The sequence below is a fragment of the Emydura macquarii genome, unplaced genomic scaffold, assembly GCF_026122565.2.
Source record: "Emydura macquarii macquarii isolate MOO-44397 ecotype Brisbane River unplaced genomic scaffold, CSIRO-AGI_Emac_v2 contig_3517, whole genome shotgun sequence".
Lineage (NCBI taxonomy): Eukaryota > Metazoa > Chordata > Testudines > Chelidae > Emydura > Emydura macquarii.
The window spans coordinates 4,306,184-4,594,541 of record NW_027133654.1 but is presented as its reverse complement, the minus strand read 5'-3'; the positions used below and the strand labels follow the sequence as shown (position 1 = coordinate 4,594,541).

General features: G+C 41.1%; 4 protein-coding genes, 1 long non-coding RNA gene and 1 other non-coding gene across 10 annotated transcripts; 2 read left to right on the top strand and 4 right to left on the bottom strand.

The window, feature by feature from the left end:
* Nucleotides 1-55,213: 55,213 nt before the first annotated feature.
* TOMM20 (translocase of outer mitochondrial membrane 20) lies at nucleotides 55,214-67,714 on the bottom strand. The gene is made up of 5 exons (XM_067535864.1): nucleotides 67,448-67,714; nucleotides 58,993-59,039; nucleotides 58,156-58,237; nucleotides 56,970-57,112; nucleotides 55,214-55,639 (listed from the first exon to the last, which is right to left on the bottom strand). Exons 1-5 carry the CDS (start codon nucleotides 67,569-67,571, stop codon nucleotides 55,595-55,597), a joined length of 441 nt encoding a protein of 146 aa, XP_067391965.1. The 5' UTR covers nucleotides 67,572-67,714; the 3' UTR covers nucleotides 55,214-55,594.
* LOC137145270 (small nucleolar RNA SNORA14) lies at nucleotides 66,240-66,377 on the bottom strand. Its single transcript, XR_010917624.1, has one exon. It is a non-coding gene; the product is annotated as a small nucleolar RNA SNORA14 (small nucleolar RNA).
* Nucleotides 67,715-74,438: 6,724 nt separating the features above from the next.
* Nucleotides 74,439-100,066, bottom strand: RBM34 (RNA binding motif protein 34). The gene is made up of 11 exons (XM_067535902.1): nucleotides 99,798-100,066; nucleotides 95,517-95,688; nucleotides 93,040-93,179; nucleotides 91,135-91,366; nucleotides 88,165-88,224; nucleotides 87,527-87,570; nucleotides 86,236-86,319; nucleotides 85,921-85,984; nucleotides 85,792-85,834; nucleotides 75,689-75,807; nucleotides 74,439-74,782 (listed from the first exon to the last, which is right to left on the bottom strand). Exons 1-11 carry the CDS (start codon nucleotides 99,968-99,970, stop codon nucleotides 74,507-74,509), a joined length of 1,407 nt encoding a protein of 468 aa, XP_067392003.1. The 5' UTR covers nucleotides 99,971-100,066; the 3' UTR covers nucleotides 74,439-74,506.
* A 6,285-nt stretch (nucleotides 100,067-106,351) lies between these two features.
* On the bottom strand, nucleotides 106,352-233,260 carry ARID4B (AT-rich interaction domain 4B). Of its 4 annotated transcripts, none has more exons than XM_067535979.1 (24): nucleotides 233,026-233,260; nucleotides 232,027-232,090; nucleotides 200,268-200,378; nucleotides 192,769-192,834; nucleotides 190,264-190,354; nucleotides 185,908-185,987; nucleotides 182,420-182,511; nucleotides 177,708-177,846; nucleotides 173,709-173,788; nucleotides 169,815-169,888; nucleotides 168,832-168,981; nucleotides 162,425-162,493; nucleotides 161,418-161,512; nucleotides 160,216-160,313; nucleotides 157,515-157,782; nucleotides 155,340-155,512; nucleotides 129,934-130,209; nucleotides 121,478-121,562; nucleotides 120,504-120,696; nucleotides 117,902-119,113; nucleotides 114,984-115,097; nucleotides 112,856-113,071; nucleotides 111,207-111,353; nucleotides 106,352-108,108 (listed from the first exon to the last, which is right to left on the bottom strand). In XM_067535979.1, the coding sequence occupies exons 2-24, from the start codon at nucleotides 232,030-232,032 to the stop codon at nucleotides 107,978-107,980; spliced, it is 3,966 nt and encodes a 1,321-aa protein (XP_067392080.1). In that variant the 5' UTR covers nucleotides 232,033-232,090; nucleotides 233,026-233,260; the 3' UTR covers nucleotides 106,352-107,977. The 4 variants fall into 4 exon arrangements, with proteins under 4 accessions (XP_067392080.1, XP_067392081.1, XP_067392082.1 ...); XM_067535980.1 differs by having other exon boundaries at nucleotides 114,984-115,088; XM_067535981.1 differs by lacking the exon at nucleotides 114,984-115,097.
* On the top strand, nucleotides 208,254-219,653 carry LOC137145256 (uncharacterized). Its single transcript, XR_010917620.1, has 3 exons — nucleotides 208,254-208,373; nucleotides 214,258-214,452; nucleotides 219,210-219,653. It is a non-coding gene; the product is annotated as an uncharacterized lncRNA (long non-coding RNA).
* Nucleotides 233,261-233,626: 366 nt separating the features above from the next.
* Nucleotides 233,627-284,255, top strand: GGPS1 (geranylgeranyl diphosphate synthase 1). Of its 2 annotated transcripts, none has more exons than XM_067535811.1 (4): nucleotides 233,627-233,854; nucleotides 242,075-242,165; nucleotides 267,026-267,096; nucleotides 283,048-284,255. In XM_067535811.1, the coding sequence occupies exons 2-4, from the start codon at nucleotides 242,096-242,098 to the stop codon at nucleotides 283,804-283,806; spliced, it is 900 nt and encodes a 299-aa protein (XP_067391912.1). In that variant the 5' UTR covers nucleotides 233,627-233,854; nucleotides 242,075-242,095; the 3' UTR covers nucleotides 283,807-284,255. The 2 variants fall into 2 exon arrangements, with proteins under 2 accessions (XP_067391912.1, XP_067391913.1); XM_067535812.1 differs by lacking the exon at nucleotides 233,627-233,854 and adding an exon at nucleotides 234,477-234,563.
* The last annotated feature ends 4,103 nt before the right edge of the window (nucleotides 284,256-288,358 follow it).

Genomic DNA, 288,358 nt, shown 5'->3' with positions numbered 1-288,358 from the left:
AAAGCATCAGTGTAGACACCACGCTTGGTTATGACATGGTAAATGGTCTCCAGGGAGTGTCCCACAATGACCATCCTGACCACTCTGGCCATCAGTTTGAACTCTGCTGCCCTGCAGCCATCTGCCTCTCCCTCTTTAAAGTCCCAGGAATTTTTGAAATTCCACTTCCTGCTTGGTCGGTGTGGAGAGGTCACATCGCATCTTCCCAGCTGACCATGGTGGCTCCACACACGAAACGTTCTCCCAGTTGAAGCATCCCAGAGAGCTTCTGGATCTGATCAGCATTTGGGGAGAGGAGGCTGTGCAGTCCCAGCTCCACTCCAGACAAAAGAACTATGATATCTATGGTCAGTTTTCTTGTTTAATAGCAGAAAAGGGCTATGAACTGGACATGTTGCAGTGCCATGCAAAAATCAAGGAGCTGCAGCAGGACTACCAAAAGGATAGGGAGTCAAACCATCACTCTGGTACAGAGCCAAAGACCAGCTGCTTCTATAAGGAGCTGTAAGCCATCCGCAGTGGCAAACCCACAGCCACCCCCAAGAGACCCGTGGATACCTCCATGGGCGCGGAGGCAGCGGACACCAGAGGCAACCCCAGTGAAGAAGTCGTGGACGAGGAGGTCAAGTTGGAGGACGATGCAGAGCAGGGGACTGGGCCGTTTGCTGACATGGGAAGTCAGGACCTCTTCTCGACCCAGGAGGGTTCAAGCCAATCCCAGCCCTACAGCTCTGCAGATTGCAGGAGAGGGGAGCTCTGGTAAGTGATTTTTTGAGCTGATGCTGCTTGGTTACATGAGGTACAGCCGTCTTTTGCTTTCTTGCATTATACAGGTGGTTGAAGGGAAAGAAATGTACAAGAGTAGCTGTGTTTGCATGGGCTCCCCATTCTCTTGTGCAGCTAAGCAGTGCAGTGGAAAAGTTTGTTAATGCACACTGAGATTTCACAGGCATTCTCCAGAGAGATCTCTCAGAAACTTTTCTGGAGGTACTCTCCAATCCTCTGCCAGAGATTCCTCAGCAGAGCTGTGTTGTTTCTTCCCCCATTCTAGGAAACTTTCCCATGCCAATCAGCAATCACTTGTGCAGCACACAGGCGAGCAGCATAGGGACCCAGTTTGAAGCTGCTCACATGGAGGAGATGCACCCTAAAGTCCCTGCTTATTCTCAGGAGTGAGATATCTGTGGCCCCTGCTTGTGGAAAATGGTGACACAATTTGAAATTTTGTCCCTATCTACCTGCATCAATACCCTAAAACACCACCCAGAACATTTTCCCCAGCTTGAGTGCCCCCTCTGTCCAGGCACAACTCACCATGCCCTGGTTGATCGTCAAGCTGTGCACTTGCATGGGGACAGTGAGAAAGATATATTTTACAGTAATGCATCAATGCTGTTATTGTACTCACAATCATATTTCTGTTCATTGTTTATTGTGCTTCTGCAGATGTGCCCTTGAAGGGAAACCCCTCCACACCTGTTGAGCACTTGCAGCTGATATGAAAATGACGACGGAGAAGCAAAGAGATGTTCCAAGAATTCCTCCGGTCCTCAGGTAGAAAAAAAAGAAAAAAGAGGATGGAGACACACAGTGTCCAAAAATCAGAAAATTAATAGGCAGGAGAGGAGAGAAAACTAGGAGCGAGTGATAGCAGGTCACAAGCACATGATAAAAGTAATGGAGGAGCAAACAGAGCTGCTAAAGTCACTCATAATGCTGCAGACTGAATTCATGTGTGCTCATGCCTCCTTTTCAGCCCATACAGAACTGCTTTCCATGCCCTCCCCAAACTCCACCCACACAGTCCTACCAAACACCCAGCCCATCTCAGTACCCAATTCACTCCAGCACTTCAGACAACTTCCAGAACAATAGCCCTGACATCTGGTTGTTCATGTTCAGCCAAGGCGATCCATCTCTGCACTCCACCCAGGGGGAAACTTTTCACCCTTAGCTTCACAAATATTATGGAGCACACCATAGGTGACTATACCCACGGGAATATTTTCCTCATTTAGGCCTAACCTGCCATAAAGGCATCGCCAGCGAGCTTTTAAGCTGCCAAATGCACATTCAACCTTCATTCGATACCTGATCAGCCTGTTATTGAAGTGTTCCTTGCTGCTATCCAGGTTGCCCATATAAGGCTTCATAAGCCATAGCAGTAAGAGGTAGGCTGGCTCTCCCAAAATCACTATGGGCATTTCAGCATCCCCCATTGGAATCATTTGGTCTAGAAAGAAAGTCCCTGCTTGCAGCTTTCTGTACAAGCCAGTGTTCCTGAAGTCATGCACCTTCCCTGACCAACCCACGTTGATGTCAGTGAAATGCCCATGGTGATCCACAAGCATCTGAAGTACCATAGAGAAGTACCCCTTTCTATTGATGTACTCCATTGCAAGATTATCTGGGGCTAAAACTGGGATATGCATGCCATCTATCGCCCTGCCACAGTTAGGGAATTCCATCACTGAGAAGCCATCCCCTATTTCACACACATTTCCAAGACTCACAGTCCTTCATACCAGAATGCAATTAATGGCCCTACACACTTGCGATAACACAGCTCCAATGGCAGACTTCCTGACTCCAACTGATTAGCGACTGACCAGTAGCAGTCTGGAGTTGCCAGTTTTCACTGGACAATTGCCACGCACTTCTCCACTGAGAAGGCAGCTCTTATTCTGGTGTCCTTGTGCCACAGGGCAGGGGCAAGCTCCACACAGAGCTTCATAAAGGTGGCTTTGTGCATTTGAAAGATTTGCAGCCACTGCTTATCATCCCAGCCCTGCATTATGATGCAATCTCATTACTCGGTGCTTGTTTCACACGCCCAAAAGCGGCAGTGCACCATGTGCAGATGCTCCATGAATGCAAACAGTAATCCAATGTTGTTTGTTTGCATGGCACACAGCAGATCAGGCACTTCGGATTCTAGTTCTGACTGGGAGCTCATGATATGCTGCACGACCAGCTGTGATGTGTTCAAAACACTGACAACAACAATGGAGAGCAGTGCAGGATCCATCCTTTCAGATAGAGATGGCAGGCACTCAGGAAACTGAGGTAATTGAGAAATGCCACGAAACGCAGTTGGGAACCCATGGAATGATGGGACAGAAATCACTGCATCATGGGATGTTGAGCCTGCTATATGATATACTGTGATCCTCTCCGCCTTCCCACAACTCCCAGCGGCCCAAGGTGGCAAGTTGCACAGTGGGATAACAGTCCACAGTGCACTGCTCTCACTGTCGATGCTAGATGCACTTTGGTGACAGGCACAAGCATTGTAATTACAGTGCTTTTTGATCATCGCTGTAACTTGCATTGACAACACTTTGTAGTGCAGACAAGGCCTAAGAAAGGAAAGAATTTTCCATGCCATGAATCACCGTAGTCTGAGAGAGGAAAAAAACCCTGCAAACCCAGTTAAAAAGGAAAGGGATTTAAAATGAAGACTATCCAGAAATTGAGGGCTAGCATCTAGGTGGAATGCTGCCGATGGAACACTGGGTCCACTCTAGGACAGAGGGCATGCTGAAAAACTAAGTAAAGGCAATAGGTAACTTGTTTTAGAGAAGGTAATGTAGCTAACAAAAGGGTAAAGCCTGAGGATGCATCTACATCAGTGGTCCCCACACTGTGGAGTTAACCCCAATAGGGGACTGTAGAGGAACGTTCAGGGGGGAACAGACCAGCTCCCATAGAGAGTGGGGAGGGAGTGCCACCCTGCCCCCTCTGCACCCAGCTCCCAGCCGTGGCCCCACTCCCGGTCCTGCCCCAGCCCCAGCTCCAGCTTCAGGGGGAGGGAGCGGGGGCGGGCGGGGGGGAGCACATGGACCAAAGAAGTTTGGGGACCACTGATCTATACGTTTCTTTGCTGGGTGACTAGGAGGCATTTTCTTCTCATTATTTCATCTTTGAACCTATGATATTTTTATTAAACTTTTGGTTTATCTTTGCCAAAGTGAACAGATAACTGGAGGCAGGTTTCATGCCTTCAGGGATGATGAACCAGAGGGGAAAGTCCAAGTGTCTGGTAGTTGAGCACTTTGAGGAGACTCAATACTGAAAGAGATTGTTGGGTGTCGCCCTGCAAGGAATCCCAGGTGAGACCTTTATGTTTGCAGGCTTCCTACTGGTGTCAGAGTTTTGAGCTGTAGCAACACACCATGAAAGCCCACAAGTTATAGGGTAGGTAGTGACAGAACCCTGGAACATCATGTGTATAAGACTTTGTATATGCAGGTAGCCCGGTCTTAAAGTCATCAGAAGTCCATAGCTAAATAACCCACTCTTATTTTAAGTGTCTTCTCAGGTGATTATTTTTATTCTTCAGAACTTTTCTCCATTCCTCTCCAGAAAAGCGTAAATCAGTCTAGCAAGAAAACCACTAAGGAACTCCCTCATCTCCAGGGTCATGCCATTCGAAAAGGAGAGATACCATAGTCCATCACTGCAAATGGTTAGCAAACCAAAATCAGTGTTCCCTTCTTGCGGCTTACAGCACCCCTGTACAAGTGAACCAGTGACAACCACCCAGTCTGTGCCCTGCAACAGCTTCCAGAAAAACCCTTTCCTCTCCACTCCAGCAATCCCTCTTGACTGGAGGCTCAGACCCCAAGAGCACCCTAGTAGAAACTGCTGGGCGAAGGAGGAGGTTCATAAGGACATTGCTTCTCAGAATGGCCTGTCTGCATACTTCTATGGCTCCCATCACCACAGTGCCTGCAAGAATCTCAAATGTTTAAAGATGTATCCTACTACCCCCCTCTATTACCATCCCCATTTTACAGCAGGGAACTGAGGCAGACACACACAAGTCTGTAGCATAGCCAAGGGATTGGAGTTTGTCCCCAAATTCCAGCCTTACCCACCAGATCATCCTTCTTCCCCAGTTCCTCAGCAAGGGCAGGGCCCATAGCCCTATTACAGACAGAGCTTGCTTGCTGGTCCGCCTTCACAGCAGATCTCCAGCCCGGTTGGGTAGAGGCTCCTTGATACAGGAAGTACCAGGTACAAAATATATATGGGACACGGTCACATACGGTACAGACTATGTGGGGCAGAGAGATGGACATGGACCACATTTCCTTCCCCTCTCCCTCAGTAGCCACTTGTAGAAAAAGTCTTGGGAGATGCCAAGAAACAGCTGCTCTAAGCAGCATGTTCTCCTCTGCAAACCACATGACTTGCAGAAAGAGGGACAGCACTAATGGTGCTTGAAGCAATGCTAGCCATCACCCCTTCCAACCCAAGGGGATGCAGAGCAGCCATGGACAGGGCAGCATGCTTGGAAGGCAAGCTTGTTGCTATGGTTGGAGTGGAGGCTAGAGACAAGTGCAAAGAGGCAGTCCCTAAATGCTGCTGGCTGGGGATGAGAGGGATGGGGCAGGTTTCCCACAGATCTCCGGCCTCTGCAGGTTTTCCTGTCCCCACCCCTGCCTATCCTGCATTCCTGCCAGCCTTCTGGACTGAGGAAGGAGGTGTGCCTAAACCATAGCTCTTACCACATAGTCCTATGACTAATCCGTTCCCTGCCATTGATTTATACACAAGAGGAGAACAGAGAGCACATAGTGTCCATCAGGATAACTTCACCTGCCAAGGAAACACAGCCACATGTGGGATGAGACTGTAACAGGGCACCCAGAAACAGAGGTGTGACTCCAGCTCGGCTTCCCCACCCTCTGCACAGGAGAAGAAGTAAGGCATGGCTAGAGTGCAGGCCAATCAGATTCACAGAGTAAAACAGAAAACGCTAGATGAGTGGCTGCTTGGGTGACTGACGAATAAGTGGCTTTAGTGTAAGAAGGATCCCAGACCCAGTCACCATAGGGCTGAGATGATGGCCTGCCCATGGGAGAGAGGGGTTCTGGTTTGATCTCTGGCAGTGTAAAACAGGTATGTTTTATTTGTCATAAAGGGCATGCTCCGAGCCCCTTGGGGAACAAACAGCTTAAGGAGGAGCACAAAGGCATCCACAAAGGCTTGTTTCTGTTCTATTGGGTGAATCACTCTTGCCTATTGCTATATGTCAGCCATTTAACAGCACACAGCAGAGCTACGATAGCAAGAGCAGGAAAGAACCTTACTGGATTGAAACAGCAAGGGAAGTGTTGGTCAGCCAGCCTGTAGTTGCTTAATAAAATAGATCTATATTTAATATAAACAAAGAAATGTAGCCAGCGCACCAGTGCTAGCAGCACCACTGCTCTATCTAAAAGATCCAGGGAATCTCAGAAGACCTCAAGTGGTCAGGCCTTTGATTTTAAATAAACCCAGTTTAAAGACAAAAACAAAAGCAACCATTTGTCAAGAAAATTTAGTTTAAATGTAGAAAAATCTCAAGTCACTCAGGGGTTCTACATCTTGCAGGTAAAGGCAGCACCGCCTGCAACAGCACAGTCCACCCAACATGTTCTTCTGGGACAAAGCTTCAGTACTGACTCAGAGGGAATTGTGACAGTCACTGAGTCACCAACACCACTTCCTGCAACACCTAGGGTTTTTCTTGCAGGTCTCCCATCCAGATACCAAGAACCTGATTACTACTCAGGCTGAAAAATAACATGGCTTACTTTCATTTTGTTCTCAGCAGCCCTGCTGTTCCTGTTGAAAGCATGATTAGTGATGCAACAGCCGCCGCCGGGGCAGAGAGTCTCAATGTGCAATGCAAAAGCAATTTAAAAGCAATCAGTCATCTGTTACTTTTCCGAGGCGGTAACCAGCAGCATGTAACTGATTACTCTTTGGACTCAGTAATTTGTGATAAGACTATTGCTTTTTCAAAGCAACTTGAACCATCGTGTATCCTGAACTCTGATCAAGCACTTCACTGTTTCCTTCAGCAGCATGATAACGTGGGCTCACCCTCCTCTCTCTGAAACACACCCGGCAGTGGCTGCATCAATACCTTACCTCATACTCAGTGGGCGAAGGAAAGTTATTAGATTTTGTCAGTGTGGACAATCTAGTGGTAGCACTTATGGCATTAAGGACTGTTTCCCTACCTTTCCCTGGTAGGGCAACTCAGAAAGACATCATGCACAGTTCAAAAAAGCAGACCATTTAAATGAAAGATGAATAGGGGAAAACAAGAAGAAAGAAATGAGCGCTCCTTTCTATTTGATTTCTTTATTTTTAAATTTTATGTATTTTTGCACATTATGCACTCTTAAGCCTTGTCTCAGTTGGGAGAGAAAAGCTCAGATGAATTCCCATTACATGAAACTATTTAGGCTGTAAACTCCTTTCTGATATTTGGTCTATTAATAAGTGAAGGGCAAATTTTTCCATTTTATATCACAGCAATTTCATAATGTTCCATAGCCAATCCAAAAACATTTGAAGTCTTTACAAAAAAAAAAAAAATTAAAGACAATTCAGCCAAATAAAGATGTGGTCTTTATTAAAAATAGCAATGACAGAAAAGTCATTTAAACCATCCTACATTTTAGAAATACATTTCTTCATAAGTGGGGATTTTATTAAAACAAGTACTTGGACAGGGTGTGATGCTGCAGTTTTAGTTGCTTAAAAACAAAAAAACCAAACCAAAAAACAAATACAATAAGAATCAAGTCCTGATTGTTGGCTATTGTGCAAGGACCTCAGGTAGATCCTCCTCACCAATTAAAGTAAGCCCCAAAACACTGTTGAAGGTGGGAGGGGGGCAAAGGAACAGGTTTATTCCTGCTGGAAAACCGACTCCCTATGATTCAGTGTACTCTTTGAAAAAGTATGTGGGGAAGGAATCTGAACAGAGGAGCTGGTCACACTCTCTTTTGTATAACCAATAATCCACAGATCATATGTGCCCAAGACACATAATTAGGCTAGTTCAAGTGTGGTGCATGGCAACCAGTTAGTTACACTGTGCAGTGGTATAGCTTGCAAGCCTCTCTCTCTCACACACTCAGACTTCTCCTGCCACACAGCTCCATCCAGTTCATTCTAATCCAGCTCAGAACGGGAGAGCCCACAACGAAGCAGCAGCAGAGGAACAGTGTTCTGTTGAATGAGGGGACAGGATGGCCACTTGCACCTCTCCTTTCCTGGACGAAAGGGCCCCATGGACCTATTTGACAATGTCCCTGAAGACTAAAAATGTGAGGAATGGGCCAGCTGACTATTCTCAATTACAAGAGCCAAAGGGGGAGATCTGAGCGACTGAGACATCCTCCCGCTCCACACAGGACCACTTAAGTGAAAGGAGGTTGTGAGGCCTTGAGCAAATTTCATCTTTTTTCTCTCTCTCATCTGAAGCACAGGATTTTCTCAAGGGTTTAGCTTTAGGATTGTGTGGAATTAAAAATGCAAGGGGAGTTGAAGGGCTGCAAGCCCAGGTTAATCAAACCCATCCATTTTGGTTTGCAAAACTCACATGAATTGGAAATGAAGAAGCTTTCAGAGCACCAGTGTGATAAAAGAGGGCACACACTGAATTTTCACACAACTGTGATAAGGGAAGAGCAATGTTTATTGAGCAACAACAGAACCTACTGGTGCAAAAGATTAACAAACACTTCAGTTGCTCTGGCATTCTGAGTACATTCTATATTTAAAGAGACAGCAAGTTAGCTTTAATCCTTTTCTTGGTTATATTACTCAGGAATATTGAAAGAGGGGCACAGAAGAACATAACAGCGAAGTGGGCAATGATTTGCATCGCCCATTAAAAAAAAGCAGTGAGTAAATCTCAGAAGGTTTAGCAGTTGCACTGAGTTAAACACCCAGCCATTCAGCTTCACATCTAATGCTTACCTTAAACTCTTGGGCCTGCAAAATTGGGTTGGAAATAAAAAACAGGCTTCGCTGGATCGTGTGCGTGTGTGGATTGTGTGTGTGTGTTTATTTACAAGCTATGAATTTGATAGGCTAGACAGGAAGAAGGTCAATCATGCCATGGATCCAAGATGAAGTTTTGGGCTTTAATCCTTTTGTAAGAAATTGGAAATATTGTTAGCAGCACAGGTTAAATAACATTTGAAAACCTAGTGGAGGAAGGATCTTGTTATGGCACAGGGTAAAGAACCCCTGGCTGGTTAAGGGGGGGTGGGGTATGATACTCCGGGGAGAGCCTATTTTCTGTCCTGTCAGCCCAAGGAGGCCATGATACTGAGGGGCTTGTCAGAAAGAAAAAGACTAGAATGCTCTTTCTGGGAGATGGCAGTACATGTAAGAGAAAACTGTTAGGCTCATCATGAAGCCTTAAGCTAAATCTTTCCTCCATTTCTGATGCTTAATTTCTTTTACCAGGCCTGGATTGTGTCTGCTCAAGATTGTAAAACCCACACGGATCCAAAATGTGTGCATTGTGGCATAGGTCTAAGTGGAGGTGAATACCCTTCATTCAGGTTAGATGTCAGGGTCCTGTCTTCTTCCCCATTGTTCTTCATAAAATTACACAAAACATCATCTTACAGTAAATCCTTCCTGATTAAAGAACCTAAAACGTTGTAGTTCGTCAAGCTGATTAAATGAATCAAACTTGTTAGGAACAGTTTTATCAAAACATTTACGTTTCTGCTGAACAGAGATTCATGTGACTTTGAATTGCAAAGTAAACAAGTTTTCATGAGAAGACTAAAAAGAGGATTCTGAACATTAATCACGCAAAAAATTAACCAGCATGCCATGCACTTTATTTAAGCAAAGGAACTCACAAGTCTGTTAATTTGAAGTCACATCCCTGGCAGATCTCTTACACTTTCTAGAAATAAAGAAATCTTTTATCCAGAAGCAGCAAGGTTTCGTGACATACAGTTATAAAGGAGTATATTGTATCATCTTGCGTTAGAAAAAGATCCCTGAGCAAAGAGCAACAAGAGGTCATGGAATGCAGTAACAGACCTTCATAACTTCTTGCCTAATATATGGTGTTTCATGAAAGAATATAATCAGGTAAAACTAACTGACTGACCCTTTAGATCTAAATGTGGGTATAGAAGAAACATTTCACACAAACCACAAAATGTGAAACTTTCCATAGCTGTCCAACCGGACTACAGTAAATCAGAATGATTAAAAAAGAATAATTCCTCATATAAAACCACTCAATTTTAGTCTCTCAGATCCTTTTGTATGGTGGTATCGCAATCACTGTGCGAAAGATCTGCTTATATGTACTAGAAGTTTCACTTATTGACAGCAATGATAGCATGCTCATATTTAATTTTTTTTTTTTGACTGATGCTTTAGAGTTTTCAGCAAAAGTCTTTATTCAGATTAAGAAACTCACCAACCTGACATCAGGGCTGGACTGAGAATTGGGTGTAGTGCTCCTGCTCAAGGGTATTGCATTTAATTTGTAGTCTATATATACTTGTTCTGAATATTGCTACGGATGGAATCAGTCAGCCATCAGAGATTTTAGCTAGTAAAATGGGGGTTGCTATAACTCAATAAGTCTTCCTGTAGCCTAAAGAGATATCTCCTAGGAGATCTCAGATCATTCTGATTTAGAGAGAGAATTCAAAATAAAACCATGCAATGAGAATGGAATAATCCAAAACCCCAACTGTACTTTTTGAAGTTATGATGCTGAAAAGTGAACAAAACATTCCCTATTACACTGAATATTACACTATTACATTCCTTATTCCAAATGAATATAACCCATTGTGAGGAATAGAGCTTTGAAGTACACACAGAGAGATTATTTGAAACACTGTGAATGTGCAAGCAAAATTAAAATATAATAGAAATATGCATTTCCTTTTTTATCTGAAAACATGACACACACAATAAAGGATTCAAAATTAACATGTTTATAATAAGTTCTGCTAACAAAGTTACAAGTGAAGTTCACCCTCCCACCACATCCTCCATGGCATATGTTTCACTCTGCTAAGAATTGTTCTTTACTTTATGAGTGGTGGAGTGCAGAGTATGAGAAGAAATTAGTTAAAATGATTTCTAGCTGTTCTTTTTGCTGGCCAGCTGCCTCATTTTGTTTTCTAGAATAATCCTGAAAGACACAAGTCTCACTTTGGAGCACAGAATACATTGGTAAAAGGGGACTGTTGAAAGACTCCATATTTTTGATGGGTCTACTGATGTTACAAGTAGTGAATGTTGTGTTTCTTGTGGTTGTGGGGGAGTAGTTAAGAAACCAATTATAAAACTAACATGCATTATGAAAACCAGTGTCTTGGGGTGCAATGCAATGATTTAGTTATTGTTAATGGTACCTTATCATCTTGTCTGCAGACCGGGCCCTTGCGTTTGTAACAACATGATGGATGAGAGCTGCTACTTTCCACAGAAGCCTTCCTTGAAGCCTGAAAGTTTTAAAATGAAGGCAGAGACCTCAGCTGGGTCCTCTTATATTTAATAGAATGGTGTGAACGTTGAACTTAGAGCTCTGGCCTTTTGGGAAATGTAGTTTAGTAACTGGGTAGCAACTTTATTGTGGTTCTGCCATTGGTTAAATAATGTGATTTGAGTACAGGTATTTTTGTGTCAAACAGTGGGGAGGAGTTATCTGTTTTGTGGCATTTTTTAGGTAACTGGGTTATTTTTGAATGAAAAGACATGTCAATTATTTTGGGTCAAGAGATTCTGGCCAATCTCTTCCCAAAAGAGAAGTGGGTTGAACAGCCAAGTGCTATTTCTTTCAGTTGAGCTTAAGTACTGTTAGACGTAACATGGAAGCAGATAGAAGCCTGAAGCTAGCAACAGGCTCTAAGGCAGGAGTTTCACGCATTTGTGCAGCAAATAATTCCTTATGGTGGCAGGCAGTAGCTTATTTGTATGTATTACACTTTTTCAAAAGTAATGTATTTTAAAAAAGGTCTTTATTTATATTGAAAGGGGGTGGAGGTGAGGAGATTTAACTCTAAACCCCACAATCGTTCTGCTGGCAAAAGCCTCTGAAAGAACATACTGGGACAGCACACTCTTTGGTCACGCCCAGCCTTATTAAGTGAAGCTCTGTGCCACTGCAGCTTGTTTCCCTGGTATACCTTTGGGCGCTAAAAACACTCCACAGCTGTTTAAATCTGGAGTAATCTGTCAGTGAATTTGCTCCAATGTCCTGCGGGCAGATCAACCAGAAAGAAAGAGAGAGAGAGAGATCCTTTTCCGAAACCCTGGGGCCCATCAGAGGAAAGGAATCATTCCCAACTTTTCTTTTAAGACCGCAACAGCATCTAAAGTGGCTCTCAGGACTTTCAAAAGAGATTAGTGATTTTGGGTGCTTTCATTTTTGAGTGTTCAACCTGAAACACCTTACAGGGGCCTGGTTTTCAGTAAGTGCTGAGCGCACACCCTCTGACAAGCCATTCCCTTTTAGGTGTCTCCAGTATGATATCCAAAAATGGAGGCACCCAAAAATCTCTGGTCATCTTGAAAAGCTTGGCTGTAGTGATGAGGACTCATTGGCACGAACTCAGGGGAAAGATGAACTGAATCAGTGTTTCCAACTCTCATGATTTTGTTACAAGTCTCATAATTGTTGTTTTCCTTAAAGCCCCCGTTCCTGGAGTCAAATGGATTTGTGATGATTTCAGCCTTCATTCTTAAAGGATAAGTAAGTTTCTAGCCCTTGTGGCTGTGGAGAAAGCTTCAAAATGTGATCCCAGGGCACCCTAAAGGCTCAAAAAGCAGAAGACAAATAAAAAGAACACCCCAAATCTATATTTTTTATGTAATCTCATGATTTTAAAGCCAATCGCATGATTTTGGTGACCCTGACTCATTGGGTTTTTAACATTTGGGGTTGGCAATACTGCCCTCATTCTGCTGCTGATGCTCATTCATTCCTGCCGCAGCTCGCCTCTCTCCTCCCATTGCCACACTGCACTTTGATCCATGAAGCACCCCTTTCATGGGGGTGAGGAGCCAGTTGCCTTGACCTCACAGTCCCTGCTGCTCACCTGGCCACACCATGTTTTAGTGGCTCTTCCCTAGAGATGAAATGTATCTGGGTGGAGAGTGAAGAAACCTCCCCATACAGTTAACCCTACTCAATAGCATCCATATCCTGGCCACCAGCACCCAACTGCAGCTATCCCCAACCCAAGCACCCAGCTATCCCCACAACCACCCAGCATACCAATAGCCTCAAGCCAACACCTCCATCCAGCATAACCCAGACCCAACATCCCCCCAAACTAGTCATAGTTGGGTGCCATGATCCCCCCAAAATTGTGGGATGGGACGACAAAGGATTGGGGTCATGCCAAAAAACCATAGGTGAGTGGGGGCCCTTGGTAGAGAAAGTCTGAGAACCCCAGTTTAGAACACGGAAGAATGAAAGCAAATATATTCGGTAAGAAACAATCTGGTACAATAAGTAAAGCTGAAAAAGACCTGGTGTAGAGGTGACAAGGGACACCAAATTAGATAGGAGTTTATAATGTGATGTAGCAGTAAGAAAGTACCAGTCTGATTTTGACCTGCAGACAGAGATGAGGCATCATGTCCCAGAAAGAAGGTGGCCCCTCTCTTCACCACACTGCTGAGACAACACCCCTGGAATACTGCATGCAGTTATAGGCATCCCACTGTCAGAAAAATGTTGGAAAGAATTCAGCAAAGAGCAACAATTAAATATCTAAAGGAAAGATTAAATCACTAAATACTACAGTTTGGCTAACTAATCACTAAGAGGAAGATGATAATCCTCCAGTATTTGAAGGGCGTAAGCACCAACGAGAGAAAAGAATTGTTTACCATGATCTAAGGAAGAATATAACCAAGGCATTATAACTGGATGAAACTGAGCAAAGGAAAATGCAGGCTTGCAAAGAGCTCTATTAGTCTGTGGACAAGTATCCCAAAGAATATGTTAAAATTTGGGTAATTTAAAACTAAAAGCACTTGTAAATATACTTTCATGAATGATGCTGACGAAGCATTACAGAAGTGGCAAAGAGGGGGGAAAAGGCCAAAGCATCTTCTGAACAGCAAACATCTGGATGTCAAAGTGACTGGAAATGAATTATAGTTGTGAGAATGGGTTTGCTGAAGGGACAAGACATCAGCGGGTGGGCGTTCTTCCTTTGATATCAGCCACTTCCATAGAGGCCAGTTGTCTCAAAGAGGCTGCCAGTGGGATAGCAGATGCTCCATAGCACATCACAGTAGAATGGAATTGTTGTTATCATCATAATCATTTTAAACTATATTGTATATTATGTACCTATAGTTCCAGCTCGGCTCAGGCTCTGGTGATGCTGTCTTTCCTCTTGAGGTTTCTAACATCAACATAGAGGTTTTTAAGCTGAGGCTTGACAAAGCCCTGGCTGGGATGATGTAGCTGAGGTTAGTCCTGCTTTGAGCAGGGGGTTGGACTAGATGACCTCCTGAGGTCCCTTCCAACTCTAATATTCTATGATTCTATGATTCTATAATTGTCAATGGAATTCTATAGAACTGGATAATTCACAGCTGTGTTGCCTATTATTTATTCTACAAATTTTAATATTTATAAAGATATAAATACAATATATCACACGTATATTGTCAACACACACACACAAACACACTAGCATAAATTCATATAATTAGTTTACTATTAATCGCTACATTTTATCTGTTTTAAGACATATGCAAACAAAACAAATATTTTCCTTCATATTGTATCATTTATCATTTTCTCACAGTCATTTTGCCTCAGTGGTGAATTTATTTTAACACCAGACCATTAGAGACAGGACCCAGGTTTCAAAGAAAACAGGTGTGTCCACAAAATAGGGATTCTGCCCATGGTGCCTGCAAACATCCATATGTACATCTGCAAGGGGATACTTGCTTGCACACGTTAACTAACTATATGCACACATATCTTTTTGGCAGTATCCATTGTCATTTTGTCCTTGATGTGTTTATTATATGCTGTGCTGGTAGCATTGCTTATAGTTAACACTTCCCATTATAAGACTCTGTTTTCAGCTGCTTGGCACTTTGCCAAACTTTAACTGCTTGGAATGACATATTCCATGTTGGGTATCCATGCAGGCTGAATTTTTTGGTAAGTTTCAACTAACACAGTTCAACCATTTCTAAGAACAAGAGTAGAGGAAAATGAGTTGTTTTACTTTTGCCATGTTAAAAAAATCATACAGCTATTTCACTGAGAAACTCTAGCACTTCCATGCATTGGAGTAGGGTCTTGAACCTTTTGCCATGAAAATCTGACCAATTTTGGCCAGGTTATAAGCCTCCGGAAAGCATAGTTCACAGATGGTCAGCAGAGGCTTGTTAGAGTTGCCAGCTAAATTCTCTGGCGATTCTGCCTGTACTGGTCATGCTCTAGCCTAAGGATGAAGGTGCTGAGCAAGACTTTCCCTTGGAGTTGCACATGAATCTAAAGCAGGCAAACTGTCTCTCCTGCGCTCTCTATGCTCTACACATCTGCCAACTTCAGCAACAAATGAGGCAGGGGGTCAAATAGACAACAGTCTCCTTTGCTACATAATTGATTCATCCCCAGAGCACACTCCATCCTGTGCACTAAATGAGGGGCAGGGTACTATGGGGGTGGGGGCAGGGTTGTGCATAATGTCCAAGTTTTTTTAAAAAAAAAGCAAAATGAAAAATCAGAAATTCCATTATCTGGCATCACAAGGGTCATCAGCAGAGTTGGCACCTTGAGATTCACAGTACAGACGTCTGTCACTTGAGAAACTGCTAGCAATAGTGGGGTGTCATCTTCTATATGAGGGATAAGATCTACACACACTTTTGCGAGTGGATTTCAGAGCTATTTGCTGACAACAGAGGAACTGTGAGACTCAGAAATCTTGGGTTCTATTCCAGGTTCTGGAGGGAAATGTACTCTAGTAGACACTGATCTTTCTGTCCATGTCCCTAGCCCAAAGCCTGACTCCTTCTGCTCCTACTCTCCCCACCTCTGGCTCCTCAGCCAATCTCAGTCTCCCTCCCCACCCCATTGGCTCTCAGTCCCCCCACCCTTGTTTCCCCCTCCAGCTTCCTGTCTCAGCCACCTCTTCTTCCCCCTAGCTCCAGTCCCTAGTCCAGTGGTTCTCAACCTATTTCCCATTGTGGACTGCATCCAATGCTCCCTGGATGGCCCTGAGGATGTCACATAGGCTGCAGCTGTGTGCTGATTGGGCCATAGGTTGAGAAACACTGCGTCTAGTCCCTCCTTCCCCCTGCCTCAGGTCAGACTTTTATCCACTTAGTATTCCAGTCAGGCAAAGTCCTCCTTCACGCTGCCTGAGTGACAGCAAGGGGAGCACTGAGAGCACAGGAGAGACAGTCTCTGGGTGCTCAGCTCTGGTGTCTGGTGCCACATAATCCCTGGTAGCATGAAGCAGCAATTTCAGTAAAAGTCCTGTTCAGCACCTGAAGGCCTGCATGCCCAGTGCATGTGAAATCTTCAGAGAATTTAGCTGCTAAATTCCAAGAAGTCTCCACTGAGCACATGCAAACTGAGATTTTTTTCAAAGGTTTATACCTTGGCTAAGTTAGGATGTTTTTTCATGGGGCACAGCAAAAGGCTCTTCGCTGACACAAAGGTCCCCCCCTGCCAAATTTCAAGCCTCTGCACCAAAGCATGGGGTGGGAGGGAGCTAGAGCTTCTCAGCCAAACCCCTTAAGAATTTTTTTAACGTATTTTTCTCTCATCTCATTCATGCAAACATCATTTTTGCTGAAACTTTCCCAAAACTTTCAGCCTGTGGGAGACACTCGGCATGGAAAATATCAGCCTGAATGGGAATGGTTAAAGTTTTGCAGACTTATAAGCAGCCAAAAGTTTCATAATGGGAAATGTTGGGGCAACCTTAAAAATAGGTGGTGCAACCAATAATATTGAATTCAAGTAGAGCACCCTCTAATCAAGGAAGGGAGAAGAATGGAAGATTTATATGTTGGCTTGTAGGTTCTCTGGCACCTTTTTATTTTATGTGTGTACGGTACCAAACACAGTGGCGCTCTGGCCACCATTTGAGGTCTGTAGGCTCTACCATAAACTCTTTAGGGCAAGGATCATCTTTTTAGTCTGTGTTTGTACAGCACCTAACACAATGGGGTCCTGGTCCGTGACTGGGGCTCCACATTAATAACAATACAGACAAAGATTCCTTGAGGTGAGCTAGGAACTTTTCTACATAGATCTAATTTATCTAGGAAAAGCTTAGCCTTAGATACTACAGTAATGGGAGCCTGAGAAAACTTTAAGATAGACCCAATAATTGTGTTACTAAACAGCGAGACTATTTTTTTCAATAGGCCAGGATGCTTTTTAACGATACTACAGCATGACTAATAATGACACACAACACTCCTTTAACCTGTCTGCCACTCTCTGCTGAACATTTACTCCTCCCACCAGTTCTCCCTCTGTTACACAATCACCATAAAAATAGATCCTCCCCACAAACCACCCACTCCAGTCCTCCTGTGTCACCCCCACACACTCTCCTTCTCAGCTACTCATTTGCACCCTCATCTGTGCACTTGCTGTGAGGAACTAACCCTCCCACCCAAATGCACTTGTCGCATGCAATCGCAGGCTATAAGGGCCTCACAGGAAAACCTGACTTCAGTGTCTGACATACGTCAGGTCGCGTTTCTGTCAGGAAATGAAGTGCCTTTAACCATATGCAAAGCACATGTGATCCTCTGCCACTTCATTTTCAAAGCAGGGGCTGAGCAACTATTTGTTAGACATGAGTAAGAGTAATGTGGCAATCCTGTGGGTTGACAGCTTGGGCCACTTCTTCCTAGCGCCTTTTTCAAAGAAGCCTCTCTAACACTGTGGTAATCAGCCCCGCAGACCTGGGAGCGCCCCTGCATTATCAAACAGAGTTGCAGAGAGTCACACAATAACTGCCAAGCCGTGCCTCATCATTGCACAGTGGCATTGGCAGCTTGTGCACCGACGCTAGCTTTCCCTGAAACTAATCAGTTCATGCTCACATCTTACCATTTTGTAAGTCAAAAACCTGCCCATATAACAATGCAATGCCTGATCCATGCAGAAGGGGGATTTTTACATTTATTTTTACTGACTACTGCTAGCGGTCAGAAGGAACTGAAAGGCGGGAAAAGGGGGTCCTTTCATTTTTATTTGCTTGCTTTTCATTTTGCCAAGGAAATCCAGAAGGCTGAACCTATCCACAGAAAACTATACAATTCAGGCCAACGAGGTGGTAAGCAACATGACTTTTATGAGCCTGACTGGTGCAGCACAAGATGAGGTGGCAGATGAGCTGGGCAAAAACCATGCAGGGAACTCGATGTGTAGACTTTCAGATAAATAATTAAAAGGTGAGTCATCTCTCTGTTATCTCCCCACCCTCCAACCCCTCACCATCTTTCTCCTTTATCTCCTGTTTTAAATTCCTTCTTACCTCTCACTCCGTACATGTTTTTATTCTTTTGGTGGAAGGGAGGCTGAGCAGTGCTTTGTTATTGTATAGATAACAAGGTTATAAAATATAAAACTGCAGGAAAATGCCTTAGCCAGCAAATCTTCCCCCCCCCCTCCCCCCACTCCTTCGAAGTTCACACGGTTTGGTATGTGAGCTTCCTGCCGCTTGCCCAGTTGGCTTGCTATTCATAGGCAAACTGCACTCCTCCATTTGCTCCCAAAGAAGAATAAGTATAAAAAACATTGAAAGTCTTGCTGCTGAGCCAGCAGGAAATTCAAACTGCTCTGAGCATGGGAACCAAGAGAGTCATTGCTGCTAGCACAAGAGGTATTGTTCTGAAGGAAATCACTGCAGCAGACATGAGCGCCTACGCAACTTTTTGGGGGTGGAGGGAGGGTGCATATGGAGAAATATAAGAAAGTGCAAGACTAGATTAGTGGATGTATGTAAGAAAGAATGAGAGAGCTGTTAATCCAAGTTAAACCGCTGCCTCACTGGGTGATCGTGGCCTCTTTGTGCCTTTGTCAAAACAGATGGAAAACTGGGGTAAAAAGCAAGATCTCTGTGCTGCGATGTTTCTAGCTACAAGTTAAACTGGTAATTTATCTGAGCTGAATTGACTTGGACAGTTAATATTAAAATTTGGACAAAAAAGGAAAGGCGCAGCAAAAAGCTTGCATTGACCAAGCAGCTTTATTTCTTTTGTCTGGAAGAGAAGAGTGCTGTAAAGCGGCTCAGAAACCCCCCAGTCACAAAGAATGATAATTTTAGAGTTTTATGAGGCTCCAAAAAAAAAAACAACAACAACAAAAAACGGTGATCTGGGAGCCTTCAGGGGAAGTCTGTCTTCTGAGTTGTCTGAGCAGAGATGCTGCAAAGAAATTAATCTGGGGGAGCAGGTCAGGCCACCTCCTTCTAGCATCCTTTCCAGTCAATTGATGACAACGCAGCCTCAGCAAAGACTACATACAATCCCAAACTTCTTGGCCATCAGGAGGAGAAAGCTAGGGGAGCAAGATAGGGGCAGGGGGATGCACAGAGACACAGGATTGAGCATGAGTAAAAGGCAACCACAAAATGAAAGACATTGAGCCCAAATGTGGTGGGTTTCTAAACACAGGAACACACTATTTTGAGCTATGTTTTAAATAGTGATGGGCCCAACACACAAAGTTCAGACCCAGATCCAATTCTGAACTTCCTCAACGTTCAAGGGTGGGTTTAGACCCTGGGTTTTGGTTTTACTCACTGTACAGATAGGTGCCACTTTGAGATTCATATCTGGATCCAGAGACAAACTTCCTCAAATGCTAGGGTGCGTATGTTGGCATCTGCGGTTTTGAGACTCATTCCATTGGGGAAAATGAGTAAACTAAAGCCCACAGTTCTCCTTTGGCTAGCCAGTGAGGATTTGAAGAAATAGCGCTGGTGATAGGTAAACTCTAAAAGTTCATGGCAACGGTCACTAAACGGTCATAAATACCCTAAAAATGGGATCCTGAGCCAAACTAGCTGAACATCCAGAGTCTGCAGAATTAGATGGAAATTTTGGGTAAATTAATGACCCCTACTATCACTAGCATCCACCTCTCAGCTGGTTGACCCTATGCTGCACGGACAGAGTGAGGTGGTTAGGTGCTTCTGCAGTGCTTCTGCCCTAGATCCCATAGAAAGTCCACTAGAAGGGACAGAAGAGGGAGGTCAGAGGTAGGAAGATATGAAATGTCCAAAGACACTGGACACTGACAGAAAATTAATGCAACCTAAGGCTGTACTAACTGCTGTAGGTCCCCTGAGTGCTGGGAAAATCCCTTTATGATGGGCATAAATGGCTAAGAAAGCCCTGGCAAATTGTCAGGGACCCATAGGGGAGAGGATAGTGGACCTGTGCACAGATAACACAGGGTCATCAGGCTAGCTACAGGGATTTGGGTGTAGAAGGAGGCAATGATTTGAGGAAGACTCTATGAGAGGAACTTTGCAGTTTTCCTCCCCATACAGAGCTTCTCTCTGCAGGTATTTCATGAGAAAAGGGAGGATTGAACCTGGGACCTCCCGAGAAAAACGCTTGCTTTGATACAGCTTGAGCAAAAGCGCTCTAGCTGGTATTGTCATAGACTTGCATCCCCTGTAGATCAGACACAGAGGGGGACAGGTAATACCCCCACCAATGAATTTCATGAGCGTCCTTCCCCACACTGCTGTGCCACTGTGCCTCAACGCTGACCAGGTTAATCCCCTAGGTGTGAGAGAGTGATTAATTCTCCATGGCCCATTCGCTTATATCCCTGTGCTGAAAGTGCTAGCTGGGTTGATAGGTTCCATGATGTGAACAGCGAGACTACCAACCAGACAATAACTTTCCTTAATTAGCCACATTAGCTGGATTTCAACCACTGTCTTCAACGCAAAAGGCTCTATGACCCGTTACTGATCCCTGGAGCTATCCACTGCACCCATTTGGTGATTTGACTCTCAGCACATTGCACCATGTCCATTAGTTGTTACCACAAGATCCCAAATAAAAAAGCAGACCTGGTACAAACTGATGCCTTGTATTAAAAGAGGGACATTTCTCCCTCCATTTATTATTTCACATACTATTCCAGAAGTGACCATCATTGGGAAAGAAAAAATACAAGATTTTTTTTCATATCTTGTATCCAACTTCCTATACTAAAGTCTCTGGCTAGAATGAGTCATGATTATATCAGCTGTCAGGACATCATATTATGCTGCATCAGTGCTAGTACCTGTCTCTTTGCCACCATTAGGCCTGCTAATATTAAAAGACAACGAAACAAAAAAAACTCTATGCAGTTTTATTTAAAGATTAAATACATCATGACCGTGTCTGTAATCCACAGTAATCCCACTGGTTTTATTTTTAGAAGCAATATCAAAGGATTGTAACCAGACTAATCGAAATCTGCTTGAAATTTAAGGGCAATTATCCTGGTTCCTTGCAGAAAAATGTTTGCCAGTTCCTGATCATGTTTCTCATCTCAAACTGTTTGCTTGTAAAATCCCTCATGTATGTGCCGGTCTGGTGTGCAACCCTTCCCCCTCCCCCATTGAGAGATTTGTAGCTTTGCTCCTTTTCGGTTGTGATGGTTCCTAAAGCCCTCATCTTTCTCTGAGCAGCAAAACTACTTTCTGGCCTCTAGAAGATGGAAAATGATATCGCTTGATTTGGGGATCAAACTTCCTGCTTCTTCTTCAGCAGTAGGGTGATCAGACATCCTGATGTTAGGGCTTTGTCTTATATAGGCAGCTAAACCTGCCCTTCACCCCCCTGAAAAAAAAAAGTGTCCCGATTTTTCACACTTGCTATCTGGTCACCCTATTCAGCAGTCAACCCCATTCTCTGCCTCCCCCTGATTAGAAGGATCTGGAGATAAAAAAAAAAATCCACAAGGGAAACCACACAGAGTTTCCCTACCCATAAGGTACGGCCCCCTCCCAGAGAGTTTCTCACAGGAAGCAGCGAGCTAGTCCTTGATCTCGCTTTTTATTTCATTCTGACTGTCTCATTTCTCCTTGCTGCTGCCGTGTGAATGACGATGCTCCCAAGCCATAATCCTTTCTACTACAGGGGTTCTGTCAAGGAGTTAGGGCCCAAACCTGAGGTTTAATTTAAAAAGTATTATTTGTTCTTCGGTAGTGGCCAAAGGTCCCTGTCAAGATTGAGGCCACATTGTGTTAGGTACTGTGTAAATACACCAGGAAGACACCGTTCTTGCCCTAAACCTCTTACAACCTACAAGTGCCTCATACGAAGAGCTATGTTATTTTTGCAAAGTTGCAGTGTAAAATATAATAAAGTATCGGAAGAACAGTTTGGACATCATCACCCTATGGACTGCCCAAAGGGCCCATCTGTTCAAAGACGAGGCATCCACAACAGCAAATACTTTGGTTGCAGCAAGTTTTTCCTCTCTCCAATGAACACAATTTATGTTTGCTAAAAAGCTTTTCAGAGATCATATACACTTACCAAGGCACCTTGGTTAACACAAGACGCAACCAACTGTGACAAACAACAAGAGAACAGGGAAGCTTCCAGGCACTCTGCAAAGCGCAGAGATTGCCCTTAGATTCTGGTGTCTGGGAAGGAGGCAGTGTTTTCACTGGTAATTGTTTGCTGGGTTATTTTTGTAGCATGATGAGGGTCAGTTGACAAATTCACTGTGTTGTATGGTTTCTGATTTAAAAATAATTCAGCCCAGGAGAGGCACTCTTTTTATTTCTCTGGAAAACCAAAATAAATAAAACAATAAAAATATATTAAACATGAACAAGATTTTTAAATTTTTGACTCTTTAAATCATCAATGATGCTATCAGTAAGACAGGTATGGATTTTTTTAATGAATTATTTTTGTCTTGACAGTATCTCTTTAAAGCAAGTTACCCTCATATATGATTTTGCAACTTACATTCATAAATATCTATGAATGTAAATTGCAAAATTATTTCCTGACATTTGTAGTCTTTGTTGATGGAGGAAAGAGAGGGACACAGAGTAAGAGAGACCTTATCAAGTTTTTATTCACAGGTACAAACCTTTAATCAATAACAAATTAAACCTTTAAAAATGCTAATGTTGGCACTTATACACAGAGACCAATGGAAACACTAAGTGCTGATTCATAATCAGCCTTGTATCTGTTGCCAGTTTACATAACTTCAGTAATGGGAGCATTTTATTTGAAAGGGATGTTAGTGCATTTATGCAAACAAACCTAAACCAAAATGCTATTGACAGAATGGCAGAAGAGGTACTGGTCCAGGAAAGGATGTCTTTTTGAACATGACTAGTGTGGGGGAGGAGGAAGGTGTATAAACAGGTTGGGTATTTTAGGACCTAGTTAATTTCTGAACTTGGTGGCAGTGCTTTATTGTTTTCTAGCATTCTCCCAGGAAGGTTAGAGCTATTCTTGAAAGAGGAAGCTCCAGGAACATCACTTTGAACTGGCATAGTGATGTTTATCTGAGGCTACCTAAGTGCTGCACTGATGAATGATGTTCTTGTGGTTAAGGCACTGAACTGGGATGCAGGAGATATGGCCTCCATTCCTGACTCTGACGTGCTGTATGTCTTTGGGCAAGTCACTTAATCGCTCTGTGCATTAGTTCCCCATCTGTAAATTGGGGATGATAATATTTCACTACATCACATGGGTGTTATGAAGATACATTTAGTAATGTGTAGAACACACTCACATATTACAGTAATGAGTGCCATTGAAAAGTCTATGAATAAATAGTAACATTAATTAGATATTAGAAATATCTATGATGAATATTCCATTTGGATTCTTATACTGTGCGCATTACCATGCTATCTCAATGGTCAGATTAATTAATAGTAACATTAAATAGTTACAATCATTGACCTCCAAACACCCTGTGAGGGTTATGTAAGTAAACTGTCCGTTCTGCAGATGGGTGAACTGAAGGACAGAAAAGTTAAGGTCCCATGACCTCACAATCTGTCCTAAAAATTCTCTAAGACACTAGTTCTCATAGAAGGGAAAACGAATCAAACAATGTGCAATTGCCAGACCAAGCTGTTTTAGAGAGCCATAGCATTCCAGAAAAGCTGGATTTTCTAAGAGCAGAGAAGGGAGAATTTAAAAAAAAAACCAAAATGTTCCCTTTTCAAGCTCTTGTATCCCCATGAAGAGTTGTTGGATTAAACCTGGGCAGTCTCCTCTGGTGAGGGAACATGCACAATACATTGCAGCTGTAAAGAAGCTCTTTTTAATTGAGAATATTCTAGTTTTGGTTTCCCCCCCAAATCAGACTTTAATGGGAAGCAAGTTACAACCTTGCTGGAGGAGTCACTAATGTTGTTACTACTATACAATAGTTGAGTAAGCTTGGAAAGTGCTTTGGGATCTGCCGGGATGAAAGGCGCTCTGTAAATGAAACCTGGTATTTATGATTATTGCTCAAAAGGAACAGAGAAACACTTGTGTGAAATATGAATGACCGTGGCTGCCAAGAAATGCATCATGATGTTGGCTCCAAGAGATAGTCCCAGTTCTCAGACATGAATGGCAACAATTTAAGAGGTGCAAAAAGTGAAAAGGATTGCTGCAAAACTAAAGCAGCCACCAACCAGGTTTGCACAGCAACAGACTCCTTATGTCACCTTTTTCTTCTAGGAGGTTAATTTTCAGGCCACGTGGTTCTTCTCACAATCTCCCTGGCTGACTGAAACAGACCCGTCATCAGCCAGAGTCCAGCAACTCTGGACGCTATGGTCCCTTTAAAGGAAAAACCTGCCACCTCATTGGGACAGCTGCGCGGGGGGGGAGAGGAGGGGAGTGGCTTGAGTGGAATCCTGGTATCCATTTCTGATCTCATTTACTCCAGTGAGAATCAGAAGCAACCCTTCACTAAAGTCAATAAAGTCACAGTAAGGTAGAAGCAATGTGAGAAGAAACTGACTCATAGACTCTGCTCCTGCTCAATGCCTCAGAGCAAATACTCAGCTAGTGTAAACCAGCATTGCCTCACTGAAGTCTTTGGAGCGCTGCTAATTTACCCTGCCCCTCAAAGTGGCTTTCCAAGGTTTCAAGTGAGAGTGTCAGGGTCGAGAGGGTACAGGAGTGGTAATGAGAACACCTGGATTGTAGTCTCAGCTCTGGCACTGATGAGGGCTGGAGAATATGCCTTAGTGATTTAAATTAGCTCAGTCTGTTTGGTTTATCAAAATGAAGGTTATGGTGTATAAGTGCCTTCCCAGAGGTCAAATACCAGGTACTAAAGGTCTCTTAATATAGCAGAGGAAGGCATTACAAGAACCAATAGCTGGAAGCAGAAACCAGACAAATTCAAATTATGTACACATTTTTAACAGTGAAGGTGATTAACCATTGGAACAAACTACCAAGGGAAGTGGTGGATTCTCCATCTCCTGATGTCTTCACCTTTCTTGAATTTATGCTTTAGCCAAACATAAGTTACTGGACTCAGTACAGAGCTACATGGGTGAAATTCTACAGCCTGTGATAAAGAGGTCAGATGATGCAATGGTCCCGTCTGGCCTTGAAATCTATGAATCTATGACTCACTGACACTTTGGGTAAGTGACTCAATTTCTCTGTTACTCTGTTTACCCACCAATGATACTTACCCGCTAGCATAGAGTGCTTTGAGATCTGGGAATGAAAACTACTTTATTAGATCAAAGGTAATTTAAAAATTTCAAATAAGTGCTATGTACATTATATTTTACCTCAGAAGAAGTGTGATCTAGAAGAATAGGACCAGCACTGGAGACAGGAACTCATGACTTCTAATCCCAGATCTGACACTGACTCACTATGTGGTCTTGGGCAAGCCATTTAACCACTCTGTGACTCAGTCTCCCCATCTGTAATATGGGTATCATACTTAACTATCCCCTGAGAGTATTATGAGAGTTAGTTAAGATTTCCTACAGTACTATGAAACATGTAAAAATGCTAAGTAATATTTTCATTTCACCTTCTGAATCCAGCAGTTTCATGGAGTTTCATTGAATCAACAGCCATGGGACTACTGGATTCAGAGAGGATATGTGTTGATAAATAGCCATGTAACATGCACAGCCAGCCATGCTAAGACTTATAGTCATCATACGAGAGCAAAAGAAGGAATCCTCTGGTCCTGTTTGAAACCTGCACTGCAAAAATTAGAGAGCCAAACCCTGCCCACAGGCTGGTTTGCAGCAGCATACTTCTATGGGCTTTTTTGTCTTAGTGCCTTTGCGCCCCTCTGGTACATATACTGAAGGTGGTATATAAAAAATGATAACAGGGAGACCTTGGCCTTTTTTTCCAAAGCTATTTAGGCCAACTCTGGCTAAGCATGCTTTCTAACTCACACTCAGCCCACTGCCATGGCAACCACTTCAACACGTAGTCCATAGACTACTTCTGAAGCGTACTGCTCTTTGAGAAACACACACACCAATGTGTCATGAGAGGTGTTATAAGGGGAGAACTATCATCCATTCAGCTGGCACATTTTTAAGACTGGTGGTATAAATTATTTCTTTGAACTTTGACACTTGACTTCCACTTTTCTTAGAAAATTAACAAAGATTCATAACAAAGAAAAATAAGAGAAGGAAGGGGGAGAGGGAACCCACATCTCTAAAGTCTCCCCTGTGGCCTAATTTCACAATGGTAGGAACATAGCAAAGGTTGCCTTGCTATTGCCTGGTAAGAAACCCCCAGGAAATTCAAAGGTGGAGTATCTGACTAGTGTTTTGCCTGAGGAAATGTGAAAAATTTCCTCTGATGGATTTGATTTCTGTTTCACCCAATCCCAGTGAAAGAAAGGCAACAGCCAGTGAGTGCATGGTGAGTGTTGCACTCCTATCACAATATGGCTCATGTCTAGAAATGGGTCCACACTGCAAAGTGCAGATCCACATCCAAATTTCCCAAAGTTCAGGGATGTTTGGATCCAGGGATTTGGATCAGGCCTTTACAGAAAGAGGGGTACAGCTGTGACATTGGGATCCATTTTCCCAAAAATCATGAGTGTTTGATCTGAGGTCCTAGTTCAGGACCCACCTCTTCTTGATATGCTTTGACTAGCATTGCTGTTTGTTAGATCTTCAGTGTCACCCAGTGTAGGGTGAAGCTACCATAAAATGTTGCTCAAATGACGTCAAGCATTTATTTTATGACTTTGCTCAGTTATCTATTCCCCTTCTCCAGTATGGAGCTGGAAGGGATCTGACAGCTCACGTGATATAATATATTTTATTTACTAATGAAAACAGCTTAAAGACAACTGCTTTAGGCAAGATCCTCATGTGAAATTAGGATGCTCTGTGGAGAAGTTTCATTTTATGTCTAGGTTATTCTCTAGAAAGGGGTATGTATACAAATACACACACACACACACGTATTGTGCCATAATGATCCTTAACTGGGTGTACTTATGCTATTTTAAAAATATCAACAACCAGTGCTAACTGGCCAATGGCCACAGACAAGGCCAGCCCCGGCACTACAATCTGTTCACCACTAACAGTAAACACCCTCCCTACTACTGACCAAGCAAACAAAGAAAGCTAGATACACCAAAAAACAAATGCATCAAATCCAAAATAACATCTAACTCAGTTTAAATATGTGATTCCGTTCTGAAGCTATAACTCAGTCCCAGTGCTCCTAGCTATGGGGGAGAATGCCCCAAACAACACCCTCAACAGTGATTTTTTTCCCATGGGTGATATTACAAAGATAAGAGTCAGCTTCTGTCAAGGGACACAGGCAACAGTAGCTAAAAACAAGTGGTAGATAAATGAACAGCTACCTTACTGCCTGGTTTCCTGTATTTTTTATGCACACATGCAATATTCTATAAACTCTGTCCAAAAGCCTCCCAAAATATAAAATACTATAGCTGGTTTTTAGTTCACATTTTACTGAGAACCATTTTGCAACTATATAATACACACATACAAAAGTATTGCAGATACATAGTACATATAATACCATACTTATGCAGTGTAAGGGGTGTATGCAATGGGCCAAATTCTGCACTGTCATTTCAGTGTAAATCAGTGAAGTTGCTCTGGATTTACATCAGTGCAACATCAGAATTTACTCCAGTGTATCTGTTCAGCCCCATCACTACAGCCTTCAACACCAGTGGGAGGCAGAGAAGTATTTCAGAGATGGGGAACTCAGGCATAGCGACACTAAGACAGGCCCTCAGTAACTTGCCCAAGGTCATACAGTGAGTCTGTGGCACAGCCAGGAACAGAACCTAGTTCTCCCAAGTTGCAGTCCAGAGTCTTAGCCACCACACCCTCTTTTACTAGCATAAACTAAATCTTTAGAAGCTGGGATAGCCGTGTCATTCAGTTGTTTGATTTAAGTGAAAAGTACAAGAGAAAATACATTTTTCCTCTATTTTATTTTCTGTATTCTCTTCTCTGAAAAACAGATCTGACCAATACTGTTCTAACACCTAAATAATACTGCATCCTTTGGAACAGCTGCAGACTTTTCATATTGGAGAGTCTTTGAAAGTTACATAGACGCACAGTGACTGTATTGCAATACGATCACCTCTCAAAGGAATACACGCCATCTTCCCTAATCATAGTCTAGACAATACAGATTTTTTTCCTCTCAGGAAAGGCTCTGGAAAATCATTGGTTTACACACCCTGTAGGAACTACCATACTGCATCATACCATTCTCTCTCATCTTGTATCCAGTGCTGGGGTGTGTTCTGCCTCCCACAGGGATAGATTAAGCGTTAGGAAGAAAATTCCCCTGTGGACACCTATGGGATTTCTTACACCTACCTCTGAAGCAACTGGCTCTGGTCTCTGTCAAAGACAGGACACTGGATTAGACGAACTTCAGGTGTGATCCAGCATGGTAAATGTTCCTGTGATTAGAGTAGGAGAGCTAACAGAGCTGGATGAATACTGCAGAAGAGTATTTATGAGCATTTTTAAAAACAAACTGGAAAACTTAATTCAATGGGATTTGAGCCTCTTCTCTTTTCCATGAATATTTGTACGAGTGATTTTTTTAATTTGCTATGGTCACTCCTGGAAAGGGAATTCTCATGGATAGATGTGCTGATGTGTTCACCCTTGGAGTGTTCATATGGCCTTTTCAGATCTCCCTCCTCCTATTCCTAAAAGTTTTAGTCATCCACTTAGGAAGCAGAAATAATACTACAGTGTTAGTTAAATAACCAAATGTGCACTGTGAATAACTCAAGACACAGTAAAAAGGAACGAGTTCCTGGAGAATCCAGAGGCTAACATTGATTCACATAAAATACTCATCAAACAATCATGAATAAGAAACACGTGTGAAAATCAGTGACTGCTTGGAAATGTCACTAATAGAAATTAAGGTCCAAATTCATTGGATAGATTATCCTCTACAGATCACTTACCAAGCTATTCTAGTCAGATGGATTAGGTTAGATACCACCACCACTGCACAACAGTTTAGGACAGTGGTTTTCAATCTGTGTGGTCTGCAGACCCCTGGGGGTCCACAGACTATGTCTAAGATTTCCAAAGGAGTCCACACCTCCATTTGAAATTTTTTAGGGGTCTGCAAATGAAAAAAGGTTGAAAACCACTGCTTTAGGACATGATTTGGAGAAGAATCCAGCTAGAACTGCATGGGGGAAATGTTGATAGACGGAATGCAATTATTCCTACTTGGAATCTGGCCATTACCCCATATACAAAATGTATGGTGCATTGTAGTACAAGTTTGTAACTTCATCACAGGCAAAACAAGAGGCTTAGGAGCTACAGGCAATGACTAACTTGTTAACTAACGTGTTGCACAAGTCAGCTTCAGGGGGAAATGCAGTACAAATAACGTTCATGATTAGCCCCAACATGTAAGCGAGTCTTTGCCAACAACAGTAAGCTTCCCATGTTCCAAATCCTGCCAGAGCCTCCAGCCAATCGCTGCCAACACTATCAGTTCCTGGATCAGGAGGAGGGGTATTTCCCTGATGTTTAGGACTTTCCTCCTTTCTCTGCACAGCTAGATCAGCACTTTGTAAACCCCTTGCCATTAAGAGGCAGGAATACTGCACGTGCTCAGATCATTTTGACTAAGCTGGTGGTTTGCATCTGGCAGAAGAAAAACCCGGAGGGGAGGGAAAGATTCAGGAAAACAAGGAGAGGAGATTGCAGAGAAAAGGAGCACGGAAAGCAATGAGGGAGTTCAAGAGAAGAGAGGGACACAGACAGGAGATAAAGATAGACACAATGTCAGAGACGGTTACCAAGAAGGTTCTAAAAAGTGTGGCAGCTGGAGGCACAGATTTCATCTCTTTATTGTAATCAGTTTGTAAACGGTCCCAAGCTGCTCACTAAAGATGGTTTTAATGGTAGGACCCTGGCTGCAAACTATCTGATCACCACTCCCTTTGGTAGCCTGGGTTTATTGCCCAGGCTCTTCTTTAGGTTAAACAACCCTTTGACTATGGAACATCACTGCACAGGTTTCTTTTAGCCTGGGATAATGTGGTACAGTAAGCAGAGTTGCTTGTGCTCTCTGTTGTGATCAGTTTAATTTAATGTATCCCTATTGTTTTATTTATGCTCCAGGAGGGTCCATAAAGATAAAAAACTTGCAGCTCTGCCTTTAGCAAAGCAAGCAGGCACAGGCCTCGGTAGCACCTGTGTTTGGTTGTGCAGGGTTTAAAGGTCAAGACGGGACTCAGGTGAGATGAAGGGTGGTGGGTGAACTAGTAATGAAGGAGTAAGAAGAGAAAGGGGCCTATTTGTAGACCGGGAAGTGGGCAGGCTTGCTAAAGACCCTCCCCCAGGCTAAGGGGAGGAGTCACTGGACCCGGGACACAACTGATTTCGTGGGACAACTAATGAAAAAAACAAGAACGAGCATGGGGGTCACAGGATCAAATGAAGGGAACCAGAAGGGCACAGTGAGCAGAGAACCCCAGACAGCACCCACTGCTCCCGGAGAGAAAGGGGAAGCGGGAGGGAGAGTAGCATGAATGGCAGTAAGAAAGGAGCTAACAGCAGAGCATCCATGAGCAGGGTTTAGGGGAAGACAGTTCCCCTTCCTATATTAAAAAGAGAGGGAGAGCTCCACCACCCTCCCTGGCTTGGTGAGCAGTGCTCCCCCTTCTCCTTGTGTAGAGCAGGGACTGCTCCTCTCCTGCTTCAGGGAGGGAGAAGGTACAGATCATGATAATAAGCTTTGCTCTGAATGAGCTAGTGGGGAATCCCTTGATTTAAGGAGGTAGTGAGACAGCCCTCTTGTTGTTTGCTGTATCTGAATAACCATAACAAACCCCACGGGACCGAGAGTTCCCAAACCAGACACAGCTGTAGAAGTGTAATCTCCAATTTGCCAGGGCAGAGCAAATTTTACCAGGCATCAGAATGCTAAAGCAGCTCAGTCAGGTTATAACTAGCTCCACCCGGGATTCCCTCAAGCTGCAATATTCTTCCCAGTCAGAGTGGCACTCTGTGAAATTGAGAAATTATCTCCTACCTTTGGAAGGAATTTCTCAGATGCTTCCAATCTGATCTTTAAAACCAAATATCTCAGTGGTCAGTATAAGCAAAGGGGAAACCCATCCACACTAACAGGAAAGAGTTTTTGGAAGGTAATTTTTTATCATTACCATTTTTTGAGATTTGCAAGTGATGTTCTGCCACTCGAAAAGATTGACTCCTTGCTCTGCATGGGATGAATATGCTCCTGAAATCAGGCCTTTCTTTGCACAGAAGTCCACTTAATCTAATAATGCTTTGTTAAAATAATCCCTCAGCATAAAGCTACAATGAAGTTGTAGAGTCAAATACCAGAAAGGACTGGGTAGCCCTTAGAATGGGCTGAGTCCCTTCCCTGCAATCTCAACTCAGCACACCCAGACTGGATTAATGTCCAAAATGTATCCCCTTCCTGGGATTTGCTTTAATTGTTAACTTCAATAACAAAATATAAACCTCAGCCAACATTTTCCTGATCTTATTTTGTTCCTAGACACCTTCTTTACAAGATAGCTCTGTCTTTAATTCCCTCTTCTCAGCAGAACAGGACCCGCACTTTTATATCCAGCATTGGAGCTAATGGGCCCCACCTAATCTGGTTTACAGCATGAGCCAGTGAACTATTTCTGCATCTTTCTGCAGGATTCTAAACTCTGACATCCTGTGACATGCTTCCTGAGAGGAAGATACTGTGGTGGTTACTGTGCTGGATTGGGACTCAGGAGACCTGGGGTCAATTTCCATATCTGCCACAGACTTCCTGTGTGACCATGGGCAAATCACTTAACCTAGTTCCCCATTTGTCTGTTTAGATTGTGCACTCTTTGGGGAAGGAACTGTTTAGACAGTGCATGCTTCAATGGGGCCTTAACTCATTGGGAGCCTCTGGATGTTACTATGATATAAACAACAACATGCCCATTTTTTTGTACATCAATTCAAAGGAAATGTGAGGCAAATTAAAACAGGAAAGTAAAACCCAAGTTTAAAAAGTACCCCCACCACCAAAAAAAAAAGAAAAAAAAAAACGGAAAAAAAAACTGTGATACAGGAAAGAAGAAATATGTCGCTTTGACCAACAATGAAGTTAAAATCCCTGTGACTGGAAGAATTCAATGTAGTTATCAGCATTTCAGGAATCCCAAAATGGGGCCATAAAAAAAGCAGAATGTGTAATATCCAAAACCCTGCCTGAATGTGAACGGAGGTACTAGTTTGACAAGTCGCCAGCCTCGCTAGAGCTGAAACCATCCTAGCCAAAATGCTGATCCCAGACAATTGGTTTTAGAAGAAGCCTCGGGATTGTCAATACTCCAAATAAATGTGATCAAGTAAGAGGACCTAGGTCCAACACTGTTGTCCCCCAACATAGAAGAAGACTGCATAGCATTTTAACTAACAGTGGGACCTAACAGGGTTCTATCCACCTGCCTGAGCCATGCTAAAACCCTAGACATGAATGAGACCTGAATAGCTTCAGTACACTGTCAAGATATAGGTAAGGTAATTCTCAGCTATGCTACGAGGCCAAATAGTAGTTTCACAACAGTGTTCTATAACTTAGTTTTCTGAGCCAGGGTTCTATTTGTAGTGTAGATGACCCCCTCGTGTCATTTCTCTACCCAACGCAAACAGGGCACCTCCTTGAAAACGATGTCAAAACCATGGTATAGATTACCTAAGGGTCTAGCTACACATCCAAATCCACCATGCTGAGATACCATAACGCAATAGCTCCCCATCTGCATTAGAACATGGTTTTGTCATGCCTGTGTGACCAGAACCAAATCATATTATAACCATATTACATTCCTCAGGCTAGATTCTAATCTCATTTATTCCAGAGTAAATTCAGAGTAACTCCGTTCACATCAAGGATCTCTCTTTGGTTTTACCCTGAAGCAACTGAGATCAGAATGTAGTCTGTATGTGGTTAGAACAGAGAATAGTCCGGTTCACACAGGTCAGACAAGTTATAGTGCGGTCAGCTGGCAGTCATGTTAAAAGAAAACCTAATGTTCCAGTGCAGTAAATATTTGTACATGAGCTCTAATACAGCAACCTCATCACAGAGAGTGCTTAAATGTGTGTGTGAACTTAAGCTCTGTCAATGTGACCATTTTTAACCCAGTTTGTAATGCAACAGGCAGGGAGGGCTGGATACGTGACTGAGGTCTGCACTGCACATGGCTAAAGCTATGTTGGCAGCTGTGACAGCTAAGAATGTTTTGCCCCTGCCAGAGGCTTTGTTATCTTCTTACAGCTGGTTCAGTACACTAGTGTTTTGCTGTGTGGAGAGGACACTCTAACTGTGCAAGTGTGACTGGTTGGGCCTGTTCTCCTTCCTCCCAGCTCTGTCTGTGTGGTAGATCATCCCAGAGTGCATTGCCCCACAGACTGCTGCTCTGTGTACATGTCCTCTAGGTGCTGTACCCACTGCTAATGCTCCATGAGTGAGCTGCCTAGATTTTCCCAGCATTAACTGACACAAACATGGCTAGGCAGCATGGCAGGAGTGGCAGTGCCAACACAGTCGTGATGGCAGAAAAACTGTTGAGTGGACACCAACTGAGCCATCTTCCTGGAACCCATCCACCCTTCCTCTAACTGGGTAGTTGATTACAGCTGTGACTGCAACATGGCTGGGCTGTTAATGACATTTGCACCTATTACCCATGATTCCATACCAGAAACAGTGTGCTTGAAAGTGGTGCCTATAGAAACAACCAATCCGATTCCATTTCATCCCCCTTGCCCTCTTAGAAAAAGGTTGTGAGTGTAATCCAGTTCTGAGCCTGCAATCTCCACACCACGCTGAAGTGAAGAGAAGTGGGTCTGCAGCCAGATGTGTACCCAGATTCCTATGTGCTGCCTTCTTTTATCTCATGCATTCATTCGTTTTAATCAGCCCCCTTCAGCACTGCAGATCATCTTAAAAAAACAGTCAGAAGATACCTGGTTTGTGGGGTGGGCCAGGAGAGTCTGTCCACACAAACGGGAAGGAAGCATGCGGGGCAAAGAGAATAAAACAAGCTCAAGGCTCAGTCCTGTGAGGTGCTGAGTATTCATAACTGCCAATGAATTCAGTGGGTATTGGAGGCACTTGGAACCTTGCAGGGCACTCCAGGCACTTCAGAATACTGGGCCCCTAAGTAACCGAAAGTGCTAATTTGGGCAGAGGAGCTTGCTGCATTTGGATCCTGTGTTTGTGGCTGACAAGAGTGGAATGGTTAAAGACCCTATCCTCAGGTAAGACTGGGTTCTACCACTCAAATCATTTTGCTATTAAATTGCCCTGTACTCATAGCATGATATCTGGGAGAATGGGAGGAGGAGCAGAGTGAAAGTGACTCTGACCTTCCTGGAAGAGTGAAGTTATTGATGCCACACTGGGCTGAAAACTGAAAGCTGTGATGCACTGTAGGCCTGCAGAGAGCAAATTACAGAACCCAGCCAAGCACGATTCTGTAACACAAGTTGTCTAAATGAAGCACAGTTTCCTCTTATCAATCCCATTTTTTCTGTCTGAAAGATACTTTGTACGTTTTAATATCATGGAAGCTGAGAGTTGGACACTAAAAACGTTTGCTGCAATGGCATCTTGGATACACATCGGCACAGGCAGTTTGCCAGAGTAACTGCTGGGGTGAGGGAAACAGAATTAGTAGCAGATACTCAAGGCACACAGGAAGATTTCCTCAATGTTTCTAACCATGCTAGAGCATCAGCAAAACCCATCCCCAACGTCCTGATGGCACAAAGGATAATCTGCTTCCTGCAGAGCCCTGATGGAAAACAAAGTTGTTTATATTTCCAGAACAGACCTGGCCTGATTCTAATCTCTCTGACACCAGTTTTACACAGGCTTCATTGACTTCTGTGAGTCACTCCATATTTACACTGGTGTCAATGAAATCAGAGTCTGGCCTAGATGGTGCCTGAAGGTGAAAGGGAAGGTCAGCTTCCATGCTTATCTCATCCTTGGCCTCTTTGCTAAGGCTATCAGATAGAGACAGAGAGTTCCATCCCCACTGGGAATTAGACAGCTCATCAACTCATTTCACACAGGCCATCACCAACATAGGCTGGGTTCAACTGGTGTCAGAGGCAAAATGTTCCACAGTACTGCCTGTACTAAGGTCACACCCTGCATTAGGCAAACTTCTGTGCTGAGTTAACATTTTAAAGTCTGTCCAAGGTTTCTGGGACAATTTTATTTTATTTTTAAAGACCAACCTCTGTTGGGCTATTGATTTATCATAGACTCATAGAAGACTAGGGTTGGAAGGGACCTCAGGAGGTCATCTAGTGAGTCGAACCCCCTGCTCAAAACAGGACCAACCCCAACTAAATAATCCCAGCCAGGGTTTTGTCAAACCGGGCCTTAAAAATCTCTAAGGATGGAGATTCCACCACCTTCCTAGGTAACCCATTCCAGTGCTTCACCACCCTCCTAGTGAAAAAGCTTTTCCTAATATCCAACCTAGACCTCCCCCACTGCAACTTGACAACATTGCTCCTAGTTCTGTCATATGCCACCACTGAGAACAGCCTAGCTCCGTCTTCCCTGGAACCCCCCTTCAGGTAGTTGAAGGCCACTATCAAATCCCTGCTCACTCTTCTCTTCTGAAGCCTAAACAAGCCTAGTTCCCTCAGCCTCGCCTCATAAATCATGTGCTCCAGCCCCCTAATTATTTTCATTGCTAGCTGATGAACTTTCTCCAATTTGTCCACATCATTCCTGTAGTGGGGTGGGCCCAAAACTGGACACAGTACTCCAGATATGGCCTCACCCGTGCTGAATAGAGGAAAATAATCACTTCCCTCGATCTACGAGCAATGCTCCTACTAATGCAAGTCTCTATGGTGACAAGTTAGAACAGGTTTCAGCATAGATCCCCTGATTATTAATCCCCTGAACCACCCAGCCACAGCCCAGAAACACAGGTAAGCTTTAGAAAGTTTACATGAGGGCAAAGGTCAGAAACTTCATACCCTTCATACCTTATTGTCAGCTGGCCAATCCATTGATCAAAGAATCAGAAAATGCACTAGATGTCCTCATGTAGAGTAAGGACGAGAGTGGGGTTCCCTCACCTCCTAAAAAAACGTATGTGCTTCCTAGTATGACCATTGACACAAGTGAACATTATTACACCTTGATACCCTTTGTAAATTTTCTTAGCCTCCAGCCACATTACAACATAGCCAGGTGGAATAAATGTGGACACAGCAATTGGTGGAGAAATCTCTGGATAACTCTGAAAGGGGGGTTATCTGTCAACCCACCACATAATTCAGACTAAATAGTGCTATTCAACCTGCCCAGGAGAAAGACAGGAAAGCTTTTTAACTTTTCAGAGAACTTCCTCTGCCAACAGCAGCACTTCCCAAATTTTTGGAAGCAGAGCTGCAGGAAAATCAAACCAATTGTCCCCTGCTCCCCACAACCTAGCTAAGGGTAGTTAAAGGCCTACATGTCCTTATACAGCGCCAGTAACCTTTCCTTGCTAGTCCTTCTGGTGCCACTTCGATTTACAGTGTGTGCATTAGAGGTGGCCTGATCTGGATTTGAACTTTCCCAAAGATCAGGGATGTTCAGATCCAGGGACTAGAGATACAGGGTTTTAGCCCCGAGGTTGCGGGTACATTATAAATACCATAGGTGAGAACTGATAAAGGTCAGACACAAAATCAAATCCAGTTCCAAACTTTGCCAATTTCTGGGGCTGTTTGGACCCAACATCTTGGATCTGGCCCATCTCTCCTACACAGCCCTCCGTGTTTACCACTGACCTGTGGCTAGTTCAGCTTACACACCTTTTCATGCCACCTATCCAGCTTCTAAAAACTTCTCTTCTTTTTAGGGTGTCTTGGGAATTGCTATTCACTTGCTAATGGTGTTATTAATGAGCTCTGCACTACATAACAGCTGTACGAGCGCACTCAGAGATACTCATATTACGGCTATTGAGCCATCACCATACCCACTGCATCACATTTTCTTTTGTGTAACACCTGGTAGAGCCCTGTGGCTTGTTGGCAGTGTCTTAATACTTTCAGAGGAAAGCTCTCCCTCCCCCTCCCACCTAACTGCCGTTCAAGGAGATGGGATGTTTGGGGGTACAGAAGACTCAGCCCTTTGCCCTGCAGTAAGGATGCCAGGTTACCTGGGGCTATTCTAGCACAGCCCATGCAGTGGTGTGGCGGATCGAGTCTTTCAGAGCCAACTGCCTACTAAAGGCGGCTGATACAAAAAGCAACAGCACTTTTGTTCCTTGGCTGAGAGGAACAGATTACTTGCAAAAATACAAATACACCGCTCCTAGTCACAGGTTAAAATTCAATCAGTCAGCCAAGAGAGAGAGATGCAGCAGCTCTGCTTGTAGAGCTGCGACGGGCTTCCATTTCCTCCCCTGAAGAAAAAACATAGACCCAAAGGGCCAGGGCCCATGTAACAGTCCCGTTGCATTGCTGCATCAAACAGCCTAACAAGAGAGCTGAGGACCACAATAGAAGAGGTGGGGGGGGCCAAGAGTCTCCAAGTTGGCAAAGAACATAGTCATTTCTACACCCCCTCCTCCCAGGGGCCATACTTCAGAACCTACTTCATTTTAGAAATCCCCAGCTGGTGTGCTAATCCCTAGGGGCTGTTATAAACTAGAGTAAGGTAGAGCAGCCCTGAGGCCCAGGACCAAACCAGCAGCCTTGGAGCTTGGACAAGCACAATAATAGCATACGGCTGGACCAGAGGATAGCAGGTGCAACCTTAGGCTGCCGAAGAGGGGGGGTCAGAGCTGTGAGTCCCTCCTCATCCATTCTATTGCCGGTGGGGAAGACTGGGCTGGTTTGCGAGTGGTGAGTCTGCCCAGGGCTCCACTGCTTGTCCTGAAGGCAATCCCACTCCTTAACCCATTCCTGATCTCGAGTCCAAATCAAAATGGCTCCTCTGATACCAATATCAACCTCACGCAGGGAACTGTGTTAAAAGATCTCTGCCAACTCCAGGAATGTAGCATGAGGGCAACTTTAACACATTAAGCACAGCCTGAGCAACACCCAGCATGTATCTGAATGAGAACTACCCTGACAGGCTGTGAGGCCTACTTACAGTATGTCTGCCTGTTACTAATTATATTTACTGGGGGGTGGGGGAGAGGTAGACTTAAGACGAGTCAAAAAAAGAAAAAAAAAAGTCCTTTTATTGTTGTGGAAGCAGAAGGCTGTCTCCTGAGGGTGTATGTAATACACTACTGTCACGGCATGACAATGGAAAAACTGACTGCTGAGCCAACCAAACCCCATAAATACCTAATGATATCTCTTCTGGCCCAGATTTTCTACAAGTCAGTGCCTGTGCTGCATACAAAACAGCAATCAATATGAAAGAATCTCTCTCCTCAACAAATCCAGAGTTTAAGAGTCCAACTGTGCATAATATTCCAGCTCATACAAAGAGTTCCTTTTGAAAGTCTGTCACATTAACTTAAAGGCGACAATCCGGCAGAAATGCTATGAGATCTACCCTCCAGTCCCCCTCCATTAATATGAAGAACAGATGGCTTAAATGAACAGACATCATTATTAATTACAATATTGTTACACAAACAAAGCACGCCTAGAGATGTGTCAGATCCGCATTCATGTGGGACGAGAACAAAGTCTTTTACTTTGCCAGGTAATTCTGCCACCTCATTTCATCGGATCGGAATGTATGGGTGCCAAACTGACCTATATATATATTGACACAGGGATAGTGAACTTACTGTGAGAAAACCTTGTCTTAGCAAATTTCCCTGGCCACCTGCCAGCCTCTACATGTTGGGCAAGTGACCCTACCCAGTCCATGTTGCATCAGTCACCCCCGCTCCCAGGATGTCAGGGCTCAGGAACTGGCAGTCAGGCAAGAGGCAGTAAACTGGTTTTTGAAGCTGACATTCCAAAGAACATTACAACACCCCAGCTGATTTTCATTGGGTTTGTTTATTTCCGTTCTCATCCAGGAAGACCACACAGAGTTTGAAAAGACTTTTCGTTCTGACAGAACAAAAGGGCCCTTCTGTGGGCCCTGATTCTCCTCTCACACCAGTTTCATGCTGGAGTAACTCCAGACATCCATGGGGTTACTCCTGATTTGCACCAGGGTAAGTGGTAGCGGCATCAAGTCCGCAGCTGCCAATATTTAGGAAAAATATTTCTAGGGGCAATTCTCCAAATAAGCTTCCTCCAGTGCAGCAGGATTGGGGGGAGGTTGCGTGTGGGCGGGAGGGGGACAGCAAAGGAAGACGTTCAGCTACTGTGCTAGGCAGGAGGCAGCTGGTAACTCATTGCTCTCTCTGTCTCGGTTCTGCACCCAGCAGAGGGATCAGCTGAAGCAGAGAGAATGAGGAGCCAGCCAGTTGCCAGCCTTCTGCTCACTCAGCACAGTGGCCCCCTAGTGCTGCTACAGTTCCGGAAGGCTGGCTGGGGCTGTCAGCACCAGGGATGTGTATGTTAAACCCAGACAGTATTGGCTAGAAAAGGACTGTTGGCAGCTATGACAGACAGGGAGCCAAATTCTGCTTTACTACTCCGGTATAACTTTAGAGTAACTCCACCATCTTCAACTGCTACTCAGGACTCACTCTAGGATTACAGAGCTGAATCTGGACAAGGAGGTGGTGCCTCAAGATAAACCCATTCGGGGGCTGGGATAGGCGGAATCGGCCTATAACAGGTAGGGAAACTGACAAAAATATTGCTTCTGGCATTCAGCCGCTTCCACACTGAGTCAATGTTTAAAATGTGCTGAAGGGAGGATGCCCATTACTCAAACCCTCCAGCAAATTCACTTCCCCTCTTGGCAACTCATCTTCCTCTCACTCCTCCACTAGTTCACGTGCATCACAACAGTGCCTAATTACAGCTGCTTCTCTAAGCTCTGCTGCTGGGCCTCTCTGGGCTCTGAGCAGCTGTCACTCACTCTCTCTCCAGCTCCACCTCTTCATTAAACTATTTCAAGAGGGGAGGCTAGAACTCCTGCACTTCTAAAATCACTGCACTGCTGACCTACTGCTTGCAGCTCGGCACATCAAGGCCCCGTTTATGCCTGCAGCAGGGGAGGACTGGCCACCAAAGTCAATGGGAGCTGTTCATCTGCAAGAGCTGCATAACCGGCCCCCATGTTGCTAATCATAGCACCCTCCGCTCTATCTGTCCTAGGATGAGCACACCCAGGTTTGCAAGCTGGCCAAACCCGTGTAGTTTTCGCAGGTCAGAGGAGGATTATTTGGCTGCAACATATCATATGACTTTGTTCTTAGAGTTACATTTTAACTGAGAACATTTAACAAGTATGACTTATGGGCTTCTAAAATTGGCAGCAGAAAAATGAGCTGAGGAAGTCATGGAAAAAAACCGCAAGCGAGGCCATTCCATGTTATGCACAATTTCTGGGCTCTTTTTCCAATCTTCTGTTTTTTCAGATTGTGGAAAATATTTTCCAGATACACAGGCCTGGCCTCACTGAGTACATATTTATGCCAAGTTTATAAAAAGCAGCTGCAGACAGGGTTGAATGAAAGGATTACATTGCTGTCTGTCTTCCAGAAGGTGCTTCAGTTCACACCCTGTCCCAGAGAGCAAGGCTGATTTCTTAAACCTCTGCGAATTTATGTCTCACACACACAACAAAATGTGTGAAAACAAATATTGTTTTTTGTGTGTGTACGTGGCAGCGGTGCCCAGCCACTGCTTATTCTGGCTTTGATCACAGGTAGCTTTACCTCCCCACTGCACCCACCTCTCCCCACCTAACGGCCCAGTCCACTTTAAGCCAATACACTGGGAGCTCTTCATGTGGAGCAGGCTTGCAGGATCAGGCCCTTATATTGAACTTGGGCAAGGGCAGTGGGCCTCAGGACTGAGATTAAGCCCCATCTCCCATTTAGTTGTTCACGCTCTGTCTTCAGTGGAGTTCAGGCTGCACCAAACTGCAGTCTCACGCTCTGGGAGTGCTAGATTTTTAACACCAGAGGGGACCATTATGATCATCTAGTCTGACTTCCTGCATAATGCAGACCATCCAATTTCAGCCAGGGATCTGGAGAGTGGAGGCATAACCTTCAATTTAAGCACTGGCTTGCCACCACAATTTCCCCCAAGGGCAGATTGGCATAGGCCTTAGGGGGTTTTCGCCTTCCTCTGCAGCATGGGGCATGGGTCACTTGCTGGTGGATTCTCTGTACCTTGAAGTTTTTAAATCATTATTTGAGGACTTCAATAACTCAGTCTTAGGTTAGGGATCTATTGCAGGAGTGGGTGGGTGAAATTCTGTGGCCTGCGTTGTGCAGGAGGTCAGACTAGATGATCATAATGGTCCCTTCTGACCTCATAATCTATGAGTCTATGAGCTGCTTTGAAAAAAACAAAAGGTAAATGGAGATAAAAGGGTAAGGGAGGTGGTGAACTGCAGATTGCACATTAGATTTCTGTACCCTGCTGCTTTTTGCAGCCAAATGTCTTAGAATAACAGAGCTGAGAATGACAGTGTTACATCAGGAATATCGGTCAAGACAATATTTCCTGGCAATTGTTTGAGAAAAGCTTTTCTCACAGCTAATTGCTCCCAGGAGGCTGCATTTTCTCTGTTTTTAGAAGGAGAGTGATTAAGAAAGAAGGTTTTTAAACCTCTGCACCCTGCCGTGGGACAAAGAAGTGAAAAAAAAAAAAAAAAAAACGCAAAGCACAACAGCTGTAATGTTCTATGAAATGATTTTGTTCTGTTCTCTTGATGGCCTGGTGGGTGGAATCATCAGTTTGGCTGAGATAAATACAGAAAAAGCAAGAATTTTACAGGAAAAAGAGACTCCCAACTATCAGAGTGTCATATTGCCACCTAGTGGCACTGGCTTCAAGAGAGCTGCCAAAACCTGCCACTGCAAGCACATGGTCGCCTCTGGGAATGAGGGTGGCTGGGCCAACTCTGAGTAGTATTGCAACCCTGTGTGCCAGGTCACAACGCCCAGAGTTGAGAGCCAGGCCAAGCCCTGGCTGACAGGAGCCGCTGTTGCAGGGTGGGCCTGCTCTTCAACAACCCCTCCATGCTAAGGCCTCCCCAAGTGTATGATTGAGTAGGGCCCTGCAACCCATCTAGACTCTTCCCCAGATCTACCGTTTGGGAAACACTGCTTTAATCCATGCCCCTCTGGCACATGGGCCTTACTGCAACCTTCTTCCAAGAGCACAGAGCCCTGACTTGACAGGGCCTGTGTGTGCAGATTACCTGGCTGCCAAAATATCCACAAATAAAGTGCCTGTTGTCAGCCTGGCCACGTTCCAGGTCAGCAGAAGAGTGGGAGGCCAGCAGGGAGAATTTGTAAACAAAGGTGAGAAAATGGGGGTAAAATCAGAGGCCTAAAAGCCCAACACTTTTTAATAAAGGTTTACTTGGAAACCCAAAAGGCACCGTCAGCTATTAGAGACCCAGGGACATAAACACAGAAAGATTAATAAGGTTTAAGCGGGAGTTGCTGTCACCAATTTTATTGAAAATCTGCTGCCCAGGGTGGTAATATTGACCTGCAAAAGGATTCTCACTATAAAGTGTAATGAAAGATGTTATCAGTCCTCCTGAAAAATTCTGGGGGCAATGCAGCAGAGGGAACACTTTTGCAGAGACTCATAACAAATAAGATCTTGGATGCAACCAAAAAGGAGAGAGAAATTAACTATACAGAAGCCAACTGTTTTCCCTGCACACCATTTTATGACACAGAGCAAGGGGAAGGAACTAACAGGATAACAATAAATTCCACTTACATAGCACCTTGCATCCAAGGGTCTTAATGCATTTTAGCCTTTGTGGTAAATGATTACACATTTATAGATGGCGAAACTGAGCCACACAGTGAGTAAATTCACAGAGTTTAAGGCTAGAAGAGACCATTAGATCATTCTAGTCTGACTTCCTACATATCACTGACAATTAAGTTTTAATCATTACCCCTGTACTGTCTAAACGCAAAAGCTTGTCTTTGACTATCTTCTTTCCATCTTAATTCAAAGGCAGAAAGAGAAAGAGAAGCCACCACTTCCACTGGTAGTTTGTTCCAGTAGTTAATCACCTTGACTGTTAAAACTATGTCTAATTTCTAATTGGAATTTGTCTGGCTTCAGCTTCCAGCCACTGGTTCCTGTTAGGCCTTTCTCTGCTAGATTAAAGAGCCCTTTACTACCTGCTATTTTCTCCCTGTGAAGGTATTTGTACACTGTAATCACGTCACCTCTTGAGCTTTTTTTTTTTTTTTGATAAACTAAACAGACTGAGCTCATTAAGTGTTTCACTCTGAGGCATTTTCAGCCTTCGAATCATTTTTGTGGCTTTTCTCTGCATCCTCTCCAATTTCAAGAGCCTTTTAAAAAAGTAGACAGAAGAACTGTACTCAGTATTCTAGCATTAGTCTCACTAATGTATACTGTATATAAAGGTAAAATCACCTCACTCCTCCTCACAAAGTCCCTGTTTATACAGCCAAGGATTTTTTTTGGCACAGAGGCACAGTGGGAGCTCATGCTGAGTTGCTTGTCCCTTATGACCCCTAACTCCCTTTCAGAGTCACTTCTTTCCAGGAAACAGTCCCCCATTCTGTAGCCCTGGCCTGCATTCTTTGTTCCTAGATACATAACTTTGCATTTGGCTGTATTAAAGTGTATTTTGTTTGAATGGGCCCAGCTTACCAAGTGATCCAGATCACGCTATATGACTGCCCTGTCCTCACCATTATATACCATTTGGCCAATGTTTGTGCCATCCACAGATTTTATCAGCAGTGATTTTATATTTATTTCCAGATCACTGATGAACATGTTGAATAGTGTCAGACCTAGCACCAATCCCCATGGAACCCAATGAGACACACCCCCATTTGATGTTGATTCTCCATTGACAACTACTTTTTGAGATCTGTCAGGGAGCCTGTTCTGAATCCATTTAACATGTGCTCAATTTATATTGTATAGTGCTAATTTTGTAATGGGAATGGCAGAGCTAGGACTAGAATCCAAGACTCAGAATCCCCTGCTCTAGCCACTAACCCCTCTGGGATCAAAAATAAGCTTTGGAAGGTTGTATTATTTTTAAGGAGGAAGTGCTGTGTGTAGGTAAATGGCTGTAAGGATTTCTGCAATCCAGTGCCAGGCTCTGCCACTGACTTACTGGGTTGCTTGGGGCGTTGAGTGCCTCACTCCTATTTGTGCCTTTGAAAATCTGCCCCTAAACTCTCTGTGCCCACCTGACCTGTCTGTGTAATGAGTACCTCACCTTACAGTTGTAAAGCCTAATAAATAAATCTTTATAGACTCATTGGCATGCTTGTGGGCCAAAAGGTACTATCAAGCTGCAAAATATTGTTAGACGTTTTTGAAAGCACACTTATAAACATTATTTACACAGTGTTGCAATTATAAGGTTGTTAATAAACTAGTCTCCACTGTATTACTGAAGTTTTATGCCAGAGTAATTGTGTTTTATTGCATCTCATAGTGTTTGATATTTAACAGAAAGTCTCAGCTCCAGCGGACAAGCAATTCAGAGAGAATCTCAACTTCTAATTTTTGTTTTTTGTTTTTTTTTGTTTAACGCAAGATTCTGGCCCTCATGATTGTGGAGAAAACCTTGGAAATGTGATTTGCCTTCACCCTACACACTCAGAAACCAGATAAAAGGAATCCAACATTTATTATTTTTAAAAGTCTCATGATTTTTAAGCCAAACTCATGATTCGTTGGGCCTGATAATTTTTGAACATTTGAAGTTGGCAACACTAGACACTGAGCTCTTTCCCCACCGAAATCAATAGGTTTCATCAGTATAAAACAGGAGCAACAGAGAAGAAGCAATCGTTAGAGGGTTAATACCCAACTGATAGAAATGGTAATCAAACACTGCCCCCCCATTCATTGTATAATCACATTGTCTTCACCCTTATCTTCACCCTTCCTGTGTTACTGTCCCTTCCTCCAGTTCCTGAAGCCAACAGAACATTGCATGGGTGCAGCCATGCAGAAAAAGTTACAGGCTTAGGGCTTGTGACTGTAAGCTCCTGGGGGCAGGGAGTTTATGTCAATCATCTGCTCTTTAGAGTGCCATGCACAGCTATGGTGGGACAGGTTTAAAAAACAAAAAAATCTGCCAGGGCAGAAGGCTGGTAGCTCATATACCTGGCAAACAAATAAAAGCTGGTGATTGGTTCTGGCAACTGAATTTGCTGGGGTAAGCTGATAACCCTGCCAAAAAGGTACAAGCAAATAAAATGTGAATCAGCTGCTGACCCCTACTGGTTATGTAAATTGAATACATCGCTTGTCTCCACCTCAGATCTAGACACACGACAGTGGCCTTTGTATTGCATAACGGATACCCAAACCGATGACGATCAGCAAACAGCAACAGAAATGGGGGGGGGGGGGAATAGGGGGATAGGGAGTGCTGCTTTAATTTATTACATACAAAGATTTCTATCACCACCTCCGTTTCAGGAGTTCAGAATGCTGATGGCAATAATTTACAAAAACAAACAACAAGGTAACACCAGATCTGTGTGTGGGGAAAGTAAATTTGAGTCTCAAATGAGTGGTGTACCTACCAACGATGCGATACTGCCATGAGTTGAGTAGACATGTACCATCAATTAGACATGTTAGCAGAGAGTGAAATAGTTTGCAGCTTTCATAGAGAACAAGGTTGCTCGTGAATCCCTTTCCTCCACTTCTCTATTTAAACTGGCCATTGCCCTATAGTTAGTGAATCTGTACAATAATTCTGTAGATTTAGTCATCACAGGTGAAAAGCACAGTCCTCCCAACGGAACAATATAAAATACAGCAAAAGCTGTAAACCACAGAGTGCTGGAGCTCCAACAAACAACTTGACTTTCACACAAGCAAATGTCACTTTTAAAATGGATTCTTTCTTCCCTCTTTTATTTAATGAGTTTAGTGCTTGTGTTTAATGCCCAGGAAAAAGTGCCTCAGGACTTGTGCAGAGAAACCATCTTCAGACCTGAGAGGGTAGTTAAGTTTCCTTCACCTTTCAGTCCTTCCCACTCTGCCAGGACTGAGTGCCATCACAGTGGATGTTTTTTGATGTGCATAGCTAGCCACTAAAAATTAGACCACTCAATGCCATCAACTCATTTCACACTGGCCCCTGATCAGGAATCAATGGCTAAGACCTTGCTGCCACTATCATTTTAGCGTGGATTTAAACCAGCAACTGTATCCCATTACCAATCCCCAACACCATCCCTCACCTTCATTTTTCACTACTTTTGGTGAGGCACTGGAGTGTGTGTGTGCAATTTCATACACACACACATGGGGAAAGAAAGGAGTCATGTTCAAAATGCATCTGATGTAAGCAAGATTTTTGTTTTATTTTGGCAGAAAAGCGGATTTTTGGGGTCAGGAAAATGTAGATGAACCCAATACACAGGGGCTGAACAGCCAAAACTACATACCATCAGAATTAAACTCTACACTGACTCCAATAAGTGGGGGTCCACTGTAGTGCCATCACCTTTGCAACTCCATCCTATGGGACACATGCAGCACTGACAAATTCATGTTAGGATGTAATATTGTGGTTTAGCGTAAGCACAACACAAGAGGATTTTAAATGTAGGATTTTGCAATATAAGTCACTCCATTACACACATGCATGTACACAAGTGCCCTCTGCTGCTTAGACTCAGACCTACTCAAGCATGTGTGTGTTAGTTAGCTGGAGGCTGACAGAGCGGGGAAGGCAGTGGGAAATATGTACTTTGCTTCTTAAGCACACAGGATAAATCTTCAACAGTGTCTAAGTGACTTAGGAGCCTAAGTCCCATTGAAAGTCAATGGGACCAAGGTGCTTTTGAAAATTTTACTTACCGGTTATCTAGCTCCTGTGAGATGGAGGAGGGCAGCACTTCCTTGTAGATTGGGTATTTCTGGAATTGCATGTAGTTGAGATGACTGAAAAACGCCAACTCTTCTCTGGGTCTCACCTCACCCCTCCATTCTGCCATGGCAAATTCTGCCCCCTACAAGAAGAGTTATAACTGCTGTTCTGGCAGCATCTGTTCCTTCTCTCTTTGGAAGGCTAGGCTGACTTGGTGCAACTGCTAGAAACTTTAGAAAAAAGTGATAAGTCCAGGTTCTGATCTAAGTAACTATGGGGCATGTAAAGAAAGCTAGACCAGTCCCTGTGAAAAACAAGGTTACTTACCAGTAACTGATGTTCTTCAAGATGTGTTGCTCATGTCCATTCCCTTATAGGTGTGTGCATGCCTCTGGGCACGGCTACTGGAACTTTTTTCCCCTTAGCAGTTCCCGTAGGGCCGGCTCTGGTGCCCCCTGGAGTCTCGCGCACATGCCGCGGTATATGAGGCGCTGCCAGCCCTATGCCCCCTCAGTCCCTTCTTTCTGCCAACTCTGGCAGTGGGGATAGGGGGTGGGCTGTGGAATGGACATGAGCAACACATCTCGAAGAACATCAGTTACTGGTAAGTAACCTTGTTTTCTTCTTCGAGTGCTTGCTCATGTCTATTCCACTATAGGTGACTAACAAGCATTACCTTGGAGGTGGGGAGGAGTTAGCGGTGAGCAGAGGCATGGTGGGACGTGAAGGTATGTACCGCCAGCCTGGCAGCTGTTTTGCAAATGCCCTGCCCTGGCACTTCCGCTAGGAAAGCTGTGGATGGAGCTTAAACTCTGGGTGAGCTGTGGCGTCTGGAAGTGGCACCTTCACCTGCTTGTGGCCGAACGCGATGCAGGAAATTATACACAAGGAATTTGCGGCAGCTGGAAACCGGTGAAGCTTTCATCCGGTCAGAAGCTGTGAGGAAGAGCTGCGTCGCTCTCCTGAACGGCCTCGTACATGTGATGTAGAAGCCAGGGCTCCACTCGCGTTTTAGGGAGTACTGCCTTCTCCTCTCCTCCGAACTGTGTGGTTCGGGGAAACCTGGGGAGAATATATGATTGGTCAAATGAGACCAGGCAACAACCTTGGGCCAGGGGGCCCAGTGCAGTCTCACTGAACCTTATCTTATAGATTACTGTCTGAGGGAGGAGCTCCTGGAGACCTTTCTTGCCGAGGTAAATACCCCCAGGGAGGCCACCTTCCCGGAAGGCTGGCATAGAGGTCCTGACGCCCTGGGTTCTGGGGGACAGGGGGTGTGGGCCAGGAAGGACTAGGTCAAGATCCCAGGGAAGCACTGGGTTGTGAGCCTACGAATAGAGCCTCCCATTCCCTTCAGGGAGTGAACCGCCATCTGACTGGAGGACCGCGATCCCCCTTCCAGCGGCTGATGGACAGCTGATATGGCTGCTAGGTGGGGCTCCAGGGAGGCCAAAGTCAGTCCCTGGAGTTTTAGCTGCAGCAAGTATTTCCCGGATCGCCTCCCTTGGTGAAAGGCTGGGCAGAGTATCTTGGGACTGCTCCCAGCAGGCAACAGCCACTTCCACTTAACCCAGTACATGGCCTGCATGGAGGGTTTCCTGCTACCCATCGGTACACACTGGGCCTGTTCTGAGCGGTCGCTCATCGCCTCTTGGCCACCGATCTATCACTTCCCAAGGTGTCAGGGATCCAGGTGTGGGCACCACAGGTGACCGTGATCCTGGTAGCTGGAGTCGCACTGGCTTGGAGGCTCCCGAGGCGGGCAATCAAGAAATCACGCAGCATGCTGAATACGTGCTGGCGTGGCCAGCTGGAACAATGAGGATGGCATCTGATTAGCCCCTCCTAGTTGAGCAGGACTGTATGCAGGAAGGGAGGGCAGGAGAAAGAATATAAAGGTCTCTGATCACTACGGATGAATGGTGTTGGCGAGCGCCCTTGCTCATGGAGGAAGCAGCACCATGGACACCTCGTGCTGCAGACCTATAGACCGATTCCCTTTGGGGAAACCCCCCTCCAGACGGTCATAGACGCCCTTAGTAGGCGCTGCGACCCCTCGTGGTGAGGAAGAGCAACCCCTTGATGCAGTCCGCCTCGCCGTTCCTCACCCCTGGGAGGTGATCACCGCCAGGTCCCACGGACCAATAGATTCCCTTCATAAGGCTGATGAACGGGGTCCCACCACCTGTCGGTGTAGTACATGGTCACTATGCTGACTGACAGTACCTGCATCTCCCTGCTTTCGAGAAGCGGAGGGGACCTTCCACAATCCCTGCGAGCGTTTCGCATGTCTTCTCCTCGGTGTGCCGACGCCTGTCCGTCCTTGGCAGATGCCTTGTAAGCCGAGGTGAGGGCTGATACAGCACTGTACCCTTTACTTGCGGTGGCCGCTATCAGGGTAAGCGAAGGAGCCTGTTCCTTGAACGGAATGCCCCTTCACCTAGCCCGAGGTGTTCACCAGACTCGGGAGGCTAGGACTTGCTGCTGTTGGGTTATATTTTGGGGGGGGAGGGGAGGAGATGAGGGGGAAGAGAAGAGAGGGGAACGTAGCCCCTCGGTGTATGAGCTGCCTGCTCGGACTGTATCCCGAGGCCGTGACTGAAGCGGCCGAAGCATCAGGCTAGCTATCCTCACCCCATAGGTGCAGGCCACTCTGTGCCCTGTCTGCTGTTGGCAACCTTTGGCTGTTGTCATAGAGCGTTTGTGTATGTGGCCCATCCTGAGGAAGCCTGTCCCACAGCAGGGCTGGGGCAAGAAGGTCTGGTTCGGGAAGCAACCGGTCACACCGATGCATTCCGTAGGCTGCACCTGAGTTAACGTGAGCTTTGTGCGTTTACCAGCAGGACTCCGCCAGTCGCAAGAGAGGCCTGACCAGCTCACCCTGCTCCAGGCTTGGGACTTGGGCCCATCTGGGCAGACCGAGCACCATCAAGCACGCAGCTACCCCTGCCAGGCCTTCAGTAAACACCGTCGGCCAAGTAACAGACCGCAGGGTAAGCCGAAAAGCATTATGGGGAATCAACACCTACGAAGTGAAGGAACCTTGAGGATGTGCATCCCTGACATCCAAGGCTACACACAGCCTCTTACTGTGTGGTACGGTCGCTCCAGCGGACAACGCTCCCTGCACTCTGCATGCGTCTCGGTGCTGAGTCAAGCTCCAGTGACCAGCTCTGCCCAGCCTCGGTCCAGGGTGAACTCCTCGGTGCCAAGTTCGTCTCTGGCAACTGAGTTGGCGCAGCCTTGGTACGGGGGGCGAGATCTTAGTGCTGAGGCTGTCTCCGGCATCTGGGGTTCCTCATGCCTCGGCATGGAGGGGGGCGAACTCCTCAGTGTCAAGCCTGTCTTTGGCTACTGGGTTCTGTACCGCCCAGCAAACACCTCAGTGCCGAGTCCGTCTCCGGCATCCGGGTTCTGCACCAGCCGGCTCCTCGGTACCGAGACTGTCTCCAGTGACCGGGATCAGCACCTCTTGCTTGCTGGCAAACTCTTTAGGGGGTCGAGACCGGTGTCCGACGGGTGACTTCGCTCTCCGCCTCGATGCAGGTCGGTCTGGCAACCGTGTCTTGGGATGACTTCTAGGGGAGCGTTCCTGCTCTACCTAGGAAACCAGTCTGGAGATCTTCCTCTCCATACCAGGGATCTCCTGAGCCATTCAGGGGATCCCAACACAGGCTTCCCTTTAACGCCAGTCCCTTCTCTCTTGTAGAGGTATGGGCAGCGACGGCATTTGCAAGGCCAACAAGGCTTTTGCCGCCCTTTGGCCACCGAAGCTGGTAGGTACCGAAGGGCTCCCCCACTCCTCGAGTCAGGGGAGGCTCCCTGGCTGGAGATGCTGGCTCCGGCAGCATGTCTCTGTGATCCGACTTCGGTGCGGATGAGTGCTCCATCCCGCCTGTTCCGATGGTGCGGGGGAGTCCGAGTGGGTCCGTCTCTACGGTGCCGCGTCAGGTCGGTGCTGATGGTGCTCTCTGCACTGGCAGCGCACTGGATACCGCAGCGAAGCAGTTGGCTTGGAGCCGGCTCGGGGCTCCGTGAGCCAGGCTTTCAGGCGGATTTTCCAGAGGTCTGAAAGCCTTACGATCCGTTCTCTCACTTATGAAGAGCTGTTAATTCCTATTATACTGGTCATTTTAAGGCCACTGTACTAAGGTCCTTCTGACATTAATCATCACAACAGAGCCCCAACAGTGTGCAAATCAGGCCTCTCAAAAGGATTCTTCCAGGTGCGCAAGCAGTTTATGCATTACTTTAGGGGAATGCTGGCCTGTTATACAGATGGGCCCAGGACTCTTAGTTTCCCCAAATTATTAGGAGTAGGGAAAGAATTTTCTTCCCTCCCTCACACTGGAATATTAGTGTCAGAATATTGAGGGAGTCTGATCAGTTAGTCCTGGATTTGCCACTGCTCCCACCCTTACTTAGATATTGATGAGAAGCTGGGAGCATTTGATTCTTCATCCCCAGAGAAGAGACCACCCTTTTCCTTGCAGTCATAATGCTGTTTGGGAAGCTTGATATTGGAGATGACAAAGGCCTACATAGGAATACAACTTGTGCTTTCCTTCATGGGAGCTGGAGGCACTACTCTTACATATATGCTGTTATGTGATCACCAAACAGAAAATGGAGGGAGGGCTCCTTGCCTTGTAAGATCAAGCCTCCATCTGCACTAACAAACTGCATAAGTGTAATGGACCAGACACTGCACTATTGGTTAACAAACTACCTTAAACCCTTGTGTTGTTAGGTAGGCATTAACTTGATTAGGCAGCGGATATTCTAGGAAAAACAAGCCCTTTTTAAAGTGTCATCATCTCCACCCTTTCAATGACAGCATGAGAGCTCACGAGACATCTCTGTGGAACTCGTTGCCAGATGTTGTGAAGGCCAAAACTATAAACAGGGTTCAAAAAAGAATTAGATAAATTCATGGAGGATAGGTCCATCTATGGCTATTAGCCTAAATGTTCAGAAGTGCAACCCCAAGCTCCAGGTGTCCCTAGCCTGACTGCCAGAAGCTGAGAGCGGACAACAGGGAATGGATCATTTGATAATTGCCCTGTTCTGTTCATTTTCTCTGAAGCACTTGGCATTGGCCACTGTCAGAAGACAGGATGCTGGGCTAGATGGACCATTGGTCTGACCCAGTATGGCCATTCTTATGTTCTCAAGTCTTGGTCTACACACATGGTTGGCAGTGGTTTAACAAAAGGTATGATTTTAAATCAATTTTCTTTAAATCAGTGCAACTTTGTATGACACCCTTTAAATACATTTAAACCTGGCTAACATCAATTTCATTCACCCTGTAAGTTTACGGAAGCGCATACAACATAAGCAGACTTAAACTGATAAAAATGTCTACACAGGTTTGCTCCAGTTTAACTGCAAGCATGTGTGGACAAGTCCTGAGGCCACCACCAAGTCCTCTAACAAAACCAGGGAAGGATAGAATGGACATTTAAGATTTTAAAAGCCAGGTCTACCCAGGAAAGTTTTTTTCAAAAGTAACCTAAAGTGTGAATTTAAGTTGATAATTATAACCAGTCAACTTACATGGACACTTATTTGAAATTCATGTTTCAAGAGGTGAAGTAAATACTATGCAAAGAAAATTAACCTGAATCCAAGGCAAATGAAAAGAAAGCACAGACCAACTGGCTTTTACCAATTGGCATTTGCAATATGGATACTGAACTTTCCCAAATAAAATATTTTTACACTACAACTGGGCAAGTCAAAAGTGAGGATAAATGGAGAACAAGCTACAGCAACCTTCCTATTCAAGAGGTTTTGCCCCGTATTTTCCATAGAAGGAATTAAATGCTGTATTTACCGATTGAGCTATAACAAAAGATTTGAGAACTTTACTGGGGAAAAGGGTAGCTGTGAATTTAAGGGGAAAACTACTGCAGGGTTGCAGTGTAGTGGTTAAAGCAAATGACAGATGTCAGACCAATTGCTATTTCCAGCTCTGGTAACTAGCTTACTGAGTAATCTTGGGCAAGTCACTTAACCTGTCAATGCTTCAGTTTACCCACTTTTGTTAAGTCCTTGAGATCTCTGGCTGAAACACCATGTAAGTGCAAAGTATTATATGTATTACATTTTGCACAATTCACAAATGGATTGATTACTCAAAGCAACTAGCACTGCCATGCCATTAGATCACTCCTACAATCGTATCTCCAAAATGTACTTGCTTCTTTATAAAAGGCTATTTCTTGCTGAAATGAGTCATCTCCATCTAAGATATTATTGAAATACCTTACACCCATGCTTAGGATAGCAGGATACCCAATGTCCCACAAATCAAACATAGCAGTTTTCAGACCAGCTGGTAGTTTGGACTGTAGAGAAATGCAGCCGGAAGTGTTCTCTCCTAAGTGTTTGCTAAAATTAAACACCAGTCACCATGCTAAATACCCAAGCTTCCCTCTTCAATAACTTCTTCTCATACCTTGTAGGGTCACAGCAGCACAAAAGAAAAAAACAGCCTGTTTTAGCAGTCTGATTTGTATAGAGAAGTCTGGTACCATTTATGTGTGGAAAAATCATCAGCCTGGCAAAGGACAGCTATGCTATGTTTGTGTATGTATGATATATATGTTCCTGTCAACAAGGCTAAGTGGCCACTCTTTGGCAAGGTAGGTGGCAGGGACAAAATTCCACATCTTAGCAAAGAAACAGAATGGTTTCTTTCTTTCTAGGCTACCTGTCACCTTGCTCCCAGCTGGAAATGCTTCTCAAAAGGGGGACAGGACTATACAAAGAAGGGGCAAACACCCCTCCCGTCTTCTCCTATCTGTCTCTGGTATGGTACCTAAAACGTTTATAAAAAAAAACAAAAACAAAAAAAAACCAGCCACTGGACTGTGTGGGGATCCTGACCTGAAAGCTTGGTCAGTAATCTGCTGGAACATGTGGTGAGAAAGTTTGCTTTGTAATTAAGATAGTTTCTGAAATAGATACCAGTAAACATTGTATATTTATTTTTCCACACACTCAGGGTGTGGCTTGTTGGAAGGCTGTTTGTGAATGGCCCAGCTGGGAGCTATGACAGCAAGGCACTGTAAAACAGCAAATTTGCAGGGTACGGGTGACACAGCCCCCTCACTGATCTGGATTGTGCTCTGGCATGTCACAGTTCCCTTTTCACAATCAACAAAAGAAAAGCAAAATAATCTGTTTACACCCTATTGCTTGATCTCTTTCCCTGCACTGAATGTCATTCAAACGCTTTATAGATGTTTTGATCTTTAACTAATTGAGCCTATGGACATCATTTTACCTATTCATTTTCTTTGTTACTTGCACCAACAACAAATTTAAAGTCTGGTTTCCAAGAATTATTAATGACTATTCTAGTCTTCAAAACCATAACAAGTGTGACTAAATTGTTCTTCTCCTTCCCAGCACAATGGGTTCCAACTTCTAAAAATTCTTATGTTCTTACAGCCTGTTCATGACTCCACTTCAAACTGTGTCATTCCAGCAACACCTGTAGTTAACTAGATTTTCAAATGTGACAACTATGGATTTTATTTGCAATGATGCAGATATTGCTTCTTGGCAGTCAGGGGAATTCTTCACTTCATTTATCCAGCCCCCTACTTTCTATTTCTGTTATCACCCCTCTTTGGAATCTTGTTTTTATATTTTATTGCTGTAACATGACTGGCTATTGTTTTGTTGACTACATTTCTATCAATAAGACACCCAGATTTTACATCTGATTATTAAAAGTATGGTTGCCTTTTTGAAGACCAGCCAGAACACCCAAAACAAGTTCACGCCTTGGCCATTTTTAAGGTTAAAAGTTAAAAGCAATTTTTAGATGACTTACTCTGAAACCCCAATAGACTGTTTCAAAATCTAAAGTAGTATCACATGGACACACAAGCACAGATAAATCTTTATTGCCTTAACTTTGTTTTTCGAAAATGAGCACTGGGTATTTAATATGTAGTAGCTTTATGTCTTTATATGTACAACATTACAACTGCATATTAGTATTAAATGAAGATAGTGATACTTTGATAACTCAGTGTATTTATAAAATGATTTCTTTTCTTTTCTTTTTTTTTTTTTATCAAAATACACTTTTCACTAGGATAATAAATAAAATCCAGCCAAACCCACCTACACAAAGTTAATTTTAACTCTGGTAGATTTCAGTGTGATACATAGTCCTTTAACTACCTTGTTTGCCCCTTTTATACCCCCACTGATGCTCATCTTCTGAGCTAAGAAAAAACTTTTTTCCCCTATTGTGGTGTGATTCTCATTCCACATCGTCTTCAGTCAAGCACTGTGCATTTACAATTCTCTGTAAAAGAGGAGGGGAAAAAACATTCGTAATTACAAAACTGTCACTAGGAAATGGAATATTGAATATACATAAACACTGATAAAAAGGTTAACTTTAAAAAGTTGGCAAACATTTGACAGGGATTTGTAGAGATTATAACAGGAAAATCAAAGTACTGTGCAATATCTGACAAAGTCAATGTCATATAAATAGCATTTCTTATTAGTGATGCAGCAAGCAATTACTTGTGTGTATTGTCATTGTTCTCTAATGAAACAGTGACTTTTGCTCCAGTGCTGTTCTTGCTCATAGAGACAGTTTATATTTCTTATTTTTATGCCGCCTTTCATCCCAAACTGCTTTAGGAACTACAAACATACAGCACTGAAATGCAGTCATGCATGGGCTAGAGAGTGGCAACTAACTAGCACACACAACACTGCACAACAGTGGGAGAAAGTGTCATCAAGGATACTGGGCCCATTGCTTATTCTTCCAAGGAGCGCCAGGTGACTTTTAGTGTCCATGTATAGCAGACAGGACCTCGGTCCTTAACATATAATCCAAAAGAACCTGCATGCTTCTCAGTTCAAGAAAGATATTTTGAAACTAGAGCTACAAGGAGGTTTAGCTACTTAACCATCCAAGACACAAGAAGTTCAGTTCATATACCAACTGTCTTCTAAGTTTCAGAGGGGACGGTTTTATTTGTTTTCAGTTAGATAAATTGAAAAATGAAAGTGTTCAAATTCTTAGTCATGACGCCTCCTTTTACGTTAAGACTGAAGCTTGACGATTAAATGTTCATGTTGTAGGTCATCTCATACAGACTGTATATTATAGCAACATGCACAGAGTTAAATTTCTGAAATTTCCATTATTAACCTGTATTTTTCAGGGGCTTAAACAAGGAAAAACAAAATTCCCTTCAGGATGAAACTTGAAGTGCCGGGTTCCATACTTGTAGGGAGTTTGAGCAGATCTGATGGTGACTAGGAATGGTTAAGATGGTAATTAAGATTTATTCTTCTTTTAGGTGTTGGGAGTAGGTACATTTAACACCACTACTCAAAGTGCAATGTTTTAAAATTTATACAGAACTTACCTACTCCCAAAAGTAGCACTCCATTTCAATTTTGCAGTTATTTTTAATCTATGAATACAGTACTTTTATTATTCTCATTTTGAAAGCTTCAGTGGAAAGTCACATGTATTTCATCTAAATGTTCAATTTTTGCCTTCCCAGTGGAACCAATAAAATATCCACCCTCTGTAAAGATCAGCTTCTAAATAATCTTGGTGGAGAGTAGTTCTAATCCCAAAAATGGGGTGGAAAAGCTTTACATACCTGGCTAATTGTTGGGAGCTTAGTCAGAAGCATCTGGAACACTGGTGGTGGAAGAGTCTGCTGTAGGACTTGTAATAATTGCTGTGGCTGTCCACACACAGCAATGGCATTTGTTAAGTGGTCAACGCCCTTTTCATAGTCACCTATGAGACACAAGGTTTCACTTCAAATTTTGCCTTTGGCACATTATGTTGCATTATTCAACTTTAAATAAGATATTTCATTTAATCTACAAAGTAGACTGCAAACATTACCCCCTCACACTAGACTGAATCTTTTCAACTCAAAATTGTGTTTTTTCCAGTCAGATAAAGCAATCTTAAATTTTCATTTCTGATAGCTAATTTCTTTAGAAGTTTAATCCTACTAATTTCTGCTAACCTAAAATATTATCCAACTGTCATTCGTAAATCTAACTACATGTATATAAATACAGAACAAAATTTTTCAAGAATTTTCAACAGTTTTTAGACATACCTATCCATATTTCATTGCATCCATTAAGTGAATGGGGATTGTCTCAGAGGGGGTTGACATCCTAATGATACTATCCCAGAGGAAGCTCCATTTATTGATGCAAAGAGGAACTGAATTGCTACATTTCCCACCAAGGAAGCACTGAAAATCAATTTAAGGATTAGCATACTTTATTGTAATATTTAGTATAATATAAATTAAAAATCATGTAACTTTTAAAAAGTAACAATTTGGAAACTGGTTTCTAGGAATAAAGCAGATTTTTCCATTCTTATTATGCATCAAAATGGTAGCCTCTTATGTGATAATTATTTGTTTTATATGAGGTGAGAAGTTTAATGACTTACTGTTTATTTGAAATATTCTATATTGTGTGAAAGTGTTTATTCCTCTTTTTTTTTCCTCCCCATCAAAGAAAAGACTGCAAGTCTAGTTTAAATTGTACATAGCTGCAGTATAGATGGGAGAAGTGGCAAGAGAACTCCTTAAGAAAATTTACAAAAGGTGACAACAGAAGAGAATATTAAAATGACACTCTGACCTGCATCTGTTAAAGCAATCTTTGCACACTATAAAAATATGGCATATTAAAACTCTCCAAAACATTTTGTTAATGCTTCTATGTCAGGCCATAACACTCGTCTCCCTGCCAGAGTGGAGAGGAATTCCTTTTATAGCTTCCCATCTTAGAGATTTTTGCAACAACCACCTTGCGCTAGTAATTCTTCACCAAGCTGTATCTCTTCAAGGAAGAACTTTTGTACAGCTTCAGCATCTTTTAGATCAGGTAACTGTAATACAAAAAAATAAAATTGGCAAGCCGGGTCTCAAAAAGCTTCAGTTAATATATAACACACAAAAGAGCCTCAACTTAAAGCAAAAATAAATAGCTACACGGTTGTAGAGAAAAACTGCAAAAAGGAGTTTTAAAAGCAATATCTTATAATAACCTGCTAAATTAAAGATTTACATGAATGTTGCTAAAGATTAGGTATGAGCCACTTCAGTACATCATTGCATTTATCACTTTTTGGGATGGAGTTCTTTAAACTTTTATATACAAGTCAATTTGACTATGAAAGATTAATAATGTTTCTCATTTTGGGCAAGACAAACTATTTTCCACATTGCTCATTAGGAGACTCACTAACCGTAAGTAAAGATGTTATCCAATCCAAAACTTCAGATAGCGACTTAATTCAAAAGTCAATTTACAGGATGCATGTGACTAATCTGGTAACCTCTAAACCCTAAAAATTCTTAAAGATATAGTCTTTGAGAAGCTGAGCACCCTCAGTTCACACTGAGTGCAGAGAGCTGGAAGAGCACTATACCACCCAGCATTTGCTCCTCATCTGTTATGCAAAACAGAACACAACACCCACACAGGGTTATTTATGGAAACCAAAAACCATGCATACTGCAAGAGGGTTGTTAACACTGAAGCAAGAACACAGGACCCTTTGAACAGATCCAGCTCAGAATTAATCTTGATATAAATGGGCCTTTTTTCAAAATAGGACTACATAAATGAATACAGCATTACCTTGGAAAGCCCTGCTCTCTCTTTGGCAAGCTTCTGTTTCTTCCTTCCTACAGATAAAAACATCATATTTTTAATTTATAATTATAGAATTCAGTTTTTATTTTAAAACAGTGAATGGGCCAAAGTTATTTTCAAATTAAGGAACTGATAATTACATGTACTAAGCACTGAAAAATGAAGGCTGAAGGATGCAACCCAGGCCCACAGCAGAATATCAATGAACCTACTACACAGGTGGCAACTGAAAAACCCTTTAGCAAAGGAAGTTGCTACATTCTTAGGATAAATTGTATTCTGTGCAGTTTTCTCCTTGAAGACAACCATGTTATATTTTAACAGCCATCCATGCCCTACCCCAATCAGAGGCATTGAGGAAAGCACTCAGTCTCATGAAGGACGGGTTCTTCTCCCACTGACTATACTACATATGACAGAAACTGGTACTGGTACTTTGTAATGGTAACTCCTGCTCCATGCATTGCCTGGGCAAAGAAGAGAGAAGGGAGCCAAGAATGAATAGCACAGGATTATTTCATTAGGGGTTCCAGATTCCTTTTGTCCTCATGAGTTTGGTCTGCAAATCAAGCCAACCTAGTCTTGAGCCAGGTTAGCTCAGTGAACAGCCATTTAAATATCCTTTTGGGCATTCTGAACCCTAGGTAGTTTATGGGCTGAAGAGACCCACAGGAGAAACATCACTAGCAATAAGAGTGCTCCAACAGATAAAAGTTAAGGATTGGCAGCTGGGAAAATAGGCTTGAGTGAACAAAAGACAGCAAAAATCCAAAATAAGTATTAAAGCAGAGTCGTGAAACATATCTGAGCAACTCAAAACAGTTGAGAAAGAACTGACATTAACAGGATCATAAATTAGCATAGGAATACAGACAGGGTTTGTCTACAGCAGGAAGTTGTACCACTATCTCACTATAGCATTGATAGTTAAAAACAACACAACTCCTAGTGTCAATGCAGTTGTGAGTATAAATGTGCTTTATACCAGTATAGCTATTCCTGCAATGGAAGAGGAATAACTATAATTGTGTTCTCACCCTTAACCAAAAATAGCTATGCTGAAAAAAGTTTTACAAGTGTACACCAGGCCTTCATAAGTGTACTAGATCACTGGACAGTGAACAACTGGGGGTTGACAAAGAAATGGCGGTTCACATGGCACATTAGAATACATGTAAGTAATTGCTCTAATGGCCACAAGGATGTTTGGAATGGTAGATAGTCCACATTATCAAAACATTTGCGAACCCCTGTACTCACTGACAGTCTAATGTATGAAAAACTGGAGATGTACAATCAACATTGTCTATGGAAGACATTTGTAAATTTCAAATTCTATCAAAATGACACCTGCATTACTATTCTGATCCCTACATTTCCATAACACATTTTAGGCTACTATGCAATACTGTAGATGGAGAAATACAAGTAAAAAAGATAGCTGCAATATTGAACTGCAGTTTATTATAAACATTTTGTCTCTAAATCTACCATTCAAAACAACTTATGCTTGAGAAATTAGTGTTCTCTCAATTAACACCCAGTTTTTCCCTTGATTTGCATATGAGAATTTAAGTTTTGTTAGACTGAGACTCTTGATTTACAAGGAAAGCAATTTTAAAAGGCAAATTAAAATGGATCAAGAATAACGTTTCACTTCTCTATACCCTCAAAGAGAACATTTGCAACAGTTGAAGTGCATGTGCACACACACTAAGTACAAAGGGCAATACAGTTAACACTTGCACCTCACCCTTAAAGAGCTGCTGTACTCCTTTTTCAGCACCAACACAGCAGCTCCTACAAAATAATTATTTCCAGGGCTAATCACGTTGTAAGCTCAGCATTCATAGATCTGCTCTTAAGGAAAAAAGCTTCGGTTTTAGAGTCTCTTGTATGAACAGGAACATACACTTGAAAATGGAGATGTTTCACAATCAACCATAAGTGGGAAGATGCATTTTAGTCTAAGCCCAGAGAAGAATAGTCTTCAAAACAGGAGCATGGAGAAGATGCAAAAGGTAACTCTAGGTTGTTAAAACTGAAAATTTGTCTGAACTATTATGCAATTAAAAAGAAGATTAAATTTTTAGACTATTCTTGGGATGCAGATATATTTTCCAGTACTTACTGCTCTAAATTATATTGCAGAGGCACTTTGAGGCATCTGACAGTTTCAGAGCCACAACCTAGAATGCCTACAGATCCACAGCAACAATTCACTGGTTATAACAATTATAGAGACCCCTAACAAATGATTCTAAAAGAATATTTGTGAAAACCTTCCACACCTGTTTGCAGCAGCAAGCTTAAAACATTCTTGGAGCATCAGACAGGAACATGGCTTCAGATGTGATAGCAAGGAGCATGGTAATTAGAAAATTAGACAATTAGGCCTGAGGAAAAAACTAAACTCTCCAATGGAAATGGAAATGAAAGTTTTCATCCATTCTAAAAACAATATTTTTTACTATATGAAGTTAGGATTTCTAGGAGGGCTTTTGGTTAATATAGACACCCAAATGCTCATCTTGACCATCTACTTTCGTACAGATAGACAAGGTAAATAAGGTAATATATTTTACTGGACCAACCTGTGTTAGTAAAAAAGTCTTACTTCATTAATTGAAACAGAGAATAGAAATGACACTCCAGCTTCCAATAGAAACTAATGTAAGCAAGGTCAAGAGACTATCACTTTCAAACACGGCACAAGAGTTCAGTATGTCAGTCAGTTTCAGGATCCACGGTGCATTTTTGAATGCATGGAACATGAATCTGGCCTATTTATTTTTGCTGGGGCCTTTGATTCCCAGATAGTTTCCTTAATACATGCCAGAAAAGAGGATAAGACATAACAGTATAACTGGGTTGGCCAATGAAGTCTTGGTATCCTGTCCCCTTTCACCACCCAGTATTGGATTATTCATTGCCATGTATCTCCCTACAATAATACAATCCACTCATGTGTAGTGCTTCGAAACAGATACATTTAATCTATGTCTAGTATCATGGGAACTAAAAAGTTATATTTGTTATCTTTGGATTGTATTAATTGTTAATATCTAACACTTAACTGTCTTCTGTCTACAATAAATAGTCAAGAAATTCTCCTGATGTTTCTCTACAACCAGTGCAGCTCCACATGGTGGGAGCACCAATGCAGATCAGCTACTGCACTTTGACTACTGTTTTGTCTGACTCGTCTCAGAGCAGGCTTAGTCAATAGTGGCAAAGACACCACTGGCCTCTGTACACCAGCACTCCCTCTGTTGCTAGCACCTGTGAAGCTGCTAGAGAAACAGTGGAAGCCACAATGGAGAATTTCAGAAAAACATCAGTATCAGTAAGGCCTTCCAGTCAAGAGCCACAATCACACCAACATATGCAAAGAACCAGAACAGGTTCTGCATACTGATGCACTTCACATGACATTGAAATTGAAGATGTAAATGCATCAGATGCAATAGAATATATCAGTCTTTTATATAGGATTAATAATTTACACTTATGTAGACAAGTTTCATTAGAGTATCTCAAGGAACTTTAAGGCAGCTGATCTAATAAAACTAAATCTCTAGTAGGAGTTTAAATTTGTCTTGAAAGCTCCATTAGAGACACCCTTTAAGCCAATATCAGCTTCATTACTCAAGTATCCAGCTGGCATTTTTAGTAGTCAATATTTCTGCAAGAACACTTTGAAAAATCCAACCTCATTTCTGCCAACTATTTTTTTAAAATTAGCTGACAAGGTCATGATTAGTACAGAACTGGTTTTATTCCAAAGTCAACTTTTCCCATAGAAATAAAAAAACTGGGGGTTTTTTAATCAAAATCCAACAAAGAATTATTTATATGACAGGTTTTAAAAACTTTGAAGATATGCAAACAGTATTTCTATGGTCTTACAAATAAGACTGGAGGATGCAGCAACAGTACAGCAGAAAAATAACTCCTGAGAGAATCCTGTGCCACTGCACACATGCAGAATTCATGTCCCTCACAGAAAATACATTCTGCTGGAGAGATGCTACAATTACATCTTTCGCCCACCAGGGACTGCTATTGTGCCAGAACAGAGGGCAACCAGCTCAGACAGCCACATACAGGGAGGGCAAGAGGCTGCGCTCCCCACAGTGCCCTGCCATGGGGCCAGATAAGGAGGCCCAGGATATTGGGGGCGAGGGACACAGACAGAGTGGGGACACAGGGCTGCTGACAGGTCACAGAGACTGGGGTTCAGAAGGACTAGTGGGAGTGGGGGAGACAGACTCAGGCAGGGGCTGAATGGGAGTGGGGGTGCAGGGACACATGGGGACAGGAAGAGATGTGCCTGACTGAATGGGAGGCTGGGGTCAGCTGGGGTCTGCATGGGGAAGGCTCCCCACAATTCTCCCCTCTCCCCCAATAAAATTGTTCCACATTTCTCCCGCCTACACCCAACAACCCTCCAGGTTCACTCCCAGGCTCCTTCCCAGCAATTACTTCCCTCAGCTCCTCCATTATCCCTGACTCCCCCAAGTCTTTGCACTGCTTCTGAGGGGTGCAGGAAATATGTTTATGTATTGTAGTTTAAATTAATTATTACTCAAAGTTCCATATTAATATGCCTAGTAAGGAATCTCTTTGTCCAAACACATTTCCTGAATCTTTTTTGTTACAGACTTTCTTGCTGACACATATTTTGAAATAAGTTACCAAAATAATCAAAACTGCCATAATTATATTGTGTTAATTTGACAAGAAAAATATGCAGAATTATAAAATGTGTGCAGAATTTTTAATTTTTTGACGCAGAATTCCCCCAGGAGTAATAAATGGATGTACAACTGTGTAGCAGAAGAGCATAAACCAAAGAGAAGAAATATTCCTATTAGACTTAGAAAGCTCATTCAACACAGAAAGTTAAGATAAAAAAGGACTGCTAGGCTGCAGCATAAAGCTCTACATTTTTAATAATCAGATAAATATCCAGTTTTCAAGACTTCTGGCTGCTGACTTTTCAGTCAACAGTAGTTTGGAACTAAGGCCAGATGTACATTATAAACTTATCAGTATAACTATGTCACTAGGGGCTTGAAAAATTCACATCAACCTAAACCACTGGTGTAGACAGCGCTATGTCGACAGGAGAGCTTCTTCTGTCAGCATAGTAGCATCTTCACTGAAGCGATGCAGTGTTTTAAGTGTAGAACTGCCCTTAATACAGGGATTCTCGTAACAAATTTTTGGTGGCCTCAGAGTGCTGCCATCAACTTCTGCTGGTTGTCGCTCTGACAATTTTTTGTAAAATGCTTAATTAGGAAAAATAAGCATGTGCATATACATGTCCAAATCATTGTAATTTATGTAGAGATTTTTTGCAGACTGAATAATAAAAATAAAATACAGTTGTCTCTATTCTTTACTGGACCTAAACAGAAAACAAACAAAAATAGGGTGCTTTGCATGTTCTTGTCTTTTGTTGCCTTTGCTTCTTTGGTTGCTTTTTTTTTTTTTTTTTTTTAAGACTTGTTAGCTAGTAAGTCTGTTGCTGTGAAAATTGTTATTTGCAAGTTTGTTAATATCACTTTTCACAGCCTCCCAGCTACCAAGTCTGCTGTGAAAAGTGATATTAACAAACATACAAATATCAATTTTAACAGCATACTTACCTAGCCCTGGCAAGCCGGGGGGACAAATTAAGCCCTAGATGGGGAGGTGGGTAATACGGCAGTAGGGGTCAGGGGTGAAGGCAGGGATGAGCCCTGGACTCAGTGAGGAGCTCAGTACTGGCACGGCCAGAGCACGAAGCCCCATGACCAGAACCTGCTGCTCACTACCCCAGGACTGAAGTCCAAGCCCCACCATCCCTGGAAAGGTGGGGAACTCACACTTGCTGCCTGCTCCTCTGGCATTTGTGGGTCCAGAGGGGAGCAGGCCCAGGGGCGGAGCTGTTGCTTTCCCCATCCCCCCCAATCTTTGCCCAGGAGGCTGTGACCGCAAGAAAAGCCCCCGGTGGCTGCATTTGAGAAACACTGCCTTAGTAATACTGAAACAATGGCAGATAGAATAATCAGGTCCACACTCTCTCATCAATTATATTGTAGTACCTATCTGGCATTCACCACAATGAACAAATTTATATAAGATCTCAGAACATCAAAAAGATGACAATACCATAGTACAAGTTATTTTAGAAGTAAACATTAAATAAACACTCAGAAAGATTTCTTTAAGTTATTCAATTGAGCATAAGCTATTTCTTTTATTCCCAATTTTCAAAGCTGGATGTGGAGAAGTGTACTGTTGCAGCAATATTACAGGTTCTTCTCGCACAGAGAAACCAAGTTGCTTGGCCATATATTGCATAGGTACAGCTTAATACATGCTGCTTATCTGGCCTGTTGTCTGTGAAAGCTTGCCTGTAAAATCAAGGAAAGCATACAAAACACTAATTTACAGGCAAGGGTAAGTTACACATGACAGTCAAGGAAGGGCTACGTATTGATTATTACAGTTCATATATAAGAGAGTGTAGATTTTAAAATACTCTTAAAGATTTAGTTTATTGAATACTCATAACTACCTTGACAGAAGAATGCAAGTTATACCTATTTTTAGCATAGCAAGATACCTATTTACTCATAAACTCATAGACTCTAAGGTCAGAAAGGACCAATATGATCATCTAGTCTGACTCCTGCACAATGCAAGCCACAGAACCTCAGCCATCCACTCCTGTAACAAACCTCTAACCTATGACTGAGTTATTAAAGTCCTCAAATCATGGTCTAAAGACTTTAAGGTATAAAGAATCCACCAGCAAGTGAGCCGTGCCCTATGCTACAGAGGAAGGTGAAAACCCACCAAAGCCTTTGCCAATCTGCCCTTGGGGAAAATTCCTTCCCGGCCCCAAATATGGCGATCGGTTAAACCCTGAGCATGGGGGCAAGACTCACCAGCCAGACACCCAAGAAAGAATTCTCTATAATAACTCAGAATCCTCCCCATCAAATGTCCCATCACAGAACATTGGCATATCCATTACTCCCATCTGGCAAAAAAAAATTCTCTTCAATGTGGGAATTCTACAAATTCAAGATTCTGTGTAGTGATTCCTTGCCTCCTGACAGGCACAGAAAGGTATCAGTTCTGAGGACTGTTTTGTAGGTAACTTCCAGAACTCTAATTTACAGAAAACTACAATCTTTCCTTTAAAAACATAACTAGCTGCATGAGAACATTTGTACTACTGTTGAAGATGTGAAATAATGAAGAGCCACAGGAAATTAGCTCCACATTTTGGATAGATCTTCAGTTTTTTCTTGCATTCATTCTTATCCTGGAAGCTATGACAGGAAAGCTACCAGAGGGGTTTGAGAATGCAATAGGTAAATAGCAAAGTGAGCAGCAGACTTAGAGCCCCTGGGTGTTGCTACTTTCCTCACTCAACTCCTAGCAATTTCTCAAATCAATTTGTATGGTTTTATCCCTTTGCCTCCCAAAAGCATTGACACTGCAACCATAGATAAATAATGCAAAATGAAATATTACAGATGCCCCCTCATCTCAGCCAAATTAGAAGAAAAGGCGGTGCTATGTCAAAGGCAAAGTTCCCATTCAAGAACTTATGCAAACCACAGAAATATAGTCAGATAAAAATGGATTCTCTAGTGCTAAGGGGAAAAAAATTCAGAGCCAGCAAAACTTGAGAAAAGGATAAGGAAACTCTGCACCTCTTTCACACAAATGACCATGCACCTCAGGCAAACACAAGAGTGACCATGAGCAAAAGCAACTGCCTCAAACCTAGTCTTTTTGGTCCTCTCCCATCAGGGTACACTCTTGAGAGTCTCAAGGGTGTATGTACCCTGATGGGAGAGTACCTACACCCTTGCACCTGCCGACTTTCCCACCCCTTACATTTTACGCGTTGCTGTGTCTACCTTGCCGTGCACATCTAGTAACCAAGGAAACCGGGTCCCACGCAGGGAGCGCTCAAAGAAAGTGGGATCGATGGAGGAAAGCCAAACAATGTGGGACTAGACGCCGCTCGTCCTCCTCACCCGCCCCAGCAAATCACAGCACGCAGGACCTTAGAAAGCCTAGAGCGAGTGCTGCTGGACGGATCGATCAGCTGTAGCAGCTCGCACGTGCTGGGAGGGCAGCCTCGGAGGCGGGCGCGAGCAGGCCGCGAGGCAGGCCCAGTGCGATGCATCAGAGCCCAGCAAGGGCGGGGGTTAGGAGACAGAGCGAAGGGGAGCCCCACAGGGCGGGCGGGGTGCGGAGGAACAGCAGAAAGCGCGCGCACGTGTGTGTGCGTCCCCCTCCGCGGGGAAGCACTGCAGGCGCGTGGGGCAGAACGATCTTGCCAGCGCGAGGCGCCGGCGGTTGGGAGGGCGTGCGCGCGCGCGGCCTCGCGGTGGCGATGGGGGAGGGGGAGGTCCAGGGCACTCACGCTCCCGCAGCCGGTTCTTGAAATTGGGGTCGCTCCGTCTCTTGCGGTCGAAGTAGATGCAGTAGCCGATGAAGAGGGCCCCGCACAGGCCCGCGGCGATGGCGCTGGTTTTACCCACCATCATCCTGGCTGGCACCGAGGGAAGAGCCCCGCTGCGCCAAGCCCCGAAGCCGGGCTCTCGTCTGCCTTTCGCGGCACGGCCCGGGCAGCACCACCACCTTGGACTGCGGCGGCGGGCGAAGAGAGAAAAGGCCCCCTCGCTTCCGCGTGTACGTCATCGATCCGCGCCAGGCATAGCGGAGCTGTCTGTCTCGTGCCTGAAGCAAAACTCCCCCTGACTGCGCATGTGTGGGTCGGTGACGCTCACTCCAGTTCACCAGCCGGCGTGATGTTGCTCTGTGAGTGACGCCACGCTACCCCCCTTTCCTTCTCACTGCGCATGTCCGAACGATAGCGTCCGTCCTTGTCCGGGCGACGGTGGGGCGCGTGCCATACAGCCTGCGCTCGGGGGGAGCTGTTCCAGCTGCAGAGAGTAAAGGGGGGACGTCACGGCACGTGGCTCGGCGTTTCCCGCGCGCGGCTGCGCCCCGCATGTCCCTCTACCAGGTGGCAGCTCCAAGCCACGAGCGCGGCCCGGCTGGTGCTGACCCCCCGAGCGGGACGGGTGCAGCCCTGCGCTCCACCTTCCCCCCGGCTGGGGGGGTGCAGCCGAGCAGGGCGGTTTGGGAGCCCGACCTCCCTGGGCACTGCGCTAAGAAGTGTAGGGAGCCAGGGGATTAGACTCTGCGCTGCCAGGTATCTGCAAACCTGCCTCGCCCCGGCAGGGCTGGGCAGCCATCCTGTGCCTGGGCCACCTCCAGCTGGTGATAGCTGCATACCTGGGAGACCCAGGAGCCCGGTGCGCCAGGTGCTGCACATACCCAGAGCAGAGGCAGCCCTACCCCAGGGAGTCAGGATCCCACTGCGAGCCAGGAGACAGCCAGTGGATACTGACAAGACGGGAGTGCAAGAACCCTGAGTCAATGGTAGCGTGCTGGGCTGGGGTCTTAGTGCACTACTGGCTTGGCTGGTAGGTTTTTTGTCAGCATCCCAGCATAGGAGAGGCAGAGGTCTAAGACTGGATTGGAAGAAGGCTAATGTGGTTATTTTGCAGCTGTTTACCTGTACTCCCTTGTTTGGAAATTTACCAAGTGGGCATTGGAGGCTGACACCAGGAGCCGTTACCCCTTGGAGCATGTAGTTACAGCACATACAACAGCCACGTACAGTTTAAATAGAAAGCAAAAATGAAAGCCCCTCACTAATTGTCTCCTGAGGAGCCCAAAATGTTTGATAGGGTAATGGAGTTACTTTTTGACACATCATATTCCCAGGATAGAACTGCAATGTAAGCTTTTTCCACAAGACATTATTAATCATATTTATTACTGTAGTACATTGGGCACAACCAACAAGGAAGCCCCATAAGTCAGTCCCTGCCTGAGTTTACAATCGGTCTCAAACTAGCTATTGTTGAAGACTAACCCCTGATCCCCTTCCCTGCCCCAAACTACTAGACGTGTCATCTGATTAATTTTTTAAAAATAGCACTTTTGGCAAATGCTATTTGAATCAGATACTTGCACCTTTAGTAGAAGCAGGGTCACTCACTTCATAGCTCATGGAGCCTGAGTTTATTGTACCTTCCATTCTGCCATCACTGCTATTCTCCTGCTATTTTAGGGACTCCCTGAAATTCGCCCAGTCTTCCTACAGGATTTTGTGTGTCCCCAATGCCCGTCTCCCATACAATGCCCCCCTTTTCTCACCATGGCAGCAGCTGTGTGTGCACGCCCATGCTCTCTACTCCCCCTGCTGTGGTGACAAACGAGCTGTGTGACCCACCTCCCTCCATAACAGGGTCCTCTGTTTTTCACCATGGCAGAGGCCATATGCATAGCCATCCCAGGGTCACCCTATTCTCTGCCAAGGGCTGTGTACACACCCCCATTTCATGTTACATCCCATATTATTTTGTCTGGGAGACAGATCACATAGGGTGTCAATATGAATGTCGAGTCTATTTGGAGGATAGGTAGAGAGATGAGAGGGGAGTATTATGCTGAAAGGTGTTAATATGTGCCATCAACCAGTTGTTTGATCTATAGACAATTGGAGAGGTAAAGCTTGAAGCAGTGGCTGCTAAAGAACAGAGAGCATGTCTCCCTAGTATTTATCTTTTGATTTTCCTTAAAATTAATAAGAGTTCTTGCTATTGATAATTAGAACATTCCCTGAAGTTTTGGAATGGATCGGATGCAGTGTTCAGCAGACAGAGAAACAAACACAGATATGCCATAGATATGCCTTGAGGCTTTCCCAAGCTCAGTCAAAACTCAAGGCAATTTTTGCAGTCTTGCATCCAGCATTACACTTTAGTGCTAAAATCAGAAGGGAGGCCTTATCATTTAGAAGCCAATCTTGCAAAGTGATGAGCACCCTCAACTCACACTAAAGGCATTGGGGATTAAGTGCTCTCAGCATCTCACATGATTTTTCCATGATAGGAGATCTCTGGGCTCAGTCTTGACAGGCATATCTATAACAAAGAGAACACCTAGACTGATGTAGAGACAAGACTAAAATGATATACTTTCCATAAGCAAAATATGACTCAACTGGTGGTATACTGAGGTATATAGATCCCATGGATGTGTTTTGTCCAACACCCCTCTTTAGTCTGACATATCACTACAGAACACACACTTGCTGCAGGTTAAAGGAGTATCATCAACTTGAAATATAGTCTCTCACACATAAGTTAAAAAGTAGTTTCAGATACTATGGTTGGGATTTTTAAAAGTGCTGAATTGGCAAAAATTGCTGCCATTGAAGTCAATAGACATTTTACCATGAGGAGTGGGCCAATACTAAACCCTCATGCCCATTTTCCGTGATTTTAAAGTATCACTTTCCAAGTTTTTCTAAATGTCTCCTCTCCCCATTTAGAAAGACTCCACAAAATAAAATAAACTGATTTTACAGAGGGAAACAGTGAAACTTTTTATACGAAGGATTATACTAAGTTCTGCAAAATGCACAATCTAAACTGAAAAAAATTCTGATTTCTCTCCATTATTATTCATTTCTGATAAAGCACTTCCACTATTACAGATGCTGTTATAAAAAAAGATTACTGTGACAATCGGGGGTCCATACAGGAGAACAGAAGTTTTAAACCCTAAAAATAAATAAACAGGTTCCATACTATGTCATTGCACTATAAAAATACATTGAGTAAGGTCTGTTATGAAAGTTTATAATGTTCTGAACTTGATAGTTACTATGAGCTATGTATACAGACTTTGGTTATGAACTGGCGTTTGTGTATATTGAAAATTGTGCTCAATAAACTTCAGCTCTACCTAACAGCAGGCCAGTGAGAGGCAAGTGGTGGCAGGGGGGAGGCACCTCCCCAAACAGTTGTTTACCCAAAAATATCTTCAAGTAATTCCATTGTCCAGCCAGGAGAGGACAATGATGTATGATTAAAGTTAATGGAAAGACACTGAAAATTCATAATTGAAAAGAACATCCTGTCTGGTAGTTCAGAATCAGGGAGATGTATTTGGGGAGACTTGGAACTGGAAGGACTGTTGGTGTCACCCTGTAAAGAGTAATTAGGCTGGTGAGAGCCAAGGTGAGGTCTTATGCTCATGGGTTGGCTATTAAACCATAGCTGCACTGCACAAACCCCACAAGGTTACAGGGCCGGTGTTGACAGAATCTCTTACTGGGTTGGGTGGTTCCCAAATCATCAGTTACAGAAAAATTTTGTTTACAGAAATGAACTCCACTATTGTTTCAAACTGTCAGCTTCATCATTTTTTTTTTTTTTGGGTGTGTCTCATTTTGGCTTGTTGGTTATGTAGCCCACAGCTGATGAGTCCAGTCTATGATCATTCTCAACTGTGCATTACTGTTTATAGTATGATAGCACAATGGCATGCTGAAGTGGTAGATACCATACAATAAAAGTAAGGTCTTGTCTACCTGGGAAAGTTTTATCATTTTTAACTGATATAGTTATACTGGCATATGCCCAACTGTAGACACACCTGTAGGAATGGTGTCCTTTTCAGTTTAGCTTAACTGTCAAATGACACTTGCTAAACTTAAGAAATCTACTTATACCAGAATAAGAGTGCCTACACAGGGTTGGGGTGTGTATATACTACTTAAAATTCACACCTTCAAATATAAAAATAACTTTCCCATGTAGATAAGGTCTGAGACAGTCCCTGTCCTGAAGGGTTTACAATCTAAATAGGCAAGACACACTAAATTTAGGCCCAGCAGCGAGATACATTGGATGTATCAAAAAAAATGTGGAGCAAGGGTGGATGTAGTTTCCCAATTCAGTGTGTGCACTGTCCTCTCCCACTCAAAGTCTGTGGGTTTGGAAAGGGGCACCATTTCAGATTAAGTTGGGGTCCAGGGGGGCTGCTTAAGCTCCTGGAAGGTCTTGGATTTTTTGAACTGGTAGACCATTATTATGCCAGAAATAACTTGGACAATCTTCTCCTCCAATTCAATACTTGGATAGCTTAGAGTTAAGGTACACTGGGAAAGGAGAAGTAGTTATCTGAAAGATCCTAAAGTAGGTGGCAGTTGCCTCTGGCCCCAATACACAGGGATCTGAGGGCTCTCTCTTGCACTAAGGGATTTAACACTTCTCCCTCTCCCCAATAGCTGCCTTCCCTGCAGAGCCCCATATACCAGGTTGGAAGGAAGAAGGCTAAACCCTATCCCCAGGCCTGGGATCCCCTAGCTCAATGGTTCTCAACCAGGAGTACGCGTACTCCTGAGGGTATGCAGAGGTCTTCCAGAAGGTACATCAACTCATCTAGATGTTTGCCTTGTTTTACAACAGGCTATATAAAACGTACTACTAAAGTCAGTACAAACTAAAATTTCATACAATGACTTGTTTATACTGTTCTATATGCTATACCCTGAAATGTAAATACAATATTTATATTCTAATTGATGTATTTTATAATTACATGGTAAAAATGAGAAAATAAGCAATTTTTTCAGTAACAGTGCGCTAGGACACTTGTATTTTTATGTCTGGTTTTGTAAGCAAGTAGTTTTTAAGTTAGGTGAAACTTGGGATGTGTGAGACAAATCAGACTCGTGAAAGAGTTACAGTAGTCTGGAAAAGGTTGAGAGCCACTGGCCTAGCTCATTCACTGCAGCTGTGTAGGTCTGTCTCTGATGATTGATCCAAGAGTCAGGGAAAAGGCATCAGACCAGCAGCAGTACTGGCCCCTGTTCCAGAGTTAATGTTGGTCTGTCACTTACCTTAATGCCCTTCCTGGTTGGTTAAATCTGTGCTAATTTTACTTGATACTTTTCCATAATCTTAGCTCAACTGCGTTGTACCTCCAACTTCAATACAAATGCTATGTCTACACTACAGTGACCACATTAGCATAGCTATGCAAAAATAACCCTGTAGCATACACCCAGCCTACACTCGTGGAAGAGGTTTTTCTGGCAGTATAGGAACACCACAGCCCCAAACAAAGCTAGCTATGTTGACAGAAACATTCTTCCATTGCCATAGCTGCATCTACACTGGCGGTTAAATCAGCATAAGTAGATGAGTAAGGTGTGCGTGTTTTTCACACCCATGATGGAAGTAGGTATGTTGACCTCATTTTAAGCCTATTTCCCCCCTCCATGGCATTTACACTCTTAGAACAGTCCTACACATACTTCTCCCCCCCCTTAGTTATGACTTAGTTCATCTATACCTCTCAATTTTTCTAATCTTTCCCTACAACTAAATCTTTCCCTACAACTAAATTTCCCTCTGATATGTGACCAAGCAGCCCATTAGGTGGTCATTTTCTGCATTACTTCTGTGACAGAGGGTTTTGGGGTTGTTAGTGTATATTTCATATTAGATCAGAGACAAGGTGGGGACCAACTTCTGTTGGTGAAAGAGGCAAGCTTCCAAGCTACACAGGGCTCTTCTTCTCATCTTCAGATCCCTGTGTAGCACTAAAAATTTCTCTTTCACCAACAGAAGTTGGTTCAATAAAAGATATTACCTCACTTACGTCTCTTTAATATCCTGGACCAACATGGCTACAACACTGCAAATAGAAGATGAGTCAGAATTTATCTCACTGTAGTGAAAGTAATAAAGGAAACTTCCTGTTCAGCGAAAGTGGAGACTGGGTTTATGCAGCAGGAGAAACAATCCCTGAGCTAGGTCATCAATATCCATCTTTCAAATGATTAATCATCATTAAAGGGACTGTGTAGATCCATGACCCATCTGTCAGAGAATAGAGGAGTCCTGAAAACCTCTTATGCCTATAGATAACGAGAGTGGTTTGAAAGGTTGTGGTGGTGAGCCTGGATTGAGAGTTGATGTGCTAGTTGAGCAACAGAGATACTTCTCTCTGGCTGGAAAAGGGTTTGACGAAATGTCAGAACACTGCTTTTTAGACATATAAGTGCTCTCTCTTTATCCCACCTGCAACTAAGTGAAAGACTTAGTTTACAAGAAGTATAATCTGGAATATAAACAAAAACTTTCCCCCATTTATAACAAATCTTGTTTGTATTAAGATAACTGTTGTATGAGTAATTTCATACAAACATCTCCAAGGAAAAAGAACCTCCCCCATTTATAACAAATCTTGTTTGTATTAAGATAACTGTTGTATGAGTAATTTCATACAAACATCTCCAAGGAAAAAGAACCTCTATAATGGAAAGGTGCCGAAGAGTAAAATGTGTCTGTAACCTACATGACACCCCTGACACTTTGAGTCAAGGGATAGGCACAGCTGTCCTTCCAGTGAGTTATATTGCCATGAGGCTGCTTGCAGGTGAAAAACAGGGAAAAGCCATGCAAAAAAAAAAAAAGGAGACGATGAGTTGGCACCACTCTTGGTCACAATTTTATATGTAAGGAACAGTTCTGTCAGACCACCTTTCCACTGAAGTTTATTAAAAACAAACATTTTTACAAATTCAAAAATTAGCAATGTGGCAAGACTATTGGTGTTTTCCAGCTTTGGTTCTAGTCACACTTTTTGGTGTCTTTGTTTTCTTTTTCAATGGGGTTGCTTTTTCACCAGCAAATGAATTGTTGGTATATCTTTTTGTATTTTTTACTGAAGTACGAAATCTGTGCTTTGGACCAAGAGAATCCTTTATGTTGTCGGAACTTTTCTTTTGTTTTTCCTTCTCAACGCAGCGTTTCACTCTCAGTTTTCTTCCCTTCAGTTCAGAGTTGTTTAGTTGCAAAGCGAGATGTACAGCATCTGTATTCTATGAAACCAAATACATTAATTTTGAAGAACAATTGGACAGACACTACCTATAAAACCAAAAATCTTTTGTATATATTCTGCCTATGCAAAATTGTAAAACAGATCAGTCTGGAAGGAACTGCTGTATATATTGAATATAGCATATGTATTGTGTTCAGGAACATGAGCAGACCTATGTGCAATACATAGTAACTCTCTGACAACTATTAGCCCTGAAAGCCTGATTCAGCAAAATATACAGACTTATACTCCATGGCCTATATGCCATTAGTTTTAAACAGAACTTTCCACTGAAACCAACAGAGTTCCACTTAAAATTCTGATTATTTTGGCCCCATGAAAGGCATGATGGTGCAAGGCATCCAATGGCCCAATCCTGAAATGAAACAGATAAATTTTCTTTACACAGTTCACAGGATCAGGCCTTACGCAGGTTTCTACAGCTTGGTGTCAGCTTATTTGTAAGGAAGTCTCCTCTATGATTTAATGAAGCAGATTCCATAGGCAGAGGAAAAGGTAACACTATATTTCTTATATCTATATCTGTATCAAAGTTAAATATTTAATAGTGTTTTCTTCCAGGAAAGGGGGCTGGGTGGAAGGACCATTTCCTTTGGTAACTGTAAATGGAAAAGACTTCCTCTTTTCCACCTTCAAATGGCTCCTTAAAACTCACTTTTCACTTCAGCAGTCCACAACTCCTCTTGTGCATATCGCTTAACCGTTTGTGTTATATCTGCTTAATTTACACTAAATGGCTCAGTGCAGTGACATGTCTTCCTACCTGTATAGTACAATGTACACTACCATGTATTTGACTTGTACACAGTAATAAAAGATTCAGGCAGATCTTCATTTAGTATTTGGAGAATTCCTGGTTTCCCAGAATATTATCTTTCCATACCTCAAACAGAACATAGCCAAACCCTTTGCCAATGCCTGTGTTTTTGTCTCTCACAATTCGCACTGCTACCACATTTCCACATTCAGAAAAGTGTTCTCGCACAATATCATCTTCAATTTCTGCAAGAAGAAGCAGTCACTGTGGGGTTATGTCAATGAAATAGACACCACTTTAAAACTATAGTACAATTTTTGGTATAGTTTTAAATTCATATACCCATACATATGTATTTTTAGACACCTTAGGTGTGAAAACAAATTTGATCTGACAAGAAATTATCTACACATTTACAACACAGAATACCTAAACTAGGACATTTACTTTGAAAAGTGCAGATTAAGCTTTGAGAAACAATAAAACATCTGTCATGCTGGCTCGATCATGGGGGCCCTTGAGGTGTATTCAGGAGCTCTGATTACTCCCTTCTACACCAGTTTTGCGTTGGGGGTGTCACGCTGGTTAGATTGAGGGGGGGAGCATTTATTCTATTGTGTGACGTCAATGTGTCAAAATCATAATAATCTATGTGGGATATGCCATGTCAGGTACTGTTAGGAAGGCTATGATGTGCTAAGTAAGATGATGATGTTTATGTTCATGTGTTATATGTTAGATGAAAGTTATGGATATGGTTGATATATCTGTATTTCAAATTGTGCTGGCTGGGTAACGCCCCAGACAGGATGGCCGCAGAACAATAGCCTGCTTAATGGCCCATTAAGACATTCCCAGGTGCAAGGGGCCCAGGGGAAGAAGCCGGTATCACCTAATGAGTCACCAGGATTTGCCCATGTGACCCTAGACTCCATTTTGATTCCTGTAAAACTCCACAAACAGCATGGCCAGGGCCAGAAGGTATATAAGGCGGTGGCCTGGGAAACCATTTTGTCTTTTGTTCCTGTTCAGCTACAGACCCATACCTGCCTCTGGATCAATTCACTTGCAACTGAACCGAAGGACTAAGACCCATCCAGATACTGGATGTATGCCAAAGGAACTGTACAAGCCTGCAACTCCACAATTCTTCTAGAAACCTGATGTATATGGCCTTTTTAATCATTTGTATGTATCTGATTACTCTAATCCTTTAACACTTCTCTGATGGTTTGTTTATTTCTTTTATAATAAACCTTTAGTTTTAGTTACTAAAGGATTGGCTGGCAACATGGTATTTTGGGTAAGATCCAAACTTATATTGATCTGGTACTGTGGCTGACACTGAGGTCAGATGGAACCTTTTTAATAAACAGCATAAACAACTGGTTTCTTTACTGGATCTAGTGGCTGATTGGGAGCCGGAAACTGGAATGCAGTGAAGGGGGCTGTGTGTATTAGTGTACTGGCTTCTTGACAACCAATTTGGGGGAATCAGAAGCACAGTTTGTGGCTGGCTGGGAAGTCTGGCTTCAATGCCACCCACAAGTGCTGGGAGAATCTGCTCCCTTTTTACAGCCTGCCCTGACCTTGGCATTCTCAGGTGGCTGCCCTAGGCACAGACGGGTCACAACATCAATAAGCAGAAACAAAGGCTACATTAAGATGTAAATTGTTTGAAAAACGTAAATCTGTGGTTTGAATGGAGCTAAAATTGGTATTTTTTAAAACCTGAAACAGCTACTTCACAGTTTAACTCCTACTTGTGCCTAAATGATAATCAGTTTAAATAATAGGCCTGATGTGATACTTTTTGCAAGCAAAATATACTTGACTGAAATGGGAATGAGGAGAATGGATCCTACACACACAGTTTTACTGATGTAACAATGCCAGTACTGGTATAATGATGCCAGCTAGGTGTGTGATTTTTGAATTGATATAATAAATTATACAATCACTAGTGTGGATGCAATTATATTGGTATTATTGTTCTTATACTGGTATAGGTTATTCCTATTCCTGTAGGGGAATAAGCTATATTTCTCTAAGCCTCTTTATATTGGTATAACTGCAGCCACACTAGTGGGAACTTTATTGCTGTAACGATACACTTAAGGGATACAAAATTAGTGTGTGTGTAAACAAGGTTTCAAGCCCAATGTCAGTATACTCTGGAAATAGTTGAACTGCTTCTTCTGCAGAAGCAGATGAAACAAAATATTTTTGTAAGTTCTATTAAACTTTAAAAACAGTTACCAGAACATAATTTTTGCATTCTATATTTTAAGACAGATCAAGTTTTAGATCTAAGTAACTTCATTGTATTTCTCTCTCAAAAAAAAAATTCACTCAACAACCAGAAATGAAAATGATGATGTTTTAGCAGCACTAAAGGAGAGGTTACTTACTATTTACAGTAACTGGAGTTCAAGATATCTTCCCAGTGGATGCTCAACTTCAGGTGCACTATTTCGTCTGAACATGTGCCTTAGCCATCCTTGTGCCCTATACTGAGGGTATGTAGAGCTGCAACGGACAAACCACCCTCGGTTCCTTCTCAACTGCAAAGTCCCACAGACGTGAGACTCCAAAGCAGAGCAGAAAGTGGGCAGATAGTGGAACACCCATAAGGATAAACATCTCAAAGAATTCCACTTACTGTGCAAGGTAAATAACTTCATCGAATAATGATCATATGAGTGCTACACATCAGCTAACTCCCAAGCAGTACTCCTTAGACAAAATGGGTGCTTTGAAGTAGGATCTAAAATGTATTGGAGGTTGGCAGTCCCAAATACAGCATCTACCTGGGATGCATGCATTAGAACATAGTGCTTTGAGAATGTATGGATGGAGGCCCATATGCCAGCTTTGAATATTTCTGCAATAGGAATGTTCTTTAGTACGGCAAAAGACTGATCTGGTGGAATGGACTGCAACTCTAGGAAGGCACAGGATGTCAGCAGCTTCATGACAGAAGAGAAACCTACCAGAAACCCATATGGAAAATCTCTGGGTGGACACAGTTGTTCCTTTAACTCTGTATGCAACAAAAATAATCAAGGAGAGGTCTAAAAGGGTCTAGTCCTCTTCAAATAGACTACTAATGCCCAAAATGTAAAGGATGGTGTCCTCCCTAGACCAATGAAGTTGTGTGTGAAAAAACTGGCAGATGAACAGCCTGATATGAAAATCGGAGGTGATCTTACATAAGAATCGGGGGGAGGGGGGAGAAAGGATGTGATTGGAGGGATACCTTGCCTTTAAAGAAAACTTGGAGGGAGGGGGGGTGTCAGCCTTCAAAACCCCCTAAAACTCGCCATCTCTCCAAGCAGAGGTGATAGCCACCAAGAAAGCCATCTTCATGGCTAGATGTAGGAGTGAACATGCGGCCAAAGATTCAAAAGGAGTTTTCATCAGAGAAATAAAGACTAAGTTCAAATCACAGGCGGGGGTGGCTTCACTGATGTGTGGAAACAGTTTAGATAACCCTTTGATAGTCCTAGAAGTTGCAGGATGAGCAAAGACTGAAGCCCTCTCCACTGGAGAATAGAATGCCATAATATCCAGTAGATGAACTTAACGGAACTCAGAGAAAGGCCTGCATTCTTCAAATCAAAAAGGTACTCTAGGATCACCAAGAGGGGAGAGTTGGGAGGACACAGGTGTAACATCTCTTCCATTTCTGTAGATAAGTTTTTCTAATTGATTCTTTCCTACTATTCCATAGAACCTCTTGAACCTCTGTGGAACACAAGAGTTCTGTGCCCATTTGCCAAGCAGGTAGCAAGCCTTGAATCACGGAGTGTTCAAGTTGGGGTGAAGAATGTTTCCTGAGTCTTGAATAAAAAGGTTGGGCATTAATGGAAGATTGATAGCAGGCTGAGAGGAGAGGTGAATGAGGTATGGTAACCATACCTATGTCCTGTCAAGTCAGTGCAATTAAGATGATCTTGGCTTTGTCCTGCTTGATTTTGTTTAAAACTCTGAAGATAAGAGATGTCAAAAAATAGGCATACAATAGGTTCTTTGACCAGGACCTGCAAAGGCATGTCCCAAGGAATGGTGACCTAGACCTCCTCTTGAGCAAAACTTTGCACATTTCATGTTGGTGGTGGTGGTGGCAAAAAGATCTATTTCTGAGAAATCCCACGTGAGAAATATCTGTTAGAGTACAGAGTTATTGAGTTCTCACTTGTGATCCTGAGAGTAGTGCCTGCTGAGACCTGCTACAGTGTTTTGGAGGCCAAGTAGGTAAACTGCTTAAGAATGCGGTGGGCTATACACCAATTCAATAACTATAGTTTCTGCAGAAAAGGGAAGGGGATCTCGCTTGCCTCTGACAATTTATGTAGTATGTACTAGCCCTGTTGTCTGTCATTATTAGTACAGATTGTCCTTTGATCATAGGAAGAAAGTGCTGGCAGGCAAACCGGGCAGCCCTGAGCTCCAGAAAGTTGATGTGGAGAGAAGATTCCTGGGCAGTCTCCTTACCCTGAATAGTATGCTACTGAAGATAAGCCCTGAATAATAGGCTCCTGGAGATAAGCCCTAGAAGGCATGCACCCAAAACTATGATGATGATGGGGTGCAGATGGTTGAAGGGGACCCGTCACTTGGAGACTTCACCTGGATTCTTCCACCAGTTGAGAGAGACTAGCATGCGGTGAGGAACTTGTTCAAACTGTGTCTGTTGGGATTATAAACCATCCTGAGCCAGACCTTGAAGCAGTGCAGATGTAACTGGGCATATAATGGGACAAAAGGTGCACACTGCCATGTGACTGATAAGCTGCAGACAATACGTGGCAGTTACCTGAGGGCTCACTTGGACTTGCATAATCAAATTTGTCACACTAAGAAATCTGTCCTTCGGTAGGCAAGTTCTGCACATTGAAGCATGAACTCTTCACTAAACAGATAAGCCTTCTTGGTATTGAGCTAAAGTTCTAGCATGCCAAACAGAGTTGTAGCTTTCTTGACAGAAGCTTGGACTTGGGTATAAGAGCCAATCACCACCATAACCTTTGTAAACACCCTGGGGATAGTAGAAAACCCACAAGGGAGCACTTAATATTGAATGTCTTGACCAACAACAAACCACAGAAAGCTCTTGTGAGAAGGATGGATCATGATAGGAAAATACACATCTTGTAGGTCGAGGGCTACAAACCAGTCCCCTGATTCTAGAGTCGGGATAATAGCTGCAAATCTCACCATCCTGAATTTCTGTATCTGGAGGAAGGCAATTAGCATCCTAAAATCCAGATTGATCTCCATTTGCCCTTCTTTTTAGGAAGCAGTAAATAGTTAGAATAAAACCCTTTCCCACTGTGTTGGATGGGAACTGAGTTTCCCATGTGGAGAAGGGATAGAACCTCTTGGCTCAGCAGAGGTTCATGAGACGGGTCCTTGAAAAGGGGGCGGAATGGGGCGAGGGTAGGGACTGGAAATGGAACAGCCCAACATTATAATCCCCAGAACCCATCTATTAGGAGTAATCTGCATCCAAAGGGTGTGGAAATGTGAGTGAGGAACTCAAATATGGGAGGATGTAGGCAGGATGATGCAGGTACGGAAAGTGCGAATATGTGACCCTTATAGCACCCCAATGCCAGAAGGCAAGAGGCTCCCTCGTATCTAGCAGTGAGTCTCAGCTGACCTGACCAGCTTAGCATACTCCAACTCACTCTTGTCATAATCTGTATATCTAAGGTGTTATGAAAGATATTGTATGCAAACTGATAACATTCTGGTAATTAATATTATTGCATGATGTATGTATGGGTGATATATGAAAAATTATAAGTATGTGCTGGAAACATGTTCTTAAATGCCCTATACAAAGGAATGTTGTAGAATAAATATAAACTCAGAGAATTAAAATTAGTTTAAATGTGGTTAAAGATACATGTGTTGTAAAGAAAGGGCCTAAATAGCAAGTCAAAGAAAGGTCTTGAAGTAATGAGTTATAAGGCCAGAAGGAATGAAGTAGGGAAGATGTCTGGTTCAAACAACAAAATAAAATAAAGTTTCTAAAAAAAAGGCCTCTGCAGATGGTTTAAATATCAGTCAGTCACCTGAACGGTCTCAAATTGGTTTTTAGCTGACGTCAGGAATTGGCAATGACGTCACTTGTTTGTTAAAAGGGTATAAAAAGTAAACTCTTAAAGGATTCATTATTAATACCTGCCTGACCAAGTTGGAACCGACCAATATAAGCCCAAGCACCCTAAGTGTAGTGGATGTAGTAAATTGCTTACTATTTAGGCTTTTTAGGTATGTTTGGAGCAATACTATGAATACCACTCAGTCTTTGGATTTAATAAAGGAATTTATGGTTAAACTAGTGTTGTGGTAATACCCTGAATATGTCCCCCCAATGTAAATTAAGCAAAGAGAAACAACAGACGTGCATTTACATAAAAGGTAAACAAAACCATCAAATTAGCAAGTGGGGGAGTAATCACTTAAATATCAGGATGGAGGTAGGACACTGCAAAAACTAATCTGGCGTCAGCTCTGTGATGGACACAACAAGCTGAGCCCTCAAGAGGACTTCCTGATTTTGAAAACAAAGAAATGTTGAGGATACTGTAAGCAGAGTTAGAAAGCCTGTCTTCCTTCACTTGAAGAGACAAAGTAACCAAGCGCTTTGAGCTTTGTGTTGGATCCTGGCTAAGAAATGGCTAGGCACACTGGAAGAACAATGGCTGTAAGAAAATTATTTGAACAAAAGGCTCTAGTTTGTTAAGTTAGGTTTTAGTCTTAGAAGCGTATTTTTACTTTTGCTGTTTATAAACCATTTCTATCTCAATTCCTTCTATTTGGCATCACTGAAATATCTGTTTTTTGTTAATAAACAGAATCTTGTTTTATTACACAGCCATTTCAGTGCAGTGTTTCAAACAGCAGAGTAAAATATTCAGCCAAACGGGCTAATGCTGTGTACTGTCTCTTTAAAGGAAAAACGAACTTTTATCTTTATGAGTGCCTCAGTGAGAGGGGCTGAGCACTGCAGAGGAGACAATTTTGGGTAGACTCAATACTGGAGAGGTTATTGGTGTCACCCTGCAAGAAGTGACAAATCATAAAAAGGTTTAGAAAACCTGACCTATGAGAAAAGGGTAAAAAACTGGTCATATTTAGCCTCGCAAAAAAAGAAGACCGAGGGAAAACCTGATAATAGTCTTCTAATATGTTATAAAGAGGACGGTGATCAATTGTTCTCCATGTTCACTGAAGGCAGGACAAGAAGTAATGGGCTTAATTTGCAGAAGGAGATTTAGGTTAGATATTAGGAAAAGCTTTCTAATTATAAGGGTTTTTAAGCTCTGGAATAGTGTTCCAGGGGAGGTTGTGGAGTCCCCATCATTGGAAGCTTTAAAAAAAAAAAAAAATTGGACAAATATTTGTCAGGGATGGTCTAGATTTACTTGGTTCTGCCACAGTGCAGAGGACTGGACTTGATGATTTCTCAAGATCCCTTCCTGCCCTACATTTCTACGGGTATGTCTATACTGACGGCAGCAAAGCTACTCTGTGTAGCTTGTGTAACTCCTGTCGACTGCCGCCGAATCGCCAGGTAAGTGTAGACTAAGCCTGTGATTCCATGAGTAACCAGGCTGCTGGTGTCAGGGATCTGAGCCAAAGCTTCATAGCACAGAAGCACCTCGGGTTATAGGGCAGGAAGTGACAACTTTTTTCTGCTCTGGGTGAATCCCCAAAGCATCACAGAATGTTCATGACCCCCAACCAACATACTGAAATGAATGCTTGGCTGATGAGCATAGTTGAGTTGTCACAGTTGGAGTAATCAAAGGTGTTCTTTTCAGCAGCCCAGGTTTCTTTTTAGGAGATTCTGATGATCTTTGGTAGGTGGAAAATTGAGACAGGCGAGATTGTTGAGCCATCTGTGATCTATTAAATCTCTTGATTGCCTGTGACTAGATCCTAAATGAATAGAGGGTCACCCTTGAATCTTTGAGCATTTAAGGACTCATCTGCTGACTCACTAAACAACTTGAGCCCATCAAAAGGAAGGTCTTTGAACATGTTTTGAACGTCTTTGGAGATTCCTGAGGACTGCAACTATCAGGCTCAGAACATGACAACAGTTGTGGAGATGGATTGAGCTGCTGTTTCAGCAGCTACACTGAGGGAAGTTTGCAGTTGTTCTCATGGGGAGCTGGCTTTCCACAACGATGGCCTGGAACTCTTTGCGTCTGCTCATTATAAAATAATTAAACTTGCTATACTTGTCATGGTTACATTTAGCAAGCAGAGCCTGGCACTCAGCAATTCTGAATTGCAGGGCAGCAGATGAGCAGCTCTTGCAACTGAAGAGGTCCAAGTGCTTTGGGTCTTTATCATGCAGGGTGGGTTTAGAATGATGTGGTGTTCATTCACCGCTTCCATGACTAATGCATGAGAGGATGGATGAACAATAACTTAGAGCCCCCAGTGGGAAAGTAGTACATTTTATTTGACCTCAACAGTCAGAGGTGCAGAAGCTGGAGTTTGAAAATTATCTTGAAATGCTTCATTTATGGGCAAAGCTACTTAATTGGAAGACTGTGTATAAAGAATGTCCGAAAGTCTATGCTGGGTCTGTCTCTTAGACTTCTTCCAAGAAGATTTGAAGAATGTCAGTGATCTCCATCAGATCTTGAAACTGCTTGAAATCATCTACATGTGACCAGTGGGAGAGGGGGGCATAATGCTTCATCTGGAAAGGATGAAGAAATATTTGTATGAGGGATACCTCATCGGCTCTTTTTTCTTGCTTTTCAAACAACTCCTCCTGTGGTGGGAATTGATGAGAGGGGATGGAGGGGAAAGAAGAGTGCTCTTTCTGATGCTCAATTCTAGAGCTAGATACCCTGGAGAAACGTCAAAGGTAGGTTACCCAACAATCTCCATATTGCTGTTAGGGATATTGCTGATCATACCAAGGAGGATGTATGTTTGAAGTGTCCTTGAAGAGTCAGGCCTGAATTCATCATTGAAGAAACCTCAGATAGAAATTTGAGTCTGAAGAACTGTCATCTCCACAGTCCAAAGGAGGAGATAATGGTGGAGTAATAGGTTGCCTGTTTGTTCCCATGGGCACTGGGAAACCAGTTAGTACCGATAAGTGATGTGGTGCCGGTGATAAATTAGATGGGTACTGCGAGTGTCTTCCTGCACTCAACAATGGAGACTCAGATTCATTGGAGACTAATAGATCTCTGGAGAATCTGAATTCCTGCAGTACCAGGCAGATCTGTGCAGAAACTTGATGAGTCTCAGAAGTGGAAACCTGCACTACTAGGGGTGGTGCAGAATGTGCTGGTACCAGCTGATTGATGATCTGGGTACTGTAAGCAGCAATAAGTAAGTGAAGATCGCAGTCAGTACCTTCTTCCTTGGTGCAGAGTCTCTAGAGACCCTAGCACCTGGATCATGCTTAGATAGTACCAAGGTATGCTTCAGTACCCCTGCGGTTTAGCTGTACTCAAGGGTTTAGATGTAGAGGGCCCTGGGTACCAAGGCTACTTGAAGCAGGGCATGAGGTCTCTAGTACAGCAAGTCTCATAGGGCCAATCTTCTTTCTCAGGAGATTTAGAGTGCCTCTTGGCAGATGACTTGGCACTATCACCTGCAGATCTCTGTTGTGAAGATTCCATGCCCCATGGAAAAAGGGAAAGGAGAGTTCCCCAGGAAAGAGAGGGCAGGGGAAGAAACTAAAAGCATCTTGGCCCATCCTTCCCCCCCAACCCCCAAATAAAAACACCAAACACTTAGGTGGTTAAGAAGGAACTGAGAGTGGTTTGTCCATCGCAACCCTATATACCCTCAATACAGAGCATGAGGATAGGTAGGGTGTATGTGTGGACCAGATGGGCATGGCTACCAAAAATCCCTGATCAAAGGCACAAAGGGTGCATGTGCACCTGAAGTGGAACACTGACAGGGACATTATTCAGAAAAGATGAGAAAACAATATATTTACATAGTTTGCCAGAAATGTATAACCACTGATAATTTTGTCATTTCACGGTTAAAATTTAGAATATGTTATCTAATTTTGAAGTGTTTTAATATTTAAGTATCTATACACATTACCCTAACTCTTAACAGGTGGAGTAGTATTACTATCAAGATAAGCTTCAATTATTTTACATTTACTGAGGAAATAAAATTATAAAATATTGACTGAATGTGAACATCCATTTTAAACTTACCGTATGAGAGATTTCCCACGAATATAGACCTCTTATTATCATGCTAAACAAGAAGAAAAAAAGAACAATAAGATACTAGGTTATAGGCAAATACCAAAAAGTTCTTCTGAAATCATGTATATTACTTACAGAAGTGGCTTTTGAAGCAATGTCAACTCGGATGTGAAATCCACTGGCAATTTGTGTTCCATTTCTATTGTAACACAAGAGAAAAAAGAAAGTTATTAGAAGGCAAACAGAATTGGCCGATGCGTGACTAAAATGTTTGGTTTACAACCTATCACTGATTTCTAACAGGCTTCTTACAAATGCAGTTTTAAAAAAAGTGATTTTATTTTGAGTCAAACACAACAAACTAGACAGTTCATACTTGTAATCTGACATCCTATTAATCCAGTCTCTCAAAATATAATGCCATTAATGAGGAACAAAAATGGAACATACCTCTGAAGAGCTTTAGTGGCAGCACCTTCTTCCTTAAAAACCACATAAGCATTAATATATTTCATATTAGGATGTACCTTATGCCTGAAGAGAAAGACAGAAAGTTTATCTTAATTAAGCAATCCTCATGCAGAGGCGTTCACAAGGAGGGGCAAGCAGGGGCACAGCCCCCTCCCCCCAATAATTGTCAGGGGCACAGAACTCCTCCAGCCCCCAGGGCAGGGAGAGCGATCTCCTGCAGAGGCTGGGTTAGGAAGAATGATTTCCTGCTCAGAGTGTGGGAAAGGAGGGAAGTACGCCGGAACAGGTGGAGGAGGAAAGAGTGAGCTCTGATGGTGGGGAGTAAAGCTAGCTTCTGCCAGGACGGAAGAGCAAGCTTCTTGGGAGGGGAGAAGAGTGAGCTCTGGCAGGGGGTGGAGGAGAACATGCCTCTCCAAAAGGGATCAAATTTAAATTTCTGTGCATGCCCCTGTTCTCATGAGATTTTTTTCCACGCACCCACACCATGGTGCTGTGCACATATCATGCAAGCCTTGACGTAATTTAGGGTAACAATTTCAGTTCTCTCAAATATAAAATTAGCCTGGGGATTGTGCCCCCAAAACAGCATGATCTACCACAGAAGCCAAAGGACCTTTACCCCCTCTTTAACAGTCATCTTTCAGAGCTAGGTTCTGCAGCTTACTGGGTATCCTCAAACCCGAATGAAATCACCAGGAGTTGAGGATTCTTAGTACCTCACAGGATCTAGTCTTTAGTAAAGAGAAAAACTTGTGTAGTGGTGGCAAGTGGTTTCCTACACCTATCATGAAAATCATAGAATGTCTATTTTAAACTGAGTTTACAGCTTATTAGAACAATCTATAACCCAATAACCCCCTCCTATTTGTCCTATGACTGCAAAGGCGTTAAGAGGTCACTATATCTTGAATGGTCCTTTACAATATGTGCTAACTACTTATACTAAACAATCTGTTCCACCATGCATTTTGCTGTGACATTGGGATTTTCTTTCTTAAGAGCTCTGTGCGGCTTGAAAGCTTGTCTCTCTCACCAACAGAAGAAGTTGTTTCAATAAAAGATACTACATCACCCGCCTTTTCTCTATTTTATATGAGCACAGAGTTGATTATAATTTTTTTAAAAAGATAAAAATAAAAGATAGGAAGGAAACAATCATGACTGTGTGTGTGTGAGAGAGAGAGGGAGCGAGCATGTGAGAAACATCAATGAAGCTACAAAAAATGGTTTTCCCGTTAGTAAAAATCTGAAACTCCCCAGGAGAACCTACTTTATGGCTGCTAGCTTTCTGGATAAAGTATCCTCTGCTGGAACCTTCAAGATAAAACAAGCATTAGCTGAAAAGCCTTACTGAGCTTATCAATCTATTTCAAATATTTGGGCTCGAAAACTACATAGGAAGAAGTTCAACAGGTATTTCCACCCAAAGTAATACAGTCACTCTACTAGGCAAAATTATTCAAAGAGCAATTAGGGGAAATTCTAAGGAAGACCTTAAAAGTATAAAGAATGAAATTCAGTTGGTTTAGTTCGTTACTTGCCTGTTTTTTAATGTATACACCACATTGATTTACAATGAAATTGTTCTCTCTGTAATATGTCCTCTAAATCCCTGTGTTATGGTACTTCAGTCAAAGACTATCTTTAGCAAAACAAGCAACAACTTCTGAGGCATTTTTCTTTCAAAGAGAATGTGGCTATGATAAATTCAAGTGTTGTGGTAAGAACAATGTGTGTTGACAGCAAGATATACCATGGAAGCCAGGCACTGCTCTCAAAAGGCTTAATTTAAGTTTTCTAAGGCAAGACATATGGCTAGTGAACTAATAAAGATATATGATTTATAAATGCTCTCCTTTAAGATAACACAATTGCTTGTATCAGATAACATGAGTGGAAAGAACATACCAAAGAACGGAATCGAATTGATTCTATCTGTCCATATTCTTTAAAAAACGACTTCAGCATCTAAACAGAAGTTACATGTATTTTCAGTCCATTTTTTCAACCAGTAACATGAATTATATTACTGAATAAGAAAGCATTTTTATTTCACTTAAAAAAGAAGAGAGGAATTACATTGTCCTTTTCAACCGTATCATTTCTATGAATTACTATTGCAGTAAGATAAGGAAGAAAGTCAAAATAGCTGGTAGAGCTTTTGCTCTGCTAATAGCAAGAACAATACTGAATGCAAAAACTGAACTCAGTACTCTGGCTTTTTAAATACAAGGCACATCTATAATATTGTAAGATTATGATCCTTATTTATTTTCTGTAACCAGCAAAATTACTCATTGGGTTCCAAATTCTCTGCTGACTCCAGCTGATGAAAGCGAAAGAAGCTGATCTCAGATTTAGCTTCTCCTTCCCACCCGTCCACCCCACCCCTCAAGCCCCTAATGCATTTATTTGAAATTTGCACATTTCATATTGTAAAACAGTAATTTCTAGATTCAAATGCAAAAAAACATATATAACAGAACAACCTATTTAATTCTAGTTTCTCCTATTTCTCTGATACATGTTTTGCTTCTTATTTACCAATAGCAATTTAAAATTCACTGTTACTTCCAATATAGTGTAAGACTGTACATTTAGGAAAAAGCTAGACAACTGCTGAGTAAACAATATAATTACAGAAAAATGCAGATATTCTTTCAAGCCTTTTCAGTAAGCGAAGTATCTATGGTCCAGAAAATGACCATTTGGTTCATTGAGGGGCACTTGTACAATCATGGCTAAGACCAAATTAAAATCTAACTGGTAGATGTAATTTTTAATATATTCACTTGTTTTTGGAATTGGCTTAGACTTTATTTGATAGATTGAATATATGAAGAGAAGTTTAAATTTTCCATCTTGAAAATTTCCATTTTCAATCTATAATTATTTTGGGACTATTTCCTAATTAGATTTGAACAATGAAGGATCAAACTGTACCCTTAAATAAAGGCACATCAATCACAAAGTCTTCAAAGGGTGATAACCATTCCAAGTCCCGATTCAGACCTAGTTTGATTGTGTCAAGTTTTCTCTTTGAAGTCTGTTTTTGAAGTTTTTTTGAGAGAATAGCAACTTTCAGGTCAGAGACAGAATGTCCTGGGAGACTGAAGTGTTCTCCAACTGGTTTATGAATGTTATTTTTTATGTCTGATTTGTGTCCATTTATCCTTTTGCATAGTGACAGTCCAGTTTGGCCAATGTACATGGCAGAGGGGCATTGCTGGCACATGATGGCATATATTACATTAGTAGATGTGCAGGTGAATGAGCCCCTTATGGTATGAGTGATGTGTTTAGGACCAGTGATGCTGTCACTAGAGTCAATGTGTGGGCAAAGCTGGCAACGGGGTTCGTTGCAGGGATAGGTTCCTGGATTGGCCTTCTTGTAGGGTGTATGGTTGCTGGTGAGTATTTGCTTCAGGTTGGGTGGTTGTCTGTAAGCAAGGATAGGTCTGCCTCCCACAGCCCGAGCGAGAGACGGATCATCTGCTAGGATAGTTTGTAGATCTTTAATGATGTGTTGGAGAGATTTTAACTGGAGACTGTAGGTGACGGCCAGTGGTGTTCTGTTTTCTTTATTGGGTCTGTCCAGTAGTAGGTGACTTCTGCGTACCCGTCTGGCTCTGTCAATTTGTTTCTTCACCTCTCCAGGTAGGTATTGTAGTTTTAAGAATGTTTCATAGAGATCCTGTAAGTGTTTGTGTCTGTTTGAGGGATCGGAGCAAATCCGGTTGTATCTTAAGGCTTGGCTGTAGACAATGGATCATGTAATGTGGCCAGTGTGGAAGCTGGAGGCAAGAAGATATGTATTGCGGTCAGTTGGTTTTCAGTATAGAGTGGTATTAATGTGACCATCCTTTATTTGTATTGTAGTGTCCAGGAAGTGGATTTCTTGTGTGGACTGGTCCAGGCTGAGGTTGATAGTGGGGTGGAAATTATTGAAATCCCAGTGGAATTCCTTGAGGGACTCTTTCCCGTGGGTCCAGATGATGAAAATGTCATCAATGTAGCGTAGATAAAGGAGAGGTGCTTGGGGATGAGTTTTGAGGAAGCGTTGTTCTAGGTCAGCCATAAAAATGTTGGCATACTGTGGGGCCATGCGGGTGCCCATAGCTGTGCCACTGACTTAGAGGTATAAATTGGCTCCAAATCTGAAGTAGTTGTGGGTCAGGACAAAGTCACAAAGTTCAGCTGCCAGGTGTGAACACTTCAATCTCCCAGGACATTCTGTCTCGGACCTGAAAGTTGCTATTCTCTCACAAAAAAAACTTCAAAAACAGACTTCAAAGAGAAACTGCTGAGCTTAAAATCATCTGCAAACTTGACACAATCAAACTGGGTCTGAATTGGGACTTGGAATGGTTATCACCCATTCTCACCTCCTATTCAATGGTTGTAATTAGGCCTCAAGTACCCTGCCTTCATCTACCTCCCCATTGTTGTCACTTCCCTTGGATATGTATATGTTGCCTCCTGGATGATTTCTATTACTTGCATCTGAGGAAGTGGGGTGGAGCCCATGAAAGTTTATGCCTGCTGAAATTAAATTTGTTTGTTAGTCTTTAAAGTGCTACAGAACTCTCGTTTTTACTGATTTTAATGTTTTCTTATAAAACTGTAGAAGGTCTTTCTGCTCATCAACATATATAAAAGTTATTTCAGCAAAGGAGAAATTCATTAACTATAGAGGGAAGCAGGGTAATTATATACAGAGAGCTGTCAAATGCACAAGATACATGAAGATATTTTCTCTCTACATCTTTCAGTCATAAATGTTAGTTTTCAGACAACTGTCCTTTTCAAGTTGAGAGTGTACCTTTAAACAAAGACCTACTATGACTCCATTTAGCCCACAGAAAACTAGTCACTCACCTGTACAGTACAGCTGATGGGTAAATTCCCAACAAACACTGTTCTTTGATTCTTTAGCATCTCCGCAGCTTTGTCAATTTGACTTTTCCTCTTACACTGTTTTACACCATTTTCATTAGCTGAACTAGCAAGGCATTTGGTGACAGCTTGAGAAGTTCTGTTTTTTAGCTTTTGTTTGACCTTGATCTTTTTTTCCTCCTCTTCTTCATCTGCCTGTTCCAATGCACACTCTCTATGGCACAAGTGAAAAACACAACTGGTTGATTGTTATGAAAAGCTTTGCTTTTCTCAGTCACAAAAGGAAAGTTCTTCATTGTAATTGTTTTTAAATTGCATTTATAAATGAAATTGTACAGGTGCAACAAGACAAAACTTCCATTTTTAATGGAAGGATAGAAATGCATTACACACTAATCATTTTCTGTGTTATGGTCAGGTTTTTTTGGTTATTTACCAGTCTGTTTACTGGTCATTATTGCTATTTAATAGGTGTAACTGAGTAGATAGCAAAATAAATCAATTTGATACAGAATAAAATTTTAAAAGAAATTGAATGCTTTTTCCTAAATTAAGACTAAGAGTTATTTTTCTAATGTTCAAGGCTCACACAACATACAATCCCTTGAGGAAGTTCTCTATAGACATGCTGCTAGATCTCAGTCTATCCAAGACGCATGCCAAAAAGACTATGAACAATAACTGACATCTACTCAGTTTTAAAAGCAGCCTTTCAAATGTTATGGATTATGTGAGCAGAAACAGCAAATGTAAGATTGCAGATTTAGTTAAATGTAATTAAATTTGCAGATTTAATTAGTTAAAGATGCAACAGATATGTCAGAGAACATACATGGTGGTAACCTTATTTCCAAATGCTAGAACTGAGCAAATTTCATTGTCAACAAGCTAATACAAGGAATAACTTTTTCCATCACTGAATGTTAGTACCTAGCTTCCATATAAATTTCTAAGGCAATAAATAATATAACAGAGGGTTGCTCTGACAGACAGCAAGCCTGCCTCTCGGGTATGGAATTGCTAAAAGATGAGCAGGCTGTTCAAGACTTCCTTCTATCAGCACACCTCCTCTCTAGGATTAGGCTTCTTTCTTGTATGAAGTAGATTGTAACCTTAGAAACACACCTCTTGCAAGTCCAATGGTTCCCAGCCTGTGGTCCAGGGCCAAAAGTAGCCCACAGGGGCTTTCAAAGTGGCCTGCGGCTCCCCTCCCACTGGCTGAAGAAGGGAGTCACTGCCTAAGAACCCAGGTGGAGCGTGTTTCTGTGGAACTAAAAGACCAGTGCAGGCTCCTTCCTGCAGTCAAGGGATTGGGAGCTCAGCACTTCTCTCTCCCTGGCCATAGCAGGGAGCATGGCAAAGCACTCCGCCTAGGTTCAGAGGCACTGGGGTCCCTGCTGGAGCCAGAGGGAGGGGAGCACTGATCTCTCATCCCCATGGCTACAGAAGAGAGCCACTGCCTAGGGAACCTGGTGGAGCGCATGGGGCTATAGGACACATGCGGTTTCTCTGCTGAAGCCAAGGGGATGGGAGGAGGGGCTGCCTCCTCACTCAACTCCTTCCGCCTGGCTGCAGTGAGGGGGGCAAGCACTGGTGGCCCTTCAGGGTTGTAAAAATGTTATCTGTGGTCCTCAAGACAAAAAGGTTGGGAACCACTGCCTTAGTCCATCCTCTTAAGTACAGGACTAATTTTCCAGACAGTCTGTGCCCTTCACTCCCAAAAGGTGAGGGATTTTACTCCCTTTTGGGACAATCTGTATGAAATTACCCATAGTCTCCTTAAAGAACAAATAAGCATTTTATTCTCTGACTTAACTGCAACAGTGAGATTTTGACCTATCTAGGTGAGGCTGGGTTTTGCATCTTATTTAAAAACTGTTTACTTACCTGTTTGCCAACCTTTTCTCTGCTATAGAAAGTTCCTTCTTTTTGGCTTTCTTCAGTTTTATAGGAGGTTCTTGTTTAGTAGATGAGCTCTGATCTTCTGTTGCCCTTTCCACGTCTGTATGCTTTCGTTTCTTATTCTCCTTAAAAAAAAAATCATACGGTCTAGAGAAAGTTTTTCTTTAATATATAACCTCTATTACAAAACAGAAAATCTATTACATAATAACTGCCTCATTTTATATGATGCACTGAAAAGCCATTCCAATGTTTTCTACCACGTGATCATAAAAAAGAAATAATACATTTTCAACATTAACAGAATATTTGATATGACATCTAAGGACATTCAACAATGAAATACTTAAGTGCACAGCAGAATCTTTTATTTTAATTTTTATTAACTGAGGTTTTGGAGGACACCCAAAACATTGATGCAATCAAGGGTTCTTAAATTTAAATAAAAATGGCAGCAGTCTTGCAGCACAGAGATGAATGTAGAGCAAGAATATCTTTTAGAGTACAAATGTTTTTTAGTACAAGAAACCTTTTTTTACCAGCAAGAAAAAGGTGAAGAACAAAATAGTCAATCAAGATAAAATTTAAGTCAACTTTTAAAAGTTTTCATGAACTTCTGGTAGATTATTTCTAAGCTGGCCATTTCAGGTGGCAGAGAAGTAGATAGTTATACTGTTCTGACAAACACTCGGGATGAGGTGTGACAGTGATCTCTCAAGGTCCCACATTCCAGACCACTGGAGACAGTGATTTCATGAAGGGACCAAGCTCAGTTGATCAGAACAAGATGTGACCCATACTTTTCTTGGGGCCAAATCTTTCCCTGATTTACATACTGTAAAGTATAAATCAGGGCAAATTCATGGATAAAAGACCCCTGTGACACTATCTCATGCTCCTTGGAGACAAGAGAAGAAAAGTGCTGCGTTGGCCCCACTCTGTCACAAAACAGCTTAAACAGTTCTGATGAAGATGATGTAAGTATTTTAAAAAGGCAAGTCTGCAATGAAACAACAATCATTAATGTGTTACATGACACTTATGGCTTATTGTAAAGCTGCTGTTTACTAAAATGTCTTTTAATGTTAACTGACTTCCCTCAATTTGCATCTGACCATAAACAAAAATAATACTGGCAAACATGGAAGAATGTCAATATGCAGTGCATCTGCATATTATTCCCAGAGCAATTGTTTTAAAGAAAAAAAAAGAAATAAAGACATTACTCCCATCTTAACATAAAGCAAAGTCATTAAACTGTCATCGCTCAGTCTCTGCAATACATGCATGAGCAGACAAAAGTAAAACTGGCTACACTTGTACAGCTCGTCATGCTGATAAAGAATTGTTGTTTCTGTGACAATTGAATCTATATGAAGTAATAGTGCCAATATTACTGCAAAGGTTAGATTATACATTAGCTTACAATTGGATTAGAGAACCCATATAGTTAGTAAATTAATTCATCTCGGCTTTGGGGTGAAGTCACTGGAAGAAACACACATAGCCATTGTAATTTCTTGCACTATATATGTAAGCAGGACTCTACCTCCAATTCACTAAATGCTGCCAACTACTTTAATTTATTATGTTAAAGTTTCTTAGAAACTTGACAAAAAAGTTTTTCCTGTCAATTTGCCAGCTCCCACTTACAGTACTGTTTTTAAAATAAATTATGACATTTAAACATGACTTTGTATTTATTGCACAACCACCACTTTCAAATTTAACTGAAACAGAAGATATGTATCAAATGCTAAATTAAAAAAGGATCTGATAACAGGCAAAACTGATCATTACTTTTTTCATTCCATTTTCTTCTTTTTGTGGAAGTAAAATAAAATTTGATCTTCTGTACAAGTTCTATAACAGCTTGTAAATCACTGAGTAAATGCTACGATACCACAACTGTCGTGTGTCATCTCCCCTGCCAAACATACTAACATTCGGGACAATGAAATGAGGAAATATGATGGCATGCAGAATAACCACAACTGATATATAGAGACTATGGTCATGACACACAGTAAAGCCAAGGGCAATTGCCAGTAATGAACTGATAAAGGACCTATAAGGAGTGCTTATTCGCTATTATATCTATATTTTTAAAGTATTTTTTCCCTCTGCCTCTCCATCCCATTTATGTGTATTTTGTTTGTTTTTATTTTGGGACTCAAGACGAATAGTTGTCTTGCTTCCCTCATGGGAACAGAATATTTATAGGGAAAGCTGAAAACTAGGGAAAATTAGTTTTCTGATATATGGCTTTTATTTATATTCACAGTCCTCATCAGATGAAGAGCACTAGTCAGTCACTTGAAGATTGGGAGTCAGATTCCAGTGTTCCAAAAGGTTTCAATGGAATCTGCCTGGCCTAAAGGAAAAACCAAAACCATTTATTGTGAGAAGGGCCATTCATTTAACATTAAAGTAACAATATGTATATAAAAACAGTTACTTACTCTTGGTACAGCAACAAACACTGGCTGTCTTTCTGACTCACAAGAATTAAAAAGATGTGCCAGGGGGTGTGTTCTGCATGTGGTGGACTTATTTTGCAACAAACTGTTGACCACTTGCCCAATGACATAGTCTTCAGAGGATGCACCTGCTTCATTTTGCTCACATTCCTTGCTATTAAAAAAGGAGAGAAAATTGTTCATCTGATGTCATTCAATACTGCTAATGGTCTCAGTGTCGCCAATACTAGTCTAACTTTAGGTTTTAGGAGTTGCAACAGATTTAGAGAACTCCAGTATTTTTAATAAAATAAATCCCTTGCACACTTTGAATTCTAACCAGTTCCTAAAACAATACAGATAAAGACAAAATGTTTCAAAATGTTGCATGAGGAAATAACCAGCATAGCCAATAACTTCAACTTGAGTCATGTGGCTAAAACACTTTCCAACTATTCAAAAGCTTTAAGGGAAACTATTTTGTAAATTAAAGTATCAGTCATCTCAAACACACTGTACCTGGTGCTAAAAGCTGCAAAAATGTACAAAAAAAAAAACCTTAGTGCTGAATTTCTTAAATCAAATAATCCTAAGGATGGGGGAATTAATTCAAAAGAAAAATTAAGAGCTAAGCAACGGTATCTTAAATGAAATTATGACAGGGAGAAGAGTGGGCATAACTATCCATAAATATGTGGATGCAGCAATAATACAGGAATTGTAAGCAGCAACAATACTTTTCTATAAAACTTTTCAGCTAAAAGATATGTGATCTGCAAATAATATCAGAAGCAGGAAGCCTGCCAAACAGTCAGAGCGGCCACTGGACGATAAAGGCACTACAGGAGCACTCAACAATGACAAGGCCATTGTGGAGAAGCTAAATGAACTGTTTGCATTGGTCTTCCCTGTAGAGCAGTGGTTCTCAATTTCCTTCCACCCACAGAACCCTTGCGCGCCCATGCCATGCCCTCGGAACCCTTGCCCACACATGACAGACCGTCCACCAAAAAGACAAGGAAATCTTCCTCTGTTCGGCGGCGCGCGAGCAGCTGTTCGGCAGTGCGGTACCTCTTCTTCGTGGAACCTTTCCGCTCAGCCCACGGAACCCTAGGGTTCCGCGGAACACCATTTGAGAATCACTGCTGTAGAGGATTTGAGGGAGTTTCCCATTCAAAAGCCATTCTTTTTAGGCAACAAATCTGAGGAACTGTCCCTGATAGAGCTGTCAGTAGAGGAGGTTTTGAAACAAATTAATAAATTATTCAGTAATAAGTCACCAGGACCAGGCAGCATTCACCCAAGAATTCAGAAGAAACTCAAATATAAAATTGCAGAACTAACAACTGCGGTATGCTACCTATAGCTTAAATCAGCCTCTGTAACAGATGACGGGAGGATAGCTAATGTAACACCAATTTTTAAAAAAGCCTCCAGAGATGATCCTGGCAATTACAGGCCAGTAAGCCAAACTTCAGTACCAGGCAAATTAGTTGAAACTACAGTAAAGAACAGAATTATCACATAAACAGATAAACACAATATGTTGGGAAAGAGGCAACATGGCTTTTGTAAAGGGAAATCATGCCTCATCAATCTATTAGAATTCTTTGAAGGAGTCAAACAAACGTGGACAAGGGTGATTCAGTGGATATATTGTACTTAGACTTTCAGAAAGCTTTGACAAGAGCCCTCATGAAAGGTTCTTAAACAAAGTAAGCAGCCATGGAAAAAGAAAAAAGTCCTCTCACAGATCAGTAACTGGTTTAAAAGATAGGAAACAAAGGCCAGGAATAAGTGGTCAGTTTTCACAGTGAAGAGAGGTAATTAGTGATATCCCCACAACCTGTGCTGATTCAACACACTCATAAATAATCTGGAAAAAAGTGGTAAAACAGTGAGGTGGCAAAGTTTTCAGTCAATACAAAATGACTCAAAATAATCGAGTCCAAAGCTGACTGCGAAGAGATACAAAGGGATTTCACTAAACTGGGTGACTGGGCAACAAAATAGCAGATGAAATTCAATGTTGATAAATGCAAAGTAACGCTCACTGGAAAACATAATCCCAACTATACATACAAAATGATGGGGTCTAAATTAGCTATTATCACTCAAGAAAGAGATCCTGGGGTCATTGTGGACAGTTCTCTGAAAACATCTGCTCAATGTGCCCCAGTAGCCAAAAAAGCTAACAGAACATTAGGAACCATTAGAAAAGGATAGATAATACAACAGAAAATATCATGCCACCATATAAATCAATGGTACACCCACATCTTGAATACTGTTTGCCGTTCTGATCACTCCATCTCAAAATAGGTAACAGAACGGGAAAAAGTATAGAAAAGGGCAACAAAAGCGATTAGGGTATGGAACAACTTCCCTATGAGGAGAAATTAAAAAGACTGGGACTGTTTAGCTTAAAAATGAGACGTCTAAGAGGGGATGATAAACATCTATAAAATCATTAATAGTGTACAGAAAGCAAATTGGGAAGTGTTATTTACCCCTTCACATAATACAAGAACCAGAGGTCATCTAATGAAAACAACAGGCAGCAGATTTAAAACAAATATAAGGAAGCACTTTTTCCACACAATGCACAGTCAATTTGTGGAACTCATTGCCAGGGGATGTTCTGAAGGCCAAAAGTATAACTGTGTTCAAAAAAGAATTAGATAAATCCATGGCAGATAAGTCCATCAATGGCTATTAGCCAAGATGGTCAGGGATGCAACCCCATGCTCTGGATGTCCCTAAAGCTCTGACTGCCAGAAGCTCAAACTGGACAACAGAAAATGGATCACCCAGTAATTGCCTTGTTCTAGTCACTTCCTTTGAGGCATCTGATGCTGGCCATCGTTGGAAGCTCGGATACCGGGCTAAATGGACAATTGGTTTGACCCAATATGGCCATTCTAATTTTATGTTCTTATGGGTATAGTTACAAATGTCCACTAAGGTGTCAGACACAAGGTGGGTAAGGTTTTTGTTCTGTTGGTGAAAGAGACAAGCCTTCAAGCACCACAGAGTTCTTCTACTTCACCCACCTTGTCTCTCTCGTATCCTGGGACTTGCATAGCTATTACAACACTGCAAATAATAAAGGAGTTGATCCACATTAGAGTTTATTCCATAGCACAGAGCTGCTTAACTCCAGTGGATTTAGTTCCTTGATGATTGCCCATGACTTTGGAAAACCTCTGGTACCACAGAGCTGCAGTAGAGGTTGGTAACCAAACTCCTCTTGGCCTCTCTAGCACAGGAGACATATCCAGTGCATCCCTGGTGGCAAGAATGTCTCCTATGCAACTGGCACAAGAGACAGCATCCTGAGATCTGTTCTAACTTGCACCAAGGGTGTGAAACAAGACTGATACCTGGATGGCCCCCCAATCAGGGGGAATGTAAAAGCACCTTAAAAGTCAACTTTGCATCCCTGTAGCTTATGCAGGCTATACTGAATAATCTTCCAAGGCCAATCTTTTCTTTGTGCTTGCTATCTATACTACATATAGGCAGCTGATAGATTTTGTATATATCTTCAGGAGACTGACAAAGTCATAATATAGTTAGCCTTAGCAGAACTTGATTTTTCTTATATATAATTTGACATGTTTATTTTTAGCTATATTTTCCATTAACATTTCCCTTGTGCAAAACTGTGGTGGGGCTTGGGGACTTATCGAGTGACAGCCCCCTACACAACGGAGCCGGCATGAAAGGGAGACCAGGCCCCAGGCCCCTCTCCGTACTCTTGACATAGTAAGGACCTGCACATCATGAGGAGCTGTTACAAGCGGCCGGAGGAGTCTAAGCCTCCCCAAACCTCGGCCGACGAGGCTCTGCCCTCACTCTGCCGCTTCCTGCCCCCTTTCTGTCTCCTCGCCCCACAGAAGCAAGTGGAGGGCCGGGGGGAGGAGGCTGAGCGGGTCGGGCAGACCCAGCGGGAGAAGAGGGCCCGAGAGAGGCTGGCCGGGGGTAGGAGGCAGAGCCCCCAGCGTCTGAGCAGCGCGCGGGCCTTGCCTTCCTCCTCCGCAGGGCTGTGAGCGAGGGGCGGCCCCCCCCTTCCCCCGTTACCGGGCAGGCGCCTCCACCCGACACCCGCAGGCTGGGCAGGGCCCGGGGTCCCAGGGCTCCCCGCGGCCAGCACCGGCCTTCCCAGCGCTCTGCTCACAGGCCGCGTTGTCTCGAGCCCCACCGCTCTGGAGCGCGCGCGAAGGGGGGCGGCTGGGATTTGGAGGGGCCGGGGGGGGAGGGGCAGGCGCGCGCGCCTCTCACCCGGCTTCCCGCGGCACTGCTCTGGGGGCGTTCGCTGCTTTAGACGTTTTCATTGGGGGAGGGGCAACTTCGGCCCGGCCTCGCTCCGCTGCGGGAAGCGCCGCGACACACACAGACAGGGCGAGAGCAACGAAGGCCAGCGCGTGCTGCTGCCGCCGCTTCCTGCTTCGCATCAACAACGTCACGTCACGTCACGTCATTTCCGACGTACGCAAACAGCTAGCTTAGCAACAGCAGCTCCACTGGAGCGCTTGCCGCCAGCCTCCAGTAGCGCGAGAGAAACGCTCCCCCCACCCAGGGAAAGCGAGGCTATTATGGGCGTGGCCGATCACGTGCCTCCCTGGCCCCGCCCCCGGGGGGGGCCGGCCGGGTGTTACGTAGGTCTCAGTCTCCCTCCCAGCTGGAGCAGCGCGGTCTCGGCGGGAGGGAGGGGGGACCCTCCCCAGGATTCCTCCGCTCGCTGCTGGCGCCTGGCGGCCTGCTCTGCCCACCTGGCTCCGTGCTGCGGTGCGGTGCTGGCGCTGCCTGCAGGGCCAGGTTCACCCCTTACGTGCCCCTAGGCACAGCCTGCCCCGCCTGACCTTCCTGTTTTCCACTGTCTGGGCTGGGGCAACTGGCTCAGCCAGCTCCAGGCAGGGGGGGGATAGACTCACCCCTGGGTGCCTCCTGCTTCCCTCCTGCCTGGCCCGGGTACAGGGGGTGGGGCCAGAGTTGGTCACTGGTGTAGGGCCTGAAAATTGGCTGGGACCCCTGAGCACGGGCCCCTTTTGCCCCTGTGGTGATCTGCCACTGTTTAGGCACGTGCCTAGTGTGTCTAATTGGAAATCTGGCCCTGGCTGCATGTCTGTCCCCTGGTGCTGCTGGGCTCTGCCAGCGGCCCCCTCACTGTGGGGTGTGGAGACCCCTCTGCCAGGAGGGTGCCTAGCAGTGCCAGTGCATGGGGCTCTCACCCACCTCCCCCCCCAATGGGGAGCGCTGTGCATCCAAGGACTGTCCTGACTCCACTAGTCTGTGCGGGGAAGCTGCTTCTGCCAGAGCAGGGTCTCTGCCTCATCCCTCAGGGGCTGTTCTCTTTAGTGGAGATTCACGGCAGGAAGACCCACCTCAGGCTGTTCTGGCTGACGCAGTACCCAGCCTGTCCAGCACCGAGCACTGCAGCAGTGGCTGAGACTGCGCTGGGCATGCATGGATCTGTCTGCTAGAGCAGCCTGTGGGAGAGCCCGGCCCATCTTATGCCACCTCCTGAGATGGCCCAGCAGAGGAAGGCACACAATGCAGCGGAGAATTCTCCCTGTCCTAAGGGATGAAACCAACACCAGGCATGGCCATAGCAGCAGGGGGTGGGGGTGGGAGGGATTTCCTTTCACTGTTTAGTGGCTGTGTTTTATTTGGTTCTCCATTGGTTTGTTAAAAATTTCTGCCCACTTTGACATGCGTAGGAGCTGTGTGGCTCTGGTAAAAGCCCCTTTAACACAAGGCAGCATGCGCTACTGAGCAATCTGGGGTTGGCCAGGAGGCTGAGGGCCTGATTCACTGTCTTTGCCACCCTGGACAAAGCTATTCCACTCATTCAGGCGCTTCTCTCAGCCTGTCAGCTACTCTAGAACTGGAGTCTGGGTAAAGAAGGATGATCCTGCATTTGTGTGTGGAACAAAACTCTCAAATACACACTAGACATGGAAAATAAGAGTACTGTAATGAGACGTCCTTCGAGAATGAACTGTAAAAAGAAACATTGCAACCTGTCACTAACATCTGTCTTCAGACACAGAGGACCAGTCCCATTCTCAGTCATGTTTTGATTGGTGTGAGTTATGTTAATTTCTGATCATTTTATTTGAAAATTCATTTGTTTGGCACTTGAGAAAAATATTCCTGGAAATTCAAACAGTATTCACATTATTACAAATAGCCTAAGGTGTTAAAACATTTTTATTAAATCATTGGCACCCAATGAATGAAGGAACGTTAGATATGGTTCCCATTTCGAGATGATGGCAACCTGCTTTCTCTTAATAGGGCTCTTCATTACAAGATGATCAGATATACAGTAAGTACAAGTCCTCTTCTCTCAGTCTGCCTGTACACATTTGCTTTATATCAGATCCCTCACCATAACACAAAAACTCACCTCCTAGAAATGAACAGAGGGGGCACAGTAGTCAGTTACATACAAACTTCATTTCCTTTGCACAAATACATTACATTTTCTGTACTTGCTATGTACACTAGATTTAGATTTGGATATATATACGAAAAAAGATTAGATTTTTATTGGTAAATGTCAGTTTTGCCATAAACACAAGCCAATGATAGGTGTATCAATAATTGAAATGTACATCTAGGCAAAGAAAGAAAATGCTCCTTGAGAATTCATTCTGAGTTTGATTTAAGGATATTATTTTGTATATTTTGACCTAATGACAAATTGTGTTTTAAGCTATAAAGCTTTAACTTGTTGAATCTCAACATCTGTCATTAGATAATTGTCCGTCCCCCCCATAATTTTGCACGACATTTTAAATTGAGAATCTAAAAAAATGCTTAAAAATAAAGATGTCAAAATTATTTAAAAAAAACAATTCAGCCAAGCCTAACTATAGTAAAGGAATTTGAATCATCTAAAAATATACAAAATATAAGCAAGTGTCACCTGCATATATAGTATAGATAGCAAGCACATAGAAAAGATGGGCCTTGGAAGATTATACAGTATAGCTGGTGTGAGCTACAGGCATGCAGAGTTGACTCTAAGGTGACATTCCCCTGATTGTGGGGTTATCCAGGTGTTAGTCTTGTTCCACACCCTTGCTGCAAGTTAGAACAAATCTTAGGATGCGGTCTCTTGTGCTAGTTGCCAATGGAACATTCCTGCCCTAGCCCTGCCCTCTGTGCTAGAGAAGCGAAGATGAGGTTGATTAGGAGCCTCTACTGCAGCTCTATGGCAGCCAAGGTTTTCCATAGGCCAGGGCTATCATCAAGGGACTAAATCCACTGTATTTAGGCAGCTCTGTTGTGGGAACCAGTTGAAAAGTATTGCAGTTCAGGAAAAAAAATTGCTTCTCAGCCTACAATTAAAAGTTTAGTAATTTTGGGTGCTCAACCTGGCACACCTTAAAGGAGGTAGATTTTCAGAGAGTGGGTGTTCAGAAGTTTCCAAAAATCAAGCTCCTTCAAGGTGTCAAACGGGGCACCCAGAACCTGAAGCAATATAACGAGAGTCCTGTAGTACCTTAAAGACTTAACACATTTCTCTGCAGGCATAAGCTTTCATGGGCTGCAACCCACTTAGTCAGATGCATGAAAGCTTATGCCTGCAGAAATTTGTTAGTCTTTAAGGTGCTACAGGACTCATGTTGTTTTTGCTGTATACAGACTAACACGGCTACCTCTCTGAACCAAAATATTTACTCATTTTTAAAAATCATGGCCCTAGTTCTTCATAGGAACATTAAGATGCCTAACTATGTCATTGGTGTTTGCTAATATAGTAGTAATATCATTTTGAATAAACAGTTCTTATTATATTACATTGTATCATATTACAGGGGAAGAAGAAATCTTTCTTTTCAAGGAGATATTGAGATCTAGAACTGTAGGAAACTCAGAAAAGAAGTTTGTTACACCAGAATTTTGGGGGATTATGCTACAGAATGTTTTCCTTTGTATATGAAAAAGGATTGAGCTGCACTGTCATATTTTCTCAGATCCATGAACTGCTGGGTTATCTTAGGGTATGTCTACACGGACGGCGGCCAAGTCGCCACTGTCAGATCGATCTTTCTGGATCGATTGAGCGGTCAGGGTAGACCCGCTCAATTGATGAGGAAGCCGATGTAGTAAAACCACCTCCTCAAACGGCGCAGTGCAGTGAAGACACCGCGCAGAACGGAAGTACAGCAGTTGATGGGAGTTACACAAACTACTCTGCGCAGCTTGCGTAACTCCTGTTGACTGCCGCTGAATCTCCAGGTAAGTGTAGACCAGGGCTTAGGCTCAAGGATTCACTTTTTAGAATGAGATTTTGTAGGTCAAAACCAAAATTCAAGAATAACTCCATGATCAAAATGAATAGAAAATTCTGCTCTCTACTTCTGGAGTCTCCAAATACGGGGCTGAACTTGCCTTCCTACAGCATCTGTATTCTCATGGAAGTTTCTCAACCAAATTAATTTATGACAAATAGTTGTGTAAATGACAAGGCCATGAATTGGCTAGAAAATAAAACATTTTTGTTTCACTGGCAATTCCCCAATGAATAAAGAAGTTTGGTCAACCCAAATTTATTTTTGATTTGCCAAAAATTTAAAACAGTTGAAAAAATGTATTGGGTTGGACAGAATGTTTAATTCAATATAAACAAAACATTTCATTTTGATTTTGGGCACTATTTAACAAAGGCAAAGGAAATTTGGAAATGACAGGGTTTAGGCACAAATCTCAAAGCCAAGGAGGAATCTCTCCTGTTGAAGCTGTTCCACTTGTTTAATAATTATACATTAACTCGGCCAGAGTGAGAGATTGACAATATAGCCTAGTGGTTAGAGCACTCACGTGGGCAGGGAACAACTGGGTTCCAGTCCCTGCTCCAGAATGGGGATTAAAATCTGGGTCTCCCACATCGCAGGTGAGTACCCTAATCACTGAGCTATTCGTAGAAGGCAGGGGCACCTCCTCCTCCTGGGTTTTGTGACTCGCACTTTTAAGTCTCTCTTGGGAGTCTAGCCCCCAAAAATAAAAAAAAATTCTTTACAAAAAAAAAAAAAAAAGTCAAAATGGTTCATATTTCAATTCAATGGTTCATTTTGACAATTCCAATATTTTTTCTGACAGTTTGCCAAATTCTACACAAATTTACAAAATGATTTGTCAATCCAAATCTGCATTTTTTGACAAAAAAAAGTTTCAGTTGAAAAACCGTGCCCAGCTCGAATCTTAACCTAAGTAGAAGTCTACACCAAATTGGTAACTCTGTATCCACATTTTTGTTTTGGAATCACAAATGTGAAAAGGATAGGGACACTACTCTCAGTTCCATCTCGCAGTCATGGGCAGTAGGAAGGAACTGTAGATCAGCTGGCCCATTCCTCCCTTTATGCCATTTGCTGGGTGGAAGGGGGTGGGAAGGGTGCAAGGGCACTCAGGGCACAGCCGCAGCCCAACAGAAACTGCACGTCAAAAGATTCGGATCTCTAGCAGTTGGGAATGTATATGGACAAGCAGCTGAAGAAGAATCTTTATTACTTGTGATATGAGGGAAGGAAAAAGCTCAAATGACTCCAAGAATCTAGGAAGTTCAAATCAAAGGCGTGACAGGTAAACACTTTTTTCTTGGAATCAGTGAGATACAGAGAGAGCTGCAGAGTACCGTTTATAATCACTTTTCAGAATCGAACTTTACTCTAACACCTCTAGAGCAATTTATAATACTGAAATTATTCATTAACTCACATGGGAATAAATACAGTAAAGAAAGGGATAACATCTGCATTAGAAGGCATGGCTGCCTGCAATACTATTCTACTGTTAATGACAGTATCATTCACCCTTAATGAAAAGTGGGTGATTTCTAGCTCCCCTCTCCACTTTCAAGAAGCAAACAATTCTTATAGTTAGAAAGCTTCCATAAACTAAAATCAGATTTCTGGGGGGAGATTCTGGGTTAGGAAGGGAGATAACGAGGAGGCAATTAGACAAAAGATACAGGATGGATAGACTCCTGTCCTGTTTACTGAGACAGACTACTACTAAAGCCAGTAAGAGTTTTATTGGAATAAGAGCTATTTGGTCAAAAAGCAGATTCAGAAGCATACTCCAGTGACTGAACTTTGCCCTCTGTTCCACAGGAGCAATTCCCAATTAAACCAATGAAAGTTACATCTGTTGAGGGGAAAACGCTTAGGCACATGGCTTAACTTTACTACTATGACTAGTCAGTTAAGTCATTTAAATCTATGGGATTTCTCATGGTCCTAAAGTTAAGCATTTGCCTATGTGTTTGGAGGATCAGGGCCTAAGATAGCAGAATGCTATTAATTACAATAGTCAAGTCTTGCTAAATTGCACATTAATTACTTGTTATCTATTAGTTTGAACATGCAATAGCATTTCAATCAGATGAGTGAAGTCTGTATGCATAGGGCCAAATTTAGACCAGGTATAAGCAGGAACATTTCCAGTTATTTCACTGGAGTTTTGCTTTCACCTCATCTGAACTTGGCCAACAGATATTAGAGGTCAACAAATACTTTAAGCATCTTTTCTTTCACATTTTCAAACTAACTGAATTAAAGTGGATCAAATTCTGTCTTTAATTATACTCATGTAACCTCATTTATGTCAATGTACAAAATTTCATCCACAGCATAACTGTGTAGAGGATGAATTTAGCCAAATTGAGAGGAGAATTTGGCCCAGTATATTTTTCTCAAAATTATTCCTTATATATTTATTTCTTGGAACACAACCAATACAATTAGCGTAACTGATTCTACAGTCTGGTGTCATTTAAATGAACACATTAAAATTACTTAATTAAACTGTTAGAAACAAAATCAGGTATTCACAAACTATGGCATTTTATTTCAGAGGCCTTTGCTTACATTTGTACAATATATTACATAATTGTCCATTGTCTGCAGAACCTAATATATATTTTATAGCTTTTTTCTATTAGCTTTTCCTTCAATGTTTGTCAACACATTTTTACAGTCCTGTACAAATCTGAATACTTTGAAACCATTTTCAATAAAATCAGTTACTGTAAGCACACACTACGAAGACTGAAAACGCTTTTCTTAGAAAAGTTGAATGTAAAGGATTCTGACACTCTAGCATCTACAAACAAAACCTTTTGAAATTACATGTTGTATTGCCAAAAAACAAAGAAAAACATGCCAGCCCCCTTTTTCCCCAGCCAAAAGAAGTACACAGAACTACAATTAAAACAGTAAAACAATCTGTACAATAAAGTACTGTGTATTAACAGTGCCAGGTATTAAATAGCTTGAATGAACACTTCCGCAATATACAAATGTCTTACAAAGATGTATAATTAACAGGAGAGAGCTTGGGATTCATACAACATAAAATCAATACTTGTGAAAACAGTTTTGAGTTGGTTTTGGATTTTGTACAAGGCATTTAAAAAAAAAAAGTCTAACACTCAGCTAGCTATTTATATTAAAAACAACTATCCTTTTGTGGCAGTGTTCATATCAGGAACCACAAACTATATTAACACAGCTTTTTCCTTCTTGAAGTCCTCTCAGTTGCAGCTCATAATAAAATAAGCATTACAAATGAAATATTTGTTGCCTTAAGGGAAAAGAAACATTTACAAGAAAACACAAAAATATAAGTGTTATAATCCATTATGAATAAATATACACTTTAAACTGGCTAAATACAATCTTTATACATTGTTTAAGATTTAATACAGTTTGCTAGCCATTTTCTTCCTTTTGCAATAATGTATTTTATCAAAATTAAAAAAAATACTGATTCATAGAAAAATGGCAAAGTACAGTAGTTCCATTCCAATTAATGGGTTATTAAAATCCATAGTAACCTATTTAGCCTAATTCAAACCTGTAAACATTAGTCAGTCTTTTTAAAAGAGAATCCTCATATTTGGTTATCAGGACTGATGTCAAACATCCTATTAACTGCAGGTTTTGAATTTAATACATGTGCTTGACTTATACAATTAAAGCCACTATGAGTTGACTTAGAAGTTAAAAAACAATTTGCTTGTACAAATGAAAATAGGTTCAATATTTGTCATAAATAAATGGAAAAATATCAAATGTTCCAGCTTTAACAAAATACCAGGGAATACATGTACAGTAAGCCGTAACACATTAATTAGGCCCACTCAACAACTGTATGCTTACTGTACTGTCTCTACAGGCAGTGAACAGCCTCTCCATTTGCCACAGTGGAAGGCCTTCGAGTCACTAGACATACAATTCCCAGACAAGTTGGAAACAATTATTGCTTGAGGAAAAGCAGTTTGTTGTACTTTTTCTTCATAAAAGTGCACTTAAGTGCAAGTTAGCTTGTCAAGAAACAGTTTTTAAATACAAAATAGTGCTTGTCTGAATTTTGTGCCACCGTGCAGTATAAAAAAGTGGCCTTCAGTAGCCATTAAGTGCAAAGTGCTTTGGCAAGTCCTGCTGTCACCTGCACTCAACTGACATCCCATTTTGTGATGAACTTGACATAGATGGTTCTGCTAAAGTTAACATAACTGCAGCTGTAATGGAACTGGAGGAAGGTGACGAAGAAGAAGATGATGTAATAGCAGCACCTATAACAAAGAAAGACAAAAAGGTTTAAATAAATGTACTATAAAGTAAAAAAAGAAAAACAAACTTTGCATGTACATTAGCACTTTTCACCCAACAACCTCAAAGTAGACCCTAAACATTAAAGGGACACCATCAACTTAAAATCTAGCTGGTTAAAATAATAAAAATAATTAAAAGCAGTTTCACCTGCTCCCAAGTGCCCCTGCCAATTTTTATGATTTTAATCATCATGTTATAACAAGAGGAATGCAGATAAGAAGCTAATTTTATTTCCTGGCTCCTGTCACATGCCATTAGTGGGCGGTTAACAAAACCGGTCACACAGGAAGGATCAGTATCCACGGACGCCAACAATTACTACACACTAATTTTTTATTAATGATTAATTATTTACAATTTCTTGTTGCTGTGTGAAAGACCAAGACAAACAAGGAAACTGACTGTATGGTCCATTATACTATATTACTATAAATTTTTATTACTATAAGATGGGTACACAACTGTTTGAAAATCCCAACTAGTTATCAACGATTCACTGTCACACTGAGCGTACACATCTAGTGGAGTCCCACTGGGGTCTCTCCTGGGCTTGGTACTGTTCAATATTTTCATTAATGACTTGGAGAATGTGCTTATAAAATTTGCGGATGACACCAAGGTGGGAGGTGTTACAAACACTTTGGAGGACAGAATTAGAATTCAAAATGACCTTGATAAATTGGAAACTTGGTTTGAAATCCACAAGATGAAATTCAGTAATGACAAATGCAAAGTACTGCCCTTAGGAAGGAAAAATCAAATGCACAACTACAAAATGGGGAATAACTGGCTAGATAGTAGAATGGCTGAAAATGATTTGGGAGCTATAGTGGATCACAATTTGAACATGAGCCAACAACATGATGAAGTTGTGAAAAATGTTAATGTTCTGGGAGTGTATTAAGAGAAAAGTCATGTGTAAGACAAAGGAGATAGCTGTCCCACTCTACTTGGCACTGGAAAGGCCTCAGCTGGAGTAGTGTCCAGTTTTGGGTGCCACAGTTTAAGAAAGATGTGGACAAACAGGAGAGAGGGAAGCAACAAAAATGATAAAATGTTTAGAAAAGCTGAGCTGTCAGGAGAGGTTAAAAAACTGGGGTGTGTAATCTTGAAAAAATAAGACTTGAGGAGAGACCTGATAACAGTCTTCAAACATGTTAAGGGTTGTACCAAGAGGAGTGTAATCAATTTTTCTCCTTGTCCACTGAAGGTAGAACAAGAAATAATCTGCAGCAATGGACATTTAGGTTAGATATTAGGAAAAACTTTCTTAACTATAAGGATAGTTAAACTCTGGATTAGGTTACCAAGGGAGGTTATGAAATCCCCATCATTGGAGATTTTAAAAAATACATCAATCAAACGTCTGTCAGACATGGTCTAGGTAAATTTAGTCATGTTTCTCAACAACTGTCCATTGACTGGCACTGGTCCCTGAGATCTCCCTGACACAGTATAGAAAGTTGGTCCCTGGTATCAAAAAGGTTGAGAAACATTGGACTAGATAACCTCTCGGTGTTTCTTCCAGCCTTACATTTCTATGATTTCACTGTTTCCCCCTATAGTCATGGTGCTGTCAAATATACAAAGTGAATAAATGAAAAATAGAGAAAAATACTATTTCTCTCCAATATCTTTCAGCAGTAATAATAGATATTATTTAGAACAATAGTAGGTGTAACATTTTCAGAGAGAAGTGTGATTTAAAATGGTGTCCTTTAAAAGTAATTCATGAAGTAATGCCTCTGTGGCTAAAGAAGAGCTAATATTTTGTAATTTATTAGGGAAACCGGTTAGATATAAAAGCAATTTTATAGTAAATTATAATACTTATAAAGAAAATCAAGCTAGTAATACTGGATCTTGAATACATTATAGAAAATTAGTTTTATAATTCTTTTAAAAAAATGTAGATCCTCTTACACAATAAAATAGAATACATCCCTCAAAAATGTTCTTTTCATTTGCAGTGTTGTTGACTAAAAGTGTTGGATATCCGAACTGTACTCTTGTGGGATCATTTTTATTTGAATTTGTGAAGAATTTCTAGAGATATATAAACACTTTGCTGACTACTTTACAAATACCATTAATGTGAATGCCAGCCCAGGGCACTGCATGAATTTGCCATTTTTCTCAGAGGGCTGCACTGAAATCACTAAAAACAGTGTCAAGTGGCACTGTCAGGTAGTTTAAGTGCAAACGTTTAGGCTTTGTATTTTAAATGATTATACAAACCTAACATTAATAAAATGTTTTCATGAATTTCAGTGAAAACCACTTTGCACTTAAATGTTACCTACAGTTTTTATAATACAAACACAGCAATCCTGTGTTAGTAGATGAAATAGAAACCGATGAACCTTATTACGTTTTCATCATTAGAACAAAGTGCAAAACAGTAAAAAAATCAGTATAAATGGTGAAAAGTACATTAGATGATTTAAACTGAAATTAAAATAACCAAAAACTAATTGGTCATTGCTAACAAAAAACCCATTCCAATAATGCACATAAGCAGGTGTTTAACTTTAAACATGTGAGTAGTCTCATTGATGTCAATGTGACTACTTATGTGGCTAAATTTAAGCACTTGTCTAAGTGCTTTGTTGGAGTCAGGCCAAAGATGGAAGTTTGTCTTTCAAAATGTATATGATTTTTTAACCTGACAGTATTCTTTAAAAAAAAAAAAAAAAAAAAAAGGCTGTATTAGTAGTGAAACAAAGAACTCATGTACTGGATTACAATATCAGGGTTTCTATTGTTGGCATCTACTAAAATGACAAATGTATTTATGTGGTATGTTGGGAAAACCAATTCTTCATGAAGATTTACCTAACTACTCCAATTTAGTTAGCAATGTAAATGTTACACACGTTACAAAGATCAACCCCAAAAAACCCAACCTTTTGGACTTTTAATTTAACTTGTTGGAAATTAACAGGTACATGCATTAGAAGTTTTTTGGCAGAGATCCAAGGGCCAAATTCCTCAGCTACAATGGGTAACCCCACTGCATGGCTATAACAGAGGACAGAATTTAGCCTCAAGTACTTACTTTCCCGTTCCTTTTTCTTCAAGCGCTTTCTTCTTCGGTCAATGGAAGCTACCTCAGATTTTAAGGACAGGTAGTGTTTCCTGATTTCTTGCAGTTTTTCTTGTAGGATTGTTATGCGCTCTGCACTTGTCAGATTTTCCAGGTCAGCTGTGAGTTAACCAACACCTTAGTTAATTATTAATATAAAACTCCTGAAGTTTCCATAAAACATTCTAGTTGTAAATTCTTGGGAGATGTTCAGCTCCAACAGGGATAAGTATTGGAAAAATATCAAGACAAGAGGACAAAGCAGCTAAAACCCACAGCAACTGCAGTTGCCATCTATCACCAAAGTAAAGTGGATTAGTAAGGCCAGATATTTTATTGGACCAACCTCTGTGGGTGAAAGGGAGAAGCTCTCGAGCTACATAAAGCTCTTCTTCAGTTCTGAGTAACTTGAAAGCTTGTCCCACCAAGAAGAGGAAAGTCCTGGCAGCCACTTTGGGGTGGTCAGGAAAACAGTGCCTTCCTATAAAGTTGAAGGCACAAAGCCTGAGAAACCTGAATTGGGAGCTGAGTTAAAGGCTTCTGATTTCCCAATTCTATTTCTTAGGCACATAAGGGAGGGGGAGGATTGGCAGAAGAGTCAGAAGGGAACGAGTACAATTTTAAGCTGCCCTCTTCTCTTATCCCCCTTAAGCCCAGCTATGCTTTCAGCAGTAGCTTGTAGCCCAACAGCCACTTCTAGATCTCACTTTACAAAAAAAAAACCCCAACAAAATCCTCAATGAGAAGTCTATAAGTTTTACAATAGGAACAGAGCGGAAAGTAGCTGTTGGACCACAAACTACTGCTGAAAGGACAGCTGGACTCATGGGGGCAGGATGAGGGAGAAATAAGTATGTTTGTTACATTGAAGAGGTGTTGAAACTTTTCCCCTAGTATTTTCTGTTGCCCTCCTTTTTTCCCCAGTGGAAGGATAATGTTACATTAACTGCCCTCTTCCCAAATTGTTTTCTAAAAAAGGATTATTTAAAAAAAAAAAAAAAGTTAAAGTGAAGATGTTCTCTAATAGCAATAAAGCACTGCAGGTCTGCATTAATCAGCTACTGATGCATTTTACAGGTTGATGAAAGCACATTGCATCCAACTTCGTGCCTCACAACAAACCTAAGTTATTCAAGAAAAGTTGACTAATACACACAATGGAGAAATTTATTGCTATAACAGGATATAAATCTGTTCTGGCTCCAGTTTAGCTAGAGCAAAATGGAATGCAAAGAAATTTGACTAACTACCAAATCTGGGAAACTTCTGAGTGACCAGCAAAGGGGAGAAGAAAAAAAAAAAGGTACATAAGTCAACTTTAACATGAGAATCATGAAATTCACACCAGTATGGACAGACTGCAAAAAAGTCTAAGAATGATTGTAAACCTTGAGTAAAAAATTAAGTGGTGTATTATAAAGAAGTGCATAGAGGGCGGGTTTTCTGCATTTTGACCACAGTAAGTTTCACCCAAAGAGAATTAAAACTTTATTTTAGAGAAAGTTAAGTAAATTCAGTAATGATAGAACTGAAAGTAATTCTGAAAGAAAATACTTTTGTATTTTATTTACTATTTCTTGCTACAGGAACAAACTAGATCTAGTTTTAAAAAAGGTACTTACACATTTGAAAACTCCATTTATAAACTTTAGGCAAACGATTATTCTGTTCCTTGAGATCAGATTCCTTCTCTCCATTTTTCCCACATTTTCCAGGAGATTGTGTTCTTGCAGGTGATTTGGTATGATGAGGCTTCATTCCAGTGGAAACTGATTTTGCTGGTTGAGACTTGGTCATACTTTCACCAGCAGAAAGTTCTTCACTATCACTGCTGTTTGCTGAAGATACACAAAATAGGTTTATTTTATTAATCAAACCAGTAACTCCTCAAGTGCTGGTTCCAAATATCAGAAAAGGGGTTACCTCTTTTTCAATATGAAGGGTAAAATGCATCCCCGGTGAAGACAGCCATCTTTTTGCATCACTCAACCCAATGGTAGGTCAAAGGGAGAGTGGTCACAGAAAGTGGTCTCTGTTCTCCCTTCACACCATGGAAGAGAAACCCTGCACTGGTCCCACATAGGCTAATGTGCAAAAGGAGTGACACGAGGGTAAAGCCACAGAATCTTCTACTGTCAGTGGTACTGACATCTAGCATTGGAGGTACAGAGTGGGCAAAAGGATCTGAATTGCAACTCCATGTGTAGCCTATAGATATGGTGCTTGATTGTGTTTATATAAACATACTGAATTGTACATAGGCCCAAAAATCTATTACTTAAAAATAGGTTCAACAATAGTCAAGTGAGGACTTGTAAAATATGAGAAAAGTGAACTGAGACAATTTAGAGGCAAGTTGAAGATAAGTTAGGGCACAACCCCAGGTCGTATTGTTACATTAGATACAATGTTAATGTTCTGGAAAATGCTACCTATATTAATAGTTATTGGTACTATGCAGATGTTAATTAAGATGGAACTTCATGTTAAACAGCTGATAAAATAGAAAATATTTCATTATGGTAAAAAAAGTGAATTTAATGTTAATTAAGGGATGTTGTCATAATTGATTATAAAAAGGACAGAATACTAATTTTAGATTAGGTGCACCCATCCACCATCAAGGTACCGTTTGAGAAAGGATTATGTCCATTCTTGTCATTTAATCTTCAAATGTAAGTATAAATGCAGTATGGGTTATATTGTAATGCCTGTTTGCTTAACTATTTTATATTAAATACGTTTTTAATTTTATCACTTATTGTGTCATTCACAGTTCTCCACAAAATTAAATTATCTGTAACCACCTTGCAGGCCTGAACCTTAAAGAATTCAGTTTGGCTTTGTTATATTTAAATTACTACGGGGGAATATATAAATCTAAGGTTACACATGAGCTGCCCTGAAGGTAGATAGGTGGGTGGGTAGGTAGAGGGGATGTGTGTGAAAAAATAAAAGTAAAACTTCTGCTGCTGAAAGTCCTGCACAAAATCTGACTACCTGCGCCTTGTGCAGAGAAGAGTGTATTTCACCTCCAGAATTGTTTAGGAAACGTCACATACTAAATACTTCAGAATATATTCAGTAAAGATGTAGCCTCCATTAGAGGATAATGCAGAGCAACTATCTAGTTTCATAATGCAGGCAGGAAAATGATCTATAAATTAATTAATAATATCTACTTATGAGGACACCCTGATGTTACCTCTTCATTTTTTATTTGGTTTACTTTAAAAGTCAGATGTACTTGTGAAGAGTTCCAATATGCAGCCAATAGTTCAGGTTGATGAATGCACGTGCTGTGTAATTACACTGGTGGTACTGTGCAAATAATAATAATAATAATACCACCTTGAAATTGTATGAAAACTAGCCTGGCATAATAAGAGTTCCTATCCCCCTCCTTAAAATGCATGTATTTCCACACCCCAAAATATTTCCTTTCCTTCCCTCTCTGACAGAAACGGGCCCTGTAAACTGCCACATGCTTACAAGTCCCACTGAATTCAATGGGAGTGAAAGGCGTTGAGCACCTTATAGGATCAGTCCCAGAAATAGTATAGAGCAAGATATTTTAAATACTCTTGCACTCAGGTAAAACAGCATCATCATTTTTACATTTATTCTGAATTCCCTACTTAGCACATTTTTCTAATATGTTATCTTTATATAAAGATTTCCTTCAATTCTCATTCAAATACAATATGTTCTAAGTCTACGTTTCATTTTGCACCAAGTTGCTATACTTACTAGTTTTGCTCTTCTTTTTGTTGGTCACCACTGATGTTTTGTGGCTTCTTTTCTGCTTTTTTGAGGAACCGCCTCCTCCCTGAGCATCTTTAAGTCTTTTTTGACCTGTACAGACTCCAATTTTAACAAATCATTAAATACTTGTTGAAAACACTATAACAACTATGTATTTTAGGTGTTAAGACATCTCTACCTATATTAAAGCCTCAGATGGATCCTCTGAAACTTAAGTTTACAGACAATCATGTGACTTTTCTTCTCAACTGCTATTAGCAGGATTTAATTTTCTACCTGTATACACCAGTAACTGTTACTGGGAGTGGGTGGGAAGCAGACAAAGTTTGCTAGTAAAAGAGATAATGTGTTAAATGTTTGCAAGTAACTAGTAGGTCATATGATGCAATAGTATTTTCTCTGACACATATGGATATTTTGGTGTTTAAGTACTGCAAATTAAAATGTATTTGTTCAGGTGGCAAATTTATCAAGATTCATTAGAAGTGAAAGACTCAGAAAAGAACTTCACTTCTCTATCATAATAATACAGATGTTAAAAGGCCTTTAGCAGTCTTGCAAACTGTGGAAACCAACAGTACCAACAATGTTATCAGACAGTGTGTTCATAGAACATGTAAGGCACCATTCAACAGCATCAGGGTTTTTTTTTTTGTTTTTGTTTTTTAAAAGATGAGATGGGATAAGTATCAACTGTAATTTAGGAATCCCTCTAGCTGGTGGATCAGAAGCATCCAGCAATACCACAATAAAGTAAGATCCCACCATCCTGTGAATAAAGTCCATTACAATATGTCAACCATATACTTACTCTTTTATAGTAAAAAAAAAAAAAAAAAAAAAAAAACTTAGAAAAACTCTTCATCAGTGTAATTAGACATGGACAGCATGTTATAGCTCAATTTCTGGGGGAAAAAATAAATCCACAATGCATTAAACCTATTTGAATGTTTTTCTGTGCAACCGAAAGTGTTTTGAAGTCTAGCAGGCAATTCTGAAGTACCAACAGACTTCCATTTTGCCTTTTCCCCACTTCTGTGCTTCACAGAGTTAAAAAATGAAAGGACTATAGGTATTTATGGCCATAGGGAATAAAACCTGAAGAGGAAGGGGAAACTGAAATATATTCTAAGACATCTGGTTTAAAAAAATAAATCAAGAGGGAGCTGTACAGGACTCTGAAACTGCCTGATTTACACATAACATGGGCTCCTGTAGCAAAACCATTTAAAAATTAAGAAACTTCATGCTCAATCCTGTTTTTAAACATGGGCACCTTGCATTTTACAAATAGGGATGCACAACCACAAAAATCAGAGAAATGTTTAGAATAGAACATATAAAAAAGTGTTAATGCGTGACTAATATTACGAAACAAAACAGAACTTGAAAGGGAAAAAAGTCATCCTTGATTTCACACACTACTGATTTTCTTATGCATAATACCTGGAAGCTGAACAGTAAGCTTTCAATCTACCCATAATTAAGTGAGAGAGGGTTACTTTATCACAGACTCCAAAAATCAATTTCTTTCTCTGTTTTAAAAAAATACCCTAATTATTCTTTTGGAAGAAGCATAACAAGAGCAGAACTAAAGAAGATACAGTGCTCTGAGAGCAGTGGATTGAGAAAACCTTCAGTTAAGCATTTTGCTGCCAAAAGTGGTTGCAAACTGCTTGGATGAAGAAATAATTAAATTGCAATTTCAGGATCCTGTTCATACCTCTATAATTGTTTTCTTTAGCTTACTAATTTTTAGGCATATTGTGGTTACTGTGCTTATATATGGGAGAAAATATGGCACACAAACTGTTAAGTTACATATTTTACAGAAGGTAAAACAAAACTTCTGCATGTGTGTCTGTAAAAACAAATGTGTTCCATTTAGTCCATGTATCAAAAAGCAGTCATTTAAACTAAAAAATGACTGGACTAACCTATAGCTAATGGACTTCACAAAATAGCATTAGGACACAATGTTGCAAATATTTACACATGCACACAAGTGCTTGCAGGATGAGCCTTTTCTTTCCCCTCCTCCACTGTTGGAGTCCTAGTGGGGAGAGGGGGAGGGAAGCAAAGCCAACACTGTATTTCCATAGCAGAGACCTTGTATGATAAGTTTAAGCCTACAGGAAATGCCTTCAGCTGATCTGTCAATATTTGAAAATGTCAGTCTATCATGGAAAAGCTAACAAATACCTACAGGATCACAAATACTAATCTAATTCTTCAGGGAGTATTAATAATAAGTGTGAATTCTGACAGATGCTCCTTGAAAATGTATTCTATTAATAAAATTGTGGTCAAGATGGATTGTTTTAAGTTATAAATATGAATGATTCTTCAGTTTGTGGCCTAAGAGAGCAGCAAATTCCTTTACAAAACTCACAAAAGTTAGTCAGACCTTAAAAATCAGTTTGAGATGGTTGCCTATGGAACAATGCCTGGACAGCTGGTTGTTCCAAACCAGGAACTCACAGGAAATAAAAATGTTAATGAGAAACTGTACATTGCATAAGCAAACACAGTATAATAAAAGGTATCCAGACAATTTATGACACACAGACAATCAAGTGTACAATGCTTTACAATTTGGTCTGGGCTTCTGATGCAATCCCCAGGACACACCTTATGTTGCATTTGTGATTTTTAAAATATTCAATTGCTGACTAAAAGGACAAGAAACACTTTCTGAAAGAGTGTCAAATATTTACTTATTGATTACAGGCCTATCTACTGGACTATTTCCAGAGTTTTTAAAAGGTACAGCAGGCTACTGCTTCCTCTAAGAGTATCAAACCAATCTCTAAGTAATGTAGCAACAGTTAAACCCAAATACATTAGCAGTATAAGAAATGAGAGGATGAACATATGTTTGACAGTTCAGGTTCTCTCTTTACCTTTTTCAGTATGCTCTGGTTCTGGTTGATTACTACTGCTAGAGCTGATGCTGGCATCAAAGCCTGTTGGAGAAATATTCCCTTCAGACTGAAGGTCCTGCAGCTCCCCCACAACACTATCCACTTCAATTGTGCTATCCGTTTCACTTTTGATGCTTCGTATCTCTTCTTGATTTGGTGCCAATGTCTCTGAGACTGTTACACTGGATTGATGTCTATTAGATTCTGTTACAGTGACAGATGAAGGCGATTCAGGTGTTGTAGGAGGAGTATTTAGCACTGAATTACTCCCACTGCTTGGAAATTCAACTTTCTTCTCACTCATTTCAGTTGGTTTCTCCTCAACAGGTTTAACATCTATGCTGGCTAGTAAAGGTTTTTCAAGTTCAGAGCTGGGCAAAGAAACCTCTTCTGCGAGAGTCTGCAGTTGCTCCTCTACTGCAGCATCCTCAGGAGAAGCGTGTGGGGGTGAGGCTGCAGCTTCTGTGTCAGAGTCTGAAAAAAGTTCTTTCAATGTTTTCTTGGGCCACTGTCCCTGAATACTGGACCATACATCCTTTCTATCCTTAGCTCTGGTATTCTGAGGTTTTTCATCTGAATTATTTAGAAGCTTTATTCTTTTTTCTGCCACTTCAGAAAACCCTGAGTAGAAACTACTTGTCCTTAAAGACTTCCTTTTCTCTTCTAACCCATTGTATTTTTTAGTTGGAGTTATTTTTATTTTAGATTTGTCCTCCTCATCTTCATCTGAGGAGCTGTTACTACTATGTTCTAAGCTATGCGAGTCTTTGCTCTTGGACTTTTCATCCTTTCTATTAGGTGACCCAGTCTTTACACATTCCTCTGTGATGCAATACCTTCGCTTACCACGTTTTACCTGTGGCTTTGTTGTTTTATCTATTACCTCCTTTTTTATTTCCTTTCTCTTCTTTGTAGTTTCCTCCTCTCCTTCATAGTCAGTATCATCAGATACTTCTTCCAGCTCTTTCCGCAATCTTTCTGGTGATTTGGATACTGATTTAGGTAGTGCTACCTCTGCAAGGCCTTTACCCTCTTCTGGAGGAGATGAACTGCTTTGCTCTTCTTTTGGACAGAGTTCATTTTTGTCCTGGCTCACAGTCTCATCTTGAGATTCCTCCTTGCCATCATGATGTACATTCTGGGCACTTTGGTCATCTTCCTGCTCGCTATCATCATCAGAACTTTCTGAAGCTATTAAAAAAAATCTGTTAAAACAACAACTAATATACAAACAAACATAAACAAACAGATACTAACACACACTAAAGCAAGTTCTATTAAAATCCTTTGTTTTCATATGTCCAGTAGAGAAAAAACAGATTATTTTTGAAAACTTCATTTTATATGAGGAAGTGTAATAGCTAGATAAGCAGCAATACTTGTCAGTTTGCAAATCCCATGTAATAAAGCATCTCCAAGGAATTCCTCTAAAGGATTTCCATACTTTTTTGAAGAACCAGAGAAAGCATGAAGTGACACATTCAAGTCTAAATAAAACTCTGTTTTATTAAACCACACATATATGAATCTTCTGTACAAATAGAAACGGCAGCCCAAAATAATGTTTAGTATTAGACTTTAGATGCACTACACTCTTAATGTTATTTAAAAATTACAATTTACAAATGCTATTTGCCCTACTCCCAAAGCTGAAAATATAGATGGAAATACAAAAGGAAAGATTAGGACATTTTTCTAATTGCATAGGACACGTAAATTCTAGCTAGGTTTATCATCTCTGAATGTTAATGATTTCTTTTTATTATTACTTGGGGATCATACTATCTGAAGCACACTTCTAAAAACCTTAACATGCCTGAAATCTGGGTTTGCAGTCTCATGCATTCTATATCCACACCTCACAAAATAAAGCTCACTTTTTACTAAAATTATTGACCTGTAGCTAGCATCACCCAAATTAAAATGAAGCTATTCAGATTTATAGCCAGGTCAAGATCTGACACATTATTTTTAAAGGTTTTCAAAAAAGTTAGAGACTTCAGATGGAAAGCATTTTGAGAAAGTACTTATGTGCATATGTTAAATTGGCTTTTGTGATTAAAAGCCAATCATAACTAACTGAGGAGTCACTAATGATGTCACTATCATGGGTTCCTAAATATTTTTTATATTGGTAGAATTAGTGACTTGTATAATTTGATAATTTTCTTTTTGTTATTTCTAAAAAGAGCAGCCAAAAATGCTTTGTCAAACACACACACAAAAGGGAAAAAATAGCAGCAAACCTTTTAAAATTATTATTTTATAGGTGAACTGATTTTTTTTATGATTACAAAAATAATCTGAATCCAGAATAACTATTCAGCAAGTTTGTGTATGTTATTAGCACTTTAGATAAAAAGGTGCTAGTTATGTACAAAATAAATATAAAACAATTTATAAATAAAAAGACATGTACAGAGAGAGATTCTGCAGTTATAATAATAATTTCCTAACGCTCTGAAAGAAGTTTCTTCTTCCACAAGTTTCAATTAATAATTCACTTCAATTGCTCTGTATGGATACTTATTAATACTGGTAAAATGATTACATATTGAATTAGAAAATCCATGTACAATACCTTGTAACCCATTAAGGATAGAAGTAATTTCTATGGATTTAACTGGAGCTTGTTCAGAGTTTTTGGCTTCAGGGCTGTCAAGTTTGGACCCAGTCTCCGGTGATGTGCTGGTGTGAAAGGGTGGTTTTGACAAGCGTCGCAATTTACAGTTTTTAGGAGAATACTTCTCATCTTTCTCTTTGTCAGTTTTATTCTAGGTTAAGCAAAAAAATCCATTTAAAAAAACTCTTCTAATGCTAACATATAATTTAAGATGAATTACAATTAGCAATGCAGACAGTCATTTTGAACACAAAACCTAAGAATAAAAGTTTTTTCTATGTTCTTACCAGGATATGCAAGTACTGTATTTTGTCATATGCACAAGTATTAACAACAAAAACGTGAATCACCTTAACATTTATAATCTGATGAGGAATATTCTTATTATTTAAGGGCTAAACTATTCCCCTATGCTATACCCTGCAGAAAGGGATATTGCAGAGACTATTGTGACAGCCTGGATTGAACGGCACATTCCTGGTGCTGTGCTAATGAGAGAAGGAGGAGAGGCTATAGGCAAGTCTGCCTCTCTCTACCAGAGACACTGGATTCTAGTAGTCCTCATTTCAGAGGAGTGCAGGAATGGCCATGGAGCGTGTCGGTGGGGGGGAAGGTTCACACTCTCCTGTCCTGCACAAGGAATTGATCAGGATCTGGCCCAAAACGTCTATTTTTAAAAAAAATCTACCACAGTTGGCAAGAAGTTAAATGTAAGATACAAGCCACATTTATGCAGGTTTGACATAGGTTTATTATTCAAAGCCAGCAGAGGGAGCTAACAAATATTATCTCCCAGTGTATACTTCTAAGAGGCTAACAGAAACTAATTTTATCATGCATATCAAGTTTATTTAGAGCCTATAATTATAAAATCAGTCTGCATAAATGTAAATTAAGCAGCAAAATGATCTAACAGAAAAAAGAAACTCTACCTTTATTTTTTTCCGATGCTTTATTTTTGGCACATTTTTATCAGCTGGTCTCACTATCTTGTCTGCTTTTATCCATTCATCATACCTAAATGTGAAAACAAGTATTTAAATATATATATATATATATATATATATATATATATATATAAAAACACAGAATTTAAGCAAACATTCAAAATGTCATGAGACACATTCTACAGGGGAAAGAAAAAGTAGAAATACATGTAATGGAAACCATACGTAGACTGACTCTGTACTTAAGAGTGAAAAGTAATGAATTAGGATTGCCAAGAGTCCCTTATTATAAGGGATGTCCCTTATTTTTTCATCTCTGTACAACAAGATTGGGAGTTGCTGTGTGATGCAAAAAGCAGCAAGAATGTGAATGTAGGCGAGTACTACTTTATTATTATTATTATTAATAATATTGGGAGGTGGGTTGGAGGTGCTAAGTAAACAGTCCCTTCTTTTTGAAATACAATGTTGGCAACCCTATAATGAATATACTTCTACTGTATAATATTGCAAAATCTCACATCTTCACTTTCTTAGCATAAAGGGTAAAATTCTCCTGACATGCTGGGATGGTTAATATTCTGCTCTCCTTTTGTGCATAGAATTTGTATAAAACAATAATGGGAAATCCATACCCACAGGGAAAGCAGAATATTTGAGCCATATACTGCTGTACAGATATGTAAGGTAAATTTTGCCAATATAGTATACAGTCTTACTAATTAAAAACAAATTGTTACAATAATATAAAACCTGATTGCTTGGTAAAGAAAAACTAAAATTCCTCATAGCTGATTTTGTAGAGAGACCATTATCTCTACAAAGCTCCCCTTGAGATTTAGAAGAATTTTTGCATTTGGAACATTTTATCTGAGATAAGAAGGTTCTGGCAGTTAGATTGTCTATAAATAGTAGCAATATATGTGCATCAACTGCCTCATCTATCCCACCTCCTGAATCTGTACATGTGAAGTACAAAATCCAAGACTGCTGAACATATATAATATTCTCATTAAGAATATTCACAATAGAAATGTGCTCAGTCTAGAAAACTAACAGCAATTTAAAAAAACACTAAGTAAACTTTATAATAAAAAAATTAGTTTATTAACACAATACCCTTGGCCTGCTTACATGGTGTCCGGATAAGAAATTTGTTAATTAAAAACAAGTAAGAAAAGTGTGTCTATATGGGTGTCTGTATAAACGGAGTTCATCTGGTACTCATGAAAATATGCATGCTAATACCATGAAAATATAGCATGCAGTGCTAGCACAAAAGTGTAGAGCTAGATCTCATGCTAGGCTTTTTCACAGAGATCTGACATTACACCTCTATTTTGACCTGTAGTGGTGCCTCTGCTATTACACTCGTAGGCCAACTTTTTAGCAACCACTGACAAAACCATTGCCAAACTGGTAGTTTTGTGATGACGCCCAACGTAGGGATTGAAGAGACCATCAAATTCATTTTCATTTATGACCTAAATCAAGATCTGAACAGAGGATTCCAGAAGCTAAATCTAGTGCTTTATCCATTCACATTTCCTATACTCATAAAACAAAGAATGACATCCAGAAACAATGATATGAGAGGAGAGAGGTGAGATGTGCTTTCAGACTGGAACACAAAGATGTTCAATATTATTTTTATCTAGTGTAACATATGGACCTTTCTGTTTGTTAAATGCACACACATCTTCTTCCCTAGAAAACCTTAATGTACTGAGAGCGGCCACACTATCAGGGACATGGTTTTGATTAAATGAATTTTAGTGACGGGGTTAGATATAGGTAAACAGGTCTAAATTTCTTTCCCAAGTAATGCTAGACCATTAGCAAATTCATTACTGCTGTAGTTTAAAGTAAGGTTTCTTTAGATCAATGCATGTTAACATGATGGAACCAAATTACACAGAATTCTGAATGGACCTTGCACTCCAAAACTAAGGGATTTTTAGATCTAAATTTATGAAGGTAATCAGCACTAGGATTGAACATGTTCACAGAAGAAAATTGAGTACTCTGAAAATTTCCTTTCAATTTTGATTATATCACTATACCACTTGCAGCCTTATTCACTGATTCTACATGCTGCCACCAACAAAAATAACCATCCACATAAAGAAACTAACTTTAAACACTGCATGTGTCTCCAACAACTTGAAACACGCCATGTCTGGTTAGACTTTGAATATCAATCTAAAGTCAGTATGTCAACACGGGCAGATGAATGACAATGGAATGCTGCCATTATCAGCTTGTGTCATTTAAATTCAATATTCCAGGCAGGAAATACAGTTACATTTCGACTGAGATGTTCAAAGTCTCCTAGAGGATTTGGACACCTATTTCTAAATTTTAAATGGAAACTGGGTGTCCAAATCCCCAAAGTGGCTTTTCAATGGAAAATGCTACTGTGTGCATTACCTACAGCAACAAATAAATTTCAGAATAACCGTAAACCTTTGAAGGACTGAGAAGATATGCTCCTTAGGGACAAGTACAAAAGGACATTCAGGAGTTTGCAGATTCTGCAGGGTCTTCTATTTTGTCCTATAGAGTTGCAACATTTTAAAAGTCACACAACTGAACCATCCCCATTTTATAAATGGGGCTTCAAATGATTTGCTCACCTAAGAAAAGCGGAACAAGAGTTGAGAATGTGAAAAGAAGTTGTTCTGTTCTAGGTTAAAAGAAACATGCATTTTTAATAAAAGAAAAGCCTGGGTTATTATGCCGTGAGTGGAATTCTCAAAGTGGACCATCATCTTCGGTGTTCCACTGTCTTTAGATTATGTGTGCAGCACATAATTCCCCACAGACACTGGCATTAGGAAATATTCAAGTCATTAACATGAATGGTCATCTATTGACCTCATTTGTTCACATGTCTGTATAATATAGCCACCCCTCCCCTCTCTTGAATTGTGATCAGAAAGTAGTTGGCATTTGAAAATAGATAGATGCATCCAACAAGAGAATAACAGTTATTGGTAAATAACCCTATTTATTCCAGTTTGGGATTCGGGCCACAAAGTTTCACCCTTTGGAGAACTGTGAAATAATGACTTCTCTGGGATGGACAGAAATGTTGAGGACTGGAGAAAGTCTTGCAATCTAACACTGACCTAACAACTTACTTACAGGGAAGTTAGAGAAAACATACCTCAGAAGCCACTGTGTCTCTGATGGAATGAATGCATACTAAATACCTACCAGAATGGGCAACTGAAAGCGTATGCTACAAGTATTTATTTGTCAGAGTACAAAAAATAGCAGAAGCATGCAGGAACAAAATCAGAAAGGCTAATGCACAAGATGAGTTACACCTAGCAAGCGACGTAAGAGGCAGTAAGAAGAATAAATACATTAGGAGCAAGAGAAAGACATGGGGGGAAGGAGAGCTATTTACGGATGACAAAGAGGGCTGAGGTGTTTAATTCCTATTTTGCTTCAATCTTCACTAAAAAGGTAAACTGTGACCAGATAACAGAATAACAGAATATTAACAACAAGGGGGAAGGAACATGATCCAAAATAGGAAAAGAACAGGTTAAAGAATATGTAGATAAGTTAGATGTTTTCAAGGTGGCAGGGCCTGGTGAAATTCACCCTAGATACTTATAACTAGCTGAAGCAACCTCAGAACTATTAGTGATTATCTTTGAGAAGTCATGAAGGATAGGGAAGGTCACAGAGGACTGGAGAAGGGTAAACATAGTAACCTATCTTTAAAAGCGGAACGAAAAGAACTTGAGGAATTACAGACCAGTCAGCCTAACTTTGATTCCTGGAAAGATACTGGAACAAATTAATAAACAATCAATTTGTAATCAGCTAAAGGATAAGAAGGTGGTAAGTATAGCCAACATGGATTTGTCAAGAACAAATCATGCCAAACCAAACTAATTTCCATCTTTGACAGGGTGACTGGCCTCGTGGACATGATCTATTTTTTAGTAAGGCACCTGACACGACACAAAACATGACATTCTCATAAGTGAACTAGGGAAATATGATCTAGTCAATTAAGTCAGCAACGGTGATTCTGAGGCTAGGTACTGCAAGGAAGGGGGGTAGGAAGGAACCTAGGGGAACCAGACTATTGTTCGGTTGTGTTGTTGCATGCAGCCAGGTCAGTGAATTTTGGCTGGAGCCCCGCTGACCCAGTGGCAGAGTGCTGTGCCACTTTAGGGCCCTGGGCTAGGACGTGGTGGAGTCGAGAGGGCCCACATCCCTCTCCCCCCTTGCAACTCCGACCCTGGGGTGACAGCCTCACTCTGGCCTGTGAAGCCTCAGTGGGCCACAACTTGTTGTCTGGCCAAGCCCTACCTGAGGGCCAGGGCTATCAACTGTTTGTTTGCCCCGTTCTGCCCGAGGACTCAGGCAATAGACTGCTGGCTCACTCAGCCCTGCCCGAGGGCTTGGGGCTTTAGGCTGCTGGCTTGCCCCACCCTGCCTGAGGACCAGGGGGCAATAGACTGCTCGCACGTCCTGGCCTGCCTGAAGGCTTGGGGCAATTGACTGCTTGCACACCCTGCCCTGCCTGAGGGCCGGGGCAATAGACTGCTACTTGGCTGATTGGCTAATTCCCCTTGCCAATAGACAGTGAGTGAGTGAGGCGGAGGGGGAGGAACAACCAGCACCCCTCTACAGAAAGACTTGCATTGCAAGTTCCAAGGAAGTCTTAGATCCATAGAAATTGTGCAAATTGTCAGCAAGTGACCCTTCAAACCACAAAGGGGATCCCAAACACTTCAACACATCTGGCACTATAATTAATTTATAAAACTATATATTCGCAATTCCAGAAAGCAAACATCTCATGAGAAATGTCTTTTCCAACTGAGAATTTTTCACTTTTCATCAGACCAACATCGTAGCAGGTTTGCAATTTTATGATTGAGAACATCTCATTCTCATTGATTCCACTAGGTTAGTTCTATCTCCCCTTTCAACCTTCAAACTGAATATAGAGTAAACTTCTTCCCTAGGACTGTTGCTTCCAAAAAGATACATCCCCTCAGGTTTTTATGGCTTTGATACATGAATTTAGGAGAATGATTAAATATATTGGCCTTTGCCCCAAACATAGATGTTATCAAAATCTAAAGTTCCAAGCACTGAAATCTCACAAGACTTTAAGTCTGCTTGGATTAGCTTTAGCTATCCAGTCTAAAGTCTAATGTAAAGTAAACCTAAGTTTCCCAAGTTACCCAGGGGCAAAAAGAATATTAGGATTGTTCTCTCTCCTCAGCTTTCTAGTTAATATTAGAAAATATGGAGTAAAACAATCTTCTTTCTAACAAGAGAGAACATGCATCTAGTACTAGTATCATTACCGCTTTCTTCCAATAAAGACAGTTAGCTTCCTGTTCTGAGACCCAACTCAGATTCCCTGATATACAGTAGCATTGCTTTTATCCATACAGGTAATAATGGTGATCTCTTCCTCCACAAGATAAAGTACAGCTAAAAAATGTTGAATATTACTCAGTTTCAAGGCTTTCCTAATTGTTAACTTTCTTATATTAATGTTTTACTATGTTTAGTATCACTAAATGGTTCTGCAAAAAAGTGTAATGAAAAATAAATATTCTGAATATCTGAACAGCGAATATTACTCTTATTTCCAATACACTGATATATAGCATGGACTGAAGGAAGGATAATATCCTCTTGGAATGAGAACTTCTAAGTAAACACCATCAGTTTTGAAGAATTCTTGATTAGACTGATTTTGGTTTGAGGAATAGGTAGTACATGGTATAGTGATTAGAATAGAGGAAAAAGACTCAAACTTACTACATGGGCTAAGTTTTTTAAATTACTTGTTCTACCTAAAAATTGAGTAAAAACCAAGACTTAACTGAAAATGAAAATACGTACACACACACACAGACAGAGAGAGAGAGAGACAAAGCTAAGATGAACTTTCCTGGAGAAATAGAATACCAAGGAACGCCAAAGAAAACAACTATTTTTCAAGTCTGGAATTTACTCTAAGCCAGTTGTCTAGTTGAATATGTGGTAGACTGCATGTCTTGACAACACAAATTCCAAGATGCTGCCTTAAGTGGAGGCATGTCACAGTCGTGACAAATGCTGTCTGTAGACATGGAGTGCATTAGACTCACCTGTCCTGATAGCCATTGACTGTCTAATCCAACATTTCCCACTATCTCATTTGAATTAAACTAACTAGCCTGTGCGATAGAGTCCTTATAAATTCCAGTAGCTAAATAGCAATTGTAAGGGGTTAGAAAACATTTCTGAATGCCTAAAATGATTAAACACTTTTTGGTGAAGTATATAATCTCTCAACCCTTCCAAAAACGACTGTCTTTGATTAGCCAGCATTCCAGGAAGGAGCACATATGCAGTCCTGATGGCAGAAAAGACCAAAGAGTAGCAAATGAAGACTTCAAAGCACTGAAATAACCATTGACCCCCCCACCTCCACCAAGGCACAACAGTTAACAGAAAGTGTCCTCATTATTTAATATATCCTAGTGATTTGAAGAATCCCTTTGACATCAATCTATGCATTTGCTTAAAATTCATTCATAGCGCACAAATGCACAATCTTGACTTCTCCTTTAACAATGAAGCTGTTGAGGTCTGCAAGAGGAAGGCTGGATTTAAACTTCCGACTTTTTTTCCAGATTTAAGAAGTAGTGCAGCTTGAGTAAACCCCTCCGACTCTTTCACCTGGTAGCATGTTTGATAACATTTACTTTGAAGAGGCAGAGAATTTATTCATAAAGCTCCTCCTAAGATTTTCCTTTGAATTCAAAAACAATGAAGACACCTCAAAAGGACTTTTAAAATGCAACCCGCTTTTGAAGTATATGCAGTAACTGTCAAAGGCCAGGGGTGCAAATTTCACCAGTCTGGTTTCCTAAGGCAAGTCCTCCATGGCAATAATTGAAATACTAGTAGTGCTCCAAATCCTATCTAAACCTCAAACTGGGCTGTGTTTCCCCCCAAGTATACTTACATTTAAGGAATGGCTCCTATAGCCTTGTTTCTCTGACATGCCTACTTGATATTTCCTGAAGACTTTTTTTTATGTAAAAAATAACTAGGCCATTCCAGTACACCATATGTGCTAAAAATACTGCAAAAAACAAACAAACAAACAAAAAAACCAACCCTGAAATCAGAAGCTCAATAATGACCAGTAATTCCCAAGGTCAGCAGTGGCTTGGATGATGCATTCAGTGAAATCAGATGCAAACTGGTAGAATCAAGAGAGGGAGAAAAGTGGCCTGTTTTATAATTGTGACTTTTGCCAGCTGATCCGGCCAGCACTGTATACGGTCCAAAGAAATCTCTGTTCTGTCCTCTTGGCCAGAGGTGCTAAAGTAATGCAAGTCCAGATGATAGGTGAAGGTGATAAGAGATTCATAAGAGTTTCCATGAAGAAAGTTAGATTTGCCTCAAATACCTTGCTTCTAAGGCCCTGCTAATTGCATACTGAGCAAAACAAAGTTTAAAAAGATGGCAGCCTGAGAAAAGTAAGCAGAAAATGATATGCTGAAATGGCATAAAAGCAGAAGACTTGATAATTGGCTTAAAAGACTTCAAGAAGCTTTAGGATTTTTTACCTTTTCAAAGTATCTTGTATCTTACTCCTACTAAAGTTTCTACTACAGGATTTACTCCAAAAATGTGTTATGCCTCAACAGTTTTTCAATAATACTGTATTAAGAACAAACTAAAGGTATGGTTCCAAAAAACTAAGAATGGCATAGTAAGCCACCAGGCTAAGAAGAGTCCTGTTGTTCAGAAGCCTGGGGCAAACAGCAAAAACAGGTTTGAACAAGTGAAGTGCAATTATTCACTGCCAACTGATGTGCAATTAAGAATCCTGGGTGCACAGTGATTGATATGTCTAACCTGCAGCTGAAAGTGAAATATCATTTCTCAAGTATGGATGTCCAGCAAAAAATACATCTTTTTCCAAATGAAAATTGGCCTCCTATCTCTTTTTGCCATCAATGCCACCAAACTGCTTTTGCACTCTGTGCTGCACATTGAGGAGTGCATATACACATTTAGCCAAGTGTATGATTACTCAAATATGGTATCCAGTAAAAATGACGGAACAGGGGCAGAGAAGAAATTTATCAAAGAACTGGGCTAACTGCCATTTCCTTTGTTGTTTGGTGGTGTTTAAAAAGAAAACTGAGGCAGGAGTGAGGTTTTCCTTGGACAAGTCACCTTAAGAAGATTTTTCCTAGGCTGTAAGTCACTAAGTACTGCATTTATATATATTAAAATTATAAATAATTTCATACAGTACAATGACCTTCACAGAATACCAGTACTGAAAGTTAAGAGTACGGAATTCAATATGCAGTTAGTTTTTAAAATACACAAGTGTATTTTAGAAGTATTTTAAGGAAGTAATCACTAGCTAAAACTTAAGTTACCTCACATTCCATCCACAGTAGTGCACCAAGTAAAGGACTTCTCCACCTTCGACATCAGAATCTTTAATACTAGCTTCATACATTTTTTGATTTTTCCCTCGTCCATACCGCACTTGGACTTTCATGCCTGGTGGATAGCATTCAAACTCTTCTTCCTCATTGTTGTCATTGTTGTCTTCTTCCTCCTCCTCCTCCTCCTCCTCCTCCTCTTCCTCCTCCTCCTCCTCCTCCTCTGCTTCTTCTTCATCTTCATCTTCCTCCTTATTCGTGTCATCTCTTGAAAGGTTTAAAAAATTGTAGAGTTAATAAAAGATACTTCATAAGCTTTTCAGTTCCAAACCACATATACTGATAATATTGTGGATGCATTAGAGGCTGGAAACAGCAGGCTCCGTTTATGTGAAATTGCCTCAGTGTTATATTAGTATTATCAGTTAAAGAAGAATAGAGCAAAGCACATATAGAATATAATGACACTAAGATGCTTTTTCAGCAATGGAAGATTAAAAAATGACTTGGTTTAGAAAAAAAAATTCCATCAACATCTGTGAGAATTGAAGTTGTACTGTATTCTACAGAAATTGTTTAATGTTTTAAGCTTTAATTATTCAAATTTCAAATCCTTCATGTAGTCCCCTAGCTAAAATACCTATGCTTCCACCTCAAACCCATTCTTCTCAATATAGAGAAAACTTTCCTAAATTTCATTTTTCAAGATATAAGTTTTACAAGTGGCTAGCTTTCTAAGTCTGGCTACCATATAAAGATCTGTACTCTGTTACATCTGATTGCCTCACAACAGCGATGTAAATGGATCAATTCTATTTTGAAAGGATTGCCATTAAAGCAGATTTTGTGCAACAGATCTTAAATGAGGGTTTAAAAAATATCCAATTTATGACCTTGTTATTCCTAGCTAAAGATCTTCAAAAATAAAATAGCTAAGCATATTTTATATGCACCCCCCACACCAAATTTCACATGAAGTCTCTATAATTTCAGGTGTGACTTTAGAAACATAGGGCCAGATTTTCCAGAGGTACTGAGCACACAATTCCTGTTCTTTTCAATCAGTGACAACTATGGGGTGTTTAGCACCTCTGAAAATCTGGTGCTCAGTATCTAGAGATGGGGGTCAAAATTATAGAGGCTATTTTTGAAATATTGGGTTTTAACCTCTAAACATTTTCTAAGGCATGTTCTTATGGATTTTGGGACTGTCCCAATTCCTCCATATACAACCTATAATAGATCCATGCTATCCATGGAGTTCTTAAAAATCATAGGTTGTATGATCTGTCTGTCTAATCAGTTAAAACTTGAAAACAAGAACAAATATTTTTGGATATTTTAAAAACTGCATATGAAGAGATACAGCTATCAGCCTTCGATTCAACTTCTGTTTTTAATATATAGTACAAATAAGAAAGTCTATATTAACATCTATATTAGTCTATTTTTTAATATAATTGCACAGGAAAAAATATTCATTTAACACAGCCACTTTTCTCTCTTGAAAGGGATCAAACAACATTTTACTGTTATCAGCCAAATGCCTTTGGTAGAAATCGAATCACAATTATTTATTAGCTGCCATGTGACTTCCAAAAAGTGAGCCAAATTCATCCCTAGCACAACTGCACTGACGTCAACAGACTTGCACCAGGAATAGATATGGCCCATTGCATGCATACATGCCTATGCCATCATAAAAATATTAAAACTCCAAGAGTGTTGATGTATTATGTTATCAATTAACCCAAAATATATTTACTAAATTCAATACACATCAAGAATACAGAGGACTCTACTAAACAGATACTTCCATCCTTAAAAAGACTACAGGTTTTGTATTAATTAATATATTAATTATACAACAAACTTCAAATGGTCTACTTTGCTAATGTAATTAAAACCACCAAAGTTATTAAACTGAAATATAACTGAATAGCTACTTTACAAATTCTTTTCCTCTCCAATCTCTCCCATGTAGTCAAATACTTGACCCAAAAAATTAACAGGAAAACTCCCACTGAATTCACTGGGATCAGGACTTGGCCCATATACTGGAGAATTCCTTGACAATCGTGACCTAGAGCTATCTAGTATTTAGCTTTCAATATTTTAAGTGCTCTCACAGCACTCCAGTGCTGCTCTAACTTACAAATCCTAGCAAATTTCAAGCTCATGGTTACAGTAATTTTAAAGAGAAAAAAGTTATGGGAACAAAAGTATCAGATACGGGTTGAGAGTGGGGCCAAGCTGCTGCAGAAGCAAGACAGGAACCAAACTTTATTGGAGAGAAAGTTTTCAAAACCCAATGGCAGACTCCTTAATGATATCTGAAAGAGGAAAAGCATGCCTGAAAAGGAGAAACAAGGACTCTTCCAAAGTCTGTCCAATTACGGTGCAGGCGACTGTGAAGCAACCCACAGGCTTGGACTAGTTTGGAGTCTCATATCACCCACCGGACATGATGGCTTTCTTGGTGCATCAATGGATTTTCTACATACGAAAACAGACTCTACAACAGTCTGTCAGGACTTCTCTGGAGGGGATGTTTGAAACCCTCGTTGTAAAGCTGAGCAACTTGGATGGTCAAGTAGGTAATGTGGAGAACAAACTGTAATAGGTGAAGGAAAATGCCAAGAAGCATAAGGAAATGTCAGCAGAGATAGTTACAGTTAAAAAGAGTGTAGTTAGGATCAGGTAGATCGCAGATTGGAAAATCTAGAAAACCAAACAAACGCCAAGAATATTCATATTTTGGAAATAGCAGAAGTACCAGATTTATATCCCTGGCATGAAATCTTTGAAAGCAAAAGCATGTTCCAGAAGTTGCAAGGAAAGAGGGGAATCTGTTTTATGAAGGCCATAAATTCCTGTTTCAAAACCTCAAACTCAGTCATGAAGATGAAGAGAAAGGAACTGAATGCTGTGAAGCAGATGTTCTTAGAGAAAACTGTGGCTGTGGCAATCCAGTAAGCACTGTAGAAATTTGGCTATATATGCATGCATATGAATGTCATATTTCTTGCATTGCTGTTCAAATTCTAATACAAAAGGAACAAACAAGAATCTTGGCAGCAGACAATCACAATCTTAAAAATAAAAATAAAAAACAACCAAACAAAATCAACCAACCAATAGTCATCGCAAAGCTTCAGCAATATAAAAGGCCCCACCCTTGCACATCAGGAAAGATGCATTTGTGCTGTAAAGGCAGACAACGGAGCACTCCCATAAATGGAGCATTAACATAACTGTATTCCAACAACCAAACAATACCAACGAGCTGGTGAGAAGAACTGGGTTGTAAGCAACTCCCTTATTTAAATTACAGCAACCAACTAAAGAAACCCGCAGCCCCCCCAGAGTGGAAGCTTCAGCCTCTAGAAGCAGAAAATAAAAGACAGGAGGATGTTTTTAAATTTCTAAAATATCTGGTAATAATAAAGCAAATATGTGTAAATACACAAACATATATGAATATCACAAAACTCAAACAATATAGTGAGGGAGTTTTAAAGGTTTTAAATATTTTTAAAAGATTTAAAATTATAGGTACCATAACATACTCTACGGTATGCCAGTCAATAAGGCACACAGGCTAAATACAAACACACACATTGTGTGGATATATTAATAAATAAATATGAATGCATGAAATAGTATATGTTATGTACTGCTTACATAGCTTAGGAAAGTTAGGGCCATTGTGTCTAACAGAGTGTTTACCAGTCCTTATTGTGAAAGTTCTTCCCAGCATCTTCATCACAATAAAACTCCATTTGATTGGGGTTTTTGTGCAACTCCAGCATGGGATCTAAACCAAGTCTTGTCATACATATGACAATACCAACAACATGGCAGCATATATAAATAAATAATAACAACGAACAATGTAAGACTAATGTAACCAAGTGTTAAGTTAATATAAGGATCTGCAGATTTCTGGGGTGCTCAGTCTTCTCTATCAACTTAAATTGATTTTCTCTTGGTCAAAGTCAGAATGGCCCTTCTGTAATGGGAAATATTTCTCCTTATTTGAACACATTATCTGGCTTGAAAGGACAGATTTTTTGGTAAAGACTCTGAACTAAGACTCAAGGAGATCTGGGTTCAATTCTCAGATCTGCAAAAGATTCCCTGTGTGACATGGACAAGACTTTTAATCTTTTCTGTACTTTAGTTTCCATCTGTAAAATGAGGATATTAATACCTGTCTCATGTCTATTTACAGTGTAACCTCTTTGAAGCATGAACTGTCTCTGATCATGTGTTTGTGCCTAGCACAATGGCTCTTCAATCTCGGCTGGGGCCTCTAGGTGCTACTATAATAATATAATACCTGTGCCAAAAAAAAAGTTTTTGGAGTCTCCAACTGTAATTCTATTAATATGACAAAGCATCAGACATATCAATGGGCTGGATATTAGACATACTTGAGGCAGGGCTGTCTAAATATAAATTCTAAATTATTGACTCTTTTTACTACCGCATACAATTTTAGTTTGCTGTTTTTAAATCATAATATTTAGATTTTTGTTCCTAAGTTTGCTCAATTTCATACAAATGCTTTGGTACTGAACATAGCTTTTGGCCCTTTATTTTGTTTGACCCAGGAAAAAAACATGAGTTACCACATACTGATATAGAGCTCTTTATGTGGGGACTTAAATGGAATCATGTTTACTGTAAGCTTAATTACAGAAGTAATAATATGGAAAGATTGTCACCTTATTAAAAAGATAGGAAAACGAAAATATCAAGACAAAGGAGGAAGAAGAGACAAAAGAGCATCACATTAACTTTGGCACTCAGTACTATTTCTAACAAATTCTGAGATCAGGAGAGAGTCTGAGGATGTGCATTCATATCTCCCAGAATTGGGAATGAAAATCCTCCTGGGAATTCAACTTCTGTTGACATCTCTTTGGCTTTTTTCACTACACCAAACTATCTCCCAACTCTTATTCTGAATCAGCTGTAATGCTGCCAGAGCTTTTGCTACTAGACCTCACTGCAGCCTCCAAATCCTTAAACAGTCTCCTCTCCAATGCTTCTAGTACTGTGACTCTCCATTCTTTTCTTCGTAGACAGAAGAGGAGTCCCTTTGTCCCCTCAAAACCTTCTCCTTGCCAAGTCTCTAAATCCCCTACATCTCTTGCAGCTCTCTGTTCATGTACTCACAAACAGAATGACAGTACTAACACCACTGAAGAGGTTACTTATCTGTAACTATTTGTATTCCAAAGTTCGGGGTGTGCATGCGCTGGAAGGTTTTCTTAGCAGTCCCCACTGACCTGCACGTGTGTCCCCTCATGCTCACAGCCAGGGTATTATAGGCCATGTGGATCGGTGCCTCTCCAGTGACTCTCTTACTGTTGCATAGTCCAGTCTGCAGCACAGAGGATGGAGAGGAGGAGATCTCTTGTGTGAGGAGATCTGAGAGTGTTCGGAGGCAGAGTGGTGTGTGGGTGGAGAGTCTGAGAAGGTCTGTAAATCAAAACTGACAGGACCAGAATGGGGCTATGAGTATTACGGTAGCTCAGTCCTGGTGAATCTTGTATAGCACTTGTGGAAGGAGAAGAAGTAGAAAGGCATAGCAGAGGTTGCCAGTACTGGGGAGGAGAAGAGCATCACCCTGAGATTCCTCTCCTATGGCTCCCTTGAAACAATAAAGGGGCAACTTGAAGTTCTCACAAGTGGTGAAGAGATCCAGCGCAGGGTACCCCATTTGTGGAAGAGGTATCAGAGTGTGTCATTGTGCAATTCCTACTCGTGGTTGAGGTAGAGAGTCCTGCCGAGAGCGTCAGCGAGGTAATGCTGAGTGCCTGAAAGGTACGTGGCTTGGAGCATCATGTGGGGTTTGATGCACTGGATCAAAGACGGATGGACTTGGAACAGAGGGAGGGAGACTTGGCACCGCTGTTTGTTGATGTACACCACCACAGCAACGTTGTTGGAGAGTAGTTGAATGTGGTGGGACCAAATGAGAGGAAGAAACACCTGGCACGCAAGATAGACTGCCTTCAGTTCTAGCATGTTTAACATATGTCTTCTGGCCTCTCGTGGCATCCAGACACTCTGGGCTGTGTGATGGTGCAGATGGGCTCCCCAACCTGTGAGGTAGGTGTATGTTGTGATGGTGGCCTGTGGGTTGGGAGGGGTGAAAGAAGTACTGACCTTGACCTTGGCAGGGTCAGTCCACCAGTGAGGGAGGCCAGAACCACCTGGGGGACAATAATTCTGGCCTCCAAAGTGGAAAAATTTCCAGTGGGCTGGATGAATGTCAACATGGAAGAAGTCATCCTTCATGTCGAGAGCCATGAATCAGCCTCCCGGGGGAGAGATGGGATAATAAATGCCAGTGTCACCACACAGCATTTGGATTTTCTGATAAAAGCGTTTAGGAGCCGAAGGTTGAGAATGGGGCGGCGTCTTCTGCCCTTCTTCAGAATGAAGTAGTATAGAAAGTAGAAACCTCTCCCCATATAGGGAGGTGCCACATGCTCTATTATGCCTTTGAAAGAAGAACATCTGCTTCTTGGAGAGTGCATGGATTGAAAAGGTGCCCTAGAGATGGGGAAGGGGTGAGAAGGGCTGGTTTGGGGGAAAAAAGAAAAGAAATTCTATGGAGTATCCGTGATAGATGATCTCCAGTACCAAATGGTCCATGGTGATCTTGCCCCAATTGTGGGCAAACAAGACAAGACAGTCTCCAAAGATGACATGGGGTGCCAGGGGTAGCAACAGGGAAGGTTCACAGTTCTCAACAGATGTGTCAAAACTGGGACTTTGAGTGTGGGTGGGAGAAGTTCAAGGAGGTGGCCATGGATCGCTGTCACTGGGACTTGTGTTGCCTGCACGGGGCTTCCTTTGCTGCTGGTAGTAGGCTGGGTAGGGAGTATACTGACGAAAATGGAACTGCTGTCGTGGCTGCCTGTAACACAGAACCAGGGTGTAGATGCCTAAGGATCCTAATGTGGCTTTGGAGTCCTTCAAAGAGTGAATGGACTTGTCTGTCTTCGCATAAAACAACTTGTCTTCATCAAAGGGTAGGTCCTCGATAGTAGCTTGGACCTCCTGAGGAAAGCCAGGCGACTGGAGTCATGAGTCCCAGCGCATGACGACTGCAGTTGCGAGGGAGCAAGAGGATGTGTTGGCCATGTCAACCACTGCTTGGAAGCCCACCTTGGCAACCAGGCACCCTTCGTCCACCAGTGCCTGAAACTGCTGTTGCTGGTGTGGTGTCAGCTTATCCTGGAACTCCACTAGCCGCATAGTTATTAAAATCGTACTTGGCTAGCACAGCCTGGTAATTTGCACTCCTAAATGGCTGCTTCACTGAGGAGTAAACTTTTCCCCCCCAATAGGTCCAATTGCTTAGCTCCCCAGTCTGGAGGGGTCGACCTATGTGCTGGCATGTCCGTTCCGCTGCTGTGTGCACAAGAGAGCTGGGGGAGGGGGGAGGAGGAAGTTCACCTCCTTAGCTGGGTCAAAATACCTCTGGCTCTGCCCACATTGGTGTGGGGCACGAGGCAGGGGTGTGCCACACTGCCTGTGTTGGTTGAAAGATGGTGTCATTGATAGAGAGTGCCCACCCTAGAAGGTCCCTGAGGTTGGAGGATGTCCAGGAGCTGAGGTTGCTGGTCCTGAACCTCCTCCAGTGGTATGCCCAGGTCCGCTGCCACGGACTGCAACAAGTCCTGATACTGCTTGTGATCATCTGGGGAAGATAGGGCGGGACAATGAGGCCCTCATCCGGTGAGACGGAAGTGACCATAGGGACCGGCTCTACGTCTGCCTCTTCCTTGGAGCCTACGGTGCTGGCAGAGGAGCATGGGCAGAGTGGTGAGAGACTTGGAAGAGTGGATATCGCTGGCAGCAGGGGTCCCAGGCACCCAGTGCAGCCAAGAGGATGAGTCCTGGGGGTGTGGTGAGCCCCAAGTGTACTGGTACCAGACCCTCGTTGCTGGGTCACATGCTGGTGGATAAAAGCAGCTGGGAACGTGAGTCCGAGCTGCACCAAGACATTGGGGAGAAGGAGGGTTCCAGCTTAGAGAAGACATCCAACTCTGAAAATGGCTCTGGTAGTGATGGAACCGACGGGCTGAGGTGCGGTGCCAGGAGGGGCCTGTCTGGCAGGAATAGAAGCAGTTTGTCTGCCAAAGTGGGGACCTCGCAGGCAAGTGGGGGTCTGGAAAGGAGTGGAGAGAATGGGTAGGGGAATACCAGCTCCTCCACCAAGAGAAGGGGCTCTGAATGTCCGGGAGTCTGAGGAGTGCTCTTGGAGATGCCAGAAGACCCATGTGGTGTCTGCGGGGCTGGCTGGTCTGGACTGCGTGGAGATTGTGGAGGGATGGGTGGTACGCAGGCCAGGGACTGTTGTGGGCAGGTGAGTACTAGGATAACTATTGGTACTGCTGGATCCTGTTTGCGCTTAGCTTTATACTCCACCCGGGGAAGCTGGAGCACCAGTGTGATGATCTGGCTCGGGGAGGAAACACTGCACTTAGAGGAAGCCCACGACAGGGACCTACTTTTATGCCCATTAGATAGCTTTTTAGTTAATGCGTGGGCTTTTCTTTGACTGTGAGTACTGCCAGTGATGGACGTTGCATCAATGCATCTGATGTTCCCGGATCTGAGTAAGCATGCAGTCTCATTGCTTTCTCCATTAGATATTTTCAGAAAAGGAGTGGGACTGGGATGGGAAAGATTTACAAATTGAGCAACGAGCCATGATGTGAGCCTCACTGAGGCAATAAAGACACTACTGGTGCTCATCGCTCACAAAGAACGAGCACAGGCAAGACAGACATTTTTAAACCCTGGAAAGCAGAACATAGTCCCCGGGGGAGGGGAGGAAGCATACCTCAAACAGTGTAAACCATCACTGACTAACTACTATATACAACTATCTACAAGAAACAAGACTAAGAGCATGAAGGAACAGGGGTTCTGACTCAGAATATATGGCGATAAGACGGAACTGGAGAGGTGTCAACCCATATGGTCTATTATACCCTCAGCTGCAAGAGGATGCACAACGGACATGTGGTTCAACAGACACCACTAAGAAAACGTCCCGGCTTCAGCGCATGGCGCACTTGTGCACCCCCATGTTTGGAATACACATAGGTACCATCATTTGAAGATCTATCTTTCGTTTTATTAAAGTGGGTGATTCTTTTTTCAGAAATTTTTGGACAGGTCATTCAAAAGAAAACAAAAACACTTTTGCACACTTACACATCAGGAAGTTGGAATAGGTTGTTCAACATGAAGTACTGGGCTATAACCTCACAAGACCCATTATTAAAATTAATGTGGTTAAAGCATCAGCCTAAAATTAAAATTGCACCCTTCATCACTTTTAAGGAAAACGTTTATCCAGTATGCAACAGATCACATGCAAAACCAAATATGGATAACCAATATTTGGTATTCAACCCGGGGAGAGAGTGGGGACACACACGCCTCAAAAAGTAGTTTTGCTGGTGTCTTCATTCACTTGCATCAGTAATGATGCCAGTGTATTAAAGCGTTCTGCAAATAAAGCTAGTTAATGGGAGTGTAAAAAGGTGATCTTCTCACCTACTCAGGATTAAATAAGGTATGTCTTCACTGCAAGGAATAGGTGTGCTTTTACACTGGGACAGTTAGCTCAAGATGACTCCATTAGGATTTACATAGATATAGCTGAGGGCAGGTCTATACTACAGAATAGGTTGACATAAGCTGCCTTATGTCTACCTAACTCTGTAAGGTGTCTACACTACAGCATTGCTCCCACTGATGAAAGTCCAGTTCTTCACTACATTAACCTAGTAACTCCACCTCTATGAGAGGTGTAGAGCTTAGGTCAATGTAGTTAGGGAGACACAGTGACTCTGTAGACACCGCGTTACTTACATCGCCTATCAGCACCACGCCAAGCTCCCACCTGGGAGCCTGGCTGCCTGGCACTGAGAGTTACAATGAGGTAAAGACAACTTGTATGCCTTGTCTCCTCGAGTTAGCTAACTCACAGTATAATCCTAGTGTCAACTATCTTGATGTAAAAAAACCACTCCTCCGAACGGAAGACCTAGCAAAAGTTCACCTCACTTAATCCCATTGCTCCTAAACCATCTCCCCTTTTCAAAACCCTGGAACAATAGGTAGATTTTGCAGGATGCTGTGGAGGTCAACAAACTGAGGCTCTGTTGGACCAAGAGGGGAAAAATTTTCACAGACAAGGGCCTTGCCAATAGCCCCTTTCTGTTTGCCAGGAGACTGAACTCAGCTACATTAATTACCAAGGTATCACACAAAGAGAGATTCAGGGTATGTCTATACTGACGATGACGCCAGAACGATCTTTCTGGATCGACTGAGCGGTCAGTGTAGACCTGCTCAATCGATCAGGAAGTCGACTGAGTAAAACCATCCCCTCAAGTAGCATGGTGCTGTATCGATGGGAGATGCAGTGCAGTGAAGACAGCGCGCAGAAGGGAAGCACAATAGTCAATGGGAGTTACGCAAACTACTCTGCGTAGTTTGCGTAACTCCTGTCGACTGCCGCCGAATCTCCAGGTAAGTGTAGACCAGGACTCAGTCTTTCCCTCAGGTCCCAAATCAATTAGTGCTTTATAAGGCAAAAAAGTGTATCTTGAATTATGTAATACAAACAAAATGGAAGTCAGTGCAAGTCAATGGTGTAATATGCTCCCTGCACAACATACTGTTAAACACGATGTGTTGCATTCCACACCACATGAAGTCTCCATGTGGTATGCAGTTACAGCTCAATATAGAATGCATTACAAAAATCTAACTTGAGGCGACAAAGGCAGAGATCACTGTAGCAAAGTCCACATCAGAGCCAATTACAGACAGAAAATGCAGTCTTGGGCACTACTACTACCGGGCCACTAGAACTGAACTTTGGGAAACCAATAGGTTGTAAACCAGTGTTCTAAGTGATGGGTATACTCCTCTAATCAAGGGAGCTGAAATAACCGTTGCCAATTCTTTCAGTTGCTTCCTCTAGCGTAAAAACATTATCTCAGTCTTACCTAGATGCACCTCAACCAGCTAGACCTCATCCAAACCCCAATCTATGGCCTCAGTCATGGCTTTGCTATAAGCCCCAGGAGCAGCCTGTGACTCAGTATCACAATCTGCCTCCTAGATTCCAACTACTCCACAGCAGAAGTAACCTGTATTCTAAACCTGGTGACAGGTACTTCCCCTGCTGTACCAGCACAGCTACACTAGCTGGCACATTGAAAAGGTGGAGCTATTCCCTACATCCTCCTACAGAGGTACACAGCAGCCCTGTGGAGGCTACTCTCCTCCCTGTGCAGCTAATTGAGACCCAAGTAGGTGGAACAAAGGAATAAGGAAGATCCTTATGGCTCCTTCTTACTTCCTGACAGGGCTGTGCAAATTGGATTATAATTTGACAGTAAATTAGAAGTGGAGTTCACTCTAACACATGACAAAAATTCCATTTATCAGGGTAGGGAAGTGTCTCTCCTATACTCTTAAACAGCAGCAAAGAGTGAGAAATTCACAAACCTTTCTAGCCCTTATGGTTGCAAAGAAAAGCCTGACAACAAGCTGTGAGTGTAACGGATGCAGTGACATCTGCCTGTGTCTTCAGACAAACTGAATTAATAACTCCGAGAAGGATGAACTGCCTCATATATCTTTCTGGGATGTTAACTACAAGATGCACTACTCTGAGGGGACTGCCACCAACACTACTTGATTCTGGCAGGAGAAGAATGCAGCAAGGATGGCCCGCCCTCTCACCAGAGCAGATACACCTTAGCTGCTGCTTCTCAAGGGAGAGGGACACCTGCAGCCGAAGACAGAAATAATCATGCAGCCAGCTGAAAGCCCCGTTTTTTGAATGGGCAATGGATGGGTTGCCAAAGGCATATGGAACTTTTCACTGCTAGGTCACTGGTTCAAATGCAGGCGGTATCAGTAGCAGCTGTAATATTCTACCATCTGATGACTATTTAATAGCCCATGTGAAAATTATTTCCCAGAGAATAGAGTGTGGTGTGGAAGTTATAACAACAGGCATCCCAGTTCATAATCTCAGCACTGGCCAAAAACCATATAAATCATGAAGAATGAGCTACTTTTTATTTCTAAAGGTGCCCCTTCCTGTTCAAGATAAGGCACTTTATAGGGTAACATATCAATCTTGCACTATCACTGTCCACACGCACCAATTTTGTGGGTAAATAGTTGATTTTGGTCTCAAACTATTAACCTAGCCCCTTTCATGTGTACTATACTTTTCTACAATAATTAAAGGAAACACTGGAGTTCATGTTCATCCAAGCGCACCACTGTGCAAAATTTCCTCTCCCTTTTGATACATAAACAAACTGTATAGGCACTACTGCCTAGGTCAGCCCACTCTGCCACATAGCATGACCCTTTAAGGGTCCAATAAAGAGATATAGCGAGACATAAGGGGCATGCAACTAGAGACAAAGTGGCCCCAGGAAAGAACAGTGATTGGAGAATGATTCTTGTCACTGTTGCTTTAAGGGCCTGGAGCCTTGCAGAGGGGTAGGGCAGGGTTCCTCTCTCACCCAGCCAATAAGGAATGAGATAGGAGGAAAGGTCAGTATAAATACTGCCTCCTCCTTCATAGCAGGGCAGATTCTTGCAGACACTGCAGGGAGTAAGGAAGCTCCTCTGCAGGGCCCTGAGTTAATAATAGGGAGAAGACAGCAACAGAGGAAGGTCTGCCTGCAGAACCCCCTCAGCCTGAGGGCAAAAGGACTAATTGGGAAAAGGGCCAGCTTGAGGAGAAACTGCCTGAGCTCTACAGCTGACCTAAAGTCTACTGTCAGCTTCAAGGAGAGCTCAAGAGGGATTGTCTGAAGTACAACCCAGGTCTGAGAGGAGGGCTGCGGCCTTCTGAACAGGGGAGGAAACTGACCAGGACTTTTACATGTACCCAGAGTGGGCATGAATTAAAGAGACTAAACAAGTTGAGTTATGTTTGTAGAATGAGTGAATTAATAGAACCATGTAAATTGGTATATGTGGGAAGTGTGAATAAATCAGATCCTGCAAACCAGGGTGGATTTAAAAAAAATTTTTTTTTTTTAAATACAAAAAATGGTTTTTATTTAAATCATTTTTTTTATTTAAAAAAAAATCAAAATACTAAATTTCTCTCTCGTTTAAAAACAACAGTTACAATTAAATCTCATCCCAAACATGCTAAACCTACACAAAACCTACATAAAATGAATTAATGGCTCTAGTCTGTCCAGCCTAACTACCAGCTCTTGCTTCTTGAAAGTTCTGGGCTTTCAGTTTCTGTTTCTCAGCAGACTAAAGTCACATGTGCAAAGAAAGACACAGGCTGGATAGGATTGGTGCTGTTCTGTGCTTATGTGGCGGTGGAGCTGGGCCAAGCAAGGCAGAGGAGTTAGTTAAGACACTGTCTTACAAAGACAGAGAGACAAAGGACGGAGGCAGAGTAGAAAGGAACAGTGGAGTGGACCGGAAAGAAAAAGGGAAGTCATTATTCAGTACACACACAGCTTCCTATATTCCTCCACACTTTTGCCACAGAAAAACTGTCATGGCTTCTGGGAGTAAGAGAGACCCTATCTTGGAATATTTTGAAGAAATCCCTTCCCTGGGGAAAAAAGAAAAACATGTCAAGTGTAAGCAGTGCAAGAAGGAGATGCAGGGCCTAGTTGCAAGAATGAAACATTATAATGAAAACTGCTTATTGGGAGAAAATGATGTTGATGAAGATGTGGATATGTCTGAAGAATCAACTGGTTAGTAACATAAATAATTCACTTTGCAATGCATCATTCCTCAAGACTCTCTCTATGCCTTTTACTATAAGTGTGATTTAACAAGTAAATTCCCAAGCTGTTTGCTATGTTGGATGTTGCTAGAAAAAAAGCTTAGCTTAGCTAATCCTTACAGCTTGTTTAATTAGGTAACTAGGTTTAGAATCTATCACTCAAGTATACGGTACAGAAAGCTGCAGTAAGAGAAATCTAGAGTTGCCAGTTGCCACTGTGTGTTATTTTCTTATATTACATAATACATGCCCTTTATTTTGGAACATCATGGCCACAGACCATAATGGTGAATGCCATAAATTTATTCCCTATTTTACTTCAGCATAACTCAGATTTCCCAAGGGAACCCCATCCTATACTTGTTTTCTCAAAAAACAGAAGTGCCAGTGAGTTCTATGGGACTTACTCCAAAATTAAGTGCACTCTAAGTGCAGTCACTCTTAGCTTTTTTGGTAGTTTGGAATTGGATCTGCATCCTTGCTGAAAAAAATGTAAATGATTAACTGAATAACAGAGTGAGAAGAACTAAGAAGAACGACTATTCAAATTCATTTTTGAATTTTGTTTCAGGATCCCATTTAAGCATAAGAGACTTTGACTGTGACTGTCTATCTGTAACAACTTCAGAGAGTCATCCGTTGGTACTTTTAGCAGCAGTGCTGCAACTAAACCTATGTCAGACAACAAAGTATAAGTAGCAAGCAAAAGATTTCAATCATCCAGTAAAACCACCACCATGGATGGGTTTGTAGTAAGGATCAGCAAATACCAGCAAGACACCATAGATGAAAAGATTGCTCGATTCATTTATGCCACAAATTCTTCTTTTCGCACTGTTAACAATAAACACTTCATTGACATGGTTGAATCCTTACGATCAGGCTACACTCCACCTGGTAGAGCAGTAGCTTCCTGCAGGCACAGAGAGAATATTTTCATCGTTTGGTATTATTCACTCAAAGCTAAGAAATCGACTGGGAGTTGAAAAAGCAGGAAAACTCATATTTATGTTTCAGTCTATGAATAAAAATGACAGTGGGAGTGGGGAAGAAGAGAGCTAATTGTAGAAGTTCTAAGGACAGCGTACGTTTAGTGTTGTGATGACTTGTCTTGTCTGTTAAACATTTGACAATTTAAAAAAAAGAGTTTAAGGACAGCCATCAGCCGGCAACTCAGGAGACTGCTGCAATTGCAAAAGTGAAACATTTACGTAACATTTAAGATTTAGTTTAATAAAATATAAGTGCTATTGTGTTTGTGTGTGTAATTTAGTTCTTACTATTCCTAATGTACTGCTGCTGCATCTGCAGCTTGACAAAGGTAATGAGTATTATGTACTATTTCCTAAATATATAAAAATCAAGTTATCTAAAAAATTACATAAAGTATATCCTCCTAGATATATGCTGTATTGAGTAGTAAGTTAACATGTTTTAGTGATCAGATTTTGCACCATTGTTTAAGAAATATGTGAAGAAGTATCAGTGGGAAACTTGATTTAAATCAATGATTTTCTCTTGGTGATTTAAATCGCCTTAATTTAAATCAATCCACCCTGCTGCAAACCGAGTTTGAACTAGCCTGCTCTGGGCAATTGTTTGAAAAGACCCAGGGGGTGCTGAGTACACTGCAGAGCCACAACATATCATAAGAGGGAGGCATGCCCTGTGACACATGCACACAGAAATACAGTGCAAAGACCAAATGGTTGAGTCTCTATATATAATGCTATACAAATGCACTTGGTATAAATGGATCTTTTTGTGCTTACACTAACAGTTCAAAATTCAAACTGATGTTTGCACCAACTGTGCAAGGAAGATGACAACTTTTACAGTCAAATTTAATTTTATGTAAATTATTTGAGGGGAAAAATAACTTTAATGTATAATTTGCTTTAATTGGTCCAAAAGCCAATCAATATGATTGACAGTCAATCACATTAACCCACACCTTCCTGTGATATTTTAAATCCCCCCTAATCCTACAATTTTACATTCATTCATCACAAAGCCTTCAAAACATACCTCTTCTGACAAATGCAAAACTAGAGAGACAAGTTGGGTGAGGTAATATCTTTTACTGGACCAACTACTGTTGGTGAGAGAGACAAGTTTTTGAACTTACACAGACAGAGAGAGCTCTTCTTCACTTCCTTCACCCATCCTGCCTCTCTAATATCCTAGGACCAACACAGCTACAACAACACTAATTAAAAAACTATGCTACTTTCCAAAGTACACACGGAATAAACTGAAAGGGGCAGAAGAAAAACACTACATTTTATAATCTGTTACCTCCTGTATGTGAAACAGAGCTGATGACTTATTTACTTACATATTTTTGTCATTACTCTTTAAAAAAAATCTCTACCTAATGGTCTCCTTTAACATGCCCACAAAATTCGCATTCCTTAGACAAAAGCCTAAATATACACATGCATAGCTGGTAGTAAGGTACCCAAACGTAGGTTTTTGTGCATGCAAAGATATGCGTCCACAACCTTGCTGTCTGGTATTTTACTGTCAATTTCACATACAGAGCTAAGTTTTCAATGTTATTCTCACTATTAAGTGACAAGGATCATCTTGACTTCTGCTCATATTATTTATAGGTTCTCTATTCACTCAAAGTAAAAAATTGCTATCAGGTTTTGATCTCTGTTACATTACTATATGATTTCCCCTCTAGTTTAAATAATTTGTTTTAACTTTTTAAAAGAGCTATTAGTTTATGAGATTTTTTATTAAAGTCTGCTAAATGAAATTTTTTTCCATATTGGCACAATCTGCTAGTCTCAATTCCGAGGAAAATTTGTGGTCAAGTGCTAAAATGTGGAAGTATCAGGATCAGAGGAGTTCAAAACTATAGGTTTCAAAAAGAAAATATTTTGGTCAGAAATGCTTAGCCATAAGTTCCCTCAACAATCAAAAATTAATTGAAGACCTTCCAGATATTGGTCAAGCAAGAGAGTCTTTTTCTCTCGAAGTAAGAGTCCAGGAAATTTCAACCCAATGAAAGTTAGAATTCAATCTGCAGGTACCAGCAAGCAGAGACTGTTGGGTGTGGGCTAGCTCTCTACTCCCACATTTAGTGCTCTCCACTAGTAAGCAATAATCAAAAGACAGATCCAGCCCATGGCATTCCAAGCCAGCATGGGTTGTAGAGACAGCATAGTCAAGCCAGGAAGAGGAGGATGCAGGAACAGAGCGCATCTTGCATCTTTCAGTTATGATCCTTCAGCACTATAACAAGCGTTATTTTGAAGGGCTCCAAAGAGAATTCTAGCTCAGGACCCAGCAGTCCTTCTAATCCAATATTGTGCCTCTGATAGCAACCAGTACTAAATGCTTCAGGGGAAGGTGCAAGAAATCCCTCCAGAGGGCAGTTATGGAATAAACTATCCACAAAGAAAGTTTCTTCCTAATTCTGATTAGTTAGAGCTTGGCTTATGCCCTAAAGTATGAGGGCTTATAACTGTTTCAAAAATCTTGTTTGGCTTTTTTAATCCGTACTATAAGAACTCTGGATATTCTTGTTATCTAAATAAATATCCAATCTTTTAAAAAATCCTGTTAAGCTCTTGGCCTTAATCTTGAGGGGGTAAGTTCCTTGGGCTAATTGTTCTTTGTGTGAAAAAGTTACTAGTTTAAAATTTGTTGCCTCTGAGTTTCATTGGCTATCCATGAGAAATCCCCTCATAAAAAAGAATGTTGGGCCAGATTGTTTCAATAGTACTTTATATACGTGGCATGTCTCCACATAAGGTATACTTAAAAAGGATTTTTTTCTATCAAATGATTCCAGGAAGTTTCTAGGAAGATGAGAAATGCCATACTGCAGAAAAACAGTCCATTTGGCCTTCAATATTACGACGAGAATAATTCAACAGATGCAACAGCGAAAGGCACCTAATTATGCAATACTATACTGAGGTGGCTAGGGGACATTTCTTCCTGATATCAGGTGGTGTTAAAACTTATACTCTGAAGCTGCCAGACTGATAGCTTTTTGTAATTTTATCCTTGGACACATTAACTATGAGGGAATTCTAATTTACGCAGAAGGATGGGTTTCCAAAGCCTTGGAAAGTTCTCTTTGAAACAGACCATATAAGAGTGATGCTCCACAAAGAGGAACAGGGTCATCTGTAAATAACTCTCAAAGTCTGTACTTGTACATATTCAATAAGAACACTAAGATACCAATTTTTCATTATCTTCTGTGGCCCAGAGATTAGCCACTTCTCAATCAACACACAAAGGACCCTACACATACATCAATCCTTGCCCATAGAAGAGGGATGGGGGAATGTCAGCTCCTTCTGCTGCTTTGTCTCTGGATCTGTGTAGACTACTCAACATGATCAGGGATACAGGAGTAACCAGGGCATCAGCACTGGAGAGGAATTAGTGTCCTGCATATACTATATTTAGCCTCCCCTCTACACAAAATAAAATAGAAGTGAAATGCTCAAAAATTAATACTACCTGATTCTGTATTAACTTTTGCACAGAGCCCCACTGTGTTGTTGAACCCTGTTTAGCAGGGATTACAGGAGGAAGGTCAGCAGGGAAACCCCGTTTGAAAGGATTGGGTGATGAAACATTGGGAGCTAGGCTGAGTACAGGATCTCTAGAAAGACACTTCTGATCTCCAGCAGATATCCTAAAATCTGCAAGCCAGGACCGAAATCCTGCCTACCTTACAATGGAGCAGTCTGGTGGAAACTGTTCAAGGAGAAACTCATGGAGTTTCCTGTCCACCCTACAGACTGGGGTAAAGGTGGAGTGCTCTAGTGTGGGCAGATAACAGACTGGTGGAGAATGCAAGGGCAACCTAAGATCATTTGGACCGAATTGATGGACTCTAGTACAGTAAATAATAGCAGAATACCTATGCCTTCTGTCTGAAAGGATAGCCACCTATTTGGCAGAATAACCACCCCAGAGCAACCAGAGAGAAAGGAATCAAAGAAAAGGGACCAGGAGGGGTGGGGTACTAGTTGAGGAACCTGCCCTCTTTGCTAATTGGGTAGTGCAACCAGGTCTGTGCCTATGGGAAGGAACAATTCTGCAAGGAAAACAGGATCAGGCCCAGACAAGCAGTAACCATGTAGTAAAGAGATTGGAAAACAAACTAAAAAACAACATGCTGGGGCCCAAAAGGGCATTGTGGCAGAAGCAAGGGTAAGAGTAAACACAGGCAAGGGGAATTCAGATCCCTGGGACAATACTTGGAATGGTGATATCTGGGATAAAGATGTCATTTTGGGAGATAAGTAAATGATTTAAAGAAAGAGTGAATTAAACAGTTGAAAGTTATTAAAAGTATTATAGGAAGAGAATTCTTGCTTTCTTTGCAGTCATTCTGAAGGAAGAAAGTTACACCTTATGTAATATTGATATGGTTAATATAATGTTACAGAAGTTAAACTATGAAAGGAATGTGCATTTTCCCATGACATATGCAGTGTCTATTATAGATGGGTTAAAAGAAAAGTAAACCAAACTTGCTACTTAATTAAAGTCCTTCAAGGGCTCCAAAAAGGAACCACAATAAGTGGTTCTTTTTCATATCAAGGTGTGCTTTAAAATCAAACAAAACAGACAAAAGAGAAAACAAGGTAAAGACTGTACTTTACATTTTTAAAAAAGCCCAGTGTACGTTGTGGAAAAAGGCTAGCCCACAGTATACCATGTTAAAAAAAAAATTTTTTTGTCAAAAAAAGCAAAACAAGCCATGGTTAAATGGGTCCATTCCTCCAAACTGAAAGCATGGAAGGGAGCTAGAAAATTGTTTTATTTTTCAAAAAATCTCAAAGGAAAAACAAACAACCAGTGTATCTGTTGATGCAAATTACCTAGTTGATAGGGATAGAAGAGCACTGCCCACAGACGGTATCACAAAGAGGGTGCAGATAATGGATACAAAAGAAAGGAAAAAAAACAAGTTGGTCCTAACCCTCAGAAGGCAAGAGTCCCTACACACTTACCCCACCAGAACATCAAGGATATAATTAAATTAAACCCTATGCAAAGACTCCGAAAGAAGGACACACTGGCCTCAGAAACAAATTATCTAAATAAAAGGCATGGTATAACAAGATACTTATAAATGACCACTTGTAATAGATTTGATGCTAATGTAATTGTTAATATTAAGCCTTGAAATAAATGTAATGCTAATGAATAACTGTGTAACAATGTATAATGTGTATGATTTTTGGGAAAAACCTTTAAGCATGCTAGAAATGGTAACTGGAAACATACCTCATATTAAAAAGCCGTATGGTAATAATGCTTCTCAGCTATCACCTGTAGATAAACTTAAACTTGGTACAGCAGAGAACATTACAAGCCTGGTCGGTTGTATAGAAAGGGAAATTACCTCATGACTTTCATAAATAAACAGTGGGATAATTCATCCTAATACCTTAAAAGGTAGAAACAATTAAAACCTGGCCTGCCTATAGAACAAAAACACAGGAAAATATGGGGGTAATTCCTCTATTTTGCCTGCAATCAGCAAGGAGATTGTAAAAGGAAGGGGTATTTTAAGCAATAATCTTTCACCCTCTAAAGGGTGTAGAAAAATGTTCTTTTTGTCTTTCAGAATTTCAGGAAAAGCTGATGCCAGCTGAGGAGAAACTCAAAATACCATGGCTCTACTGTTACGATGAAGATTGTATTTTCTGCTTTGTGCTGTGTCTTGTTGCTAGCATTGTTGTGTATTGTGTTAAGAAAGGGGATACTGCATTAGGCAAAAAAGGATTAACAAGCACTTTAACTGTATTTTCAGAAACAAATGTTGCAGAAGGGCGGAGTCAAGAAACACCAATCTGTTAACAGGGAAACATCCAAGATAGTGAAGGCACATTTAAAGGAAAAATATGCATGGGGTGCAAGATTTCTCTCTTGGTGGGAATAAAAGAGACCATCATTAACCTCTAGCATGTAAACCCAGCTGAATGCACCTGGGTGTTGTATAAAATTAGATGTAAGAAAAGACAGGTCATTACAACACCTTTTCTGGTTACTATAAAGGACAGTACAGTAAAGGCCCAGTAACGGTATAGCTACCCTAACACTATCTCAATGTGAAATACTGAAGGTTACTGTATTTGCTTTGTAGCCAGGAGGAATAGCATTGTGGAATCAAAGAATTAATCATAAAATTGATTAATAGAATGCCTGGCCTGAAACTGGTCATTGAAGGCCTGGCCTGAAGTTGTAGCCTGAAACTGAAATAGAAGCCCCAGGCTAAACCATTAACAGAATGCCTCAACTGAAATTATGATAAAGATAGTAAAATCCCACAAGAGGTCTCTGAACCACACTCCAGATGCAAGTTCTATGTCATGAGCCTTAAGCCTTATTGAAGTCTGTGAACAGACTTCACCTGTTTCGATAAGTACCAGTACCTGCCCCCCTTTGTCTTACCGGCCCCATAGAAACTCACTCCATACAAATTAGTTTTTTTGAACAGGTATTGTGTAACCACCCATCTTCGGGTGTTAGCCAGGGTCCCTGAAAACTACATTGTATACTCAAGTGACTCATTGGGCGTTCCTGTGAGGGCATCTGGTGTGCCCCACTGTGCATTGTGATTGTCTATCCTGTTAAGTATAAACTGTTAATCAAATTCCACTATGCGATCTACATGTAACTGAACCTAAGCAACCCCCTATATAAGCCTTTTGTTTTTGGTAGCCAGGCGAAGTTCCAGTGTCCAGCATCTAGACATGCTGCCTGGGCTTTCCTTTAGCTAAAGTATTTTGTATATGTGTGTGTGTCACAATTAAAACTGCACTCGATCCAACTCTAAAGTATAGCAGAGTGATTTTTCCTCGACAGCATAAAAAAGGTTCCCAAGGAGTATATTAAAAACTGCCTTAGGTGGAACTGGATTAAAAGTTGGAATACTGGATGCTACTAACATAGAAGTATTGGCAAACAAACTAAGTTGTCAAAATTAAAAATGGGTCAACAATTACTTTCTAAAATACTGCCAGTATGGCAACAGCAAGGTGAAAAAGATATTACTTTTAGCAGGAACTTTAAAAAAAGATACAAGAAAATGTGCCCTTAGCATTAGCCTGTACACAGGCCCAGGAAATAAGTCAGCAACTGGTCATTCAAATAATCTGGGAAGACATGCAAGGAAATTTGCCTTTGGAACTAAAAGAAAAGTTGTGAAAAAACATTACAGAAAGGGAAAAACGATTAATGGTATGGTAAAAATTGGTAAACATTACACTGAATAAAGACCAAATGATTCTATGAGAATATGTAGAAACTGTACACCCCAGTCTTAATATTAATATATATATCCAGTGGTACCTCTGAAAATCCAGTTAACAATAAATTTTGGTTATGTGTAAAATTTAGAATGAGCAAATTTAGAGAAGAGCAAATACGTACTGAATTACAACATGATAATACAGAAATCACTCAAGTGCTGAAAGGACAACAATCTTGGTGAAAGACACTATTAGGGTGGTCGCCTTCTGCAACTGGTATGCTAAATATAATGGTTCACCCCATTCTGGTGATCACTGGAATCCAATTGGTTTTATTAGTAAACATAATAGCTTTGGCTTACTGGATGAAAAAAAACTGTTTAGTGAATACACGAAGTTGACACAGAAAGTCAAATAAGGCCCTTGTTAATTATACCTAGAAGGCAAGCCCACACTCAGCAGGTCTGAGTACTGGACTCCTGTAATAGTAATGACAGCTTTGGTAAAAGCGTCATTAAGGAGGGGACTATAAGGTCTGCAGCAGCAGTCATATTAGTAAAGCCAGTAGCCATGAACTAAATTACAGGTAGCCACATCTTCACACCTCATCCAAATTACAACAAATAATGTAACACTGGGCTATTAAGAAGGCGTTCCTGTCCTTAATAGTACCTACAACCACTAGATAAAGAAACAGCTCTTAAGATGTTTAAAGTCTGATAGTATTGCATCTGGCAAGGAATCACTTAGCAACAGTTGTGGTTGTAAAATCTACACTTATTTTGTTTTTATGGTGCTCACTTTTCTATTGTTTATCAGAATGATTACTGTCTGATTCTTTGATTCTGTCTGTCTGTTGCATAACTAATTGTGTAATATTTAAATCAACTAAAGTGGTGGGATATGATTGGTTAAAGAACTGTTTCATAATGGACTAGGACTGGTGATTTTTAGTACTTTAGTTTAAAATGATTGCTTAAGATGGGGTTTTCAAACTGGGGGTCAGAACCCCTCAAGGGGTCACAAGATTATTATGGGGGGAGGGGGGAGGGGGGGGGAGGAGAAGGAGAGAAACACAAGCTGTCAGCCTCCATGCATGCCGGGGCTGCATCTGTCAGCCCTGCGCATGGGCTGACAGCCAGAGCCCTTCAGAGCAGGGTGGCCAGAATACAGCAGCTGCTGACCAGGTGCTCTGAAGGCAGCGCTTCCCTAGCGGCAGTGCAGAAGGGTGGCATGACATGGGGGGATGAGTGGCATGGCATTGGGGAGTCACCACTTTTTTTGAGGGGAGGGGTCGTCACAGCCTGAAATATTTTCAAAGGGGGTCCCAGCAAAAAAAGTTTGAGAACCCCTGAGTTAAGGAATAGTTAAGCAGGACCCAAATTTTAACTATATTAAACTGAGGTCCAAAAGAAAGTTCTTTGGAACCTAACTTCAGGACGCAGCCTAGATCAGAGCTGCCAGACATCAACCCCCTGCCAACAACATTGTGCAGAAGCTGGAGTCCCCAAATGATCTAATCCTGATTGGCCACCAGGAGAAGTTTGTCTGCCTTAATTGGAGTAGTGAACATATGCTTAGTGTATGTATTCTGTTTTGGTAATTGTTAATAAACAGAGATAAAGGATATTAATGTGTAAGGCTCTTTCACTGGCAAAAAGCCCCATAATCCTGCAAAAAATACGCCTGAAGCTCTACGAACTGGGAAAGGGTGACCCTGAGCCCTAGAATGTGAATTGGGTAAGGATAGGTGCCTTTCCCCCGAAGCCCTATAGATTGGGAAAAGGTGAGGGTTCCTTAACCAGATTATGCCTTGAGCCCTATGGGGTGCCCTACTGTGTGCAAATAAAAGAAACTATGCAAGGAGAAACTCATGGAGCTTCCTGTCCTCTAGGCAGGCCTTCTCCTCATGTAGATAAACTAATCTGGGCCCAAGTTATCCAAATAAAAATTGTTGTTTAAGAATAGTTTTTATAATTTTATTGTTTCATTTGCATGGTTATTTGGTTAACATCAGTATTAGAAAGATGTCCCATACTTTTAAAAGACTTCCAAGATGACATTTTAAAGACACTGATTTGAATTCAGTTCTGGAGTAAGTGGCATAACTCTCTTGACCACACTTTTTCTATTGTCAGAGTAAATTTTCAATTAAAAAACTATCATCTTACATTGAACTATGCAAATTATTTACTCCTCAGAATATATTTTTTGTGTAATCAAGTATTTACTATCTCCTTTCTACATGGTGAAAGGTGTCAATGATGCAATATTTAGACAATGTTTCACCAATTTCCTATGGGCCAAATCCAGTGCAATGGCCACATCTATATCCTAGACGAGGGAAACCCCCCTCCATGGTATAGTGAATGGAGTTTCCATAAAACACAGTTCTAGAGCATTTCTGCACACCTTGTTCCCACCTGCAGCACAACCACACAAGGTCTGTCATCTTTTGGGCTGTTCTCACCCTCAGATGGGGAAGAGGCAGGATTTGTGTCCAAAACACAATGGTTTTAGGATTTCCCAACTTCTGAATAGCACTGAGAGAGAAAACAATGTATATACAGTTCTTATCAAGGACGTGCCATTTTGACCTCTGGGCAGACATGTGAAGGTAATACAAGGACCAAATCTTCTTGCTTTTAAATATGAAGACCTTTCTATCCATTGTTCTATGGAGAATACATACAATATATATACGCAGAGAGGGATGTTCTGCATCCCTATTTCATCCACTGACTGGCTGGGCCCCAGCAACCGTATTACTTCATTTTAATTTGCTTGCAATCCTCTTCTCTTGAGGAGGATTGGATAGGAGTCTCTTCTGATCCTGTCGACATCTTCCCTTACTCAATCACAGACTACTACTGAAAGATGCAAAATACTCTCTTCCCATAACACTGTCTCCATAACACTCCCAAGGCCAAAAGCAAGAGGTGGGAACCAGAAATCCATCCCATACTGGTAGCAAAGCTAAGCAAACACTAGGCCATTTGGATGACTACCTTATTTTTAATCAAATAGACTTAAGTTACTTACAGTTTGAATGTTTTCCCTTACTTATTGGGTTTTAAACATTTAGGCTCTGAACCCGAAAAGACTCAGACAAATGCTTTGATTTAGCAATGTGAATAGCCCCACTAACTTCAATAGAATTATTCATAGTGGATGCTTACATCTTTGCAGGATCAGGGTCTCACAGTGCCATTTGATTTAAAATTATGAGAAAATATACTTTTAACAAACACATAGTGACATCAGATTCCTTGGCTTATTATGCAAAAAAAAAAAAAAAAAAAGACTCTTACCCTGATTTTTCTTTTTCTTCAGCCTCCATGTTTGTGTTAAGAATTTCCATTTCTTTACTCTTCTCTTCCTCTTTATCTCCCAGATTAGCATCATCTTCTGTTTTGGTTAAACTGAACTCCTTTTCCTGGTCAGACTCAGTATACATAGATTCTTGCAAAAATTTTTTGTTTCCCTAGGAAAAGATAAAAATGCAGTTAACCTACAATAGAAATCAACATGACAAAAATTTGAGAAAAGGGAGACAAAACACACTTAAACAACAAGCAGAGATAATTCTAAATTTTAGGATTATTACCATTCCCAGTATATTTTTTTGTTATTAAATGAGGACTAAATTTTGCAGAAGGATTGCTTGAGTCAGAGCCACAGAATCTACCATTAATGTTTTAAACAGAAGAAATGTTTAAAGTGAAGCTGCCAGAACAAATCTGCACCCAAATTTACTTTAAATTTCTTTAAAAAAACAAAACAAAACAAAAGCTTTTAAAACACTTAAGAAATTCTAGTTTCCATTACATTTCTTGCAATTCCAATGGAAAATACATCTAAAAACCCACCCAAACATTACATTTTTTTGTGTGGCTCAAAATTGTTTCAATGTGCCAAATTCATGAGAACCAAAAGTGAAGCTGACTAGAAACTAAACCAAAAAGTAAAACTAACTAGTTAATTTTCACTGTCCAAGCTAAACAGCACTATAAAAGTTAACAGCATATGAATGAAAAATACAAATATTTTTAATTTAGTCATCTTTAATAATCTTAGGTCCTATTGTTTTTATTAAATACAATTTTTAAACTGACAGCATCTCTTTGATTGGTTTCCTTTTAAAGATTTCACCCTAAACACAGTGGTGTCACGTGGGTGGGTCTTAAATGCAGTGGGTCTTAAAAACAGATCTCAAGTAGTGCTCCTGTCACCTTTTTCAGGTGTCTTTGGACATTGTGCAAGTAGCTTAAAGCCCTGACCTGCAAATGCCTTCACTCAGACAAATCTTTATGCCTACATATAATCCCAACAACCTCAATGGCACTTTGTAAAGGTGTAAAAGCCTGCCTGCAGCTCCCTCTGAAGTGCATACTTTTAATGGGGTGCCCCACTTTGCCCCTGTCCACACCCCACCAGGAGCTGGGGCCATGGTCGGGGTTGGGGACCAAGGCTGGGGCAGGAGCCGTAGCCAGACTGGGAGCCAGGGGCCAAGGCTGGGGGCGGGTCTGGAGCCAGAAGTGGGGCTGCAGCCAGGACCGGCGCTGGGGGCCCTGAAGCCTGAGGCTGGGGGCCCGAGCAATGGCTAGCTGTAGAACTGGGAGTGCAACTGGGGGCAGGGTCGAGGTTGGAGCCGCAGCCAGGAGTGGAGCCAGGGGCGGAGGCTGGTCTTGAGAGCCAACCTGTGGCTGGGACAAGGCTGGAGCCGAAGCAAAGCAGGGCTGGGTGGCCCCCCAGGGGGCGCAGGGGAGGGGTGCGAGGGGGGGGGGAGCGCTGGCCCGCTGTGTCCCCGGTTAATGTTTCTCAGGATCGCACCCACAGTTAGGGGACCTCTGGCATTGGTCCTACTCCTGCAATGCATTGCTCAAGGGTGGACCCCTGAACCTTTGTGTAACTTCACTGATTTTGGGGTGGGGATGGGAATGGAAAGTGTCCATGCAGGTGCAATGAATTGCAGGATTGAGACCTAAACCTGAAGCCAGGTTCAAAGCAGAAACCCTACTATTACAGGCTGTTAAAAGGATTCAGCCCCTTTCAAGCCAAAGTAACCCACACATTTTGGTCTGAATTTGATCTGTAAGGCCCCTGACAGCTGGGAGGCTGCAGCTGCTCTGTAGGAGGTCATGGACATTTTGCTTCCAGGACCCTCTGTAACAGCCAGCATAGCTCCAGAGATGGATCTGGCCCATAATATGTTGCACTTTCCCTCCTTTAGCTATGCAGCTGTTGTCAGCCAACCAACCCTATTTTCAGAGCTGTGATATGATCAGTATTAATAACAAGGAAGGAACAATGTGTTATCAAGACAACGTGCTAAATTGTGTAGGTGTTTGTTTTGTTTGCTCTTTTTTTTTTTTAAACTCCATCAGGATGATTTCAGCCCTACTTAATACACTACCTCCCCTACTATGCCACAAACACTATCTCTGTTGAGCAACAAGGCTTAACATGAACATAAAGTATTTTACCAGAAAGGTGGGTTTATCATTTTCTTTACATTCATTATCATTCTCAGCTGGTTTTGTTTCTTCCTGCTGTATGATCACTTCACCCTCCTCCTTATGCTCTTCCTTAACAACTTTTATTTCTTTTACATTCTGTTCAGGTTCTTCGCGCATTTTCAATTCTTTTTCTTTTTCACATTCTTTGCAGGGCTTGTTCGTCATTTTCTCTGGCAATGCCATTTGAAATTCAATATTAGCCGATGTACAGTACTCTTCAAAGCCATATAAATATCTGAAGGAAGAAAAATTACATTCTATAATATGATGCTAACATTAATTTACATATATATTAACCTAGTAAGATCTTTACGCCTTTGATACATAAAATACATGTATTCCATAGGATACAGTAAATAGGTTATATTAAAACTGATTAATAAAACTTGATTATGAAAATCTGGTATCAATTTGATGATTTTTCTTTTTTTGTTTCTACTTCTTTATTATATTTAAACACATGAAAAAGATACCTCTTAATCTACCACTATTATAAAAATACAAAAATCCAGAGAAGATTTTTTTTTAAGAATACAAACAGGATTAAAAATATTCTACGAATTCAGAAAAGGAAAAAACAAAGGAAATACGTATCCAGTTTGCTCAGCCCAGCAATATGGAAACTCAAGAAGTGTTTTTCAGCTTGAATTAGCTGTCAAATCAATTTGAAAATTAATCTTATAATTACAATTGGCATTTTCTGAGCCTCCTAGAAAGCAGCCTACTTGATTCTGATTATTAGTTATGATACAGAGCATATGTGATAGTGCATGTTATAAACACTGACAGAAACAAGCAATAAAGTGATAGTAGTTTGCCTTGAAACAAATACACCACAAACTTCAAAACTGATAATACTCTCTGGTTTCAGTGAATTTGGGGTATGTCACTCTGTAACACAAAGTGACTTGTTACTACAATACTGCATTAAGCATTTTTTATTTTGCTGCTGACATATCTCTCTATCCTCCTTTCACAAATATTATTATAACTGCATCACAAAGAAGATCATTCTAACAAATTACATCATTAGCAATGACTACCTTTATACTATGGAATTTGGACTGACTTCTTAAAGCTCTTGGAAAATACCAGTGATAACACCGTACCTAAATATTTACCAAAGATTATTTCACTGTGCTGGGAAGATTCCTTGTTCCAGAAACCTTACCCTAGTAATGTATAAACATTATTGTTACAAACAAGTAAAATGCTTGGCTTTTTCTATTATACATTTATTTATAGTCTTCTCATTTTTGCGCCCTTTAACCATTTTATTCTGTATCTTTATACTACAAAGCTCCTCCAGAACAGATAGTCAAACGCCACATTATTTATTTTAAGCAGTGGACTAACATAAGGTTAATGCCTACCAAAAGTTGTGCCTTGACATTACAATAAATATTAAAAATAAACCAAAAACTTGTTAAAGCAGCCATCTTTTATCTTTTATTTATTTATCTAACAAAAAATTACAAATGTGAAAACCATCAGACTGTAGAAGTTAATGATAGGTTCTCTCATGATACTGCAGAACTATCCTCAAACACTTTAGTTCTACTGATCACTTCATAACAGAGTGAAAGATCATTTCACAAACCACCTCCCACCCTAATATCCCACTCCCCTACTACTGGTTCCCTGCTACTTCATTCTGTGGACATCAATGGCTTCATTAACCAACATCTGACAAACACCAGTATAGGATGTGTAATAATGCAAGGTTTTACAGTCCTCCTCTGATTTACCTTCCTATTACAAGTATACGTTTTACACGTCTGTTTTTTTATTTCAATAATTTTTGTTTAAAAAGAGCAAAAAATGCATCAAAATATACACATATTTTAAAATATTGTGGCAAACGCACTCCCATTCAAAAACCACAGATTAAGTTCCTCCTCTGGCATTAGAGAAGTTTTTATATCTAATTTTTTTAAAATTATTTGTATTATCATAGTGCCTAGGAGACCTATCCTGGACCAGGACCCCATTGTGCTAGGTACTGTACCAACAGTACAAAAAGACAGTCCCTGCCAGAAAGAACTTATAATCTAAGTGTAAGACAAGAGACTTCAGATGGATACAGACAGGCCAAAGGGGGAGGTTCCAGGAAACAATGAGACAATATTGGTCAGCATGGCAGGAAGTGGCCTTGGTACACCAGTGGCCTAGCTATTGTCAAGTTTTTTATAGGCTCCATGGCAGAGAAGAATTTTAAGGAGGGAAGAAGAATAGCGAGTTAGTTTTGCAGATGTTTACAGGAATCTTTTCCCAAGCATGAGGGGCAGAATGGGAGAATACACAAAGATGCTGGTTTGAAAATTTAACAAGTGGGTAAAGGAGGCTGATATCATGGGCCAATCAGAAGCAGGCGATGATCTTTTAATGCTGAATGAGAGATGACAGGTAGGGTGGGGATGGATTATGAAGGGCCCTGAAAGTAAAGACAAGTAGCTTATGTTTGGCACAACAGAGAAGGACATACATAACAGAAGATATACAACCCTAACTATAGCATGAAGTGAACAATAACTTTGTTCTGACTCACTGCTGGGGAATGGACTACGTATCCTATCAAGGTCCTTGCCAGTCCTACATTTCTATGATTTTAAGTACACTTAAAACACCTCTGAATGGTATCGTGCTTTACATGTGCTGTATAACTTACTTTTTGTAAGCACATTTAACATTATATCCTGCAGCTGAGTTCAACACAGGTATTCCAAGATCTTGATACACCTGCTTCCACACTGCTCCACTTTCAATCTGTTACACACAGCAAAATACAAATATGCACATTAATCCAGTACAAAACAGAAGACTAAGTTAAGTCTATTATCTTTGCAACAATAGATGAATGCTAACAATTTAAAAAAATTTCTTCAGATCCACAAAAGCATCTGTACAACAACAAAAAAATCATTGTTCTGCTGCACAGAATTATTATAATCAGTTTAGAACTTCTATTATTTTGCATTTCAGTAAGCCGTAGTCTCAAACTGAAGGAGCCAGACAAGTGGGTTATAACAAAAAATTTTTGATAGTAACCTTATTTACCAAATAAAGAGGGCAGTTCAAACTGTTTGTGGCAATTTTTAAAGTCCTAAATGGTGAAATACCCAGGTACCCTAGAAACTGCCTCTAACAGTTCTGTTACACTCTTAATGTACTCAAGTTTTGTAGCCTGTATAGTATGCCCAGTTCCAACAGTCCTCAAAAGGTACTGCAACACATATTGTTCTCTAAGTATGTGACACTTTCTTAGCATCAGAAAGATGACATGTCATGCATGTTCATGTATTAAATGCAAATTCATAAGCTAATTTTATAGGAAGACATTAAAAGTGGGAATAGAGCCTGCTTCTCCAGGAATTCCAAGTAAGTGATCCAATTGCTGCTCCAAGATGAGTTCAGCTAATTCCAGCCAGCACAGTCTTTTATATGTGATCCACAATGGGGAAGAGTTAAGGGTGCCATAGAAACCTTAACTCAGATTGCTTGCATTTGAGGTCTAATTGTGCAGAAATTTAGAAGTCTCTAGTATTTGCTCAGTGTATGAAACAAAGGCTCTCTCAGACAGGCATTCACTGAATCCTCAGAGAAAAAGTAAGCATGCTGACTAACTATTGCTGTATAATACAGCAATAGTTAGATCTACTGCATAATCAAAGAAATTAGATTATATAATTTATTTATTTGACTGTTTTTTAATAATGCTGCTGTGTGTATTATGTTGTAGGATTAATTGTTCAGATTCCTAGAGCTTCTGTATAGGAGTCTTATTTACTATGACTTAAAACTAAACTATCTATATAGTCTTTCCTCAGACTTTGTGTCTGAAATACTTTCCATCTTAATTTTAATACTTACATTATCAAATCCTCCAAGCTTATGTACAAGTCTGAATAATTTAAAGAGATTCAAATTTCTGTATCCAAGTACAGGTCGTTTATTAATAGGAGTCCCTGTGGAAGAATACAATTATTAAAATATTTTGAAGTGTGTCTTTTTAGCTGAGCACAAGATCAGAAATTTATACCTAAATTATTTCACACTACTAAATATATTACTGCAAGCTCTTTGACTCTGACCAAACCATATCCATAGTACAGCCCTGATTTATTTTTCCATTTATACAATGAGATAATAAATACCATAATCAAACTATTCAGCTTTATTTAAAAGCTCACTTTTATCTCAATCACTAAAGATATCACAATTCATAATATATATATATATATATATATATATGCTCTGAATGCAATTAATACCACACAATTAATAGAGAAACTCTTTGCTTTTTAAAAGCGTATTTATTTGTAATCTCTACCTATGCATCTGTTAAGGATTTGACATATTAAACAAATTTTGTTTTTAAAAGGCATTTCAGTTTCCCTTATCAATAACACAAACATTCAGTTGGTATTATAAGTACAAGCTAAAACTAGAATAAACTGAACAATCCGATTAATATTTGTGGTCCTAAAATGCATTTCTTAATGCATCTTATTAAAATTACGAAATGGAATGTATGCACTAATAGAATGAAGAACAAAACTAGGCATTAAATGCACAGCTATATGCAACACAAGGATATAGTGTACGACATATAGGGGCACATGGAGCTTATCCAATTATTTTTCAAAGCAGGAATATGTCTGCATTTTAGCATCAATGAATGCTAAGAAGACAAAGAGGGTCAAGTGACAGAGTAAAATCTCCCAGTTCTGTGGAGAGCAACAAGATATGGATATGACCACACGGGTTCCCAAAAATGAATTGCAAAGCAATAGTGAGTTACAGCCTCAAAGCTTCAATGTACTGCTGTACGGTATATCCATTTTAAGCCATTACATAATTGAAGATAAAACACCCACCTCTGTCTTCCATAAATTTGTATAACTGTTGTAGAAAATTCTCCCTTTCCTCTGGAAAAGGCTCTATTTCTTCCTAATATAAATAATACAAGAAAAGAAAATGTATCACTTGTCCTGTTAAGCATTTCTAACTAGCAGATTTTAATTTGACAACTATTGTAGCAAATTAAGTTTACATTAAAAAGTTTGATTTACTGTAGAATCTAATGACACTGATGGCATGCTATACAAAGGGCATATGGTCTCTGAATATTAAGCCATCTGGAAGTAGAAAAGGCTATTTCTAGTTAATAAAAATTGTAAAATGCATGGTTTGGCCTTTATGGGTTTGCAACAGATCATCAAAAGTCATAAGAATTCTTATACATCAAGACAAGCTCTAAACTGTGTTAATTTAGGCAGAATACAGAGTCTGGTAAACACCAGTATTACTCCTCAAAAGATTACACACAATTTTGAGATTCATTTGTCCTATCATTAGATGTGGCTACTCTTTCATGCCTGGATGGATCAAGTCACTTTCAAAGATGAATCCAAAGATAAAACTGTGCCTGCACTTTTTTCTTCAGTTGTTACACAAGCCACTCTAGTAACACGCTGAGGTCAATGACATTGCATGCACATTGCCAGAGGAGTAGAGTAGATGGTATACACTGAATTAATTAGCAACAAACAAATCCAGAACAGGTACATCGAAAATATTTTTGAATGTTAAATTTATGATAGTAATAAATCTCTACACTAGATTTAGTGGGGGATTAATGATCAGCAGAGATCAATAGCAAGACACTGTAGCTCAGTCCAACAGCTCCTCCTAGGCTGGTTAGGGAATCCCCATAAATACTATGTGCCTCAACTGATATTAATTAATATATCCCATATGAGTATCATCTTGCTTCTAGTGTAATCAGAACTTTTAGGAATTTTAATTGTTAAGTTTAAGATATTTCAAAGAGGTATGCAGATTAGACGTTAGTTTCAATTCTTTGTATTCCTTTTAATTTTGACCAATTGCAGACTTTCTGTAAGTATAACTGATGTTTCATTTCTGTAAATAAAGAAATATTACTTTGTTACTATATCAGCCTTCATCTTTCCCATCCTACTCTTTACCCTCGGGCCTAAGCATTATGAATTCACCAATCCAGAAGCAAGGAAGACAAAGTATTGTTCATCAAGACTTGTGTAGAAGTACCATACCTCAGCTGAGAAACTTAAAGAATTTGAATACAATTACTAAAAATATGATATTAATAAAAAAGACAACTCCTCACATAACAGCCTCAACATGTGAAGGAATGAAAGTAGGACTGGGGAAGGCTACAATTAACAGAACTACCCGTAAGGAGTTTTTCCCTGCTGTACATCTCTCTCCCCCCTCCTTTAACAAATAAACTAATTGGATACGCACTGGAAGTGAAGAAGGAAACATACTTCTGATGTGTTGGCATATTCTCCATTTAACATTAATTAATAACAAAAACTTGCATAAAAGAAGTCCATATAGTAATTTAGCAGATTGTGAGAGTAAAGGGTTAGCTCAAGTTGCTGACAGCAGCCTGGTTAAGAATCTTTAGTTTAAAAGTGAGGGAAAAGAAATTCCTATACCAAACCACTAATGTGATCATTGATATAATTAGAGATTTTTCTTGACATTAAGGTGAAATAAGGGAGGTTGTGATGGGTCTGACTGAAAGAAATATCTTTTCTCGCATATGCAAAGAGGAAACAAAACAACAGCCAGGGATATTTTGCAAAATGAGAAGTAGGATTGTATTCGACCTAGACCAAAGGTCTCAGATTCTGTTGAAATTCAGAAGTTTTCCTTTCCTGATGTACTCTGGGGTCAGAAGTGAAGGAAAAAGTTGATTAAGAGCAACTTGCCAAATCACAGAACCCTAGGAGGTCAGAGAGAAAAGTACTGACCACACGTTCCCAGGAAACCCAACTAAGGTTTCAAGAAGTAGCATGTATCCAATTACCTTCTAGTGATAAGTGAGCCAAAAAACAGAGGTGCTGTAGATGCTGAGCAGAGTTCTGTGAGTACTGCTACCATCCCTTGTGGACTCTATGGGTATCTTACACTGCAATTAGATACCCGCCGCTGACTCGTGCCAGCTGACTCAGGCTCACAGGGTTTGGGCTAAGTGGCTACTTAATTGTTTAACTGCACTGTAGATGTTTGGGCTTGGGCTGCAGCCCGAGCTCTGGGATCCTCCCACCTCATGGGGTCTTAGAGCCCAGGTTCCAGCCTGACCTCCGAACATCTACACCTCAATTAAACAGCCCGTATTCGAGGCCCACAAGCCCAAGTCAGTTGGCACAGGCCAGCTGTGGATGTCTATCTGCAGAGTAGACATAGGCTAAAATACTATTCCTGAAGCACAGGGCAGATACTTGTTACACCAGGCACCAAAATTGCAAATAGGTACCCCTTGTTGTAATTAAATTCCTTACTAGATTCTAGGTCAATGTGCTAAAAGGACGGAGTTAAGATTTGATGTGCCAAGATCTACAGAAGAGTATCTGTTTCTTCTCAGAGTCTATGCAGATCCACTGGATTTCAAAGATGAACAGTAGTGGGACATTGTAGCAAGGTGAGTTAATGATCCTTGCTATTCTGAGAACCTCATGAAGAATCAAACTGGCTGTGAGTCTGATGCCAAGGCATCCTGGGAGGTGGATCTATAACCTTCAATATTCTGCCATCTCAGCCTATTACTACTTTAGACAATCTCATCGGTGTTCACACTGGGAATACCAGTGTACCTGTCAATATTATGAAGATTAAAGGAGTCAGCAAAGTATCTTGTTTCTAATTTGAGGAAGCAAGCAACTGAGTGCTAACACTCATACTGTATGTATTCTATTATAACTCAAAATGGGCCCTGGTCCACACCTCCATATTTGGCTGAAAGCTAGGTTTAGTCCTCCTATTTCCATCATACTAATAAAGGAGAAGAGACCTGGAGGCAGAGCCCCATTTGGAGGTGGCCACTGGATAGAAGGCAGCCTTAAAAAAAAAAAAAAAAAGAGAGCAGGAAAGAATCTAATCTCTCAGCTATTTCTATGGCACCTATCACCATGGTATCTAAGTGTGAAATGAAGATGATGGAAATAAAAATTATTCCTACCCATGACTTGAACTGTACAGTTAGAGACCATGGGAGTAGTCATAAGGGAAGCAAAGAGATTTTTCATGACCTGGGATGAGCTAGAGCAATCTGGAGTGAAAAGACTGTCTAGCTCCAAGAGTACTCTCTCACACGGTTTGTGAGGAGAGGCGTCTCATACAGGGAACTCAGAGCATACCAACTGAAATGGAAGGGGAAGACAGAAGAAGAAGAGGGCAGGATCATATTGCTGCCACTCAAAAAAAGAAAGTGACACTCTAGCCATTAGTTTGTAAACCTGCAGTCCAGTAGATGCCAAAGATACTAGAAGAAGCAATTTTCAGCAAATCATCAAACTACAGCAAATCCCATTAGATTTGAAGATGATCAGAGCCAAGCTTGTTCATAAAGGCATTTAGGGACCTTGCATGGGGGAGGAACAGCAGCTCACACTACACCAGCGAAGGCAAGGCGGTCAGAAGGCAAAAGCTCTAAAGGCCAACTCCTTAAAAACAGTATTACTTAAGAGCTCTGATTCTCTTCACTCACAGCCTCCCAAGTGGCTCTTCCAGAAGGGACACTGCACTTTTTGTTAGCATGAGTAGTTAGGACCCACAGACAGAGGCACACATTCTTTCAATTGGCAGACTCTGAAAAGACCATAGGAGGGCTAGATGGAAGTCACTATATGAGAACTAAGTGAGTCTGGAGCGCTGATAGAATTCCAACATCACACACCTGCAGCCTCCTGAAGGGCCCAAACAATTATCTGGGATTCAACCTACAACCTCATGATGGGCAGTCTCCTAACAAGCCCCAACCAGGAAAGATGGGTTGAGACAGACAGCACAGTAGTCATCTAGGATCCAGATAGTTCAACCTCTTGTTTACAGCTCCAACCAAAGATGGGACCATTAGGCTGCTGCACTGAAGTCAGAATTGCAGGGATCCATAACTGAGTCAGAGAAATAGCTCCCATTCCCTTGCCAGAGGAGGGGTGCTCTGGACAGAGCCAGAATCTGAGCACCAAGAGAAAGTAAAGAGGAAATAAAGGAATCAGACCCCCCACTCTCCTCCCCACAGCTAGCTATGAAGCAGAGTTCTTTCCTCTGACTTTCATCTTTCCTGTTGTCTTCTTTATCTATTCTTTTTCCCCCAGCCTCCAGGCCAGAAATAATTAGAAGAATCAGGCATAAGACTGCACTCCGTACTTCCAGAACAAAGGAGAAAAGACAGAGGTGGAAGAGGAGTGGGTGTGCTGGCACCTTGCCTGAAAGTTCTGCCGCTTCTTTGTGTCAGGGTAAGCAGAAAGATAATGTTTAGAGAACCTATTCTATCATGGGATGGGGAAAGAGGAGAGGTACAACAACTTTAGACTATTTTGTAATTATTTGAAAGATTAAAAAAGTATTAGGACAAATTCACCCCTCACGTTTCACCACCACAAACTAGTGGAACCCAGGCTTTGGGCAGTTGATAGCAAAAAATCCACCTGGAGGTGGAAATATGGTGCAAGTTATCTGCAATTTCCTCTCCACGGGAGATCTGGAGCAAGAAGGCCTAGCCCAGCAGTGCTGGGGATGTGTCAGCCCAGGCCAAGTAGGAGATATGCTGTTCAGTTTATCTCCCAGGGAATCTCTGCCAGTGGGACTCCTATCCAGGCCTGTATAATAATTGAGAGCTGCTTTCCTGGCAGAACCCCTATGCCAAGGGTTTCGAACCTGAACTTGCATAGAATTTCCTTTAGAACAGTTGCCCTCAAAGGCATAGGGTGGAGGGCAAGATATGTGTAACTGCCCATTTTAATCAAATATCTCAAGAAAACTACCATGGTAAAACAATATTCTGAAAAAGGCAATGCTCAAGGTTATTTAATATATTAATTAATTTATGAACCCCTCTCCGCACAGCTCACTCCACAACCATAGAAAAATATAAATAAAATAGAATCAATGCTGTCCCACTGTGTAAGGGGAACAAACTTAAGATAAGCCATGCACAGAGACTCTACACCCCTCCCACTCCTGCACATCAGGAAGCACTGATCCATTGCAGCTCTCACCACAACAATGCAGACAAATCATTTTGGGGATGAAGGAGCGTGGTCATCTGCAGAGAAGGGGTGCGGCAGCCTTGGTCAATACTACAGTCCAGGAGTTATCCTAGTGTCAGGATGTATCCTAGTAAGCAGTTGCCTGGGTGCTTCACACCAATAGACTCAGGGAGAATTCCATCCCCTTTACCCTTCCACGCCGAAACACCCAGTGCAAGGGAAGCCCACTCAGCCCAAAGTTCCAAGAGTCAACTCTAAGAGTTTAAATCAAACATTTGCATCAGTAGGCTGAGAAATTCTTACAGCAAAAAACTACCCCTTTCCTTTAATTGCTTCTCAAAGCCAAATGAAAATTTCAGCCAGAAAGTGTATATTCTTATTTACTTCAGTCCTGAAGATCTACTAGACAGATCTGTGTTATAAGACAATTTCCAAACTGCCCTAAATCCTGCATTTTCTTTACACCATCAGGCACAATAAATATATACTTTTTAACCAGAGCTAGATGACATTCAGTCTCTCCAATTAGCTTGTAGGCATGCTGTAGTCAGGAACAGACAGATCTATATTATAAGACAATTTCCAAACTACCCTAAATCCTGCATTTTCTTTACACCATCAGGAACAATAAATATATTAGCTTGCAGGCATGCTGTAGTCAGGAACAGACAGATCTGTGTTATAAGACAATTTCCAAACTACCCTAAATCCTGCATTTTCTTTATATCAGCAGGCAAAATAAATATATTATTTTTAACCAGAGCTAGATGACATTCAGTCTCTCCAATTAGCTTGCAGGAACATACGTTAGTCAGGGGCACATTCTGTTCTTTTTTCGAGTAGCAGTAAGATGCACATGGCAGGACACGTCCCTCACTCCCCAATTCACCCTTGCCCACCTTGCCCTGTCCCAACAAGACAGCTCTTGGCCTTTACATATTACTGCTTGAGGTGCAGTCAAGACCATATCTGATCCTAAACTCAATCTTTGGATTTGCTCTTTCACCTATCTTTAACTGCCATTGATTCAGTCCTTTGACTGCATGTGTGAAGAGGTAGCTTCCTTAGTCCATTCACAGTTGTTCATCTGGTTTCCACAGGGAGGTTTTACAAAGAAGAACTTGATCTAAGAAAGACGTGTGTGTTACAGATACAAGGAATGTGAAAATCTGTGCTGATGAGTCCTAAGAAGAGTGCCAATATGTGATTCATGAGAATAGACACAATTTGCAATGTTACACTTGCCTCTTCTTCGCTGCTATTATCCTCCTTTTCTTTTTCATCTTCCTCCTCTTCTTCAGCTTCACTGCTGGAGCTCTCCTCTTTCAACTCAGTCTTCCAATTACTGGGAACAGTTCTGTTTTTACGGAATTCAAGGGCTTGGTCAAAGGCTGCAAGAAGACCAGCATTTTTCAGCATTAGAAGAAGGATCAGTTTGCTCCACCCCCCACTCCTCCCCAAAAAGTAAATTGTCTTAGGGGAAGGAATGGGGAGAATTTTGTTCCACAGCCACTCCTTATCTGCATCCCTATGCAGACGTGCTCAGCCATGTAGATCCAATGGCCTCTGCATTAGGCACGCCAAGCTATTTACAGTTATTATTATTTATACTGGAGTGACGCCTAAAGGCACAAAACCACTGTGCTAGGCAATGTACAAACACATAATTAAGAGGCATCCCTGTCCTAAAGAATTTAGGGTTCAAATTAATGACAAGACGCAACAGGTGGATAAACAAAAGGGTAGGAATGGGAAAGGCAGAGGATGAGGTAACAATAACAGAAGAATTTTGCACAGATTAGTTGAGCATGCTGTGTTGCTCGCCAAGGAGCCTACCACTCCAGCATGCAGAATGTGTGGAGGCAACCTTTTCAAGACTATCATGTGTGTGTCATGGTCCAAACAAGTTTATGAAGGCCCAATGCAGGGGGCTGGATTTCAGGCAAAATCCATGAAATCAGTTTCCACTACATTACTACACCCTTTGTTTGGTGTTCCAGCATTTATAATCAACACATTATAGTTTTTATGCTTTTAAAGATTGTGCTTGAAGAGTTAAATAAACTTTTCCTTTCTAAAAGCCTGTAGGGGTAGGGAAGCCATATTTCTGTTATTTAACAGGATGCAAAACATGCTTTCCTATATATCTGGTGCAATATACACCACTATCTAATTGTAATTAAACAAAGAAATTGCTCTTTTCTTATTCAAAGGTTATTCTCACCTTGTTTTAACAAAGCATCAGGCTTTGGTGAAATTTCACTAATTTCTCGAACATCTTTTCTTGGTACAGAGGCACTAGAGAATTTAAAAGAGTGTTGATAAGGTAACAATTATAGTAAGACAGTACCTTCTTTAGCAAGTTAAATATTGTTGGCAGCTAATAAACTATACCCTTTTCACTATTATAGTTTTCTACAATATTTAAAAAAAAATGGAGCTGAAAAAAATCTATCTACCTTAAAAATTTAGGTGGACGATACAGTAAAGCATTCTCTTAATAGCAGGTGTCACAATAATCAAGAATAATATTTTGGGAGATTTCAGAAAGACATAATGTTAATTTAGCAAGTCATCAAAAACCTCACACCATTACTGATATAATTAACAAAAATAATATCAATGTGAAAGAGATTTCATAAGAACGGCCATACTGGGTCAGACCAATAGTCCATCTGCCCAGTATCATGTCTTCCGACAGTGGCCAATGCCAGGTGCTTCAGAGGGAATGAATAAAACAGGTAATCATCAAGTGATCCATCCCATCAGCCATTCCCAGCTTCTGGCAAACAGCCATCCCTGCCTGTCCTGGCTAATAGCCATTGATGGACCTATCCACTATGAATTTATCTAGCTAGTCTCGGCCTTCATAACATCCTCTGGCAAAGAATTCCATAGGTTGACTGTGCGCTGTGTGAAGAAATACTTCCTTTTGTTCATTTTAAACCATACTGCCTATTAATTTCATTTGGTGACCCCTAGTTCTTGTGTTAGGAGGAGTAAATAACACTTCTTCATTTACTTTCTCCACACCAGTCATGATTTTATAAACTCTATCATATCCCCCCTTAGTCATCTCTTTTCCAAGCTAAAAAGTCCCACTCTTATTAATCTCTCTCCTCATATGGAAGCTGTTCCATATCCCTAATAATTTTTGTTGCCTTTTTCTGTACCTTTTCCAATTGTATCCAATGAGATAGGGCGACCAGATCTGAACACAGTATTCAAGATGTGAGCGTACCATGGATTTATAAAGAGGCAATACAATATTTTCCTGCCTTATTATCTGTCCCTTTCCTAATGATTCCCAACATTCTGTTAGCTTTTTTGACTGCTGCTGCACATTGAGTGGATGTTTTTAGAGAACTATCCACAATGACTCCAAGGTCTTTCTCTTGATTGGTAACAGCTAACTTAGACCCCATAATTTTATATGTATAGTTGGGATTATGTTTTCCAATGTGCATTACTTTGCATTTATTAACATTGAATTTCATCTGCCATTTTGTTGCCCAGTCACTCAGTTTTGTGATATCCCTTCTTAACTCTTCACAGTCTGCTTTCGACTTTACTATCTTGAGTAGTTTTGTATCAACTGCAAATTTTGCCACCTCACTGTTACCCCTTTTTCCAGATCATGTATGAATATGCTGAACAGTACTGGTACCAGTACAGACTGCTGGGGGACTCCACTATTTACCTCTCTCCATTCTGAAAACTGACCTATCCTTTGTTTCTTATCTTTTAAATAGTTACTGATCCAGGAGAGGACCTTCCCTCTTACCCCATGACCGCTTACTTTACTTAAGAACATTGGTGAGGGATCTTGTCAAAGGCTTTCTGAAAATCTAAGTACACTATATCCACTGGACCACCCTTGTCCACATGCTTGTTGACCCCCCTTAAAGAATTCTAGTAGATTTGTGAGGCATGATTTCCCTTTACAAAAACCATGTTGACTCTTCCCCAACAAATCCGTGTGTCTGATAATTCTGCTCTTTACTATAATTTCAATCAATTTGCCTGGTACTGAAGTTAGGCTCACCAGCCTGTAATTGCTGGGATCACCTCTGGAGCCTTTTTAAAAAACTGGCGTCACATTAGCTATCCTCCAGTCATCTGGTACAGAAGCTGATTTAAAATGATAGATTACATACCACAGTTAGTTGTTCTGCAATTTCGCATTTGAGTTCCTTCAGAACTCTTGGGTGGATACCATCTGGTCCTGGTGACTTATTACTGTTTAATTTATCAGTTTGTTCCAAAACTTCTTCTAATGATACCTCAACCTGAGACTTCCTGCTTCTGATGCATTTAAAAATATTTTTTTGCTGTTACTTTTTGGCTAGCTGATCTTCAAATTATTTTTTGGCCTTCCTAATTATATTTTCACACTTCGCTTGCCAGAGTTTATGCTCCTTTCTATTTTCCTCAATAGGATTTAATTTCCATTTTTTAAAAGATGCCTTTTTGCCTCTAACTGCTTATTTTACTTTGTTGATCAGCCATGGGGGCACTTCTTTGGTCATCTTACTATGTTTTTTAATTTGGGGTATACATTTAAAATTGAGCCTCTATTATGGTGTCTTTAAAAAGTTGCTTGCAGGGATTTAACTTTTGGCACTATACCTTTTAATTTCTGTTTAAATAACTTCCTCATTTTTGCATAGTTCCCCTTTCTGAAATTAAATGCTACCGTGGCGGACTGCTTTGGTGTCCCCTCCCCGAAAGGGATGTTAAATTTTATTATGTTATGTTCACTATTACCAACTGGTACAGCTATATTCACCTCTTGGATCAGATCCTGTGGTCCACTTAGGACTAAATCAAGAATTGCCTCTCCTCTTGTGGGTTCCAGTCATTTAAGGTGTCAAGAAACTTTATCTCTGCATTCCGTCCAGTCAATTTGGGGATAGCTGAAATCCCCCATTATTATTGAGTTTATTTGTATAGCCTCTCTAATCTCCCTGAGCATTTCACAGTCACTATCACCATCCCGGTGATGGTTGGTAGTAAATCCCTACTGCTATATTCTTATTATTGAAGCATGGAATTACTAGCTAGAGATTCTATGGCACAATTTGGTTCATTTAAGATTTTTATTTCATTTGACTCTATACTTTCTTTCACATATTTCAGAATTATACAAACAAAAATTATTAGTAGTCCGTATTGTGGTCATATAGAGAGACCCGAGTTTGAACTGGGGTTCCATTGTGCTAGGTGGATTCCTCTACTAACCTGAACAGATCTGTGTGAATTGGTTACTGTCAAGCAATTTGTTGAAATCATATTTTAGAACAGTGGTGTTCAATCTGTGGGGCATGCCTCCCTAGGGGAGTGTGGAGGAATATTCAGGGGGGCGGGTGGTGATGTAAGGCAGGTCATGCTAGAATCCCCATGGGGGGCGAGGAGGGAATGCCACCTCCATCCTATGACTCACCTCAGTAGCCAACCAGCCCAGAGGTGGTGCTAGCCCACTGGGAGCCCTAAGCAGGTATATTTTCTGTAGTCAAAGCCCAGCTATGCAGGGCTGAGGTGCGGAGGTCACGTAAAATCATGAAATCCATGATCTCTGTGACTGACTAGAGCCTTAATAATAAAAAGCGAATGGGGGCCCCCTTGAGCTGCTTGGGGCTCTAAAGCAATTGCTTACTCTGCTTATGCCTAACGCTGGCACTAGTCTTGGTTGTGCAATAGTGGAGGGGGGCTCTGGACAGATTCTATTAAACGTAAAGGGTGATACAGACAGATTCCATTGTAAGGGGTTGTGCGACTGGAAAGGTTTGCACACTACTGTTCGAGAGTCAAGAAGGAAATTAAAACTAAATTATAATGAAACTCTTCTATATTTCAACATCCTTTCTGCAAACTGCAAAGGGGTTCTGCCACACTGAATCAAGCAGCATAAGTTAGCTCAAAGGGGACCCACTGTTTTTTTAAATAAAAATTGGAATCGATCAGAAAAGAAAAAAATTATTCCATTGTTGGTGGCAGAGCCCCTCCTTTCCTCACAAGCATTTAAGAGCAGAGATTTCCTTTGTATCCCAACACTTTCATTTTCACACACTTCAGATGGTGCACATATTTAATTGGTAGCTTGTATGTTTCTACTCACAATTTACCATCCTTGAACGAACGAACTAGAATATTATCCTTTTTCACTGCAATGTCATCACTACAATCCGGACAAACCACCTACAAAAAAAGATAAGAAAGAGGTAAACAAAAACAAACAAACAAAAAAAGATATACTGCATTTATAACATTTTTAGGAAGTATTTAATTAGAGGCTAATCAAGCAAGGCACTGAGCACTCAACTCCAATTGACTCTCAGGATTTCACCTTTAGGGGACAATTTTGCAAATATTCAGGAAAAGGAAATCTGCTCATATGGAATGACAAGAATGACTATTGCAAGGCCCAAGGAACAGGGGCAATCTCCTTCTGCACATTGAAAAAGGCTGGCTTGGCTGTAGCTGTTACCTGGTCTTCTAACCAGACTGCAAAACTGCACGCCTGGTCAATCAAAAGCAAGCACATACCACCTTCAAATGAGAAAAAACACCATCCACACAGTCTCATGAGGTGACTTTCCTCAACCAACAACACTTCAGTCTAATCTGATTCACTGTGTAGGTTCAAACAAGTCGCTGAACCATTCCCTAACTCACAGGAACATTTTGAGAATTAAGGTTGCACAGAACCTTGACTATGCATAGCATTACAGAAGCGTCAAAGACATTCCATCTTTTTTGTGGTCCAGAGAACATGTATTACACCAAACACAATATAAGAGTAAAAAACACATGCTAGGATGTGTATTGTTCAGTATGTTTAGTATGTCTCTATAATTCACATCATTATTAACTATAACATATAATAAAATTAAGCCAAAGTTTCTCAATAGCAAAATAATGTTATTTAGAAGATTAAATTTAAGGAGGCAATAAATTCTTGGCAGAATGAACTGAGGCCAAAGGCTATAGAAAATAAACCCTTGGGGGCAGGAATCTTATCTTTTTGGCTGTGTACATTTATGGAACTGCATAACCAATTAGTAAGTTAACTTATTTCAGTGCATTAGCAGGAGCCACCTTCCAGTTATCTTTATCCTCTTGCATCTACACCACAAACTTCACGGTAACTGGGAAGAATTAGTCCCCACTGTCACAAAGGGGACTATCTTTTTAAAAAACTGTATATTTTAAAAACTCTCTCTGGTTATAATTTCAGACAGGATATATTTCTATCATTTGTATAGGTTACACATTTTTAAGTTTTAACTATAAGACAGTGAGAATAAGTAAGCTGCAGCAAAATAGCAACAAAAAGGCAGCAGTGGATTTATTAATCATTTGTTGAGCACCAACAGTATGCTCTGTACTGACAGAAGATTAAGTAGAAAATGATGTTTGAAACAGAAGAGATGAAATTGGAGAAGAACAAATGGAAGGGTTGGCACTAGAACAAGTATCACTTGTTTTTTCAAGAGGCAGTAACAACAAATTGTAAAATTATACTAAAATAGCTTAATTATTTACATTAACACCACCTTACATTCTGAAACACAAATTTTAAAATCAAATTTGCTTTTCACTATACTCTTCATTTACTTTGAAATTCACTCAGTTTGGACAATGAAACAAACTTCAGTTTTACTTTTGTATTACAAAATTTATGTTCTCTCTACTGCAAAGAGTTATATAAATACAAAAGGGAATCTTACTTCTAGTTGTTTTAGGTTTGGTTAAACAGTATGAGCTACTGAAAGAAAAAGATCTTGTTTGCACAAGGTGGGTTATACCTTGAAGCAATTATTCCCACAACCAAGCAGGATACTTCTTCTGACTAAGATTACTTTTTTGACCCCTCCCCTTCTTTTATTTCAGAGAGCTCAAGTAAGTTCAATAACAACTAGCTTGCTGTCTTATGAAATTTCACAAGTGTAATATTTGACTTTCTGACACTTATCTTTGGAAGTTTACACAGTCTTCTGTGTGGAAATGTAAGCTCCATACTTGAGGGTAGCACAGAGCTTCTGGTCTATGTTAGACTACTTAAAACCCCTCCATATGTATTATTCTGACAGTGGCTTGCATAAGGTGGAATAAAGTTGTGTGTAAAACATGTGTACTGGCTAGAACAGCACTAAAAGCCCTGAAAATAACCTGCTCCAACCAAGGCTTTTGTATTTTGCCAACTGAAATAGAGGTTTATTTTCAAGACTTTCTGCACAGTTCCAGATTGTCTGGGTATGTAACGGAGACAAAACTACATTATTGTTATGGCTAATGTTATTGGCTACTCAGACAACAACCTGAGAAATTTAAATTGTTATTTTTGGTAACAGTGGTAGGGAAGTTTTATTTTAGAACTATGCTGCACTACTAACTTTGAAGTATGCTGTAATTTTAAATGATGACTGCCTATGTGGTGATTAAAAGATATTGCTAAACTTTTGGATCTGTAATCTTCAGGACAAATAGCCCAAGAGAACAATTATTTTGTTTACCGAATATTTTCCAAGGGAAAAAAAAAACTATTTCAATCTCCAAGAAAAAGCCAAAAGAAATGCATTTCCTGCCTTGATCAAGTCCCTGGAAAGAGTCATCAACATCAATCCAGCCATACTTGAAGATTTTAGCTCCCAGCAACCTTGAGTAACACTACTGTTGATTTTCAGATAAACTCGATACCCACTGGAGGTTGCCAAAGGTATAATCAAGGGAACCTGTTGCTCAGCTATGAGTGTGTCCAGGAAGCCTGTACAACCAAAGGGATATTTAAACTAATGGAACTGACTGTCTCAAGAGGTAATGACCAGAAGGTGGACATCCCAGCATAACTTTTGACTACAGCCTTCAAGAAAGTAAAATGTTTTATTTCCTTATCATTTTTAATTTTTCATAAAGCTACCATCCTCTTACATGAACATCTCACTGCTAGATATTCTGCCTCCTTTTGGTGGCTTTGATGACTCTTCCCTTTGGCTCCCATCTCGCCGCCCCTGCCCTCCACATGCACACACACACACTTCTCAACAGGCACTCCTGCACTCCCTTGGAAAGCCACTGGACTGCATAGTAAGCCACAGGAGGAAGGGAGTAGCAAGTTTCAGAGTGAGAGCAGAGGATGACAGCTACTGCACTCACCAGAGACAGTTAACTGGGCTGATGGTGCAGTACAGCAACTTTTCAAAAGAGGGAGTGCACAGGCCTCCTTGCTGAAAAGAAAAATAAGAGTCTTCAGCAAGACTGCCTCCATAGCCAAAGAGAAATGGGCAGAATACCTCACAGTGAAAAATTCACAGCCATGGACATACCACATATGAGAAAGACTAAGGATACTAAGTATACCAGTCAGATGCAAAAGACATTTTAGGTGTTTTCAGTTAAAAAAACCAACAAAACAAAATAGGATATTCAGTCAAAAGAAGTTTGTTGTCAGTTAAGTGGACATTACCCTGAAAACATGATACTAAATCTCTCTCTCTATTCAGCCAGAAAGATCATGGAAGAACAAAACAAGATACTTATTCAGTTACTGAGCAGATCTTATCTATCTTTTTGCTTATATTAGAAGTCTGCATGGAGACCATCAATATTTTAAGAGAAATACATGACAATACAGCTCACTGCTTGCTTTTAGCACTGAAAGAGAAATAAGTATCCGATTAACCATTTCAAGTATTTACACATTTGAGTAAGAGAATTAAGGTTTTATTTGATTATTCATTTTCTTCACTTGCATTTCTTAAATTATCCCTTTTAATAAACATAGGTATTTAAGTAAAAATCACAGTAATCTAGAAAAACTAACATTGGTTATTTAGCAATGAGCCCTAATTAACACAAGTTATTCAAATGAAATTAAGAAAATCAATAATTCTGATTGCATGGAAGATTAAAACCTCATTAGCATTTGCTTTTATTAGCAAACTTTTTTATATATATTTTCCCTGGACCATTATGATACTGTTGAATGTAAGAAACATGTACATGTGTACATTGTCATGTATAACTCACAGGCAACCAAGGAAAAAAGGACAATTACTATTCATTTGGTGATTATAAAAGATTAAAAGCCTCTACAAAATATAAATTAAACACTTACCAAGGCTGGAAACCACAGAACTTTCTTTTTATCCACATTAACGTAGTCTACACACACGACTTTTCCTAATAATTCATCAGTTTGTTTCCTATCATCTTCATCTTCATCACTGGAGGAGGATGAAGATTCTTCTTCTGGGCTACAATGGAAAGTAAGAGAGATTTAAACTTAACTTCATGATAAGTGTATAGAATTCTAACCTGCCAATTAGAGACAGTACAAAACTAATAGTCTGAAACAAAATTAAAACATGGATAATTTTTTTTCAATTTTCTATAGGAAATTTACAAAAACAAAGAAGGCTCTACATACTGTAACTCCAAAGAATTATCAGGATGTATTTTGAATAACCACAGCATAAAAACCCAAATCACAGAGCTTATTAAATCTTTAAACACCTTCATTTTTCTTGAGAGACAAGGTGGGTGAGATAATATCTTTACTGGACCAGCTTCTGTTGGTGAGACAGACAGGTTTTTGAGTTTACACAGAGCTCTTCTTTAGGTCTCGGAAACACAGTCACAGTTAAACATAAGGTGGAACAGATTGTTTAGCATAAGTAGTCAACACACATGGAAACTTCACAACATGAAGAAAAAGGAAGCAAAGCTTAACAGCTACCCTTGTATTTAACTGTGACACTCTGAATACATTTCCCACACCTGAAGAGCTCTGTGTAAGCTTGAACTTGTCTCTCTCACCAATAGAAGCTGGTCCAATGAAGGTATTACCTCACTCACCTTGTCTCTCTAACATCCTGGGACCAAAACAGCTACAACACCACTGCATTTTCCCAATCATTCCAGTTTAAATAAAAGAAAACCTTAAAAACAACTCTCCCTTGGTTAGGTTAAGGCTGGACTGTAACTCAAGAGATCTGGGTTCTGGTCCCAGTTCTGCCACAAACTTCTTGTGTTACCTTGGACAAAGTTGCTTTCTCTCTTTGTGCCTCAGTTTCTCATCTGTAAAATGAGGCTAGTTTAATTGTGTAAAATATTGTGTAAAATACTTTCCAAGCTCATAGGGGCTGTGAGGCTACATTAATTAGGAAGCACTTAGATACTCCAGTGATCTGTACCATAGAAAAGTTTTTAAATAATCAAATTCCTCTTTAGAATTTCCAGAGTTTCACAGCTACAGAGTATCAAAGCTACAAAATTCAACTCTTTGCTATTCAACTCTTTGTAACTCTCTTTAATTTTCTTGTTTTCTGCATGTTGCACCCTTCCAATCAGTATGTTATTTAATGCTAGTATGGCTTTCCATCCCAGTGAAAATTACATTTCAGAAGTTAATGACTCCAGTTCATCCTTTGTATAATTCCAATGTAGTCAATAGAGTTTCACAGGGGATTTATTGAGTCCTGTTAATTTATAAACTAATGAAGTTTATCCTTGTGAATTAATATAATTTTAGTAAATTGTACAAATGAATGTGTTTTGTTCTTTACAGGTAAAGAATCTTTATAGAGGAATAACTTGTGACATGACGTTCATGGATCAAATTCTTATTGAATATCTAAAGGCAAATTACCTTGGTTATCACATATGACATGAAATGACATGCAACACAACCTTAGGCCCCAATCCTGCAAATACTTAAGCATGTGATTGACATCACTACCCTAAGTAGTAAGGGTCAGGGCTGTGTTTGCAGGATCAAGGCCTGAGCCATAACAACAGGATTTCAAGGCAGATTGGTCAGATACTCAGCATACCTAAATAAATGCCCAGATAAAAATTAAATTAAAATGGAGTTACGGTGGAGAATACACATTAGTAATTTAGGGCAAGCAACATTAGAGGAATGTTGAATTATCCCAAAACAAATATTATTAACCTGGAAATTCAAAGCTAGTTACACTTAAAAGAAATGTAAAGATGTTACGATACCAAAATACATAGTCAATATACCCAAACAAACTTAACTGTATCTTGTTGTCACAGTATACAAAAACCTTATGATAATTAGAGGCAGTTAGATTAAATTAATTTTTAGAGACATTAAATTGTTCTCCTTCCACCCCCAACAGTGTTACTACAGTAGCCAGCTATGCTATGGGCAGCCTATTGCCTCAATCCCATTGAGAACAATGAGAGATAGCAGCCATTTTGAAAGAGGACAACTTTTTATGGAATTCTCTAAAGAAAAACATTTGTTAGACTCTGCTGAAAGAAAAATTTTCAGTAATGAAGAAGAATGGCAAAAAATGTCCATTTAACCTTAAAAAAATCCTTCAAACATAGCCTATGAAAAAGATTTTAGTGAGTTTTAGCTTTATGGGAAATTCATAGTCTCTGTCATGCCACCATTATTAAGATTACCTGGGACAATAACAAAAAAGATATGACATACGGTGCTACATTTTTTTAAATGACTTATTTTGAAAATTAATTTCAGTGAGCGAATCCAGCAGTGCTCATGCTACATGCAGGGAGTGAACTGAATCAGTTAGCCAGACATCAGAACAATCAAACATTTTTAAGGGTCCCAAGTTTCTCTTTAGGAATAGAGTTTCTTAGCAGAACTGAAATGAAGAAAAGGTCTGCCTTTGGGACTGATTCCCCACAAATCTTGTCCTTTGGAAATGTGTATTATTTGGATTGGCTGCTGGCAGAATGACTAGGCAAAGTTTTACAATTAAAATAGGCTGAGGATTTAATGGCTAGATAGATAGGAAAGATGCCTTTTTCTGTCACTTTTCAGTACAATTTTGCTATTTACTGATCTGTTCTCCAATGACTGAAGTGTGAGATGAGGTGAATAACTGGAGGATAAAAAAAAGTGATACATGTCTCAAATTTTCCCCCAATTATGTCTTTTCTTTCCCTTCCTTTATCATACTGTTATGAAATTTTTCCCAATTTTTTAAAAATAGGAATTGCATAAATTGATAATCTTTTTAAAGAAATCTTTCAGGCTGCTTCATAAGGCTTTGGAACCTCTTGTAGAAAGAGAAAGAGGAGACTGCACCCTCAATGTCTTTGTCAGTTCAGTCAGTATAGCGGAGGGAAAGCAAGTCTCTGCTGTGACCATGTCCTATACAGACAGAAAAACATCAGGGGAAAATAAGTTTTGAGCGAGAGAGAGACAGACAGACAGACAGATTGAAGAAAGTACATCAAACTGACTGCCACAACTCAGTTGGAGGCAAAAGGTGAAATGATCCAACACAAACTAATGTACTCAGGGTGAGGAACAATGGTTTGGGCTCAAGTGTAAATATACTGCTTCTGAAGTTAAATTTTAGTCACAGAGCCATCGCAAATATCACTGATGATGCTGGTGCAAACAAGAAAATAAACTAAAAAGACATGTCAATTTCAAGCTTTGTTAAGCCAAAGGAGGCTGCCTCAATGTGCCAAATACAAAAGAATAAAATGGATAACTCCGCCTCCAAAAAACATCACATTTAAGAATATTATGAACAAAGGAAGAGTTAAATATAAACACTATTTTTAAAAAATAACTACTTAAATGTCTTCTTACACACTTGTCAGAATGGAAATGACCATTGCATTCTTATGAAGTACATCTTTCTTAAGAAATAAATTTATTTCTAAAGACTTCATAGATGAGCAATTTTACTGTTTGAAAAAAACAGGCAGTCTAAAAAAGGAATCACAAGACCTTTTGAAATTCTAGACAAAACCTACTTCTACTGCATACAGTTATTTTTCCCCACTACAGCACGAAATGTTTTATTCTGCTTCCAAAAAGTAGGGTTTGCAGTAGAACCATATGGTCAATTCTGCAGTTTGATATCTTAAAATAAAAAAGATTTCTGAAAGAAATACATTTTTAAGAGGCACATAGAAGTACTATGGTAGCTTTTTTGGTTATGGTAATGTCTTCAGTCAGTTACTCTGGTGCAAAGCTGACGAATTACACAGAGCAAAATACTGAACATTACTTTGCAGATACTATGCAGGAGGTCCAATTACAATGCTAACAGCACAGGAATTTGTGTTCATTACAACTAGGTATCTTCTGATAACTGTGTTAATAACTTCTGCTCGCCATTGGGGCTATTAACACAAAAGACAGAGGAATTATTCAACAGAGCAATTGATCTACAGAAAATTACATTATGACCAGCAAGATGTTTGGTTCTGTGGAAATTTGGCCACCATATTCATAGCAGTTTATTCTTCAGTGTCACATTTGGTTGCAAATGTTGTACCCTTTACCCACGGGACTAGGATTCTGTAAAGAAATTCCCAAAAGACTGCTTCGAGACCCTAAAGGCTAACAAGACCTCCTGTTATCTAGAGAAAGCCTTTGCTCATACACAAACTTGTAACTGTTTGAAAAAGTTTTCAAACAGATAAAGCCCAACATTGTTTCAACAACTGTATTCAGAACCTATGCTAGTAAATTTGCCAGAGGGAAATCTATTGCATGGTTTTTGCTTTGTATGCTCTTTTCTTTCTTTTTTAAAATTAAATTAATGTCCACAATATACACTGAAACTGTGCTAGATGGAAAACACATCGAGCGCTTGTTGCAATTCTTGCAGTACAGCAATGCAGAGAACTTATTTCCTGACTTTCCCTTCAAGATTAGAATAATGTCACTTTTCACACAACTTGCCAAGTATCTTAATAATTTATAGAAATCTGAAATATACAAAAGCTGCTGGAATTAATGACAATACAGAAGGCAAATTAATGCAGAGCTCAAACTAATGATTGAAAAGATATTTCACTTACATATGATTAGATCTCCTTCCTCTGTTTGTTTTCTTTCCTATGACAGGAGTACCAAAATGTTCAGGATTGGTGAGTGGGAGCTGATCTAATGTCTGTTGGTAAGACCATTAAACTCATTAACACACAAGTCAATCATTTTTCAAGAGTTTACACCAAGTCTATGTTTGTAGATACTTTAAAAAATGTATTTTTTGTAAATGGAAAGTCTCCCAATTGACAATACACTTACAGCAGAGATAGCACTGTTTTAAAAACAATAGTCTTGTCATTTAGAAATTAATATTTCACAGCAACAGATTTCTGCCACAAGCCCATTCACACATACACCATGAAGGCCCTGTTCTGAGATATCATCAGTAAAGGGGAACTAAAACTCAGGCGGAAGGACTGATGTAGTGGCATCAGATATTCCCTTCCCACTGCTAGATGATGCACATTCAGCTTCTGAAGCACCCTTAGACCCACATCCCTATTATAAGTCTAAGGGAAATGGACACAGGTCCCTCATGTAGTAAAAACTGAAATTAGCAAGGCAGCTCAATAGAGACTGGCAAAGCCAAAAGAAATTAATTTTCTTATCAATTAATGACAAAATATTGCACAAGTGAGTTTTTGCAAGGGTAAAGAACAGAGTCTGGCAAGAACAATATGCTCCTCAAAGATTCAAAAACAGATATATTTAGGAAGGGGGTACTGTCTGGGAAGGCTGAGAGAGCATGATATCTTAATTTAGGTCTCTTCAGCTAGAGGGTTAAAAAAAGAAGGATTTCACAAACCTCCAACATCTTACACAGCAGGCCTTTCAAATGGCCAGTCCTATGGAGAAGTCATTCTCTGTTATCACTCACAACTGTAAGTAATTGGTTATTAGGGCACCTAGTGCTTTTCCTATGGGCACCTTTTATTGTTATTTAAATGCATGTTGACAGTTAAGGGGCCAACTGCATCTCAAAGCCCTTCTAGTCCTTCTCAAGTACACCCTCAAGTAGCATGCCCTGTGTCTTGCACCTCATTCTGGATGGAACTATGCCCAGAGTGGTTGGTTGCATCAGTCCCCCTTTTCCCAACTGTGTTAACGCAACAGGCCCAACAGCAGTTGATACCTGTAAACTCTTTCACTCCTGGGGTCTAGGAGCTGATTAAAATGATTCAAGAACACATCTTCAAAAGAAAGGTTTTGTATTCCTTCCCCAATGGTACAAAGCACATAGATTAAAGGGTAAAAACAAAAAAAGACATATCCATGGGTCTTCTCTTCTGTGCCTTAGCAAAAGAGCGGTCATCAGGTTTGGGGCTGAGGAGTCACTATTCATGGCAATAAACCTGATTTGTGTTTGAATTTTTCTTGGGATGCCCCTTATCTAGGCCATTATTATATCTTTCCTGCTTGGTTCACTTAACAACTCCTTTTGATTTAACTCCATAGCAAGTAACCTCCTCCCCCCCTCCCTCTCTCTCTCTCTCTCACACACACACACACACACACACACACACACGCATTATATTCATAAAAATAGGAGATATTTCCCCCCAGTTAGTTGCACAATAAACAAATGTCACCAGATTACACTTCAAGAGGTGTGAAAGCTCTCTTTGTCTTACCATTCTCAATGCTATGCGAATTTCAAAATATGAAGAGTCCACTAGATTCTCTTAAAGAAAATATTCTGTAGGTCAGGCTGAACTCAATACAGCTGATGAAGCCCAGCTTTTTCAAATAAAAAAGCAAACATTTGTCTGTGACTGTGATGGAAGTTGCATATATACCCTGCACAGAATGATGGGCAGTGGCAGAATTAAAACCCTAGCTCAGAACAAGAGAACAGCAACTTGGCATAATTCTAAGGCTATGTCTACACTACAAATTACTTCAGTATAACTTGTGTCACGCAAGGGTGTGAATCCACATTCGTGAATGACATGAGTTATACCGACCTAACCGGTATAGGCAGTGCTATGTCGATGGGAGAGCATCTCTCTCCAACATAGCTACCACCTCTCATGGAGGCAGGAGTTATTAAGCCAACAGGAGGGCTCTCTCCCATCGGCTTAGGGCATCTTCATCAGAAGCGTTACAGCGGCACAGCTGTAAATGATGTAGTGTAAACATAACCTAAGTGCTGAAGAAAGTAGAAGTGCAATTTTAACTTCCAATTAGTGGAACTGCAGAGTAAGCACCTCAGTGACAGCGAGGGAACTGGAAATCAATGATTTTTGGCAAAACATCAAGTGCTCAGATACCTGAAAAGAAAGGGACTGGAGAAATGAAAAGTAGGAGTGGTTACCTTAATATTAGGTTTCTGTGAATCAAATACAATAATCTGGAGTGATGGACATTTTTGTTCAGATAGCTGGGAGGTAGATTAACCTATTTAATAATCTTGGCCAAAATTTTCAAACCTGAATTCCTAAAGTTAGGCTCCTAAATGCATATTTAACAAATATAAGCAGTCCGAAGTTCAGAAGTATTGAGCACCTACAAATCACAAAATTCAACAGGAGCAGCAGGTGTTCATCATCTTTGAAAATTGGGCCACTTATAAATTAAATCCATATTTAGGTACTTAGGAGCTTAATATTAGGCCCATACACTTGGAATTTTTAGTGAGAGCCACTGAGCACCTTAACAAAAGCACAGTAAAAAGCCTAATTCAGAACACAGCAACACACTCAACTGAGTATAACACAAAAATAATTTTCCTACGGAGCAGAAAGCTTCCTCAAACAGCTCTTTGATAACTTAACACATTCACATATTTGGTCCATCTGCCTGTCTATCTGTTCAGACCGTCTTGTGTAATATGCAGAAATAAAAGTTTGATTTAACATTGTAATTCTTTAGAAAACTGTTGCAAGCGTTTGTATATTTTAAAATTAATTAGTCTGCAGACTAGAACATCAAACAAATATGAAAAGATTTTTTATTTTTGGAGGGGTAAACAGGTGACAACAGGCTATTATCTATCTAGAACAACAGCACATCGATCTATCTGAGATTTCAAATTTATTAGTTATTACAACATTTACAAATTAAATATGGTCATTTGCATCAGCTCCCATAAAAATGTAATTATGTGAGAAGATACAAATCACAACTTGTGTCATGCACTACATTGCAGTATCTTTTTTCAATCAATGCTTACAGATAAAGTTAAGAAAAATATTTATAGTAAAAATAATTCAGCAATAAATACCACAACAGAACCCCATTACACAAAGAATAAATAAGAAGTGTTAGTTGTAATGGGCAACTTTTAATTTAGCCAAGTCACTCTCAAATCTTATTTCTGGTTGTAAAGGAATGAGCTAGATTTTGCTAATTATATTTTGCATAGTCACCATTTTAGCAGTATTAACATATGTAGCCTCTGAAAGTCTGAGGCACTAATAAAACTAATGAAATTGGGATGAAAGGTATTTTCTGATTTATTTTTAAATACAAACAGTTCTGGAATTAAGATGTGTTCATTCTGATACCAATCACTTACCTCACTTTCAGCAAAATGTCTTTCTCCTTTCAGGCAAAGAGAAGAGCGTCTAAGAGTCTTTTCATCCCCATCATCAAATACTATCACCAGGGGAAAAAAAGAAATGCAGATTATTAGTTAATTAACTTAAAAAAAATACTTGGCCTGTATTTTCCTGCTATAGAAATATCCTCTCCTCAGGTCCCTCAATATTCTTCCTGTATGAAATCCAATACTCTCTATGATGGGGAATACAGAACCACTCTTTCTGACTCGGACACCCCCCAGCCAAGTTTCATCACTAAAAGGGAGCACCAAACTAGATGGTGTACTATACTTTTCTATAGTTCTAGGAGAGGATTGAGATCAATTATTACTATTTGTGTAGTTAGGCTGTAACTTGCAACATGCGTTTCCTCCCTAGTCTAAGTAAAGTTGAAAGCAGTCAATAAACACAGCTGCGTCTTCTTATGTAACCAGGCCCTTTTATCAGGGCAGGTCTGCCCCTCTCCACAATGCAAGCAGATTACAACAGGCTCCACAGTATGACCAAAGCTTGGTGGGCACCTGCATTATATACCCTGGACAGTTAAAATAAACACAGTATACAGAGTTTAACTAATTTGTTTATCTCCTGCCCAACCCCTGGCTGACATCATCTTAATAATAGAGAACATCTTTCTGTCCTTTTGTTAAGACATATAACAACATGAAGTCCTCAAAAAAAGAATGTCTTCTCTAGCCAAAAAGCTTGTGTGATCTGTAGAAAGCAGATGCTAGCTCTGCCACACTTGCATATTTCTCTCCTTTTCCTCAATGTAACACCTTCAAAATACACCAGCAGGGCAGCCTTTCCTGTTTTCTATCAGACAGAAGTACACCAGTGTATTGCATTTAAAGGAACTAACCTGAAACTGAAAATTTCAAAGGAAACCAAGAGGGCAAGGTTTCAGGGAAAGTCACTGAAATGCAAATCAGCTACTCCAAGATCTTAGAGAAAGGATAAGCTTGCCCATCAGCAGGCTTTTTCTTGAAGATGTAGAACTTTATGCAAAAGCTCTGGACATCAAGTAAGCCAGGTGTCTGTACATACTCAAATGATGTTACAAAGATCAGAAATGTTAAGGGTGTGACTTAGTCCTTGTCCATACACCAACAGTACTGTACTGCTTTAACTATATGCTGGTATAGTTAAAATGTAAAATGGTACCAACCTCACATCCTAACAGTGTGGGCAATTACCAGTATATAAAGGTGTCTTACATTACTATAGCAAAGGGAATAACCTATACTGCCTATACTGGCAAAAGGCATCTTTGTTACAATAGTATAGTATAGTACAGTATAGTATACCTGGACCCAAGCTAGGAGTTGTAGTGATTATTTTTGTAAGAAAAAATCATACCCACAATCAAACTAGTTTGAGTGGTTCAAAATCTGAGTGTAGGCAATTCCTTATCCATACAAAAGCAAGGAAGGTTGACATGCCTTTAAACGAGCCCCACCGTACCTAGATATTATAAAGCATATAGTTTTCAAGGGGCCCCAAATGGATGATTCTATAAAGACTTAGAGATTAATTCAGTTTGTGGCTCAAATGTGTAAAAATTTGCTGTATAACTGTTTCCGTGTTTACTGTTTGCCAAGTGAAGCTTTCAGTAGAGAATTTTGTGAGCAACATCACTTTTTGAATTACAACGAGAGTTCTGTAGCACTTTAAGGACTTAACAAATTTAATTTCAGCAGGCATAAGCTTTTGGTACCCTACCAACTGCATCTGAGGAAGTGAGCTGAAGCGCACGAAAGCTTATGCCTGCTGAAATTAAATTTGTTAGTCTTTAAAGTGCTACAGAACTCTCGTTCTTTTTGCTGTATACAGATTAAGACGGCTACCCCTCTGGAACTTTTTGAATTAGTGATAAGTCACCTACTGCTTCATGATGTGTGCTAATATAAATTTAGCCAAACTTGCTGAATAAGGAAACTGACCATTCTGGGATCTAGTAGGGACACCTAGCTCTCCCAGACTTCCACAGATACCAATACTTCCAAAGCTACTTTCAATCCTGCTTCCATTCACCCACCTGATAAAAGTATATTCCTAATCTTCTGCTGCTAAGAATGTCACTTAACTCCAGAACTGCACTAGACATGACAGAGATGGGCAGCTGTGTTACTAACTTTCACTGATCCCACAAGATGGACATCATCCTATCTGGTAAGCATAGTATCTTCAGTCACATCTCCAGGTCAGCTCTCTCTTCCCTTCTTTATTTCCACCTCCCCCCCCCCCTTTTTTTTTTTCCAGGCTCAATTTTTGACAGCTGCACACTTAACTTTGAATCTCAACTTCAACTCCTTGTGCTAATTGCCTCCACAATTTAGCCTGCATCTATTTCTACATCGCTCACTTTTGGTGAGCTGCTGATTTCATCTATTTGTCACATCTCATGTTACAATTCCATCCAAATTTCAGGCTATTCAGAAGTCTGCAGTACAACTTTTTATTTACAATTGTGACCATGTACAATTAGCATATTAAACAGTCACAATTGCTAGTATTTTTTTACCCATAAACGATGTGCATGAATGAAATGTTAGATCCCCACAGAAACACTAGTTTACGTGAAGGGGGAGACTGCCTAACAAGTGGAGCCTTCTCCTCCAAAAAATTGCCAAATGGGGAGTCAGTCTCCCCCTAATCTCGTTGTATTAAGGAGCTCAAGGGGAGGGGACAAGATTCTCAGTAATAATAATTAAAAAAAACTTAATTGGTGCTTTCTATTTTCCCATCCATGGGGCTTTGTTAAGGAGTGTGTTGGTTCCTGAGACCTGAAAAATTAGTTTTGTATGTACTGTACTCTTCTATGGTAGAACCAACTTTCATAGACAGATTGACATGCAATGGAAACAGCACTGAAAAGCCAGGGCCATTTGAACAGGGCCTACAGAAAGCAAGCTTTGCTAGGTAACTTGGACTAAGTCATCAGAAAAAAATGTTTAAGGCTTGATTAAGATTATGGGAAAAACTAAAGGAAGAGTCAACATTTTTATGTGCTTGTTCACAGGAGCTATGATAGCTTTTAACTTTGTTCTAACTAGGGGGAAATAAATACTGTAAATTGTTACTGCAATTGTTGTAATACTTAAATCACCATGAGTTATTTCTAACTACTGTCAAAAGCAGGTACAATATAGCAGTGGTTCTCCAACTTATTTGATCACCACCTCTCCCCCTTCTTTGTGTCTGGAGTAGTTTATGCACCCCCCTCCTGCCACACAAGCACAGATACCAATATGTCTGGCAAGGGTGCTTCACTTGAATCAGTTTCGTCTTTGTTCTTCATTTGTTTGTTTTTTTTCTGTTGTAGGAATGAGCCAACAATCCATTATAATAAGAGCAAAAGCAAAACTGTGATTGTGGTCCATGCTTACAATTAAATGTGCATACTGCTTCGTAGCGAACTAATTAATGTACAGAGGGCAATGGCTTTGTATAATGCTATGCAAGCTTAACAGAAATCTCAAAATGCATAGCACTATCTGAGGACCTCATATATCTGGAGGAATTTGCTAATTATTCATTGCTGTGGGTAAAATGTGCGCAGTAAGTTTTTCCCCCAAATCTTCTCATTCCCCCTACTCCCCCTCCCCCCTGAATATGTTCCGTGCTCCCCAGTTTGAGAACCTCTGCAATATAGCATATCAGATATTCTAGACCAGCAGTTCTCAAACAAGGACCTAATATACCATATCTAAAACTAAAATATTTAGTGTACCACCTCCACAATTTCCATCAGTGTAGTTAGACTGGATTCTTATTCTGAGTAAACCAACATATCTACCACAGTTTAAGAACTGTTTTTCTAGACTATTAAAACCTGTATATCTTGTTTGGTAACTCATTTTTGAGAGTGAATCTCTTTAAATACGAGACATCTCAACTTCAAATAACTTTGTCTACTGGTTTAGTATTTGCCTATTTGCTATTTTAAGTACTCAAGTATGTAATTTTTTATGGCGCTAATCCTGCAAAGATTTATGCATTTATGCTTAACTTTACACAATTCCATCAACGCCAAATAGAGCTACCTGCAGTATATAAAGTGTGAGTTTGAGTCTGTCCATATGCTAGTATCAAATCATCTCAACAAAAGGGTCCAGCATGGGGAACACTGTTAAACAATTGTTTCTACAAATACAAAGTCTTATTTTTTTATTAAGTACTTCCCAGAGAGAATATTCTCTAAATATATTAATAGCCCAAAAGCATTTTCCCAAATTTAAAACAGATGAGGTGGTGCTAATCTTTGGACGAGTGGTAATGTTTTTCTGAGTGTACTTTCTGGTTTGAGGAGAGTTGTTCATTTCTCTTACCTACAGTATACCAACTTGCATCTGTTAATTTGTTGATGACAGCTTCCTGGTAAGTTCCATCTGGATTCTTTACTTCTACAACAGATCCTACCTAAAATAATACAAAAGGTACTTAACTTTTGAGAACTTTCAAACAGATAATTCATCTGAATTAGGACTGTAAAAAGCTTTTAAATCAGCAAATCTTAATTAGGATAAGATGCTAAAAATACTTTGCTTAAAATAGATACAACCTTGTATTCATCAGGTGCACTGAATTTCTACAGTTTTACCCAGTTAAATATATATTTCCTTTTACCTTTGCTTGAAATTATATTTGTAAATTTGTTACTTTATTCTTCAAAACCAATCCAGATAACTGAATATGGTTCATTCTTTGCTGCCAGGAGGTGGGGAACAAGAACTGATTTGAAGTGATGTAATTCTCTTGTATAACAACTTGCCAGTTGAAATCCAGCTGATTTTTTCCCCAAAGCAACAGTGACTAAAACTAGAACCAATAAAACTTCTTAGCTTCAAGCCAGTAAGTCTATCAGGTGTGCACTGTGTGCTCACATCCCCTTCACCTCCAGAGGAAAGATGCAATATGAAGATTAAGAGACCAAGAGTATTGTAAGTCTATTCTCCCCCCTAGCCTTTGTTAAAGACAAATCATGCCAACCATTTTTGATTTGCAGCTTCCTTCAATACTGTCCCTCTACTACTCGTGCCTTCTGCCCACTTTCCCCCCACCTTTTTCTAACCTACCTGCTTCAGTGTTTTGTTGAACACAGGAAGGGAGGTGTAGGCCCTATGGGGTAGAGGTAAAAAGCAGTCTTTCCTTACAGCATATAAGCTACACTTAATTGAAAAATCTGAGCCAGGAGGATCTTCTTAACGAAAAGCTGTCACTAAAGGCTTCCAGAGGAAGATTATCTAATTATTTGAATTGGTGTGTGAACATAAAGTCCATATAAACTGGCTTACACTGAAATATTAAAGTTGAAAGAATGTGACTAATATGTATTTTATATTTTGACAAATTCCTGTACTTAAACTTGGGCAAGTGGTCATATTTGTACCTCTTACAAAAGTACCATCCCTAAAACATAAGTTTATTCTCCCAATACTATAAAAATCATTACTTCTAGTAACAATTGAGTCAACTGACTCAATAAAACAGTCAACAAGACCTATTTATTTATATTCCTTGCCTGTAGTGTGGAAGTACTTAATGTGTCCTGTTCTACTGTTCAGTTTTTAAAAATTCAACTGAACAATGTGTCATATTCACCTAGGAGTACTGGCTTGGATCCTCTTGCAAGATTGGTAACCAGTATGTGATCCTTGGTGAGCCGTTCATTTGATTATTTGTTTCTGCATCATCTTTAGCCAGGAAGCTAGCTAGTTTGCTGACATCCAGCTACTAAATGGTATCTGAGATTTTTTCCATTGTTTAAAAACTCTCTAGCCTTGTGGAATGTCAATTCTCAATTTGGCTCAGTATGTGTGCATAAAGTTTCAACAAAAGTTAGGCGTAAGCATGTTAGTCTTAGTTCTCACCATACTGCCAGGACCCAATCACATAAAGAATTGTGAATAAACATGATTTACTTTCATAATCTAGAGAGCATTTTGAGCTGACCTAAACAAAGTTGATATAGATACTAAAATCTGTAAAGACAGGTTTTAACAAGAGCAAATGCCTGTGGATACTAAAATCAGTTTTACATTGACTTAACTTAACATCTCTTGATCTGGTAGAGAATAAACTTAAATCAACATAAAAAAGGGTTAATTTAAAAAAAAAAATTTTAAGTGTCTACACAGTCATTTGCACCCGTTTAACAACAGAAGTTTAAATAGACAGACTACTGCAACTTTGTTTGGACAAGGTTTCTGTAAAGCATGAAGTGCGGATTTACTGGGTGTGGCTCTAAGATTTTTCCAGGGAAACGGACATCCCTCATGTTCTTAACGAGCCCAATAAAAAAGAAAACTGGGTGTGTGATTTGACAATTATTCCACTTCTGGTAAGAGGGCACCAAGACTTCTGCAAACTGGTCAAAAAAGATCTTGTGACCAAGCACTGAAACTGGGAACCAGGTGTTTCCCCCCCATTCTGGCAGGGTAGAAATCTTAAATGAATCTGCTATAACCACTTAATATTCAGAGTGATGGTCAGTTCCTTGTTAATTTTCTCCTTGTAGTTAGCAAGGAAACTGCTAAACACATTACCTTTACATCTTGTCACTCTAACTGGGCCGTGCTGGGTTTCACTCTTTGCAATGGGCAATGGAATGGGTTTATGTCATGGCAGGACTATGTCCAGACTAGCCACAGATTTCCATATCACAGCCTACACATCTAAGAACTCTTTAAATTCTTATCTCTGTAGAAAGACTTCTATCTGGCTAATCAGTATTCCCAAAAAGGAAAAAAGGGTAACTTCAAATATGCATAACTATCAAGACATTTTGATAACAAATGACTTTGAATTCTACTGAAATATAAAAAATGTATTACCTTTAATGGGCCCTTTATGTGGTCATCCTGCACTTCCACTGTTGAAGAATCATGTTTAAATGTTACCTAGAAAATATAATTCAACTAAGAATCACTTGATACAGTTGAGCAGCATAAGTACATGAAAGCGTAAGTACTCCTTTTTCTCTAATTCTCATCAATCAATCTCTAGTAGCTATTCAATTGGCTGAAGCTTTGTCACTCTGTTTTACAAGATAACTTTAAACACTTCCAAGAAGTTATTTTGTAAGTGACCTTCATGCAAAGCAGCACAGTAAAAAAAACTTTGCATAAAAATTTTAACTGATGCAATCCAAATTAGTTGATCAGTCAAATAAAAGGATAAAGTCAACATATTAAGACCCAAAACATACTCCTTAAAGAAATGGTTCTATTTACATTTATAACTTTTTAAAAAATTAGCTTTAAATTGTGAACCTGGCCTCAGTTGTGGTTTTACAATTTTTTTTCACTCTCCATTGTTGAGTGAAAGACACATGTAAAACACAGGAAACTATGCGGAGAAGTGGTAAAAGTGGCAAAATGCTGTCAAATGCACAAATGAACAACCTGAACAAGTATTCTCTAGCCTCCCAGCTGGTGATTTTAAGTGTTACTTTCAACAGGTAAACTTTCAAATGGGTGTTAAGTTGTCATTGTACCTTTAAAGATAAATCCCATGCAGACTTCTTGGAGGATTGTTTGGGGGTATGGCAACACTTTCTTCTATGCATGCATTCATACATTGCTCATGTGAGAAAGTCTTAGGTAAGCTAAAGTTATCCTTTTTTTTTTTTTTTTGGTGGGGCAGGGAATCATGAGTAGTGCAGTTTTCTTAACTGCAAACACTTAAACGTCTAAATAGACTTTATGAAGCACAGAAATGTATAGTTCATGTTAATCAAACTACTTTATACTATGACTCTTCATGTTGAGTGCCAATGGTGTGGTACACTGACACTAAGCACCCCTGTATTCACACCATGCATTCTATTGTAATAATCTTTAATACAAAATGTCTTGAGGTATCATTTAAAAACTAATAATTCCCTGATCATTAATATTCTTGCATAAAGTACGTACGTTGTGGGTATTAAGAGTTACGGATATATGCTAGAATTGACTGAAGTGTGTTTAAACCATAAGAAGGAGTTGGTAAACAGGTCTGCACTAAACAAAGAAATGTTTTTTCCCACCTGGGAGTTATTTCCAAAATACTCTGAAAGACAATGAGAATGTATTTACAGATTGCATGAATACACCCATCAAACTAAGAAGGGATGGAGGCAAACCTCACACTAACAAATGGGGCATGGTGTCTACATGCAGTAGGAGAGAAAAGCTTGGTCTGGGTTTTACCTTTCAAAGAACATGTTGTAAAGATTTACTGGTCTATAAAGACGGGCTGAACTTCAACTGATAAGCAACTGAATCAGCAGACTGTGCACTTTTATAATAAAGTAACATTGTATATAATATAGAGAGTGTGGTCTCTTCTGACAGCCTATGACATGCTGGTGATTAACACTGTGAATTGTATATATTAACACCACATAAAGAATTATGATTAGTCATTGATATTAGGTTACACAGTCTGCCTGGACAGGAGAGAAGGCAGCTATTTACCTGTCTCCTATGTAAATTAAGCATGGTGGCATAAAACCATTTACCTACAGGAGATGGGAAACACACAAGAAGGAAAAAACAGCATAAGGGCATCCTGCCTCTTGAAAAAGTCATTTAACTTTGGAAGATAAGAAAAGATCGAAGCCATCTTTGGCATCTATCACCAAACAGACACATGGGAAGAGAGTTCTTGGGACCTGGGAAAGATGGCCCTTCAACCAAAGGGGAGTGGAAGTCTTTGGAACTGAATAGAGGGGAGAAACCTGTATAGACAAAGATCTTTTCACCTAGAAAGACAAAAAAGATACTTGTACTTTTGTGAAACTTCTGACAGAGAAAGTCAGCCATGGCTAGGAATAAGGAAGACTGGAGAGAGAAGCCATCTTGCACAAAGCCTGTATCTTGCTAGATTAAGTTTTCGACTTTTAGATGCACATTTGCACTTTATTGTGCTTTTAACCCTTTCTAACTTTATTCCTTTTACATGGCATCACTTAAACTATCTCCTATTGTTAATTTTTATTTTTACTATAAATCAACTCAGTGCACTATTTAAATGAAAGGGTGTATTTACCCCAATTAAGAAAATGAGTTGTGATGTGCTTTTGTGTCTTTAGAGAAATAATATGGTTCATTTGTTCCTCTACACTGTTCAGGGGAGGGCTGGACATGGCAGTTCACATGGTTTTGGACAAATCTGGAACTGGAGGTGTGCGGGGATCACCTGGTGGTTGTAACCAAGACTGGTGGAAACCAGAGTGGGGCTACAGACAGGCTGCTCAAGTCAGAACAGCTGAACCTGGGCAGTCTAGCACACAGACACTCAGTGTGACCTGCGTACTCTCAGCATATGCGCAGTGTGCCCAGCCATTTGACAGCATCATCATCAGCCAGATGGAAAGCCAGTAATCTCCTGTTGAACGTCAGTGGGCACTTATCAAGGATATGCGACATAGCATGAAGATGACGGCTTCTACATTGTGGGTCATTAAAGAAACCTCATTTGAAGAGATTAGTCACACAATTGCTCTGTCCTATTCAAAATAGGTTCAAGGATGACCACAGGTGCCTTGCAGATCAAAACCTGGTGGGCAGAGGGTTGGGTCAGTAACAAAAGAGGGATTAACAACTGTTGTTGCTGACCACTTGTTACAGCAAGCAGATTCTACCACCGTGTCCTGTGGTGGCATAACTGACCTAGGCATAAAGGGTGCCTAGAAGACAGGCAAAATGGCAGGTGGTTGAAGAGGTCTGAGTACAGAAGCAAGTCACTGTTCTCTCTGATTTTGACCAGAAGCATGATGGAGGCCCTGTCCCAGCAAATATGGGGCATGCTAGTAGGCTGGTTGTGAGCATCCCAGGCTGAAAGCTACTGCAGCAAAGACTTGAGAGGCACCTAGGGTTGCATGGGAAGTAATGACACAACCACATACTGGTCTAAATTTGTACCCCATCTCACATACCCTGCACCCCTTATCTCATATACCCACTGCACTTTGTGTAAAAATGGAAATATTCTGACACAGGTAGCTTTCTTTAAGACTAATTCTTAACCCCATATTTGTAAAGCTTGGAGAAACTCAGGTATTATAGTTTCTGTACAATTATGAATGATCGGGTGGATCCCTTGTCCTTTAGCATGCAAGTTGCCTAGTTTTGGGTGTTGCCGTTTAGTTATCTATATACATAACATTGTGTTTGCGTTTTTTATAATTCAGTGCTGATATACTGACAATTAATGGTCAAGGAACTCAAAATGCAGGAGTCCTTGTGTCTATTGCCAACAAACTAGTTAAAGATAAACCCACCCCTTGCAGAGATTTTTGCAGAAAAATCTAACTTTTAAGTTTCTAGCATTTATGCAGAGAAGAAAATTACTTAAGCCAATGGTGTGAAAAGTCTGTAGCTCAACAAGCTGGAAAAATAGCTCAAAGTATGAGCTGCCCTCATTCACCTTAATTAGGCACTAACTGAAGACTAATCAAGATTATTTACATGTCATAACTATTTAAAAAACAATCACTAAAATATTCAACTAACATGCTTAATTTTGGGTGCAGCAGTTTATATTGGAGATAGGGTGACGGGGGGAGAACTGCCATATTTGCTAGATTAAACTAAATTCATGCCCATCACTGGCTGGCAGCTGGGTGGTGGGGAAAGGGGATATGAACCACCATGCCTGTTCCAAAAGCCTCTGCTTCCTGAGCCACAAAACTTTACTGCCTCCTACACCTTTTAGAAATCCAAACTGCTCCAAATCTCAGCTGCCTCCCACTGCAATTTCTAGAATACAGTTACACTATTACAAAATTCTGTAACACCTGTAAGAGTTGGGGGGGAGGGGGGTGTAAAAGTGAGACATTCCAAAAATAACTTCAATATCACTAACAAGAAATAATGAACTATTTGCTTTAATATTTAATTCAGTTTACTGACAACTGGAAGCTGATACAGAAATCATGGTTCTTTGCTGAAGAACTTAAATTATGTTAAATTTTTGTGTCTTCTATATAGGAATAAATGGTAGTACAACTGCCTCTAGAAATACACCACTAAGTTAAATGGGGGAGAGGAGGAAAGAACAGCTTAAGCTTCTTATTATATACTTCTAGCCCTGAAAAGCCTGTTGCTACATTCCTACATGAATTACGTAAAATAGATCATGCTGATGCCATTTAAATAGATTCTCCAAGTTAAAATTCATGTTATAAAGATAATTTTGACTTCCCTGGTAACAAAAGTAGAATTGCTTAACATGAAGGCTCACTTAGTGTGATAGGAGAAAGGAACAGAGGCTACAAACATTTGGAGGAAGGGAAACATGCAGCAAACAAGCTACCAAAAAATTCAGAAACAGTCAGCACTGTAATGAAAAATTCTCATATGGCCATGTCAGATGAAAATGTTGAAAAATCAAGAGTGTGCCAGAAAGGGTTGAATAACTTTTGGGAAAATTAAGGATCACTGTTGGATTAAATAACTTTTTTAATTCCTTAATTGTTGAACATCTCAAACTTAAAATAGACTTAGAAATGTCACTGTTTTATTTTAGTCTATTTTAACTTCTTGTATTGCAGTAGCAGTTAGAAGCCTCAAATTGTCCTTGATTGCACAAACGTGTAGTGAAGAAACAGTCACTGCCCCAAGGAGTTCACAATCATGGTAGCTCAGACCATATAGATAAGTTAGTATCGCCTATTTATAGTACGTTTTTAGTCCATTTCATTTTCAGGTTTTATGTACTAGCACAGTGTAGCAGTGGTTGAGTTGCAGGCAGTGTAACGCATATAAAGCTACCTTTCAGTGGAAGTGGCTATTTAACAAGGATGGTTGGAAGCCTTACAGAAACTGCAAGTCAAGATTTTTGTTTTACATGTAATACAATTTCTGTACTTAAATAATTATACTTAATAGTTTTAAATGGTGCTGGTAAAGAAATAACCCAGCAAATGCCATTTAAAAATAAGACTACTGGAATGAAAAACATAAGAAGCCTTTAAACAAGTTTAAAAATATATATCAACCTATAAAGTGATCTGTAACTATCATTCCATTGTGTTAATCGTACAAAAACTAAATGAATGGAGTTTAGGCTTTCCCAAAGGATCTTAAGGAGACGGTAGTTCACGGGGGCAGGGCAGTATTCTTCCTTATGATGTAGGCAGAACTGATCAGACCACATGTGCAGGCTTCAGCAACTCCCCACAGGTTAAAGTGCAGTAGATGACTGTATAGATGGTTCAAATGGAGTTACTTTTACATAGCAGCTTATCACATTCACGAGACAGTTGGAGAAGATGGAGTTGCTTCACCCTATCGCATCCTTTGGTCCTGCTATATGACTGCACCAGTCACAATCAGGTACACCAACATCTCAGATTAACTAAACTGTAGTTTATTACCCCTTGTGTTAAATTCTGCCTCAGCCTACATGAATCTAACCCTATCCCTTATTAGACCCTATCCCATATTAAGGTGTCCTTGAGTTCTTGTATAAAACGGTTTTATTAAGATTTTGACGGGGGCAGGTGGTAGATGTTTTCAGATGTTAACAGAACAAGATAGAGGCAACAAAGGCGTGTTCTCCAACTTCTAGGAGATGCTTCAGGTAATCTTCAGGCCATAAAATCCTTTATGATAACCTTTTATGGAATATCTTCATAACTCAGTCTAGTGGATCTCACTTGTATCCCACCTGCATCGCCTTTCCTGTGTCTCAATATCATTTCATACAGATCAATAAGGCATAAGTCAACACTTTCCACCCACTGTTTGTTCATACTGAAATCCAATTCCTTTCCCAGAATGTCGAAGATACTCTAAAAATGCTAACTTTGAAATAAATAAGGTCAAAATATATTGAATGCTTAGGGACCTTGGCAAAGTCACATAACACAGATTTCAGTAAGCTGCCGGGGAAATTCTTAAACTGTTCATGTTGCAACAACTTCCTGAACTGTTCTGTTAGTATATTTCATTAAAGCTTTTTTTTTTTTTTTTTTAAAAAAAACATACCCTACATTTTGGTACAAATGTTAGCTGTGTGCCATTTATAGCAGAAACAAGATTAGAGCCTAAGGTACTGGCTGTCTGTACAGAACTAAATCATACAATTGGAGTCAAACACTTCATGATCCAAGTCAGCAATAGCAGGAAGCAGCAAAGTGCTCACTACAATAAAGATGAAAACTTACTTTGGTGTTTCACTTATTCTAACCATGCAACTCAATAGAGATTTCTAGCAGGGATCAAGAGCACTTATGGAAAAACTCAATACTGTAATATTATGCTCTTAGATTTCAGCTGAGCTACAGTGGCAAAAAACATTTTTTTGAAGATCCTTTATTCAAGAAAGTTTTGCCACAGTAGCTCAGATGCAATTTAGCAACAGATAGTATTACAGGACTGAGTTTTTCTTAACTCTTGATCCCTACCCTCCTAGCTTAGTCTACTGGATTTTTCATAGGCATGGATAAGAAAAACTGAGAAAGCACTTTCCTAGTACAATTATCCAAACACACCAACTTAGATCTATAATAGACTTAACTGCTCACGACAAGTTGCCCTATATGCTTCTAGTTGTATTTTAACAGGTTTGCAATCATCTTTAAAACTATACCTGGTATTCCCTCTTTACAACATGCAGCTAGACTGTATCTGCTTTATTCTGATTGATTCAGCTCTCAACTGGTCACTTAGAGATCAGGAAGGAAATCCTGTCCACCTCTAAATATCATTTAGCAGTTATCTAGATGCTTCATCTGAAGATAGAGGCTTCCCCTTTCTCTGAAGCAGTAGTCACTGCTGGATGGCAAAGTCCTGTATTCCTTAAAAGCACTGCCTTAAACCTACTTTTAAAAGTCTAATTATGGAAAAATAAGTTTGTACAATGAATTACATCTTAATATCTTAAAGTTGCCTATATGAATAGTTAGCACATGGCACGTTGGAATGTAAAAGCATGCGTTTTAAACTGGAAGTCGATTAAAACACATCAGGGAACTTTTACTAAGCATCAACAAGATCCACACAGACCTCTATGGTGAGGCAGACTAGTATGAGGCAAATTTACGTCCCAAGTTACCACACACTAACTGTTTGCTTAGACAAGTCCCAAGCCTATGACTGTACGACAAGCCTGTGGCTTTAGGAAAACCAAAGCAAGAGCAGCTGAAGGCACAGCCTGAGGAAAAGAAACAGGCAAGATGCTCCTGAAGGGATGGTTAAAAGCCAAACCCTTTTTCAATGCCAGTTAATATGGAAGAGGACTTGAATAACGGACGTGACCAAACCCCTTGAGAGTATCTACATGTTATGGCATGCAGAATATCTGTGAATTTTTCTGAAAAATTAACAGGAAAACTACATACCTTGACTTTGACGAGTCTTTTTGCTGTCTTGATCTTGGCCTCACAGAAGGCTCCTCTATATTTAGCACTCACATCAGTGCCCACTGTCAAATACGGAGGCTCATCAATGGCCTGGAAGAGAGAGGAACACAAGCAGCCTTTAATCTCCCAAATACTTCCATGACAAGCAGTCCTCTAACACAAGATGGTTGACATTACAGCTATAACAGAGACATAATGGCTGTAATTGGGGAAGGGAGGGGACCCCCTCCAGCAGTGGGAAGCTTGGTGTTGCTGGAGCAGTGCTCTCAGTAGGTCAGGTGGTAGTCTGTTTTAAGTTTGTCAAGTGTGCCCCAGAGTCTGTGATGAGTGCTCTTATGTAGTTAGTAAAAATCTAAATTAAAAGAATACCCCCCTTCAATTTATTGCAAATACTGATACTTTAAAAAGATTGTGGGGATGTTGACAGCCTCTTTATGCCCTCAAACTTTCCTAACTTAAAAGGTAAATATCAGAATATTAAGATTAATTTATGAAAAGGTTGTAGGTCTCATCTGAGACTACATGGTTACCTTGCTTGAACTTATCTGATGAGAACAGATAGGCAGATACTGCTATTGACATCAGCTTTTGCTACATTAGTTAGATGGCCACTCAGTATATTCCAGTGGAAGATCTTGGGAACATCTGAATACCATACCTAATCTAACTTCTCGGAGCAAGATGTACAAAGATCTTTCTTCTACTGATCCCGAGAAAAGAACCTTAACTTAAAAAATAAATTCCTAGTGTGCTGGGAATGAATCAGACTGAAGCCCTCGTCTTTGGGGACTGGAAGAGTACCTTTAGCACTTAAACCATAATACATAACACATTCTATATATTCAGTAAGTGCTTTAATTTAAGGATATGCTGAATTCTTCATACACAAGTGGATGAATCCCTGCTTCAAATGAAAAAGTCAATTCAATCTTATCTACAGAACCTTGAGGGGCACTTTATACCTGGTCTCTGATATAGTATAACATACTTTTTTGTTCAATGCCTAATACGCTCACTAAATCAATATTCATTCCTTAAGCCACTCACTACTTAAAACAGATATTTTATGGCACTGATTAGTCTCAAAACTTCCTCTTAAACAGACACATTATTTCAAACATGTGTCCTGAACACATTCTGTACACTTAATTCTCCATATTCCAAGCCTTTCCTTTATATAAACTGGATTTCCTATCAAAAGTACCTGTTTCTGAGATCCTGACACCAATAAAATTTTATCCCAGATTTTCTCTTAAGTCACCTTCATTTTAACCAGTCACAAAAAGTTTTCTTGCATGCTTATGGGCTGGCTAGTTGCTTCACAATCTTGAAAGCTCACCTTCTAGCTTTTGCTAGTCAGGGATTCAGGCCTTGAGTCACCACTGAGATCAGTATTGTTGCTGAAGATTAGTTAGCATGTGTACAGAACTTTATGCATAGAAAGCACTATAAGTGTTAAATATTGTGTACCCACTGCTGACAGATAAACATATAACTTGTTTACAGGAACCAGCAGATGTATAATTGCTGAAGACTTATTCTGGTAAGCATTATTTCCCTTCATAACCCTATGCAAAATAACCTTACTGAAGGAATATTATTGAGAAAGACTGCTATCACCATAACTAAGGCCAATTCACCCCCATGCAGTTCTCGAGGAAGAAAGGAGTGCCACTTCCACAGCATGCTCACTTGCTTCCTCGCTAACCACAGACTCCTCTGTGCTGTGCATAGATCTGAACAAGAGCAAGGATAGAGATCAGAAGCTGGTGGGGATCTGGTTCCTTCTCCTCAACCATCAAATTCAAAGGGGAAGCTTGCCCAAATTACTGCAGACTATCTACAGCAGTGGTTTTCAACCTGTGGTCTACAGACCCCAGTGAGTACACAGACTATGGATAAGGGGTCCATGAAAGGTTGTCATTACCATAGAATAGTGTTTTACAACCTGGGATCCGCAGACTATGTCTAAGATATCCAAAGGGGTCCATATCTTTATTTGAATTATTTTAGGGGGCCGAAAATGAACAAAGGTTGAAAACCACTGATCTACAGTAACTTTTCCTGTTTCCCATGGCATTTCAAATCCTTCCCACCTCTACCCCAGGAAGTGTTTTCAGGAATAGCTGTAGCAACATATGACAGCTGCTGCAAGAGTCATGCTTTCCAGGGGGCAGTGTAAAATATCAGGGACCATTGTGTGAAGCCTGAGTCACCCGGAATCTGACTCCTGCTAGAAGAGTTAAAGGGAAACCCAGCTGATCTTTCCAGGTTTACATACTCACATATAGGAAAGACTTCTGTGTGAAATATGCTATGTTCGCTGAATAAGTAATTATAAATGTTTCTGACAATGACTGTGACCAGATAGGAATGTGGAGTTATTTTTCTCAGTGTGGACCTGATAATCCAACTTCCCCAAAGTAATAGCAGGACACCTTGATGCACCTCTGTGACAGAATGGAAGTCTATTTAAATAAATGAGAAATGGTTCCAAAGTTTGTTTGTTAAAACTAAGGTACTTGAGGAATACGAGGCTTATTAAAAAATCATTACAAGCTATCAAATTAAATAAATCAGTTCTATGATAACAATGTATTAAATAACAACACAATTGCCACCGGCCTTGAGAAATGTTATAACAAATGACCTATTAAAAGTTTTGTCACTTTAAGAAGAGATGTCTGATGGGGGGGGCCTGAAACTGGAAGCTGTCTGCTAGAAGTTTCTAACTCACTGACTGAAATCAGAGTATGGCTGCTGCAGCAGGAAACACCTACATTTTCTGTCTGGGATCAGTGAGAAATCCAGGGACTGCATTAGATTAAATACGGATTGTACTTAAACTAAATTTGCCCTCTTAAGGAGATTGATGGGCAAAGCTGCAGGCAAGCCTTTTCATGATTGATGGCTGGTTGAGAGTAACTTATCGAGCACAGGGCCTGTGCCTGCTGGAGCTGTGCTTTTAATATGCCATCAGATCTGTGCTTGTAGATACAATAGGACCAATAACACTGAATTTATTATTATTTTGCTAATAAAGGACTGGAGAATGCACAACTCCTCAGGGATTATCTTTCTGTGCTAAAATGTACATTGTGCTGTAGGTAGTTATTTCTTCCTGTTGCTCGTCAGTGCCACTCTTCCATATCTGGGCTAACTGAAAATCAGCGTCAGCCAAACAAACTAATTAGAGTAACCAAGAAAGTGAGGTGCATGAAGACTAACTAAAAGAGGCACTGCACACATTGTCTCAGAAAGAAATCAGATGTAGGAATCCAGACAAAGCAGAGTGAATGATTACTGCAGGACTACATATATCAGCAAGTTAAAAACTTCCTATATCATGTCTTGTACATCACCATAGTGGGACTGGCATGTACAATACAACCAACATAATTTAAGGCAATATAAACAAACCTGGAGTAATTTTGCAACTATGGTATTCTTTGAGTCTCAATACTTCATTTCTTTTACAAAAAAAACTTACCAGAATTTTTAAAAAATGACCTATTTTAAAATAAAATGAGAAACTAATGACCAAGAAGAAAACAGAAGTGTTACCCACTAGGCTTTCTAGAACATTACAGCTTAATCTACTGCTTAATTTTTTGTTAATTGAAATAGGAAGACTAGCTTCTTTGCTGTTTTAGCTTACCACTAGTTCCTCAAATTTAAATGAACTATTATGTAGTCTATTTGAAGAAAACAGTCTCTCTACATATAAGGGAGTGGTTACTGCTATTAAAGCAAGTTTACCACTTAAATGAAAGCTGTTTCTAGGTGACCAGTCAGCAATTTCCACCAATTCAGTAGCTGAATTTTCTTTGGCAGCCAACAATACTTTTGGAGTGATTCAGCTTCAGCCTTTAAACTGATTATGCTTTGTAGGATTGATAGTTCAATGCCCCTACCATAGAAGAATCTCTCTCTCTTATAGTTAGATATCAACTCAGCACTGTAGTTCTGATCTTTCATATGAGATGAGGAGATAAAGATTTGAAAACACTTCAGAACAAACAGCAACACTTAAAAATAATATTTGAAGAACAAAAATAAGTGATACTTTGTTCTTATATAGCTTCTTTTGGGATAGTTAATGAGGTCAGTTCTTGTTAACTAGGTGGGATGAAATCATCCCTACACCTTCTCACACACTTGTGCTGTATCATTGAATCTGAATGACTCTAAAGCCTGTGGCATGTCATATAGTAACTAATATTACTTCTGTATGTTGCCTTTTATTCAGAAGGATTCCCAAGAGCTTTATTATAATCAGCTAAATTATATAATTTATATTCTAATCTGTGTTCCTCATTGTACCCCAGACTTAACCTGTGGCACTTCTACACACCACACAGAATGTTCTAAGCAAGCCACAAATAATCAAGATTTAAACATTAAACCAACAAATGTAGCAGACATGATCAGTAGGAAAGTTTTAAAGGTAATGTGCAAAGGGAGGGGAGAATTGGAAATTCTTTTACTTTTTATATAAAGGAGGACTGAAAGTCTTGGTTTTGGTTTTTTAACATTAGAAATTCAGGTCCTATCTAGCCTGGAACTGTATGATGACTGGACAACGCAGTGAAATGATTTTATAAGAGCCAAAAGAATGGAAGTTGAGCTGTTGAAAAGGGCAAGATTTTTGGTCAGCATGTTTAAAACCCTTTAGGGTTTAACACCTTTTTAAGTTCAATAATTTTTTCAGAGCATGAAGGATTCAAACACCATCTCCCCTTCAACTAAAGTGTTATAACTCACAAATATACCAAGATCTCCAAACTGGTCCTCAAAGTTTAAAAAAGAAAAAAAGGACTAAGTTTGACGTGCCTGATTTTCTTCTAAAGTCAAAATCAAGCAGAAAAGACTGCTTTCCCCAATAACTTTTTTTTTAATTAACTAAAATACTTTACAGATCACCTTTAAGAGGGAACCAGTTAAGCCTTCTTATGTTCCACACGTCCTCCAGGATTTAAGGGGGAGGTACCGCTGCTGCAGCTGAGTTGAGACTTGCTGCACTACCTATTCACCAAATTTTAGCATGTCTTAGTCCCTTCACTCCGAATCTGAGTGTTTAAAAAAAAAATGAATAGGTTTTGGGCCTCTGCTTTCCACAAGGGAAAGAGCAAGACACGAGGAGCAAAAGTCAACTGTGCAATCCCTGCCACCATCTCAAGCAGTCACTGAATCCCCAACTAAATCAGACCTTTCAATTCTCCAAATGAATAAAAATGTTAAACGTTACAGGGAGTCCATCATTTTATATCAGATTCAGATCTCTACCCCCCCCTGGTAAATTTGTTTTGTTATGCAACAGACTACTTAAGGTATTCACATAGACTACAAAATGTAATTTAATTTTATTGAGACTCATTAGAATGTAAGCATGATCTATTCAGTCTCAACCACTGGTTCTTCAGAGATGGCCAATTATTTAGCTATTTTGACTCTATGCTGCAGAAGTCATGCAACTGAGTCTGATTAGTTTGAGATGACTTGGGACTATTGAACAGGGTGATAAATAAAGGCTATTGCCTATGAAAAACAGATGTTCAAGCTTCTTTTGCATAACACCTTTAAACCCAAACAACAATTTAATCCAGTGATTTCTATCTTAACCCCTTACATCTAGCTCAGTATTTGTAGAGTATAATTTCACTTCTAACACACAAAAGACATTACTACTTGTATTACTGCAAGTTACAGTTGGTTTCACATTTGAACTGCTAATATACTACCACTTGTCTTCAACTACCTAGCACAGAGACCAAATCTGTCTTATTCTTCCTCATAAAACAAATCGTTGCTCTCCAAATAAAACTTCAATCTTCTCACTGTTACCACATAACCAAGTGTCCACAAATGTCCAAATCTCTCTAACATTAGCAATTGACAAGGCTTAAAGTACTGCTTTGAAGAATTTTAAGACAGACCAGCTTATGAGGGGAATACTTGCTTCATTTTTTTTAATCAATAAAGTTAGCTAAGCACAACTACAGTAAGCTCCATGCAAGAGATCTCTTCACAAAGTGTGAGGATGAGAACTACTAATCTTGAAGGACAAGGTGACCAGAAACAATCAATTCACTAACTACAGACTATACTTCCTCTGTTTAATAAATGATTTTGAAATAAAAACATTAATAAATTGCAGCACATTAAGGTAGTCTTATTTAACTAATAACCATTTTAAAATGCTGTTTGTGCATTTAACTGAATTTCATTTCCAATTCAGGTGCAGCACGACACAAATAAGTTAATGCTAATAAATAAGGAATGTATCATTTTTACCACACTAAAAAAATGCAAAAATTAAGAATCTGAACAAACATATTAAGCTATACAATTGCTTAAAGTATGTGGCATATCATGCTGGCTAGCAAAAAAATACCAAACTTAGTGTAAAGGCTATATTTTGTTGCACAACATGTTTTAATGGTTACACCAATAATGAGAATCAACCTTTCTTTAGGAAAGCACCTAAAGTACAAATGCAAAACAAGATTAAAAGTGTTATTTATATCAAGATTTCCTGCTTGCTGATTTAAATCAATCTAGCTAGGTCAGGATCAAGGAGCAATTAGGCTCTCTCAAATTCAGGAATTTAACTCTGTGATTACCCACAAATTCAAACTGTACTTAATTTTCTCATTTTACTGCTTTGAAGATTTTGGTATTTGATATAGTGCTCTAGTTATCATCATAAAACAAATCTGACCGTTTAAGAGAAACAGGACCAGAAACCAAAGCATTTGGAGTCTAGTCCTAGCTTTGCCATGAACTTCATGTGCAACTGTAAGACTCTACTCTATGCATGAGCTTTCAGATCTGTAGAATAGGGATAATACATACCTATCTCCAGGGCTGCCAAGACTTCATTAATGATTATAAAGTGCTTTGAAATTCATGGATGAAAGATTGTACTTTCATAATTAATATTACGTATCACCACAGAAAGCAAATATGTTATTGAATCAAACACTTCAGAGCTGCTGATGGCTCTATTTAAAAATAATCCTGCTTCTGTATTATCCCATCTGTATGTCTCTTTCCTTGTTCTTTATTGTTAAAGGCTCTGCATAAAAGCAGGATACTTTGAATTACTGCTCTTGCTGTTCCTATCCCTACCTCCAATCCATAATCCTGTTTGATGACACAATCATTGCCAAACAACCAACTGACATTTTTCATAAGGTTTTACCAAGCAAATTTGACTTACTTTGCATTTTATACACTGTTTTCAAATACTAAAATTAAAGTAATTTTGTTAGTTTTGGTTAAACATGCTTTTTTGTATTAGCCAGGGAAGTTAAGTTTGCACAATAGCTGATTATATGTTAAGTATAAAGTGGTGAAGAAGAATAAGATAAATAACTAACTTGAAAATTTTCTAGGTTCCTTTTTGAAGGAGCTTATAAGGCTTCTTTTCTAGCACAACAATTTAAATGACCTCTTTCTATTTTAATAAGGTCTGAAATAAAGACTACAACCTGTAACACAGAAACTGAAACTCTAAAGTGACTAATTGTTCAAACTTCCAAAGGACTTTTTAAAAATCAGGAAGGTAATTTATATCTAGGAACAAAGAATGCAGGCTATATTTATTGCTTTCCAGGATACAACCCATACTGTAGCTCTGAAGAGGACTTAAAACACATCTGAACTTACTTAGCTCTGGTCTACACTACAAACTTACGTGGGTAAAACTACATCACTCAGGGGTGTGGATTTTCCACACCCCTGAGCAATGCAGTTATACCAACTTAACTCCTGGTGTAGACAGCACTATGTTGATAGGAAGGTGTGATAAAGCAGAGAAACCATCAGCCTGCACAGCAGAGGTTAAAGAGAGTCTTTGGAATCAGCTAGCCCCGCCCCACTATACCTTCAGCCAATGCCAGGCCTGGAGGAGGGATAAAAAAAAGGGAGCCTGGCTCAGTTCAGGCTGACTAGTGGAGAACCAGGAACTAGTTATTGCTCTCTCTGTGCCTGATGGGACAATGCACTGACCTGGCAGCTATCTGGAAGTAAGCATTGGTTTCCTGCCAAAAGGAGACTGTGGAGGAACCCCCAGCACTGAAGGTAACTGACTGAGAATCCTAGAGACATTGTAGGGCTTGCCCTCACTAGCTTGTGGCCGCCCTATCTAAAGGAGGTTGGGACTATAGTATGGCACCATCCAGACCCCAGAGGATGCCTCTGGGAAGCAAAGCTTCCTAGATGGACTAGAGGGGCCATGCCCCAAACTGAACAAACTGGTAGGAAGTCGCCCAGAGCAGTGGATTCTGACTCCCTGTTGGGAGGAACACCAACCCCTCCTTCCTCCATTCTAGAGTTGATACAGGATCCTAGGCTGGGACCTGATGGAGGGGGAAGGTGTAGGTCCCACTACTTCCCTTCCTATGCTCCAAGTAAAGTGTTTGGATAGTTACAAAAAAATCTAAGAGTTCCTGAGGTTATTTGTACCAAAGGCTCTAATAAGATTATTTTCTAACCAATTAATATTTTAGAAATACTTAGAATGGTTCTGAACCAACCATCCTATCCTTTTCTAGCAAAGGATACCCACTTTATCATTTTTATATATAGTAATATACATCAAGTCGTATTCCTCCACCTATTAGACATGTGTTCAATGTGGTAGCACATAGTTTCTGAACCTGTGGTATGCGTACCCTTGGGGGTACGTGAGACACAGGCAGGGGCCACATGGCGAAAAACCCGGTGAAGGAAGGCAAGTGGCAGCCACCCGGTCCCAGCTCCCAGAGTGGAAAATTGAGTGGTGGAGTAATTATTAAAATTTTCAGAAGTTAGGGGGTATTTGCTACTTAAAAAGTTGAGCAAGAAACACTGTGGTAGCAGACAGACAGGCACTGCACACAGGGTTGCATCTCAGTTTAGAACTGAGACCTTAACACTAATTTTGAAAAGATACTATAAACACTTTGCTCAGCAACAATCTGTTCATTGCTTTAGTTTTAAGAAGATGAGCCCTAGCAAATACCCTTTACCCTCCTGCCTACCAGCTATACAGGCCAAGTCTGACTAGCTTGTCCTTATAGTCCTAGAAAAATGTAATCCCTGCAATAATGTGGCTATCTCAGCTATATCTTAAAGCTAGGACATCCTATTATAGGAGGACCAGAATATCAATGTATTTTTCTGAGTGCTTTCAAAAGCATACCTTGGTAAATTTCTCTGTAGTTGCTCTATCAGCTCTTGCATATTTTGACATGGTAGTATAAATAACACTTTCCTTGTAAAAGGAGACAGGTTGTCTAGTCCTGATGTGTGATTGTTTAAAAAAAAAATATAAATTATTTTTACTGAGAAATGACTCAATTCAACAGTGTCTGCAACCTAAACTTTGTGTTACTTTATTGTGTGAGAATATGAAACTGTCTGGTCTGTTGTCGTCCTGGACAATTCTCAATAGTTCTAAATGAAATGTAAACTAGCCCCTATCTTTAATGTTGGTAAAACTGTAGGGAAACTAAAGATTTAATGACTGTCAAGACCCATTATTGCAGTAAAAACACTGTAAACCTCAAACTTAAGGCACAACTGCTTTGTAGAGAAGTCACGTTAACATGGAATTATTTTAAGAATGAATTACAGAAAAGTTTTCTTAATATTGTGGTGATACTTTGGACAGTCAAGCATCACGATGTAGTTTCCACTTCAGAGTCAAAATAGGTTTAAACCAACTTAGCTCCAGGTCAGTATAGCCTCAACTTTTCATAGACAGAGAAATTTAAAAATCTCAATGTTTAATCTTAGCATTTAGCATTATTTTTAAGAACTGAAGGACTAAAAGTAGTTTTAAATAAAAAGGCGATAACAAAGATGTTCTCCTTTGAGTACTGTCAGTATGAAACCCCCTCTTTGGAGATACAGGATTATTACTTATAATTAAAGGAACACAACTTAATCATTCTCTCAAATTTTGCAGCTCTTACAGTAACAACCAAGCTTACTTCAACAAAGATAAGTGTTCCTTTTTCCAATTTTATTGTGGATTTGACAGTACTTTCTGTAATCGGTTTCACTAATCATTTTTTCCATTGTCTCTATGCGACCCCCAGCAACACTCCAAGTTTAAAAAACACAACATGCATCTAATGCCACAAACTGGGTAGGCAATTGGACAGGCACAGTACCAGGAAACAATTTTTTTTACTAGATTTGAAGCTGATAGTCCTTTTTTAATTGCTCTCCTGAACTAGACATCCTGGACATAAGACTTAGCTGACCAGTCAAGAGTAATGCTGTGTAAATGCGTGAGTTGAGCTCTAGCTTGCAGCCTTCAGTTTGACATCTTGGCTAAGACTTCTGAAGTGGCTTTGAACCCAACTGCATATGCTCTGGTCCCTCTAGGTCAAAACACAGTTGAATACATTTAGACTGCTTTTGAGTAGAGTATGCCCCAAGATTTATAACCATAAGTCACACAGCTCATGATATTTAAAAACAGAGCTAGTGGAAAATCTTCCAATGGGAAACCATTTAGATTTTGTTTAATCAGCACTTTCTAACTAAACATTTCACAGACATGCTTAGTAAATGCTTCCTTTTTACCTGTAGTTGGTTTTTAGAGGAGTTGAAAAACATTTTTACAAGAAACTGTTTGCAAAACAAAATAAACTTTGTCCTGTTTGGGAGGGAAAACAAATTTCAAAATCTCAGCATGTCTTAAGAGGATGGGAATTCCAAATGTTGACTACCTATATTTACAAATGGGCTTACTTTTTTGACAAGAGTAACATAGGATCCTTTTCAATATTTAATTGGTGTAACATGGCATAATATGGTTGTTTGTAGTTTAAAGATCTGGCCATAGGTGACTGACACCAAGAACAGATCTATGATGTTTAAGAATCAAAGGCATAAGAAAATAAATCCACCCCAAATCATTAGACAAGTCCAGGGAGCAAAGAGCCTTGGAGGAAGTCACTGCAGAATGTAAACTGAAGTGACTAAACTCCTCCACTCATCTCAGGACAATAGCAGACAGACTTATTGTGCTCTAAGATCTCCACATGAGCCTGAGTCTCAGCTACTCAGGATTTACTTGTGAGAAGACTCTTTAAATAAGAATTTCTTCCAGGTATTAGGTTTGTGCAAAGCTTTCTGGAATCCTACTAGGAAGTGGAAAAGAAAAAAATGGAAAGCCTAATATCCTGCTTCAATAAGTTATACCCACTCCAGTCAGTCTTCTGGAAGGGTCAGAACTGGTGTGGGCAAGTCAGTCACTTGGTTTTAGTCCCTGTTGGATCTAAAGTGTACAGCACAATCACAACAGGTGGTTTCCTCACTGACTTATCTTTGGGTTCATGTCTGTTGTTCAAGCAAGAATGGGAATGAGCAGAACTAACATGAGTCCTCCCTTCTCTTTTAATCCCAGCAAAGATGTTTAAGGCTTAAAACGTGTAGGACAACCAACCTCTAAGCTTTCTGAAGACATGTTGAACTGAGCCATATTCTTAGATTTTCCTTTGTCATGGCACAATAAAAATTTAAGAATGTTGGGGCAGAGACATGGTCAGATCCTCATTTCAGGTCTAATTAGCTTCATACTTCTGATCAGCAAAACTATGAAGCATTATTCATTGCTTTCAGCCTCCAGAGGAAAAAGGTTACAAGTCCTAAAACTCTGGCAAATGTCCCTTAGCTCAGACAAAGTAACAATTTTTTTTTAACCCAACAATAGAAAGCTTCAACTGCAGAACAAAGGTAAACTGGACAACAGACTGAACCCCTCCAAACAAACATCTAACCTAGTCTACTAAATCAAAGGTTCTTAAACTGGTCTTTGGACCACTCATGATGGTTGCTGGAGGGCTACTACTCCCATATTTCCACCTGTTTCTGGAAGTGGGGCAAAGTCTTTGATGGTTAAAAGAAAACTGACACTCCCTCATCTTGAGTGTTGAGTTTAATGAGACAGAATACAGTCTCTTCCTGCCACTCCTATTGAGAGGATTTTAAACTCTCACATCACAGGAGTGATCTATACAGGAAATACTGAGAAACTTAGATTAACTTCTCTACACTTCTTTCTGGGAATGTTGAGCTGGGGAGGATAATATATCCAATGTTCTACCTAATTCATCTCCCCATGGCATTGTGTTGAAATCTTTGTCAATCAGCTGCTTCTACTGAAACCTAGACTATAAATCTAAAATCCCGTTTGGTGTAAGATTTATTTCCATTTTTAACAAACCCAGAGGAATGTCTAATAAAACAGCTAAAGAAAACACCAGTTGTATTGCATATTGCTACATTGATTAGTTATTAATAGCTAGCAAGAGATCCCATGAAATGCAGTGAGAAAAGAACAACCTACCTAGTAAAGGATCAAAACCTTACAAAACTCTTCAATCAGATTATGGATTAGTTTTGTCTAGACTGACTTACTTGTAGCTTTACTTCTTTTTGTAATATCATTTCTCAAATAGTGAGGCCAGCTTCCATCCTGTAATGTTACTTAGATAACTAATGGAAAAATCAACCCCAATCAATATTGTTTAACTTCTCAGTGTATTAGTGTAACTTATACAAGGCTGAAAGGAAAGTCTGAGAAAGCAGCAATTAAAATTGCCCTTAGTATGGATATTGGTTATGCCCACACACCACTTTTCATATTCAGAATGGTTCGTAAGCAAAGCCTTTACTTCTCCCATCCACCCACTAGACACTTCTCCACCCTACTCCTTGCCTCCCAGAAGTGCATTTGTTTCTACATCCTTGATGCAGCTTAATGACCTTGACCTCTGGACCAAATATAGTAGGCAACAGAATGTTCCACCTGCAGCTCTGTGGAATATTTGTTTGAGCAATAAGATTCCTACCCCTGCTCTGCCTATCTCTAGCTGGAGGGAAATATCGAAATCATTAGAAAATTTAATGCCTATGGGACCATCCTGCAGTCTAGAGCAAACACTGCTTTGATTATTTATATTCAAGGCTTAGCATATTTTTACATAAATTGGTCCGCTTTACAAATGGTCATTCAGACTTCCATGAATCTCAATAGAACTGGTGATGAAGTCCATACTACAATGAAGCTTTCCTTTAACATTTTTACTAAATATTCCAAATCTTTCAAGACAGACACAAATAACTTTTTATACCCTTTTTTTCTAGTCTCCAATACTTTCTTTGAAGCTTAATTATCTTTTCCAACTGACTTCTTTCTTTTACACTTGGCACATGTTGATTTCCTCTCCTATACTTACTGAGAATGAGGAAATGAGCACTTTAAAAATCACTATATTGCTGAAAGTAATCCACTGCATCTACAAAGTTTTGTACTTTGCTATTGCAATTAAGGAAGCACACATTTGAACTAAACGTATTTCCTGAACTGTTTGCATTGCATGGTGATAGGCAACTCTTTGGGATGGGAACCATCTTGTCATGGTGTGTATCTACACACTACATAGCACAGTGGCCTCTAACTGCCACTAATACAAATAAGATATTTAGAACAAAAACCACTTCCCATTAAAAATCCAATTTTAATAGCTTTACTTCAATTAATTGCCCAGTTTCTGCTCACAGGAAAAAGGAGAAAAGAGGTGGTAAAAAATTCAAGGACACCAAACAGGGTATAGAAGTGGACAAAGTTTAGTCTGACTGCTGCCTACTTAAATTACTACTCCTATGACAGGATGGTCATTAGAGAGCTAGACAGTAACTTTTGGAGGCAGACTAATTTTGGGGCCACACTGCGGAGACCTTAGCAGATGTTAGGAAAAATGTTGCAAGTAGATTTTTTCAATAAGTGTGGCGCCATCAGCCAACTTCTGCAGAATTTTAATCTTTAATGAAAGCTTAACCTTTACATTAGGAAGGGTTACTCTTCACAACTACAAACTGATGCACAGAAGCTCTGTCTAAGATCAGTGTTTTTCTAAGCAGCAGCAGAAGACTGAAATTAAGAGGATTCTCATCTGTTTCACAGATGCGATTCATAACCCTGTGGGCAGTAATGAAACAATCATCTTAATTTACCCTGCTGGAGAAAGATATGAGTAGACCCATGAGATTCCCAAAACAGGAAGAAAGAAGGGTAGAGTAACAGAGATGTCTTCTACACATCTTACAGCCACCAACTGGTCTGGGAGGGGCAATGAAACAAAAGTCCTCTCAGCTACAGGTGGGTGCACACTGCCAAATCCGAAACCTCCTCACCAATGACTGATGGAGATGGAGCCCCCAAATCAGGTCCAGGAACAATCACCTGCTAGAAATCCCAATACCCTACCCCCTTTCTCAACAGATGGGCTGCATGGTATTGCCCATAACCTTACAGATGGTATTACCCTCCTCCCACATCCTTTATATTGACTTCTGGCTAGACTAGTAAATCTGCGGTGAAATCTTAAAGCCCTGCATTTGCACAAAGTTATACTGGTAGACTCACTAGTACCATCTAATACCCTTGGCTAAGGCTACAGACATTGATTGTTTCTATTTTCTTTTTTTTTCTTTCAAAAGACTGTTACTCTGAAACTCCTTGACATTGTCTGTCAGTTCTTGTCATAAATAAAGCCAAAATCTAAAAAGTTTCATAGAACTTAGGAAAGTCAAGCTTTCTGTGAAATGCTGAAAAAAATCTGGGACAGCAGCATATTCTGTTAACCACACTCTTCGTAAGCTAAAACAATTCACATTTCAATATGTTAAGTGTTAGATACTTCCTTTATGGGACTTTAGAAAAATATGCAAGTTCTAATTTTCACATTTCTCTTCCATATCAGATCAAGTTTCATAGACCATGTTCCATGAAGGTTTGGACTGATCTTAACATTAGTGTTAGGCAATTCCTTGGGCCTTTAACACAAGTTCAACGTGCTCTTGAAGCAGAGTTTTTTCCCTAACAGGTAGCCAATTTTGGTAGTGAGAGGAAGGGAAAAGATTCTTCCCAGGCCCCACATTTAAGTTTGTTCTGCCTTTAGCTAACTGTGCTAAAGCCTTTTGCCAGAAGTATCTTCAACTTTGTTTTGTAACCTTTGCTCAGGAAGGGTTCTGAATTAGTTAGTTAGTGCTATAAACTAGGACTGAGCTGCACTGGATAAGAAAAGTTGCACAGGCACCTGTCCACATTATGCAGATTTAGAGTCAGTGCTTTCTGTTCTGAGGGTATTTAGTATGTGTGGAAAACAAACTATTTACCAAAGCAGTTTGGAGTCCATGCAGCAAAGTGAATTGTTTCTAACAGCCAAAGCTACAAAATAAATGGTATTATTTCTGTCTACCATACACAGACCCAATAATACACGCTATTCCTGACCAGCAACAACTCCTGGTGTTACAGAAATTACTCTTCTCAGAAGATACTATCAATCAGCAAGCCAGTTCTGTCTAGGCAAACATCAATGAGAAACCAGGATGATATCACTAAATTCTTCCAAATTGCACTTTATCAGGCTCTGAAGTAAGACTTCTAGCAGCGGGTGGCTGTGTAATTGCAATGCACCCCTGCTTTGCCCAGATCAACAAATATCTGCCAGTACTATGTCTCATATGGACAGCGTGCATGGATCATCATGCTGCATAATCTTCAACTCTATCTAATTCAACTTTGACAATGCCACCATTAGATGGTACTGTGTGTGTGGTGTTTTGTTTTTTTAACTACAACACTCCTTTGTAAAACAAGTATGAGGAACAAGTAGTAGTCCTAAATTGCAGAAATCTAACAAGAGTATATAGATATGAGCTTCTCTCCTCCCAATCCACTCTACTTCTATTGATGAGCTAGTTCCACAGGCCAAAGTTAACAAGCTGGAGGTTGTTAGCAGTCCGCTTCCCTCTACCTCCACAGGGAAAAAAGCAGTGTTCACCAGTCTGACAGACTCCCAGCTGCTCCCGTCTCATGGGTGTTCAGAGAATGTCTAGTGGATCAGGCCCCACAGGTGAGATATGAAGGAGAATGCTAGTTTAAGAATCCTTCTGGTGTTTAACCAACAAGCTGCTCAACTTCAACAGAACATAAGCGGCTTTGCACATGTGACTAGGCAGAAGTTTAGGCCCCTATGCGACTTTACCCATGGAAACTTATAAACCTACAGGAGTAGGCAGCCACTGCACAGTAGCTTTGTGAATGCCAGTGGCATCAAAATGTTAAGACCTTTAAGCACCTAAAGTGGAAATCAGCCACCTAAGTCACCCTCGTGAATCTAGTCCTTTGTGTAAACTGTACCTCAAAGCTTTTGAAGAGAAGCTTCAAAAAGTGAACTGAATGGAACTAATAAATTTATGTCTAAGTCTACAGCTAACCTGAAACAATAGAGATGTAAACTGTTCCTATTAACTAAATAGAGTTCTTCTATTAAAATTGTCATCAGGCTTTCGTGTTAACCATTTATCTGATTGTTTTAGCAGAATCACCACTCCAATTTGACTTATGCCATTAGTCAATGTAGTGGCAGAAATGCAAAGGAGTGCATATATTGTAGAGTAACTTGATCCTGTCCATGGTGGGTGGAGTAAGAAATTCAAACCCACACCTCTCAAATTTAAAGACATCTGTGCGCTAAAGAGAAGGGATGCAGCCATGCCACAGCATCTAAAGTCTCACTGTATCCTGGATAACAAAAGCACATCAGATGCCTTCCTGGGTGTAAAAAGCACCAACTGTCCATTGATGAGATGTCAAACTCTAGCTCTCCCAACAGCTTCTATAATGCAGTTATTCCTGGTCAAGACAAATCTGAAGCAAGCAGAAAATGTACACTTTGGAGGTAGTGTAAAAAAAGAATGTAAATTCCAAATGTGAGAAATCTCACTAAGTGAGTGTAGGTGTGAAAAGAGAAGGGAATCAGGGAGAGCTGCATAATTGTAGAAGCCATGCCACATAATTTAAGCCTACACCTACTAGAGAGGAAATGAGGATCTCATTTTTATTTCACAGTAAATAGGAACTTCTGCATGTACAGCTATTCAGACCATCCCGCTTCCCAGGAGCCAGTAAATGAAGTCACCTCAAGAAATTTGTTTGTTTTATGCAATTCAGTCACCCAGAATCCCACCCTCAGTTTCTTTAGCTCTCACTGCTGCACCAGTGTACATCAGCAGCTGAGGCTTATGCCTTATGGCAGCCACTTTCCAGGAGTGGTTATGATATTGATATATATAATCTCCCTCCCTCCCTCCACAAAAGGCTTTTTAACTTACTCAGAAGGCACCAGTCTCCTCTCACCACATTAAGTCCTGAAGCTATTCTTCAATTCTCAATTATTTCTTACAACTCCTCAGGCTTTGTATGATCCCAGAAACGTTACAGTGAACAGCTCTGCACAAAGACTGTTTTAACCCTTGGCTAAAGGATGAAATGATTCCAGCAAGGAAAAATACCAACTTCCAATGAACAGACAATCGGCCTTCTTACTAATAAAACCATGTCATGGTCTCAGGGTTAAAATAGTATAATATTGCTCTGATTTAAGGGAAGGGAAGAGAAGAGTTAGGGGATACAGTCAACATAAAAACCCCACACTTACTTTTAACAAGGGAGGGGGATGAAATCAAGCAACAACTAAGATTACTAAAACTGAAAGAGCCTCTAGTTTTACTTGGCACAACTGACAGTCTTCTCTACATAGTCAATTCCGCTGTTTCCCTCTGTATAGCTGAAATTCTGTTTTGTCATCAAAAGTTTTACAAGAGACATTACTACAAGGCCTCAGCTAGCCAAAATAAAAATGCAACATTCCCATGATAGGGGAATTAATAAAATAATCACCCATGTCGCAGCCACATAGTTACTACAATAGCAACAGCTATAAGTTAGCTAAGGCCCCAAAATTATGAATTATTACTATTTAAAAATTGTGCAGGCATCAAGGCTTTTTTTAAAAAGGACAGAAGGCAGAGAAAGGGGAAAAAAAACCCTCCGTCTAATGGCAAGGTTTCTTCAGACTCTCCAAAGAGTCTGAGGAAACAGAGTTTCTGCAGCTTTTCACAAGAATCTACTGTTGGTGCAGCTGATGAGTCTTCCTTTTTTCCTGGTCTGTGAATGAATTAAAATATAGATATCAAATCCTAAGATACTATATTGTCAGATACTGTAATTGGAAGATTAAGGAACCAAACTGAACCAATGATTGATTAAATGATTTTATATGTGTAAAAGGGAAGTAAACTAAGTGATGCAGCTTTGGGGAAAACATTATAAACTTTAATAACAGGGTTTACCTTATGGACAATTCTGTTAGGGAAAGAAGGGAGTTGCATTCAGAGTGATTTAGTTCAGTTTAGCCATAAAGTGAAGAAATAAGGCTAATACTTGCAATCAAACATGCTTATGCTACCAAGTTAGTGAAATACATCTGTGCTGAAAAAGTCAGTAAATAAATGGGACTGAAACCAAATAGTGTGTTTTATAGGGACGCTTGGTCATACAATAGAATAATCAGAAATGTAATTGTTTATCTGATCAATAAGACACCGCTCAGCCATACATAGACATCATTGTTCTTAAAATAAGGAGTACAGAAATGGAAGATGTATACATCTCTTCCAGCCTGCTGGAAACTAATAGTTCTTGAAGTGACTTTACATATTTACTTTACTTAGTAAAACAAGTCTAAAAAGCATCAAAGAATGTGGAGTGACTTTGCATAAACTATATGACATTTAAACTGAACATCTCAGCAGCTAGCAGAGGGATGGAGAAACTGCAGCTTGAGCAAATATAGATGGCAAAGTTAGCCCACAGATGCACCGCAGAGGTAAATTGCTGACTAAAGCAAACCAGCTGGTATTCAATATATGTCCCAAGATTGGTTGTACCATCAGCTACAAATTTGTCTTACACAAGCTGGTATAACAAGATGTCTTGCATCAAGAGACTGCAAAATTCCAGTTACAGTTGCAAGAACTCAAAGGTGATGCCTTGTTCCCCAACAGGATGGTGAGAGCAGATAGCTCTCATTTTGAATCTTTGGCAGAAGTATAGGTTACCTTCTGATTTGCCCATACAAACATCTCTGAGAAGAAGAACCAAGATGAACCACCCAGCAGAAATGGAATAAAAAGACCTGCCCGCTTCTTTCAGCACATCGCTTCCTGAAAGCCAAGGACACTTGAAAGGAGAAAAATGAGGTCCTGTGCCAGCCACCTGGGAGTCCTCCTGGTGATATGAAGTATCTATCTCAGATAGGTACCTTTAACTATTTCTTTCTATTTTCCAGGAATTTAGGTTGCTTGCTTATGCACTGGGAAAATATTGTAATTGTGTCTGTCCTTTACTCCACTTGTTTTGCAGTCTCAATTCCTGCTGTGAACAGTAACTAAGTTGAAAGTTGACAGCTGAGCAAAAATCTGGCAATAAACACAGACTCTCTTGTGTTATGTCCCAAACCAGTCAATTGACTACTTCCTGAAACCTGACTGGTAAGGAAGTACATGTGCTTCAGTATGTGTTTTTATATGGTAACTCTGTGACAGTCTCTTATGTTGTAACAGGTTCCAATCAAGATTGTTGCAAATTAGCCTTGAAATGGAACAAGTTATTTTTATTAACTAAGACTGAAACAGGGTGGTTTGATATCTTTCAAAACGACACCACATGTGTAAGCCTTTTGAATTACACTGTCTATATAGTTTGCCTTAAATGTAGGAACTTACATTAGATAGTTAGGAGTGTTTAATCAGATCCAGGGGCTAATATAATTCATTGGGAAGTAAGTTTAAAGGGTTGCATACTATAAATCCATTGGGAAGGAGACCTTGGTGAATTGGCATGTAAGTAATTGATCAAACTGTCGTTTTACCTATGGCTTGTTTTTGCTCTGTTAGTAACACCAAAGTCGATAACCAACTGGTACAAGTGAGGCCCTATTCTGAGGGATTCAGTCTAAAAACAAACAATCACCTTCCCAGGATAGTAGTTGATTATAAAGTGTTATTTTCTTTTGTAGTGCTGGTGGTGTTTGGTTCTGAAAACCTGGATGGTTATCATATCGACCTATTTTCTAGTTTATGCTAGCAAAATCACAGTCCAATACTATTTTTGCCTTCTTATGCCTTATGTTATTAATTGATAAGGGTAGTTAATAAAACTTGAGCATTTAACTTAATAGAATCCTTTTCTTTAATTAAGCATCGAAATTCAACCTAAGAAAGGTGGTACAAGTAATCAGTTAAGCAATTTGCTTAACTAAGGTTTGTTTTATACCCTATCTTTCTTACAATACCACAGGAAAGTCATTAGTGGCGGTGGGATTTTACAGACTAAATTTTATAATCCATAAAATTTGTAGTTGTGCAAGCCTAAAAAGGTAATTTTATACTTCAGGATATAAGGTAGTCCAACTGAAATCATAACTTCTCCCTCACTCTAGAGCACTGTATGAGTGGTCAGTTAAGTAAACTATAGGGGTTTTTGCAGTCCATGAAAGCATCATGTGGTGGTCACGACCAGGAAGCAGAACATCAGGCTAGACAGACCACTGACTGCCCCTACTGGACAATTCATATATACTCTCACACTTTATAATAAAGAGACACTAGCAGGCAGAAGAGAATGCAGGGTGTAGTTCCTTTGGTACTGAAACATTTCCTTGTAAAGTTTCCAGAGGTCAATGTCACGGGCAGATGTGATTCAGCATCCTTCAAATTAAAACTGCAAAGAAAAGAGCGTACTGAAGTCTTAGGTCTTGTCTACACTAGCACTTATGCCGGCAAAACTTTTGTCACTCCAAGGTGTGAAAAAACACACCCCTGAGCAAGGTACATGTTGCCAGCATAAGCGCTTGTGTGGCAGCGCTATGTTGGTGGAAGATGCTCTCCCGCTGACATAGCTACCTCCGCTCATTCAGGTGGTTTTATTATGTCGGCGCAAGAGTTCTCCCATTGATCTAACGTGGCTACACAAGCACTTATGCTGGCAAAACCTTTGTCACTCAGGAGTGTGAAAAACATAAGTGCTAGTGTAGACAAGGCCATACTAAAAGTATCCAGCTACAGAGTAAGGCATGGAAATCCCCAAAAAACTGCTTGTAATGGGGCAGAAACTGGGCATGTGCTGAATTGGAGATTACAAAATTCAGTTTTGTCACCACTCCTCCACGTTTCTATAAAGGCTGCAATGGCTGTTTAGAGGTTTTTGGTTTTTTATTATTATTAGCATACTGACTGAATAGATAAAATATATAAATACAAGGACACTGAGAAACTTACACTGGCCCAGATTAAGTGTCAATCACTGGTTTTTACACTAGAAAACAGAAGCTATGTTTGATATACACACTCAGAAAAGTCAAATTAATTGAATAATCTTATGTATTGTGGGGCAACACAAATTCTACTAGTTAGGTGGAGGGTTACTCTAGTTTGTTTTATAACAAGCTGGTTTTTAATAATAAATCTTATGTATTTTCACTAAACTGAAATCATGGATATTTAAAACATGTTAAAGAAATTACTTCCTCAATTGCAAACAGTCTTAATCCCATAAACCTTATTTGGTTAATTACACAGATGCCACTAGTGTAGAGCACAATTATAAAATAATTCTGTGCTATTTATGGTTATATTCATAAGGACTCTTTACTTGCTTCTCAAGCACTGGCAGCAATTTATATCATGGTCAAAAGAGAATCTAACTCGTTGTACTAACTGCATTCATAGTGTAGTTGCCTGCTATAAATATTTGGCTTACATGAAATCAGTAAGTGTATGCATAAATATCTACTCTATGCAATCAAGATTCAAATCTCTTGAAAAAACAAGTCAGATTTGTGCACAGACTAAAATATTTGAAACCATGAATGCACAGTTCAGCTCCTGTTTAAAAAGCTCTAATAGGCAAAGTAAGCAGAAATTGATAAAAATGTCAATTTCCCAAATGCTTAGCTCAAAAAATCATCATCAAAGAGGAAACACTGAATTATTGCAGACAGACAGACATCAGATATTATGTACTAATACTTTCTGGAATCTCATGCTAACCTATCTGAGATAGCATAGTTTAACCAAATTAGCAGTCAACAATTATCCAAAACAGCCACATTAGTTTGAATTCATTGCATCATTTACTACAGTGCTATATATTCATATTTAAACAGTATGAACAGGGGAAATATATATATTTCTCACAGCAAAATGACTGACGAAGTATTATTTTATCAGCTACAATTAGTTAACATAGATTGGTTAATAATTAATCACACTGTTTTAATATCATGTGCTGCAAAGAGACGAAGGAGCCACTTGTGGCTTGCGAACTTCAGTCAGAGTATCACTGTTTTAAGAACTGCCCCCCCCCGTTTTTTCCCCTAAAATGGATGAATAGTAAAATATACTTAAATGGTTTCACTGTTCAAATTTTGTCCAATGCCCGTTGGCCAGCACCTAATGAAACAGAATTTATTAAAATGGCCTTCAACATCCTACTAAAAATGGATAATTTAGACATGAGCTTGGGAGCAAAAGGCTGAATCCAGCCACAAGTTTTAGTACAGTGTAGACATACTAACAGTAGCGGGAGGCTAATAGAATGGGGGACTGTTTCAGAAGGAAGAGGGGGAAGGTTCAGCAGCCATACCCTCTTGAGAAGCTTGGTTGCTGGGAAGGAGGGTGCTATTCCTGGACTAAATTCAGGCACTGAGGGTGTTAATCAGAAACTTAACTTCATATTAAGTTTCTGATTAACATGAAATGCCACACACCTCTCCCCCAGCTGCTGGGAAATTAAAAATGTTCTCTTCTCTCTCCTACTGCTGCAGTCTCTTGACTGTTAGGAGTAGACTCTCCACTATTCTACCCATTTGTTTGGATTCTGTTGACCCATGAACAGTTCAGGTATGTTGACTGCTGCTACTCATAGGTTTCCCAAGCAACAGCAGAGTGAAAATGACATGATTTTTGGCAGTTTTATTGCTTCCCACTGGGTTCTGATTAGGAGCAGTGATAGTGACCAATTTCATGCTACCACTGCTTGGGAAAATCTAAAAACAGCAAAGCTGGTGCTTGACTCATTAATACTAGTTACATGAAGAGTTTCTTTAAATGTTAGAAATGTAATGTTTTAGGTGAAAGCAACTTCAATTCCACAGACACTGATTATATAGTTTCCTCCTCTTATCAGTGAAAATTTTATATTTTCTACAGACAGTTTTTTCAAACACAGCAATAAGTAACCCCATTGTTAATAAAGTATTAAGTCTTATGCTGGTTTTTCCTCACAAAAGTACTTAAAGGTAGCTGCTTTTCCATACTTTCACTTTCTACACATATTACTTTGTATTCTTTAAATCCTTCCTCTACCTTTTTGAAGCTTAATACATCTACTTTGATATAATTAACATTAACTTAAGTATTTATCTTCCTACTATTCTAACTAATAAGTAATATCACATCCTGAAGAAATCACCTCTATTGTAATTTCAAGTGTGAACAAACTGCAACTATATGTAGTATAAGAAGTTAGTGCATCAGTAGTGGGGGGGGGGGAAATAAATGAATTAATTACATAATAGCATAGCACCTCACACAGACTCACTTTTGGCTACATAGGCAACAGCTCTCTTTAGCAGTCAGCCCAAGACTGCACAGATGTGTCTACAATAGAGAAATTTCAGGTGTTAACATACCTGCATTACTTATTTGGCTCAAAACACTAATTGCTTGAATGATGATTGGTGATTACCTCATCCTATTAATGTACTCATGGGCTCATTTAGGGCTGGGAGGTGCAGAGAACTCGAGCACATGGGTTCTGCAAATTGCTCATGCATAATTCTGCCACTGGCTCTGGTACACTGACCACCATATCCATGCAACAAAGATGCTGTACTACCTTAATGACAACAGCACTCACCCACTAGTCTACCCATAAACCTATGCTCAGCTGACTGGTAACTACCCAGGGTTACTGGTTTCCACAGGGCAATTGCTGCTCTTAGTGAGGGGAATGTATACTCATTATGTAGTACTACAATGTTACTGCTAGCAAGCCAAAGAGATATAGAAAAATCTCTTTATTATCCTTAAGTTGAGCCACCAGCACTGCTCTTTGGGGACATGGTTGGGACTCACAGGCAGTATTCCATCTGCAAGTACAGTCCACGTGCACTCACTTGGGCAGTGGCTGGTGTCCAGCAGTTGCACTGTGAACTCTGAAGTGACCTGCCTCAATCTCTAGCTTTCTGTGGGTACTGCGGAAACACTCTGCTACACTTCACTGTGAGTACTTCATAGCTGCTTTTCCAAAGCTCCAGCAGAACATATCTTCCCAAGCAGGGAGTGACTGCTGAACATTTGCTCAGAATGGAGGCCAGCATGAAGGATGAGGATATCCGTTTTTCTCTAGACTGAACTCCTCTTACCAAGAAATTTTACTCTCTTTACAAGTTAGGATAGTACAGTAGTTCTCAACCTTGTGTACTGGAAGTTCTGAACATTATCCCATCTAGCTACTTCCCAATCCTTCAAATTTAGCAATATGGGAAGAACAGATTAGTCATGTTTCTAAACACTTTAGATCAGTTACAGTGCATTAAGTAATATTTCCTATTAGGATGGTATTAAAAATTTTTCCTTGGCTGCCTGAAGGCCTTTGGAAATCTCTCAGAAGCCACTACTTCTGGAGCTGTACCAGGGACTGAGAAAGAGGTATCCAGAGGGCAGCACAACTTCAATGGCTTAGTCCAAGTCAGGTGGACCCACAGAAATAGCTGACCAGCATTCAAAGGGGTAAATGGAAAGGCATAAGAGAAGCATTTTTTTTTTTTTACTCAGACATACAGCAACAAGGGCAGCAGCAGTGCAAGCTCATGAACTCTGACTTGTCGATATTCTTCCCCCAGGTCTTGGAGATGAGTAGCTCAAAGTCCACGCTTATTCTGTCTTTTGCTTTTCTTTAAAAATTGCTACACTGCCAATTATAATGTATGAAACTTGACAGGAACGATCATCATATTTCCTCAAAAGGTGAACAACTTACAGTCATCACAGAACTGGGGATCGTAGAGGTTGAAAGGCTCCACAGCCCTTCAAGTCCACATATAAGTTTAAATTCTAAATGTTCATTATTAAAATACTTGTCCCTCCCACACATGGCATAAAAATACTTGTTCAGTCAATTGTATAAGAAGAGTCCCAAACACTGTATACGTTTAAAACTGCAGATGACTTCGAAAACTCAGGTGTCTAGGGAAGACATGCATGATACTAAGTCTTCAGTAGAGACAGGTGGCAAGCAATTTGTGGGAAGACCAATTGACTTCCCCCTTATCCTCCCACCAAAAAAGCCACACAGCTTTTCATAGTTTGAACCTTTGTAATGTTGTCTCAATTAACTGTAAAACAATAGCTGTATGTATTCTATGGTGCATATCAGCACAATGCATAAGAATTCACATTTTCTTCTCAATGGCTTTAAAATATAGTTAAAAAAACTTATCTTTTTAAAATATACAAATATAGCACACAAGATTTTGCACAGTCCTACAGCACCCACAAATACAGCAATATACAGCAAACATTCTCAGATTATAAAGGTTTATGATTGCCCATTTTAAATTGTTTTACTGAGGATTTGCATCATATATTCAATGTTGCAGCTTCTTACATTAGGTAGTAGCTTTTGTACAATAGTTACCCGGCATCTAAAAATACTGATCCAAATATATCTGATACCAAGTTTATTGAATTAAATTGAACCATATTGAATTAGGATTAATACCTTTGAGGTACACTGTATTGAAATACAATTGTGTATGTGTTGTTGTAATATTGTATGTACCTTTTCTAGTAGGAAGGAGATGCTAATATACTTCTTCTGTTATCAGACTTGGAAGCCAACCTCTTGGAGAGCTACTAGTTCAAACTGAATTCTCCAGGGACTAACAGACAAAGATAGGGCTTTTGGATAAATAGCCTGATTTTAAACTGGTTCATGGCCTTCTTCCTGATCCAGCAAATGGACAGAATCATGGTCCATGGAGGGCTCCAATCCTTAGGGCCAGATTGGAAGGACTGGGCTTACTGAGGTCTTGCAATAGCTGAAGCCTGAGAGTGAGTGCCCTTGCTAGACTACTGAGGGGAAATACTGGAACTTTTGCCCTGAATTGTGGTGGTAGCTAACTTTCTCCAGTTAAAGTAGTACCCCCCCATCCCCAGCCAGCCTATGTTACCTCAGAGCTCCTGTATCACACTTTCCCACTAAATGATTAAATATTGAAAGGCATGAATTTGAGTTAGCTACTTTCAAGTTACACACCTGTTGTATGATACAAGGCTGACGTTTCAGCTATGTAAGTCAAATTCTATTCAGTCTAAGTTGTTCAGTCATGTCCTGTAAAGCAATGTTTGCTTTTCTTTCTGTGTAATTATGTAAGCACAAGGAAAGTAAAAGGGACCAGAGGCTGGTTAGTAAGGAGCATAAGGAGTGCATTTCTTTTAAAAGTAGTGGTTTCTTGCAAGCCAAAAACCAATTCTGGAGAAAAATACACCAATATACCCGTTCTCCCACTCCTTCACCTGAACAGTCCCCTACTAAGAGTGTTCCTCTGCCACCCCAGAACTTCTGCTGTCACCCACACAGCTGAACAGAAAATGAAAGGTCAATAAATTCCTTAACTAGTTTCCAGCCTGTGGAAAGTGAATGAGAGCAGTTGGCTTTTAGCTGACCTGTGCTACGGGATGGAAATTAGTTACTAAAAAGTTTAGAAGGCATATTTCACTTTAGTCCACACAACACAATGGTCTGATGTAGAAGACAGGCTTTTAGGCAGTGCAGTCGCAGCGTACGCATACACCAGAGACCTCTGTAGGAGAGCTAGGTAGGTCACTGTGAAATGACTGCTGCTGAAACCAATATGAAAATTTAGAATGAAGATGTTTAAAAAACCACATTCTTCCCATCACATGTATATAGCTTTGACAGTTTTGAATTAGCACCCTAAAACACCTGAGGCTATGAAATACAAATATATCCACAACTATGTAAAACTGTAATTTAGGCTTGGCATTTTAAAGCTCCAATTTTAAAGGGCAAGGAAATACTAACACTTAAATAGGCATTTTTCAACATTATATTTTGTTACAACCACATTAGATCTAACCAGATATAGCAGAACCCCTTTATCAGATATAACTGGGACCGGGGCCAAATCAGATCATCAAAAATTTGGATCATCCAGAAAATGGGTCAGTGGGAGGCTGCAGTGCCGTCTAGCGGCCACAGGAGTGATTGTCCACTACTGGACCTCTGTGCACTGGTTGTTTGGTTAATACAGAAAGCCAGATAATGGAGGGTCAGATAAACAGGGTTCTATTGTATTAGTTCACAATGCATCTCTATAGTTCCTACAATATTCACTACTTATGTTATCATACGGCTAGTCAGCATCAAGTACATTTCTAAGCAACAATGAGGAAATTTTATTTTCATGTAAGTGCTGTCACTAACAAAAGATAAAGGCAAATACTCTGATAATCGCTTCTAATTTTTAGATACCTAACTATAGTGTTTAAGTTGCAATGAAACATCTGCATCCCTAACCTTTAGTTTAAAAAAAAAAAAAGTACACCGCAGGTTGTATGTCTTTTTCTAGAGTTTATCCCCTGGACTTTTAACAATTTCTAAGATAGAAAGGTTATAAATTGCTTTGCAGTAGTTGTTATATAAAATTAGTTGTTGGCACATAATTACTTTGTAAATAGGTTGGCAGACCAAGACTCTCTAACCATCTGAAACACTCTTATTTTGCTAAGACACACTGCAAATCACACAGTGTAAGAGAATCCCAACTAGAACACAGAAATTGCTATAGCAATTCACACATCACTCTAACCTTTCTCTAGTATAGGCCAATATGTGATTACAAGAGGAAAAAGATTTGTTTGTCATCTAGTGGAACATCCAACACAGGTATTATTCCAACATTTATATGAACAAAACTGTAGTGTTTTTTCATCTTTGCAGCTCATGTACAATTCACTCTTGGTAGGCTGAGGTGTTATTTATTAGTATATAAAGGGATTAATTCTCTTGGATCAAGATGTGCTATTGTAATAAAACAATGGCTATAGGGGATGGTAAACATGAAGGACATAGCTTCTCAAGTTGGTGGGCAGGGGAGAGGGAAGCATATCAAACTTTCTAGGCAGGCATGACAAGCCAGGCCAGGCCCGCTGATCTGAGCATGGAGGATGGGCTGCAGCTGGTGCTCTGAATGGACCTCAGCATTGCTTCACAGAATCCCAGTCTCACAGGAGAGCCATGACTGGCCTGTGATGCTGTCAGTCACCGCAGCTCTAGATGGGAGGGGACGCCACCCGCTGAACCCTAGTGCCAAACTCCATGTGCCTGTGGCAAAGAGTGCTGACTCAGGTGAGTGGGAACACTTGGTTGGCAGTGTGTGGTGTGGGAAACCCCCCACCTGGCAGAATCCCCTCCAAATGCTCCCCCGACCCCTCTGCTCTCTCTTTAAGAAGGAGCCATAGATTTGTGATTGAGGGAAGGGAGTGCTGTCCAGTGGGGGTGCTGCTAGGTCATTTAAAGCTGGGGCAGTAGAGTGGGTGGGGGTACTGCCAGCTGGGGTTGCAAGGAGTATGGAGGTGAGAGCTGCCAAGTGATCTGGGGGCAGTATGGGGATTGGGAGCTGCCACGTGATTGGGGGGGTAGGCTGAGTTTGGGGAAGCACTGCTGGGTGATTTGGAGGTAGATGGAGGTGGGGGACACTGTGGGGTGGTATAGGAAATAAATCACAACAAAATGCTTCTGAAATAGATGAATCTTTACATTTTAATCTTAAAAAAATCCAAGAGCTACCAGTGGCCTAAATGGTTCCTGGACGTCAGCTGAAAGTTGTTCCTTGTACTGAAATTTGAAATGGTGCCTGTGCCCTCGGGAGGGCCAGGCAGGAGAAAGAATAGCTCCATGTTTAAAAAAAAAAAAAAACCTAAGGTGGGGAGTGATTCAAAAAAAAGGATGAGAAACCCTGTGCTGGGAGACAGTATCATCATTGCTCCCCACACAGTCCTAAGCCATAACTAAGCTTGTTAAGTGACCTTCCATTTGTATCATTATTAATACTACTACTACTAGCTCTGATATAGCGTTCTTCCTTCATGGAGCTTTACAAAGAAGATTAAATATCCTATTTTCTTTATATAGATGGGAAGTCTATGGCATAGTAAATCTAAGTGACCTGTTCACACACACAGAGTCAGTGGCAGAGAGGGGAATAGAACACAGATCACCTGACTCCAAATCTAATGCCCTATCCACAGAACACACTGCCTCCTTATCTGAAGGAAGGATCACTAAAGCAATAATCAAGGTTTAGGCCCCAATCCTGCAATGAGCACAATGTGGGCAGTCTCATTATAAAACTGCGTCTTTAGAGTTCAATCCTCTAAATGCTAAAATGTCCACCATTACATTCTTCCAGTAGTTTATAAACAAAATCAGTCATGTTTAAGCAGTATCCTGCTCTATTTGATCAATCATTCAGTTACTATGTGATATAGGTGAATAGAAAAAATTCCGTTCTCTCTCTCTTTCTATTCCTTACTTACTTCCAATTAGACAAATCTGTATCCTTGCAATACCTTCATGGATATGCGAACTATCTTACAAGATTGTAAGATACATTTATTTAGCATGAGACATGCTGTTTTACTCTTTGGAAGCTTAAAAACCAGCTAAAAGTTTAAAATTATTTTGTGCTGTAACTCTAAAAAGTAGCTTCACTGTGACTGACTAACATCTTCCAGTTCAAATCCCAAACACATTTTAAAGGGAAACTCCAGTCAATCAGTCTGCTCATCCTGACCAAACAAAAGTTCAGATCTCATCATGAACAAATCCCAAAACGTGTTTTAAAATCCACTAAAATCAGCATGTGAGCACATTGGCAGCATTCATTCATCTACCTAAAAAAATAAACTTCCTGTGATGGCAGTCTGAATCTTATGTATGACTAAAGAAAATTTTAGCTTTCATCAAAATATTGTTTAAAATATGGGTCTATAAACAGGCTTTTGTGTTTGATATTTAAAACTTAAGTCTTTTGCTACTTATTCAATTGAGCGAGAAGAGGGGGTTTTCATGCTTTTTTATAGCACACTTTCCCCTCCCATTTGTGATTGCAGACTTCCTCACCTCCACAAGTGTGTATGTAGACACTTATATGGATCCTTTAACCACTGTATCTGAACATTTTCATGGTAACGACAACATTTATTTACATGTATATTTATCTGTCTTTAGAACAATACGCTTTTTTCCTTTTGGGAAAAAAGTTAACCATTCTGTCTCCTTTTACTCTAGATTTCATCTCCTGCTCCCATCTGTTCCATCCCACCACATGAACACAAGTAGAAAGAGCACAATGTATTTAGCCAACACTTCACAGAGCAGCAGGCCATGGACCACAATTTGGGAATCACATAACAGTGCAACAGAAGTTTAACTATAGTTTTTATTTCTTACTAGATGCAACTTATTAATAAAATACAAATACTTGTGTGCTACTTCAGACCTCACTAGTTATTCTCCCATTAAAGAAAAGCTATACGAAATAACAGTTAAAAATGTAAATTTTATGGCTTTCATTAGTAACCAAAAGGGAAGAGAAATGTTCTGAACCTTAAATATTTCTTATATAAGAAGCTTAGCATCACCTACTGAATCTAGTGAAACAGAACGGTTTGTACTCTCTGCCATTTGTGTAGTGTTTCCTGAATACATTGTTGTATATACATTTGATATAATATACACATGGGCACACATACACAAAACCCCCAAAAGGTCAACTCTAGCTAGAGATTACTGTATTTAGCGATGATTAATAAAGCTGATAGGCTATGCATATATTCCAAATGTTCTTTTTCTGCAACAACTGTAGTTGATATGTTTTATAAAACTGGGAAGCCAGATTTACCGCAACACAACAATAGAGATATGATCCTGATTAAGAGCTCTGGGTGCTACTGTAATATAAATAACAGTACTTAAAACAAGATACTGTATTCACCAAGAGTAAAACAGGGGAAAAGTTGATAATCACACTTGTTAAATCTACTAAAGAGATGCAAGATTCTTCACAAAAACATCTAAGCTGAGTGGAACAATCACTTCAATCAGGCTTGCCTAATATACCAAGTATCAGTGGTCTACAAATGCCTGTGACTGACAATGGTGCATGTGGATACTGCACACAGCACTAAAAAGGAAACTAAAAAGCTGTTTGAAAATCATTCTGCATCTTGCAGCACTACCTTCACTGCAGAGCATCCTCTGTACAGACACCCCCTCACCAGCTCAGGATTATTAATTCTACAGAACTCCCGTTAAGGCACAGAAAGTAAATCCATCATTTAACCTCAATTAATGCAAACATGACTGGCTGATATTTCTTCTGCAATGTTACTTTCCGAAGCGGAGTGACTGTCCCTTATTCCTCCATGAAGCTTGGCCCGGCAGCCATATCCTTATTCCCCTACAAACGCTTGTTTCGGAAGGGGCACGACCCCCCTCTCAGTGAACTCTCACTGTCTCTCAGCAAAACGTGGCGGAGTGAAACCTGCCCAGCAAACAGCAAAGGCATCTAAGGCTCCCACCACAGCAGTGGGATGAAGCAGCCTGCAGTCTGGATCCGCACCAGCGCCGAGCCTTGCACCGGGGAGTGGGGCCAGGACAGATCGGGGCACTATTCCCTCATGCAACCCTCTCCCCAGCCCCTCCCAGACGGAGAGATGAGGGTTTTACCTTCATGATGAGCTCAGGCTGCGGAAAAAAGCCCCCGATCGGGGCTGAGCGGCTGAGGCCGGACCTGGAATTAAAACAAAGCACTGAGCCACCGCACCAGTCGCTTGCACCGGAGCGCGGGTGGAACCAGGCAGTGGGGCCGCCGGGGTCCTGATCAAACTCCTCCCCCCAGATTTCGCCCCCCATCTCCGATACCTCCCCATTCACGCCTCCTCCCCCCACTTGCTCGGCCACTGCTTTTCCTCCAACCCCCACACACCGCGGCTCGGCTTCCCCTTCACTCGCTGCCATTGACGCCATTTCTGTCAGAGGAGGAGAAACTTGCCACAACAACAACCCACCCCCCAGCCTCTCCGGCTGCTCCGGGAGAGTCCCCGCTCCGCACCCAGCTCACGGGGGTCGGGGCGCAGAATCCTCGCCCCAGAGACGCGAGGGCGGGGAAGGGGGGGCTGCGGTGTCTGATCCCTGGAAACCCCCTTACTTTGCTGCGGCGGGGCGGGGGGGGGGGGGGAGGGAAGGGGCCGCTGCTCCTCCATTGTATGAGGACGAGTGGGGGGGTTGGGTGGCAGCTCTCCCCGTTGGAGGGGCTGCGGCTCTATAGATCCCGGCAGAGGCGGCAGCTTCTCCCACCCCCCCATGAAAGAAAGCGCTGACTCCGCGGCAGGAGTTTCAACAGCAACAGCCGCAGCTGCCCAGCGCAGCAGGCCGGCCCCGATCAGCAGAGACTGCAAAGGGGGCAGCCCCACTCGGGCTCCTCGCCGCCCCGCAGCGACTCCAACCCCACACCCATCCCCCACGGGGCGGCGGAGGGAGGGGGGGGGTGGGAAATCAGCGAGTCCCGCCGCAGTCTCGCTCGGACAAAAAACAACCCCCCTCCCGCCTAGGAACGGCCACAAGCACCGGACCCTCCCCGCCGCCCGAGCGGAGCCGCCCGGCTCCCTCACCCGCTGGCGGCGGGGCCGGGTCCGGGGCGGCTCTTTCTCCTGCTGTCGCTGTTACCTTTGTTCCGCGGCGCCCGCCCGCCCGCGGCTCCCCCTGACCCGGGGGGAGATGGGGGACGAAGCCTCCTGGCGGCTCCGGACCCGCTGGCTTGGCGCTGGACCCGGATCAATATCCCAGCAACGGCGCTAGCTACGGCGGCTGCTCCGCGCTGCGTACGACGATGGGACCGATCCCTCCTGCCCGGACCCGACGGCGGCGGCGGCTGCTCCGCTCCTCGGAGCCTCTCGCTCCCCTCCCCCACCTCACAAAGTGACTGACGTACAGAGGCCCGCCTCCTCCCCGCCCTGCGCTTTCTCTATTGGCCCAGAACCGGTAAGGCCCACCCGTCCCGCTGCGCCATTGGCCGCCGTATCGGAAACACTAACGTCATTTTTCCACCAATTCTATGGAAACAGAGACTCGGCGCCGCGGAGGCTCATGGGTAGCGCGGTTCTTCCCCTCGCCGCCCGTCAACGCTCAAGAAGCAGCGGAGCTTCAGAGCCGAACCACCTCTCCCATGGTGCACTGCGAGTGAGGGGCCGCCAGGGGGCGGGGCGAATCCGAGCGCTTGTTAAAACCAGTGGGCGGGCCTGGCGCCTGCGCAATGAAGCCCCGGTGGCGCATTTTCCCCCAACAGAAGAGGGTGGCGGCAATAGCAGTTGAAGTGGGCGGAGTTTTCTAGGAGCTGCCGCCGGGCGCAGGACAGGAGCGACGGGCGGGGGGAGCCGCCCGGGCCCGAGCGGAGCGCGGGCGGGGTGTGGGAGTGTGTGTGTCTTGGCCTCGGCCTCGTCCGGCCCGGCCCGGCCCAACGGGGGAACGTGGAGGCAGATGGTGACCCCGGCTGGCGGTAGGTGGCGGCGGCGGTGGTGGCAGCGCTGGGGGGGGGGGGGGGGGTTCGGGCGCCGCCGGTCCCCTCAGCCGCCCCCGTGCCATGGGGGCGCGGTCTCTGCCGCCAGCCCGGCTCCGTTGAGGCTCCCAGCTGGCGGCGGCGGCGCCTGCCCGGCCTGCTCCCTTCTCCGGGCTGAGCCTGGCTCCTGGCGCCAGGTCGGTGCTGCCGTGACCCACGTACCCCGGCTGGCGGCGCGCGGACCTGCCCGGATCCCGTTCGAGGCGCCGCCTGGCGAGATGGGGGAAGTGGGAGCAGCTCCCCGTGGCCGTCTCTCTCCCTCCCCCCCCCCCTTCTCCCCGTGCAGCCTCCGGGGAGGGCGCGTCCGCTGGGTCGGCAGGGCGAGCTGAGGGGAAACAAAGGGCGGGCAGCATCACCTGCCCTCGGACTCCGAGTTTCCTGCCTGCGATTGGGGTCGCTCCGAAACCACGGGCTCAGCCGCCTCGCCTCGGAGGGTGGCGCTTCCCCGCGAGACGGTGCTGAGCTGACTCCAGCTTTCTCGCTCCTGGGGATGAGACGAGCCCAAGCAAGCGGTTCCCGAAATCAGAAAATGCGGGTGGGCGGAAGGGGGGCTGACCCTTCCCTGGCTTGACTCTGGTTTGCGCTGAAATGGCGCTGTCGTTTAAGCAACAGCATTTTGCTGGCGCTGTTGTACCCAGGTTTGGCAGAGGTAAGCAATAATAGCCACCAGGATATGCAAGATGATTCCTGTGGAGTTGTTTTATTACTAACTCAGTGCGGCTTTAGTCACTTGCTGATCGGTGGAGCAATGTGCTTTCTTTGTGAAGACCATTTTAAAGTGCAGTTCAGCTCGGAAAAGAGTGTACTTCTGGCATAGTTGGGATCCATGTTCTTTCTTCAGTTTCATTCAGTTCACAAGTTAAAAAGATTGTAGGTCTTAACAGCCAGCCCTGCAAATTTAATGTAGAATTTCAAAAGCAGAGCTGTCTTTCTCTTGTCTACTGTGTTGTTACTGATAATAGACTTCTGCAGACCAAATTCTGCCCTTAATTAAACTTGACAACTATATCTTGATGCTGGCACCTCTTATTGCTGTGTAGGTGCTGCTGAGCCAAAGGTGACTTTAGAAAAGTTAAAAATAATATTTTTGCATTTTAGTATTGTCATTTAACTACTTATAAATGGTAAATCTGCAATAAGGTGGTATTTTTCATAACGTCTGACCATGACTAATCTCTTTAAGATAAACCTGTACATTGGCTCAGTAGTAGCCATTTCAAGGAGTTGCTATAATAGTAAAAATCTACTTAGTTTTCTTGAACTATTTAGATTTCTAAAACTGGAAATATTAACTTGTAATTCATATGTTTTGGATAATGAGACTAGCCTGGTTTTCATTTCTGGTTTTATTACACTAATACCATGCTGCTGCTCTTAGAATTGTAGACACTGTGTAGCAAAGTGGATGATTTAATATCTTTTATTGGACCAACTTCTGTTGATCAGAGAGACAAGTTTTCAAGTTTATGCAGAGCTTTTCAGTGTAAGCTCGAAAGCTTGTCTGTTTCTCCAACAGAAATTGGTCCACTCAAAAGCTATTACCTCATCCATCTTGTCTCTCTAATATCCTGGGATTGGCAGTACAACGCTGCAGACACTGTAGGGCAGTGGTTCTCAAACCTTTTATATTGATGACCCCTTTCATGCAGCAAGCTTCTGAGTGTGACCCTTGTTGGTGCCTATCCCTGGCCCCTGTGGGCTTCCTACTCCCCTTTAATCCCAACCCCTGCACTGTGCCCTCTTTGTCCCTAACCCTTGCACCCTCCTCTTGCACCCACCTGGGGAAACAGACCTGCATACATGGAGCAGCTGGTATTGCTGCTTTCTCCCACCTCAAAAGGTTCTCCTCCATGCAGCCCTAGGGAACTGGGGGTGTGTGGGGGGGGGAGAGCAATATCAGGGCTCCCTGGATCCAGGTCACTTTCCCACTTGGGCTGCGTAAGGGGAAGGCAGAGAGCAGTGGTTCCTGATGCTCTCCTCACAGCACTGCCCAGGTGGGGGAAAGTGACCTAGATCATAGTTTCTCAACCTGTGGTACCTCCCAGGGGTACGTGAGACAAAAGCAGGGGGTACCCGAGGAAAAATAGTGATGTGGAGGTGGGCGGCAGTTGCTGACTTCTGGGGAAGCCAGGTAGCAGCCGCCTGCTTTTTGCCCAGTCATAGCTCCCAGCTGGGAGGCAGGTGGCAGCGCTATCTTCTGGGGGAGGCAGGCAGCAGCCTCCGCTTCCCACTGGGTCCCAGCTCTCAGGTGCGAACCCGGTGGCCTCGTGTGTCTCGCGAGCTAGGCTCACAGCTGGGTGGCAGCCATCTGTGCGCCGGCTCCAAGCTGAAAGACAGCCTCTAGTGCCCTGGCTTGAAGACAGGCAGCAGTCGCCTGCCCACATCCCTGGGTCCCAGCCAGCGCGGAAGCCTCCTCTGCCCCAGCTTGGATTGGGTGGCAGTCGACCACCTCCCGGGCTAGCAGCCAGGCAGCAACCGCCTGCAACTTGCCCAGGTGACAGCCCCCCTCCCTGGCTCAAAACCCAGTGCTCTATCTCTATCCAATGCTTTATCTGTTCTATTAAGTTGCTTTGGGACCATTTGCCACCATTAAGAAATCATTTCCCCACAAGTGAAATATGTAGCCACCCATGGAGTGGAACACACCTCACTTGGTACTAGCAACACCATGCAGCAGTCTAGGAGGGGAAGTGAAGAATAAATTTTCAGACTGAAACTAAACATTGTTGACTAATTAAATAACCAAATTGTGGTTTGGCCAGAACAGCATTGTGAACACCTCTGCTCTTGCAAAGAGGGCTGTGGAGGCTTTTAATAACAAACAGTAACTTTTCTATGCTGCCTCTAAAATAGAGCCTCTCCATTTGCACATGCCTCTTAACCCTGCTGGGACATCTTCTTAGCTGCTGAATTGCTGATGCCATTTCCTTTTAACATCTTAGCTTTTTTTTGGCGATCTCCTGTTTGATCACAGGCTTAGGTGGCAGCACTACATACCTTAGGGTGTGTCTACACAGGCACGTTCAGGAAAGTGAATCAATAAATTTGCCTTAAAAGTCCAGAACGGACCATTGTAATCAAGTAGTCTGATCTCTTGTATAACATAGGCCATAGCTTCCCAAAATAATTCCTAGAGCATATCTTTTAGAAAAAAATATTGTCAATAATGGAGAATCCATCATGACCTTTGGTAAATGGTCCCAATGGCAAATTACACCTGATTTCCAGTCTGAATTTGTCTGTCTTCAACTTCCAGCCATTAGATTGTCATACATTTCTCTACTAGATTGAAAAGCCTATTAAATATTTGTTCCCCATGTAGATACTTATAAACAATAACCAGGTCTCCCCTTAACCTGCTAAGCTAAATAATTTTTGCTCTGAGTCTATCAATATAAGGTAATTAGTCTCATGGCTCTTCTCTGAATCCTCTCTGATTTATCACCATAGTTCTTGAAGTATGGACACCAGAACTGGATGCAGTATTTCAGCAGCAGTTGCACCACAGCCAAATTCAGAAGTAAAATGATCTCTGCTCTCATTCGAGATTCCCCTGTGTATGCATCCCAGAATCACATTAGCTTATTTGTGCATAGTATCAGACTGGGAGCTCATGTTCCACTGGTTATCCATAGTGACCCCCAAATCTTTTTCAGAGTCACTGCTTCCCAGGAAAGAGTCCTCCATCATATAGCATAGCCTATATTCTTCGTTAGATGTATAACTTACATTTAGCTGTATTACCAGCTTTCTACAATTCCTGACTTCTGCTTTATATTCATTACTATCCGCTTTCCCTTTCAATTTAAGTATATTTATAGCTATTTTTCACTTGCCTTCTAAACCAGGTCAGTTTTTTAACCAGACTTGCTTCCTTCTTTGATTGTGACTTTTTGGTGTCTAGTAAGGTGTTCTTAACTTATTTCCAATTATCATTCATTTTTCTAATTGAATTCTTCCTCCCAGCTGATTTGGCACAGAATTGTTTTCAGCTTTGTGAAACTGGCCCTATTAAAACACCAAGTAAATATATTACTGGTCTGGACTTAATTCTGCTTGCACATTATATATGTGATGCAAGTGATCATGATCACTTGTATCGCAGTTACCATTAATTTTAGTTCTGTGATCAGTTCCTCTTTATCTATTTATTTATTAGACAAGGTCTAATAAAGAATTCCACCTATGTTGGCTTCAGCACATCTTGTGTTAGGAAATTCTCATCTATGATGCTTAGAAATTCCAGGAATGTTTTAGTATGGAAAGCATGAGACTTCTAGCATATGTCAGTTATATTGAAGTCCCCTGTGATCATGCAGCTTTTTTCCTTTACATATTATAAATAGGTTCATCTTGTTCCATAATGTGATTTGGTGGTCTTCACCAAACATCAACTAATACTGTGATTTATAGGGCATTGATCCATAAGCCTTCAAGAACACGGTCTTCTGAGTTATCAGTGACTCAGAAATAGGTAATGCCATCTTTGACATAGTACCACTACCCTTCTCCATTTGCCTATTCCATCCTTCTTAAATAGGTTGTAACCATTTATTTTAATATTCCAATCATTCAAATCATCCCACCAGGTTTCAGTAATACCAACTAGATGGAATTTGTGCTAATAAATTAACAATTCCAGATGCTTTTGCTTGTTACCTAGGCTCCTTGCATGGGTGCAAAAACAATTCAAGAATTTTTTCATGACCTTTGGTTCCTTAATTAACTTCGTTCTCAGTATCTTTTTTGTGCTGAATGCTCATATATTCCATCTTTTTACCCTCCCCTTTGCTATTAGTTAACTTAAATTCACACCTTCTATTAATTTAAAGCAGCAAGTTAAATCCCTGTGTGTGCGCTCTCTCATTCAGAAGTAAAGAGACTTTAGTTGCTCAAGTTTAATTCACAGTGGCCCCGAGATGTGTTAATGACAGAGATTACATGAGGCTGACACTGACCTTGTTTTACTTTTTCAGTGGGAAAAGGTCAAGAAGTATGGCTAATTTTTTTTAAATGTTTTTATTCCTAATTGGGGACACTCAAGCTCTTTTGTATTGTGGACCGTATGTTAATAAAGGACGTTTCATAGATCACCTTCTATCCTGTTTGCAACTGCATGACTTCTTTATGGCAAATTGATCATAAGCAATTATAAGCTGCTTACATGGAGAAATAATGGGAAAGTGTTTGTACTAAGATGTCTATTGCAATCGGTGGGGAGGGGAATCTGCTATTAGTCTTTATCTTCCCTCTCCGATTTCTAGTGTTGATCTTTCTGTTGCTTATGTGTACAAGTTTTTCTGCCACCTTGTGCAAGAGGACATGGTTCTGTTGCCTGTGTGGTGGGGTTTTTGGGTTTTTTTTGGTTTTTTTTAAATCCCCTTCCCCTCCACAGACTTCCTTGTCACTCTGTTCCTTGTTCTCCTGGATGTGTTGCCTAGTTGCCTGACCCTCTTGCAGTGGATCAACTGTTTTGTTCCCCTCTCCCTTGGACTCTTCTTGTGGTATTGACTAGCATTCTCCTCATAATAAAAGGCAGCCTAGCTGCTTATAATTTCAATTGTTTCTATAAGATTCCCATCTCTTCTTGACAAAAGTTAGTCTGATCTAGTCGTTTGACCAGTCCAAAAATAATTGGTCAGTTAATTGGTCAAATATTGTCAAATGTCAAAAATGGTCAGATGTTTTAAAGTGTTAGAGTAGTACTAAAAGAGTAAGACTTCATGATTTCCAATAGGGTTAGCTTTAGATTCTTATTTTTAAATACAAAAAATAAGTTACTTAAGTGAGTTATTAAATGAAAAAATAAAAACCTCAATAAAATGAAGTTCTGAAAAATGGAAGAATGGCACCATGGTGCAATCAAAAGGGTAGGCCACAGCCTACATCTGGGCATTCTTGCTGGAATATATAACAATATTTGACCTTGATCAAGTAATAAATAGATGGTCAATTGATATTTGACCACTCAATTCACCAGCTTGCCAAGCCTAGTCTGGACAGCTGTAGAAGCATCTAGAAACAAGAAAGAGGAAATGGCATCTACTAACTAATTCTCCCTGGGCCACTAGTGATTTGCAGACCAATATGAGAAACTGTCTTAACTAATGACCTCTTGTTGTAAAACCGCAGAAGAAATTATGGTTGGGCAGGTATGTAATAGTTTAATGTCGTTTGCATAGTGAGCTATGCAACTAGAAACTTCTGAATATCTTGTTTCTGATCAAGAACTTCTTAAGGCATCCCAAAACAAAAGCTTAATCCATCCATGTTGGAGAGAGGGTAAACCTACCACCTTTTGAGAGCTCAGTATTGAAAAATCATTGTTAAGTCTCTAGAAATAATCTGACTTTATGATAACTGTCACATATGTTTACTGTAACATAAATGTGTGCAACCAACTCTGCATATTGTATAGCTCTGAGAAACTTTTGGGGAAAATCTCAAAAGCTTCAAATTCTTATTTTGTGAAATTAACAACCTTCAGAATCTTTGCTTTTGGCTCTGTGCTTGTACTGAAAGGGCATGTTAGATAGCCATTTGTATACATCTTTTTTTGGCAGATATGACAAACTCATAGATCATATAATGCAGTTCATAGGATTGTTTCTCACTTTTCCAGTATTTCCCTTTGTCTCCTTTTTTTCCTAGTCACTATTTCTTTACCCAATTGCATCCTTATTTTGGGGAAGATGTTATGCTCACTTTGCAAGTGGTCCCATTGAATTTAGTGGCACTAAAAGTGGTGCAAGGTACTCTGTTCAGTATGAGTAAGGGTATGGCATTCTGATCCTTCATTAGCAGTCCTTCCTGCTGGCCACGTGACTTAAGATGTCACCTTAAATGTTAGTTAATTTATGATTGTTGTAATGCAAGTCTTTCCTGTGTATGGGGGGAGGGGGGGGAACCTGTTACCAAGAGTCATCTAGGAAAACTGTCTGGAAATAGTAAATGGAATAAATTTAAATTTTAGCAAATTTTTGATCACTCTTCTTAATCTGCCGGTTGTTAAAATATAAATGTAATGTACTCCTAAATCTAGCAGCAAGCCTTTGGCTGGCAGCCAGGGACGTTCTTCAACTGTTGCCAGGGCAAAACACTTCTTGCAAGATGCCTTCTACACAGTCAAGGACTGCTGCTGAAGTAGCATGAAACTTCATATTACCACTGCAGCTTCAGTCTTCAAATGACATTAAAAGCATTGAGTTTTGAGCTGCTGTATCTGCAGTGCAGCAAGAAAGGTTAGAGGTGAGAGGAAGGAAAATGGATTACAGAAAGGAGTCTGAAAAAGTTACAGAAATGGAGAACCTGAGAAGAGAGAAAGGGACATGAACTGAGAAATGAACGCTGGAAGATGAATAAGCTATAAAATGAAACCAGAATTGACAGTAGGAAAACTTGAGACACAATTGGAATATGTGGTGGAAAAAATAAGGATAAAGAGAAACAAACACTTAAACTGATCTAAAAGAATAAGATATAGCAGACATAATGGTATGAATTTTACAACAAATATGAAAGAATGAGTAAGCCAAAAATCTCAAGTGCTTTTGTTTTAAAAATATGCCTTTAAAAATTCAGGTGGTTTCATTTTTTTAATCAGGAAACTTAGATTAAGTGTGCGTTTGTGTGTGTGCATTCTTGGGCATAAAGACATGTTTAGAATTTGAATTCTGATTTTTTACTTTTGGAAAGATCTACACAATGGTGCTTGCCTGTGGTGTGTGTGTGTGTGTGTGTGTGTGTGTGTGTGTGTGTCTATTAGTTAGGTTTTTTTTAAATAGACATTTTAGATAAGCTGGAGAGAGACCCAGAAATCAAAGCAGACTCCTAGAAAATGTTTATAATGAATTTCAATTTAAATGGTTTTTGCTTTATTCAAAAATCAAAACAAGTTCCTCTGTTTTAAAATGTGGTATTGGTTAAAGTGGATAAAACAACAGCAAGAAGATTATAGTGTGTAATGGAAAACCAGTGATAGTTGGAAAATAATGGCTTTCTTTCAAGCAACATTTTCAAGTGGGCCTGTCCTAAATCGCGTAAGCCTGCTTCTCTTCTTTCTTACCCTAATGCTAACATTTTGCTTCCATTATATATTTTTAAATTCTCTTAATATTGATTGTGATAGTAAGAAGCTTTTTTCTTTTTTTTCTTTGACAGAGTGAAAAACTGCTGCTTGAAATGGAGGGAATGGAAGAAACATCTACAAGAATTCTTTTAGAGCCATACAAGTATTTACTTCAGCTGCCAGGCAAGTCTCCTTGTACCGTTCTTTCTGTTCTGTATATCTCACTTGTTCTCAGAGATTCATCAAGTCAGATGACTCCTGTAAAGAATAAGTAGAGGACAATTCTGTCCAGTCTTGACTTGTATGGAATTTTATTCTGGGCAGTTTAATTCTTTTTTACTGAAAAGAGCAGAGCTTTTTATTTAGAAAATCCTAACCACCAGCACTATACCGGGAGAAGTCTCATCCTTCTGAGATGGACATCTTTTCCCTCTGTCTGTCCAATTCAGAGAAACTTCTTCCCCTCCCCTCACCATTGCATTCCAACAAGCCAATATACTGTCAAATACATCTCTGGTTGGTGAAAGCGAAAGTGCTAAAGATTTGAACCAGCTCTCATGGAATGGACATGGTCAACTCTGAGCTTGCTATTGAGCTGTGCCTTGGTGTATTTGGACCTTTTGATCTCTCTGTGCTACTTGTTGCTCAGTCATGACCTTCTTAACATGCTGCTTAAACAATCAGTCATACACAAGATTTTTCCTTTGGACCAAATTCAGCTGTTCTTGGTCACCTCATCTCCCCAGATGATCAGTATATTGTATATTGGCCTCAGGCCAGCTGGTAGTATACTGAGAGGAAGGCTTCCTCTGAGACATGGTAACAATTCAAGCTGAACACTAGGAAAATAACTCACAAATCAACACTGTAGCATATGCTGTACTGTATGTACTGGTAAGTGGCTTCCGTAGCTTTCATCCCTAAGCAGTGAAGTGTAGAAAATAAATCAGACCGGCCACCAAAGCAGTGACTAGTCCCATATAGAAAGGAAAGAGAAACTTTTTGACCTTTCAGTGCATTACAGCAGTGACTTCTGTCCAGTTTGTACTGTGCACTATTGAAGTCTGTAAAAGTAAATCTAATCAAAATGATGTGACTGCCTGTGCACAGTTGGGGGAAATTTTGGATGTTGTCAGTGGCATTAATAGGTATACTGTGGGTTCACATGGTCCTTAGCATGCCAAATATAATTTGATGTAGGCAAAGCCCTGTAGTGAAACTTCCCTGTGCTTATGGTGAACTTCACTGTTAATCCTTACCAATGCAGCATTTATAAACTAGGTACCACATAAAATTCCAATATGATTATCAATTATTTCTGGTTGAAGTGGGGAAGAAGAGAAGTTGCCAGTAAACCTCCTTCCTCCAGGCTAAGGGGAAATCTCTGACTTCTAATCTTATAGCATCTCCCATTGGGGGGTAAATCAGAATAAATTTGATATTCCAGAGACCCTACCACCTCCCATGGCTGTCAGTGGTTCCTTCTTGCCACCACTCCTGTGTAAAGGGAAATGTAGCTTCCTTCCCCCCCTTATTTGTTATAATCAGAAGGAAATTAAGGAAAATATTGTAAAACAAAGTCTGTGGAGGGAAAATAAATAGCTCCTCTTCAGTATTTTGATAACTTTGCTAGATGCGTACACTGACTGTAAACTATGCTCCAGCTACTATCAGAAACTCAGTAATGAGAACTTCAGCAACTTAAAGAGAAATCAGAAATGGACTGCAAAAGTGGCTTTGGAAGAACAGTGCTTTAAAAACTAACTTGTAAATGTAGCTCAATTTAAAAAAAAAAAAAATTAAGAACATAGATGTTTTCATTTTGCCCTGTAAATTATTGGCTGTGAAACCATCCATTTTGCTGACTTCACTTATTGTCATAATACTTTGGAGACTGACAGAATAGTTCTCTTTTGGAACAGCCCTGTAAGGGATCATTTAGATTGCAAAGACTATGCAATCTTTATCCATGGAAAAGACACATTGTTTTGTCAGTGACATTGCAAGCTTCTTCCATGCTACTCTGCTAAATGGTCACAGCCCTGTTTGTGTATCTACTTTGATTTGCTACCTCATTTCTTTTGTTACTATACATTTTAATAATCTTCTGGAAAGAATGACACACAGTGAGAGAGCAAACCTTTTTCAGATGACAGTTATTTAGGTTAGTTAAGTCCAGAAAACACAGAAGATCTTCAGAGGGACCCTAACCAAGCTACTTGAATGGACAACTTAGCAGCAGATGAAGTTCAATGTTGATAAATGCAAAGTACTGTACATATTTGATGTGTGGAATACTACTCATGTATCTTAAAGTTCTAAACAGTATCTACTTAGAAAAGAAACTTGATGTCATTGTGAACCGCTCAATAAAAATCTCTGATCAGCAGTCAGAAAGGCAACAATGTTAATATGCATAAGAAATGGGATGGAAAACCATTCAGAAAATATAATAGCACTATAAATCAATAGTTGATGTCCTCTATCTAGAATACTTAAGCAGTAATGGTCACTGCATCTTAAAGGATATTGCGGCGGGAGATCAGAAAAAGTTAATGAGAATGATTAGGGGGTATGGCAAAACTCTGACATAAAGAGATTGAGACGTCAGGGATTTCTTACCTTAGAAAGGAGACGAATAAGAAATGGCATACTAACTTTAGAGAAGGTAGATCAGGAAAACGGAAGGTCCTGGTCTCATTAAACAAAAACAAATGGTCATTCAATGAAATTGAGAAGATTGGGGCATTCAGTGATATTGAAATGTGACACATACTAAATTGATAAGGAAATACTTTCTCACTTGGCATGTAATTACTGTGTAACTCATCACAGGATGGTCACCGAGGACAAGAATTTAGCAGATTTCAAAGAAGGTTTGGATAAAATTATATGGACAATCAATATCCGGAGTGTTTAGTTAAGCTAAAAGCTGAGTTTTGGCAGACAGAACCTTGTGGCTTAGGGTTTGTCATTCTGTAAATACTAGAGACCAGGTTGAGATCTTCATGGGGGGGCAGCTGATCTCCCTATTATGTGATTTCTTTCATCTTTCTGTAAATCATCTGAACCTGGCCGCTGCAGAAAACAGGATTAGGTTGACTGCAGGTCTGATCAAGTATGTTTTTTGTATCTTTTGTTTAATTAAATGTATACATGATTTCACTCACTCTATAGCAGTGGTTCTCAAAGCGGGGGGCAGGACCCCCTAAAGGGGCACGAGATGGATCGTAGGGGGCACCATGGGTGGAGTTTGGGAGGGAATGGGGGGCAAGGCCCCCCAAAGTCATGATGATGGAGCTGTCTCCCCCTGCTGGGCGAGGAGCACTGGGCTGAGAGCGGGTCTGGGCGGTGGTGAGGACCCTGGTGCTCACACAGGCAGCCGTGGGCAAGTGTTGGAGATGGGGGGAGGCTGCTGTGGGCGGTGGGCCTGGCACTGCTGGCGGAATAGGGGACAGCTGGTCCAGCTCCGCACTTTGCGCAGCTGCTTCTGTCTCCAGTTGGAGAACTGCTCCTAGCAGCCACCTCCCGCAGCAGCCCCCCTGCCACTCTGCAGGCTCCTGAAGGCAGCGCTGTGTCCATGCTGCTGCCCGAGGGTAATTCCGATGATGCCATTTTCTTTGGCGGGTCACATCAGGCTCCGGAGCTGAGTGGGAGCTGCTGCTATCCCTTGCGTCCCTCCCTCCCCCCAAATTAAGTGGTCAAACTCCACATATGAGATATAGTCCATGGGGGGAGGGCTCCATTTAAAAAGTTTGAGAATCACTGCTCTATAGAACACACTGGTATAACAATAGTCTGGGAGCGTAGGGTAGTAAAACCTCATTCCGTAGGCAAGGTATAGAAAGGCAAGGGATTTGTCATTTGGTCTATTTAATAATAATAACAATAATAATAAAAAAAAATCTACAGAATCATAATTTGCATAGTGTCCTCCTCTGTGGCATATTAGTGGGAATCTTACCCACTCCCCTCCCAGATCCACATGCCCTAGCTGGTGGAAATTTTAATAATAGTGTTGTTGGAAATGGGTTGAGCAGAGTATCACTTAAAAGCCCTTTTTCTCCATAAACTCCATGGTACCAAACATGACAAATCTAGAACAATTATGTAGGTATTTGAGAAATTGTAATAATCAACATTTTTAGTTATACTTTAACACAGGAATGCATTGGTTACATAAAAACATTGCTCTTGTCTAATCCTAGGGAAATTGACCTTTGATGTGTAGGATTGAAAGCAATTATTCATCCAAGTTGTCATTAATGTCAAGAGCATCACTGCTAGAAACCTCACACTTGCTCATCTCTGTACGAAGCAGGCTGCTGGCCAAACATATGCAGAGTAGTGAGCATCTGGTGTCTTCCATATGAGCATTTGATTGACTAGAGGATTTATTTGTGTATTTCATACATAACTGATGTGATCAGTCCATCCTCCAAGACCCATGTGCCTAATAGAGGAGGGTAGTTTTGCATGTGCTCAATCACTCAGTGTTGTTCCATTGCTTGATAACTTGCCCTGTTGATAGCAGGTATAAATTGACCCCTTGTCAATAGCAATTTTTCTGAGTGAACTGAGTGATCAGTGGGGCTAGCAGGTGTGGCTGGCAGGATGCATATACAGGTCTTTCACTCTGGCACCTTATGTGGTGCTGAGTTAAAGGCTGACCATGCTGGAATGTACCTTTCTCCTGAAATGGCACAGTATGGTATGTCCTGGGTGACCAGATCACTCGAGGGTATGTCTTCTAGCTTTTCAGTGGAAGCTCTAATCAATGATTTTTTCAACTCTGCAGTGCATCCTACTTTTGCCCAATAATCAAGTTAGGTCAAGGTTGGTTCCCCTCTATTAGAATCTCTGCAACACAATTCATGAACTCCAGCTCAGTAACAAAGTTCACATTAGTAAAATCAGTATTTGTTTGCTTTTGACACATTACATATATTCCTGGTGTAGTGCTCGATGTGATGCTCATAGTTGTATGTCTGTGCATCTTGAGTCAGTGCACCCATTTAACTTTGCTTTCCATGCAGTGTTCTTCCTAAGAGTGACTGCTTCATGCTGTTTCTCACATGTTGAAAGTGTGCTTAATGGTTGCTTTTGGACTTGCAGTTTACCACAGAAGCAGGTATATTTGAAACGCATGCCATGGGACCTAGCTGGGGTGAGACTTGCCTTATACTAACACTTTTGTGACATCTTCAGCTTTTCCCTGTTGCTCAATGTACTTCTTCTCCAACCTTCAGTTTATGGGTTTACTTGTTATAGCATCTTAGGTGCCACCGAGCATTGTATTTAACCAGGTCCTCTGCAGTGGTGATCTCTAAAGATTCAGCTACTAGTCAGTACTCTATCTTCCCAGTGATGCTTAAAAATGATCAAGACCAAAGTAAAGATAGGGATTTATCATTTACTTTGGGATTGTAATTATGTAATGTATGTCTTATGTAACTGTGCATATTGTTCGTGAATGGATTCCACTAATTTCTGGCAGGATGCTGACATCTTAACCCGTGCCTCATTACAACTTGTGGCATAATAAACAAAGCTGATAATATCATTGAATCTCTTCTTTTTTGTTGATTGCAAATAAATTTGGGGCACTCTTTCTATTTATCTGAAGGGAAAAAAAATCAGGTGTCATGTTCTGAGTATTAACTGATAACACAGTACTGTCAGTCGAGGGCCACAGTTTAACTTTGAGAAGGCTGCATATTTGACATGCCTGTGTTAAAGTATAATTTAAAAAACACTGATTTAAAAAAAAACAAACTTTTTCCTCATTTATATCTATGTAATTGTTCTAGGTTTGTCATGCTTTATACCATTGTATTTGTGTGAAAGAAAGGGCTTTTGAATCAAACTACTCAATCCATTTCCAACCACATTGTATTTCCAATTTCCACTAATTAGAGGATCTAGAGCTGGGATGGGGACAGGTCTCCCCTCCCTTCTCCTCTGACCCCCGCCACCTCCCAGAAGATGACACCATTGAAATTATGATTCTGTTGACTGGTTTAAAAAAAAATCAAATGACGCCTTTCATCTGTCATTAACATGTCCACAGAGTTACACATGCTTCCACCGGGTGAATCTAGTATAACTAGTTTGGGGAGCAAAGGGGTCACTAACCATTATTGGGAGAGCAAGGATTTTGTTACCCATACTTTATAGAATGGGGATAAATGTCAGTAACAACTTATTTACCTTATTAAAGCTTGTGGTGCCTATTATGAGCAGTAGCAAATCTGTTGACAACTCTCTTCAGATTGAGACTTCAACAATTTTTTCAGTAGCCAGGCACCTTAGCCAGTCACTTGTCATGCCATTCCTGAGGTAATGTTTCACACGTAGAAGGCATGGGAATGATTTTTCACAGGCAGTACTTGATGGAGGAATAATGCCACCAGTCACACGTAATTTGTGCAGTTTGTGAAAGGCAAGTTTGTATTTATCCCCAAAATTAACATAAGAACAGCCATATTGGGTCAGATCAATGGTCCATCTAGCCCATTATCCTGTCTTCCAACAATGGCCAGTGCCAAGTGCTTCAGAGGGCATAAACAGAACAGATAATCATCAAATGATCCATCCCCTGTCACCTTTTCTCAGCTTCTGGCAAACGGAAGCTAGGGACACTTCAGAGCATGGTTTTGCATCCCTGCCAATCCTGGCTAATAGCCATTGATGGACCTATCCTCCATGAATGTAACTAGTTAGTCTTGGCCTTCATAACATCCTCTGGCAAAGAGTTCCACAGGTTGACTGCGTTGTGTGAAGAAATACTTCCTTTTGTTCGTTTTTTAAACCTGCTGCCTATTAATTTCATTTGGTGACCTCTAGCTCTTGTGTTAGAGGAGGAGTAAATAACACTTCTTCATTTACTTTCTCCACACCAGTTATGAAATATAGACTCTATCATATCCCCCCTTAGTCTGGGACTTTTTAGCTTGGAAAAGAGACGTCTTATTAATCTGTCCTCATATGGAAGCTGTTCCATACCCCTAATCGTTTTAGTTGCCCTTTTCTGTACCTTTTCCAATTTCAATATATATATTTTTTGAGAGGGCAACCACAGCTACACACAATATTCAAGATGTGGGTGTACAATAGATTTATAAAGAAACAATATGAAATTTTCTGTCTTATCTGTCCCTTTCCTCATGATTCCCAACATTGTTAGCTTTTTTGACTGCCGCTGCATATAGTTCTCCAAAAACAATCTGCAATGACTTCATGATCTTTCTTGAGTGGTAACAGCAAATTTAGACCCTATTGTTTTATATGTATTGTTGGAATTACAGTAGAACCTCAGAGAAACTGACTAGTCAACCAAACACCTCATTTGGAATCAAGTATGCAGTCAGGCAGCAGCAGAGACTACAAAAAAAGGCAAATACAGCACAGTACTGCATTAAACGTAAACTACTAAACAAAGGGAAGGGGGGGGAGAAATTTGACAAGGTAAGAACTTTCTGTACCTGTTTCATTTAAATTAAGATGGTTAAAAGTAATATTTTTCTTCTGCATAGTAAAGTTTCAAAGCTATATTAAATCAGTGTTCAGTTGTAAACTGAAAGAATAATCCTAATGTTTTATTCAAAGTTATGAACAAACTCCATTCCTGAGGTATTCATAACTGAAGTTCAGCTGTGTGTTTTCCAATGTGCATTACTTTACATTTACTGTATCAACATTGAATTTCATCTGCCATTTTGTTGCCCAGTCACCCAGTTTTGTGAGATCCCTTTGTAACTCTTCGCAGTCTGCTTTGGACATAACTATCTTAATTAGTTTAGGATCATTTGCAAATTTTTTCCAGATAATTTATAAATCTGATGAACAATACAGTACAAACCCCTGGGGGGACACCACTGTTTCTCTCTCTCCATTCTGAAAACTGACCATTTATTCCTACCCTTTTTTCCTATCTTTTAACCAGTTAATGAAGGACCTTCTCTTATCCCATGACAGCTTACTTTGCTTAAGAGCCTTTGGTGAGGGACCTTGTCAAAGGCTTTCTGAAAATCTAAGTACACTATATCCACTGGATTACCCTTGTCCACATGTTTGTGTGACCCCCCTTAAAGAATTCTAGTACATTGGTGAGGCATGATTTCCCTTTATAAAAACCATATTGACTGTTCCTCAATAAATCACAGTGATCTGTGTCTGATAATTCTTTTCTTTACTATAGTTTCAACCAATTTGCCTGGTACTGAAGTTAAGCTTACCAGTTAGTAGTCATACCAGTTAGTAGTTCTGCAATTTCACATTTGAGTTCCTTCAGAACTCTTGGGTGGAATACCATATGGTCCTGGTGACTTATTACTGTTTAATTTACTAATTTGTTCCAAACCTCCCCTAATGACACCTGTCTGGGATAGTTCCTCAGATTTGTCACCTAAAAAGAATGGCTCTGGTATGGGAATCTCCCTCACATCCTCAGCCATGAAGACCAGTGCAAAGAATTCTTATAAGTTCTTAGCAATGGCCTTGTCTTCCTTCAGTGCTCCTTTAGCATATCAATCATCCAGTGACCCCTCTGGTTGTTTAGCAGGCTTCCTGCTTCTGATGTGCTTAAATGTTTTGCTGTTACTTTGAGTCTTTGGCTAGCTGTTCTTCAAATTCTTTTTGGCTCTCCTAATTATATTTTCACACTTCACTTGCCAGAGTTTGTTCCTTTCTATTTTCCTCAATAGGATTTAACTTCCCCTTTTTAAAGGATGCCTTTTTGCCCTTAATTGCTGCTTTTCCTTTATTTAGCCACCGTGGCACTTTTGGAACTCTTACTATGGACAGCTGCAGCAAACTGTCAGTGTTGTAAGTCTTCTCTTTTCTACATAACATTCAGTTACTTTTGGCAAAAGTTTTTACCTCTGTCTCCACACTGTCTAGATCACATCCATAGTGTTCTGGAAGTGGCTTTAATTTTAGAAAATCAAAGTTCTCATACTTTGCGATAAGGCCATTCACACCAACAAAACCGATTTATTTTCAGAAAATCTTCTTTGAAGTTCTCCAGTTATTTGCTCAAGCATTGGCAAAAAGGTGTCCCTGAAGTCCCCTTATCTAAAAGGGATTGTTCTTCACTTAACACCTTAGTCAAAATGTGTTCCTGAGGGATTTTTAGGTAACTTTTGTACACAGCTGTGTATTTCTCAAACATCAGGATCAGGTGGCTTCAAATCATTTTCTGAAGTCATTGTAACAGCTTGACTCCATATTTCATCAAATGCCTCTTTCAGATCACTCGTTCAAAAATTCATTGAACAGGGTGTTCACAGATAAGCATGCCTCAAATCAGTCAAACACAGTTGCTTGCAAGTAGTCATAACTTTAAGAAGTCAAAGAATTTTTTGTGCACGTGCAAAGGAGAACTGAGCTAAGACCTCCTGCCCCCAGTGCCCTGTCACTTCTTGACATACCTCGATAATACAATAAGTGGCACAAGAATGGATTAAACTGTCTTTTTCACAACATTGCAAGCAGAAATTTGTCATGACCACTGAAAATGCTCCATCTCCGACATGTGATTTGCCTTACTTAGTGAACACCTATCATCTTGTGCACTGTGTTCAATATCTTATCATTGTTCAGTATGTGATGCTAGGATTTATTTACAGCACACTATTCAAACCCTGCTTTCAATACAGAATTATGTTATCTTGGGCTCTTCCATGGTGTTTAGTGTGAGATCTGAGTGCTTCACAGACATTGAATTTATTTTCCCTGTGCGATCAGGTTGGGGAATGGGACTTCCTTTTCCAGCTGCTGCTGGAGGAAGAAGCTGCTTGCTGGCTTCTGTTGATGCTGCTGGGAAGGCAGGCAGAGCCATGTGGGAGTCCTCTGCCTATTTCCCAATTGCATCTGCTCACTATCTGCCTGCCTTCACTTACCCTGGGGCTGTAGCAACACTTACCTACTACGAAAGCTCACATGGGTGCACGTGCTACCCCTCAGATTTCCTTCCCCTTTCTCCCTTCACTGTGTGGGGCTAATGGGCCCTCTTCTCCCCCTTCCTGTCCCCTAGCCTCTTCCCTGTCCCCTTGTGGTTCACTGCTCCCACCCATTTCACATAGTCCCCCTTGTAATCCATTCTCTCCCATTTTTCATTGCCTGGGCTACCCCCTTGCTGTTGTCCTACTGCCTCACCTGGCCCCACTTACCCCATGCACCTGTGCATTCCCTGCACTTCTTTGATCCCACCATTCATTCTACCCCCTGTACTTATAGACACCCCCATGATGCGGCTGGAAGAGGTGGTTTTCCTTCTCCTCTCTCCCTGCCGCTGACTATAATTCCAATTCTCCTTTCTTTTGTTTACTCCCTCTAGTTTCTATTAGTTCCCTCCTACCCCCACGTGCAGCCCCATGAGGAGGAGTGGGTAGCATCTTTTTCTGCCCCTCTATTATATCCCCCATCTCCAGTGGCTGTTCTATCGCAGTTGGTTGAGAGTTGACCTCAGCCATTAGTGAGTCTTCCACGCTGGCACCTTCATCCCTGGTGTGGGGGAGGCTGAGGGAAGGGTAGGAGGTCCCTGGGTGTTATCCTACCTTGACTTTTTCCATCTGCCCCATGATTATCAACAACTGTTCTGCTAGCACAATCAGCATGTCCATCAGGTTGGTATGAGAAGGCAAAGGCAGGGACCCCCTGCCAAACCATCACTTCTGTCTGAGCCCCCTTAATCAGCAAGAAGGGCTAGTACAAGAAAAAAAAGCAAGAGCCCTGCCCGGAAATCTGTGGTGGCTATTGCCACTACGTCTCTCATCCACGTCAACCACACTGTCCGTTTCACCAGCTTGAAGAGCATCTGCTTTTCACCCTCAGGCATGTGCATGTGCTTTAGTGGCCCCACCTGCTGTCACATCATCATTTGTCATCTCTCCATCCACCACTGCCACTAGTGTGGCTACCACTGCTTCTATCTCTTGCGGCCCAGGAGGTTGTGGAGAATGGCATTTTGGGTGGAGGCCTCTTTGTCTCTCTTGAGCCCTTGGGGGACCTGGCTTATGGGTGATCCTCGGCTCTGTCCTGCCCTTCCTCCCCAACGCCATCCTTTAGCTTTCTCTTTCCCAATGCCACGTTTTAGCTAGATAAAAGTATCCCTAGGAAAACATCTCTCCCATTAGCTCTCTCCCCCGGATTGCAATGATCCCATTCTCTATTGCATACCTTTTTGTTCTGAAGTAATCTGGCTGCTACTGGTAGTGGTATGGCAAAGGGAAGCTGGAGGTGATTTTTTGTGATACCCATCAGGGCTCCCTCTATTGGATTCAGTCAGTGCTTTTTCTAGCAGACTTTGGGGCATGCCTGGAAGGGATTATCCCTTGGTCTGATGAGGGATGCTAGGCACCCCTCACACCCAGGAAGGTGCTGACCCTGCCACCACCAGTGACCATGGTTGACTGGTTCCGTCTTCTCCTGTGTCATCTAACAAATCCCACTTAGGCATTGGGGTAGTTGCACTTAGCTGAGCAGACAGACCACTCAGCTGTTAGCCATCAGGTGGGGTCCTCTGAAGGTAGGGTTGAGGCAATGTCAGGGAGAGGCCCGTCTCGGAGGGAGACTCCCCTTTCCTCTCTTCCTGTCCCTATCTCCTCTGGTCCCTTTCCTGTTACCCTTGCCTTGCAAGCCCATCCTTGCTGGCCCCACACTCTCCAGCCACTAATGAGGGTTGGATACAGGGATCAGGGCAAGTGTGGCAAATCTAAGTCACAGGCCTAGCAACTCCCTCTCAACCTGGAAGAGGCCTCTTATATATAATCTGGTGATCAGGGACTGCTGCTGGACCTGCTTCTTCACCCCAGGAGAAGGTTCAGCAGCTGGAGCTGACAGAGGTGGCTCTGGCAGCAGAGCAGGGCAATGCTGCCCATTCCTTGGAGTCTCTAATTGAGAAGGCCTTGGAGAAAGTCCTTCTGCCTCTTCCCCCCCAAAACACACACTTCCATTATCTATCCTCCACTCCCAGCTGGACCACATTTACATTTCCCATTTTTAACAACTTGTAGGCCCACTCCTCTAACACGGAGCCGGCCCCCACCTTAGATCATGGTTTGGTGTCCATGACTGTTTCTTTGATGCCTGAGCAATAAGGGCCTGCTTACTGGCATTTTAACAGCTTCATTTGAGGAGAGGTGTGCACCTTTAGTTGTGGGTAGGCTTAGGCCTGCCTTTTCCAGTTACTATAGTAGGTACACACCTGAGTTCCTTGTATGTGTCGGGGTCTTACAGACAAGCCTCCTGTACTACACCACTCTGATTTATCTCTAGTGCAGATCTATTCCAGGAAGGGATTTGGGGGGTGGAAAGTAACACATGATTATGTACAGTAATTGAAGACTGTATCATCATGCATAAAGGGGCCAAATTAAGATTGCATAGGCAACCTTAATTCTGGCACGTGCTTGACTTTGTAACTTTAATGTTCTTTACACACGCAGAGTAATATTAATTTATATGTAAAGAAGGCTTGAGTATTTTGCTGTGGACACCTTGTGTGCTTTTTCCGAGACTTTCAGTCTATATCTGTCTTCAGGTGAAAGCAATGTTAAATCCTTAAAGACCTCTTTTCTCAATCATACCTCACTTGCATGGTTGCTCTGTCTTATTACGAGAATGTTTGTTGGCGGGTGCGGGGAAGAAGGGAGACAGGATGGGCAAGACCTGAGCCACTTCTAACTTAAAAAAATAAAATAAAAACCAACTTGAGGCTTTGTATCAACAATCAAAGGTACATACCCATTTTATTCCTCTTGGGTGGTACTCTTATTCCTTCCTTTGGAGTCCACTCCTTAATCACCACCCCATCCCATGATCTGAACTTTCCAGCAGTGTATGCTTAGTATAGAAGCTTTTAACTTCCTTTTGGAACAATAAGTTGGAAGTTGTGTAGATCATAGTTTCTCAGCCTGTGGTACTATTCAAGACACAGGCAGGGGGTACCCGCGGGGAAAAATAGAGTGAAGGGGAGGCAGGTGGCAGCTGCTGACTTCTGGAGAAGCCAGGCGGCAGCAGCCCGCTTCCCACCCGGTCCTAGCTGGGAGGCAGGCAGCAGCTGCCACAGTCCTGGGAAGCCGAGTAGGAGCTGCCTGCTTCCTGCCCTGTCTCAGCTCCCAGCTAGGAGGGCGTCTCCTGCGTCTCCTGAGCTGGGCTCACAGCTGCGTGGCAGCCACCTGTACCTCGGCTCTGAGCTGAGCGACAGTCTCCTGCACCTTGGCTTGAAGACTGGCAGCAGCCACCTGCCCACATCCCTGGGTCCCAGCTTGCACGGAAGTTCTCTCTTCGAGTGATTTGCTTATATCCATTCCATTACAGGTGTGTGCGCACCCCGGGCACAGGTTCCCAGAACTTTTTTCCCCTTAGCAAGCCCCATAGGGTCGGCTCAGGCGCCCCCTGGAGTACCGCGCTCATGCTGTGGTACATAGGGCGCTGCCAACCCTGCGGGCCCTCAGTTTCTTCTTTCTGCCCGTTGACGGTTGCTGGAACATTGCCTCTTGCTTTGCAAGTCGCAGCCCCTTAGTAGTTAGTGTTTGTTTAGAAAGCAGTTAAGTAATTAGGTAGTGAGGAAACCCTCGGGGTTTTTTTCTGCGTGTTGGGCCATGCCTGGCTCAACGGGTTTCAAACCTTGCACTGAGTGTGCCAGACTTGTCCCTGTGAGCGACCCTCACGATCGCTGCCTCGGGGAGCAGCACCGCAGGGACAAGTGCAAGATCTGCAGAGCCTTCAAGCCCCGCACCCAGAAGGGGAGAGAGGCGCGGCTGAAGGCTATCCTCATGGAGTCCGCCCTCCGTCCAGACTCTGAACTGGCGCATTCCCCTGCGGCACCGAGCGTCTCCTCGTTGCAGAGTGCTCCTCCGGCACCGGCGTTGTTGACCCAGGGCCCGGCACTGAAGCGCCGCAAGGACTCCGCGCCCGAGACTCCCCCGCACTGCCTACCCAGCCCCAGGGGAGTCAGGAGATGCCACGTGCCGTCGAGATTACTCCGGCACTGGCATCTCCACGCAGGGAGCCTTCCCTGACTCTGCGGAGTGGGGTAGTGCCCTTGCAAGGGCCGTCGACGCCGGAGGCGTTCGCCGTGGCACGCGCCCTCATGGGCCTGCCCATGGCTCTGCCCCCCCCCCCTCCCCCCTCCTCGGCTAAGGGATCTGCGTCTTGAGGTAAACCCGCACTGGGTGGCCCTGGTGGTTGGTGGAGACAGGAGTCCAAGTCTCCTCCCAGATGGTCAAGGAGGGTAGAGAGTGCGGGCTCCCCTCCCAGCTCCGGCACTGAGTCCTCGAGCTCCTCAACACCGCGGCACCGAGGGCAGTCAAGGAGCTAGTAGAAGGCTATCCTCCCAGTCCTCCGTGGAGAGCCCATCTCGGCACCGCAGCTCACTGCACCGGTCTCGATCCCCGGCACCCAGCCCGGCGCGGATCCCGGTGCCCTCCATCTCGATACTTGTACCGGCCCCTCCGGCACCGGCACTCATGCCTTCGGCACCAGCACCGACGCTGATGCCTCCGGCACCGGCCCGCGCGACATCTCGTGGACGGTCCCACTCCTCTGGTTGGCACCGATCTTCACGGTCCAGATCTTCGCGTCAGCACAGACGGCACCGCTCCTGTTCCCGGGGGGGGAGGCGTCGACGCAAGTCATTGAGGGAGGAGACATTCCAGCTCCAGTAGCTCCTCTCCACGACGGCACCAACATTTGCCTTCGTCATTCTCCAGGAGCTGCTCCCCCGCAAAAGGAAGTAAGCGGAGGTCCAGTGGTTCCGGATCCAGATCTCGGCACCGGGTGTCCCAGTCGGCACCGATGCCAACTTCAGCATGGCCTCAGGGGCCTTGGCAGTGGCCATATTGCGGTCCCTGGGGACACAGGTGGGCCAGGCTACCGCCTCGCTCCACTCATCCATGGCCCTGCCACCACCTCCCCCTGCGACCCAGCAGGACAAGGGCCATCCCTCCAAAGGAGGATCAGACCCAGAGGAAAGCCCCTCCACAGGGCCACTTCCTCAATCCTCCTCCTCATCCCCCGATGACGTCACCTCCTGGGACCGTAAGACTCCATTGCCTGACTTCAGAGCTCATCAGGACATGCTAAAAAGAGTTGCTAGCAACCTGAATTTGGAACTAAAAGCTCTCAGAGGAGGAGGACCCCCTATTTGGGGTTTCTGGGATGATAGGCCCATCTAGAGCAGCCCTCCCCATCCACGAGAGGGTGCTCAAGTTAGCAAAATCCCTCTGGCAAACCTCTGCCTCGGTTCCCCCTACTGCCAAGAGAGCCATGTGGCAGCCCCCCCTCCCTGGCTCAAAACCCAGTGCCCAGAAAACTTCTCAATTTCACTACTCTAGTTGAGCAGTGAAATTAACAACTATGACAGCCCCAGAGTTCATCAGTTACCCTCTTTTCCTCTCTCTCTCTCTCTCATCCTCCTTCCCTGTCTCTCTCTCACCCCTTTCTCCTCTCAAATCTATGGCAAAAAATTTGGCACAGCGCTTTATATTCCCCAGCATTGGCATGCCGCTCAAAGCCTCCTAGCTTTGGTCAACATCACCTCTAACCCAGGTACATACTCAAGTTGTGCACTCCTGGTGTGAAGGTGGTAATCCTACCCACACTAGATCAGACATCTGTCATAACACAGCCTTATATACTCACCCTTCTTCCAACATATGGCTCACATTAGTCTGTAAATATAAAATCCTGTGGAAAATTGAGTGTTGGGGTACTTATTAAAATTTTCAGAAGTTAGGGAGTACTTGCTACTTAAATGGTTGAGAAACACTGCTATAGATGATGCCACATTAGTTACCATTTTTTATTAAGAAATAAATGGTGAAAATTGCATTGTTAACAGGGAATTCTTGCTAAGCATGACAGTGTGGAAGCTGCATACATGGGAGAAAACTGTTGTACCTGCCTCCAACTGCTCTTCCCTGGTATGAAAGTTACCTAGAGTTGTCATCATGTTCCTGGAAACAGTATGGTCTTGTTTGCACTGAGCCACACCTGAAAATCATTCAGTGGAGCCTCTCCACTTAGACAAGCCACACTAGAAGCACTAGAATATGCTGGCCACCTGTTTTGGTATTAATAGCCAGTTCACACTAGTCTTCAGATCCTTATTACCAGTATAGTTGGCGGGTGATTTTTCAGAAAATGCTTAGTGTGGACAGCCAGCAGGATGGGTGTTGAGTTTGAAATTGCATTCTGCAGAGAACTGAGGCATAGGAAGTTTGGCCTAGCAGTTACAACTGGTTGAGATCTGCACATCAAGGACAATAGTCGGTGAGCAGGGGTGGGAGGAATTGCTAGAGCCAGCTTCAATAAGCGCAGGTCAGAGTCATGTTGGGGTCAAAGACTGGAGATGGGAGGTAGTACCAGGCTGGAGGCAAGAGTCAAGTTCATAGTCAAGCAGGGGTTAGACCAGCAATCAGAAGATGAGGTGAGGTTTGAAGTTGCAGCAGGCCAGAAGTCTCTGTGGTTACCCAGACAACTTCCTCAGGTGCCCTCCAGGGTTAAATAGGGCACTTGACCAGTCAGAGGGCTGCAGGGTACTGTCACTTCTGGATTTCTTGGGTGGTACTTCATGCGGCACCTATGCTACCCAAAGACTCCCTGATGTTTTTAATACTATACCTGGCATGTGATAGAGAGCTAGGATTAAATGACTATTGATCTAACTGTCTTAACAGATGGTGAAATAATTTCTAAATCTTCAACACTTCAGAGCAATATTCAGCATGCTAGTTAACTTTTGTTTCTATAAGTAAAGAATGCTTTGGTTTAGGTCCTAAGTTTCAAAATTGGATTTCTCATATTTTCCAACCCCTGTGTTCATAAGAGTAAATGAATATTTATCAGAAAAAAAATATTTTTTGAGGCACACACCAAGGTTATCCATTATTCACCTCTTTTTGCCTTGGTAATGGAGTCATTCATCCAATTGATCCAAAATAATCCTAATATAAATGGAGTTACCATATGGAACACAAGTTAACCATATGCAGATGATGTCAAGGTATTAATGCTAATAGAATTGCAAGAGGAAGTCTTAAAATTTGGCAAATCAGGATTTAAAAACTGGCAAATCAGAACTCCTGGATGTAAGTGTGTGCTCTGATTTATGGAAAGATATAAAAGGTAACTACAAATACACATTGGTAACTACTTCAGTAGGATACCTGGGAATACATATTTCTAAAAGCTAGCAAAACTTGTATAATTTTACTCCTTTGATTTGAGTATCAAAACCGAGCTGGAAAATTGGTCAAAATACAAAATATCATAGTTAAGCAAAATTGTGTCAGTTAAGATGAATCTTACCCTAAGTTAACGTCCTTTTCCAAACACTTCTGGTTTTATTTCTGGGCAAATCCTGATAAACAAATTAATTTGAGGAAATAAGAAATCTGGGATTAAGCAATCTACTTTACTTTACAAAGACCATGGCAAAAACTATTGGCTCTATCAAACATTAAGTGTTGTTTATTTAGTTAGATCAGGAACCTAATGTACTGACTAATGACAAACCCTAATAAGCACTGGGTAGACACAGAACAAGTTCATTTTTGAGAGATCAAACTCCAATTTATCCTCTGGTTAAAGAAATCCTATATAGGCCAAAATTAATGTGTAATCACCCTGTTATGAAAGCAACAGTAGAAATTTGGGAAGACTTATTTAGAAAGCTAAGCCACTGCACGTAGTAGACAAATTAGAATTTAACTCCAGTAATAGCCTGGGAATTTTTAATGTTTGGGAATTTATCGGTATATCAAAATTTGGCCAGCTGTTTTGAGACAATACATTTTGATAACTTGATGATACACAACTCACCAGAAGACACCAAAATTCCAGTATATCAGGACCAATAATTGAGACATTTGCTAACTCTCCCACACAAAAAGACACGAACCTTACCAAAAAACTAATGGAATTTGAAAAACTATTCACTACATCTGTGAAACCCAAATGATTACTCTCCATTCTATATAAAGTAATCTCTAATTTACTTAGAGGAAATAGCTATGTTCATGGAAAAATCGGAAAGTTGATGTAGGCATAGACACACAAACTTTTCAACTACTGAGCAAAGGAGACACACTTTTAACAATAGCCAGAGTTAAACTCAAAATTAAGACGTTAAAATGAGGAAGGAGAAAAATGTAATATGTAGACTTTTGATAAGAAAATTAATAAACAGATCTTACATCTAAATGTAAGAAAAACAGAAATTTGTAAATAAACATGAGATGAAAGACTTTAACTGATATTGCAAGGTAAAAAGACAGAAGAGGAAGACAGTAGAAAAGCACCAACCACAATGGGATCAACATCACAAGTTTGAAGAAAGTGAATAGTAGCAGGACTTGTCAATACAGCTTTAGGGATTTCCATAGGCCAACTTAATTGTATATTTGTGTATAATACTAAATTTATCTCTGAGTTGTGAAACTGGTTTTGTAAGATTGATGCTGTTATAACAGCATCAATCTATTAATTTTTTTAATGCATTCTGTTCAAGTCAGCAACAGCAATGTTGGAGAAAATAAACAGGATTCTATGGGAGACACCTAACCCTCCCGCCAACAATTAAAAAGTAAGTGTCTTGGTCCCCCTTCCGCATCTATCGTCGGAGTAGTCAGGTGGGTAAATAACAAAACTCAGAATAAAGCAAAACAAGGAACAACTTATTCAGGGAGCAAATAACAAACGAGGGGTCACTTGGGGATTTAACAAGGTGGAGCTTAACTCCAGATTCTTTCCCAACTTAAACCTAAACTACCTAGGCCCAAAGTTAAAAGTACTACTCAAGGTCTTTCTTCACCTTCCTGGGGCATTGGTCATGACTCCCAGGATGATGAGCCAGGAACTCAGGATCTGCTGATGGACTCAGGAACCGCTGCAGGTAGGTATGCTGATCTTCTTGTGTGGGGGCTATCCGAGATGTTCTTCCTAGAGGCTTCTCTTCTTCTCCCAGCGACTCCTGCACATGATGGTACCTTGCTGCCTCTAAGGCGGACAGCCCAGAGCTGACTGGCTCGCTACAATTTCTAGAGTCCTTTTGCCAGGCAGATCACACTCCTTTCCACCTTACCTTTCCCACCTTTTTTCCAGAAAGGGCGGGAAACACTGGGGAAGAAGACCTCCAAGATGGAGTCCTAGTTGTTCTTTTGCCATTTGAAAATGGCGGTCAGCTTAAACATTTCACTTAATTAACATATAATTCCCAAACTGAGGATTTTACCCAAGGAATAGGGAACATGACATTCTCAACCCAACAGCAAGAAAAAGAATTCTGTAGATTCTCCTTATGGAACAAGGCCAGCTGCCTCAATTAGAGAAGTCTGGTTTTAAGAGTTGTTTCAAAGGGTTAATTCTTAAGGACAGTGGAAAATTTCTGGGTGGAGGATGCTACTCAGTTGTCCTCTTCAATGTTATGTGAAAGTTGCTGAAGTGCTGCAACTCCCCACGTTAGCAATATATCCTATAATGTTTTAGGGAGCATTCTGCAGGGAGAGGAAGGTGAGGGCTGTGGGCATGAGAAGCAAGAATCATGATATGCATCTACCCTAAAAGATTATGTGGGAAACTCATAAAAAACGAGAGAAATGGACATCCAGTTAAACTAGTAGCTGGAAAACTTAATCCTCCTTTCTGAATGCCAAAGTTTTATTCTTACTGTGCCACAATTTGTTGTTTGTGTTGGTGGTGGTGGTAGTAGTGATGGTGGAGGAAGAAGAAAATACCTCCCACATATTGGCTGTTTCATTTAAGCTAGTTAGCTTTCTCTTATTTAAACTATTTGTATTAAAAATATCATTGGAAAGATTGTTTTCCTATCCAGAGCTACTTCTTGTTTGAGTATTAATAATGCCTTCTGATTTTCAAATAAAATTAGTTGGCTGGCAGTGTTTTGGTTAAAATCAGCTTGTTGCTATCACGAACTGTACAGCTGTAAGTGTGTTGTGGTCTGCCTTGCCTTATAATAAGCTCTTCTACTCTGAAGAGTAGACCACAATATGCCTTCAGCTATATAATCACTCTGGTGTCTGGCTTTTCCCAGGGTGACTGACAGAGCAGTAATAATACACAATGGTGATTTTTTTAAAAAAGACAACACATCTGGTAAAGACTTTAAAATCTAAAACTACTCTTTTTCCTTTCACTCTCCTCCAGATAAATTCCCAGTGCTCTTTAAAACATCTGTTTCAGACCTGTCAGTTTTCTGTCTGTCTTTTCTATTTGATTACTTGCCTCCTGACTAGACAAGGTAGTGGCATTCTGTCGTGCATATTCTTTAGAGTTATATTAGTATGACTTTTCAGAGGCTTTTGGTTTCTTGCTATTATGCTATAGCCGTCACTATTTCTCAAAAATTGTGAAATGGTGCAAGTACACATAACTGAACTATGTCAGGATCCCTGACTTTACTGACTCCTTGGAACAGCGAGATGGAGAGATGCAATTAAGTGGGTCACAACAAATCTGTGCAAATACAGTGAAAGATGAATGCTTTTCTGTACAGGTGGTGTTCTTTCTCCTTGAATTCAGTGTCTAGACACCCCTTACTTCTTAGGGTAGACCAGTCTAACAATTCAAATACTTGTCTAGGGCCTTGTTTAGGAAAATAAGTCAAGGTAAAATATGTTGACTTTCAGCCACCGCTATAATTACAGCAGTGGCTGATGTACACGCTGCTTTCCATAGGTCGATGGAGTGCATCCTCACTAGGAGCACTTCCACCGACCTAAGGGGCAGTGTGGGCCCTGTGGGCTGCCCTCCCCACACTCTCTGGTCCCCCCCCATGCAGTCCCAGCTCCCAACTGGGAGGTGCGCCCATGTCCCGCCTGGTCCCAGCTCCCAACTGGGAAGCAAGCAGCAGCTGCCCACATCCTGGGAAGCTGGGCAGCAGCTTCCTGCAGCCCGCCCAGTCTCAGCTGGGAGGCGGGCGGCAGCCCCCAATGGCCTGGCTCACATCTTGGGGTTGCACCTGGGCGGCTCGGAGCCCGGCGGGATTTGCCCGCCTCCCTGGTTTCACAGGCGGGCAGCAGCCGCCCACAGCTTTCCCGAGTCTCGGGCTTGTAGTGGGGTGGCAATCACTGGTGCCTTGGACTTGCAGCCGCCAGCAGCCTCCCATGTCCCAGGCAAGTCAGGCAGCAGCCGCCCTTGTCCCAAACCCAGCAGCTTGCCCATCCAGACTTAGAGTCCAAAGCTGCTCTGCTTACTTGTCAGTTTCACTACTCTAGCAGAGTAGTGAAATTGACAAGTAAGACAGTGGGTCCACTGCTCTAAGGTGATGCAGTGTCTACACTTACATGTTGCCCTAGCTCTCATGGCAAAAGCCCTATGCTTCTCATAGAGGTGGGGTTTTTGTTTTTTTTTTGGGGGGGGGGGAGGGGGGAGTTGTGAACAAAACAGTAGTTTTGTCAGCAGGAAGGTGACTGTAGTGTGTACAGCAACACTGTTTTGTTGACAAAAGCGGACTTTGTCGACACAACTCTCTAGTTTAGATCAGGCCTAGGACAAATGACTAAAATATACTAAATCCTTCATGTAATTTAGTAATCCATCTAGAATTCATCCTAGTGTAGAGCTGTATATGTCATGATGAAATCACAATTATTGAACATTAAGTGTTCTGTAAGCTTATTTTTAGGAAATATGCCATAACAGCAGAAATAGCTGCCTAATGCATTAAAAGAATCTGTTCTCTCCATAGGCATGTAATTCACTAAGGAGTAAGCAAAGTAAACAGTGTTGCTGTAGGTTTGATATGGAGGTGTCTTACCGTGATGCAGTAAAATTACTCAAGTGTAATATTACCTTTGAGTAGTCGTCTCCATAGAAGTATGGAAATACTTATTAACACTTCACCAGCAGACAATACTGTGCACTAAATTTACACAGCTGTAGGCTATATTCAGTGCCTTGAAACTACAGACTTGAAACTGCTGCTGTTTTGAAGTTTGAGGCCAGAAGGGCATTTACTTTCCTGGACCTCTGCACAGGATGGAGAGAGAGAACTCCTCTCTTCGCTCTCCCAAGACCCTCAACATGGACATGGGGCACTGAGTTTAGTTTTTGCCCCTGTGCTCATCGAGTTCCAGAGATAGTTTGAGGAAAGCAAGCCCCTGAAGGGTAGATTATCTTGAGTAAGACCCCACCACCACAGGACAGGACCGGAAGCCAAATGCAATAAATTTGGAGGGAAAGGTGGAAGCCTTTCTTCTCTCAATAAAAAAAAACCCCTGAAACAGCCAGGTGAGGAAGGGGAGGCAGCACTCCTCACTGGTCTAACCCAGCAAAGGAGAGAAAGCGTGGGGACTGACAGGGAACTACATACACCAGAGGAATCAGAAGGAGCAGGTGACAGGAGGTAATGGGGATTCCTAGTCTCTTGAAGAGACAGAACAGTGGGAGAAGCTAGGTTGAGACATGGAAGCAGGGTTACCTTGTTCCCTTTAAAAAGCCTGGACCATGTGAGTTGGGTTTGGAAGAGCCATGCTAGTAGGGATTCTCAGTCCAATTCCCTCCACAAAATCTGAGACCCGGAGCAAATAAGTTCAGAAGACAGTGGAGATTGCCCACCACCAGCACAGGCTAGCCTGGGAGGACTGGTAGGCACAGTGAACTTTGTCATACCCAACATCTTCCATGGAGCAAAAAAGTCAAGAGCAGCTGGACCTTTAAGGGAAGAGTTGGCTGACCTTTGCCTCCTGGAAGTGTATGCACAGCAAGGGGCTTTCACCACCTCATATGTAAGCTCCCCATGCTGTTCATGCTCCTTGTTCTGGGTAGATCCTTCACACAACAATAGGAGAGAGACTCTTTATCTTAAACAGTCAAACTTTAAAACATTTGCAGGATGCTCAACGGTAGGTCTTGTCTCCAAAACTAGTTTAGTCATGTTGTGAAATGGATCTGTTTCAAGTTGTCCCTTTTTTAATTTTGCTCTACAAGTAATAGGGTAAAAACAGCCTGAAACCTGAATATGTGGAATGCTCATCATTGGGTTTTCTCTAGAGCTATTTTCCCAGGAACTGTTAGTAAGAGCTGTATATACAGAGATGCTTGAGTTAATATGATTTTGAAATGTTCATGGGTCTTACACATACTTGTTCCATCAGGAAGCTGAGTTCAGGATAACCTGAACTCTGTTCATGTTAAAATATGTCTGTTCTTCCTAATCTGGCAGTTGCTGTTTATTTAAAAAAAATGTATAGGCATATGCATATTAATTTGCATTAAAGTTATTTTATTTTAAATTTAATTTTCCTACTTTACGATAAAACAGCATAGTTAGAATGATCAGCTTGGCTCCTCTCAAAGTGAAATTTGGACTCAATCTTTCTTTAATCATCCTGAGAAACAGGTGATTGCTTGCTCCATTTTGGTTAATTCATTCTGAGAATCAAGTCTTCCTATTAGTGTTTGAAAGAGATTTCCAGAACACTGGATGGGGGCCTACAAATATTTTTGTAAACTTTGAAAAATTTCTTTGTTCAAATGTCTTTGTTCTGTTCAAAATGTGTATTAAAGATCTCTTTGGCATTGGCTCTAAATCAGACAGCTTCTGCTACCCAGTTGCTCACCTTCCTAGTGCTAACAAACCTCATTGAATTAGTGGGTTTCCATTGCAGATGCAGAAACAAAAATAGGTCAAACTCCACTTTGTTGTCCTGGCTGGAATGCAGACTATGATGGCAGTTAGCCAGGGAAAAATAAGACTGGTATATTGTGGGAGGGCTGGCTGCAACTGAAGGGATGATTAATACATAAAACATGAGATCAATGCACTAGCAAATAAGATGTTTGGTAGTTAAATGATTGATCCGACTCTGAAACTTTGTTTTTTAACTCTTGTTACATACCCAAAAAAATCCTTAATGTTGACAAACTGAGGCTTATAAAATTTGTCAGTTGCAGATAGGTTTATATAAGCTACAGATTTGTAGTCCAGCCTTCATCCACCATGATCAGCTAATTAAAGTGGTAAAACAGTGTATACAGCAATGTTTAAATATAACTTACTGTAACTGATAGCAATACCATGAGATGTTTAACATGAGGCAACTGATACAACTGCTCAGGATACGTGTTGTTCTATACCAGGGGTCAACAACCTTTGGGAAGGGGCGTGCCAGGTCTTCCCCCATCCCTCTCCAACATGCCATAGGCCTAGCACCCTGGCCCGTGGTTTACAGCATGTCTGGCGTCCAGGGGCCACGATTTGTGTTTGCACCTTCCCCATCAGCGGCAGGGTCTGTGGGCCCGTTTCCTGCTCTCCCTCTTCTCTGCCCCTCCCTCCCCGGTTGCCAGCATGCTCCCGAGTGTTGGCCTGGGGGAGGCGCTGCCAGGTCATCCTCTGAGGAGCTTCTCCCCCGCTGACATCCCCGGCGGCCCTCCAGCAGGGAATGGGAATGAGAGGGGCAGGTGCCTCTGGGCTGCCCAGCAGCGGGGGAAGGCTGCCTGGCCCCTGCGTGCCCGGGATCCCTGCAGCCCCCTAGATGCGCCCAGCACGGGGGGCGGAGGAGAGGGTGGGAGGCTGAGGGGCCAGGTCAGTGCGCCACTGGTCCTTGCCAGGAGCCCTTCCTAGCCGCAAGCAGTATTGCGCAGTGGCTACTCCCCTGCCTGCTTTGCGCCGGGAGCAGCGTGGCTCTGGCCAGGGCACTGCTGGATCCATGGGGGAGATGGGCAGGGCTGGAAGGGGGAATGGGCACTGTGTGGCGCTGTGCTGCTTGGGGCCAGGAGTGGCTCAAAATCATCACGCGTGCCATCGGTTGCCGACCCCTGTTCTATAATACTATGGAAGCAGTCCACCCCTTTCCATTTCCTGCAGTACTTACGCTGTGATAATCTGTCCTCTGAAACCAGAACTCATTGAGGACATTGTTACTGATCAACTTTTTTCATATTGAACAGATTGTTCTTATATTGGTGGTAATTATTAGAAATAGGAGGTGTGGAATTGGTGTTTCAGTATTTGACTTTGTCTATTAGATCTGATGGAAATTCCTTCCTCAATATTTAAACCTTTTTTTGGGCAGGTAAGCAAGTGAGAACCAAACTGTCACAGGCCTTTAATCACTGGTTGGATGTTCCAGAAGATAAAATACAGGTACTATCACTTTCTCTTTATTGTTTAAAAAAGGAATTTTTATTTTTGTAAACTATAAGAGGTAAGGATGACTGATTCACTTAGTTGGATAGCATTGAATGCTGACTAATCTCAAATTCTTCCATTTATTTTTCCTGAAGATGGCTTAGCTTGTTGGAAAGCAGTTTCCTATGGCTTGCAGTCTTGTGAATTTAATGTTCTTAAAAAGGAAAACGTCTGCTTATTAATATTACTCAAAACGTTACTTGTTTTTGCTTAAAGTGTGTTTCTTCAAAATGTGTATTAACTTGTTATCCTTAATGGTTATGATTGAACAGCTATCCTACTCTTGATCTCTTAATGCAGAGCCTTCAGTGACCTGTCTGAGAAACTAGCCAATTGCTCTGCAAATCATACCTCAAGCATAGTGGGTTGGAAAATTATCATTTATTGCGTGACATTTCCCATGTCAAAATCACAAGCAAACAACTGCATGAAGACCTCCATAAATAACCAGTTGTTTGTTCCGTGCCAGTTTTGAGCAAAGCATCTGCATGATCATGTTGCCTCTCAGTGCAGAGACCCGCATGGTCACCAGCACAGCCTAGTCAGAAGCACTGAACCAGGGTATCTTCCACCTAATGTTCAGCTCCTGTCAGGTGTCACTTCTGACTACATGTCAGCAACCCCTCAGTGTCTGGCTGTGTGCCCAAGCCTTGTGGCTCTGTCAAGTCAAAAACTCTCTTCAGAATTCTAGTCTATAGTGCATTTTTCTAAATTGCCTATGTCTGAGGTGCAAAGACTCTTCTCACCCAACACTATGTGAAGAGCTCAATCCTCCCCCTCTTACTTCTGACAGTCTTATCCATCCAGTCCATACATAGATTTCGTTAGTGACTACACTCAGTACTTCAATATTGATGTTCCTGTACAGTGTTTGGATAAAGGAGTCTGTTTCTGTTTCTGAAGATGGTACTTTAGGGGCAGTGTAAAGTTTGTTGTGGTGATCTCAATTATGCATTTGTCCATCTTCAGATGTGCTGTCTTCCAGTGCATTTTGTGACTTCCATTTTCTTGTGCTAATATAAAAGCATGGAGGCGTTCTGGTTTGCTGAAACAATATTTCAATTTCCATTCAAAGTTAACAAAGGCTTAGTTATCCCTGGGAACTTCCTTGGGTTTTAAATGTTTAACTTACTCAGGATATGTCTACACTGCGAGGTGAAGTCGGTTTTAATTTCAGTCGACATTCACCCCCCGAACTAATGAAGTTGGTCAGGTGTGCTCACACCATGCTCATTGTGTTGGGGGAGTGTCTCCCACCAGCTGTGCTTTTATCGATGAACAGAGCCGTGCATCATGGGTAGCTATCCCACAGTGCAGCTAGCCCCAGGGGCTTTTGGGAAGGTCTTTGGTCTTCCATGATACAATGTTCTCCCTCCCCTGATGTCAACAGCAAACAAATGGACACTTTTTCATGCCACTTTTCGAAAGCCTGGCTCAGCTATGCGCATGCCATTGCCCAAGAAGCATGGAGCTCACTGAGCTCTGCACTATCATTGTGAGCATCCCAAACACCTCTCGTCTTATCCTGCAGTATTTTCAAGGCTGAGAGAGGAGCACAGAAAATTGTGATGGTACTCAAGCTGCCCTGCTACAAACCATAGAACAAAACAATTCATGGTTGCTGCTGGCTTTCGCGCAGCAGCTGAACTCGGTGGCGTGCCATTTCTGGTCCTGGGAAACAAGCACTGACTGGTAGGATCGCATCGTTATGAAGGTCTGGAATGACAGGCAGAGGCTGTCGAACTTTTGGATGCGTAAGGCCACTTTCCTGGAACTTTGTGCAGAGCTTTCACCAGCCCTGAAGTGCAGGAATACTAATTTGAGACCTGTTCTGACATTGGAGAAGCAAGTGGACATCGCTCTGTGGAAGCTAGCAATGCCAGACTACTAACGTTCAGTTGGGAATCAATTTGGAGTCGGTATCCACCATAGAAGCTGCTGTGATACAAGTGTGCAGGGCCATTAATAGACTTCTGCTAAGAAGGGTAGTGAGTTTGGGAAACATGCAGGACCTACTGGATGGGTTTGCCGTGATGGGATTCCCTAACTGGTGGGGCAATAGATGGCACGCATATCCCTATCTTAGCACCAGACCACTTTGCCATAGAGTACATAAACCAAAAAGGATACTTTTCCATGGTGTTGCAAGCACTGGTGGATCACGGGGGTGTTTCACCAACAACATGGGGCAGTCTGAAAAGGTGCATGATGTGCGCATCTTTAGGAACGCAGGTCTGTTCAGAAAGATGCAAGCAGGAACTTTTTTCCAGACCAAAAAAATAATTATTGATATGTCAGTAGTGATCCTGAGAAGCCTACTCTACCCCTTGCTCCCATGGCTCATATAGCTGGACATCTGGACAGTGATAAGAAGCAGTTAATAATAGGCTGAGCAAGTGCAGAATGGTGGTGGAATGAACCATTTGATGTTCAAAGGCTCACTGGCACAGTTTGCTCACTAGGTTAGACCTGAGTGAAAGCAATATCCTTATAGTTATCTCTGCCTGCTGTGTGCTCCATAATGTCTGAAAGACAAAGGGAGAGAAGTTTCTGCTGGGTTGGGTTATGGAGGCAGATCAGCTGGCCACAAACTTTGAGCAGCTAGATACTAGTGCAACACTGGAGCCCAACAAAGAGCTCTGCGCCTCAGGGAGAAAACCTGTTTTTGTAATGAGCCACAGTAATGTGCACCACTTACCTGTGCTGTGCCTTCCCATACCAGCCCCTCCATTGCAGCACTGTCCCAGCACCTTCCCTTCCGCCACCATCCTATGACTTTAATAAAGAGTACTTAATTACAACAAAGTTTACTTTTATTGCACATACGTCACAGTAGAGGGAAAGGAAAATAATTTAGCTGTTAGCAACCATTCTAATGAAGTGGGAGGGGAGAAACAAACACTGCTTGTCTGTCTGTAAGCACCAAAGCCTACACGTTGAAAGTTCTTAGAATAGCTGCTTGCTCTTCTTACTCCCTTCTTCCGCTGTTGAGTGGAGCATATACTGCATCCTGCCCACCCTCCTCCTGGAACACTTGGGGATGGGGGCTTGGGAAGAAGTTGGTCGTTGCTGGAAGTTCTCCAGGGGCTGTAGAGGGAGTCTGTCCTACTGCTGCTGTTCCTGAGCTCAACCAGACGCCTGAACGTCTCTGATTGGTCCTTCATGCAGTGCAGGATGAGATGCTACAGATAACGCTCATGCTCCTGGGCGGTTCTCCATGTCCAGGTTTTCGGACAGTGAAATCCTACAGTCTCTTAGCTCCATGTCAGCTTCCCTGGAGGCATTCATTATCTCGTTGAACATGTCATCCTGAGTTCTCTTTTTCCACCTTCTAATCTGTGACAGCCTTTCCACAAAAGTGAATGATGTGCTGAAGCCATGCTTTCCACTGCAAGGCATGCAAAGCACAAGGCAGCCATTGTTAGTGCATACCATAGGTGAAATGCAAGGTCGCAATGTAAAAATCACTCCCTTCTTATTCTCAAGTGAACAGTAGCACTGAATCACTATCACTACATCTTCCATAGGTCCGTTTGGTATACCGGCCATGGTGAGTAAAGGTCTTGTGCCTCCAGTTTTGGGAAATTTCTGGAGCACTCCTTCCCCCCAGCAACATGACCAGGGAACATCTTTTAGCTTCCCAAAATTCGTTATTTGAAGGAGGCAGCCCTAATGGGTGTGGAGGGGACTCACGCAGGAGAAAAATCATTAACACCAATTCCCAGGTCCCTGCCACCCAGAACAACCTCATGTTAGGGTAACTGCGGTTGAGGGACCCAGAAACAGCCCTGGGTGGGGGATCACATGCACTGTTGTTTTCGGTATGAGCTTGTGTATTGTGAACTTGCACCATCTACCCTAGGTGACCCTATGTGATATGAGTCTGCTGAGGATGACAGAGGCGGAAAGGGAGCAGTTGCTGCAAGCATCTGGGTACAGACCTGGTCCTTATGCTGCTATGCTGTGTTCTGCGATGGTGCCAGAAAATTTAATAATGAAGTGGCATAGGAAAGTGTTTTACTGTGGTGGAAGAAATAAGGCTGCTCTCCCAAGAAACCTTCTTCAGAGGATTGCAGAGTACCTCCATGAAAGTTTCCTGGAGATATCCATGGAGGATTCTCGGGGCAATCCTCTGAATAGCAGGAGCACCTATAGGGAAGCCCATCCCCACTACCCCATTAATGCTTTTCGTATTAAATGGAACACATCAGAGAACGTAACCCCAACACAGATTGAAATTCAGTACTCACCAGAGGTGCCTTCTGCGACATCTCAGTCAGCCAAGATGCTGTCCTGCATCCGGCCGGGCTGCTCCAGGGTTAAAAATATCTCTTAGCTGTGGGGAAGAATGGATACCCGACTCGCCTGCCCCCTGTTCTCTTCCTTGTGTACAGTCTCATCATCATTGGCCCTGGACTCAGATTCCCCTGAGGTATCAATGCTGCATTGGGGGACAGTGGTGGGGTCGCCGCCAAGAATCACATGCAACTCATTGTAGAATCGACATGTCTTTGGTGATGAACCAGAACAACTGTTTGCCTCACTTGTCTTTTGATACGCCTGCCTGAGTTCTTTGATTTTAACACAGCACTGCTACGTGTCCCTCTTGTGCCCCTTCTCCAACATGTCCCGTGATATCTTTTTGTAAATATCGACATTTCTTCTGTTGGATTGGAGCTGAGCCCGAACAGACTTCTCCCCACAGACCGATGATATCCAACACCTCAGGTCTACTCCAGGCTGGAGCATGTTTGAGGCGTTCAGTCACCATGATTAGTTCTGCTAGTGAGCTCATTCCATGCTGACCAAACAGGAAATGGGAATTCAAAATTTCTCAGGGCTTGACCAGGGGAGGGGCTGTTTCCTGTGCACGTTGCCATGGTGCAGCAGAGTTTAAAACAAGTACAGAGCGGTCCCAGCGGAGCATTGTGGGATACCTCTCGGAGGCCAATGACATCGATTTACACACAGCTCTGCCTACACTCTCTCTCATTTAACCCATCCACTTCTGTTTTAGCGCTATGCGTCTCGCGGAGGTGGATTTATTAAGTCTGTGTTTCCATAGAGTTAGGTTGACAGAATGGACTTGCCAGTGGAGACGCATACATTGTATGGTCGACGGAAGGCGGCTTCTGTCGACCTAATTTTGCAGTGTAGACCAGGCCTCAGTGATTGTTCCTGTAGGCCCCACAAGCAGTGTAGCGATTCCAGTGAAGTATGGAAGCAATGCAGGAATAGGCCATGTTCCTTCTGAGACAGCCTCTCTTCCATATGGCTTCCTTCTCCTATTTCCCAAAACTAGAACCCTGCGCGAATACAAAATTTGTATCCGATCCTTGATCTGCAAAAGTGATCCGCAGATATCCGCATCCTCTGATGCGGATGTTTGTGGATATAAAGCGGATATCCCTGGATTTGCAGGGCTCTACCCAATACTGCTTGTCCCCAGGTGGCTTCATCGCATCTGTTCACTCCAGACCCACATATACTCTATTTAGTGCCCTGTCATCTCCTTTCTAGCATTCATGAGCATCCACCTATGTGCCATCATGTTTTGAAAAGTGTACATTAAAATGTACAACTTCAAAATATGTGTAATATTCTTTTTATGCATGTAGACATATACATATTTTTTATTATTGTGATAACATCCTGAAATGTTACCACAGTATCTGCAGATACCATCTTAAAACTTAATGAAAGTCTAAGATTCCTTAGAAGAACTGAAGTTTCTGTGGACCATAGAGAGGTCTAGCCAAAAAATGCAATGAACAACAAAGTATAAGTAAAATAAAACTACAACACAGACTTGAGTGATTTGTCTCAAACTTTCCAGAAATTCTATAGTGGGATGATACAGGATATGAAATATCAGGGAGTTGTTTTGTTGGTTTTTTTTTTTGTTTGTTTGTTTTTTTTTTTTTTTTTTTTTTAAATTAAGGGGTAGGTTTGGAAAGCTAGCTTCAGCCTTAACTCTGGAGCAGCTGCCCGCTTTCTGTAGTTCATTTCGACTCTAACTGCATGAAGCCTTGGAAGATGGGGGCAGTCCTCAGCATTCAGCTCTTTCTATTAAGCATTTCTTTCTCTGGTTCCAGTAAGTGGTCCTGTGAGGCTAACTTTCCAGATCACTGCAGTCTACATTCTCCTGATGGGTTACCTCTACCCCTAGTTTAACTATCACTTTTAAACCACTGACAATCAAATTACATGTCTTCTGACACTGTTATGTTCTTCATTGATCAAGACAGCCAGAGTGATGTCAAATAAATTGTGGATTTATTTAATTTCTTTACCAGGCAGCTAAATGTCAGAATCACTTCTGAGCAAAAGAAGCACCATCAAACAACTGTTCCCTCTTATGTAAAGTTTGGAAAGAAAATATCATCCTTGATCATGAATGCTCATCTCCAAGTCTACATATCACCCAGCACCTCTGCACCATTGCTTGTTCACACAGCTGCACTAGCTCTACCAGTTTGGATGGATGAACATTTCTGTTAGTGTCTTCTAGACTATTGCCATTTCTCTCCTCTAAGGCTTCCCAAGTCCTAGTTGTCTGATTTCAGAATATTCAAAATTGTGTTCTTCTTCTCTTTCTCTCAGGTACAAAGAAACACTTCCACACTACCTAATCATGTCTCCTTATTTATGCCAGGATCCAGTTGAAATCTGCTTTTTTTTTTTTTTTTTTTTTTTTTTAAACACCCTCCATGGTGTTCATAGTCAGTTCAAGGCCAGAAGAAACCACTAGATCATCTAGCCTGACTTTCTGTATATCATAGGCCACCAACACCACCCAGCCACCCACACGCTAAATGCAACAATTGAAATTAGACCAAAGTGCTATAACCCTTAGGAGACTGCTACTGTATGCTCAGGAAGAGGATAGGCGAGACTGAGGGGCACAAATGGCAAGGAATTGATTAAGTGAAAGATTCCCTGATGATCCTAGCAAGTGATCCAGGTCCCAAGCTGCAGAGACTAAAAAGTACCAAGGTCACTTGGCCAGTCTGACACGAAGGAGAGTTCCTTCCCAACCCAACGTATGGCGATCAGATTCCGAGCAAGAACCAGTCAGCCAAAAACCTGAGAGAGAATTCTCAGAGCACTGGCCCACCCTGCCCTGTGTCCTGTCTTCAGCTGTAGCCATCTGATGCTTTAGAGGAAGGAGACACCAAAAAATGCATTGAGGAAGAATATCCCTTCCTGACCTCTGCAAGGGACCAGCTGAAGCCGTGAAGCATAAGCTTTAGGAACATAAGACTTAAACTGGAAGGGGACTCCAGGATGGCTGAGCCCTGTTCCTCACCCCCCCTGAACATTCTTGTCATACAATCCCACTCATAAATTTGTCAAGCTCTTTCTTAAAATTAATTAGGTTGTTTGCCCCGACAATCCTATTCGGAGGCTGTTCCAGAAACTAACTCTTCTGATAGTTTAAAAACTTTCTAATTTCCAGCCTAAATTTATTAATAGTCAGCTTATACCCATTTGTTCTTGTGACACTCTTGTTAGCTTAAATAACTCTTCACCTTCCCTGGTGTTTAGCTCCTGATGTATTTATAGAGAGTGTTCATATCCCCTCTCGGCCTTCATTTTGCTAGATTAAACAAGCAAACTCTCTTAGTCTCCTCTCATAAAGTAGTTGTTCCATCTTCTCACAAGCCAAGCCCCCATCTAATGTACTCTGTCTGATCCATACAATCTCAATGATAACATGAGTCTTTTCTCTACAGTTTCTGCCATTTAACTTAGTTTTCCTGTATCAGTCAATCACTGACTGTTCATCTGCTTCCAAAACCTTATCTTGGAACCACACTTCTCCCTTGCCTGACTAAAGAGGAGAAGGCAACGGGAAGTGCTGAGGGGTGAATTATCATTCTGGAGGGAGATTACTAGTGGGAGTTCCTCAAGGATTGGGCTGGAACCAATTTTAGTCAATAGTTGATATAAAGTAGGAGTGTACTAATGAAACTTGCTGATTTAAAGTTGGGAGGCAGCATCAATACAGAGGAAGATCAAAATATTATACAGGAAAATCTGGACAACCTTGGAGATTGGAGTGACAAAAATGGGATGAACAATAGTACAAAAAATGTAGGTCATGCATTTAAGGTCTAATAATTTCTGCTACGGTCTAGAGGCTCATCAGATGAAAGCAACAGAGGAGGAGAGACCTGGGTGTGTTGGTCGATCTCAGGATGACAGAGCTACCAATGTGATGTGGCTACAAAAAAAAGGCAAATGTAATCCTAGGATATATCAAGCAAGGTATTTTCAGTAGATAAAGAGACATACTAATGCCACTGTACAAGGCACTGGGTAGGACTTAATTTGGAATACTGTGTACAATTCTGGTCACTCTTGTTCAAGAAAGACTCATTCAAATTGGAACAAGTGCAGAACTATTATGATGATCAGGAGTGGAGGCCTATCTTATGAAAGGAGACTGAAAGAACTTGGCTTGTTTAGTCTACCAAAAAGAAGGCTGAGAAGCGAGATTAATGTTCTCTGTGACTACATCAGGGGATAAACACCAGGGAGGATGATGGGCTATTTAAAGGACAGTGTTGGTACAAGAACAAATGAGTATAAACTTGCCATGAACAAATTCAGGCTGGAAATTAAAAGAAGTTTTCTAACCACCAGAGGGTTCTGGAACAGCTTTCCAATAAGAGTTGTGGGCCAAACAGTTTAATTACTGTAGTTTTAAGTGAGAATTGGGCAAATGTATGAGTGGCATTATATGGCAGGGTTACTTGTGATGGTATTGGGGGGCATGGCTCGGCATGTCTGATGTTCCTAAAGCTCATGCTTCAGGGTTTCAGCCAGTCACTTGTAGGGGTCAGGAAGAGATTTTTTTGTTTTTGTTTTCCTTCCTCTGAAGCATCAGAGATGATAGTCACAGCTGGAGACCGGACTCTGGATGAAGAGGGCCAGTGCTCTGTGGTGGCACTGAGCATTCTGTCATGCTTAGCTGCTTAGTTCTTGCTCTGTATGTTTAAGGTCATGGAGGCGGGAAAGAATTTTCCTCAGATCAGACTGGCAGTGATCTTGGGGATGTTTTTGCCTTTCTCTGCAGCATGGAGCACGAGTCACTTGCCAGGAGTATCTCATTTAATCAATTCCCTGCTATTGTCTCAGGCATTGTATACCTCAGTCCCTCCTATTCTGACTGTAGCACATAGTAGTTTAGTCTCCTGTGGGCTGTAATACTTTGGTCTAATTTTGGTTTTTGAGTTTAGTGTGCAGGTGGTAGGTGCTGTTGGCAGCTTCAGATAAGTGGGAGGTCAGACTAGATGATCTAGTTTAGTGGTTCTCAACCTTTCCAGACTACCATACCCCTTTCAGTAGTCTGATTTGTTTTGCATACCCCAAGTTTCATCTCACTTAAAAATTACTTGATTACAAAATCAGACATAAAAATACAGAAGTTTCACAGCACACTTTTGGCAGGGCTGAAGCATGTAACTTAGTTTCACGGGCCCCCTGTGGCATGGGGCCTCAGGCAGTTGCCCTGCTTGCCATCCCCTAATGCCGGCCCTGCACTTGCAATTCCCCTAAAACTGTCCTGTGACGACCCCCCCCCTCACCCCTCCAGGGGCTGCAATCCCCAGGTTGAGAAACACTAATCTAGTGGTCCTTACTGGCCTTAAACTCACTCTTAATTTCTCTACCTCCATCTTTTTCATTTTCAGTTTTGAAGCAGTCTGGTCTATATAAAGAGATGTTTTCATTTCAGTAAACAAGGGAGATGGCCTATTTTTTAAAATCTTACTGCAATAAATGGGTATTTTCAGTCATTATAAACAGTTACTTCAAGATTATCTAAATGAGTCTAAACGGTGTTTTGGAGGTTAACGCTCTGGAATCTTGTATTTTATTGTCTAATCTTTATTTTACAGCAGGTAAGTGAAATTATAAAGGAATGTGAAATGAAATAGGCTGGCCATCAAAGTACAGACTAAAGAAATCACAATGGAATTTACCCAAGGAATTTACTGAATAAATGGTAGCTTGTAATTACGAAAACTTATTCTTACACCACGGTGTATTAAACGGTACAAATAGCAGTGACATCTTTTGCAACAAAGATTGTTCGGGCAGCAGATGGTAGATCACTTTAAGATTCCTTCATGATGATGATGTGCAAACAATCATGTCTAAGTCAAAATATAGTTCCCCTGTAACTGACTTCCAGACAAAAGCTAAACTATTTCAAAATGTACTGATAGTTTGCCTGGAATTTTGTTTTTGCCTGAAATGTGAACCTTTTGCGTTCTTGCAGGCTTTTTGTTTAATGTAAAACTAAAAGCCTGATGTTAAAGAAAGAACTCTTAAATGAAATGGCACAAGGGGGACCATCGTCTTGCTCTTTTTGTACACCACCTAGCACACCGGGGTCCTGGTTAGTGAATGTGGCTCTTAGGTGCTACCACAATATAAATTAGTGTCCCCCTTGGTGCTCTTCAGAAGAGTAGCTTGAGAGAGAGCAACAAAACTTGAAACTACTTCTTTGAGTGATGGTTCCTGTTGTATTCGCCATGTGGGTGCACATGAGCCTGAGTCTGGAAATTCTAACAAGTAATGTCCTATTGCACATGTGTGGCCCAACAGTCACCTCATGCTCCAGACTGAGGGCATAAGAGGCAATGCAGGCCGACACCTTTCCAGTTCCTTCTTACCACCACATGGCCTGAGTCGGAATCCCTGTGTCCACAGATTTCTCTAGCTTTTACTATTATTACTCTGTAAACACATTTGTAAATAGTTTACAGTTAATTAGTATACGTAGCTTTTTCTCTCACTACCGGGGACTCCATCCCCTTGGTCTGTGACTATACCCAGAGTCTCTGGGTTCAAGAACTGTCTCCCCTGCCCCCGCGCCTTCTCTGTAGGAGAGAAGCATCAATGCTGTTTTTACTACCTGGGTGAGACACACGTTGCTGCAAAGTGCAGCATTTGTCACTCTTTTCTGCCGTGAATTTGCGAAGCCCATGAGGTTAAATTAAGAAAACAGCTAGTGGCCTTACTCCAATCCGGGCCAATGAGGACCTCTCCCGTACATCAGCTCTATCAGACAAGCAGTGCCCCTCTGAGCATGAGCTTAGGAACAGAGTATGCAGCTGCTAAACCCAAGGACTCTATTTCCCAGGCTTGCTGGGAGAGCAAGGAGCCCTTTCATGGTCATAAGGACAGCTCCCCATCCAGATCTGCCCATAAAAGAAGGGAACCCTCCCCGAGCCTGTCCAGGCTGGGTGAGTTTTCACTCACAGCTTCAATGGGTCCGAGACCACAGAAGATCCCCAGGTTGGAAGGTTAGCTGTGCAAAAAAGGATCTGTCAGTGGCTCTGGCTCTAAAACTCAAGGACTGATATCCTCCAGATTCATCTAGAAGCTCTGGACCTTATTCTTCTTTAATACCATCGTATTTGCCTAAGGACTTCCTGGCTACAACTTCCTGGGACATGTTGTTGGAACTGTCAACCCTGACTGTCAGAATGCCTTGAACGCTGGGTCACATAACTTCTACTGTAGTACAAGTGTCTGTTTTTCTCCCTTACTCTGCCTCCTCTCCGGCCTAGTCCTTCTGAGAGACATTGCTACATTGGAGGACAAAACCCTTGGGCAGGAGTATCTACCCCCACCCAGAACCATCAGCCTCACCACTGGAGAAAGAGAGCAGTTCTCAGACTCCTATAGATTGGACGTTCCAGCTGGTTCATTATCTCCTCATAGAGAACTGAGCCCTGATAGACAGTTAAGGAGATCTGAGCATCATCCTCCAAGATAGGATTTCCCTTGGAACCACTGGTACCAGATCCGTCCTTTTGGCCTTAATTGGGGCCCCTGGAACTCCTATGGGAGCCACTGCAGATCCATCCCAGAATCGTACTACACCTCTGACTCTGCACCCTCTGGATCTGACTGAATATGAGGAGGAAGACATAGATCTGGATTTGCAGGCATCAACAGTATTTGTCCAATCTTGTCCTCATCTCCAGATGGAGCAGTCACTCCATTCTCATTATCTCGGCTGGACGATTATGGGCAATACCGGGAGGTGCTTCAGAGAATTGCCAATGATCTCCAGATACCATTTGGGAGGTGGTCCAGGACACCCAGCATCAACTCATGGATATTCTGCAGCCTTACACGTCTGAGCAAGGTGGCGCTACCAGTTAATAAGGCTATGATGGAGTCAGCCAGAGTGGTCTGGACACCCCTGCCTCTTGGCCCCTCTCCCCTCCACACACACATAAAAGGGCCAAGAGATACTATTTTGTCCCTGCCAAAGGACCCAGCATCCCCCTCCCTGTTAGTACATCACATCCCCTGCAGGAATAGTCAAAAAGTTGGGGAGGGAGTAAAGGCAAGTAAGGGTATCTGGGCTCTGGGGGGATGGGGTGTGGGTGTCTGGGCTCTAGTGGAGGCCTCCACACAACCCCCTCCAGCATTCCCCAGCTGGAACTGGGTTTTTGTTGGGGTTTCTTAAATTCTCTACTCCTGGGGGAATTTTTTGTTGTTGTCTGTTAATTGACATACTTGTTTACTGGTATTTTGAAATAAATTACCAAAATAATTGAAACTGGAGTGATTATATTGTGTTATTTTCGCAAAATTTGCAGAATTTTAAAATATTGTGTGCAGAATTTTTATGTTTTTGGTGCAGAACTTCACCAAGAGTAAGAAGGATCTGAAGCAAAATGAATGGAGAGTGGGAAATGGAATACAGATTGGAAGTTCACTTGAGATGTGTGCACCCTATTAAAATTAATAACCTCCACTTCTTGAGGGCTGGTCCCTACATGTTGTCCACATGTAGGTAGTTGACAAGCAGTATTCAGAGTGGAGGCTGGGGTGAGAGGATACCGGCAAGAAAGATGCTTGAAGTACTGCAGTTCCCACAGCTGCATCCTTAGCAGAGGCTTGAAATAGCACAAAGTTTAGTGAATGTATGAACGCAACTCCAGGTAACTGCCCTGCCCGTGTCCAGCAACGATACTTTATGCAACGAAACTGCAAAGGCAGCTTGTGCTCTGATGGAATGTGCCTGTACCCCATCAGGTGGAGGGATATTAGCTAATTGCTAGCATGTGATGGTGTACCCAGAAATCCATTTAGAGATCCTCAGAGAATAGAGCTTGTCCTCATGACCTCTCTGTTACGGCGAAAAATAGTCTGAGACTGTCTGATAGGATTATACCTGCAGGGTCCAAATCGAAGGCACATCTGACATCAAGGATATGAAGCTTCCTCTTCTCAATAGAGGCATGGGGCTTTGGGAAGCAGAATTTCATGTTCATTTTGAACAAATTTGACTCATCGAAAGGCAGTCCCCATATGGGGTTCTGGACCTTTCAGGGAAGCCTCAAGAAGGGAAGACAAGATTCCTGCCTCATGACTATGCCAGTGGCTAAACCTCTGGATACAGCATCACCTGTGTCCACCACAGCTTGCAGGGAAATCTTAGCCACTAATTTGCCCTCCTCTAAGAGAGGCTGAGCTTGGCCCTGTTGTCAGTGGGAAACTTGTCCTTAAAATCAGATGGCCTGGAATAACCCTCAGTGAAATAAGATTTGAACAAGGCCTGATAGTTAACAATATAGAATTGTAAATTCATAGAAGAAAAGACTCTTCTCCTCAAAAGGTCCAATCTCTTCAAGCCCGTCAGCCAGCGTGGTTTTAGGATGGTACGACCATGATTTCTCTGTGGTAACTCAAGCTGGGCAGCCAGCAGCCTCTATCCAAGCCGGACTCTGTATAATCCAGCGGCCTCTAATGACCATCAGCAGCTTTGCAGCCCCAGTTCTCTCTGGCAAACATGAAATTCTGCACAAATTCTGCATTGCACAGTGGTGCAGAATTCTCCCAGGAGTACCTTCTGCATTCACAGTAAGAAGAGGAACTGGAGAGGCATCGGCCCGCATTGCCTCCTATGCTCTTAATCTGGAGCTCAAAGTGAACTACTGCACATATGTGGGCCAACAGACACGGCTTGTTAGAATTTCCAGACTTGGATGCATGCAGACTATGTATGCCCACATGTGAAATACAGATAGGGATCATACATCACAAAGAGCTTCCAGTTACAGTAAGTAACCTCCAGTTACTTGATGTGTTCATTAAAATCCCAAATTTGAGCTCTGTACTACCTTATGCCTAATCACTATAGTTAGGGATCTGTGTAATTATTTTCCAAATGAGAATTCAGAAAATATATGGGAATCGAAGAAGTGTTTTTCCAATGGGTTTTATTTCCTTTGTACAATATGGAATTTGAGAATTCTAAATGTATAAATGATTGCACTTTATCTAGACTACTAGAAATTAGAGATATAACTTCTGCAGCATTTTTAAAGTTGAGGGTCCAGTAGTACAGAGCTCTCTGCTGGCAAGACACACAGATTTATATACTTAGTCTTGTTCGCAATATTTTATACTTGTATGGTACCTTTCATCAAAGGATCTCTATATGACCTATACTATCTTAATTTTAACTCCCTTACTGGGGTAAGGAGGCAAGATTAATAATAAACTTATTTTCAGACCAGGAAACTGAGGCACAGAGTTGTCCAACATGCTGAAAGTTGATAACAAAGCCAGGGATACAACCCATTCTTCCTGATTCCCAGCCACTTGCCTTGACCAGAAGACTACCAAATTTACAAGGAGAAATAAAGTTCTATATTTAGATTTTTTTTAAATGTCATACAAAGGGTGTCCAAAGCTGTGCATGCCCTTGCTGCAAGAAATAGGTAAAAATTAGACTGTTACCTATCCAAGAAATGTGTGTATTCAGTTGTCACCAAGAGTACAAACATTTCAAACACTATATGTGAGTATTATTAGTTTTCTTAGTGAAGTGTGGTCTGATGTTTGAAGCAGAGCATGAGACTCATGGATTCTCTTTTAGCTTTGGTACAGACTTGCTTTGTGATTTTACTTAACAAATCAGTTGACATGTCTGTCCCTTAGTTCACCTGTCTAAGTATTGATCTGCTTCACAAAGCTGCCAGCCTATAAGGAGTGGTTTGAGTTCTTTGTATGAAAGAGGCTATAGCTATTCATCAATGCCTGTGAAGTGCTGAGAACTTTCCAGGTGGTCAGGAAATGACAACCCTACCTCCAGGAGCTCGCAATCTTAAGAACATAGAAAGATTAGGGGAAGGAGGATTTAAAAAAATAAAAATCCTCCATTCAGCTCAGCTAGGTTCACTGTAGGCAGCATATTGCAGAAGTGAGTCTTTAACAGGGCCTTAAGTGTAAACAGTATAAGGACCTTATGAATGAGGATAGGGAGGTTCTCATCTGCTATTGCATCAAATGTACGCTTCTTGCCATAGCTTCAAAAGATGTCCATACATATTCATTTTATAGAGCTTCATGTTTCCTCTTCCCATTCTATCCACTTTTGTTCCTACCCTCAACTACTAATTTGTCAGCTTTTTGCACATTCAGTAAAGTGAAGAGTCAAAAATAATTCCCAAACAGTGAGCCTTAATGATGGGGGTTATTGTCAATAAGAAGAAGTGAGAAGCTTTGGGAAGGAAAATAGTTAGATTTTTGACCATGTAAGTTGGAATCTGATGACAAAATATTCAAGAGCAGATGTCAGACTGGGATGTAGAATTAATATGAGGCAAGTCCGTTGAGAGAATTGTGAATAATTGGCACAGACGACGCATGGAATTGAAAGAGAAGAAGAGTTTAAGCAGAGATAGGGTATGAAGTGAGATGTGCAGAAGGCCAATAACGGAACTCTAGAGAGCCCCTCTCAACAGAGAAGGAGGAGGTGGACCAACCAAAGATAAGCGAAATACTAGTTAATACTGTGTAAATGCAAACTGTTCCACAAATTATTTTACAATGTAAGACTGAATTACTTTTCTCTTCTTGTATTAGGTTATTATTGAAGTGACAGAGATGTTGCACAATGCCAGCTTGCTCATAGATGACATTGAAGATAACTCAAAGCTAAGACGGGGCTTTCCAGTGGCACACAGCATATATGGAATTCCATCTGTAATAAATTCTGCTAATTATGTGTATTTCCTGGGCCTAGAGAAAGTTTTAACACTTGATCACCCAGATGCTGTGAAAGTGTTCACTCGTCAGCTGCTGGAACTCCATCAAGGCCAAGGCTTGGATATTTACTGGAGAGATACATACACCTGTCCTACAGAAGCGGAGTATAAAGCCATGGTACTGCAAAAGACAGGTGGTCTCTTTGGATTAGCTGTGGGCCTCATGCAGTTGTTCTCCAATGATAAAAGAGATTTAAAACCACTCCTTAATACACTTGGACTCTTCTTCCAAATACGAGATGACTATGCTAATTTACACTCAAAAGAATATAGTGAGAACAAGAGTTTTTGTGAAGATTTAACTGAAGGCAAGTTCTCATTCCCAACTATTCATGCTATTTGGTCCAGGCCTGAAAGCACTCAGGTACAGAATATTTTGCGGCAAAGGACAGAAAATGTAGACATAAAAAAATACTGTGTACATTACCTTGAGAATGTCGGTTCCTTTGAGTACACTCGGCAAACGCTGAAAGAGCTTGAATCTGAAGCATATAAACAGATTGAGTCACTTGGGGGAAACCCTGAACTTGTAGCACTGATTGAATACTTAAGCAAAATGTTCAAAGAAAATAATTAAAATAACCAATAATTGATTTGACATGTGGTTTGGGGAGGGAAATTTTAAAACCAGCATGTATTAACTAGACTGGCTTACTAAGTTCATGTAAAGAAAAGTGAGAAATGATGCTTATTTAAAATTACTTATTACTGCTGCATTATCAAAACTGCTACATTTGACATTGTGTAAGTAGTAATTGAGGGTTATTTGTATGCACCACAAATGATCTCTGCAGCTGTAATTACAACTGCTTACAAAATATTGCATAGGGAAATAAACTTGGATAAATCTGTTAAAACTAAAATTAACAATTTTACCTTTTTATGTGAATCTTTTAGTTGTAACCTTCTCTGCACAATCAGTGATGTTTACTTTGGCTATAGACTGTGTCCTATAAGAACACTGCAGGTTTTAATCAGACTGAGATGGATTTGACTACATTTCCATATTAAATTGAATCTGCTCTATTTAGGGGCCTTTGCATTTTTTTAAAACATGGAGACTTAGTAACACTTTTACAATATATTCCGTGTCCTTTTAAAAGTTAACAAAAAGTAGGGTTCATTAAAGTGGAATGGAAGGCAAAAGAAGGCTCCACAATGGTCAATGACATTTTCTGTACAACAAACCAATCTATATCTATCTCCACAGAGCCAGATGTGGGGAATGGTGGTATAATAGGCAAAATCCAGTGTTGCCAAATGGAGCTGAGCTTGAGAGTTATTTTAATAGCATGACTCATTCATAGCATAGCAATAGCTTAGCCAATAAGGGCATAGCCTTTGTCCATCCACACTGGTCTGATATACCACTGTAGTCCCAATTCCTTGAAATTCTCCTTTAAGTATTTTAGTTAAGAGATTCTATCAGAAGTACAAAGGAAGAAGATATTCCACCAGTTCTTAAGAATTGGAGCCGACTAGTTTTGGTTATATCAAATTAGAGGAGTTTCAGACATAAAGGTCTGTCAAATCTGCACCAATAGCCAAACGCTTATATTGAATGTTAAACCTGGAACAGAAGTTTAAAAGACCATTTCATGGGTGACTTTAAAAAAAATATAAAAAACAGATTAACTGCAAATAGTAACATAGCAAATGGTCACCTAGTGTCTTCAGTTATCTCTCTGCTTCAGATACATTGCTGAAAATTCCCCTAGTAGTTTTATGTCTTAAACTTTAAGTGTAATTGGGAAGGGGAGGGGGGAAGTGTGCACACAATCCCATAGTTCTGATTTCAATTTCTGGGTAGCTCTATGGCCATGGCTATGCTACAACCTTACAACAACTCAAGTTACATAGGCATACAGCCACCACAGTTAGTACATCACTTGTGCGCATGCATACTTTTCTTTGTCAGGGGTGTGCATACTCACCAAGGGGTGTGTATCGATGTAGAGTGTGATATAAATATCCCACTGTGCAGTTTGCCACCATCCAGCACAGTCTTTTGGGAAGTTTGGTGACAAATGATGGGGCTGAAATGAGTTTATGCAGGGGTGACTAGGAGCGTGGGGTCAATTTCCCAGTATGCAACTGACTCCACCCCATAATTTTATCTGTATCCCATAATTTTTGTGCCTTTTTTCAAAATCCCACAAGCTCAGCTGGTCTTCCTCACTGTCTGCCATCTTGACAGAAGCATGGTGCCTCCACAGCTCTTCTCTATTGTTATGGGTGTTGCAAGCACAAGATACACAATCCTGGAATATTTGCAGAGCCACAAGAAAATCAAATGAATGGGGAAGATAATGATTCCTTGGAGAACATGTTGCTATGGGACATGGCGAGAACAAATTCAAGGTTGTTAGTAGTAATCACGGAGCAGCTGTAGATGGTGGAGTGCCATTTCTGCACCTGAGAAACAAGCACTAACTTGTGGGATCAAATTGTAATGCAGGTGTGGGATGGTGAGCAGTGGCTGCAGAACTTTCAGATATGCAAAGCCACATTCCTGGATCTGTGTACTGAGCTTGACCCAGCTCTCCAGCGCAGGGACATCAAAACGAGAGCTGCAATGATAGTGGAGAAGTGAGTGGCAATTGCACTGTAAAACTTGCAATGCCAAATTGATTCCCAACTGACTGGTAGCAATTTGGAGTGTAGGGAAATCCACCGTGGGGGCCGTTGTGATGCAAGTGTGCAGGGCCATTAATTGCCTCCTGCTGTGCAGGACTGTGACTCTTGGCAGTGTGCAGGACATAATGGATGGATTTGCAGCAACGGGGTTCCCAAACTGTGGTGCAGCGAAAGACAGCGCACACATCCCTATTTTGGCACCAGAGCACCTTGCTATTGAGTACATCAGCAGATAGTTACTTTATGGTTATGCAGGCATTGTTGGATCACTGGAGATGCTTCACAGACATCAGTGTGGGCTGGTTAGGGAAGATGCGTGACACTCATATATTTAAGAACACTGGGCTGTTCAGGAAGCTACAAGCAGAGAATCTTTCCTGACCGGCAGATTACTACTGGGAATGTTGAAATGCAAATACTGAGTCCAGGTGACCTAGCCTACCCCTGGCTCATGAAGCCATACACTGGCCACCTTGACAGCGCCAAGAAACAAATCATCGGCTCAGCAGCAGCAGAATTACAGTTGAATGTGCTTTTGGCCATTTGAAAGGTCGCTGACATTGTTTACCTTCAAGATTGGACCTTCGTGAGAAAAATATTCCAATGGTTATAGCTGCCTGCTGCATCCTGCATGCTATATGTGAAGCAACAGGGAAAAGTTTCTGCTGGGGTAAAGGGCGACAGCAGAGCATCTGTCTGCTGACTTTGAACAACCAGATCCAAGGGCATTAGAAGAGCTCAACTTGGAGCTATATTGCTCACAGAGGCTTTCAAAGACCATTTTAACAGTAAGCCAAAGTATTGTAGCGTGCTCTAACCATGTTTTTTGTGGCCTGGTAAGAATTGTGATTTTCTGTAGATGTAGGAATATAACATTTGTCAGTGAACCCATGACTTTTGATCGTATGAGTTGTGACACATTGGGCAGTAACAGCAAATTGATTACTTTCAGAACAGCTGATCACTCGGCAGCAGATTTTGTGAACTAATAAAGGTTGTTCCAAATAATAGAGTTTTATTATGCAACAAAATCAGTGCAAAAAATATGGGGAATTTTAAAACAAATACATTAAAACTTCATAAACCTTAAGTTCTGTTCTCTTAATTTATTATGAAAGGGAAAGGATGTTCTGCAATGGTGCCTGTTGAAGTTATCGCTGAGTGAAAGCATCTTCCCATGGAGGAAGAAATAAGGCAGCCTTTGGACAAGAATTGCAGAGTACCTCTGTGAAAGTTTCATCAAGATCTCTCAGGAGGATTCAAGAGACATCCTGTGTATTTGTAAACAAATTGCTCCATGTGTCCCCCTGCCTGACTCTTATGGGGAATTAAAAGCAGATAGCAACTCTATGGGTTGTACCACTATCTCTTCTAGCATGATTACATTAATGCAAAGATCAAAAGATGTGTCCTGTTACTTTGGGGGTGCCATCCCTGTAATTGAAAATTTATCTACACAGTTACCCAAGGTTCCTTCCCCTGCACTGGGTTCACCCGTGCTTGACTGGCAGAATTGCAGTGAAGTCAAAAACAGGTCCTGACTTGCTGTGCATCTGGATCCCCTGTGCACCCATCCCCATATTCCTCTTCCTTGTCCGCCGCTACCTCCTTGCTGTTCACAGCAGGGGCTTGTGGCTCGGGTTCCTTGGAGGTGTCCATAGAGCTGTTGGGGTGGTGGTGTGATCTCCACCAAGAATGGCATGCAGCTCTTTATCAAAGTGACAGGTTTGCGGCTCAGTACTGGATCAAGTGATGGCCTCCCTGGCTTTCTGGTGTGCCTGCCACAGCTGCTTGGCTTTCATGCAGCACTGCTGCTGATCCTTTTCGTATCCCATCTGCATCTTCCAAGCAAACTGTTCATAGATGTCGACATTTCTACCACTGGTTCAGAGTTGTGCCTGCATAACCTCTTCTCCCCAAGGCCCAGGAGATCCAATATCTCTGTCTATTCCAGGCAGGAGCTTGTCTGGAGCATGTAGCCAGCATGGTCAGATGGGCAGTTTTACTCAACAATGGAGAGATGCTAGGTGTGCTCACCAAGCCAGGCAACCAGGAACAGAAATTTCAAAAAAAATCATGGGATTTTAAAAGGGGTGGGCCCTTCTGGTTTCAGTGACCCCTGGGCTGTGGAGTTCCTAATGGTGACCAGAGGGGCCAGTGTGGGGAATTTGTGGGACAGCTGCTGGAGGGGACAGTTGGGGTTGACATAATTAACACCCGTGTCTGCACTTGCACTGCATTGATGTAAGACCATGGCTCTATATCACCCAGAGAGGTGGTATTACTGCATTGGCATAAAGTGGAAGACCTATTTAAGTTTCAACACATGAACAGGTAGGTCGACGGAAGCTGTCTTGTGACAACTTAACTTGAAGTATAGACCAGGGCTAGGTCTCTTAACACTGAAAACAACCTGTCTTGTCTGAAGAGGGAAATATTTGGCATGGAAATGTAGTTTCTGTGATGAAGCAAAAAACCAGAGCTGTATGGGA

Excerpts from the sequence above, each read along its gene's own strand:
- TOMM20 (XM_067535864.1), bottom strand. The coding sequence starts at position 67,571 with ATGATGGTGGGTAAAACCAGCGCCATCGCCGCGGGCCTGTGCGGGGCC. Across the intron at positions 59,040-67,447 it reads CAAGAACCGGCTGCGGGAGC|GAAGGAAGAAACAGAAGCTT; the intron begins GTGAGTGCCCTG and ends TTTTATCTGTAG. Across the intron at positions 57,113-58,155 it reads TGAAGAATTACTAGCGCAAG|GTGACTATGAAAAGGGCGTT; the intron begins GTGGTTGTTGCA and ends TGTGTCTCATAG.
- RBM34 (XM_067535902.1), bottom strand. The coding sequence starts at position 99,970 with ATGCGAAGCAGGAAGCGGCGGCAGCAGCACGCGCTGGCCTTCGTTGCT. Across the intron at positions 88,225-91,134 it reads CCATCAGCTGTACTGTACAG|ATGCTGAAGTCGTTTTTTAA; the intron begins GTGAGTGACTAG and ends ACTTCTGTTTAG. Across the intron at positions 85,985-86,235 it reads GCCACTAAAGCTCTTCAGAG|AAATGGAACACAAATTGCCA; the intron begins GTATGTTCCATT and ends GTGTTACAATAG.
- ARID4B (XM_067535979.1), bottom strand. Across the intron at positions 177,847-182,419 it reads GGAAGGAGATCTAATCATAT|CCCAGAAGAAGAATCTTCAT; the intron begins GTAAGTGAAATA and ends TTTCCATTGTAG. Across the intron at positions 162,494-168,831 it reads TAGCAGCGAAGAAGAGGCAA|AAATAGAGCCTTTTCCAGAG; the intron begins GTGTAACATTGC and ends TATATTAGGAAG.
- GGPS1 (XM_067535811.1), top strand. The coding sequence starts at position 242,096 with ATGGAGGGAATGGAAGAAACATCTACAAGAATTCTTTTAGAGCCATAC. Across the intron at positions 242,166-267,025 it reads GTATTTACTTCAGCTGCCAG|GTAAGCAAGTGAGAACCAAA; the intron begins GCAAGTCTCCTT and ends TTTTTTGGGCAG. Across the intron at positions 267,097-283,047 it reads TTCCAGAAGATAAAATACAG|GTTATTATTGAAGTGACAGA; the intron begins GTACTATCACTT and ends TTCTTGTATTAG.